Source organism: Hippopotamus amphibius, chromosome 7 (assembly GCF_030028045.1).
Source record: "Hippopotamus amphibius kiboko isolate mHipAmp2 chromosome 7, mHipAmp2.hap2, whole genome shotgun sequence".
NCBI lineage: Eukaryota > Metazoa > Chordata > Mammalia > Artiodactyla > Hippopotamidae > Hippopotamus > Hippopotamus amphibius.
The window spans coordinates 41,559,250-41,847,607 of NC_080192.1; the positions used below are offsets into that span (position 1 = coordinate 41,559,250).

General features: G+C 37.8%; 2 protein-coding genes across 8 annotated transcripts; both read left to right on the top strand.

Annotated features, from left to right (window-relative positions):
* The first annotated feature begins 10,499 nt into the window (after positions 1–10,499).
* On the top strand, positions 10,500–176,738 carry OSBPL8 (oxysterol binding protein like 8). 7 transcript variants are annotated; one of them, XM_057741091.1, is made up of 24 exons: positions 10,500–10,901; positions 64,498–64,606; positions 81,713–81,749; positions 89,619–89,756; positions 116,048–116,118; positions 121,854–121,931; positions 123,786–123,887; positions 125,064–125,267; positions 128,071–128,155; positions 129,665–129,836; positions 133,718–133,955; positions 134,565–134,749; positions 137,807–137,888; positions 138,185–138,283; positions 139,773–139,869; positions 147,920–148,018; positions 153,698–153,795; positions 155,557–155,646; positions 156,908–157,044; positions 158,668–158,853; positions 159,195–159,282; positions 168,333–168,438; positions 171,263–171,365; positions 173,191–176,738. In XM_057741091.1, the coding sequence occupies exons 2-24, from the start codon at positions 64,565–64,567 to the stop codon at positions 173,321–173,323; spliced, it is 2,670 nt and encodes an 889-aa protein (XP_057597074.1). In that variant the 5' UTR covers positions 10,500–10,901; positions 64,498–64,564; the 3' UTR covers positions 173,324–176,738. The 7 variants fall into 7 exon arrangements, with proteins under 7 accessions (XP_057597074.1, XP_057597075.1, XP_057597077.1 ...); XM_057741094.1 differs by lacking the exon at positions 10,500–10,901 and adding an exon at positions 74,568–74,606 and having other exon boundaries at positions 64,505–64,606; XM_057741093.1 differs by lacking the exons at positions 10,500–10,901; positions 81,713–81,749 and adding an exon at positions 74,568–74,606 and having other exon boundaries at positions 64,507–64,606.
* A 2,643-nt stretch (positions 176,739–179,381) lies between these two features.
* Positions 179,382–183,888, top strand: BBS10 (Bardet-Biedl syndrome 10). The gene is made up of 2 exons (XM_057740446.1): positions 179,382–179,607; positions 180,055–183,888. The coding sequence occupies exons 1-2, from the start codon at positions 179,423–179,425 to the stop codon at positions 182,039–182,041; spliced, it is 2,172 nt and encodes a 723-aa protein (XP_057596429.1). The 5' UTR covers positions 179,382–179,422; the 3' UTR covers positions 182,042–183,888.
* The last annotated feature ends 104,470 nt before the right edge of the window (positions 183,889–288,358 follow it).

Genomic DNA, 288,358 nt, shown 5'->3' on the forward strand with positions numbered 1-288,358 from the left:
TCATTGTAAGGGTTTTTAACGGGTGTTAAAGGATGAGCTTCATGTTTGAAGGGTAAGTGGACACCTCTATAGCATCAAAGTAATGTCATACGAATTATTTCCTAGTCACAAGTTTATAAAGTAGGGATAAGACTGCCATATCATTAATTCTGTTATCAGTCTAAGCATCAATAATTGTCATCAGTCAAATAGCATGAAAGATGCTATATAAAAATATATCACCTACAAGTATTCTAGCCCAAAATGTTTGTCTTGAATCGACTGCCTTTAAATTTAATATCTTTCAAAGAAAGAGTTCAAAAAGCCATTTTTACAACTAGCAAAAATCATGTTCTGGTTTGCCAAGTGACTGGGAAGGCAGAACAATAAGGAAATGTATCCACTGTGCTTAGAAATAAATTTTGTTTTACTTAAGAAATAAGTTGGGCAAGAGGTGTCTGGCTTAGAGTGTTGACCCCATGTATGATAAGAGGAGGTCTGTTGGAAGTCTTACCTGAATGGAAAACACAACTCTGAAAGTTAGTCAATCTCCTGATTACTAAAGAAGTGGCTTTCATTCTTACATTATATGTAAGATTCTGATATTTGAATTGGGGATTGTCCAGATTCTTAAACAAACCTGCTCGCATGGCCTGAGGTTATGCTCATCTGTGTATTTTTTGTAATTCTCAGAATTGGGCCAGTTGATGCAAAAGGTTTGGTATCAATGGAAAGTTGGTAGAGTGTATAATCTGTGTATAGTTTTCTTACAACTGAGTAGGGTGAAAATACAGTTAGAAATATTGTGTAGGATGCGGTATTTCCAAAAGATAGTAATTGCAATAATTTATATTTCTTGAGTTCTATAATTCCTATAACAACATTGTAAAATAGATTTTTTTTTTTAAAACTCCACATTATATATGGGGAAAAGAGCCTTGGTGAGGTTACACAGCCAATAAATGACATGGTTAGGATTAGAACTGAGATCCGTCTGACTTCAGAGTTGGAGCTCAACCCCTCTACACTATACTACTTCAGTGAGGCAAATTTACATTAATAAATTTTGTAATACTGATTGAAGCGATTTTTGAGATTTTTTTGGACCTAATAGTAATACTAACTCATAATAGTTTCTAAATTATTACTATTAACCTAATGAGAGCATCTATGCATGAAATTAAAGTATCAATACTTAGTTCTTGTCAAATATTAGCACTAAAGAAATAAAACAATAACAAAATAGTTTTTATTTTTTTTTTAGATGTCAGTGCTATTCAAGACAAAGCCTGAACTTTTGCTTGACATTTTTTGCTACTTTTTATGAAGTTGACAGTTGTGCATTTGGAATCTGTTCAAATTCTATTTGTAGTTAAATCATGTGAATGCCGAGGAGATTGGTACATCTGCCTCTTAGCATCTCTAGAGTAATCTGTATTTGCAAATGCCTTATATAAATTTAAACATGTTAACATGTTCAATCAGATTTATTTACCACAGGTTATATGATGTTAGGCGTTTCACAGTAGTTTAAAAGAGGTTTGGAGCAAATAGTAGGTAGCATGAATTACTTTTGATTTGAATACTTTTACTCAAAAAAAACATAGACATAAGGAGGAAATGATTACTACACTTGGTTAAGGGTAGAAAAATAAGTAATAGGTGTAGAGTACATTTCCATTAGTCTGACCTATAGATAGAGAAAAGAAAGTAACATGTTTTGAAGGTTTTTGTTTTGTTTTGTTTTATTAAGCAGGGGCACAATTACAGTTGAGAGTATGTGTCCCTAAGAAATGAGACATTAAAGAAGAAACATAATCACGCATCATTATCATAAACAATTAATAATTCCTCAGTATCATGTAACATGCAGTCAGTATTAAAATTTCCCTGATATCCCAGTAATGTCTTTTTATAAAAGTGGTTTGTTTGAATCAGAATCTAAAAAAGTCAATACATTGCATTTAGTTGATCTGTCTAATGAGCCTATTTTCATCCATAACAGTGCCCTTCTTTTTTTCCTTGCCTTCATTTGTGAATAAAGGTTATCATCTTTTAGAATTTTTCTTGTTCTTAGTTTAGAATCTTGTACCTATATAGTATACTACTTTTGTAATAATTTAAGTAGAGAGTAGAGTTAGAATGCAAATGATGTCAGGTCCAAGACTATTGGCTGACAGCAAAAGGAAGTTAGTGGGAAGTAATCAACAATGAGGGATCACCAGAGGTGAAGTCTTTGGCCATCTCTGGGAAGGAGCTGACATTCAAAGACAAAGTCTTAAATGGAGCTGTGTCAACTCCAGTCCATTTCCAGGAGGGAGTTAACAGAGATTAGCAGTTAAAGGAAATGACTGGGGGAATGGGATTAGGAACCTGGTTTTAGCCGTGCATGTAAGAATACTAGGCAAAAGTAAAGCTCCCACAACAATTGACTGAAAACCACTAGGGGAGAATATCCACAAGGCCCAGAACAGAGGGATGAACCTGACAGGAATGCACTAGACGGATGTTACTGGAATATAGAGTAGGTGCTTTTTTTTCTCCACCTTATCACCTCTGGGTACCAATGTTCTAGAAGGGTAGGAGAGACACTAAATACCTAGAATATCTGGTAGAAGGCATCTAGGTAAGTAGGACCTGCCCTTGTTGGGAGAGATGGGTAGATATGGCTGCTACCTGATAATGTGGCATCTTCACTCCCAGCAGAGAACTGCAGAAAGGACAGTTATGAAACACTTTTAGTTTTATAGGGTGAGGCCTCTTGCTAGCTTCACATTCATTTAAGGAAAGAAGTGGAGTAATCTGTAGGTTGATTTTTTTTTTTTTTTTTTTGTAAATAGGATGGGTCTCGGTCCCAGGAATACCAATAACTTATTAAATTGAAGAATTAAGGTACAATTTGGTTTAAACAAATTGAATTACTTGTGATCTCTCAGAAAGTTTATAAATATATAAATACAGGTTGAACAAAATTAACTGGAATAATCTATACTAGTAATATACAATCTTTAAATGTTAAAGGATACAAAGAAATAAAAGTCATTTGAACGTTCTGCAGTGAAATTACAGTTTTATCAAGAAAGTGTTATAGAAGTATATTTTGAATAATATCATGTGGTTGAGGGAAAGAGAGTAAAGCTTTGGTTAAAAAAAATAAGGTATAATTTCTTTGCATTATAGTTATCACAATTTTAGAAATTTAAGGGATTATGTGTTCTATGTTTCCCATGTTTACAGAATTGTGATAAACAGCATTTTATATGCTCTCCTGAAACTGAAATGAAAAACATATTTAAAACTTGGAATGTGTAGTCTAGGTAGTCATCAGAAAGAAATGGGCTCTTCTTTTAAAAATTTATTTGGAAAAAAAGAATTTATTTGGAGTTTAGGGTGCCCTCTGAGCTAAATTATAACTCAGGAGTCAATCCTTATACCTGAGCATAAATTAGAACTATTTCCAGAGATGGTGTTAAAAGTCACAGCATGCACCTAACTTTGAAAAGGCAATGTGGGTGGAAAGAGTAGGCACAGCTTTTGAATAAGACTTAATTGTCCTTAACCTGTGAATACATAATTATATAATTCATTATGATGAACTTTCATTTTTAGACTTCGGTGGTGGGAATCATTAATGCTTCATAGTTATGTGAAAAAAGTATATAATTCTGCTTTTTATTATTCAAAATCATGATCTAAATATACGCTAATTTCTTGGTCTGATTATTAATGAATCATCTTCATTGGTACATTATGCAAATTTGAACTAAGAATGTCATTATGAAGAAAAACACTTAAAATGCTGCACCAGTACAGTTACTTAAAAAGAGAATACCAATAAAATATTAATATAATTTTGCCTATATGGATGAGTAAAGAGGAAAAAAATGGAAATGTTTAGTGTTTTCACTTTTAAAGGCATATACTAGGTGGAGATAATAATACAAATGGGTGACATACTTGGTCTGATGAGGTCTGTTTAATAGTAGGTATAAAGTGAGAATTTGTTTGGACTTATTCTACTGTTAGGCACCTGAATGATTATTTTTTTCTTTTAAAAATATTATTAAAGGACTTCCCTGGTGGCGCAATGGTTAAGACTCTGCACTCCCAATGCAGGGGGCCGGGGTTGCTTTCCTGGTCAGGGAACTAGATCCCACATGCGTGATGCAACTAAGAGTTCACATGCCACAACTAAGGAGCCCCCGTGCTGCAACTAAGACCCGGTGCAACCAAATAAATACATTAAAAATATATATATTATTAAAATAATTTTAACAACTCTTATTGCTTTGCATAGTCAATAGTTTTTAGATTTATGTAAATATTTGACACTTTCAATGCTCTTCCTTTAGTCTCAACCCTCAGACCTTCCTTAGGATCATTTTATTTTTATCTAAAGAAAGAAGTTTCTTTAAACTTTCTGTTAGTGAGAATCTATTAGCAGTGAACTTTTGCTCTTGCTTGCCTGGAAAATGCCCTTTATTTTTGCCTCATTTTTGAAAGATCTTTTCACTGGGTATTGAATTCCATGCTGACAGTCATTTTCTTTTAGCCCATTGAATATATTATTCCATTGTATTTTTGTTTCTATTGTTACTGATGATAAATCAGTTATCAGACACTTTGCGGATAATCTGTATTTTTTCCCTCTGTTACTCTTAAGGTTTTCTTTTTTGTTTCTGGTGTTCTAGAGTTTTACTATACTGTATCTAAGTGTATATTTATTATTCTTTAACTTGCTTGGGCTTTGAGAGACTTCCTAAGTCTTCCTAAGTCTTTCAGCAGTTCTGGAAAGTTTTCATCCATTATCTTGTCAAATATTGCCTCTGCCCCATTTTCTCTTTCCTATTCTTCTGGAGCTATAATTAGAATTATTTTAGATCTTCTCACAATGTTTTCCATGTCACTTAAAATGTCTTTTATATTTTTCTTTTTCTTTTTCTGTTGCATTTGGGATAATTTCTTCATCTCTGTCTCCCAGTTCACCAGATTGTACTTCTGCTGTGTCAAAGACTATTAAATTTGCCCACTGAATTTTAAATTTTAATTATTTTTTCAATTCATTAAGTTCAATTTTTCAAATATCTTCAGTCATTCTTGTTTTCTGTACATATTTCCAAGCTTGTTTTTACTCCTTTATTCATATTTTACATATTTTATAGTCTGTGGCTGGTAATTTCAGCATCTAAAGCCCTTTTTAATCGGTTTCTGCTGTCTTATGTTTGTACTCTTTTTCACTAATGGATTTTTCTTCTTGCTCATCATTTTTTAAAATGTGAGCTGCTAATTTTGCTCAGAATTTTATTTATAATCATCCTTTAAAGCTTAAGATGAAGATGGGATCCTCCAAAGAGGTTTGGCATTTGCTTCTGCCAGATGTCTGAGAGCACTATCATTCAAAATTACTCTTAGTTAAATTATCAGCTTAAGGTGATTTGGGATCATCCAGGTAGTATGAATTCAAGTTACATTTTTGTGTGAGAACGGCACTGACTCCAAATTCTTATATATGATTTTGCTTTTCCCTTGATCATAGGTGCTAACATTTAAGACAGTAGATTTTCTTTGTAGTCTTGGGGATGCGTGTGCATGCTAGTAAAGGGCAAGTTTATTTCTAACATCTTTATTCTGAATGAATAATCCTTGGAACCAAAGCTTTCTCTCTCTCCCTCTCCCCTCCCCCCCTCCGCCCCGTGTATGTTTGTGGTGGGGGGGTGTGGGGGGTAGATCATGGGTTTTGTCTCTTATAAGACCATGAAAACCTCATGTTAACTGGGTTTGGTAAATGCTCACGGGGTAAAGCCTGGCTTTAGGATCTGCTCAACTCTCTAGGTTTCTGCTGTCATTTAATTTTCTTGACCTAATAATTTCTTACTCTATTGCCAGTTAATCAATACATTTCTTATTCTATTGCCAGTTAATCAATACATTTAATAAGGTTAAAAAGTATTTTTCCAGGTATTTATTTGTTTTCAGTGTGATCACTGATTGAGGTACCTAGTCCATGATATTGCCAGAAACAAAGCCTATATTCTTCTTTAAAGTTTATTATTCAAATTTTCCAGGAGGGATATTTGGTTAAAATAAATAACAGTAAACAAAAGTGCTTAAAATCAATATGCAAATATTTTGCAAGTAAATCTGTAGATTTTATAATTTCTTTTTAATATAAATTTTAGTTGAATGTTTATCAAATATCTGGTTTCCTGTTTTGTAGATGTGTATTATTTTGTTTTATTAAATAGAAATTTAAATATTGTTCTATAGTGCATTTAGTCTTTGAACCACTAATCTGCTGGCTCACCACTTTAGGTGATCTGCGAGGTTATACTATATAATAATTTCAAAAATCTCCGTGATTTAGCACAACAAATATTTATGTTTTACTCTTGTTTCATGTTAGTAGCTGCAGATCCTACTGCTCCAGGGTAAAGGTCAGTTTCAGGTCACTCCATTTATTTTCTTATTCTGAGACCCTATTTGGAACATGCTTTTCTCATGGCAGACAGCACAAGACTAACAAATTGACCTGAATGCACTAAAACTTAAAGATGTTAGCATGTGTCACATCTGCTCAAAAACAACTGGCTAGAGCAAGTCATATGACCAACAATAATAACACAATCTACCATAGTCTTCAAAATTACGTTAAATACCTCATTCATGTCTGAGGTTGCTCTCAAACTCAGTCTTCTTAGAAAAAATGAGGAATTTAATCTGAAATCCTCATCAGCAAACTTTGGCAATGTAAGTGTCCAAATGGAAGGCTAAAGGAAAAAACAAAACAAAACAAAACCCAAAAACCCAAAAAAACCCTGAAGCCAAATTTCTCACATTCTAGGTCAGAGTTTTCTGTGGGAAAGATTATCATGCCTGTCAGTGCTTAAACTGATTTGGAAAAAAGAACTTTTCATTCTTAGAAATGTATAATTAATTAAACACCAGGCAAAAGAGATGAATTCTTATTGGAGTTTAAATTGGATAGTTACAATACAAAGTTTTAGTTTAAAATACCATTCTTAAAATCATTTTAAGAGTAGCAAACTTTCGGGGCCCTTCTTACCATGGCAAATGGAAGTTATTGAATATTTTTCAGTTACAGTGCAAGATCACATACTACAGTTTCTGCTTATGTTGCGATTACATTGAAAATGCTAGATTGAATGATTATTTCCTGGAATCACAGAATATCAGATTTGAAACGATTTGCAAAGCATATATTTTGCAACTGTAGTACACTGATATGCCATTTTGCTGCAGTCAATTGTGAGGTGTGTTAAAATCATTAGTTATTCATGACAGGTGACTATTACCAGCAATAGTTAAAATATAGACGATTATGAAAGATATACTTGAAACCAAGCAGAACCCTGTGGGGCCTTCCCAGGGACAGACCCCAAGTCCCCTCCCCCACTCTTGTTTATAGAAAAGCTATAGCCTCCTAGGCCTTCCCCAAGTTCCAAAGAGCAAATTTAATCAGAGAAGTGAGAAAATGCAGAAACAAAGGAAAACAGCCAAGCAAGACAAAATAATAAAACATAAAACAAAGTCAAGGGCTTTTAGTTCCCCCGCAAGGGCTTTAGATAATATCCTGAGCCATATCCTTGAGTTGTTTTATAGATACTAAAATGCATACCAAATGGAAGAAGTTAACTGCTGGCCACCCGCACACAGACCCCAGACCGGGTGGAACCAGAAGGATGATGCTGTTGACTTCCGAAATACCACCCTGTTACCTCACTACCAACCCATCAGAAGGATGTCCACAAGCTGATCAGGTACCCTGCGACCCTCTCTCACACCCTGCCTTTAAAAATTCTTCCCTGAAAGCCATTATGAAAGATATACTTGGGTTTTTTGAGCATGAGCTGCCCCTTCTCTTTGCTTGGCCCCAAACTGGGCACCTCGCAATAATCTCTGTACTTTCCTTCACCACAACTTGGTGTCAGTGAGTGGCTTTACTATGCGCCGGCAAGGGGGCCTAAGTTTGTTTCTGCAATATACTTAAATTTGTTTTCCTATAATATCTTTGCTTTCACTTACTTGCATTCTGATTGTGTGTGTGTGTGCGCGCGCACACGTGTGCGTGGCTGAAAGCAGCTATAGCTAGTTTGAAAAGAATTTGTATAATCCTAGGTACACCATGGCTACTTGTTTCAAATGTGAACACCAGCCATTGAAAAAAAAATTGAGTATCATTCCTTACCGAGCAGGTAGTCAACTCCTTATTTTTATCAGAACATGAAACGCTGAGAGTAATTTATCTAGCCACATACCTAATTAGCTGTCTATAACCTAGGCCTCCTTGATTCCAGTACAGTGCTTTCCATTTCAATAAATGACCATTTTATTTATTTTAAGTTTAATTAACTAATTAATTAATTGGCTGCATTGGGTCTTTGTTGCTGCACACTGGCTTTCTCTAGTGGCAAATGGGAGCTACTCTTCATTGTGGTGCACAGGCTCCTCATTGCAGTGGTTCTCTTGTTGTGGAGCACAGGCTCTAGGTGCATGGGCTTCAGTAGTTATGGCACACAGGCTCAATAGTTGTGGCTCATGGGCTCCAGAGCACAGGCTCAGTAGTTCTGGCGCACAGGCTTAGTTGCTCAGAGGCATATGGATTCTTCCTGGGGCAGGGATGGAACCTGTGTCCCCTGCATTGGCAGGCAGATTTTTAACTACTGTGCCACCTAGGAAGTCCAATGACCGTTTATTTTTGAAAGCCAGTATAAGAAAGTGGGGTTGAGGCAGAAGAGGGCTCAACAAGGCAATTCATCTCCTGCTTCTAATCTTCAGTCTCAGCTTCCAAAGTAAAGGAAAAGCACCAGAGAAACAGAGCCCAGATGGTATATTTTGCACATTATCACACGTTATCTATGCTCTAGGAACATTCTTTTTGAAAGCTACTTGATTGCAACTCACAACAAATAAAACTTAAATCACAACACACGACATATGCACCCTCCACACTGAAACAAAAGTTTCACAAAGAATTCTTGCCCTTATTATATATGCACTCCTGTTTTATTTTCGATTCCAGTCTAGCCTACTTCATTAAAAAATAAAATTGACTTTTGAGTCACTTTGAAAACCCCTGCTCTAGAAAACAGAAGAGAAGCTTCAATCTACTGACAAACTCCAAAATGACTAGCTTTGCTGAAATTGTGTCATTCACAGAATGCTAAACTTCCCTCATATTTACTTGAACTACAAGTACAATCTCTCAGACTTCAGAACAGAACCTATAGAATCTTTTCCTCATTGGAACCCCAGTTCATTACAATATCTCATAGATTCTAAGGCATTATTTTTCACATTTTAACATCTCTGAGTTCAATAAATGTCTTTAAAAAATCAGTGGCACTGCATAGTTTAATTGGCAGTGTTTCTTTTCTTTCTTGGGTAACATGAAATAATGGTCTTAAAGTCCATGATTTCTTAGAGTTTCTATGAAATAACTTAGTAATAAGGATTATATAGACCAAACTCTATTGCTTATTCATTTCAAAGTATCCAGATGATCAGAATGCTTTTTGACGTCTTAAGAAAATGTAATGAGATGAGAATCACTTAAGAAAAAAAACTTACCTCTGGGTTAGAAGGAAAAATGAATTACAAACTGAGTTTAGTTATTACGGAAAGCTTTTTCAAGTGCTTTCATTGTTAGCAGAATTTGATTATGGTCTTTCTGCTCTTCTGCCTCCTTTATTTATTTTTGTATTATTGTCTTTCGGTCACTCGCATTTTATTCTTCGTCTCATTAACAGGGTTGTGGGGAGAGAGTTCTTTGGACTACGGTGAAAAAGGAAGGCAACATGTTATGTCCAAAAGTTAAGGAACCTGAAAAAAATCAAGGATTGGGCTTTATTTTAAAAATAGAACGAATTGTCAAATTCCTGTGTATCTGTTTAAACTGCCACCAACCTAACACACAGTAAAACTGAATGACTGTAAAACTGGCACGAAGGATGCTGAACATGACTAGGAACCAAAATAAATCTGCTAGGCTATTTTCATCCCAGCGTGAAGGAGATGCACCATCCTCGCCTCAAAAATAAAAACCTCTAATGAAGAAAACAGTACGTTAAATGCCACAATTAACGTGCTACTAGAAATGGTAGTTACTGCTTTCCAAGCCAGACGCCACGATGCCTTCCGTTTTCCTTTGGCTAAAACTTTAGCCAAGCCCCAGGCTGGGGAGGCAGGCGGGGGGCCTTGAGCCCTAGCCGGGAGCGCCAGGGTGCAGTCTCCTCAGATTAGGCAGGGCCCTGCACGCCGGGTCCTGAAGGGCGGGGGTGGCTTCACCTCCCGAGACCGCCCCAGGGTGTGCAGAGGCGCTTCGGCGGCGATAAGACTGGCCAGAGCCAGGTGTCGACAATTACTCCCGCGCGACCGGCGCCCGCAAGGCCCACAGGGGTTCTCCGTCACCGCCTCCGCGCGTCGTCACGTGACGGGAAGGGGGTGTGGCTCGAGCCCGCTAACGGGGCGCGGGGCGGGGCTGGGAGGGGAGGGTCCTCGAATGTGAAGGATCTCCGCCGCTCTGGATGCCCAGAGAGGTGGGGGCGCGGCGGATGACAGCATTAGGCCGCGACGCGTTCTGGGCCGGGCGGTGGTGGTAGCGGCTGCCAGAGCAGCTGCAGCGTTAGCTTTCTCCGGGGCGGTAGCCGCCGCCGGGAGCCCGCAGACGGAGGCAAGGTGGAGGCCCGCCCCGGCCGGTAGACCTCGGGGCCGGATTTCCCGCCCTCCTCACGGGCCGAGCGGGCAGTGCCTCCGTGGCGGTGAGGCAGCGCCCTTGGTCTGGGCTCGCGCCCCAGCCGCCCCCGGCGACAGCGACCGAGAGAAGTTGGGGTCCGATCGGACGCGAGCAGGGCCCCAGAGGAACCGGCCGCCCGCGCCCCGCCTCTCCGGGGGACTCCGCACCGGTGAGTGTCGCGCCGGTGCCCGAGTTGGGGGGCGGCGGGTGCGCACCCCTGAGGGCGACTGCGCCCCCAGGCCCCCAGGTTCTGAGCTGGAAGGGGCGGGCCCTGTGGGCGCCCCGCGCCGGGGAGTTTTCCTCTGGCTCCTTTGTGCGCTTTTGGAGTGGGAGATTCCAAAGGCGGGCGGGGATGGAGGATTTGGGGGCCCACGGTAAGTGCGTCTGCAGCCTTACAAAGCCGCGGCAGGGGCGGGGGCCGCTGCGAGCTTTTTGATAGCCCCGAGGGTCTGCCCCCTCGCGAAGTTCGACTGGGCGGACGGTGGGGTCTCGCTGCAAGGCCAGGCGCCCGGGAGAGCTGGCGCTTTGTCACTTGGTGCCGTTGAGGCGAGGCTCCCGTTTTCCTGTGACAGCCCCAGAGGAGGCTGTGCCGCGCACCGCAGACCGCACCCGCCCTGGTGGAGCCGAGGGCCGTGGTGGTGTTCCTCTCAACCTCAGTTCCTGTGGCCTCCGTGCGGCGAAGGAGGAAAGCGAAGCCTCTGCTGTACTTTGAAATGTAATGTCTGTTTCTGAGCCCTTTCTCAAGAATGGAATCGGGTTCCAGGGAGCTTCACGAATGGCGTGTTTTTGGGTCTTTGAGCCATCCACTCAAGACCCGCCGAGGCGAAGCAACAGTATTTGCAGATTTTCCATTCACAAAAGTCATTTAACACTCTTCTTTATGAGAGACATCTGCGGTTGGGGAACGCACCTGATTTCATTTTATCTAAATGCTGCCTGAAATAGTAGGTAGCTTGGGCTCCTACTTAAACAGATGGGGAAATTTACCCAACTGATGACATACGCAAATTTACCTTAAATAATTTAATGAAGTTTTTGCCTTTCTGTTGCTGAAAGATGTTAAATGACTTCTAAGCAGTATTAGAATGCACTGTGTATAGTAGGGTTGTTTGTTTTTAATTAACTTCCCCCGAAAGTTAGCTTCAAATTAGTGCCACTTCAGGTCTTTTCAAATAATCATTTAAAATAGTTTTTTATTTTTGTTTGTTTGTTTGTTTTGCCTCCCTCAAATTCCAAGGATTGTAGAGGAACATGGGTGAATTGTTTAAGTTTCCTCTTTCCATCCCATCGCGAGTCATCTAAACTTGATCACACTGAGAGACGGGTCAATTTCTGTGCTTGCTAGAACCTGTTTTGCAGTGAAATTATTAAGATCATGCTAGCTTTATGAAACAGGTTCCAGAAGGAAGAGTAAAGGCATGCAATTTGTCCTCTATGAAAAGTACAGCTAATTTCAAATATTTGTTACCCCCCTTTTGATAGTAACTATGTATGGAATGACCACAGTATGCCTGTTCAGAGCAATGGGAAAGGGAACAGATGAAACAGAAGAACTGCCTTTTAGGTCTTTAATTATGGAGCTTAAGTTGTTGCGGTCAAGTTCCACGTGAACCACTTGAGCTACAATACATTGTACACAGGCGCTTAGAAGCGCCTGTTTAATTAAAAATGGTCATGGTTTATTTTTCTTTCATTGAATCATAATATTTGTTGTAGCTGTGATCTATGAAAAAGTGCTGCTACATTTTTTTCAGTTAGAGTATTATTACATTTTAGAGGCAGTCAAATATGTTTCTTACAGAACATGTATGGCACCTATAAATTTGGCAGTGTCTAGTTTTTAGGTTTCTTTTGAATTGAAAAGCCTTAAAATATACTTTGGGGATAAATATACAACTCTGTAATGAGATTGTGTTTTAGTTTTGATTTAAGAAAAAAGTGGTAGAATTAACAAAGTTAGCATTATAAAAAGATCCTTCTTTTTAAAGGACTAATTGCGTAATTTAACTAGTGAGTGCCCTTAGTACATTTAAACTTGGTTTGTAAATAATCCTTCAAGAGCATGTTACTTGAATTGAAGCATGAATGACAAAATAAAGAATTGATACTTAGATGCTGTTTTCTAATATTATTTTTGAAAATCCTTATCCTGATACTACTTGAAGTATTATATTTTAATATTTATGTGATAATATCCAAAACTGAACACATTTATAACAATGATTTTAGAGCACTGGGGGATTTAAAAGTAGAAGACATAGGTCCTGTCTTAATTCTTATGAATATGATCTACAAATAATACGTAAATACAGCTTGAATTAAAAAGTCTCTGCATACTTCATTAATGAAGGTACCTGGGTGCAAGGAGATTGAAGTGTAGTTTCCTTGTGGTTGGGACACAGGAAGAGATGTCTGGACTAACGTGTGAAGATTTCATGTCATTGTTTTCTTCAGGAAATCCCTGAAAGATTTTAGATCTATCCTTCCCTCCACCTTGGTCCCCACTCACTCATATATCCTCTCCAAGGTGTGAAGTTTAAGGTCTCATCTGGAACACATGATAGAAGGGATTTTTCCTCCCTGAAAAATGTTATCAAGTTTGCAAGGAGAGAGCTTTCTTCAGAGACCTTGTAGGAAATGAGTTCTTGTCCTGAAACATCGTACTCTTCTATCCTTTGTTATTCTTAATTTTGTTAAAGTTGGAAACAATGTAAGCTCTCCATGATAGCAAGGACTGTTGATTTTCAAAATGCTTAATAATTATTGAATGAAAAAATGTAGTTCCAGATATATGACTGGAGAACAAAGAGGAGTATGTGATAGTGTAGCCCAAATTAGATACAGTGAGGTGACAAATGACATTGGCTTGGAAGGAGGCATTTACTCTGGGGAACTTTCTTGGAGGAGATGATTCTTAAGTCTTACTGAAAGCTGTATATCTGATTATAAGCAGGTATTCTAAGAGGGGTAGACAGCGCGAACCAAAACATTTAAATTGGACTGGGTAGTCATGTCAGATTAAATACATGAGTCTTTTGTAACATTATGAAGAATTTTTCTTCTTCCCTCATAAGTTGTTACCTGTCCCAGATGAAAAGATTGGCATACTTTATAAAAGCTGAAATTTAGAGTACTTGAGTTTTGAAAGTGACAGTGGTACAGTGAAAGCAAGAGCATTTATCTGGGGATTAGAAAATTTGAATGTGATTTCTGATTGCATTTCATACAAGCAGGTGTCCTTAGGCAAATCACTGGGCCTTAGTTTTCTCATTGGTAAAAGGAGGATAATAATCCTTATCCCACATGGTTGTTGGGGGAGGAATGAGATTACATAATGTATATGAAAGTGCCTATTTCAGTATTAACACATAGGAGTAATCAACAAACATTAAATTATTTAAAACATTTCTTTGTCTTTAGATCTTTAAAAAATATTTTGGTGTATTTATCACGAACTCTAATATTTGCTTGACCTTTGCATTGACCCATGGTGTTACCTTTAAGTTTATCAGTATCAAAATTCTAGATGCTTAGTTTTTTTTCAGTCAGGCATAATGCTTTCTGATAGAAGTGAGGCTTAATTGTGTTACTTCTTAATGTTACAAACCGCAAGGAATCCTAGATACCTCAGATTTGTAGAGCTTTAAGGGATATGTGTTACTGAAAAAGCTGAGCCTTTAGGCTTTTTTCTCTGCAGAATTTGTTTTTGAAGAAATTGCCCTTGCCTATCATGGAATCTGTCTATTCATTGTTATGGAAAAACAGGGCATTTTCCTGCCATTAAGGAAAAAAAAAAATCACCAAAAATATCCTTTGTATGTTTTTAATGATCTGAGTGACTGTAAACCGTGAAGAATCTCTATCCATGGTGCTTTACTTTAGAATTCAGTATTTTGTGAGCAGGCTAATAGACTTCGGCATCATTTCTTATCTAAGCTTTTTGCTCCAGTAGCTGTTTGTTCTTTTATGAATCTCAAAATTTCATTATACTTTGTGAACTCTCTGTAGTGTTTAAATCCATGGAGCAGGCTGTCCTGTGTATAATATTTGGAAAGGAATTGTGTTATAAAAAGACTAAAAAGAGTCTTGAATCTTCAAATGATAAGCCAGTTACCCGCCAGCTTCCATATTAACAAAGGACTGAAAAAAAAAAAGAGGAAATGGTTTTTGAGGTTGAAGAATCTTTTCAGAAAAAAAGGAGAAACTTTTTGATTCAGGGTTGTTAAAAACATGATAGATTCAGAGGAAGATTGATAGCCCCTGAAGGTGTCTTAGTAGGAATGGTTGGTCATAATAATAATAGTGGCTTATATGTGTTGACTGCTAGCTATGTATCAGGTACTTGACATATGTACTTGACAATGACCCCCCAAATCAGGCTATTTTCTTGTTTGTTTTTAAACCTCGAGCACTGAGAGATTAAGTAGTAGGCCACAGAGCCAGGATTTAAACTAAACCTGAGTCACAGGGAGGCTAAGTAGCTGGTGGTGGAGCTTACCAAAAGGATTTGAATTCGAGGTTTAACCTGACCTTTGACATCAGAACCTGTCCTTTTAACCGTCACATTATAATGCCTTATATAGTTTATTTGCAGTTGCCCCTTGTGACAGGTCTTGACCTTTATGATCTTTCTCGGTCTATTTTGACTTTATGATTTGATGACAATAAATTTATAATAAGATGGCTTCAGGTTTTTTTCCATTTCATGCATTTTGACTGACATCCCATGTGTTACTTGGAGGAGAGCAAATAATTCTTTATTGTTCATTCAGTTGCCATTTTCTCGCTAGGAAATTACAGACTAAACTGGAACTATAAGGATATAGTACAATAGATACAGTATTTTAAGATGGCTTGTTACAATTTTTAAAATTCATGTTTTTTTTAAAGAGTGAAACTGGTGCACAGAATTGATGTGGATGATTTTTATGAGTGATATTTAAGGGACACAGATCTGTGTAATTAAAATCTATCCTTTTGAAATATCCACCATTAAAGTAACTTGTTTTTTGGCTGCTGGGTGCCACTATTAACAGGAGTACTTTATCAGATTACATAGCTTCTTACAAAGAAGGCTCAGGCCCCTGTGAAAATCACGAAGTCTGTGTAAGTCCTTTTTGTTGGGGTGAGAGTATGGTAGATTTGGGGGAGACAGCAGTCCAGTCTAAGTAACACTATTACTGGGTAAAAATAATGAGGTGGGATTCCTTGGACATGAGGGCACAGGTACATTGGTCAAATAGAGAGTAGGGCGAGGGACTTCTGAAGACGGGTTTTGCTTGTTGTTTTGACTATAATAACATTTAAGATCAGCAGTCCAGAGGTAAAGAAAAACAGAGCTGTGCATCATAGTGGGGAGTGTGTAACAGTTCCCTAGGCTGTTTTGCAAGATGTGGCTGCTTTATAAATATTCATTGATGGTCATGGAAGGACTCTCTTACTACCTAGAAAACCTTACTTTAGAAACCTAGAGAGGCAGACCAGCACAGGCTCTGGAGCCACTGTTTATAGTCAGAACCTGCATGGCCACTTAACTAGCTTACTGCCCTGTACTGGCCCTATGCTGACATGAATGGCTGCAGAGGAAGAAAATGGTGTATTTAGGCAAAGTGAGGCCCAGAGATGCACCCTGTGAGTTTCCTGTTGTTTTTGTGTGGTATGAAAGAGATCTGGAAGTTCTCACATAATCCTAGTGAAGGAAATAGAAGTTAACAGAGTGAGAGCCAGCAGGCCTGTCATGAGGGCACTATTGTGAGAGGAAGGACCAGGTTAGAGAGGTTGTGGAGAGGGCAGCTGTGGCAGATTCAGCTCAATGCCCACAGAATTTGTGCTCTCTCTTGCTTTAGTGCCCTTAACGCTGGGAAGTGGCTGCCAAGCCAGGAACACATTTCTCAGTCATTCTCACCTCTATCTGCATCCTCCTTCCCTGCATCTAGGTGGGACCAGATGACTGATTTTCACCAAGGGAAAGTGAATTGAAGTGATGTGTTGTCACTTCTGAATTGAGGTGGGAGAAGAGCAGCTGTCTTTCTCGACCTGCTCTTTTCCAATCCAAGGGCCAGATGCGGAGGCTGGGCCTCTTCGGGTTAGACAGAGCCATAAGATTGAGAGGATCATAAGATTGAGAGGATCTCAAGTCCCTAGGTTACCATATGGAAGAAAGCTGTGCACTAAACAGGAGCACTCACGATGGACTGTATAATTTTAATGAGACATTTTAGTTATGTGAAGTTACTGAGATTTGTTTGTTAAGCAGCTAGTGTGGGCTTAACCCAAGCATGTGCTGCTCAGAAGAGGTAGTTGAGGCCCTAAGAATATCCATACCAGCAGGAGCTGAGGTGGGGCCAAGTTAGGAGGCCCCCTGGATGCTGTTACAACGTACTCAGCAGCATATGCCAGTATGTCCCTATCAAACCTCGGAGGCCTGTGAGGACCAAGAGGGCAGTCCACAGGTCTATATTCAGACCAATCACAACATTCCCTGTGCCCACAAAAGCTTTCCTCTACCTCCAGATACCATTATAAGAATAAGGAACAGAGAAACTATAAACATTTTTCTGTAAATGTCTGAAGGGTTCCTGTAAAGCAGTATTTCTCTATTGGCTTTATTGACATTTTGGGCTGGACAACTCTTTGTTGTGGTGGGGGTGGTCCTGTGTATTGTAGACTGTAGAGCAGCATCCCTGTTCTCTGCCCATTAGATGCCAGTGGCACCTTCCCTAATGTACAACCAGATATGTCTCTAGACATTGCCAAATGTCCTCTGCGGGGCAAATTACTCCCAGCAGAGAACCACTGCCTTAAAAACTGAGTTAATTTATTATTTTAAACTGCAAGAAACTTACCTTTAATTAATGGACTTTTTCTCCTCTTAGGAGGTGGGTGGAGTTCATGGGGAAGGTTTGTTTATGAATGTGCAACAAAGGAAGCTATGTTGTTTTTATAAAACACACTATTGAATGTTGATCTGTACTTTTGCTAATTTATCAAATTAGTCTGGATTTTCCACTTTTTCTTTCTTCTTTCCTTTCTAGACTGGTAGCTATACTTATTGCCTAGACAAACACATTTCTCGCATCCCCCGCAATCCCAGCTGTCACGTCCATATATCCATCACTCAACAACAAAAACCAATATATAGTTTCAATACTATGACTATGTAAACATTATTTAATGCTAGGCCGGGTAGTATGCTTAGATTATGACTTCTTTTCTGCAGATCCTATTAAGCAGTGCTTGGGCCATTTGAAGAAAAGTACCTTGATACCATCAAGGTCCAGTGGATTTGATTTTTATTTTATTTGTTGCTCAAAATCTAGCCATTGAATTAAAAACGATGGGCAGGACTTCCTATTTTTCTTGGTGCTTCTAATTGTCCCCTTTTTTGGTATTGCATGCTTTTGTCTTAGTTTCCACCAAACTCTTCAGCATACTTACTACCTGTTGTATTGTGTCCCCTGTTTATCTGGAGTTGCCTATAATTCTGCTTCAGTTTGTAGTAGTTGCCTTTTAGATCTCTTTCTGGAACTTCCTCTCCCTGTCCTCTTGAATTGGGCCCCTTCTATTACGCATCTTCCTTTTTTACTAATTTTACTTGATCTTTTTTCTGGAGTACATCTTCAACTAACTTCCCAAAAAAGTGTTTCAGAGGCATATTTTCTGAATTATTCTATTTATAAACATGTCTTCATTCTGTTCTCATATTTGACTGCTAGTTTGGGCACAGTATTGTAGATTGCAAATAATTTTCCTTTGGAACTCAAAGCATTGCTTGGTTGTCTTCCAGTGCCAGGGATGCTGATTCAAAGTCAGATGTCTAATTCATTACCCTTTTAAGGTGATTTATTCTTTATTCTGTCTGAAAACTTTTAGGTTCTTCTTCGTTTTATCTTTCTGCTGCAAATTCATAATGAGGTGTACATGTTGTTTTGGTTATGTTTGTTTTAGACACTCTGTTGCCCTTATTGCTTGAATCAGATTCTTCAACTCTAAGACATTCTCTCCTGTCTTTGATATTTTCTTCCCTTCATTTTCTTGTCTGCTTGTTTGTTCTTAGTAAGCAGATGTTTTCTCTCTTGGACTGAGCCTCATCTCATTTTTACTTTCATATTTTGTGATTCTCTTTGCTCTGTGTTCAGGGGATTTTTTCCCCCAGTTTTTTGGCTGATTTGTTGAGCGGAGGGTAATCTGTGATTTTTCTTGTTCTCTTTTTCTGCCATTCTTTACTTGTTTTATGTTGTAGTCCTCTCTTTAGTCTCAGAGTATGCAAAGTAGATTTTAAAAGACATTTTGTGTTTCCTCAGTTATTTTCTTTTCCCATCTGGTCAGCTTTTATGTTTGTTTTTGTAATCTTTTTTTTCATACTTAGTTTTCCTTATATGTCTGGTGATGCTTGGGTGTCTCTTCAAGTTTTAGAAAGAAGGACTGGCTTCCTGGTCTCAGTGTTCCCTTCCCACCCTGTTCCTTGGACTATTTTCCCTGTTAGGTTTTTTTCTTTGAGTAGGAATTCTGGGTACAGCACTTTAGCAGCAGAATAGTATAGGGTGGGGCCTATCTATTGGCAAGTGTTGTTTTAGGGTAAGTGAGAAGGGAGCCAGCTTCCAGGCTGTGGGCCTCTAAATGCCAGATAAGAAGGGTTTGTTACTCTGTGCCAGCATCCCCTAGACATTTAGTCACTTTCTTTCGAGAAAAGCTGACTGTCCTTTTCTGAGGGAGTAAGTGCCAGTTATTTAGGTGCTGCTTGGAGATGGGAGATGGGGGATGGGAAATGTATTTGTCCCTTATACAGTCAGTCAGGTAATATATAATTCTCCTATTTTTAGCCCCACTATTTATTCCCACCCTTTGCTGAACCATTTACTTTGCAGTCATGCTTCTCTGGGGCTTCTGTCAGATGATTGGTTCCCAACCTTTTGCATCACTCTTAAAGGGTTTGGTGAGGCTGTGGCTTTCTATGCTTATCATAACAATTAGTCTCACATCTACTTTCATCTTTCAGAAATTTATTGACTTCTCTCTCCACTTCGTCCATCCCCACTTTTTGTGTCATATTTTTGATTTAATTTTTTATTTTATTATAATTTTTAAAAGTTACTTTCCATTTACGATTATTGTAAAATATCGGCTCTATTCCCTGTGTTGTATAATACATCCGTGAGCCTATGGTACAAACCCAATAGTTTGTACCTCCCATTCCCCCACCCCTATATTGCCCCATCCCCATTTTTAATTTCTTTGCTCTTATGGTTTTGTTTTTTTCTGTATGAATTGTTTTTATTTCAGTGAGATATCTGGAATAACCACAGGGAAAATTTATATTCCGTCCATCATCTTTTATTGGAGACCTTTCCTCTTTTTGTTGTTAATGCAGTGATTGTAAAAATTATGATCATGATACTGTGTTGAAATACAATGATGTTTCTTCACTGTTGATTTGTATAGGTATTTGTATTTTTATGTCAGCTGGTCCTAAAACTTGTATGTTTTTTGAATTCTTGTTTGCTTCTTAGTTTTTCTGTTTCCTGTTCTGCTGTCATCTGCCCCAGCTTGTACATGTCCTTATGATTCTTTTGCCATTTCTGGTTTGTTCCTTGGAAACTGAATGAGACCATTTAGAATTGTGCATAAAATAGTGACTTTTCTCCAGAGAATGGCATGTCAGCTGTAAGCCCATGACTCTTGTGACATTTTGATTATTCATTACTTATTTTCTGTTTCTAAACTGTGTCCAGGCTGGTGAGATGTTACTCTTTTTCATTTACTTCTCTGCCTCAATTGTGATATCTACTTTGGTTCCTTAGTTATTGATCTTTTTCTCTATAACTTTTCTTTCTCTTCTACCTAATTATCTTTAGTACTTTAAATGTTGAGCTTAGATTGCCTAGCTGGTTCATGAAGGCCGTAATTTTCATCTCCTCCTCTTATTTTATACTCAAAAAAATTTCCCGGCATTGTTTTAAATTTTTTATGCCTTATTCTCTTTTTTTTTATTTCCCAGTCTCCTTTCCTGAATCTTTAGGAAAATTGATTGATTATAATCTATTCTGGGCAAGTAAAATTTAAATTTCTCTGTTTCTTTCCCTCTCTTCCATGATATTGCTGCATTTCTCTGTCACTCTCGTTCAGTCCTTCACTCGTGAGACTTCGTAGTTCTTTCTTCTACAGCTATGATTTGACTGCTGGAAGGTGACATGTCTCTTATGATTAGAGTTATAATTCTCTTGCAATCAGAAGTTTATGTAATCCAGATTTTTAAAATGCCGACTACTTTGAAGTTGAAATCCTGTCAGAAGGGTTGAGATTTGGAAGGCTTAAACCCCTAAATTTGGCCTGATTATGTAAATTACCGTGGAACCTACAAAGTACATGATTATTTGAAATTTAAAGTAGCTTAGAAAAGAAATTGGCTCTTGTGTACTTTCTTTATATGCCCACCATAGGAGAGTCAAAGTTGTAAATATTCTCTAATGCAGTTGATGTCTATTTACTGGTTATTTTGTGAACTTTATCTACAATCTGTGAAACTCTTAGTTTTAGAATCCAGAGGTTTGATTAGATCGTGGTTATATGTCTTGCTTTACCTTTTTCATGTATTCTAAGCATTTGTGCTTTTAGATAGCTGCCATCATTACTATTCTTGTCTGGTTCATTACGGTATCCTTTATTGCTTCTATTATGTTTATAGTTTTGGTACTTTTTCTCACTGTTCTGAAATTTTAAAATAGACTCCTCAGCATTATATGGATAGTACTTTGTTTTTCAAAGGTGTGATTATTTGGGAAATTGTGTTTTTTATATCTTTTTTTTTTCCCAAGAATTTATGATTTGAGCGTAGGAATTAAAAAGAATACTCTGTTATTATTGAGGAAAAATTCCTCCGTGAAAACAGACTCATTTAAGAAGTCGATCTCTTAACATATTTAATGTTTTAACTAGCAAGGTCTTATTTGGTTATCTTATGGGACTTCTTTTTAATTTACAGTTGTAGTAATTAGCCTCTTCAAACTTCTAAGTTGAAATTAACCAGTGATACATTTTGTAGCTATGAGACAAATGATAATTTTAATTAAATTCAGAAAATATATGCTTTTGTTTTTGGTATTCTCTAAGAATTTTTTCATTGTCATTGTATTGATCAGTTTTCTTTTAGAAGCCGTCTTTGAATATGTTATTTCTGTAGTTTCTCATTTTTGGTAGTCATTTTTGATTGAAGTATTAAAAACTGTGTTGGTTCTCATAGATCCTTTTCGAATTGGCATGTGGAAGTGTAATTATGTGTCTTGGTTACTTACATGATAAATTAAAGATGATCGGTACTTTGGTTGTGGTAATTCATACCCTGAATTCAAAACCCAGAAGCATCTAGGCCAGAGTTAGGCACTCAGACACTCATTTTTCTTTCATGCCCAAGAGAGAAAGCCATCCTTAGCTGTATCAAAATATGAAGAAATTGCTTTTGGGATTGAATAAGAAAATCAGTAATAAAATTCCTTGAGATTATCTTGAACTAACTTTAGATCTTGCATTTCAAGCTTTGATCCTTAATAAAGAACCATCACCTTAAGTATGAGTATGAATTTACTTGTAGGAAACTGGGATAAGTCTTTTGCTTTATTATAACCAGTTACCACAATTAGTGAGAAACACATTCATTTTTTCTAGTATCTTGATTTAAAACTAGGTTCATATTTTCCTTAGAAAAGAACCTTTTAAGAAAACAGTGCAGGACTTCCCTGGTGGCACAGTGGTTGAGAATCTGCCTGCCAATGCAGGGGACATGGGTTCCATCCCTGGTCCAGGAAGATTCCACATGCTGTGGAGCAACTAAACCCGTGCGCCACAACTACTGAACCTGTGCTCTAGAGCCTGCAAGCCACAGCTGCTGAGCCCAAGTGCTGCAACTACTGAAGCCCACGTGCATAGAGCCCGTGCTCCACAAGAGAAGCCACTGCACTGAGAAGCTCGAGCACTGCAACAAAGAGAAGGCCCGCTCACCACAACGAGAGAAAGCCCAGGCACAGCAATGAAGACCCAATGCAGCCACAAATAAAATAAATAAATAACAAAATTAAAAACAAAAAAAAACAGTGCAAATTTATGCAGAATGAGGTAGTTTTAGCTGTAATTTAAGATATCTAAGTTTAAAAACAAAGACTTAAAATCCAAGGGAGACATTTAATGTATGGGACTATATTGTTAATACTTGATTGCCAGTGACATATTTCCAAATACTGTTCTTAAGAGGCCTTGATTTATTACTGTCTCAGAAACCCTCTTTGAGACCCTATGCCACAGGCTTGTGCAACCTAGTATTACAGACACCAGCTGATTTAGTAAACAGATGCACTGGGAAAATAAGAAACCTGCCAGAAGTATTGTCTTTCCTGCTAAGTAACTTTGTGACCTTGGCAAACCACTTAGTCTCTGTAGGTCTTAGTAAAACGGAGGGTTGGAACAGATAGCCTTTTAGGTTCTTTTGAGGATTCCTTGACGATGCTAGGGGGTAGAATTCCAATCAGATGATACATAATATAGTCCTTATAATAGCTCTGAAATAGATGATATTATTCCCATTTTACAGATAGAATAATTAATGTTGTACAGATTCCATGTTCAAGTAACATGCTCAGTCACGTAGCTACTAAGAGGCCAAGCAAGAAGTTGAACCTTGGCCTATGTCATTCTAGAGCCATGTTCTTTTTAGTATACGATACTGCCTTTCCAAGCCATGTTGTTAGAGTAGACCACCAGATGTCATTGTTAAAATTTGTTCCATTTCTTAATCTGTACTTTATAGTAAATGTGCTTTTGCATTATGTCATCTATTATTCACGAAAACCAGAAGTCAGGGATCAAGCCTGTCTATGGGTTGTGCCCAAAGTAGAAATGTGTGACCAGCTTTTATTTATTTATTTATTTTTTTGGCACACGGGCTTAGTTGCTCTGCGGCATGTGGGATCTTCCTGGAGCTGGGATCGAACCCGTGACCTCTGCATTGGCAGGCGGATTCTTAACCACTGTGTCACCTAGGAAGCCCTGTGGCCAGCTTTTAAATAAGCATATTAAAACTTACGTATCTAAAAGATGATTGATGCCTTCAAAGTTATTTTGAATTTATTTCAGTAATGTCACTGTTTTTCAAAAACACTTTTGAAACTATTCTTTTGGCGTTTCTTTAGTGCCTTCAACCTCATTCTTTTACCTATATTGTATGGTAGTGAATAACATCTCTTCAGAATGGATTTGGTATTAGGAAAAAGTGGGAAGTCATTCTGAACCGGGTCTCATACGTAAAATTAGGGATCAAAATGAGAAATGCCATTTTTAGTTAAAAATAATCTATGACCAAAAGGACGAAACCTATTATTCTTGTGTCATTTATATGGTAGCTAAGAAAGTGATTAGAAGAGAGGAGTTCGAGAATTGTTTTGTATGAGGGCAAGTTGAAACGGTCTCTAAGAATGACTACTCTGAATGGAGGTAATCTTTATTTGGATGTAAATTCCGGTATGTTAGTTAAAGTTACATCTTAAGATAGTTATACTTGTTCTGTGTTTGCGATGTAGGCCAGTGCTGTGCTGATTTAGCATGCGCTTCAGAGAAAAACAGTTGGTGAATGAATTATATGTGGCAGGTATTCTTCCATTTTAAAGGAGATCAGAATCTATATAACATTTGTTTGCATAATAATTTAATTCTCAGTTGTATTCATATTTATTATGTAATTTGTGGTTATCCGTATTTAGGTTTAATTCCAGGAAGCTACCCAATCCCATTTCCTAGCATGAACTAAAACCACATCTGTTGCTAAGCCTGAGTGTACCCTTTGATGCAGGTTTACATGTGAAATAACTTTTTTCCAAAAATTGTAGTAGGCTGCATTATAAACATATTTATATTACTGAATGGCATTTGTATATCAGTGCTGTACTCTCATGGTACAGATACAAAGCAGTAATATCGTTATATACCTTGTTGCAGAGTAACTTGTGATAGGAAGATTTCATTTTATCTTTTTGAAGGCATTATTTTGCTTAATTTAAACTCCCAGATGGTAGATTTTAATGAAGCTTCCTTATCTGTGAATATTAAAGGATACTAAAAAATGCCTCTAGTCCCTTTTTAATACTTTTCCTTTTGAGGTTTCAAAGTAATTTAATGTTACAAGACCTTTAATTCAGCAGATATTTGAGTGTAAGTCATTATGCAAAGGGCTGAAAATTTAGTGGGAACTAGATAGATATGTGACCTCTTTGAATTTGTGTGTGTGGGAAGAGTGGGGAATGGACAGTAAACTACTAATTGCACATTCACTGTGTAATCACCATTGTGGACAGTGCTAAGAGGAGGAAATAGAGGGTGATAGAAGATTTTGCTGACTTAGTAGGGGAGGGGAGCCAAGAAAGGTGACAAGCGGAGGGAAAAAAGAAGAATATTTCTGGCAGAACATCTTGTTTAAATATCCTGGAACAGCAAGAAACTTGGCTTTTGCTAGGAGTTGAAAGGGTCCACTGTGACTGGAGTGTTAAAAAAAAGAAAAAAAGTGAGAGTGATAGGATTGTGGCACAGTAGGCAAGGGTCAGGTCATGTGAGGCTTGATAGACTTTGTTAAGGATTTTGATTTTTGTCTTAAGATACGTTGGAAACTTTTAGAGTATTTTAGAATATTTTAAACAAAGCATCATGAAATGATCAAGTTTAGAATGATCACTGTGGGTGCTATGTAAGAATGGTTTGGAGGCGACCAGGGTAGATGCTGGGAGACTCATTAGGTTGTGTTGAAATTAAGGTACCTATGGCTTATCCAGTGGAGAATCCTGTAGACCAGTAGGTCTCAAAGTGTGTCACCTGGAAACTTATTAGAAATGCAGATTCTTGGGTTCTACTGAGACCTATTGAATCAGGAGCTTTGGGGTGGAGCTTAGAAATTTGATTTTGAACAAGCCTTCCAGGTGATTCTGATGCTTCCTAAAGTTTTTGAACCTCTGCTACAGATTATTAGATATATGGTTTTGGTGTAGGAGAAAGTTCTAGGTTGGTGATATGAATAGGGAGTAACAGCATGAAGATGGTAGTTGAAAATGAGAGGAGGAGAAGAGGCTCTAATAGAATGAAACCCTGAGACACTTTAGTGTCCAAGTCCTGTACAGAGTGAGACAAGCTAGTGAAAGAATCAGAAAAGGATTGGTTGGAGGGACTAGAAAATCAGGAGCATCTCTGCATAATGGTGCGGCGGAGGAAGCATTAAACTTGGCTATGAAGGATCTTTGTGTGAATAATTGTAGAGGGATTACAGAGGTAGGCACCAGATTTTGATGGGTTGGGAAGTAAATGGAGAGAGGATTGAAGAAAATGTAAGTTACTCATTTAAGACATCCCTTATTCTTTGGACAGATATTTAAAATTCCAAAATATGGGAAAAGTAAACTAAATAACCTTGATGGGCAGCTTAACCAGCATAAGATTTTGAGAACTGTAGAATAAAGTCTCATTGATTGGACCTATTGATTTTGAAATTCATAATTTACATAGAGGACTGATCTCAAGTTTATTATTGTCTTTACCATTTTGCAAGAAATGCTGTAGTATAATAATAAACTTGTGGGAGGGATATTTAGCCTACCAAAAATGATGGTTTTTTTTTTTAACATAATTGAAACCACTTTAGCAGTATGCATTTATATGAAAGTAATTTTTAAATTACACATACTCTTGTTCATTACAAATATATTAATTCATTTTCTATTACTATTATGTATCTAAAATATTTTAAAAATTGAAGTATAGTTGATTTACAATGTTGTGTTAGTTTCAGGTGTATAAAGGAAAATTCTTTAAATGCATTTTGTAATTCAAATTCAAACTTTTAATTTCTTTAATTACCCTAACTTGTTAGAGTTATTTTAACATGTTGTTATGCTATTCTTAAGGAAGACCACATTTAATATGAAGCCAAATTAAGATAATTTCAAGGTGAACCCCAATTACAAAGTAATATCTTGTGAGTTGCATGTGTGTACGTGCACATGTGCGCGTTTGTGCACGCAAGGTGTGCATACACACAAGGGAGGAGAGGGGGAGAGAGGAAGACTGAAACTGAAGCCATTTTGAGATGCATTTTCTTGGTGAAAACATTTTTGTCTAAAATTTTTAAAAAGCAAAAACGTGATTATTCCATCAACATATGCTCTCTGTAAAATTCAACAGCTGTAGAAACTCATAAAGTTAGTTTCTGTTGCCAGTAGACTCCACTTTATGTCCCAAATAGTCCACGTGTTACCAATTTGGTATTGTTCTTCCAGATATTCCCTTTCTCCCTCCCTCCCCTCACCCTCTGTCTCTTTTTCTCTCTCTATGTACATGTATGTATAATTTTTAAAAAAATACAACTGGGATTATAATGTAATACTGTTTTGCAGTTTTTTTGCCAATCAATACATATTAAATCTAAAAGGCTAACTCCTAGCATTGAACTGAGACTTAAGAGACTTGGCCTCTTTTTGATCCTTGATCTTGGGCAAGTCACTTAATCCCTCTGTGTTTAGTTTCTTCATCTGTAAAATTTAGAGTTAATGAGTTATTGATTTGAAGATTTCTAATAGCTCTAAAGTTTATTTAGGAATACTAGGATTTCAAAGGACATTTCCTGGCATTTTATATAGAAAGTGATTCTCTTAACCCACCTGTGAATACTTAAAGGGACAAGTTCTTGCCAAATTAAAAACACATTGGTGGGAGGAAGAAGCATGTTAGAAACAAGATTCAAAAATATTTCTTGTCATTTACTCATGTGCTTAATAGGCATACCTGCTGCTTTTAGGATACCACTGACCCCTAAAAAAAAAAAAAAAAAAAGCTTTCTTAGCTGATTAAAGTTTTAACTGCAAATTCACACCACTTTTTTTGCAGGGTGTGGGATATGGGTGGGTCTGTTTGGGTCTCTGTTTGGTTTTACCCATCCATGGTTCATGGGAGATAAAACAAGTGGAACTTAGAGCCTGCTCAGCATTCTTTAAGGAATTGTGTCATCTTCTCACATAAGTGGCTTAGAAAAGCCAGGGCGTTAGGGGTAGGAGCTATTGGTATGAGGCCAGGAGCTGTGCTTTCTGTTCTTTAGCTTTCCACTGCAATTATTTGCTAAGGAAAATTTTCACAAAAAACTTGAGAAGGCAAAACAGTCTTAGTTTGAAGAATCTTTGAGTGAAGGTGTTTGGCTTTTGAATTAGCATTGCTCTGTTCTTATTAATATTATATTTATTAAAAGGTGGTTTTTATTTTCCTGCCTTCAGTATCTCAGGTTGCTGATTTATTTCCTTTTCATTTTTATGTTTTTAATTGTTTTCATCTTTTTTTTTAATCCATAGTATTCTTTGTCCATTAAACTTTTAGGGCCTCTTTTCTTATTCCTAATCTTTTTAGCTTGTATTTTGCTAATATTTTCTTGTCACCTTTATATATTTTGAATTTCTCTGCCCTTTTCATTTGATTTTTATGCTTAAACTCTTTTAAAAAATTTATCTATATTTTTCCAAATAGGATTTTATTAAGGCAGAGACAATAAGTATAAAGAAGAATAATTGAGAAAACGAATGACTCCAACAGTGGCTTGCCCAGGGAGAGCTTTAGTTTATTATCACTGATATGTGTAGTCTTTTTTCTATATACCTGGCTGCTGGGTGGCATGGTTCTGATGTGGATGGCTCTTACTTCGCACTCTAAGCAAGAGATTCAGGATAACTTTTTTCCCCTCCACTTATCCAATAGTAGCTCTTAGGGCTTCTCATAAGAGACTTTCTTATTCCTTTAAATTTTAAGCTTCTTCCTTGTAGCTTTAATCTGAATAATGCAGATATACCATGGGCAAATTTCCCACCTCTAAATAAGATAAGTTTATTTACAGTGATAAAGCCTTTGAACTGTACTTAAAAGTTTCACTGCTCTCATGTTTCCTGTCATCCTTTTAATTATTTTGAAGGTGTTTGATTTGAAAAGTTTCACAATCCTCATTTTAAAAACGGTAAATAATCTTTAGCAGTATCAGTCTCCCCAAATCTGCTTTTAACAATAAACACAAACAAAAAACAGTGGTGGGTCTTAACTAATATTTTATTGCTAATCTTATTATTAAAAGCTTTTTTTCTAATTTATATTTCTTAAAATAGGAACTTCCTTTTTTAGTGTACATATGGGAAATGGTTTGAAAAGTATTTTATAGTATAAAATACTATCATCATGAAAAGTAAATTTTAAAGAGAAAAGCATTTCTGATTCTGAATGATACAACATACCAATGATTTATGTCTTCATAGATACTTAAGCTATTGCTTAGGTATATAACATATGGGCCCAAGGAAGCAAAGGTAAATAAGGTCATTCTTTAGTCTCTGTATATTCTACTCTGGGCCAAGGCCTCTAACTGGATGTTGCTCTGAGGTAGGTGGAGCAGGTAAAACCTTGTTTGTTAGCTGACTGTCACTATGTAACATCCTTTCTCAGTAAGAGACTTCAGTTGATTCCCTCCTGTAGCTTTGTTGTCCTCACCGTAGCTACACTGCTGCTACTCTGTTTAAAGGTCAGCATTATTGCACACTGATATTACATTTCTCCTTGTGGATTCTCGTTCTCATTCTCCATTTCTGAACATTTCTCTCATTCTGGCAACTAAATTAGCTCAAATTATTACTATTTTGGCTATGTCTTTCCAGATACAAAGCATTGAAAAAATGCTTTTCTGTATATAAAATATAGAAAGGAATTATTCTGCTACATATGTAAAATTTTAATAAATAGTTTGTGCCATAAGAATGCAAATGCTGCATTCTTTTCTTAAACACTTTTAAATGTATGCATGTAAAAATACTTCAAAATTATAAATACCCAGGAACCTTAATCTTGGTCACATTAGGCCTCCTGAAATATAATTATAGCATTCTGATACCTTTTAAGTAGTATGCCATGAGTTAATTCTTGTAGTTCATAGTTCTTTGGAGAGACTTTTTTTTTTTTGTATTGTTTTAGAAAATAAGTCACTTAATAGAATTCAGATTCTGGAAAATGTGAAGGCTTTCATAATTTCAGGAACATAATGACAGCTACACAGCAAGTCCATATGTTGCTTAGCCATAATTACATTTTAATAATTATTTTTTCTTTGGAGGAAGAGCTATGGCTAACCTCCAAGAGAATGAAGCTGATGATTGTAAGTATTCATATTTTCTCAACAGAAAGAACTTTTTCTTTTTTATCCTGTTTTAAATAGTTGAATATATTTATTTTGTATCATATCATCAACTGGATGAAGTTTGTATTCTGGATCCTACTGTAAAATTTAAATGAATATTGCATCAGATGGGAAGATTACCCTATTTGGGGTTTTTTTTTTTTGTTACTCCCGTACATGGACTTGCTGCCACAGGCACACTAATTTTGCCATCTCCTACACACGACTTGCTCCTTTCCGCCTCCGTTCTTCTGTACATTACCATTCTCTCTAACTGCATCCTTTCATCCATTTCCTTTTCTCCTTTTAAAACAGGCATCTAAAGTTATTTCCTCTAGAAACTCTTTACTCCATGTAACTATCACTTACTTTCTTGGTTTCACCTTAACACTTAACATGGGTAGATATAGATTCAGCTATTCTGAGCTGTGTTTCTGTGATGTACCAGGTATAGTGTTATCTATCTCATTTAATTTTCATGACTATCTTGTGAGTTATTCCCATTTTACAGATGAAATTAAATAAATTCCTAGTTTTAGCTGTGCCATAATTTGAACTTTGTGTTTTCTAAAAACATAGCTTTTTACAATGTCATTCTGACTTTCTTTCTTTCTGTAGTCTTTCCCGCTAATGGGTATATACATTTGACAAATGTATACACCCATGTAACAACCACCACAGTCAAGATATAGAACATTTTCATCAGTTCCCCCAAATCCCTTGTGCCCTCTCCCACTAATGTCTCTTATTCCCCACTCTCCCCCAGACAATAACTGATCTGGGTTCTGTCCACTATAGATTATTTTGTTTGTTCTAAAACTTCACATAAATGGAATCATAGAATATATACTCTATCTGGCTTCCTTTGCTCAGCATGTCTTTGAAATTGTTTCTTTTTATTGCTAGGTGGTATTCAGTTGTGTAGAATGGAATATACCACAATTTGTTTAACCATCCACCTGCTGATAGACAGTTTGACTTGTTTCTAGATTTTGGCTATTAAAAATAAGGCTGCTATGAAAAATCCAGGTACAGGTCTTTGAATGGACAAATTTCCATTTTTCCTGTGTAACTGTCTAGGAGTGGCTGTTCCATTTTGCATTCCCACCAACAATATGTAGAGTTCCAGTTGCCCCCTATCCTCATCAACACTTATATTGTCAGTTTAAAAGTTTTTAGCCATTCTAATGATCTTCTAGTAATGTCTCAGGGTTCTTTATTTGTATTTCACTGGTGACCAGAGCTATTGAACACCTTTTCATGGGTTTATTGGTCATTGTATCTTTTTTTTGTAAATTAAAAAAATCTTTTGTCTGTTTAAAAGTTGGTGTTTTCTTCTTCTTATTGACTTCTAAGAATTTTTTATATAGCCAGGGTCTTAGTTCTTGCCAGATTCATGTATTGTGCATATTTTCTCCCAGTCTGTGCCTAGCCTTTGCATTTTCTTAACTGTTTTTGAGGAAAAGCTTTTAATTTTTATGAAGTTCAGCATATCAGTTTTTACTTTCATGGGTCTGTGTTTTCTGTCTCCTAAGAAATTTTTGCCTACCCCAGTGTTGTGAAGATTTTCTCTTGTGTTTTATTCTAAAAGTTTTATAGTGTTGGTTTCTATATTTAGGTCTGTGATTCTTTTTGAGTTAATTTTTGTGTTTAGTTTAAGAGCCAAGGTTTTTTCCTTTTACTTAATATCTAGTTTTTATTGAAAATATTTTTTATTTTTCCATTGGATTTCCTCAGCACCTTTGTTGAAAAGTAATTGACCATGTATGTGTGATCCATTTCTGGACTTCTGTTTCATTGATATATATGTGGTATTCCAATATCATAGTCTTTTACTTTATTTTTATAATTTTTGAAGATAATATAAATCCCCCAACCCAACATCATTTTGGGAAAAAAAAAATCTGCATAATTTGCTCACTTGCCCTCACTGCTGGTGTTTGTGGTATGTGTTGATTTTTGTTTTTCATTTGTTTTTGTTAATTTCTGCTTTCAAAGATATTGCCAGCAGCAGGGGCTTTTGTACTTGGTATTTTCCAGGGCAGATATTGTTTGTATTACGGAAGATGTTAACTGCTTTCAGCTGGCTGGAGGGAGTGAGCAACTGGGGTTCTTCCTCTGTCTCACTCTCATTGACAGTAGGCAATTCTGCATTCCATTGGTACATCTATATGATTTTTAGTAAGGTCAGCAAATTGGGGCTGCGGCAGCAGAAGTGTGTACCAGAAGCTATGTGTTTAAATACCAAATCTGACACTGGACAGGAGATGAAATTGTAACACTTTTTAGTTAAGTTGAGATCATATATTTCTCTTCCTTCTTGTCCTGTCTCTTTTCAACAGAAACATCCCAGCCTTGCCTGAAGCAGTCTTTTGCATGAATATTTGAAGAGTTCTGATGGCGGTTGCCAAAACTGTAGTGTGTGCTTAATGGGAACATGTTGAATTGAAGAAAAACGTTATATACAGATTGCATTTAGTTTAGTTTCTGACTACATGTAAAAAAATGCTGGGTTAGTGAATATTGTTCTTGGTTTCGGAACAGTACCCAGATGTTTTCATTTTTCTTCTCTTCTTAAACCTCCTCACCTCACTTAAGAGCAAAAGTAATAGGAGAATAGGTAAATGTAACACATATTCAATCATGCACTGATTTTTATTTGTCAAATCAATAAAATACTTGTTGCATGTGTATATTTGGTTCTTCCAATTATACTGTGCACTTCACCAGACAGAGATTTTTATCTTCTGTTTATTTTGTATCCATTTTCTTCACTTCTCACATACTGGAAATATTGGTGGATCTTGATTATGCATTCTTTATTTTATTTTATTTTATTTGGCCACACCACACGGGTTGCGGGATCTTAGTTCCCAGACCAGGGATTGAACCCAGCCCTCTGCAGTGACAGCGCTGAATCCTAACCACTGGACCACCAGGGAATTCCCTGGATAATATATTTTAATTAACTTCTAGTGAATAATAAGTCCTAGGTCACAGTAGAAATATATGTGTATTTTTTTCTTCCTATTAAAATCACCTTTCTCCTCTGAAAGATATTTTTTAGCTTTGCACTTGACACAACTTAGAATTTTAGACACCAGGTAGGTGATGAGGTAGAGGTAGGTTAATAGCTTTACCTTTTTAAGTTGTTGTTATAGGTTGATTGCGGTCCAGGGCCTTAGAAGGGTTTGTCATCACTTTGTGTGTTTGTTTCATAAAGACTGCAGTAGATTATAAGATCAGTCAGACAAATGGAAATGTCAGTCAGCTGCTTGAATAGATATTTTTAGATATGTTTCTCCTCTTAGTACTGATCATGCAGTTGACCACAAATCTTTTATTCGATAGTGGATGAGAAGATTTGAAGTGGGAGCTCCAGAGGAAGCACCTTGGATAGTAAGATCCAAACTAAAATTGAGGTAGAGATCACATTTCTGATTAAACACAATCTTTTCTCCTTATGGTTCTGATAAAAACCTGATCTTGCATGATGTTTATATGATAGATCTTATTTAATGAAGTTAAAGCACCTAGCCAGAAACACATACGTGAATATAATGCTACTGTATTTTTTCTTATGATAGCATATATGGTGTTTTATGTTCTAAGTCTGACATTGATTTCACTTCTGTATATTTTAAAATATTCTAAAGTTAACTTTCATTTTATTTTATTATTCATAGGTCATTTATTTTTGTTATAAGTGACTGAAATAGTGTCTGTGTCCATTTAGGGTAACTTAAATAAATCACTAGAATGATAAGCTCGTACTCTTGAAGTAAAAGCTGAAAAACTGAGTTTTAGAAAGAACAGAAGCAGCTCCAGAGCTCTAGAGAGCAGGAAGCAGTGGATGGGTTTTATGGAGCCTCCCTTAAGATACATCTTTGTTTTTCCATTCATGTGATCACTGCTCTTGATTGAGATTTTTCAGAGATTGAGACAGATAGGGACTGATTGGCCTGGCTTGGGTTTATTGCCTGCTTTTTATTAGGAGAGGGCCGGGCACCAGTTGCATACTTTGGAAGACGGATGTTTTCCTCAAAGGAAGATCAAAGTGCATCATCACAGGAAAGGGAAGTGGATGTGGACAGGTTAAGAAAACAAACAATATTATGACAGTTTCTAGGTTGGTATAATGTTCTTTAATCTTATAATGCAGTATTAACTATTTCTTGGCTGAACTTGGGTTTAGGACCTTTCAGCATTTATAGATTTGCCGTGATCATAAAATAGCACTTATTATAGACTGGTCTGCTTTGTAGTTCGTTGTTTTTCCCGTCTTAAGTTCATCCCCTTTTCTGAATAAGTGATTTAAACTACTGAGTCAATTAATTTTAAATAAATTTTTTTCTTTTATTTATTTAATGAATTCTTTTTTCTCCCCCAGTGTTAGCTATGTTCCAGGTACTATCATGATGCCAAGGTTTCAAAATAAATAAGAGCTAACATGCTTTTCTCTACCCCCAAGCTTTATTGAGATATAATTGATGTATAATATTGTGTAAGTTTAAGGTATACAATGTGATGATTTGATACATGTATATGTTATGAAATAGTTACCACAGAAAGGTTAGTTAATACACATGCCTTACCTCACACAATTACTGTTTTGTCATTGTAATGGTAAGGACGTTAAAGCTCTACTGTCAGCAACTTTCAAGTATATAATATAGTTTCATTAACTATAGTTACCATGCTGTATATTACATCCCAGAACTTACTTATATCTGAAGTTTGTACCCTCTCAGCATCTTCCCATTTCTCCCACCCTTCAGCTGCTGGCTACCACCATTCTGCTCTGTTTCTGTGAGTTCATTGTTTTTGGATTCCACATATAAGTGAGATCACACAGGATTTGTCTTTTCTTGTTTGACTCTTTTTACTTAGCCCTCTAGGTCCATCCATGTTGTTGCAAATGGCAGGATTTCCTTCTTTTTTTAATGGGCAGAATAGTATTACATAGTACACACATACCACATTTTCTTTAACCATTCATCTGATGGTGGACTTTTAGGTTGTTTACATGTCTTAGCTATGGTGAATGATGCCACAAATGAACATGGGAGTACAGATTACTCTTCAAGGTAATGATTTCACCTTCTTCAGATATATACCCAGAAGTGGAATTTCTGGATCATATGGTCTCTCTATTGTAATTTTGGGGAAACCTGCATATTGTTTTCCATTGTGGCTGCACCTGTTTGCATTTTCACCAACAGTTCACCAGAGTTCCCTTTTCTCCACATCCTCACCAGCATTTGTTGTCACTTGTCCTTTTGATAATAGCCATTTTAACTGGTATGAGACTATCTCATTGTGGTTTTGATTTGCATTTCCCTGATGATTAGTGATGTTGAGCACCTTTTCATGTACCTGTTGGGCATCTGTATGTCTTATTTGGAAAATTTTTTATTCAAGTTCTCTGCCTATTTTAAAATCAGTTTGTTTTTCTGCTGTTGAGTTCTTTGAGTTTCTTATGTATTTTGGGTATTAACCCCTGATCAGATATATGGTTTGCAAGTATTTTTCACCATTCTGTAGATTGCTTTTTCACATTGTTGTATCTTTTTCAGGGCAGAAGCTTTTTAGTTTTATGTCGTCCTACTTGTTTATTTTTGCTTTTGTTGCCTGTGCTTTTGGTGTCATACCAAAAATATTATTGGCAAGACCAATGTCAAGGAGCTTCTTCCTTTTGTTTTCTTCTAGGAGTTTTACGGTTTCAGGTCTTATGTTTAAGTTTAATCCATTTCGAGTTTTTTGTGTGTGTGTGTGTAATGTAAGATAGGGGTTCAGTTTTATTGTTTTGCATGTGGCTGTTCAGTTTTCCCAATGTCATCCATTGAAGAGACTGTCCTTTCCCCACTGAGTATTCTTGGCTCCCTTGTCAAATATTATTTGTTGACCATGCATGTGTAGGTTTGTTTCTGGGCTCTTGATTCTGTTCCATAGATCTATGCCCATTTTTTATGCCAGTACCATATTGTTTTGATTACTGTAGCTTTGTGGTATAGTTTGGAATGAAGTGTGGTGCCTCTGGCTTTGTTCTTCTATCTGAAGATTGCTGTGCGGCTATTTGGGCTCATTAGTGATTCCATATGAATTTTAGGATTGCTTTTTCTATTTCTGTGGAAAATGCCATTGGAATTTTGATTGGGATTGCATTGAATCTATAGATGGCTTTGGATACCAGGGAGATTTTAATAATATTAGCTCTCCATGAACATGGGATATCTTGTCATTTATTTATGTCTTCTTAAATTTCTTTCCTCAGTGTCTTATAGTTTTCTGTTTATAGATCTTTCATCTCCTTGGTTAAATATATTCCTGTTTTTATTCTTTTTGATGCGGTTGTAAATAGGATTGTTTTATTTCTTTTTTAGATCATTCATTGTTAGCATATAGAAATGCAGCTGATTTTTGTATAGTGATTTTGTATCTTACAGCTTTACTGAATTAATTTATTAAGTCTAATGGTTTTTTTTTGATGGTCTTTTGGATTTTCCATATACAAAATCATGTCATCAGCAAACAGAGACACTTTTATTTTTTATTTTCCAATTTGGATGCCTTTTATTTCTTACCTGATTGCTCAATGACTTCTAGTACTGTGTTGAATAGGAGAGGTGAGAGTGGGCCTATATCACCTTTATGCTGAGATATGTTCCTTCTGTACCCAATTTGTTGAGGGTTTTTGTTTTTTTTAATGATGAGAGGATGTTGAATTTTGTTAAATGCTTTTTTTTGCATCCTTTGAGACAATCATATGATTTTTAACTCTCATTCTTTTAATGGGGTGTTTGACACTTATTGATTTGCGTGTGTTGAACTATCCTTGCATCCCAGGGATAAATCCCACTTGATCATGGTATGTGATCTTTTAATGTGCTTTTTAAATTCTGTTTGCTAGTATTTTGCTAAAAAGTTTTGCATCTAGAAGCATCAAGGATATTGGCTTATAGTTTTTTTTTTCTGGTATACTTATTTGCCTTGGATATCAGGGTAATGCTAACCTCATAGAATGTGTTCCCTTCTTTTTAATTTTTGAGAAGGGTTTGAGAAGAATTGGTGTTAATTCTTTAAATGTTTTGTAGGGTTAACCCATGAAGGCATCTGGTGTTAGGTTTTTCTTTGTTGGAAGTTTTTTGATTATTGATTCACTCTCCTTTCTTGTTATTGGTCTGTTCAGATTTTCTGTTTCTTCCTGATACAGACTTTGTAGGTTGTATGTTTCTAGAATTTATTTTCTTCCAGATTGTTCAATTTGTTGTTGTCTAATTGTTCATTGTAGTTCCTTATGATCCTTTGTATTTCTGTGGTAGCAGTTGTAATGTCTCCTTTTTTATTTATAATTTTGTCTTCTTTTTTTGGTAAGTCCAGCTAAAGGTTTGTCAATTTTGTTTGTTTAAAAAAAAAAAAAAAGAACCCTTAGTTTCATTGTTTCTTCTGTATTGTTTTTCTGTTCTCTATTTGATTTATTTCTTCACTAATCTTTAGTATCTTCCTTCTGCTAACTTTGGGCTTAGTTTTTGTTTTTTCTAGTTCTTTGAGCTGTAAAGTTAGGTTGTTTGAGATCTTTCTTTTTTCTTATCCATATAAAGCTGCATTGTATAGGTATGTTGTATTTCCATTTTCATTTATTTTAAGATACTTTTTTGATTTCCCTTTTGATTTCTTCTTTGACACATTGATTTTTCAGGAGTCTGTTGTCTAACTTCCACATATACGTGAATTTTCCAGTTTTCTGCCTGTTATTGATTTCTAGTTTTATCCATTGGGTTGGAAAAGATACTTGGTATGATCTCAGTCTTTTAGAATTTGCTGGACTTCCCTGGTGGCACAGTGGTTAAAAAGCCACCTGCCAGTGCAGGGGACATGGGTTTGATCCCTGGTCTGGGAAGATTCCACATGTTGTGGAGCAGCTAAGCCTGTGTGCCACAACTAGTGAGGCTGTGCTCTAGAGCCTGTGAGCCACAACTGTTGAGCCTGTGAGCCACAACTACTGAAGCCTGTGAGCCTAGAGCCCATGCTTCGCAACAAGAGAAGCCATCACATTGAGAAGCCCATGCACTGTAAGGAAGAGTAGCCCCCACTCACCGCAACTAGAGAAAGCCTGCGTGCAGCAACGAAGACCCAATGCAGCCAATAAACAAACAAACAAACAAACAAACTTCCAAAAAAGAATTTGCTAAGATGACCTGTAAAATGTTCTATATGTGTTTGAGAAGAATGTATTCTGCTGCTGTTGGATGGAGGGTTTTATATATATATATATATATATATATATATATATATATATATATATATATATGTCTGTTAGGTTCATTTAGTCTTAAGTTTAGTTTAAATCTAATATTTCCTTATTGATTTTCTGTCTGGATGATTTATCCACTGTTGAAATTGGGGGACTGAAGTCCTCTCCTTTTTTTTTCCCTGGCTGTGTTAGGTCTTTGTTGCTGCCCGTGGGCTTTCTCTAGTTGTGGCAAGTGGGGGCTACTCTTTGTTGTGGTGCACAGGCTTCTCAGTGCAGTGGTTTTCTCTTGTTGTGGAGCACAGGCTCTAGACATGTGGGCTTCAGTAGTTGCAGCATGTGGGCTCAGTAGTTGTGGCTTGTGGGCTCTAGAGCACAGGCTCAGTAGTTGTGGCGCACAGGCTTAGTTGGTCCAAGGCATGTGGGAACTTCCTGGACCAGGAATTGAAACTGTGTCCCCTGCATTGGCAGGTGGATTCTCAACCACTGTGCCACCAGGGAAGTCCCTCTACTATTATTATACTGCTGTGTATTACTTGCTTCAGATTGTTTGTTTTTGCTTAAAGTAGTTAGTTGCTCTAATGTTGGGTGCATGTATACTTACAAGTATTATATTCTCTTGATGAATTGACCCCTTTATCATTATATAATGACCTTCTTTGTCTCTTGTTATGGTTTTTAACTTAAAGTCTGTTTTGTCTGATGTAAGTATAGTTACCCCTGATCTCTTGGTTTTTATTTGTTGGAATATCTTTTCCCATCCCTTCACTATTATTGTATGTGTCTCTAAAGCTGAAGTGAGTCTCTTGTAGGCAATATGTAGTTGGGTCTTTTTTTTTAATCCAATCAGTCACTCTATGCCTGTTGATTGGAGCATTTAATCCAATCAGCACTTACATTTACAGTAATTATTGATGGGTAAGGACTTACTCTCGCCATCTTATTGTTTTCAGATTGTTATGTAGTTGCTTTGTTTCTTTCTTTATCTCTTGTTTTCTTCCTTTGTGAACTGATGTTTTCCATAGTGATATACTTTGACTCCCTTCTCTTTTATTTTGTGTGTATCTTCTATAGGTTTTTGTGTTGTGGTTACTTTGAGACTTGCTTGAAACATCATACAGATATAATAGTCAATTTTAAGCTGATAACAACTTAACTTTGATTTCATACAAAAACTCTGCTTTTTTATTCCCTTCCCCCACATTTTATGTTTTTGATGTCATACTGTACATCTTTTAATATTGTATATTCATTTAAAATTGTTGTAGCTATATCTATTTTCAACACTTTTGTCCTTTAACCTTTATACTAAAGTTAAGTGGTTAACATAGCACTGTATTACAGTATTAGAATTTTCTACATCTAACTGTATACTTGCCTTTACTAGTGTGTTAATTTCATCTTTTCATGTTACTAGTTAGTGTCCTTTAGCTTCAGCTAGAAGAACTTGTTTCAGCATTTAAGACAGATCTAGTGGTGATAAAAACCCTCAGCTTTTGTTTGCTTGGGAAAGCCTTTATCTTGGCATCGTTTCTGAAGGACAGCTTTGGTGAGTAAAGTTTTCTTGGTTGGCAGTTTCTTTCAGTAGTTTGAATGTATCATTACGTTTTCTCCTGGCCTGCAAGGTCTCTGCTGAGAAATCTGCTGATAGACGTATGGGGGAGTTCCCTTGAATGCAAGAACATTTTTTCTTTTGCTGTTTTTAATTTTTTTCTCTGTCTTTTATTTTAGACCATTTTATTATAATGTATCTTCAATTTTGAATTGAAATTTTGGGGTGACCTAATAGCTTCATGAACTTGGCATTCAAATCTGTCCCCAAGTTTGGGAAGTTCTCAGCTATTATTTCTTTAAATAAGCTTTCTACCCCTTTCTCCCTCTCTTTTCCTTCTGGGACTCCGATGACGCATAGTTTCTTTTGATGGCATTTCATAAGACCCATAGGCTTTCTTTATTAGTGAGGTTTTTTCTTTTCCTCTTCTAACTAATATCGAAAGATCTGCCTATGGGCTCATTGATTCTTTCTTCTGCTTCTGCTTGCTCTGGGCTGCTGTGGAAACTGTTGAATTCATCATTTAGTCATTGTAGTCTTCATCTCCAAAATTCTTTTATTTTTTATATTTTCGTTGGTGAATTCTCATCTTTTTTCCCCCCTAAGTTACCATTTTATTTATTTATTTTTATTGAGGTATAGTTGACTTGTAATATATCTGTTTCAGGTGTACAACATAGTGATTCAATATTTTTATAGATTATACTCCATTTAAAATTATCACAAAGTGGTGGCTATATTTCCCTGTGCTCTATAATATATCCATGTTGCTTATGTACTTTTATACATAGTAGTTTGTGTCTCTTAATCCCATACCTGTATTTCACCTCCCCTGCCACCATTCTCCTTACTGGTAACCACTAGTTTGTTCTGTATATCTTAGTCTGTTTCTGTTTTGTAATATGCATTCGTTTGTGTTATTTTTTAGATTCCACATATAAGTGGTAAGATAGAGTATTTGTCTTTCTCTGTCTGACTTATTTTACTAAGCATAATAATACCCTTCAGGTTCATCCATGTTGCTGCAAATGGCACAATTTCTTTTTTATGGCTGAGTAAGTATTCCATTGTGTGTGTGTGTGTGTATCACATCTTCTTTATCCACTCATCTGTTGATGGACACTTAGGTTGCTTCCGTATCTTAGCTATTTAAATAATGCTGCTGTAAACATTGGAGTGCAAGTATCTTTTCTAATTAGTGTTTTCATTTTCTTTGGGTATATACCCAGCAGGAGGGTTGCTGGATCATACGGTAGTTCTATTTTCTCTTTTTTTGAGGACCCTCCATACTGTTTTCCATAATTGCTGCACCAATGTACAATCCCATCAGCAGTGTACTAGGATTCCCTTTTCTCCACACCCTTGCCAGTATTTATTCGTAGACTTTTTGATCATAGCCATTTTGACAAGTGTGAAGTGGTATCTCATTGTGGTTTTGATTCCCATTTCTATGACGATTAGCAATGTTGAGCATAGTTTCATGTGTCTGTTGGCCATGCATATATCTTCTTTGGAAAAATGTCTATTTAGATCTTCTGCCCATTTTTTTTAATTGGGTGGTTTGGGGTTTTTTGTTTTTTGTTTGTTTTTGATATTGAGTCTTCTCATCTTGTTCTTGTATTGTTTTCCTGACATTGTTAAATTTTTATTTGTGCTCTCCTGTAACTCTCCAAGTATCTTTAGAACAATTATTTAGAATTCTTTGTCAGGCAGTTCCTGCATCTGTATTTCTTTGGGGCCAGTTACTGGAGGTTTACTGTATTCCTTTGGTGGATACATGTTTCGCTTTTTCTTTATGATCCCTGTAGTCTGTGTAGGTATCTGTGCATTTGAAGAGGCAGCTACCCTTCCGTGACTTCATGGACTGACTTCCGTAAGGGAAGACTTTCACCTGCAGTGGGGGGCATGCTGGAGCATGCTGTGAGCCCCAAGTCTAGTGGTCTACGGCACCAAGGGTGGGGTCATGTGGCAGCACTGGTCCTGAGGGGACACAGTGACTGATTGGTGCAGGCTGTTGGAATCCACAGCATCAACAACTGTTTGGTCCTTGGCTAGTACTGCAGGGAGGAATCTGCAGAGGTTTCAAGGGCATTTTGGGGTTCTCAGTTGTGCCTTCAGGCCCAGTGTCTAGGGTCTAGGGCAAGCAGTGACAGTGAGTATAACTGGTGATATGCACATGCTCAGTTGCAGGGATCACCTAACTGCAAGTACCTTTGTAGTGACAGGTGAAGTTGCAGGCGCATATGTAGGTGGGGGCCAGGGTAGGCAGTAAGGTTGGGGTCATCTGTGGGTACACTGACACCAGGGGAGACCTCGGCTGTCAGCAGACACTACCATGGCTGCAGGGTCTTGCCACAGGTACATGACAGAGGAGTCCAGTGATGGGGGTTGGGCTGGGAAGTGCAGGTGCACAGCTGCAGGGCTAGCTGCAGGTGAGCACAGTGTTGCAGGTCAGTGACAGAAAATGAAGCCTGATCTAGACCCATAAGCAGCTGTGGTGGTCCTGGCTGTTGGTGTGACTTTCTGTGGCTGCACGGTCTTCCCCAGGTATGCGTATGACAGTGGACACTGATGACAGGCATCAGCAGCAGGAAGGAGCACAGCTGGAGGGCTAGTCTGGAGTGTGCACGTGATGGTGGAGGTCAGCCGTGGGAGTCTGGGCAGCATCTTGCAGCCGTTCAGCCACACAGGCTTGGGCTGGTATTTGGTGTGGGTCCTGGGCTCCTGTGGGGCGGGCGAGGGGAGGGAACTAGGAGGGACTCAGGCAACTGGTGGTGGTGAACGCAAATAACTGTGGGACAAAAGCTGATGAAATCTGCAGGTGATCTGTGGTGGCTGTGTGCTGGCCGTTAGTTTTTTCAGTTGAGAAAGTTTCAAAATTCAGGTTCTTTGAAGAACAGGTGGGACTGTGGTTATACTCACTGTGTGGCTGATCTGGGTAACTCCTGCTATTCTTCCTTGTTCCTAGCCATCTCTATGTACCTCAGCTTTGCTGGTCTCTAGGTGGGGTGAAATCAAAGCCGGTCCTTTGTGCACTGCCCTAAAAGGCTGGGGAAGCTGCTGCTCACTCTGATCTCCCTCTGCTGGCCTGGGGAGCTCTTTCCAGCTGGAGAGAGTTTCCCCTCGGTGCTAAGCAGTGCTGGCCTAAACACTGTAGGAGATGGATGATAAAAGCAAATTGAAGCTGTTTTCTTTTTCTTTTTGTCCTTTTCTACCCCCCGTCTGCCCCTCCCCCACCCACTTTTTGTTGTTGTTGTTCTGTTATGTTGCTGAAGTTTATTATGTGGACTCCAGAGCTGTCCCAGAGCTTCTTTTGTTCATGGATAGCTGTCTAATTGTTGATCTTTGTAGGAGGACAGAGGCTGGGCATTCCTTTGTCACCGTTTGGTTCCCTGAATCTTTTGAGGTGATGGTTGACTTCAGTGCAGGAACATTCATTCAGAAATTAAGACTGGACTTGATGAGGTGTGATTTATATATAACAGGATTCTTCAAATTGTTTAAAATCAGAAAAAATTCTGCTAATCACTCCTCTCAGTAGACATTTGCAAAAATGCTCTTAGGAATGGCTTATGAATCACTAGTGATCTGACTTATCATTAGTAATAACACATATAATGCGAGGTGAAATATTACACGGTGTTGTGTTGGATAAGACAGGGTTGAAAAAACTGTTGGAAGACAGTTCCCTCATGGTGTCTTGCAGTTCTGGGTATCTTTCAAATAAAGCGCTGACTGCCTTTTGTTCTGGACTATCTTTTCAAGGATGTTTGTATAGTGAATAGCCTAGGAAGACAGAGACTGTGTCTTCCTCTGGAGCAAACAGCACACAGGCTTACTGCCCATTATGCAGCCCATATAAGAAATATGGGCTTCCTAAGCTCAGAGTTCTTCTGTGTTGTAACCCACTGCTTCTAAGGGCATCCATCTTGGCCCATCCACATGCTCCCTTTGGGACTTGGTGTGGATAAGATAACTAGATAACTAGAAAACATAGGAAAACTAATTGTAAACATTTAGGAGGATTCTCTAAAGTGATGAATTTGCAAGTACTTTTAAGTTTTATTTCATTTTAAAGAACTGACACCAGCGATCTCAGACAATGTACCATAACTGTGGTTTAAGCAAGGAAGGTGATGCTCAGTTCTAATCTGCAGAGCCATACTCAGTGCAAATGCCTTTCCATTAAAGGATGGGGGGGGGGGAATGTATTTCAGTTCTTATAAAATAGATAAATACTGCTTTGATTACCTACTTGAACTGATTTTTTTTTCCTTGAGGAGCTATTTGTACTGATCATGTAGGGTAAAAGATTTTAGGTGAATTTGAAAAAACTTAGAAAACCGTAATGTGCCTCATTGATTTGTTGTAAAATGATTGTAAGTTACCTCACGTTCTTTTTTCCCCTTAGTACGTTACTGTGAAGGAAGGGCTAGTATTGCCCTTAGAGTTGAGATGGTCCTTACAACTTACATTCTTTTACATTGCAGTGATTATGTCAGCAGTAGTTAGATAAGTGGTAAAACTGCTGGCTGTTAAATTGTAGAATATTAGATTTGCAGGAAACCTCAGTAATGCCATTTTAGTTTCATAATCTTACTTATGAGGAAACTGAGGTCCAGAGATATAAAATAGTTTGTCTAAAGGTCCACAGCTAGTTCTCAATAGAGGTATGGACTTGAAATGAGGTTTGCTAATATTCTGTATATCTCATCATGCTACATCAGGATAGGGAAAGTGCATGCCTTGCTAATGAACACAGGGATGAAACAGTTTGTGGCAATGTCTATGAATACTTGGTATGGTGGTATGAGATATGCCAGTACGCTGATGAGCAGTTTTAATTTTTAGGTATATTATGTGTTTTTAAAAAAAAAAAGTAATTTGGAGCCTGGTTGACTTAGTTATGCCTATTGCATTTGTATAGGTAGCACTTACATTGTGCCCAGCGCAGTTCTGAGGACTTCCTATGTCAACTCATTTAGTTGTTTTATACTCCTGTGAGGTACTGTTATTATCATCACGTCCAATTTGAAGATGAAGAAACTGATGCAGAATAATACGTCTGTGGTAAAACAAGTATTTAGTAGCGTTGAATTTTGAACCCAGAAAGTCTGACTCCAGAGTCTATGCTTGAAACCTGGAGTTCCTAAGTTTGAATGTGGAGAAGGAACATTAGGAAAGTGTGTTAAGATGCAGAATCCCAGGCTGCACTCTTGGAGATTCTGATTTAATATGTACAGGAGGGGCCTGGGCATTTGCATATTTAACAAGTGCCCCATATGCTTATGGTGGGGGTGCTCCTCAGACCATATGTAGAGGAACGCTGCTCTAGATCAAACATGAGCCTGTCTCTTGTTACTGTTATTGAAACTCTCCTTGTCCCCTGATGTTTCTTACTATCCCAGTATACTGTTAAGTGCAAAGAAAAAATAATAATATGAGAATAATGTCATTTTTCAGGATTATCTATGTATATCAACCCATCCATCTATAACTTGTCTATCTATATATCTTACAACATTGGTGTTGTCTACATATATAAATCAGTTTGAATGAAATTAGTTTTAAATCAAGTTTTAAAAGTTCTGTGTGATACTTAGTATCTTTTGGACTAAATTTTAAGCTATTTGTTTCTATGCCCCATAGTCCCATCCAGAAATAAATTTATGATGACTCCAGGAGGAGAAAATCCTCTGCACTTTTTTTACTGGATTCTTTTGTGATCAAAATGTGTCATTCTTTTGCAGTTCCAGTGTTGGAGTCAGAACTGTTTGTTGTCTGTTAGTCATTTATAATGGCTTCATAATGCATGCAGTGGTGTTTTGAGAATGTGATCTGACCTATGGCATCTTTCCATTAATTCGAGAATGTCTCGTGTTTCTTCTGAGTTTTACTCTACTTCTGTTAACTCTCTATCATAAATTTTACACAGTTGTGATAAAAAGATGTGCTGTCAGAGTAGAGTGAATATTGAAGTCAATGCAAAAATGATCAGTTGAAAGACACTATTTGGAATCTCATTTTTCTACCTGAAATAAATAAGGTATTTCAGTCTGTTTTTCAGTCTTACTTTTATCTAAATGTGGGTACTCAGAGGGCACGTTTTTATTTTTATTTTTTTATATTCTTTTAAAAATTTTATTGTTTCACATGAATAGCAAAGTGATTTAGTTATATATATACATATATTTATTATTTTTTGGATTCTTTTCCCAATATTGGTTATTACAGAATATTGAGTAGAGTTCCCTGTGCTATACAGTAGGTCCTTATTGATTATTTTATATATAGTAGTGTGTATATGTTAATTCCAACCTCCTAATTTATCCCTCCCAGAAGGCACGTTTTTAGGTTGAAACTAAAATTCACATATGCTTGACCAAAAAAAAAAAAAGGTAAAAAAATTATTTAATCAGAAAATTGTCACCAGTTAAAACTGAGCCCTCTAAATTGATCAAGGTCCTGGATAGTCTTGTCCTCTCCCTTAAGGTTGATGCTCTTTGACCTATAATGGAGGGCAACTTTCCTAGACCAACTCCTGCCTGCTTCTTTAATTGAGTAAGAGAAATGATGTGAGATACCAGAGATTTGGCTTGGTAAAGAATGGGGGACGGACATGAGATTAGCTAGAGACTAGAGCAAAGGCACATTAACAAGGGCAGGAGAGGCTCAGACTGCTCAGTGCACCAAAGGAAGCAGCAGTCAGAGAGTGAGAAGGAAAGGGAGGTGCTTTAAATGAATGAAATGTGAATTCCTTTCCACATTCTCCTTTTATCCTCCAGTAGACTCACAGTCTCATGTTGTAATCAGTCTTTCCTCAGAAGACTTTAGTAGCACGTGGCAAAAATTGTGACTCTGGTACACCAGTGACTATTGAGAAACACTGATGCAGAGAAAAATAGTTAAGTTCATATCTGGCAGCAAATTATGTAGCTGATGGAGAAATAAACATTAAAAAAAAATCAGGTAATACTTTTGTGCTGTATATTGATGAATAGAACCCAATGATTTGAGTATTTGCCTATGAAAGTAATATTCTTTTTAATGAATAGGTCTATTTTCTCCTCTTGAATTATTTAAAACATCTGTCATCACAGTGAAACATGTAGTAGTACTCTTTGGTTATGCCAAAAATTTGTTTGAAGTTTCTTTGAATTCAAATTGTAGTGGTATGTATAAGAACAGCAACAATGGAAGGCAACACGAATAAGCTTTCACAAAAAAAATGATATACAACTTACATACACTAACATGCACAAAACATAAGTGTACAGCTCAGTGAATGTTTATATATGTACATATGTATATATGTATATGTCACCACAACTCAAGTTAAAAACTTGGCAACCACCGTTCTACTGTGTCTTTATGATTTTGACTACTCTGGGTAACTCATATAAGTGAAATCATACAGTTTTTGTTTGTTTTGTCACTGGCTTATGTCACTCAGCATAATGTCCTCAAAGTTCTTCTATGTTGTAGCACGTGTCAGAAATTTCTTCGTTTTTAAGCTAAGTAACATTCCATTGTACGTCCATTCACGTATCAACACACACGTTTGTGTTTTAGCTATTGTGAATAATGCTGCTATAAGCATGGATGTAAAAATATCTGTTCAAGACCCTACTTTGACTTGTTCTGGGTATATACCCAGAAGTGGAATTGCTAAATCAGGTGATAATTCTGTTTTTAATTTGTTTGATGATCCACCAACATTGTTCTATAGGGTTTGTACCATTTTACGTTCCCACCAGCAGTGCACAAAGACTCCAATTTCTCCACATTCGCTGGACACCACTTTTTAATGCTTCTCTTTTAATAGGCCAAAACATTAGTCTTGTTATTTACACTCCTTTACAGTCATACATGTTTGCATAATTAGGAACTGAGATTTGGCAACTGTGAAAACCCAAGGTGTGTGTTACGAACAGTTACGGATATTATCATTCACACTATGTTAAGTGCTGATTTAGTGGGTGTAAGAAAGATTTGGACCTTGTTGGGTTCTTAGAGTACAAGAAAAGCTTTTAAGAAGAGAATGGCAGTTAAGTATTGATGGAAAGAAATACTTTGCTGTTTCTAACACATTATTCTTTTGAGAGCTTTCTTCTGGATCAGAGGAACGTCAAAATGTTACCTGCTCTAATTGCTTCTCTTCCACATTATCTTATAGTGACTAGGAGAAGCAGCTACTGAACGGATCACACCCTGGTTCACCAATAGTTTATTTTAATTTCTTAAAAAGGCCTAATTCAATAGCATATTTAAATGTAAATTGTCAAATCCAAAATACACAAACTTGAATGAAATTGGGCTGTTCTCATATTGACTTAATTTTTTTCTTCCATCCTTTCACACTTCCTTCCCAATCATCTTATTATCACTAATGTAATATGTCTACTATGCAACATGTAGGGCTACTGTAAATATATGACTGGTCTCCTGCCTTAGGGCTTATGCATATTCTCTTCTTGGAATGTGTTTCTTGCCATTCTTTGTGTAGCTAACTGCCACTCATCCTTTAGGTCTCAGCTTAAAGCATCACTTCCCATGAGAAGCTTCACATGACCTCAGGAGGTCATGGACCATGTTTGTTTTTGTACTTTGATTCTGCAGAAGGTAGCATATGCCTGACACCTATCTGGCACTTATTAGTTTGTGTAAACTGATTGTCGTCTTGAAGTGTTGGATCTAAATGGGGGAGGCAGGTGGGATCAGTTCTATGCTAGAAGCAGTTTGAGTGAGCAGAGCAGGAAACAGCTCTGCCGGAGAGGAGAAATGGAGTCTATTTGCTGTTGTCTGTTCCTTTTTAGGACTAGTGTGATGTTAGAATGTATTTTTCAAGTTCATTCACTCATTTTAAAACATTTGGCTTGTCTGTTTGTGCCAGGAAGTTCATAACAAAGCTTTCCAAAACAAATGTCCCATATTTTGGGTCTTGCAGCCTTTTGTTTAAAGTTGTTGTCTCTGAGATGTTTTATAGGAGGGTGTGTGGGAGGTAGAGAGGGGAGACTGTCATTCTTGTTTCTGGTGGCTTTATTAGACTAATAAGCTCCTTGTATGTCATTTTGATTTTTTTAGGTTTTAAAGCCAAATAGTTGAAATTTACCAGTCATCTCAGAAAATATAACCTGTTTGTATGGTACATACAATTATAATAGATACTAATTACCATTCTTCAGAGTACCAGATGATAGAAAAATACAAATGAATGAATACATTAATAAATAGATAGTATTCCTTTTTTGGAAAGTTTTTAATGTTTGGAGGATTTGTTGTTTTGTCTTTTTTATCAGTCATAATATTGGTTATTTCTGCTCTTTTTTCCCCTTGTTTAGTCTTACCTAGCATTCATTAATTTTATTCTTTTCAAAGAACTAATTTTTAACTTTGTTGATTTTGTGTCTGTGTTTTGGTTTTCTGTGTCATTTATTTCTGCTTTTTGTTTCCTTCCTTTACTTTCTTAGGCTTAATTTGCTTCTCTTTCACATTTTTTGAAATGATGATTAGTTCTTTGGTTTTCAGACTGCCTTTTATAGCTATAAATTTTCTCTGCATACCTCAGGTTTTGATAGTGTTTGTGTTATCATTTAGTTAAAAACTTAATTTTCCTTGTTGCTTCCTAACTGCCACTGTGATTACTTTTCATTCCATAGCTTATTTAGAGGTATATTTAATTAATTTCAAAATACATGAAGATTTTCTAGTTAACTTTTTGTTAGTGATGTCTAGCTTAATTACATTGTGGTCAGAGATCAGTGTGTATGTTTTCAGCCTTTTGCAGGTTATTTGAGACTTGAATTTTGGCCCAGCATATAGTCAGATTTGGGAATATGTATATTTGAAAAGAATGTATTGCGGTTGTGCAGTGAAATTTATAGGTCAGTTAATTAAGTTTTTAAATCCACTGTTGAAAGCTTCTATATTCCTTTAATTTATTTCATTTATTTCAGTACCTAATTTGTCCCTTCTTTGGCTATTGATAGCCCCTTCAGGTTGGCTCCTCAGTCTTCATTATATTACTCTAATAGTCTTTGACAGCTTCCTTGCTCTCTGGAATACAAGATACTCTGGGCTCATCTCATACATTCTTTTGTGTTAGATCTAGAATGTGCCATTTCTTCAAGAACCCCTGGTGTCTTTTAATGAGAAATGTTGTTTAGAGACCACAGACTGGGTGTTGGGGTCTGGTTGCTACTGCGTTGGTTATTGTTTCTATGGGCTATTTGGCTATTTTTCTTTCTCTTTCTTTCTTTCTTTCTTTCTTTCTTTCTTTCTTTCTTTCTTTCTTTCTTTCTTTCTTTTTGTAATTGAAGTGTAGTTAATTTACAATGTTGTTAGTTTCATGTGTACAGCAAAGTGATTCAGTTATGTACATACATACATATATTCTTTTTCAGATTCTTTTCCATTGTAGGTTATCACAAGATATTGAGTATAGTTCTCTGTACTATACAGTAGGTCCTTGTCGTTTACCTGTTTTATATATGGTAGTGTGTACATGTTAATCCCACACTCCTAATTTATTTCTCCCTCCCTCCACTATCCCCTTTGGTAACCATAAGTTTGTTTTCTGTGCCTGTGAGTCTGTTTCTGTTTTGTAAGTAAGTTCATTTGTATTTTGCTAGTTCTTTTAAAACACTTGGAGCTATGTAGTTTACTTTGGAATGATTTTTTCTTCTCTCGAGGTTTTAAAAGGGGAAGTATGAATGTATAGTAAGAGAGGTCTTAATGCAGCTTTCTGCAGGTTGGGTTGACTGATATCTTTAGGGAAACTTATATGACTTTAAGTGAGTTATGTTCTATCATTCATAAATAATTTCTTCTCTTTCCAACTCTGCAAAATGTCTAGTATTTTATATATATGATAGAATCTTGCTGTAACTAAAGTTTATTTTCAAACTAGGAAATTAACTTTCTAATGTATTCCTTTTCCACACCCACTTTAAGAAAAATAAACTGTGTAGTAATATGATATTACTTCAGTTGTTCTTTTTTACTTTATTCTTTTGTAGAATTATATATCAATTGGAAGATAATGTAAACTAGTTTTGTTTGTGACTAAGTCTAAAAAAGCAAATAACTGAACCTAAAAAAAAAAAGCTGAGTTCAAAATAGACTGTATAAGAAAGCCCTTTAGAGTGTAAATATTTATGAAAGGTTATTTATTAATTTATACTAGTTAGGTTTCTTTATATATTTTACTTCTGGTAGTTAATGTGTTTGCTTTTAATATAAAGGGGCTTTGTGAGTGTTTTGGGGAAGGGCGGGGGTACTCTCACTCTACCACCTCCAGAAACCTGATTTGAATATCCTCACGTGCTGCTGCAGGTAACACCATACACATTCCTTTGTCATAAGGCTCATTACGTAGTGGTATACTAGTCAGTCTGTTTTGCTCTGTTTCAGCTAGGACAGGATGTTTATTCTCTATATGTCCAGAATCTAGAACGGTGCCTCCTATGGGACAAAATGTAAACAAATATTTGATGAATGTATTTTGAGCCCCGTAAAGGAAATATAACTGATGGTGAAGCAACAGTAGATATTAAGTGTTTATAAACCATAAATTTTATCAATTATGTATATTAGTGGTTGGTCCAGAGATACTAGGAAATGGAATTTGTTTTGTACCTTGCCAGAAATTTGGTAGTAGTGATTTCCAGGTTTTCACTGAGCTTAGACTAACATGGTTTTCCTTTGGGCAAAGTGCTTACAGTATCATTTTGGCTGGACTCTGTATAAACAGTGTGTATTTTGCAAACCAGCAGATCAAGAAGATTTTTAGTGCATTTTTCTTTGTGCTTTTTATTAGTAACCGTTGTCACTTGTCTGGATGATTAAAATTGAAAAGGGCTCCCAGACCTGATGCCATCGTGTGTGTGTGTGTGTGTGTGTGTGTGTGTGTGTGTGTGTGTGTAGGCTTCCCTACTCCAACACGCAAATCTTTGACACCACCAGGATGTCTCAGAATTCTCCTGATTTCTGATACTATATACCTGGAGATAGAATCAGATTCCACAGGTAAAGGATTCAGTCCCACAGGAACATTCTCCACTTCAGAAGCCAGTTGCCAGTCCAAGCTGTTACCTGGACTTCTGACTGACTGGCTATAAATCAGAGGTTCCCATGATGCCATTCTTGGGTTTGATTAATTTGCTAGAATGGCTCACAGAACTCAGAAAAATCTGCTTACTTACTAGATTACTGATGTATTATAAATGGATATTAAAGGATACAAATCAACAGCCAGATGAAGATATACATAGCAGAAGGTCTTGAACAAAGGAGTTTCTGTCCTTGCGGAGCTTGGGGCCCAGCAAGGTAGCACCGGGAAGAATCTGGTTCCCAGATGTGGAGGATCTCGGGGGAAAAAGGGGACCAAAAAGCTGCCCTTTGGAGTTTTTATGGAGCCTTCATCATAGTCATGATTGACTAAATCATTGGCCAGTGGTGACTGATTCGACCTCAAGCCCTTTTCTCCTCCCTGGAAATCAAGGGGTGGGACTGAAAGTTCCAACCCTCTAATCACATGGTTGGGTCTCCTGGCAACCAGCCCCCACCCTTGGGTGGGATCCAAAAGTCACCTTCCCTGCAGAGTTTTCAGGAACTGAGGACAAGAGATCGAGTATTATCCCATTGTTCTTACTGCTCAGAAAATTGGGAGGGTTTTGGGAGCTGTGAGCCAGGAACTGTGGATGAAGACCAAATATATCTGAAATATATGTATTTGGTCATTCAGAGAAATTATTCATTATAAATCACAGTATTACAGCTATATAAAACAGTGTGTCTAGTTGAACTGTTTAATGAATTTGCCAAATCAGAGATATAAAAAGTATTTGGACACTCTTTTAGTTCAGAATTTAAGTAATTGATTGGGCTTTAATGTGTTGTCAGGTAGTCATTAGATAAATGCAAACTAGATTATAATGACTGTGAAATAGACATATAGCCATAGTATACTTGTGAAATAAGGTAATTTTAATGAGGGTTTTATTAGGAAGGGCAGTGCTTGAGAATAGCTACATACCTATATATTCCAGGGAAATCCAGATAAGAGGAGTCGTCTAGATTTTTTCCCTGCTTTCATCTTTATATCCTTAGGTAATTTATTATGGCTTTCCTTCTTCCAAGGCTAGGTCTGACAAGTTCTGTCTCCCTGACACGCGTCATCGTCATCCGTCTCCCTAGTGTTGTGCAGCCGCAGTGGGGTAATTTGCCCTGCACACTCCTATCCTGCTTCCCCCATGCCTGTTGCAGCTTTTTGCTTGCCTCCCAGTCTTCCATTATTACCATCATTATCATCGTTGTTGTTATTTTTTAGAATGGAGGAAATCTCGACATAATTCATAGGTGCCAAATATTAATATACTTTATGAAGAATATGTACCACATTGTTTTACAGTAATTTTGATGAAAGCCATTTAGATAGCCAGACTGCTTTCATAAAGCAGCCTGTGTGTGTGTGTGTGTGTGTGTGTGTGTGTGTGTGTGTGTGTGTGTGTAAACTGCTTATGAATAAGATGGTGGTGGTAGCTTGCTTCTTGGGACCTGTCACATTTGTATAATTAATTTCTCATTATATTAGACTTTCCTTTAGGATTTAACCTAGTGTAAATACTGTAGATTCGTTTAGACTAGCTAGACCAAATTACTCTTACTTGCAACCTAATTTTTTACATCAAATTGGCAACAAGTGAGATGAAGGTTGTTGAATTTAATCCTAGTTTCCAGTGATAAGAAGGTGGTGCTGTTGTTTAGAAGTATGCTGTATTCATTGATAGGCATTCCTGCTTTAGAGAATGTTTGTTTTTATAACTTAAGTACTTAACAAAACAAAACAAAACAAAACACTTCTGGGGCATCCTGTGAGACAGGAAGCCACAACCTAACTGTATACAACTTGTAACTGCCTTCAGAGACAGCCATCATTCAGTACAGCATTATGAGGTTGTTATGGTTAAATGACAGATGTTAAAGCCATTAGCCTTGCTTAGTAGTTACTCCTTCATTCTTTCTGTGACTGAAATAACAATTCAAGCCCAAAATAGAGAAAATTTTTATAAAAATTCTTTCTCTAGGAACTTCGTTAAAGTGTAGACAGTGAGGCACCAGTTCTCTGAACAGTGTCTAGAGTACTGATAATAATGGAACAAAAGAGGGCATGGAGTCTTCTTTAAACTTTGAATTCAACTAGTAAGTATGTTTAAATTAGGATGCAGGCTTAGTGTTAGCTTGGCAATTTGGAGAAAGGAATCTTCAGGACTGTGATGCACTGTACTCTTTTCCAAAAAACTTAGACATTCTTTTTGGTTATAAGAGCAACATACACTGTTTAAAAGGAGTTAAAATAGGAGACTGCCTTTCTTCTCTTCAAGCCTACGGCCTAGGGCCTACTGCCATCAGGTCTGTGTTTAATTACTGTTTTAACTTTAAAAAATATACTTTTTTATTCCCAGACTTATTATCATTTAAACATCTTTAGCTTTAAACTCTAAAAGATGGGGAACTTAGTATGCTTATACTTTAAGCTTCCAGTCAGTCACCCTCTCCCTCTAGGATTTTTTTGTTATTTGTTTTTAGTTCTAGTCTTTGATTTCAAAGAAAATACTAAAAACTTGTTTTTTGATATGTTAGTAGTGTCTTACCTTAACTCCCTTTTTTTCAACAGTGAGGAATTTAGGGCACATCTTTCTTTTCCCTTTTTAGTTTATTTTTTCTTGAAGTATAGTTGATTTATAATACTAGGTTCAGGTGTACAGCATAGTCATTCAGTATTTTTACAGATTGTACTCCATTATAGGTTATTACAAGATAATGGCTATAATTCCCTATGCTATACAGTATATCCTTGTTGCATATCTGCATAGTAGTTTGTATCTATTAATCCCATACCCCTAATTTGTCCCTTCTCCCTTCCCTCTCCCCTTTGGTAACCGCAAGTTTGTTTTCTGTATCTGTGACTCTGCTTCTGTTTTGTGTAAACATTTACTTGTGTTATTTTTCAGATTCTACTTGTAAGTGATATCACACGGTATTTGTCTTTCTCTGACATTTCAATAAGCATAATATTCTCTAGGTCCATCCATGTTGTTGCAAATGGCAGAATTTTGTCCTTTTTTATGGCTGATTAATATTCCACTGTGTGTGTGTGTGTGTGTGTGTGTGTGTGTGAGAGTGAGTGAGTGAGTGTGACATCTTCCCTATATTTACTTAGGGAAGTTTTTCAGTACTTTCTAAATTTAAAATAATAATGTAGTTATTAAGCATATTTCAATCATTCAAATAATTTGTATATTGAAAGAAACTGATTGGCAGACTAGCAGCAGAGTGGTGGTTGGTTTGACACACCCACATACACACACACACACACTCTCTCACGAGGGTGAGTCAAAAATTATCCTCAATCTGGCTCTAGAATTTATTTTAGTTAACTTTTAGAAAAGACAAATACATCATTGTTCGACATAATCTCTTTGCTTTTCAATACACTTTGTCCATCTGTCAACAAGCTTTTGTATTCCCTCATTAAAAAATGTTTTAGGCTGAGCTGCAAGCCACGGATGCACTGCTGTTTTCACTTCATCAATGAAATGAAGTGATCTTCATTTTTGTAAGCCTGCTTTCAGGGGACCAAACAAGTGAAAGTCTGATGGAGCAAGATCAGGACTATAGGGAGAATGCTTTAATACCTCAAAATGAAGTTTTTGCAGAGTGTTGACAGTGTGGGGAGAAGTGTGTGGACCTGCATTGTCATGCAAGATTACAACTTGCATGCCCTTGGATAGCAGTCCTCTGTGTTTAATCTGAAGTTTAGGCTTCAGCTCTTCAATAAGCATCTATATCAATTCATACACACTTCTTCATGACAAAACACTTTCTCCATACTCTGCACAAAGTCTTTGATAAATAATGGCACCAAGTACACCCTCAGACCACAAAAAACGAATCACTGCACACTGCTCTTTCATGCAAATCATAAGTGGGGCATCCATTTTTGCTTGCACTACAGTTACAAATGAACTGATATAACACATTCACACCTGCACAACAGTGACTGGGGAGACTGTAGCCTTGAATAGAAAGTGCTGATAAGACAGTATGGCTAACAGAAATTTTATTATAACCCAGAGTGTGGATAATTTTTGATTCACCCTCATATACCACATCTTGACGGGCACTTGGGTTGCTCCCAAGTGCAACATCTTGGCTATTGTAAATAGTGCTGCTGTGAACATTGGGGTGCATGTATCTTTTTGAATTAGCATTTTAATTTTTTTCCAGTTGTTTACGCAGGAGGGGAATTGCTAGATCATATGGTTGTTCTGTTTTTAATTTTTTGAGGACTGCTCCCTTTTCTAAATTAGTCATGTTATGATTTGATTTTTACTGTGCATGTGTGTGTCGTCTTTGCTTTTTTTTCCCCATGTTCCAGTGTGATTTTCAGAAACGCAAGAAAGGCTTAATATTCAATAAATCAAGCAATATAATCACATAAAGATACCAAAGGAAAAAAATACATACATTCATTTCAATAGAGTCATAAATGCACTTAAAAACTAGTGCCCAGTCATTAAAAATATGAATAAAACTTCTCAAGAAAATTGTAATAGAAGGGAAGTTTCTAAATTCGATGAAGGTAACTACAGAAAAACTACAGTTATCATATTCAGTGCTGAATTTTTTTTAGGGTGTTTGGACTTTTTTTAATACTAAAAAAGTTCCTTTTTTGTAATACTAAAAAGTTCCTTTTTTGTAATACTAAAAAGTTCCTTTTTTGTAATACTAAAAAGTTCCTTTTTTGTCATTGTATATTTTATTTAAATTTTTTTTTCATTGAAATGTAGTTGATTTACAATACTATATTAGTTTCAGGTGTACAACATAGTGATTCAAAATTTTTATAGCTTATGTTCCATTTAAAGTTATTATAATATATTGGCTATATCACCTGTGCTGTGCAGTATATCCTTCTAGCTTATTTATTTTATACGTAGTAGTTTGTACCTCTTAATTCCCTATCCCTATCTGACCCCTCCCATTTCCCCCGCTCCCTACTGGTAACCACTAGTTTGTTCTCTATATCTGTGAGTTTGTTTCTGTTTTGTTGTGTTCATTTTCAAATTAGTCTTTTTGTTTCCTTTGGATGTATACCCAGGAGTGGAATTGCCAGATGATATGGTAGTTCTGTTTTTAGTTTTTTGAGGAAACTCCATACTGTTTTACATAGTGGCTGCACCAATTTACATTCCCACCATTGGTGGGAATTCTTTTACATGTATTGTAAAAGAGTTCCCCTTTCTCCACATCCTCACCAGCATTTGTTATTTGTGGTCTTTTCGATAACAGCCATTCTGACAGATTGTGAGGTGATATCTTGTGGTTTTGATTTGCATTTCTCTGGTGATTTGCAGTGTTAAGCATATTTTCATGTGCCAGTTGGCTATCTGTATGTCTTCTTTGGAAAAATGTCTATTCAGGACTTCTGCTCAGTTTTTAGTTGGGTAGTATTATTTTATTTTTTGTAGTATTGAGTTGTATGGGCTTATTAACCCCTTATTGATCATATCATTTGCAGATATTTTCTCCCATTCAATAGGTTGTCTTTTCGTTTTGTTGATGGTTTCCTTTGCTGTGCAAAAGTTTTTTAAGTTTATTTAGGTCCCATTTGTTTATTTTTGCTTTTGTTTCATTTGCCTTAGGAGACAGATCCAAAAAAGTATTGCTACAATTTATGTCAAAGAATGTTCTGCCTATGTTTCCTTCTAGGAGTTTTCTGGTCTAACATTTGGATCTTTAATCCATTTTGAATTTATTTTTGTATATTGTATATTTGAGTTTTATTTTGTATATGATGTGAGGTTCTGCTTTTATTCTTTTACATGTAGCTAATTTTTCCAGCACCACTTATTGAAGAGATTGTCTTTCCTCCATTGTATATTCTTGCCTTCTTTGTTGATTAATTGATCATAGTTGGGTTTATTTATGGGCTCCTTGTTCTGTTCCATTGATCTGTGTGTTTGTTTTGTGCCAGTAACATACTGTTTTAATTACTGTAGCTTTGTAGTATAGTCTGAAGCCAGGGATCATGATACCTTCAGCTTTGTTCTTCTTTCTCAGGATTGCTTTTGCTCTTTGCTTTTTAGATAGAGCAATTTTGTCTTTACATAAAGTAATTATATTGAGTAGATCTGAAAATTGAAAAGCAAAAATTGGAATTTATTCATTTATTCTATAAATATTGATTTTTTAATATTGAATACCCCAGGGCTGTGAACTCAGTCCTCTTTTCTGTCTACACTGATTCCTAGAGAGATCTCATCTAGTCTTGTAATTTTAAATTCTATATGCTGACTCTCAATTTACATTTCTAGCCTGACCTCCTCAACCTCACATGTGTAGGTCCTACTGTCTAATTGACTGATATCTCTCTTTAAGTGTTTAACTCACATCTCAAAGTGAATATATCCAAAAGGCACTCCTGATTTTCATCACTTTCCTCTTCAAGTCTTTCCATAATGTACTCCATATGTGTTACTGGCAATTTCATTCTTCCGATTGCTCTGTGCTCAGGGCACAGACCTTCTAAGTTCCTCTCTGTCTCTCTCTCTCTCTTTAAATTTACACCCTACATCTGGTTCATCAGCAAATCCTTTGACTCTATATTCAAAGTATTTAAATAATTTGCACTGTTCACCACATCTCTTGCCACTGTTCTGGCACAAGCCACCATAGTCTTTTGCCTGGATTAGAGCAGTGGTCTTCCAATTTGTAATCTGTTCCCAGACAGCAGCCAGAGTGATCCTGAATAAGTCAGATTCTGTTATTTCTTTGCTCTCCTTTCAGCAGATAGCTTCCCATCTCATTCAGAGCATAAGTCCAAGTTCTTCTGTCCTGAGAGGCTCTCTGTTATTTCAAACATAGTTTTCTTTCTGTGCTCTTTGCTCACTGCTCTCTTCCTTATTCCACTTGCCATGTTAGTCTCCTTGCTGTTCTTTAAACATGCCGCATGCTCCTGCCTTAGGGTCTTTGTGCTTGCTGTTTCCTCTTCTTCCTGAAAAGGTCTTCTAGATACTTGAGCAGCTCACTCCCTCATGTTACTGAGATCTTGACTCAGAGTCATTCCTATCTGAAATTCTCCCTACTACTGTGACATGTCATAATTGCTCCCTTCGTAATTTTTTCTTCTCAGCACTGATTGCTATCTAATGTACAATATATTTTAATTTAGTCTTTAAAAATTTGTCAGGCCAGGTTCATTGAGGAAAACAAATCACTATAGGTACTTAAAGCAAAAGGGAAATTAGTACGGGGAATTAGATTCTTAAAATATTGGAAAAGCTGGAGGTGTGGAGCCTGGAAGGCTGTTCTCAGCTTTCAGGTTAGTCACTGCTGCTGCTGATTGTGGCTGCCTGGTAGTATCAACATAGGGAACTGGCAGGGGAGCATTTGGTGGTTACTGTAAAACCTCATGTCTGTCAAAGTGCAAGTGCCTACTGCATTCAGAAGAAAACTGGCCTTGTTTCTGTCTCTCTTTTGCCTTCCAAATACTGTGCAAATGCATTACATTTGCTGAATGTAAATCACATACAGAATGCCAGGGGCAAAGGTATTTGCAAAATGGAGTTCTCATACTTTTAGCTTTTGTGATACAGAGGAGAGCACAGAAGGTGGTGAGAATGAATGAGATAAATATATCTACATCTATATGGATAAGATATGAATACACACATACATATTGTGTTAGGGTTCTCCAGAGAAACAGAACCTATAAAATATACATGTGTACGGAAAGAGAGAGGGAAGGAAAGAGATGGATTTATTTTAAGGAATTGGCTCACATGATTGTGGGGGCTGGCAAGTCTGAAATTGCAGGGCAGGCTGCAAAGTCCTTGAGTGATGTTCACTCACCTTGATATCCTATAACTTAAATATTGATGTAAAGCTAACAGTAATTAAATACTGTGATGTAAAGTCAGGGTATCTTATGTTATATGATAAGGAGATAAGAGAGGGAAGAAAACAGTTATTTGATGCATATCCACAGAAACATATTCATAATAAAATTAGGAAAAAATACTCATAACAGTTATAGTTCTCATTTCCGTAACTGGTCATGTAGTGGTAGCTGGTATTTATAAATGCCTTCTTCCATTACCCATTTTGTATTCCCTTTGCCCTCAGCAAGCACCTCAGATAGCCATAGTTCTTTACCTGGTGGGGTGACCCATACTATTGTTTCTGAAGGGTTTGAGTCAGTAGTAGTCCTGCCTTAGTTGGGCTATTGTAGTCTTCCATTGAATTTAATCATAAGGCATAGTAGTACTAAGAGATGCCCTTAGGGATCTCTGATAACCAGACATACTCTTTCTTACCACCATTGTGGAGTAGCAGTCTATTTCCCCTTGGTAATTAGAATCAATTAGGTAAGCCAGCACAATAAGTTCCTTCTTTGCCTATTGATTCAGAGGGGAGCTTAAAGTGGCCAGGTGGCAGGCTTAACTTACAGTTCAGTGGAATCATTGTGTGCCTCCTGGTGGAAGCATTCCTCCCTTTGGAACTAAGACCTCTAGACCAGCAGAGTATAGGGTCGTGGGGACAGGAAACAAAATTTTCGCTAGTGAGTTGTGTTGGGAGAACTGGACAGCTGCATGTAAATCATTGAAGTTAGAACACATCCTCACACCATACTCAAAAATAAACTCAACAAGGCTTAAAGACTTCAGTGTAAGACACGACATCATAAAACTCCTAGAAGAGAACATAGGCAAAACATTCTCTGACATAAACTGTACCAATGTTTTCTTAGGTCAGTCTCCCAAAACAATAAAAATAAAAGCAAAAATAAACAGATGGGACCTAATTAAACTTGTAAGCTTCTGCACAGCAAAGGAAACCATAAACAAAATGAAAAGACAGCATATGGTCTGGGAGAAAACATTTGTGAACAATGTGACCGACAAGGGCTTACTTTCCAAAATATACAAGCAGCTCGTAATAACTCAATGACAATAAAACCAACCCAATCAAAAAATGGGTAGAAGACCTAAATAGACATTTCTCCAAAGAAGGCATATGGATGGCCAGTAAGCACATGAAAATATGCTCAACATCGCTAAGTATGAGAAATAGAAATCAAAACAACAATTAGGTACCACCTCACACTGGTCATAATGGCCATCATTAAAAAGTCTACAAATAACAAATGCTTGAAAGGGTGTGGAGAAAAGGGAACTCTCCTGCACTGTTGGTAGGAATGTAAATTAGTGCAGCCACTACAGAAAATAGTATGGAGGTTCCTTAAAAAACTAAAAATAAAGTTACTATATGATCCAGCAATCCCACTCTTGGGCATATATTGGGAGAAAACTCTACTTACAGTTTACAACAGCCAAGACATGGAAGTAACCTAAATGTCCGTCGACAGATGAATGGGTAAAGAAGATGTGGTATACATACACAATGGAACACTACTTAGACATAAAAAAAAGAATGAAATAATGCCATTTGCAGCAACATGGATGGACCCAGAGATTATCATGCAAAGTGAAGTAAGTCAGAAAAGGAAAGACAAATACCATATGATACCACCTGTATGTGGAATCTAAAATATGACACAAATGAACTTATTTATGAAACAGAAACAGACTCACAGATATAGAAAACAAACTTATGGTTACCAACAGGGAAAGGGGGTGGGCGAGGGATAAATTAGGAGTTTGGGGTTAGCAGATACAAACTACTATATATAAAATAGATAAACAACAAGGACCTACCAGATAACATGGAATATATTCAATATCCTGTAATAAACCATAACGGAAAAGAATATGTATATGTATAACTGAATCACTTTGCTGTACGCCAGAAACTAACACATTGTAAATCAACTATACTTCAATAAAAATAAATAAAAAAAAATTTTTGCTTGTGGGTCAGTAGTGAATGGTGTCACTTCCATTTCCTTCCTCTGATTCTTGGACCTGTGAATCTTGGCTATGCAAGAAACAGCACCATATATTGGACATTCAGAGCATATACAGCCTTTTGGAGATCCTTGCCCAAGGTATTGCCACCTGGCTGGTGCCCTCACTGAGTCTTCAAAAGGCCATTCCACTGTTCTGTCAAGCTAGCTATTTCAGGATGATAAGGATTATGGTAAGACCAGCAAATTCACTAGCCTATTGCCACACTTTTTTTTTTTTTCCTGTGAAGTGAGTTCCTTGATCAGCAGCAGTGCTTTGTAGAATAATAGGAGGGGTAGATAAGGCATTGTGTAAGTCCATGGATAGTAGTTTTGGCAGAAGCATTTTGTGCAGGGAAGGCAAATTTGTATATAGAGTAACTGTCTGTTTCAGTAAGAATAAAGCACTGCCTCTTCCATGATAGAAGCAGTCCAGTGTAATCAGCCTGTCACCAGGTAGCTGGCTGATCACCCCAGGGAGTAGTGTCATACTGGGGACTCAGTGTTGGTCTCTGCTGCTGGCAGATTTGGCACACAGCAGTGGCAGTAGCCTGGTTGGTCTTGGCGAGTGGAAGTCCATGTTGCTGAACCCATGCATCACTTCCACCTCTACCATGGTGGCTACTTTGTTCATGAGCCCATTGGACAATGACAGGATTGGCTGGGGAAAGGGGCTCACTCATATCCACAGGATGGGTCATCCTGTATTTATATTTCACTGCAGCCGTTTGTACTTGCAAAAACAAGAAAATGATTTGGAACTCCAAGAAATGACTAGAAGTTTACCTATTTCTTGGTTTTAATTTTGTTAGCTGTTTTAAAGAAGAATTATTAGAGATTATTAGAGACTTCTGAATATATATAATTACTATAGGAGTTCGTCTTGGAGGCTTTGTTAAAAAGTTCAAAAGAAAAAGACTTGTGATGAAGGCATACTTCTAAGACTTCTCAAAATAAAAATAACTATAAAAGTAATACATGTTCATTGTAAAAACGAAAAATTCAGAAACACAAAAAGAATATATATATATATATATATATATATATATATATAAACTCATTTAAAAAAATTGTAGCATGGGGGCTTCCCTGGTGGTGCAGTGGTTAAGAATCTGCCTGCCAGTGCGGGGGACATGGGTTTGATCCCTGGGCCGGGAAGATCCCACATGCCGAGGAGCAACTAAGCCTGTGTGCCACAACTACTGAGCCTGTGCTCTAGAGCCTTCGAGCCACAACTGCTGAGCCCATGTGCCGCAACTACTGAAGCCTGCTTGCCTAGAGCCTGTACTCCGCAACAAGAGAAGCTACCACAGCGAGAAGCCCAAGCACTGCAACAGAGTAGCCCCCATTCCCCACAACTAGAGAAAGCCCGTGTGTAGCAATGAAGACCCAGCACAGCCAAAATAAATAAATAAAGAATAAAATAAATCTTTAAAAAAATTGCAGTATGATATTCAGTTGTATGTATGTGATACAGTTTACGCAAACTCCTAATGATTGACACTAAGGTTGGTTCCAGTTTTTCTCATCTATTACTTTGTTGGATGTATTTATTAATTTCTTTGTGCATTTGTATTGTATATTTGTGGAATAATTCCGAGCCTTGCAATTGCTGGATTAAAGCATATATATTTTAGGGACTTCCCTGGTGGTGCAGTGGTTAAGAATCTGCCTGCCAATGCAAGGGGCATGGGTTCTATCCCTGGTCCGGGAAGATCCCACATGCCACGGAGCAGCTAAGCCTGTGCATCAAAACTACTGAGACTGCATTCTAGAGCCCATGAGCCACAACTGCTGAGCCCACGCGCCACAAGTACTGAAGCCCACACACCTAGAGCCCATTCTCTGCAGTGAGAAGCCCATGCACCGCAGTGAAGAGTAGCCCCTACTCATCACAACTAGAGAAAGCCTGTGCACAGCAGCGAAGATGCAACATAGCCAGTAAATAAATAAATTTAATAAAAAGCATTTGTATTTTAAATTGTCCTCCCCCCAATTGTTCTGATTTGTATTTTTTTTTTTTTTTTTTTTAATTTTTGGCTGCATTGGATCTTCGTTGCTGCGTGCCAAGCTTTCTCTGGTTGTGGTGAGCAGGGGCTACTCTTCCTTGCGGTGTGCAGGCTTCTCATTGCGGTGGTTTCTCTTGTTGTGGAGTGTGGGCCCTAGAGTGTGTGGGCTTCAGTAGTTGTAACATGTGGGCCCAGTAGTTGTGGCTCATGGGCTCTAGGGCGCAGGCTCAGTAGTTGTGGCGCACAGGCTTAGTTGCTCCTCAGCATGTGGGATCCTCTTGGACCAGGGATTGAACTCAGGTCCCCTGCATTGGCAGGTAGGCTTTTAACCACTGCGCCACCAGGGAAGTCCCTGACTTACATTCTTATCACAAAAGTGTATGAGAACATCTGTTTTCCTATGGTCTTGCCAACAGTGGATAGCAGCATACTTTCTAGTTTTTGCAGATGTAATAATGACAAAAAATTCATTTTATTTCTAATTATAAGTAGATTTAATCATCTTTTCAAATTTTGAATCATCTCATATCGGTTGCTCTTGCTATTCCTCTTCACTTGGAATATTTTCTTTCATTTTTTTCCTGAACTTTTACCATTCTTCAAGGCCCATGGAAAAATCTGTTTTTGTTTTTTTTTTTCCGCTATTGGATTTCCCAGTAACCTCAGCATAAATGATTTCTCCCTCCTTATATACGTAATGCTTTTTATTTCCCATGTATCACAGTTTAATATCAGAACTAATACATATGATTTTCTTCTTCTAGGATTTCCAGATGTACAGGATGGATAAACATTAATGGGAAGAGAAGTGTAAACCTATCTTCTTTCACTATGGAGACAGGTTTGGCAGATGGAGAACCTGACCGAACTTTGGTGAGTGGTTCAAATACAGCATAATAAGGTACTATCATCTACAGCTGAAAGTTTGATGTAAGCCATCATTTTATTTTAAAAATATATTTAAAACAAACTTTAAAAAAAAGTATTTTAAAGTAATACTTTAACTCCTCTGTTGATATGAAAATTACAGATAGTTTAAAGCTTGTTAAGGCATAACCCAGTTTTCTGCTATTTCTGCCCTATCTCCTACCTCTTTTCCTTTGCTTTCCCAGCCATATAGTGTAAGACATACTGATATAATAGTTTGTTTTCCTCAAGAAACTTTGTCTTACTGAAATCAAGAGGTTGTTAACAGTTGAGGAAATTAAATGCCTGCCAGTCTCAAATTATGTGTGGCTGTGGACAAAATGAAACAGTTAAAATAATTAAGAATTAAGAGCAGTTGCCACATATATTCTTTCTATAAGAGTGTAAAGATTTAGTAAATATTGCTGCCTTGTGTTGTGATTGAATTGTATTCTGAAATTAAAACAAATAGATAGGGGTAGTGGTTAAGTGTACCTTATCCAATAAGTTTTAAAAAAAGATGAAAATTCAACGGTAGGGTAGATTAAATGATGATTTGTCACTGTACGAAAACATTTTGCTCCAGGATCATTTCATTTCAGTTCTCCTGTTGCATTTTTAAAGATTCCATTAAATATTGATTTATAGACAATTAGGGATGTTTGTGTTATCTAAAAGTGCCAGTGGGTAAAATGCAGCCAGGTAATAGCTCCATGGTTTGTTAGGTGGTAGATTCTTTGACAAACTTACACTATTGGAATAATGCAGAGGCCAACTTTTCTGTCTTTCATGCTGCTATGAAGTTGAGAGTCACTACCAAATTGAGGTGTTTGTGAATTTTAATTTAGTCAGTGTCCTTTGTTCAGGCTCAAATGTAGGATCAGTCTAATGATTGATAGCAAAGTGTAGTTTTGCTTACTTGGGTTAACTTGGTCCCAACATTTTTTGAATTTCTAGTTCAAGCTTGTTTCTTTAGTGGTCAAAAAAGTTAAACTTTAAAATGATCACTTGTTAATAGAAAATAAAATGAACATGGACGTAACTTGGTTTATGAAGAAGGTTGTTGTAACGGCAATTTTAAGTGGAAGACTTGATGGGAGGTTATTTTGCTTTCTCTCTATCTTCAGAAAAAAAAGTTAAGATTAAAGCCTTTTCTTGGAACATGATATTTACTGTACCATAAATGTTTTCTTATTTTAAGTTAATGGACTTTCTTAAGTTTTTTTTTTTTCTTCTTTAGCTAAAATATTTTAAATCTTTTGGTGGTAATAAAAATACCAGTAATAACAATTGCTATTTTCTAAGTGTATACTGTTTCAGACTGTCCTCACAACAGCCATTAAAGATAGATATTTGTTTATGCTCACTTTTAAAGATAGAAAAACCCGTTCAGGGAGGTTAATTGTCTTCTCTAAAAGCTCACAGTGTAAGTGATGGAACTGAGGTCTGTCTGTCTCTGAATATTTTTCCTTTGCCACTAACATATTGTCTATGAAACTGTCTTTCTGAATAGAATTGCTTAAAATTTATTGTTACCTCTCAGAGTAAACATCTAAGTAGATAGTATTAAATTCTATACCAGAATATCTACACTGTATTGGTAAAGTTTTAATCATTTTTACTGTAAATCCTGTTGATACTGAGAGGTTAGAGCAAGTTATATAAACAGCAGTGAGAGCAATTTTCTTCTTGTTGTTCATTAAGTTTCTTCTGTGAAATATCGTAGCTCATTTTAGAGACAATAATACCAACAATTTCAGTGTGAACTCCTGAAATATTCTGTATGTGAAACTAATCTGGAGGTCCACCTTTGAGTTATCTATTTATAAAATGTCACCTTTGAACTGCATGGCCTAAGCTAGTTACTGTTTAGATCTCGGAGAGGTGGATAAGAACATGGGCTCCATATACATTTGGCTATGTGTTAAAATCTGAGCTCTGTCACTTAGTTGTATGACCTGTGTAATTAAATTAACTCTCAGAGTTTACAGTTTTTCTCATCTATTAAATAAAGATAATAGTAATATCTACCTCCCAGAGTTGTTGAGTTTTAATTGAGATAATATATCTATACAATACCTATTACAGTCTTGCACATTATAAATATCCAATAAATAAAAGCCACTATTGTTATTGTTAATATAACTATTAATATTCAGCCTTCTTACCAAAAAGATAAAGTTAGGATGCAGGAGTGGCAATAAAACAAACTAAAAAAAGCCCTACATATGCTATTGAGTAATTTTGGCTTTACACTTTCTCTGAATCTCATTTTTGCTACCTAAAATATTGAGGCAAATATTCTACTTAAATAAAAAATATGTAAGCAAGAATACTCATCATTCCTACTTGACAGGGATAATATGATCTAGTGAAACCAGAAAGTTCTTTGAAAATATAAAGCAGTATGAGGTGGCAGTGTTGTAAAAAATCTGTTTGCATGCACTAGTTTTACGAATATTATTAGTAAGCTTTTTTTGAATGCAGTCTTTGTGCGAAGTATTGTGCCCTGTGAAGGGGATGCTAAGAGCTATACAGTGTAGTCTACCTGAATTATGTTTATTTTGAGAAGACTAGATAGAGGGGTTGATAGATAAGGCAATAATAGCATTTACCAAGTGTTAATGAGGGACATAAGACAGTTATACAAGTTGTGACAAATGGGCCGTTGCTATACATGGGCGTAGTTAGCGAAGCTTTCTTAAAAGAACACAAACTCTGAATAACATAGATGATAGGGATCATAGCATTGAAAATGAGCAAAGAGAGCATTCTAGGAAGGGAGGATGGCAAGAGGCAAGGCTAAACAGGGAATTAATTACTCAAGGTTTATTCAGGGGAGAATGCCTAGAAAAACTGATGAAGGTAGGTGAAAGGGAATGTTATTTACAAGACTAGTGATCAACATGGAAGATAAGAGACTAAACTTATGGAAGGCTTTGGGTGCCAGACCCAGGGATTTTGAACTTGAATCTGTAGACGGTGGTATGTCATTGAATGTTTTTATGAAGGTGGACAAGGTGAGTCTGGAAGCAGGATATAAGATGATTTAGAGGAGTGAGAGATAAAGATATTAATTAAGAGACTATTATGGTAGTCTTGGTGTGAGGTGCTAAAAGCTTGGATTCAGTTGACTTTAGGGTCCATTTATTCAATTTTCTTCTTCTACATGAGATTGTGCTTTCTATTTTTTAAAAAATTCATTTGCTCGTTTATTATTCCAGTTGTATATAATTCTGTTTTTGTGGTAGTGTTGCTTGTCTTAGGTAGTAAATACTGAAAAATATGAATTGACTCTTTATACTATACTAATATACTTCAGAACACCAGTGTGCATTTAATATGTGTCTTAAAATATTCTGTGAAAGTCCAGAACTCATATCACTTTGGAAATTAACCATTAAGAAATCCTTGAAGTGTAGGGGTCAAATTTTATTGATAGATTGAAGTAAACTAAATAAGTGAAATATACCTTTAGATTTAAAAAAATTGAATATGTTCCTTACCTTAAGGAAGGTCATAACTTGTGAATATCTTATATATTATTTCTGTTACCAGAGAAAACTACTTTATGAGGTCTGAGGTCAAAATCTTTTGTTATATTAAAAATTTATTATATAAATGACTTTTTAGAAGAGAATAAAAAATTTAAAAATATGTATAAATCTTGGTAGTAGTATAAGGGACTCTTAATTGCAGAACTGTTGCTTAAGATTCTAACTTAAATTGGATACTTTGAATCAGATGCTTTCTGAAATGGAAGGAACTGCAAAGGTGATTTAGTTCAGTAAGTCTCAGAATGTAATAAATGTCTTCTTGATGGGCCTAGAGATGACCCAACTTCCTGAAACTTTGATTTTTACATACTTACTAGGTGAGTTTTTCATGATTACTGTGATTTAGTGCTCATAAAGTAAACTTAGTATGTTATTAGGGTTTACTGGGAGCTTTAAATCCTATTCTAAGAAGTATGACTACTGTATATGACATTTGCCAACATCATACAGCTTGTGTAAATGGACATGTAAATTAATGGAATTGCCCAGTTTTTGGTAACATCAAATATTATTTTTGAGCGGGTCACGGATTTTAAATGTTGCTGTTTTTATTCTCTTGTTTAAATATAGTTGACTCTTGAACAATTGGTAGTGGTGGGGTAGAGTCTCTGACCCTGGATGCAGAACCGTGGTTCCGCGGTATCCTCGATTCAACCAACCACTGAGCTGTAGATTGTAGTATTTACTATTGAAAAAAATCTGCCTATAAGTGGACCTGCGTAGTTCAAACCCATGTTGTTCTAGGGCCAACTGTACTAATAGTTAAGCTTCATCATTGTTGATTTAGTATATTGTATGTTTTTAGTGATAGCATATTTATAGGGTATTTTTGATGTACAGTTTCTCAATAACTGACCTTTAAGACATTTATGTATTCAAGTCCAATGATAAATTATGCATATGCCAATTACTGACCCTCTTATTCTTGCATGATGGTACTTGGTTGTCCTTATTAGTTACCCCTTTCCCACCCAAAAATGGGAATGGATGAAGGGCTGTGAAGTTTCTTACCTCGTCTATAATAAATGGGTCACCAGATTTGGTACATATGCTCATCTAATATTTGAATATCCTTTGCGACCAGTCTGCTAAGTGTTTGGCTAATGCTTGTATACTTCAGGATTGCCTTGTAGAGGCCTTTTCTTTTCATCTTTAACAAAGATTATGCTATCACAGAGCCTTTTGCAAACCTCTGAGTCCTGTTGCTACTTTCCCCCTTAATCTTTCTGGGAAATTTACAGATCATTCAGCCTAATAATCTGCCTAATGTAAGGATTCTACCCACAGTATCCCCTGACAGCAGGTCATCCAGTCTCGGCATGAACAGATGTAGTTTATAGGTAACACATTTTCTAAAAAGGCAGCTCAAGTCATTATACTTGAACTGAGATAGACTTTTCTATTAAATTTTACCATTGGTCATTATGCTAGTTTCCTTATTGCTACAAGTTACCACAAATTTAGTGGCTTAAAACAACAGAAATTTGTTATCTTAACAGATGTGGGTATCAGAAGTCTAAAAACAAGGTGTGTTCCTTCTGGAGGCTTTAAGGGAAAATCCATTTCTTTTTATCAGTGTCTAGAGGTTGCAATGTTTCATTGGCTCATGGCCCCTTCCTCCCATCACTTCAGCCTCTGGCTTTTGTTGTCACATCTCCTACTGCTCACTCACTTTCTTGTTTCCTTCTTATAAGGACCCTTGTGATTACTTTGGGCCCACTCAGGTAATCCAGAATAACTACCCTATCTCAAGATTTTTAACTTAATCACATCTGCAAAGTCCCTTGTATCATTTAAGATAACATTCACAGGTTCCAGGGATTGAGACGTGGACATCTTTGGGAGGCCATTATTCTGCCTACCACAGTCGTAGTACTACCCTCTGGTGCCTCTCAGTCTAATGAAGTGGGTCCTATTGCTGAATAATCCAAAATCGGGTAGTCTGATGGGGCATCTCACCTGGGGAGTTGCCAGTTAGATGAAGGTCCTAAATTATGTAAATTCTTAGGTTGCAGAGGTCTTCTTATGTAAAATAATAACATAACTGGAAATTTTAGTTACCAATTTATTTCCTAATACTCATTGTTTCTTCATCTTCCTAATAGCTACTTGCTAACTGTAACAGTTTACATTAATTACACATTCAAGAATGTTAATAGATATCTTTATTGAAGTCTTTACTATATAAAATTTCAAATATATTTTTATAAATAAGATGAACTAGTATAATGAATTCTCATGTACGCATCACTCATCTTCAGCATATACTCCCGCCTTCCCACCCCATATTATTTTGAGAAAATCCCATATACATCATTTTATTTATAAGTACTTCAGTGTGTCTCTCTAAAATATAAAGACTTTTCTTTAAAACTTTAATGATAAATATTATTATTACTCTAAAAATGAGTAATTCTTTAATATAATCAAGTAGCTAGTCATTGCTTAAATGTCCCTAATCGTCTTGTAAATTTCTTTTTATTATCTTTGTGTTGGACTTGTTTGATAAGTCACTTGTCTTTTTTAATCTTTTAAGTCTCTCCAGCATCTGTTTTTTATTTTTCCTTTTCAGTTTTTAATTTTCCTTTTCAATGTATTGAATAAATAAGGTAGTTTGTCCTGCAGTGTTTCCCACAATCTGGTTTTCCCCCCGTGGTGATTGTTTAATATGTTCTTCAGTTACAGGAGTCACATAATGTCTGATTGTCTCTCTTCTTGTGATAATAGCGGCCATTGATGGTCATTGCTTAGATCTGTTAATTCAGTAGGAGTATGAATTAATAGCAGCAACTTAAATGTTTATAATGTTTGAACTTCCAAAGTGGGAAAATATTACTCAATATTTCCTGTTGTTTGAGCACTTAGATTCTTATTGTATCTTCTTTCCTTTTTTTCTTTTTTTTGAACTTGTTAAAAGGTGTCCTTGATTCTGTTAGAGGCTTGAATCATATAATGTAAACATTTTGCAGGTATATAGTGGGACTCTTTAATAAGTTTGGGGAGCTAAATTGGAGAAAGCTTTGAAAAAGTAAAAGAAATAGCCAGTGGTCTACACAGTATATCAGTAGAATTCCAAGCTGGAAATCTTTTGTATTTCCATTATGCTTGGAGATTTTCTGAGTGTGTTCCCAGGACTATGGAACTCAAGATCTTTTCAGAGAATCTGTGAGATCAAAATTATTTTTGTAGTAATACTGTGGTACTTGTTAATTTGCTTTGTTTCTCATTCTCTTGTGAATGTACAGTGCACTTTTTCCAAGACGTATGGGGTGTGATCATGTCATTGCTTTGCTGGCTAATGGAATGCATGCTTGTGTATTCTTGTGCTTTCAAATTTTCTTAGTTTAATTTTTTCCTAGGAAGTGTTTTTTTTTTTAATATAAATAAACTTCATTTTTTAGAAGAGTTTTACAGAAAAATTGTGAACAATTTTTAGGTTTATGGAAAAATTGTGAACATAGTAGAGTTCTGTATAGCTTGTACCCAGTTTCCCCTATTATTATCATATTAGTATGGTACATTTGATACAGTTAATGAATCCATAGTGATGTGTTATTAACTGAAGTCCATACTTTGTCTCAGATTTCCTTAGTTTTTACCTAATGTCTTTTTTCTGTTCCAGAATCCCATCAGGATAGCACTTTACATTTAGTCATCACATCTCTTTAAGGCCCTCTTGGAAGTTATAATTTTTCTTTCTTTTTTTTTTTAAATGATAAAATCCAACATTTATTCACAACAAATTCTCAGAAAAATAGGAATAGAGGTGAACTTCCTCACATGATAAAATCACCTACCAAAAAGTCTACTGTTAACATTTTATTTTTTTGATTAATTTTTATTGGAGTATAGTTGCTTTGCAGTGTTGTGTTAGTTTCTACTGTACAGAAAAATGAATCAGCTATACATAAACATACATCCCCTCTTTTTTGGATTTCCTTCCCATTTAGGTCACCACAGTGCATTAAGTAGAGTCCCCTATACAGTAGGTTCTCATTAGTTGTCTATTTTACACATAGTATCAATAGTATATGTCAGTCCCAATCTCCTAATTCTTCCCACCACCCCTCTTTCCCCTTGGTATCCATACATTTATTCTGTATGTCTGTGTCTCTGTTTTGCAAGTAAGATAATCTATACCATTTTTCTAGAGTCCACATATATATGTTAATATACAATATTTGTTTTTCTCTTTCTGATTTACTTCACTCAGTGTGACACTCTCTAGGTCCATCCATGTCTCTACAAATGACCTAATTTCGTTCCTTTTAATGGTTGAGTAATATTCCATTGATATGTGTACCACATCTTCTTTATCCATTCCGCTTTTGATGGATATTTAGGTTGCTTCCCTGTCCTGGCTATTGTAAATAGTACTGCTATAAACATTAGGGTGCATGTGTTGTTTTGAATTATGGTTTTCTTTGGGTATATGCCCAGTAGTGGGATTGCAGTGTCACATGGTAGTTCTATTTTTAGTTTTTTAAGGAACCTCCATGCTGTTTTCCATAGTGTCTGTATCAATTTACATTCCCACCAACAGTGCATGAGGGTTCCCTTTTCTCCACACCCTCTCAAGCATTTATTGTTTGTAGATTTTTTTTGATGATGGCCATTCTAACTAGTGTGAGGTGATACCTCATTGTCATTTTTGATTTGCATTTCTCTAATAATTAGTGATGTTGAGCATCTTTTCATATGTTTGTTGGCCATCTGTATGTTGTCTTTGAAGAAATACCTATTTAGGTCTTCCACCCATTTTTAAAAAAGATATTTATATTTGGCTGCGATGGGTTTCAGTTGCAGTGCGCAGGCTTTTCATTGCGGCACACGGCTTCTCTCTAGCTGCAAGGCTGCTTCATAGGAGATTGAATCACTTCTGTGGAATGAATAATTGGGTCAAATTGTAGAAGATTTAAATTATCAGTGTTTGGGGCTTTTTTTCTCAAGAATGGGTGCTATCAAATGTTTTTAAGTGGAGGAGAAACATGGCCCAAGTTAGATTAGGGAATTAGGTTAGGGAATTAATTTATATTGGTAAATTAATCGTTCCCTTTTTGGTGCTTACTTAGTCTCTGTAAAACTAAGTATTTGTCATACTACTCAGTATTTCTGCCTTATGTCTACATACTGCTGTAACAAAAATCTATAAAGTATACTTATGTAAACTGTTGTTAAGCCTCACAACAACTTTGGAAAGTTGTAAGGTTTAATAATTGTGTATTCACAGAGGAGAGAATAAACTTCAGAATAGCTAAATGACTTGCTAATGATAGGGCTGGCTTGAAGTATGAGTAATATTTGGTTATAACTCATCTTAAAGTCAGTCTGCAATATATGGTGATATTCTTAGGAATAGGGACCATGTCTTTATGTGTGTTTGAATTTCAGTATTTGGTGTAATAGATAAATGAGTGAGGTAAGACCGATTGCAGGGACATCTGTTGAAAGGAAGATGCAAAAGTTGAGAAATGTGGTGATGTGGGCCTGGCCTAGTTGGTATTAATGGGAATTGAAAGAAAGGACAAGATATGAGGTAGATATTGTCTAAGTAAAATTAATCAGAATTTAATTACTTAATCAGATGTTGGGGGGAAAATAGAGTCCCAGATGACTCAAGGGTTTAGGTCTGAGTGATTGAAAGATGGTACCATTGAAAGAATTGGGCAAATTGGCATGGAAGTTGGTTTCTGGGAAAGCTCCTGAGTATGATTTTTGACATAAAGATGCTTCTAAAACAAGCTGAAAGCCTTTTCTTTGTTAACAGAATTTTAAGACCAGAAGTTAATTTGCAGTAATGTTGGAACATACTGGTAGCAATGTTTTGGGATGACGTTTTGGAGATAGGTTTGGTCTGAAGAAGAAACTTGATAGTTATCTGAATAAAGGTAGCAAATGAGCCTTGAGTATGAATGGAATCTGCAGGAAGAGAGCAGGTAGAGAGAAAACAATGAATACTTGAGGATTGAGCACTGGTTAAGGTCACTCACTTATTGAATGGGAGGACAAAGTAGAGTTAGGAATTTGGGGAAAGGAAGCCAGATCAGTGGAGTATTTTGGAAACTAAAGGAGGAGAGGGCTTGCATGGTGGAAAGGCTGATATAATTAAATATATGCAAGGAGGATAAAGAGCCCCAGAACATGCCAAAGAAGACTTCATGGCTTGGCAGATTAACTGTAATTTCCTGAAGCCTTGGGATTTAGTTTCCAGTGTAAACATACTAGTAAACATACTATTGCTTTTTTTTTTTTTTGCTACTTTTTAAAGATTAATGCACCACTTAATTCATTTGATAAACTGCGTGCTCTCTAGATTCAGATTCAGGTATATGAAATTAAATTACTCCTGAGAAAATTTGTCTTCTTTTTAGATCTTGCCATATTAAGAAGTTGCAGAAGTTCAAGAGACAGTGAGTAATACATGGTGCCATGTTCAAAATGTTAACATTCTTGTATTTTTTTAGGATTTCAAGTTAGATTCTTAAAATATATTTCCCACTATATTTAATCATAGATGATTATACCATTATACAAAGTAGCTAACAGATTGCAAAGATTGCTTCGGGACTTCCCTGGTGGTCCAGTAGTTAAGAATCTGCCTTCCAAGGACTTCCTAGGTGGTGCAGTGGTAAAGAATCCACCTGCCAATGCAGGGCACACAGGTTCAAGCCCTGCCCTGGGAAGATTCCACATGCCACGGAGCAACTAAGCCCGTGCTCTAGAGCTCGTGAGCCACAACTACTGAGCCCATGTGCCACAACTATTGAAGCCCACGCACCTAGGGCCTGTGCTCCACAACAAGAGAAGCCACTGCAATGAGGAGCCTGCGTACTACAATGAAGAGTAGCCCCCACTCTCAGCAACTAGAGAAAGCCTGTGTGCAGCAATGAAGACCCAATGCAGTCAATAAATAAATTAAATTAATTAATTAAAAAAAAAAAAAGAATCTGCCTTCCAATGCAGGAGATGTGGGTTCGATCCTTGGCTGGGAACCTAAAATCCCATGTGCCAACACACCACAACTAGAGAGAAACCCACGTGCTACAACTAGAGAAGCCTGCAAGCTACAACGAAAAGATCCCACATGCCACAACTAAGATCCAATGCAGCCAAATAAATAAATAAATAACAAAAAAGCTTGTGTTAAGTCTGCTACCACAGAAAATAAGCAGATTAAAAAAAAAATCACTTCAAAAATTGGGTTTTCATTTTTTCCAATATGTAAATAGATATATTGCTTCTGTCTTTTTTGACCATAAAACTAATGCATACCAACGTGGCATATTTAAACAATAAAGAAAAGTATAATAAAATTCCACCTTCTAGAGGTAACCACTGTTATTATTTTGATGGAAGCTTTCCTAAGTGTGTTCATATGTGTATATCTTACACATGAAATTTTATAAAAGTGGAGTCATTTCATACAAACTTCTTTGTAACCTACTTTAAAAAAAATACTATTTATTTTACTGACGTATAGTTGATTTACAATGCTATGTTAATTTCTGCTCTACAGCAAAATGATTTAATCTACTTTTAAAAGCCAGTATATAATGGATGTTTTTCTGTCCTTTAAAAAAAAAAACCAAACTATAATGACTACATAGTATTTTATGTGAATGTATTATTATTGATTTAATTCCCTGCTTTAAGTAGATGACTATAAATGATGTGATAAATATCTTTGAATACATCTTTTTGAACATTTTGGATGATCATCTTAGTATACATTCCTAGTAGTGGAATTGCTGTATCAAAAATGTAACTGCCTGGCAGAGCAGATCATATTCTCCAACAGTGATAAACTCTAGTCCCCGAAAAATATTCCCTTAAAATCTCTCCTGTAAAACTCAGGGATAAAATGTGCACATGTGTGCTTTGCGGATGATTGCAGGAATATGAAAAAATTCATTTAAATGCAACATGAGTGATGACTCCTGTTTAAAGAACAAACATCTCAGCTGCATTATATATCCCTCACTGGTTTCTTTTTTTTTTTTTTAATTTTATTTATTTTTTAATTTTTTATTTTTTACAATAAACTGCATATATTAAGAGTGTACAGTTTGGTATCCCAATCTCCCAATTCATTCCCCCCCCAACCCTCCCCGCTCACTGAAGTTTCTTACTCTAAGAGCCAAAGATAACATTAAGTAGAGCACTCTGTAGATGTTTTATATAATCCTTCTTCAGAATTGTGGCTTCTGAGAGCCCATTGAAGCAGGATTGCTTTTATGAATGCAACTTGATCAACTGTATTGGAGGAAGAGGTTCCATCTGCTTGAAACTTTATTTTTAAGCTCTACTCATATCAGTGCTTGATAAGCTGTTTGTACTTTCTCTTAAGCTCAACAGATAACTTAAGTCAGATCAATAAAAGAGGGAGGTGCTGTGCTAAAGGCAATGGAATCAAGCTATAGATCTCATGGTATTGTTTCTGTATTATATAGATAGGGTGGCCATCGGTCCTGGATTGCTCAGGACTGAGGGGTTTCTCAGGGTGAAGGATATGATTATGAACTTCTACCTCTTCCTTTATATTTCTTAAAGATCTCAAGTTTTATGCTAATTATAGATGGCATGGCAAATATTTAGAAGTATAATACATTAAAATGAAATCACATTTTTTGTATAATGCTCTTTTCCTGAGATTTGTAAACTAAAATCAGTAAAGATTTAGATAATGGCTATATTTCATGCTTTTAATTAGAGTACTGGTAATATGCTAATGAGTACTAAGTAGAAAAATTCTAGGCATGTTACTATTATTTTATTATTTTTCAGCTCATGCTTTCTGCCAAAGTAGAGAATTTATTTATATGATAAAAAGATTGAGATGACTGTTGTGGACATTGTTCAAGATTAATGGTAAACATGATATGTTGCTCAGAGGAAGAAAATGTTTCTGTCATATCTTAATGTCTTTTTCTCAACACGCTGAGGAGGAGAAGTTCCTGGATTTTTTGGAATTCTAGTAGTATTTTTGGTTCTCTAACAAAAGCCAAGAAGAATGGCTAGCTTTTTATTTTTTTAAGTATCTTAAAAGGTATTTGTGTAGAGCATTTCCACATCAATACTTCCACATTGTCTTTATTCATGGGATATACAACATGGAACTGCATAAATTAGGCCCAAGTCCTAAAAGCAGTAAGAATAAGAAGTGTGGGGACTTTCCTGGTGGTCCAATGGTTGAGTCTGCCTACCAATGCAAGAAACGCAGGTTCAATCCCTGATTGGGGAACTAGGATCCCACATGCTGTGGGGCAACTAAGCTGGTGCACCACAACTAGAGAGAAGCCGGCGCCACAATGAAAGATCCCGCATGCTGCAACTAAGACCCATCGGCAGCCAAATAAATGAATAATTTTTTTTTTTTTAAAGGAAAGGAAGTGTCGTGTGCAGTTCAGTGGTGTCAGTTACTTGGTGAAATTACTATGTAATCTTCAGTTACTTATATCTCATTTCCCAGTTAGCATCACTTGCAAATAATTCTGGGAGGATGATTTCACTTGCTTCTCATTTAATGCCTTTTTATCCACATCCTTCTGGGAAAGGTTTCTGAAATGAAGCTCATTTTTCATTGTGTTTCTGCTTTTATTTGTAGTGTTTCAGTGTAATCCTTAGTTCTGTTGTTCCATTATAATATATGTTTTCTGGTGCTTGTTCTTTTTTCCTGTGGCATTTGTCAATCTCCTATGATAAAGCCATTCAGATCATATACCCTAACTCTTGCACATACCATAATTTATATTATATATTATTTTCTTACCAGCCTAAGCCTTTCCCTGTACAGGTCTGTATGTCCAGCTGTCTACCTCATATTTTGACTTGGATGTCTAACAGGCATTTCAAACTTAACCTATTCCAAAATGAGCTACAGGTGGCCTTCCATATCCAAGAGTTCCATATCCACAGATTCAGCCAACTGCAGATGGAAAATATTTGGGGGAAAAAATTCTGGAAAGTTCCAAAAAGCAAAACTTGAATTTGCCACATGCTGGCAGCTATTTACATAGCATTTTCATTGTATTTACAACTATTAACATAGCATTTACTTTGTATTAGATATTATAAGTAACCTAGAGCTGATACAAAGTATATAGGAGAGTATACGTGTGTTATATGCAAATACTACACCATTGTATATAAGGGACTTGAGCATCCGCAGATTTTGGTATTGCGGTAGGGTGGAGATATCTTGGAACCAATTCTCCGTAGATACCAAGGGATAATTGTACTTATATTTCTCCCTGTAAACTAACTTGTCTCACGGTTTTTTCCATCTCAGATGATGGCAGTTTCATCCTTCCAGGTATGCAGACTCCAACACTTGACATCATCGTGATTCCTTTTTTCTTTTACCTCATACTTGGCCTATTTGGAAATCCTGTTGACCTTACCTTCAAAATATATTCAGAATTTAACTACTTCTCATCAGTCTCACTGCTCCCAACTTGGTCCAGGTCTCCTCAGCTCTTCCCTAGATTATTGCAGTAACCTCTGAACTGATAATACCCTTGTCCCTCTGGTCAATTCTTAACAAAGCAGCCAGAGCAGTCCTGTTAAAACATAATCATATATGTTACTCCTTTTCTCAGAACCATCCAGTGTCTCCCCATCTCATCCAGAATAAAACAAAAGTCTTGAGTAGGTCCTATAAAGTCCTATAGCTGTTTACTTCTTTTACTTCATCTACTACCCTCCTACTTGCATTGTATTCCAGTCCTCTGGCCTTTTCCGTGTTCTCCAAACACTCCAGTCTTGCTCCCATCCAAGTCCTGTATTCTAATCTTGATCCTCCCTCTCCCTGGAATATTCTTCCCCTTTATGTCCTAATGGGAAGTTTCCTCATTTTATTCAGTCAACTTTGTAGTGAAGCCTTCTTAAGCCACCCTATCTAAAACTTTAACTCCATCTTCCCAAACATTTTATTTATATATCTTCATTTTGTGCTTATTTTTCCTTAGCATTTATACTGTATAATATACAACAAATTTTACTTGTTTATTACATTTTTGTTTCTCTTCCTCACTAGAACATAACTACCACAAGGGCAGGATTTTTGTCTATTTTGTTCACTGCTATATTCCTCAGTGAGTAAGATGATATCTGTCTATGCAGTAGGTACTCAGTGAATATTCACATGGATGGATGGATGGATGGATGATGGATCAATGATAAGAATAGACAGTGTTTAATTATTCTCCAGTACCTCAGTCTGAAAAAAATATTGGATTAATCCAATAGAATCAGATTTATATGACACAAATATGCCTGAGGATATAATGTTGGAAGCATACTTTGAAATAAATGTTCAGAAGTTGCTGTATATGCTAGGGATTATTTTCTGTGAGTAAATATGCATGGAGTACAGCTGCACAGAAGATGACATAGTGCTTTTAATCAACAAAATTTGAGAATTATATAGAACTGTACAATGAAAGTGAACTTTAACCTTTTATCCTAAGTAGAAGACCAGCTCACAACCTTCAAATGTGACTGGCCCTGTGAAAGTAAATACTCTTAACTATGTATATATGGTTAGAACCATCACTTTCCTTTAGGAAGTTACTGGTAAAGCTAGGGAAACTGATAATTATTCATATCAATACAGGAAGATTTTTCTAAAAGATGTCTGTGTAGCATTTGTAAAGTTTGCCACAGTTGTCTGTCAGTTTCCTAACTTCCATTTTCCAATATTGTATTAGTTATTTATTGATATATAACAAATCATCCCAGAATTAAGTGGTAGAAAACAAGCATTTAGTATCTTAAAATTTCTGTGAGTCAGGAATCTAAGAGCAGTTTTGCTAGGTGTCTCTCGCTCAGAATCTTTCATATGATTGCAGTCAAGCTTCTGGGGAGGCGGGAGAGCCACTTGCAAGGTCACTTAGGGTTTGTCGACAGACCTCAGTTCCTTTGCCTCATAGGCCTTTCTACAAGATTGCCTCATGACACAGCGAGTGGCTCACTTTCCCCAGGATGATCTATCTAGGCGAGAGTGAGAGACTGCAAACAAGATGGAAGTGATAGTCTTGTTACAGTCTAATTGTGGAAATGACATCTTTTCACCTCTGCCATATTCTATTCATTTTAGAAGTGATTCAGAAGTCCAGTATATGCTCAAAGAGAGGGGATTATACACCAGAAAGTGGGGATCACTGGGGTCATTTTAGAGGTTGCCTACCACAAATACTTTAATCTCTTCCCACGTGTTTGCTAGTTATAATAACATGGCCGTTTCAGTAATAGGGATTTGAACACAATTATTTCATTGTCACTAAAGCTGTATTTTTTAAAATTTATCCGTGAAACTGAAATCAGTTTATAGAAGAATGAGCGTAAAGGGGCAACTATAGAAAAATAAATAGAGCAAATGCCTTTTAAGGCATTAGAACATAATTTAAGTGTTGTGAAGTAATCATCACTTTAAGGAAGTAACAGGGCCAGGATTTTTTTTCCTAGGAAACAACAGAAGCCCAAAGCAAACAACTGCTACTTTTTTTTTTTTTTTTGGTCAAAACCAATTATGATTCCCCATTCCCTTTAAATAAGACCAAACAATAATGTCATCAGTGGGAATGTTTTGTTTTTGTTGTTACTTTAGTTCTGATACGTTTCCTTGCTTGGTATTTGAAATGAAGGAGAGCGCTAAGGACACTGTTCCTGTCAAGGGAAACCAAAATCCTTGTCTGTAGGTGGCATTTAGTGTAATGTTGTTTATTAAAATAGTTACTAGACAAAAGGTCAGCAGCCTTTTTCCTGTTCCTTTTAGTTGATTTCAGGTTAATCATTTAAGCTTTGGATTCTGACTTCCTAGAGACTAGTAGCTCTAGATTATTTGCTTGATATTTGTGGATCCTAAGAAAGTTTTGTCTAACTTAATAAAATTTATTGTTCTTCTAATCAGTATCCCTCTTTGGTTTTTTTGCCATTTGAGAAAAAAATTTGTTGCACTTTGTTGATGTCTCTGTAAAAGCTCTTTGCACAATGCTTGGCATAATATAAGCATTCAATAAACTTTCTTTTTGTAAAGAAACATACTGAATTTCTATGTAAAGTGCTTTCATGGCATGTAGAACTAATATTTAATACTGCATGGGTGTCATATATTTTTAAACCACTTGAATTTAAAGAGTGAATAACTTTAGGCTGTCCTTTACATTCCTAAATTTTTATCACTCCTAACCCATATCCTGAATTATAATTGAAAGTAATTTTTCACTCGAGTAATTTTCAAAACAAAGTACTTGGGTGATTTCATCTTTTTCTTTCCACCTTCATTTTCCGAAATTAAAACAAACATTAGATAATGCCTCAGCCAAGGTCTTTTTATGTGTGGAAAAGAAAATTGCTTGCAAATTATGATTAGAATTGATATGCATGTGCTTTCTACTTATAAACTAACGCTATTTTCCTTGTCCTTTTGTTTCACTGCTGCTTCAATCCTGATACATTTTGCTTCTTCCTGGTTTGGATTGTGTTTGTTTGCTGCTCAATTACCCTGCATTAAAAGCTTCTTGGTGATAGCAAAGATGTCCTTGGGCCATCAAGTAAGTAGCTAAAGTTTGAATGGCATGTTTGGAGACATGACAGTATTTTAATGTGTACTTATAAAAGGCATATGGTATTTCCGTTTTGATTATTAAGCCTTCTACTTTTGTTTCCAGGCATTGAAGTATAAAGTAAAGAATATAAATGATCGTTCAGTACCCATCTGTTGTCAGTGTCCATCTGAGATTGATATTGTTTGTATATTTACATCCTGGTTATCTAAAGATGGATTATTTACTTAGTTATCTAATTCATAATTTATAAATTCATAATTCCTAAATTATGAATTAATGCTTCTTTATAGTATCCTTTCTACAATCACTGCAAAGCATAGATCAGACTACTTTGAGGCTGGACATGGTACAACAAATTCACTGCCATATAAAAGTGAGAAATACTGTTTTATTTTGTCAGAATTTTTACATAATAGATAATTCGGTTATGAAAAATTTTATGTATAATTTGGTGATTTCCTAAGTGAAACCTGTTTTATTTAGGGCTTTAGAAGATACACCCTTTGAATATGTGGCCAAAAAAATTTTTTTTGACCAGACACTGTGCTAGCTTCAGGGGATACACGATGAATAAAGCAGGTGCCATGCCCTTAAGGATCGTTATGTACTAATAGGGGAGTTAGACCCATACATAATTTCAAAGCTTTGTGACAGATGCAACTTTTATATTAAAAGTCATAGAATTACTGAGGTGAATGAAACTTTAGAGATCATTAATGAAGCATTAATTTTGTAGGTGAAGAGACTGAAGCTAAGAACTTAAATATCCAAGGAGTTAAAATTGGTTACTAGTTCAATATGTCATCTTCTGGTTTTCAAAAATCAGAATGAAACTCATTTTACTGAATTCAAGTCTAACCAACTAATTAAAATATTACTGCATCATAACCACTTTGGGGCTCATTTTTTTCATTGGCTGAAGAAGTGGACTGAGCAAGCTAATGGCACAGTTTCTTCTAGTTGTAAAATACTTTGGTCCAGATCAGTTGCTATCTGTCTCTGATAATGGTTATAGTATGTTTGTAATTTTGTTTTCTAAAAAGAGAGGTAATTTAAAGTAATATGCTAAAATTCCTTCTTTATTCTAATTGCAGCAATTCATAGTATTTTAAATATGTTTATTATACATCTAATATAATTAGAATAGTAAAATTTAAAAGTAGAATAAGTATACAGATCCCCAAACGTTTTTAGGTTTTCTTGTTCAGCATTACTTGTGATCCCTGGTAGATATTTTCAATGCATTTTTCAGTTACTTTAATGACCTCGTGTATTTAGATGTTGGCTCAGGTGAACTGATCGGCACTGTTGAACTTTATAAATAGAATTGCACTTTTAATATCAGTTGAAATTGTTCTACTTATGGAACTGGGTTTTATAAATGGAGGTCTTTAATTTCTACCTGGAATAGAAGAAATGTATTGTGGTTATATACTTTAAGCACATATAAATTAAAATATACAATATGTATTAGAGATTAGTTTATATTGTACTCTGCCAACTATTAAAAGACTGAGGCTCTGTAATTATTCACAGCAGACCATATATTTTTTTGAGTGAAAAGTAATTTCATATAGTACTTCATTAGGATCTGTCCTATTGAATGAAAAAACTATAAAGATACATACCAACATATTTAAATTACTTATGTATTTAAGAAAAGATATACCATCTGTAAGGGGATATTTTTCGGATTTTCATAGAGATTATTTATGACTTTAAAATTATTACTTAACTTCTTAGTTTTCACTTAGATTAAGGGCAAACACCAGACTTTGAAGCTTGTAAAATTCTTCAGATTTTGTATTGATGAATTGAATTCAGAATGTAAAGAATGGTAGTTATAGAATCATATTCTCCTTAATTATATTACTGTTAATTATATTACTATTAATTATTGCTGTGATCAGTTTTTTATGTTAATTATATCACTATTAATTATTGCAGTGTGATCAGTGTTTACCGTACTTAAAAGTAATGTGAATAGCAAAGTAGGTTGCTTTGCTTTGCTTTTGCTTTGCTTGGCTTTTGCTTTGCTTTTGTTTTGTTTTGTTTTACTTTGACTATAAAGTAGAACCAGGAGAGGGCACTATAATGCTGTCTTTAGAAGATGAGGCAGTTAAATTACCAGAAACTATTGATATTTTGGAATCCTGCAGTGATTCATTGGTCAAATATCGATCCAGGCATTTAGCAAGTGTTTACTGTCAGTTTTATGCCAAAGGATAGAAGTGAAAACAAAGTCACGGCCCTTCTTGAGTTTATATGTGAATAGTCTACTATTGTGTAAATGATAATAGGACATCAAAATGATTTTTATATTATGGAAGTTTTCTGTACAGTATAGTTAATGTTTGTGAGTGGGGTGGGAGAAAACAAATAGAAAAATAGGCTTTCTGTTTTTTCTAAGGAAATATACTCTGTATATTGCTATTTCTATAAATGCTCTCATTTCAAGGTTATCAAAATCATAAACAGTAATACCTCAATCAATAAGGAGTTAAAAAGTGGTGAATAGAACTAAATTTACATTTCTCAGTCTATTTCCTTTTTTATACAGTGAAGTTATTCAAGACCTAGATACATTTGTCTTTCAGATGAAATACTAAAGCCTACTTTAATTCTGTTAGCTGTTCTTATAATGTATTTAAATTAGCCTTAAATATACTAATACTACAAAAGAATATATGAAGCATGTGTAAATTGTACAGCATAAACATACAGTGAGTACATATTGAACTTACTACTCAGCTTAAGAACTTGAATCTTACAAATGCCTCATGTCTATCTGTGTACTGCTTCTCTCTCTCTCCCCTGCCTGCCCCCCACCTCCACCCCCCCAGTGGTGATGACTAATTTGTATTTTTTTGTTTATTATTCTTTCCTTTTCCAAAAACAGATTTTTTTTTTATTATTTTTAGGTTACATATGTATCACTGAGGTTTGTTAGGTTTTTAATTTTGTAAGAATGGTATCATGCTATATGTCATCTTCTAGGACTTGTTTTCTGTAGTTAACATTTCATTTCCAAGATTCAGCCATGTTAATGAGTATAGATAAAGACCATCTGTTTTTAGTGCTATATACTATATATTCCATTATATGCCAATACCCTAGTATGTTAATCCATATTGTTTTCAATTGATGAATATTTAAGTTGTTTTGGTTTTGCTATTATGAACAGCATTGCTGTGAACATTCTTATTCTTGTCTCCTGGTACACACATGTAAGAGTATTTCTAGATGTAAAGCTAAGAGTGGACTTTTTGGACCCATAGGATATGCTAAAATTCAATTTTATAAGATCTAAGCGGTTTTCCAAAGTGCTTATATCAGTTTATACTCTACCAGCAATGCTTAAGATGGCTCACTGATCCCATCCTTACCAGTATTTGGTATTATCAGACTTACTAATTTTTTTCAGTTTTACTAGTGTAAAATATTTATTTCATTGTGATCTTGATTTGTTTTCTCCTGACTGCTAAAGACGGTGAAAATCTTTTTGTACATTTATTAGCCATTTGATTTTCTTCTTCCATGAACCAACTATTCACGTTTTCCCACCATTTTTCTTTGTTTTAATTTAAAAAAATTAATTGAGGTATAATTGACATACAACATTGTGTTAGTTTCAAGTGTGCAACATAGTGATTCCATATTTGTATATATTTTGAAGTGATAACCACAGTAAATCTACTTAACATCCATCCCCATACATTGCTACAGAATTTTTTTCTTATGGTGACAGCTTTTAAGATTTACTCTCGTAATAACCTATAACGGAGGAGAATCTGAAAAAGAATATAGATGTGTAGATATCTATATGTGTCTATATATAACTTAATCACTTTGCTGTACACCTGAAAGATCGTAAATCAACTATTTCAATTAAAAAAAAAGATTTACTCTCTTAGCAAATTTCAAATATGCAATACAGTATTATTAACTCATTGCCATGCTGTACATTACATGCTTATGACTTATTTATTTTATAACTGTAAGTTTGTACCTTTTGACCCATTTTGCACAGCCACAACCCTGTCCCCCTCTCTGGCGAACCACCAATTTGTTCTCTGTATCTACGAGTTCAGTTTTTGTTGTTGTTCTTGGTTACTTGTTTAGATGCCACATGTAAAGGAGATCATATGGTATTTGTCTTTATCTGTCTGACTCATCTCACTTAGCATAATGCCCTGAAGGTCCATCCATGTTGTCACAAATGAAAAGATTTCATTCTTCTATTGATGGACACTTAGGTTGTCTCCATATTTTGGCTATTGTAAATCATGCTGCAGTGAACATGCAATGCGTATATCTTTTCAAATTAGGGTTTTCATTTTCTTTGGATAAATACCCAGAATTGGAATTGCTAGATCATATGGTAGTTCTAGGTTTACTTTTTGAGGGACCTCATACTGTTTTCCATAATGGCTGCACCAATTTACATTCCCACCAACAGTGCACAAGGGTCCTCTTTTCTCCACATCCTCATCAATACTTGTTATTTCTTGTCTTTTTGATAGTAGCAATTTTAATAATTGGGAGGTGATACCTCATTGTGCGATGATTTGTGTTTCCCTGATGGTTAGTGATGTTGAGCATCTTTTCATGTACCTTTTGGCTGTTGAGCTATATGAATTCTTTATATATATTGGATATTAATCCCTTGTCAGATATATGATTTGGAGGCATTTTATCCCATTCATTGTATTGATGATTTCCTTTGCTGTGCAAAACTTTTCAGTTTGATGTAGTTTCAGTTGCTTATTTTTGCTTTCATTGCCTTTACATTTGGTGTCAAATCTAAAAAATCATTGCCAAGACTGATGTCAAACTCACCTCCAGTTTTCTTCTAGGAGTTTTATAGTTCCAGGTCTTACATTTGAGTCTTTAATCCATTTTGAGTAAATTTTTTTGTCAGAGTAAAATAGTGGTGCAGCTTCATTGTTTTGCATGTGGCTATCCATTTTTCCCAACACCATTTATTAAAGAGACTGGCCTTTCCCCATTGTATACTCTTGGCTCCTTTGTAATAAATTAATTGACCATATATGTGTAGGTTTATTTCTGGGCTCTCTATTCTGTGCCATTGATCTATGTGTCCCTTTTTATGTCAGTACCACAGTGTTTTGATTACTGTAGCTTTGTAATATAATTTGAGATCAGGGAGTATGATGCCTCCAGCTTTGTTATTCTTTCTCAAGGTTGCTTTGGCTATTTGGGGTCTTTTGTTGTTCCACACAAATTTTAGAATTGTTTTTTCTGTTTTTGTAAAAAAAAAAAAAAAAGAAAACTGCCATTGGATTTTTGAGAGAGATTGCATTGTCTGTAGATTGTACAGGTCTTTCACCTCCCTGGTGAAATTTATTCTTAGGCATTCTTTTCAATGTATCCCCCCATTTTTCTTTTGCATTTTTGGTGTTTTTCTAAATACTATTTTTTTTAATAACTATTTTTCCAATGTGGATGACCAATTTTCCTAGTATTATTAACTGAATAGTCTTTCCTGCCTCTAGCATATATCTACGCAACACATATGCATGGATATGTCTCTGAGAGCTCTCTTTTAAGGTCTTTAGATCAACCTGTTTCTCTCTATATCAGTACCATACATTTTAAATTTCAATAATAATTTTTAGGTATTAAATGGTTATTGGATTTAGTAACTGAATAAGCCACCATATACTTTATGATAATGAAGTTTCATAAAAATATAAAATTTGTTGATTTGGTTCCTACAACAAAATTCTTTTGAACACCTTCAGTATGCCAGAATCACACCAGGACTTGAGGATTTATGGGAAAATAAGGCAGACAAAACTCCCTCTCTTACAGAATTTATGGTCTCATGTAGAAGGCAGATAACACAAATAAATGATGTAATTTCAGATACTGATAAGAGCTATAGTGAAAATCGTGTAGGGTAAAGTGATAGAATATAACTGTGGCAGAATGGGCACTAACGAAAAACAAAACAAAACAAATCCCCCAAAAAACCAGAACAAAAGCAGAATTGATAAATTGTACTGCATTAAAATTAGAAACTGACTTCGCAAAAGACACAAGAGGCTTTTCTAAAAAGATGATGTTTGAACATGGACAACAAATGATGAGAGTGGTCAGTAATATGAAGATCTGGGGTAGAGGTATTCCAGGTAGAGAGGAAAAAAGATATAAAGACCGAGACTGGGGCAAGATGGCATGTTTGAGGAATAGCAAGAAGGCCACTATGGCTGGAGCCAAGTGAATAAAGAGGAGAGTGGTAGAGAATGAGGCAGGAAAGATAAGCAGGGGCCAGACTGTTGAATCTTTAGGTCATAGCATTTATTGAAGATATAATGGAAAGCCATTATGGTTATTTGTGCATGATGCAAATCTGATCTGTGGTTTACAAAGATTGCTCAGGCTTCTGTGTAGAGAATGAAGTCCACACAAGCAAGGAGCAAGATGATATGTCTGGAGAGTAGGTAGAAATCTGCTGCCATGACCAGTGGAAAGGTAATGGTGGCTTGGGACAGGGTGGTTGTTGGGAAGTGAGAGAAGTAGGAGGATTCCTGATACATTTTGAAGATAGAGTATAAAGATAGATGAATTGGCTGTGAAATGTGAAAGAAAGAGAAAAATCAAAGAATATGTGTAAGGTTTTTGGCCTGAAAAAGTGGGGGAGGGGAGTAGTGATTCCATTAACAGATGGGAGACAGGCAGGTTTGGAGGATAAGCAAAATCAAGAACCGTTCTGGGTTAATTTGAGATATCTGTAAAATAATAGAGGCTATCATAAGGCAGGCAGTTGGCTATATGAATTTTTGAATTTAGGAGGAGATAAAAATTTAGTAGTCATCAGTGTAAGGATTCTTTTTTATGGACTTGATGGGAAAATAAATTATTTATGTCTTTACTTGGATGATAAGTGAAAGTAGTTTTGATTTTTTACTTTACAATTTAAGGAGCTAAAATATAATTTTGAAAACTTCAGAACAATTGAAAATATGTTAAAGCAATTTGATTTAAAAGATAATTTTAAAGATAAAACTAAAGTTTTTGTAGACCAAAAGCACAGTTATAGAAAATGAAAGGGTGGAGATCCTGGGGCACTGTGGCCTTGCCCATGATTTGCCCTTTTCCTTCAATAAGTATTTTTCTCTTTTCTATCCTCTCTGGAACTGGGCATTGCTCTCCTCTGTTAGTAGCTTGGTCAAATGGGTGAATAGCAGCCTTAAACACTATTTACACTGATTGTTGGGCAGTAGGCTTTTAAGAGACCAGACTTTGAACCAAATGGTCCTGAGTTAGAATCTTACCTCTATTAGTATTAGGCAACGCAGTCTCTGAACCTCAAGTTCCCCATCTCTAAGACAAGAATCACACCTACTTTCCATGAAAATTAGAAATCAGAGTAGAAATTCTAGTGAATGTAAAATACTATTTTATACTGCTATTAATTTATATTTTTTCTCATTACTAATGAGGTTGACTATCTTTTCATATGTTTATTGACTGTATTTCTTCTGTGAAACGATGTCTTTTGCTTATTGCTCTATTGGCAAACGTAGAGCGTTAATAACACAATGAAAGATTGACAGTAAACGTTGGAGTACCTTTCATTATCAAAACATGTACTTTCATTTTTAGGAGGTCTATAATTTGTATAATTTGACTCATACCTATAAATTCCCGTTGAATTGATAGCATACTAAAAATAAAACAGTTACGTTAATTTATTAAAATATTGAGTTAGTAAAATGAATATGCCCGTTGAGGCCATTTCAATCATAGTTCTATTCCATGTTATTAATTATGCCGTTAATAAATCTATGACTTAAGCACTAATTGTTTTTCCCTTCTTTCCTTGAGCTGTGATAGCAAACAGTGACGATACTCAACACCTAACACCGGGAAAGATGAGTCAGCGCCAAGGGAAAGAAGCTTTTCCAACGCCAACCAAAGATTTGTACCAGCCATCTTTTAGTCCAGCAAGTCCTCATAGCCAGGGTAAGGAGTTGTACTTTTAATGCTTTGTTGTTGTTGTTGATGGTGAGGGGTTGTGTGTGTGTGTTTAGGGAGAAAATGACGTTTGGGGGTCTATCATGACTTTTCTTTTTGACTATTTGGTTTTATAGAGGTTTATGTTTGTTTTGTTTACTCTTGAAATGAGGGCATTTTCTTTAGAGTCCTGTAATTCCCTTTGTATTCTCCAAAATATTTTGTTAATTATACCATTCTTCTAATTCAGTGATTTTCAAACTTCTTGGTCTTAGGACTCCTTTATACTGTCAAAGGTTACTGAAGCCCCCAAAGAACTTTTGTTTATTTGGGTTAGTTAACCTATTGATACTCACTGTACTGTAAGTTAAAGTTAAACCTTTAAAAAAAGTTTACTTTTTTAAACTGAAGTATAGTTGATGTACATTCAATACTATGTACATTACAGGTGTAGAATATAATGATTCAAAATTTTTAAAGGTTATACTCCATTTATAGTTATAAAATATTGGCTACATTCCCTGTGTTTTATAATATATCCTTATAGCGTATTTTGTACATAATAGTTTGTTAGAAGTGGTTACTCTTAATTCATTTAAAATTATAATAAAAACCTATCACAGGTTAATATTAACATATTTTTATGAAAGATAACTGTCCTCCCCCTCCTCCACCAAAAAAAGTTGAGTGAGAATGAGAAGAGTGGTATTCTTTTCCCTCATTGTCCCTCAGTCTTGGCCCTGTTGTCATTTGGGGCTGGATAATTCCTCATTGAGGGGGGCTGTCCTGTGCATTGTAGGATATTTAGCAGCTTCCTTGGCCTGTATGCACTAGATGCCAATAGCATTTTTCCTGATTATGACAACTAGACATAGCTCTAGATCTTGACAAATGTCCCTTGCTGGACAAAATTATCTTTGGCTGAGAACTACTGTTTTGCAGTTTTTGCAAATCTCTTTAATTTATGTCTAGCTTTATGAAGGACTTTTGTAAGTGAAACTGGCCTTCTTTTATTGCAAGTGCAAGGCAGTGAAGAAATCAGTGACTACTACTACAGACTACTGCTTTGATATGTGCTGAAGTGCCAGCAGTCTTACCCAATATTGCCTGTGCACTATCAATGTCAACACAGTGAAAAAGTATTGTGAAACTAGTTTTGACCTTGCAGACCCTTTGAAAGAGTCTTGAGGACGTCCAGGGATTATGGAATTTCTCTTTCATAACTGATAAATTTTGTTTATTGGATTCTGCTCCTTAGCTAACGTTTATTTGGTCAAATGCTTTGAACTCTCCTGTGGTACCACTGATAGCCGTGGTGGAAAGACTTCTGCTTTTAAAACTAAGAATTTAAATTTGGTGATTGAAAGCTAATACGTACTTGGGTTATCAAGTATTTTGAAAAATTGAGAGTCTTAACCCTTATGCTACACTGTCTGCATAATTAGTCAGGTTTTGGAATTGTTATTTTATGAATTATCCCTTGAAGTAGGCCTTAGTTGCTTCTTTTTAAATGAATATTAAATAATTAATAGCAAGTTACATGATCATATTCTGATTTATTCCAGTGGAAAATGTTTTTCTAGTCAAGTGTTAGATGGAAACATTTTTTACACAGCATTGTTGGAATTGGAAAAACTGTATATAACAAGATAAAAACAACACTGTGCTAAAGTTTATTGCTCAGTTGTTGAATATTTTTTTGGCAAGTTAGCATTTTTGTTTCCAAATGCCTTTTTGAAAATGGATATAAGGTTACACACTGGTATAAATAAGCTTCATTAAGCATAAAATTCTGAAAGGATGTAGCTTATGTGTTTTTTTTGTTCTGTGCACCAGAATTTTGACTGTAATAAATATGGTTCATCTGATTCATGTATCTGTGTACTAGAATATTTAGAGGAATTTTTTAACTTGGAATTTAATGAAGAAACAAAAGGGTTAGTTACTAATAATTAAAAGCACTCTCATTTGTATGTGTCATGAACAGTTTCAGGCATGCAGAGAATTTGAGAGAATAGTACAATGAACACTAATATACCCATCAGGTAGATAAAAGAAATTATTAACCTTTTGTTGTATTTATTTTATTTATTTCGGGGTGGGGCTGGAATATTTGGAGTAAATCATAGACCTCATGATGTTGTACCACCAAATAATCCATCTCTAAAAATTAAGGATATTTTCTTATACAACCATAAGACCTTTATTAGAGCTAACAAAATTAATGATAATTATTTAATATAAGCTAACACCTAGTTCATGTTTAAATTTCTCCAGTTGTCCCCAAGTCTTTTGCAATAAGCTGGTTGAAAACAGAATCCAAGAAAGGTTCATGCATTGCATTTAGTTGTCATGTCATTATATCTCCTTTAGTCCCAAGGAGTCTCCTTGTTTACTCTTATTTTCTCTTGTGCCTTTGACTTTTTTAAGAAACTAGGCCAGTGTCCCTACAGAGTGTTTGACCTTTTGGATTTGATTGCCTCCTTGTAGTATTGTTTTATTTGTTTCCCTGTCTTTTGTATTTTCTGTGAACTGGAAGTTAAATGCAAAGGCTTGATTACATGCAGGTTGAACATTTTTGGCAAAATTGTTTTGTAGGGGATGTGTACCACTTCATGCTGCCTCACATGAGAATTCACTTAATATATGATTGTCCCACTATTAGTGATGTGAGATTGATGAGTAAGTTCAGGTGGTGACAGCATGATCCTCTTCATTGAAATTTGCATCTTTTCTCCCCTTATAACTTGAAAGTAAAATATAGTTGGCACCCAGTAAGTATTCTGTTCCCCATCAACTTTTCATCTAAAGGTGTACGCACCCTTGGATGATCATTGAATCAGTTACATTAGGGATTGAAAAATGGGGATTTTCTGATTCTGTCATTCTTTTTACATTTGTTACAGAAGTTTTTCTGTAAGAAAAAGGTCTTAATTATCTTAAGGCTACCTAGTAAACGTTGAAATATAGTTACTATAGGAAAGTCAGGATAAATGGTTGTTGCCTCCTAAGCATCAGTTTTTAGATTAAACAGAAGACATAAAGTCTACTTCCGGTGGTGACAAATTTTTTTGCCTTAATTTTTTTTAATATCATAGAGAACTCCTGTGTTTTAATATATTCATTATGTTTCAGGCATTGGTAAAATGAAGATAACAATAGAATAGATGCTTTTAATTTTGATGAAATCCAATTTATCAGTTTTTTCCTATGACTCAAGCTTCCCCCACCCCCACCCCCCACCCCCCATTAAAGAAATCTTTGTCTACCCTAAAGTTGCAAAGAACATTTTTTGTGATTTCTTCGAGAAGTGTTAAAGTGTCACAGCCCTGGTCTTTATCTTCATTTACTTCTTAACTATCATCATCTTAAGTCAGGTCCTTATTATTCCATACCTACATTATGTAGTACCACGGTATCTTAACTTCTTTTAGGACCTTTCCTTCCAATATCCTTGTCTTTCTTAACAAGACACCAGACAGAAGATTATTGTTACATGTTAAGATGAGACTGTGATGGGATTGGGGTTCTTACAGATGTATATGGCCAGAGCATGCATGGATCCTATGAAGTGGGTCTCTAGGAGAAATGATATGAATAAAGAGAAATAGACAATTATAAATGAAAATACAAATTTTTATTATTCAGATTTGTAACTAAAACTTTGTTATCTGCTTTACAACACTCGCATTCTCAAAAAGCCAATGACTGACTCTTGCCTAGAGCAGTGGCTCCTAAGTCTGGCTGTGTCTGAGAAGCACCTGGGAGCTTTCTTTGCTTAGATGCAGATCCTACTCCAACCTTTCAAAATCTCTAGGGTGAGGCTGTGTATTTATAAAGCTCTCCAAGTGTGTCTAATATAGCAACATTTGGATCAGCAAGTACAAACCAGCAATAGAGAGCATAAATTACAGATTTCATGATGTTGTATTTAGAGTTCTTAGTATTTCTGATTTTACTCTTCCCTTCCAATTTCATTTTGTATTTTCCCCCATCATGAACCCAGGTAGGTGACTTTCTTCCCTGTTCCCCATAAGGCTGTGCTTTTATTTATTTTGATTCTCCATTGTGGAATATCCTCCCCCTTCCATTGGTTATCTAAATTCTTCTTAAATTCCGGGGTGCAAAAAATGGCCTCAAAATAAGGATCAGATCAAGAGTGCTTCTGTAAGAATTTTTTCGGAAGCATTTAAGACAGTGCCTCTCAGAGCCTTTCAGCTAGACAAAAGCACTTCAAAGAGTCTTAAAGGGCATAACTTTTAAGAATGTCTCAGCTAGTCCAAAGAGCTTCAAGGTTCTTAAGTCAGCTGTCCCACAGTACCATGACAGACAGCCCACAGAAGAGAGTGGCCTATCTCAAAGAGATTTGTGGGTGTGATGTCTGTTTAATGGAGTTATTTCCATTAAAATTAATAGGAAATCCACAAGGTTTTTTACAAGAATGGTACTAAGCAAATTATATGGGCAGGAAGCAAGCTGAAAAAGCTCCACTGTTGCAAATGTGGACCATTTCTTATGAAATAGGACGAGTGACTCAGAGGATGGAGCTCAGAGCCCAGAGGGTAGAGTCAAGAGCCACAGAGGACTATTTTCAGGGACCAGAACTGTGTCTAAGTCAAGGTGCTGATGACATGTGCCTAGCCGATTTCACAATTGCTGTGGCACTGTTATGTGCCTTCTGTGTAACTCCCTGTTCCCTACATTTTTTGAACTCGAGTGTCTATTGCAGTTCTATCCAGTGGGGCAGATAAGTTATTGTTTAAGGTGATGGGATTTTGGTTTAAGAGGAGCTGTGTCAAAGGAATCATATGGGGACTTCCCTGAAGGTCCAGTGGTTAAGACTCAGCTTCCATTGCAGGGGACACGGGTTTGATCCCTGGTCAGGGAACTAATATCCCATATGCCATGTGGCACAGCCAAAAAAAAAATTTTTTTTTAATTAAAAAAAAAAAAGGAACCATATTTGCAGAACTAAACCTGAGGAGTACATGTGTACTTGAACCTACTTTAGATAAAAAGATCCTGGCCTTACAGCCAGTCTGTAATAGAATGATGTTTTGATTAGGGGAAGGGCATTGAGTATATTTGGCATGTGGAAGGAGTGTAAATGAGGTGGGCTGTGGTATATTTCATTTTCAAAGACGACTGCAACATTATCTTTCATCACACATGCTCTTTTTCTGTGTTCTTAAAACTTGCCCATCAAGAAATGGAGTCTATTCCTCTTCCACTCCTACCTCTGTTTAGTCTAGGCTGACCATGTCTATTGGCCATTCTACTGGCTATGACCAATAGAATGTAGTAGAAGTGACATTTTAGGACTTTTGAGACCAGGCATTAAAAAGATCTGGTAACTTCTGTTTTTGCATATTGGAGGAAACCAGCTTCCATGTAAAAGTCTCACTATCCACATACTGCCATGCTGTATGACAGCCCAAATTGGCCAGCTCCTAGCTGTTCTAGTCACCTAGCTAAAGGACCAGATGTGTGAGTGAGGAAAGCATATTGGGATTTCCAGCAGATGCTATGTGGATTAGAGACAAGCTTTACAAATCTTTGCCAATCCCATCTCCATCAGATCCTTAAATGCTGACATTTCTTAGGATTATATTCCAACTCCCTTCTTTTCGCAAGCTACAGTGCTTTCCAAACTTTTCACAACTCTGGCTCTCCTCTCTAACACCCACACATATCAAGATAATCTTTTATTTATTATCTGTTTAGATTATGATGATGAATTATTTGGATTATTCCAAAAAGTGTATATTTGCCAGATTTTTTTCCCTGTTTGAAGACTAAGTACCAGTTTATTTCAAAGTAGTTTTAACTTAAGTATAATTACAATCTCTTAAGTAGGATGGTATTTGTTTTATGCTGACTCTTTTGAATGTAATGTATTTCAGTTGTTTATCAAGAAAGAAAGACTTGTAGATTAATTAGGCTTGTTGTCTCTCTTTTTCCCTGTACTTGTGAATAAGGACAATTCTAAGGCAGCCTAGAGACTAAATTATAGCTCATCTCACAGTTAGATGCTCTATTCCCTCTGGATCATGTTTGAGTTTATTATCAAAGCTTGATGAGATACTGAATTTTATCTTATAGCTACTCTTTCATTCTTTGGTCATAAAAAAACTATTTTCATGCTTTTATTTTTAAAAAATCATCTTTCAATTGTAGTGCTTTGTGAGAGAATATAAAATATTGCCATGCTAAAACTTACATGAATCCATTTCAAACTAACTTTTGTGTTTAAAATTTTAAAACATTTAAAACTAAAAGTTTTACCTGCTTAATCAATTTTATCAAAGTTAATTTAGGTCGTGTTTGGTTTATCTAGGCTTCAATTAGATATCTATACTTAGTATTGTGTTTCTCTTATGCTTTAGTAAATTTTCTTAAACCTATGAAGTCCCTTCACCTTGAATGCTCTGGCAGCATTAATCATGATGTGATGGGTCTATATCTAATATTTCTAACTTAATAGAAAACTTTAAAGGGGAATTTTCTTTAAAAGAGATTTTACTATTGTGAAGATGTTGTACCAGATTCCCCAGGGTGACAGTTTTAGACGTTGTTGGTATAATCTCAGGTGACTAATGCAGAGTACCTTCATTAGAGTGGTTCAGAGACAAAAGGAGACCCAGAAGTCAATGATAAAGGGAGACCTAGAAGTCAGTTTCCTCCATGAACCGAAGTAATTCCTCCTTCCTTGGTAAGACGTTTCTAGGGTCAATTCTGAATATATACGAGACCATACACACATAACAAGTGTGTTCTTAAATATATGTGTTATATTTCTTGAAAATTGTTTTATCTGAAAGAAAACTTGAATTTATTCCCCACCCCTCACTATCTTTTTTTCCCTAGATGCTGTGCTCTGGTAGATTGTTTTTTTCAGAAATAGTATAAATTAGAGGTTATGTTGATTTTCTTCTAAGTTTCAGAGGCCTCAGTACATTAGATTTCTGAAGTTATTTCTTAAGATGTGGTTGTTTTCTGTTTTGAAATTCCTTGTGTTCGGGGAGGTTCTTCATAGAGCTGTGAAAGTACCTATTAAGTAATGAAAGAGGATATGATATTTGGCAAGTTAAGAAAACAAGAAAAGAATATTTTTCTAAATCTCTCTTGTGAGATGTTGCAATATGTATGTTCTTTAACTGTTCCTACAGGGGAAGCTGAAATACTTTGAAATCATTTATTGAAAAGTGAGAATGGATAATTCAGCTTTGTTTTAAGCATCTTTACAAAGATGAGAGAGTCTGTCTTATCCTTGCCAGGCCTTATTAATTGCTTCTTTAACAAAGCAGTAAGATGAACATTTTAAGAGCGCTAAAGGATGCTTTTCTCCCCTTAAACATATACATTCATATATTCCTCCCTACCCCCTGTTTATTTATTTATTTTTTAAGATAACAGTAAAAGATTGTCAAATAATATCTGCACCAGTTTGTCAGCTCTTTTCTGGTGGGATTCCCGTCCCCGCAATTTGTTTCTAAAGTCTGAGAGGCTGAGATCTCCCTCTTAGCAAGAATGGTAAAAAGAGTTTCATGTGCAGAGTTAACTGCTATAATTTTCCTTTCCTTATTTGAGGCATGTGGAGGCAAGCTTTCTGTATTTTTAATGAATATATGGCAAGATAATATCAATTTAATTTACCAAGTAATATTTGTATAATTTCTGAGAGAAGATAAACTGTAGTTTCATAGTAACTTTTTTGTGTCCATTTCTTTATCATAACTTTGAACATATATTAAATTTTTTTATGAGTGAAACAGTGAAAGTTTAGCAAACTCATCTTTTTCCGGGTGGAGGAAGGATGTTTCTAACAGAAGGACAAATGCCACCTGGGGAGTACAGGATTTTCCAAGGGTCTCAGCTCTCAAGCTGGCCTTTATATAGCCTGCTTGGTACATAGTTCTGTACTAGAAAGCAAAAACAAACAAAAAATAATATTCTTAGCCTCTGCCTTCAAGAGTTTAATTTGCGATTGCGAAGTTTAAGGACAAGAAGTAGGGAAACATAAAGAAATATAAAAACATGTAACTGAACTTTCACCTCCAGTAGCATGGCAAACTAAATGTTCACAGAAAACCTTCCTATTAAGAACATCAAAATGCTGGACACAGTCTTAAAAATTTATTTTTAAAGTGTGACTGACCTGTCAGTAAAGTAAGGGGATTAGTAAGAATTATTGAGAGAGGGGAGCCAATTTAAAAAAATAACCACTTAAAATCACAGAAAATAAGGTACATAGCAATAAATCTAACAAAAGGTATGAAATACCTTTATGTAGAAAAGTATAATACTAAGAGTGTGTATTCTCAATAAATGGAGAGACATACCATGTTTCCGATAGGAAAATTCAATGTTATTAGCATGTCACTTCTCAAATTAATTTTGTGTGTTCAGTGTATTTTAAATTCACACCTCAACAGGATTTTTTTCATGGTACTTGATAAGGTCATCTGTAACTCTCTAGGGAGAGCAGAGGGCAAAGAAGAGTCAAGACATTCCTGTAGAAGCAGAGCCAGACAAGGGTCAGGGCTTACTTAGTACTTAACGTAATGCTCTAGTAAATAAGATAGGTGCTGTTCATGCTGATAGAGACAGTGAGATGAATGAAACACAACAGAGACCTAGGAACAGACCCAGGCATATATGGAAATTGAGTTTATGACATATTACTCTATAAACTGTTTTGGGGAAATTAGTTATCTGTATAAGAAAAAAAATGAAAATAGATCTGTCCCACTGTGTACAAAATTAATCCAAGATTAAATGTGAAAAATAAAGCTATTAAACTTTACAAAATATAGAAAAATGTTTTTATATCCTTGAGGTAAAGAAGGATTTAACAAGACACACGTACACACACACCTCAAACTCAGGACTGACCCATTATACCTTGTTGAGATTAAGAATATCTGTTCATCAAAAGATACCACAAAAGTAGTAAAGAAACAAGTTGTTATTATATAACTGACAATGAATTAACATCTATGAAAAATAAAGTACTCCTTTGTATCAACCCAAAAGACCAAACCCACTAGAAAAATTTCCAAAAGACATGAATAGCTATTTACAGAAGAGGTAACATGAAAGGCCAGTAAGTGTGAAAGGATGCTTAACATTAGGAAACTGGCAAAAGTGAATTCATACTACAGTGGATTGCCATTTTATGTCCGCCAGATTGAAAAAAATTTAAAATCCGACAATTACATGTGTCAGTGGGGTTGTGAGACAACAGGAACCTCATTTACTAGTGGTGAAAGCATGTGTTGGTCATTTTGGAAAAATAGTTTGGCGTATTACATAGTAAAGTTGAAGACAAGCACACTCCTCAGTGTATCCTAGACCTAGTGAAACTCTCAGAAATGTGTACCAGCAAATTGTTTGTAACAGAAAAAAAAAAAAGGGAAAAACCCAAATGTGTATCATCAGTGGAATGAGTAAATATCACAATATATTCATACAGTAGAATACTATACAACAATGAAATGATTTAAAACTACAGGCATCAATATGGAAGCATATACAAAACACATTAAAGTTCATACAGTAGGATGACATTTATGTAAAGTTTAAAAACAAGTAAAATGGATCAATGCATTGTGTAGGGATAAATACATGACAGAACAATAGAATAAGTAAAACAGAATTTGGGATAATGATTAAATCTGATTATAAGGGAAGTGTGTACAATCAGGCACACATGGGAGCCATCAAAGGTACTTGAAATGCTCTCTTTCCTAAGTTGGTCATTACCTGGGCTTTCATTTTTATTAATGATGTTTAAAATGTATCCATGTTATATTTACTCTTGTGTATATGTCTTTAGAATAAATAACTCTCTTTTTTTAAAAGAGTATAGGCTAGTGCTGGTGCGTGTGGTGCTTTCCTAGTTCTATAACTAGATGAGAAAAATAAGTACACTATTAAGAGTTTTCACGAAGTAAAATTCCTTCAATGTAAAGGACTGTCCTTTATTATGAAATTATAGTCTTCTTGCTGTATGATATTTAATATCCCTTTATGAATTGATAAAGATTGCAAATTATAGGTTTTAAAAAAATATTATGTCTTATCAAATGAGAACCCTGATAGCAGTGCTACAGATTTGGGGGGAAATTTTACTGGTCCCCAAATTCAAACTCTAGGAACCATAGGTTTATGTTATTTATCTGTGTGAGGAGATTGTGGGTATAGGGTAAAGAGCTAAGGGAATCTTTGTATTTTGGAAGGAGTAATGGACCATGAAGCTAGATATGTGCTTACAACTGTGGCATCAAAATAGCTTCTTCAGGACCTTGTTAGGCTCATCATTAGGAAATTTCTGGAGTGTGGCAGCCTATCATTTATATCCAGCTCCAAAGCTTGCACAGAGTTGTTTTGAATCTCTGGTGGGTAAGTAAAAAGATGTGAACATTGGTACCAATATTTGAACATCAGCTAGGAGAGGCAGTGGGTTAGTATCCATTCTTGCCATCCTAGAACAAGCAGTATTGTCTTATAACTTGGTTCCCATGCTTGGAGAGAAGGGTTGGAAGACTAGTTACTTGTGGAACACTGACAGATTTACATGGATACAGTGGGGAGTGGGATTTTCTTTATCTGTTATGTGTTGAGAACTCATTTATACGGAAGGAGTGTAGTAGCTTTTTTCTAACATGATATTTGCATGGCTTTCTATTGGAAGAATTTTTGAAACATAGATTTTTTTGAGTTTTGAATTGAGTCCCTGATTTACAAACTATCGCTATCTGTGAAGGATGACCCAGTTGAGTGGCCTCTGTCCTGTAGGCTCCCCTTTCTTCAGTGTTATCAACGGTTTCTCATCCTCTCCCTTCCCACCACAGACTCTGTTGTAGCCTGGGATCACGTTTCTTGTCCTTGGTCTTTGAGTCTCGCCTTACCACAAAACTGCTTGATGCTGGTATCTGTGTTGGCAGGCTGAGGGAAAGCGAAATGAGGAGACGGGGAAAAGTAAACACTTCTCCCATGGCTGGGTTCTAACCTGGGCTCTATTGCTCCTTTGCTCAAGTGACTTTGAGCCTGTGTGCCTCAGAGCTTGCTTACCTATAAAACCAGGATACTACTCCTTTTATATGTCATATTGTTGTTCTTTGACTCTATTGAGAACATATATGAAAACACTTTTCAAAAAAACATATTAATTACTATATAATTGTTAGGTGGTATCATGATGGTTACATTCACAGGTACTCTTAGTACATTTTCAGTTGAATAGATTCTTGTGAACAGTCTTAGAAAGAAAACCTAAGCACCTCATTTCACATTCACTCTGTGGGAGTAGACTCCAATTTTCAGTTGACTTTTAATGAACATGTACTCACATATGTTGAAAGCTCAATAAGAGCAGAAATTAGGGACCATTATGTTCATAACTCTCTTGTGCTTAACATAATTCCTAACACAAAGTAGGTGCTCATTAAATTTTTATTGAATGAGTGAATGATTATCTAATATACATATGTAATTACAAAGAACTTTTCATCCGAAGGAAAGTAGTGTCTTACGCTTATTGCTGTGAATATGGATATATAGACAAGAATGCTATCCAGTCTAAAATTATCTTAAGCCATCCTTTTAATTTTGTATGTACGTTTGCATGTGCGGTTATGTTGAGAATGTATTTAATGTTGAGAATCTACAGTTATTTTCTGAGAAATGTGGGGTAATAAGATTGCTTTGTATAATTTTCAAGCTATATACTCATCAATGAAATATTACTAATTATAGCTAAGAAATTACTTTGCCATATTGGAGGATGGAAATTGAGAGCTGTATTGTGTTTTCTGTTTTAGAACAGAGGTCATTATCAACCATCTCAATTTATATGTCCTTTGAAAGGTTATTAATAGACTTGTTTGCGAAGCCTGAGCTGCTTAAATAATAGTAGATAATTATATTATTCTTAAAATTTCGTGCTCTGTAAGGGAACTTACTGGTGAATTTCTATAGTACCACCTCTAGATATTTAGTTCATTTTATAGGGCAGTGGTTCTCTTCATGTTTGGACATAATACTCTCTTAAATTCTTGTGGGTTGATTTTTGTTTTCAGTATTTTAATCTTTTTCCAAATCTTCTTGCTGCTTTAGGGATTTTAAGTCTCTCAAAGCTTAAGTTTATTATCTTGAGATTCAAGATAAAGTATATAGCTCTGATAATACTTTCATCCTAATTTAAACCAATATATTTTATCATGAGTGTGCATATGGAACTTTATAGAGTTTAACTACCAAATTAGATTATTTCAAAATATGAGCTATGTTTGCCATTCCTCTGTTTTTTTAAATAAAGATGGTCTGGAATTTGTCCAGGGAACTCACTAGAGTTCTAATATTACAGTGAGATGCCTTCTCCAGTCCTAATCTTTGGGCTCTATAGAAAGAGAAACTGAAGCTGGGCATTTTCTTTGGGCATATAGCAGGAACATCTAGAGAATCTTTTTATTTTATGGCCTTCTCTGGGTTTTGCCTCTGCTCAAATGTCTTCCATTTTAATATGGAAAGAGCCCCTAGACCAAAGATAATATATGTAGCTGGTTTCTTCAGTGGCAAGGAGGTATTAGTTCTTTTTAGTGTTAGGAAATTTCAAAAGGAATAATATCATTTATGTCAGTGTTTTCCAATTTTGCCAATCATCCGTGTAAGAAATACAATTTATGTCACTACCCAAAATATAATGTGTGTGTAGTTATATAAAAAGTTTAAAACAAATGGTTGATGAAACAACTCGCCTTTTAGTATCAGAGTATGATGAACTCTAATATTTCCTGTCTTGGCTTATTCTGTTTCATTTTTTAAAATGCTGTTTGTGAGTCACTAAATTGATTTTCAGCTTACCAATGAGTGGTAACATGAATTTTGAGAAACATTTTTGAAATAAGTAAGTTTATCCATAGGTCAAAATCTATTTCTAATATGTCTCACCTGACTTTCAAAACTATTTTGATGATCTTACAACATTTTTTTTTGTAATTTTTCTTGTTTTTCATATATAGATAATGTAGTGTAAAATGAGAGAGATGATAAATTCAAATGTTAAGCCAGATATATTTGAAAAGTGTTCAGCTTTGCTGTAAATTTTATAGTAGTTGAATTTAGCCAGCATGGCACAATACATGTGATTATGCTTCAGGTCTTTTAAAAGAAATTTTACTGAAGTATAGTTGATTTACAGTGCTATGTTAGTTTTGGTGTAGTACAGCAAAGTGATTCAGCAATATGTGTGTGTGTATATATATATGTATATGTATATACACATATTCTTTTTTCCAATATGGTTTGTTACTGTGCTGTAGGTTTCTTACTATGTACTATGGTTTATTACTGTGCAGTAGAACCTTGTTGTTCATCTATTTTATATATAGTAGTTTGTATCTGCTAATGCCCAACTTCTAATTTATCCCTTCCTAACCCGCTTTCCCCTTTGGTAACCGTAAGTTTGTTTTATGTCTATGAGTCTATTTCTGGTTTGTAAATAAGTTCATTTGTGTCATATTTTAGATTTCACATATAAGTGATATCATATGATTTTTGTCTTCCTCTTTCGGACTTCCTTACTTAGTATGATAATCTCCAGGTCCATCCCTGTTCCTGCAAATGGAATTAGTTCATTCTTTTTTATGGCTAAGTAGTGTTCCATTGTGTATATATACCACATCTTCTTTATCCACTCATCTGTTGACGGACATTTAGGTTGCTTCTGTGTCTTGGCTATTGTAAATAGTGCTGCTATGACTATAGGGGTGCATGTATCTTTTCAAATTAGCATTTTCTCTGGATGTATGCCTAGGAGTGGGATTGCTGGATCATAAAGCAACTCTATTTTTATTTTTTTAAGGAAGCTCCATACTGTTTTCCAGTGGCTGCGCCAATTTACATTCCCACCAACAGTGTAGGAGGGTTCCCTTTTCTCCACACCCTCTCCAGCATTTGTTAGTTGTAGACTTTTTAATGATAGCCATTCTGACCAGCGTAAGGTGATGCCTCATTGTAGTTTTGATTTGCATTTCTCTAATAGTTAGCAGTGTTGAGCATCTTTTCATGTGCCTGTTGGCCATCTGTATGTCTTCTTTGCTCTTCTACCTGTTTTTTGATTGGGTTTTTGTTGTTGTTCTTGTTATTGAGTTGTATGAGCTGTTTGTATATTTTGGAAATTAGGCCCTTGTCAGTCACAATGCTTCCCAAGAGAAGATAAGCTGAACAGAGTCTCTAGGTTATAGTTTGGCTTTGATTTCTTTGAGAGTTTAACAGGAATCTCTTCTTTGGAAAGCGTTGGGCAAGTGAGCCCTGGGAGACATAGGGTTCATCATAGCTTGCAGTTCAGGAACTAGCTACCTGGCAGTAATATGGTCTGCCTTTTAGTTCACCATGTCCTACAAGGAATAGGTAGAAAATAGAACACTTAAATTAAAATCTTTTACTTTGTGAAAGAAAGTGACAGGAGTGTGAGCTCACAAAAAGCCAAAGATTGGTAGAAAATATTTGCAAAAGACATACCTAGAAAGGACTTATCCAAGATATACAAAGAGTTCTTAAAACTCAACAATAAGAAAACAAACAATTTAAAAATGGGCCAAAGATCTTAACAGACACTTCACCAAAGAAATGTGCAGATGACATATAAGCATATGAAAAGATGTTCCATGTCATCAGGGAAATGCAGATTAAAATAGCAAGATTCCACTGTGCACCTATTAGGATGGCCAAAATCTGGAACATTGACATCATGAAATGCTGGCAAGGATGTGGAACAGCAGGAACTTTCATTCATTGTTGATGGGAATGCACAATGGTACAATCATTTAGGAGGACAGTTTGGAGGTTTCTTACAAAACTAAATCATATTCTTACCATATGATCAAGCAGTCAAACTGCTTGATGTTTACCCAAAGGAGTTGAGAACTTATATCTTCACAAAACCATAACAACTTTATTTTATAGTTGCAGAAACTTAGAAGCAACCAAGTTTTGTCCTTCTGTAGGTGAAAGGATAAACAAACTGTGATACATCCAGACAGTGGAATATTGTGTAGCGCTAAAAAGAAATGAGATATCGGGACTTCCCTCTTTGTCCAGTAGTTAAGAATCCTCCTTCCAATGTGGGGGATGTGGGTTCGATCCCTGGTCGGGGAGTGAAGATCCCACATGCTGTAAGGCAACTGGGCCCGCACACTGCAACCAGGGAGCCCACGTGCTGCAACTACAGAGCCCATGTGCTCTAGAGCCTACACACCACAACTAGAGAGAAGCCTGTGTGCTGCAACGAAAGATCCTGTGTAGCACAACTAAGACCTGATGCAGCCAAAAATAAATAAATAAATTAAAAAAAAGAAAAAATGAGATATCAAGCCATGAAAAGCCATAGAGGAGCCTAAAATGCATATTGCTAAGTGAAGGAAGCCAACCTGAAAAGGCTTCAGACTGTATGATTCCAGTTACCTGACATTATCGTAGAGGCAAAATTATGGAGACAGTGAAGATTAGTGGTTTCCAGGAGTTAGAGGGGAGGGAGGAATGGATAGGTGAGGCACGAAGATTTTTAAGGCAGTGAGAATACTCCGTATAATAATGTAATGGTAGATACGTATCATTATACATTTGTCCAAACCCATACAATGTACAACACCAAAAGTAAACCCTAAGGTACGCTGTGGACTTTGGGTGATTATGATGTGTTAATATAGATTCATCAGTTGCAATAAATGTTCTACTCTGGTGGGGGAAATTGTTAATAGGAGAGGCCATGTATGTGTAGAGGGAGGGGTACATGGGAAATATCTGTACCTTCCTCTTAATGTTGCTGTGAATCTAAAACTGCTCTAAAAATAAAGTCTTTTTAACAAAACAGTTCAACATATTTGAAGTATCCTCAGTTTATCCAGACATCAGGGGATGAAAAGAATTTGGGCAAAGTTCATCCACAGAATTTGTCTTTGGGTGAAAAAGAAGTAGTACCGTGTTAGGAGACATTTTGGTGATGACAATTTTTAAGTTCAGTATCCTGTTTCCTGTATTCCATGCGTTCTTAATTTGCTATCACTTTTTGGTAGAGTATATATTTTTGTGTGGCCTTTCTCAAGGGAGTTCCTGAGAGGGAAGTTAGGAAGGCCTATAGAAAATAATATAGGTGAATATTTTCTCACTTCTCCCAAGTATATGGTACGTGGTTAGAGCCGTTATAGGTGCATGGGAGAAAAAAATTAAATCATTCTGAAGAGTGGATGTTTTAGTGCATTGGGCCTAATTCTGTTGTAGAACCGCAGGTGAGAATGGCTACTCTAGTAAATTCTTTAAAAACATGTGTGGAAAGTAACTTTTTAAGCCCTTGTATATCTAATAGTATCTTATTTTACCCTAGTATGTAATTGATAATTTGACTGGGTATAAAATTATAAATTGGGAGTCATTTCCTTCCAGTTTTGAAGGCTTTGCCTGTATTTTTGTCTTGATTTCAGTATTGTTGATGTCAGTAACTTGTCTGATTCCCCATCTTGGTGCTGTAAATTATGTGCAAAAGGATTATGTGCAAAAGGATTCTTTGTAGGATTAGTTCTTAGTTTTTACCAATGCTGGTTTGTGGTTCAGCTTTCTTGAATCTGCAAGACAGTGACTACAAGTTCATTTCATGCTCTCCAATGTCAAAGTTGTGTTGTTGATATGTCTTCTTCTGGATACATACTTGTGGGTACATACCCACACCAGCTTATATTTTTTAAATACTCCTTTTCTGTAATTTTTGTCAAGTTTTAGGAGGGAATACATTAGGTCAGAATCTTCATTCTACCATTTTAACCTGGAACCTTTCTTGATTTTACATATATTATCCAATTTGATCTTTATAACAATCCTATAATGTAGGTAATATTATTAGCATTTTATAGACGAGGAAACAGAGACCCAGAGAAATTAAGTCAATTGCTCCAATGCATCCAGCTAGGATAGAACTAGGATTTGAACCTAGGCAGTTTTAATTTGAAATCCTGTTTAACTGTTACAGTGTAAATGCCTTTTGTGATGTTATATTCTCTATGCCTTGAGAGGTAAGTACCATTGCATGAATTGATTATAATTATATCTCTTTTGCCTGTATTAAATGGTAATTTATATTTCATGACATGGAGAAAAGAGAAAAGAAACCCCCAAAGCAAACACACAAAACCTGTTATAGTTGTATCAACCATAAACTATTTTTACTATTAATTGATTTTGAATTACCTTTGCCAAAGAAATAATATGTTATGTACAGGAAGTTGAGCTTGTTTAAGTATCCTTTCTTGTAAAGAGAACAGTCTTAGATTATATGAGATGCTGTTGTATATGAGTGGAGAACCAGCCTTGAAGTGTATGCATAGTAAGGAAGGAAATCTGAGATCTTATAGTAAGGTACCTATAAAAATGAACCACTAAATCAGTTGTAAGTGAATTGTTGTGTAGCTAAGGAGGTGTGTTTCCAGGTTGAAAGAACTGTGATCAGAAAAATCAGGCTAGGGTATATAGAGAAAGTAATTGATGTAGAGCTTTTTAACTTTAGTTAAGGGGTAGAGTAAATGGATTTTAATATAACTAGGCAAGAATTCTTTGGAATTTTAAGGATTAGGAATAAAGAGATGACATAGTGTATCATTTTGGCAGTGGGTCTTTCCTATTAGATTTAATCATGTGGGGTCATACCAGTCACTTAGTTTTAACCTATAAAAGAAAGAGATTTCCATTTGTTACTGTGATAATAAGGTTGCATTTTTAAAATACTCATTTATTGGCTGTGTTGGGTCTTCGTTGCTGCATATGGGTTTTCTCTAGTTGTGATGAGTGGGGGCTACTCTTCGTTATGGTGTGTGGGCTCCTCATTGCTGTGGCTTCTCTTGTGGAGTATGGGCTCTAGGCGCGTGGGCTTCAATAGCTGTGGCACACGGGCTCAATAGTTGTGGCTCACAGGCTCTAAAGCACATAGTTGTGGCACATGGGCTTAGTTGCTCTGCGGCATGTGGGATCCTCCTAGAGCAGGGATCGAACCCGTGTCCCCTGCATTGGCAGGTGGATTCTCAACCACTGCGCCACCTAGGAAGCCCCTAAAGTTGCATTTTTTAGTAAGAGAGTTTTAAGTGGAAAATACTTGTTGGTGGATTACATATTTTGAGAAGTTTAAGTGTAATGAAGAGGAACTATAGCAGCTGTTTCAAAGAAACATATATTGGAGCATGCAGCATTATTAATGGTGTCCTTAATCTTTTATGTTGACTGGTTTGCATTAACGCTGTCTTAATGACTCATATATCCCTACTAGAGGTAAAACTTCAGTGTTTATTCTCTGCTTTAGCTGTTGGAATCCATCAAAACTGTACTTGAAAGAATATCTTTCCTTATGAATTCTTAATCATGGCTGAAGCAAGCAGTAGATGAGATATAAATCTAGAAGCTTCAGGAAGGATAAACAGTGCTATGTTTACATCCATTTTTAAAGTAAAAAATGGAAAGGAAAGAACGGAAGAGGTGGGAAGTGTGGCGGATACTACAAAAACGTAATGGATATGAGAAGAGGATTGCGTTTTTTGGGAAAACACAAACTGATCTTATTACTTCAGCTTGAATCTCTAAGTATTGATCTTGCTTTGTTTTCCTAAAGGAGCAATTCAAGACAGGGTATTGCTGGTTTGATAAAAAGGTAAAACAGTAGATTAGCCTTTCCTGTTTATCAGTTCATCTTTTTTAAAAACCCAGCAGCATCGCTTAGTGCCTTTTCTGTCAGTCTCTTTCTCTATCTGTTTATTGCTGATTTGACAGTCTCTGGTCCTTCTCCTTTGCTGTTAAATGTGTGTGTCCTTTGTTTGTGCTGGTGGGTTTTGCTATATTTGGATGTGAGAGAAAAGCCTGTCTTTGCGATACTGGTCTCATTAGCCTTCTGGGTGAGCATATACATTAAATAGATCTTCTAAGCCATGAAAGAAGAGAACTCACAACAACGTAGATTTTCTTCCTGTACTGTGGTTTCGCCTGTTTTATTTCCTCCGAGAATTGATGGCCGAAAGCTTGTCCGGAATGCCTCATTTGGAGGATACAATGAACTTTCTCCTTCGTTGCCAGGTTTGTTTGTTTAATCTTGCATTCTTTTCTTAATTTCTTATAGATTTTTCATTAAAATGAACTAGATGTTTTAACATCTTAAAACTGCTTTTGTTTAAACAAAACAATTTTATAGTGAAAGGTTAGATTTTAGTAACTGCTGCTATATGGCTTGGCTTTTCCATAATTTCTTTCACAGTCTCTTTAAGTTTGAACTTGAAAACTAATGATTCAGTGAAGTATGAATTTTGAGTGCTTATAGCATGAATTTTTGCTTTAATTATTGAAATAAATATTATAACCCTTTGATAAAAGTAAAGCCCTTTCTAGACTCTAGATAAAATTCTGTAGATAAACCAATTGCTCTGAGGTTTTTGCAAATGAAACCCACATATTTAATATTGATATTTGTCTGGCTATTTTCAAGCAAAATAGTAGCTATGTGAAAACTGATGTTTAGTATAAACTTTAATAGCTTAAGTACTGACTAATGTGAAGTTTTCTGCCTAAATATAATTTTTGAAATGCCTTTGTGTTTTTAGATGTGTTTGTGTATGATAAATTTTTGCTTAAAAAATGTTATTTTTAGGGTAATATTTATTAAATGAAATTAGGGATTTGACAGCTGTGATTCAGACATTAAACAATTGTCAATGAGATGTAGATGTAAACTCATCTTTTATTTTTTGAAAAAGATTTATCATAGCAAATATTTGGATATAGATTTTAAAATATAAACAATCTTTGTTTTCTTTTCAAAATATTAAGCTGCTGCATAATCATCTATTTTAAGGTTGTATTTTTCTTTTAAAATAAAAATATTCTTTTAATACTCATGGCAAAAAATATTGACTGAAACTGGTGCTTGTTTTAATTGTTTATATCTTTTTCTGACACACATTTTGTGAAATTCGAATTATATTTTCATTTTTCACACTAACCCTCATTCTTAGCTTTTTGTGAATGTTCATGCTGATAGGCAGTATATGCATTCTTTTGAGATAGTGAAACAACTTATAGAAAGTGTTACTTGGGTAATTAAATAAATCATTATAAGTTCACTGATTTCATTTTCTTTTCTAAAAATGTTTCTGTAAAGAATTGGAAACCATAGTTCTGAATTGTTGCCTAAGTAGCATAAGCTTTAAACAGCATTCATAATTTGTAGTCTTCTTAGTGTAGCATGAGTACTATCATGCTTCTTTCATAATGTTCTCAAAATGGTGTAAATTTTACTATTTGTCTTATGTTCAGAAGTGACTGAAGATACAACACATAGAAAATTGCTTAATGTTAAATACTGTACTTATTTGCTTTTACAATGTAACTTAGTTCCATTTCTGTATTTGTCTTCTTGTTTTTCTTTTTTTAAGCCAGAAAGCTTGCTAGCACATGTTTGCTGATCTTCCTACCTACTAAGTCTACTTAGTATAAAGAATAATTAGGTGACCTTACTAAACAATAGAAAACTTCACTTTTTAGAAGTTTGGTTTTTACTTCGTTAGGTAATTGAAGACAGAATTGTCAGTTTCTGTTGTCAGAGAAAATATTGAAAGTCATCCTAGATAGATTTGTTTAAATAGAGAAATGAATGGTTAGCTTTGTTTTCTAATTCTTGAAATAGAGAAAATCTTGTTCATAGGGATGCTTCCATATTCCTTCTAATGTAACCAACAGTTATATTACAACCAGTCATGATAAAAAGTTCTTTAAAATGTTTTATTTTATCGGCTAAGAAGTAGAATAGAGTTAGGTACTTCAAAGACTTTTTATGTATTACTTTTATGTATTACTTTTAAGTCAAAAGTAAAAAAAGTAATTTTTTCTGGGCCTTTTTATTGTTTTTATCTGACATCATTAGAGGAGAGGTTCAATATTAGTGGTATTTAAAGATAACTTTGTTTAACTACTTTGGCCACAACCCTTTTTTCATTTTAGTTTTCTTAGGAAAATCTGTCCTCACCCCCAACCCCCTGCCCCACCTCCCCTTTTTTTTGTCGCTTCTACCTTAAGGAATATATTGGGTATGGCCTTTTTCTTTATGATGAGTAATAAAATAGAAATGGTACCCTTTGTCCATGTACCTAGAAATTGCAATAAATAAACTTTGAACTAAGAAATTTATAGATACTCTGTGTGAGCTTTAGTACATAGATCTTTTTAGTATATTTTGACTTCTCAAAGATTTTTTTCTTGTACAATTTCTTGACTCTTGGCTGTGTTCATTATAGTTAAAGTAGGAATTCTATATTTTGTAAATACTTATTAAATATGCATTTGTAGATATATGTATATAATCTCATTTTAACAAGACTGAAGCAGCATAAAACTTGCTTTATTGTATCTAAACATTAATGAACCAGATTTTACTGAAGCGTATAGAACAGTTATACCTTATCAATGCTGGTAGCACTTGTATTCTGTTAACAAATTAGAAGTTAGGGACAGAGTGCTAATTTCTTCAGGAATCGTTTACTACTACATTATTGGAAAATATTTTCATGACCACAGACTTAGGGAAGATATTCTTAAGACCAAAAAGCACTAAGTGTGAAAAGAATGAGATTGCTAAATTTGACAGTGTTAAAATTAAGAGCTATTCATCTAAAGAGACCATGCAGAGAATTAAAAGACAAGCTGTAGAATGGAGAGATACTTGTAATAAATATAACTGGCAAAGAACCAATAATTGGAAAATATTAAGAATTCCTATATAAATCAAGAAAAAGACTGAGTTTTTTTTTTTTAATGTACAAAAGATCTGAAGAGGTTCTTCACAAAGAGAAAATTAAAATGGCAATTAACATAGAGATAGTGCTCAATATCATTAATAATCAGGGACACACAAACTAAAATCTTACTGATATAACATTGATACACCCAGCAGATTGGCAAAAATATTAAAAATCTGTCAATATTGATGTTACCATGGATATGGAAAAGAACTCTCACACAGCGTTGGTGGAAAAATAAACAAATTGGTAGACAATTTGGTATTCTTAAAGTTGAAGACAGGACCCAGGAGTTCTGTTCTAGGTTTAAACCCTAGAGATGTTCATGGATATATGTCTACTAGGATACGTTTCCAAGAATATTTGTATCACCATTGTCTGTAAGAGAGACAAACTAGAAATGACCCAAACAATAGATGGATAAATAGTGATATAGTCATGGACTAGGATTCTAATCAGCAATGAAAATGAATGAAATACCTGCTGTGGCATGCTGGTAAATAATAATCACAAAGTCAAGGTAGTTACCTTTGAGGAAAAGAAGAGTAGATAGATTGTGATCAAGAATGGCATGGGGGGGTGATTCTGATGGGATGTTGACAATCTGTATTTCTTGATTTGGGTGGTGGCTATGCAGATAGTCACTGTATACATTAAATTATGCCTTTATGTTTTATGCATAGGTGTGCTATATTTCACCTGTTTTAAAAAGCCGCTACAAGTAAAAGTAGACTCCGTTTTTATTAATTTTTTGGATCAGTTTATCAAACTTTGTATTTGAAAGGATGAATACAAATTAGACCCTTCTTTTTAGGCACTGGTAGTCAAGTATGTGACATGAACATGAAAACAAATAATTGAAGTAGCTTATCGTAAATACAGTAGTACAATTATACCAAGTACTGTGCCTCAGAGGAGACAGCTAACTATGCCTACACAATCTAAGCAAAGCCTCCCAGAAGACATTGGCCTTGGATCTTGAGAGGCACCCTGGCATTCTAGAAACAGCATGAATTTTAAAGTTAGACGTAAGTTTGAATTAGGTCTGATATTGTCACTTACTGACATTCATCAAGTTAATTTCTGTGAGCCTCAATTTTTTCAATTATATGGAATGTATCTAATATTTGGGGGGCGGGGGGCAATGTTTTAAAGATTAGAGGAAGTAAACCATCTAGCAAAGTGTCTTAAAATCACAAGTGTTCCTTCAAATGGATATTGGTTGCTTTATTGTTGTTTTTGTTAATAGTATTATGTTAATTCTCACAATTATCATCATTGTTGATGAATGAATCAGAATTAGCTCAAAGCAGGATATGTTAAAGGAATGTAGACTAAGTAAGAAAGGATGTCATAGCAGGAGAGGTCTAATAAACTAGAAGAATAGGGAAGGATATCTGAATTTTTAAAAAATTTTTATTGAGGCATAACTTATACATAGTTAAGTGCACAAGTTTTTGAATTTTTAGTTGTGTATCGACATGTGTAACCACTTCCCAAATCCCCAGAAAACCCTCTCATGCCCCGCCCACCCCAGTCAGTTCCTCCTACAACAAAGATAAACCACTGTTCCAACCTCTAGCACCATAGATTAGTTTTGCTAGTTCCTGACATTTATATAAGTGGAATCATATGGTATGTGATATGTGCTTTTATTTATTTATTTATTTATTTTGATGGGGAGAGGTGGCTTTTTTCACTCATTAGTCTGCTTGTTGTTTTCTGTAGTGGTAATTGCTTCTTTTTCATTGCTGTGTAACATTCCATTGTGTGATTATAATATAATGTATTCATTTATTCTACTATTAATAGTCATTTGAGCTGGCTCCAGATTTTGCTATTGTGAATAAAACTGCTGTGAACATTTTTGTACCTGTCTTTTAATGAACATGAACACACTCATCTCTGTTGGGTATATCTAGGATCAGAAGTGCTCTGTGTTAGAATATGAGTACTTTCAGCTTTAGTAGATACTGTCAAATAGTTTTCCAAAGTGATTATGCTATTTATAGTCCCACCAGTAGTGAATAGAGTTCCAGTTGCTCCATATTCTAACCTGTATTTGCATGGTCTTAGTCCTTTTGATCTTAGCCATTTGGGTGGGGATGTAGGTTTCTGTCTATCTCACGTCTATCTTCTGTCTATCCTCCTCCTGAGGAGGATAGTAGGAAGAGAATTTACTACCTAACATCACTAATAAGCAAACTCGGTAAAAAGTCATGATCTGAAACTGTTCTGCAATATTGATAATGGTCAATAATGTATTGTAGGCTTCAGGATTTTATCTATAAGTGTCACATTTTTAAAAAATAAAGGAGTGATTTTAAAGTAATTTTAGATCCCCACACATGGAAAATAAATAAAAGTCTAAGACATATTTTGGCTGAGCCCTTCTTTGGCTTCTAATAAAATACTTTCGCAGCTGACATTTTAAGATAAAGATTATTTTGCATGTTTTTAGGAAGCCACCTTCATCTAGTCTAAAGAAAGAGTCCTTCGTGTGATGCTTTTTGCTTTGCTTACCTTGGAATTACCCTTGAAAACTTAGTGTACAGTATGGCAATATTTTCTGTTTAAGGTTTCGAACATTTTTATATGGTCATTGCATTTTATGCTAATCATCTATTTATTTGCACTTAGCTGAAACAAAATATTCGACCAGACTTAGAGAGCCTTTTGCTTTATCCACCATAATTTTAAATAACTTGGAAGTCATCAGGGCCAGCTTTTAAAACAATGATTTGATTTGCAAGTCTGAGGTATAGAACATCTTTTAAAAAGGGATTCATTTATTGGTCTGACAGATAATGTACAATCTAGGTTTATGAGTGACCTTTCCTTTTGTTTTTTTGTTTGGTTTCGTCTTGCTTTTGTATATGTCCTTTTCCAACATTTGAAACTTTCTTCAAGATATATTTGCATGTTCAAAAAAAGTCTGTTCAGATTTGTAACTTCCACTTTGTTGTAATTTACTGTTCTGTTTTTAAAATAATATGTGCCTGTAGATACAGTGAAGTGGGTGTTTTTCTTAGTCTAATAAATGAATTGATCTAGATTCAGCTGAAACCAAAACCACACTAGAGAAATTGAACTAAAAATCTGCTGTTAGGAGAATAAAGGAAGACATCATCCTTTTTCCATTCATAATGTATACTTTTAGAAAATCTTTGTTCTCTTGTATATATATTTAGAAGATGTTTGAAATAATTTGTTAATTCATTAGTATTAAAAATTACTTACTAAAAAATGTTTATTACTCTGAATAAATATTTTAGAATTTACATTAAAGTTTCAAATTCCGGGAAGTTTTCATTTGAAATTCCATGTTAGATATATGAAGCAGTTTTTTTTTTTCCTCCTTGGTTTTAGGGTTACCTGATCTTTCTTCTTTACAGAGATGGGAAAATAAAAAGATTCCTTCTTCATATTACCAAAAAAAAAATCAGCAAAATCTCTGAATTAAGAAAATGGAATGGATTTGCTTTAGCTAACATAAATCAGATACAGAATAAATGGTCTCAATGATATGTTGGAAATTATTTTTGAATGCTTCAGGCACTGATACTACTGATAACCTTTTAAGCGCTGCTTTATGAATGATTATATATATTTTTTATATAGGCTTTTATTGGACTCAAAACAAATAGTTGTAGGGAAGAGTAATATTACTTGTCCCCAAAAGTAGAAAGAACTTCATTAAAATGAGTACTGCTCCTCTTATGCCTGCCACACAGACCTCGGCATTAACATTTCTCTAATTGTACCCTTACAACATTAACTTGCTAATTGCTTTTGGCATAGTGCTATATTAATGTGTTACATGATTGGAAAGATGTGTGCATATATCCAGTGCACTCATATTTTAGATTTATCCTTTTAGAATTTATATAGCAATAGTCAGTGACAATGATAATATTAAGGGTCAGTGTTAATTGAACACGTACTGTGTGCAAATACTGTGCTGATTGCTTTCTGTGCATCCTCACTGAATCTCACAATAAGCACATTATTAGATTTTTTTAAAAGTCTGTCCCTCAATTCAGATTTATTTCCCTAGTCATCTTTTATCAACAATTTTGGAATTGTTTTCCAGTTTGGCAAGAGGTGTGAAAAGTATGTTGGGTTAGTTCTTTGTTAGAAAACAACTAACTGAAATAAAACTTCCATGAGTCCTGAATTAATGCCAAGTGAATGAGCAGAGAAAAGAGGTATTAACTTATGTTGATGGGTTCAGGGAAAGACACCAGTGTCTCTGTAAGTTTTGATTTATTCTAAAGAATTACTATACCAGAGATGACCCCTTAGTAGTCTTTAAACTATAATAGTTTAAAAATGTATGTTGTCTAGGCTTCTTGCATTGATGTATATCACATATTGTGTAATGTATATTTGAAATTGAATAACTTATGTGCATTTGCTTTTTAATGCCTATATGTGTGCAAATGTGGTAATACTGAAATAATGACTATGTTTTTAAAGGTTTTGAAAGAGGAAAGGAAGACATTTCTCAAAACAAAGATGAATCTTCACTTTCTATGTCAAAGAGCAAGGTAAGCATATTGTTGTCCTCAAACATACAATTATAACATTTTTCTAATATTTAAGATGAGTGAACTAACACTGAAATCCTATCAGATTTTCATGGGATGTTTTTATCTTGGTACATCTAAACCATGTAGTATAAATGAAAAAAGGAAAGTTCCACTGGGGCTGATCTAGGTGCTGTTGATTACTGGGAAATATAGCCTATTGGTAACCAGGGTTCTCTCCTGAGTGAGGGTGTACTGGTATGGCTGCTACCTCAGTGTATCTCAAACTGAAGTCTGAGGGTTTCATGTAAAGAAATAGTCAGGGTTCATTGTTTTTTGTTTTTTTAAATCTTTAAGTGTTTGGGTTCATTCAAATGACAATCAAAACATGTACATTTTACCAGTTAAAGGCCAAACATCTCTTGCTATAATAGCATGCAGTTGAAAGACTTTCTGAGAATGAGACATATCTCTCTAAATTAGTAATTTTCAGATGGTATACTTGTACATATTCTTAGGTCTGTTGAGAATTTTTTCTTTAAGAGTACTATTCAACTTTGAGAAGTACTGTATGGTGCATTGGCTTTCCTGTGGGTTTGCAATTCACTAAATTTTCTATAATTTGTCAATGGATTTGACTTTTGACTGTCATTTCTGGTCAGGTTTAGTAGCAGGAGAAGCTTTTCTGTTTGTGGAATCAAACTTCAGTGACTGTACGAAAATCTGTTTCTTAAGCTAGTAAATTCTCTGCTATTCTCAGCCGTAGGCATTGCTTGTAAAACCCTACATTTTTTATTCCTATTCGTGAGAGTGGTTGAGAGGATTCCATGATATGTTTTTTATCATATTCCGTGATATGTTTTACACAAATTATATTCATACTTAAGTTTTCAAGTATTCATTACATAAAGGTCCATCTTATACTTAATATGTGTATAAGTATGTAAGGTGAAAGTGTAGCAGTACTTTGTATATATATATATAACATATACATGAGAAATGCCTTTTATCATTTTATATGAGATGCGTAATTAATGAGGAGATAATTTATCTTGGTTATGCCATGGTTAGAAATACAATGAAATTTATGGAATTTTAAAACCTATTTTCAGGCAGTTAATACCAGAATTGGTATAGTGGCATTCCTATTCAGAAGCCTAAACTGCAGACCTGCCTACCACAGCCATCTACATGTAGCCTCTAGGTGGGAGGGTGAGGGAGGGGTAGGAGGGGTGGCAAAGGCAGGGATCCTGAAAAGCAGGTTTACATACCTTAATGAAGCAGTGTGCATTAATGAAAAAAAGGAAGCATAGGTTGCACCTTGAGTACAGTAGCACTTCGTTGTATATGAACTTTAAATTAAAATTAAATAAAATTAGAAATTTGGTTCCTCAGTTACAGTAACCACATCTCAATAGCTCACTAGCCACATGGGGCTAGTGGCTACCAAAAATACTCCATATCTAAGTGAGCCACTTAGATATGGAATATTTTTGTTATTTGGGAAGTTCTACTGGACAGCAAACATTCACTGCTTTAGGGTAAAAAAACTGAGTTTGATCTTGACTGTCATATATTACCTATGACTTCTTAGATGCTAATTATAGTGATATTAATAGCTACTTTGTATTAAGAGCTTGCTAAGTGTCATTTTAACTCTCTTAACAGTACTAGAAGACAGGTGTTATTAGCCCTGTTTTATAAGTGAACAAACTGAAGCTTAGAGAAGTTAAATAACTCTCCAAGGGTCAAAGTGGTAGAGCTAGAATTCAAAGTGGTTTCAGTTTTCTTATCTGTACAAAAGAGATAAGATCTAACTCCCAGGTTGGGATGCTGTAAGTGCCTGACAAAGTACCTGGTTAATAATAGGTGTTTGAGAATTCATTTTTCTTCCTTTGAGTAAAGAACTACAGTGAATGAATGGGCTTCTTGACATGGCAACTATTTGGTGTAAGTAAAATTGGACTCATTCTGTTATTTTCCAAGAGCTGAATCTTATTGATTCTATCTTAACGTAGATTTAACCTTGGTTTATTCTGTTAGCTTAAGAGATACATAGTCACTAGTTTGTCCTTAAATATTTTGACATATATTCTACTCTGTTTTTTTTCAGAACAATCCTAAAATTTATACATTTATCATCAAACCTTATTCTCATGGAATTCTGAAAATTTTGTTCTTACCTGAATAACTTGGGGAAACAAAATCTTGTTATTCCTTCTATGATCAATCTGCATAACTGAGACTATTAAATAATTTTAACCTTATACTTTTGTGAATTTGATGCAAAAAGTATCAGTACTGTCATTTTGGTCGTTGAATTTGCGGTTAAGTGTTATTTCTTAAAAATACATAATTGAGACCAGTAAGCACAATCCTTCTTCCCCCATCCCCTGCCATTTTAAAAATAAAGGCAGTTCCTGTTTCTCATGCATCCTGTAAATGAGTGAATTGGAGAAGTCGGTTAATCAAATCATCCCATCTTCCTCTTAGCATTTTTAAATAAAATTTTAACTGTCCATCTCAATGAAAGAAATTGCCAGCATGAATAATATTTCTAGTGGGATAAAAGGAATGCTATTATAAGGATAAGGGGTTTCTGAGCCAAGATCTCGACTTGATTCTTCAGCCAGGAATATGCTTGCCTGTAGGTTTGCTAAGTCAACTATCACTTGCTGTAAAAAATATATTTACTTGGAAATTTAAAAAAAAAACCTTTCCAAATCAAAATATCTGATAGCATCATAGTAGCTTATCATTATTGTTATTATACTTATATCTGCAGTATTTTATAGTTTTCAAAGCAAGTTGAAAATATTCTCATATGTTAATGTTCCATTTATCTAAAGGTCGTATTTTTGTCAACACTGGTAACCTAGAGGATAGTCACAAACCTGAAACACAGTATATACCAAGTACTATGTTAAACACATCATGTTTGCACACTGCCTCATTTACCCCTCAAAGCAACCCTGTGAGTTGGTAGGAATATCTTTTTTTTTTTTTTTTTTTTTTTTTTTTTTAGGAATATCTTTATTTTACAAATAAGGCAACTAAGACTGGAAGAGATTGAATAACTTCCCATAGTTGCGCAGCTCATTAGGTATGCTCATTAAGATGGTGGTCAGTAAGGTTATAAAAGAAGGAAACTTAGTTTAGTGAAATACTTCCAACAAAAACAGTTTACCGGACTTCCTAGGTGGTGCAGTGGTTAAGAATCCGCCTGCCAATGCAGGGGACAAGATTCGATCCCTACTCCAGGAAGATTCCACATGCCACAGAGCAACTAAGCCTGTGCACCACAACTATTGAGCTTGAGCTCTAGAGCCCATGAGCCACAACCATTGAGCCTGTGTGCCACAACTACTGAAGCCCACGCACCTAGAGCCCATGCTTTGTAACAAGAGAAACCACCGCAGTGAGGAGCCCGCACACCACAGTGAAGAGTAGTCCCACTCGCCACAACTAGATAAAGCCCGTGTGCAGCATCGAAGATGCAACACAGCCATTAAATAAATAAAGTAAATAAATAAATTTATTCTAAAAAAATAGTTTATGATTCTTGGTGTTTAAAAGATAACTTGCTGATTCAGAAAACTTAGGTTGTATTTTACTAAAAAGACTATAGAACTTGGTCACTGGATTTTTTTTTTTTTTCTCCAGAACTAGCCACACAGTGTGGCAAGGATTCCTTGTAGTATATGTGCTATAATTTACCAAGCTTATGTGACAGCCATCTGGCCTGCTGGTCCCTTATATACTAGCGTCATTTAGGAATCTCCAAGCCAGATCTTGTCATGTCTAGGGAAATAGATTTCCTGTTGTTCATAAAGATAAGTCTTAAATTTGAGTCTGAGATTCTACATGAACAGTTTTAAAAAGTGAGAACTAAAGGTAGTGAGAAATGTAGTGAGGCTACGAGCGTTGAGACTGAGGATTAGACACACCCGAGTACAAATCCCAGATCATCTATTTATGAGTCTGTGACTGTGGGAAGTTATTTAATCTGTTAGTCTTAGTTTCCTTATTAGCAAAAGGAGGAACTACTCCTGTCTCATGAGGTTGCTTTAAGGATTAAATGAGGCAGAACGTATAAAGTATTTATCATAGTACTTGGTGAAGAGTAAAACAGCCATTCGTTTTCATTAACTGTTAAGCTAATACTATTAGTATTCTTCACTTAACGGTATCTAAAAAGTACATTATAACACACATTTTCCTGTTAAGCTGTGGGAAATAGAAACCATTATATTCCTCTGACAGTAGCTGAGTCATCTTTGAGTTTCCAGCAGCAAGGAGAGGACAGAGACCTGTTTGGCTTGAGGACTTCTGTGAAATGGTTTTAGTATCACAGGTATATCTGATCATCATGGGAGTAAGCAATATGATGTTTCAAGTCTAGCTCTCAAAGGCGTAACTTTAACAAAATTTTAATTAGGTTAATCCCCACCTTTTACACTAAGTATATTTTGCAGTTCCCTTCCAGTTCAGCCAGTTATTACCTTCAGCATAATAATTAGTATTTTGTACTAGGTAGCAGAGGCATATTTAGGAGAGATGAGCTGCAAGTGCTGGTTTCATTTTCATTTTATTAATTTCAAAGGTATTTATTGAGCCCTTCCTTTTCCCCAGGTGATAGCTGGCTGCAGTTGGTGAATAAACACGGTCCCTGTCCTCAAGGATCTTAAAATTGAGTGAGGGAGTTTGTACCCAAAGTTTTTCATCCTTGATCACATCTAGTGATATTTTGTAGATCTGGCCATTGAGCACTTGAAAACTACCATTTGGATCAAGCCCCATATACTTTCTTGGCACTGGGAGTAATGCTACAAACCTTGAGTACCTTCTCCCATGTCTAACAATAGGTAAAAATGAAAATCATAGGACAGTGAAGGAATATGTTTAATTTTATTGCTCTGGGATTTATAGAAGCAGCTTTGTTTTATAGTCTTCTACTCTGGTGGAAGAAAGTAGTCTCCATGAAAGAGTACTGGATTAGGAGACGCAGGTTCTGATCCCTGCTATTGATTGATTGTTTAGAAAATCAACTTCCCTGAGCTTCCCTTTCATGATTTGTAAAATGGAGATAAAACCATTTTTATGCCTATTTTTCAAGGTTCTTATGAAGATCAAATTGAAATATCAAATATATACAAAGTCTGGAAACAAGTTTAAGACATTAGTAATAATTTAGGGACACTGGATGACTAGGAAGAAGTAGGTGCTAGGAATATTGATTTTTAAACACTGTACAAATTAGGGTGTTTCAGTACTAGTTTCTGATGTTTGTATTTATTCCCTTTGGAGAAGGAGTAGCAACAGGGCAGTGTGTGCAGCAACTTGCTAGAAGTTTTTTGTTTTTTAGAATATTTCAACTTAAAAAATTACATTGCTTTGGATACATTTGTCCTAAGAATAACTAAATAATTGTATAAAATGATTGTATTTTTCAGAAATACTCTGAAAAATAGAATGCAGAGATTTACAAATGATCTTATTTAACCTCACATTGTAAACTAATTTATTGATGTTTTTATTTTTGTGTTTTTGTGGCTTTAATGTGGATTAGTTTTCAAATCCAAATACTATATAGGGAAAATCAGTATTTGAAAATTGACATTTGCCTAAATCACAGCAATGAATGGGAAGAATGTCACAAACATAGCTTTAATATTAGTTTTTGTGTGCCATATGTGTGTGTAGAATAAGTGACAGCTTTAATTATTATTTCTCTTTTCTTCATTGTGTGATTTCAGTCTGAATCTAAACTTTATAATGGCTCGGAGAAGGATAGTTCAGCTTCAAGCAAGCTTACAAAAAAAGAATCTCTCAAGGTTAGTTTCCACAGGTATTTCATAACTAACGTTATGCTTTGCATGTGCTTTTCAAAGTAGGCTAATAAGATAAATAAATATTTGTATTCCTAAAGGAAGAAAAAAATGTTAGTGTTTGTGTGGCACACTGGAATCAACTGTAAAGGCTCTCTGATAGGTGTCCCAGTTCTACTCTGGCCCTCAACGGGAGTGGGGGTGCTGAGGACTGGATGTCTCTGCACAGTTGTCCTTGTGTCAAGCACATCACTGTGTTGTGGAACACCTGATGGGAAGCTCTGCTGCCCTTTGAAATTCGAGTTTATTAACTGCTAGGTCACAGACTAAATTTGGCCCACAGGTAGATATATTTCTTTTTGACCTACACAATGTTTTAAAAATTTGAGCCAACAATTACAAGTGTAGACTTCCAGCTTCTCTTAAGAAATAGGTAATATTGGGCCTGCCTTCCACAGATCCTGGATTTTAAGGAACACATGCTTTCCAATTGATTCTTGATTCCCATATAGTGTATTTTGCCCCTCTTTTTTTCCATATCTGATCCTATATGTATTTGCATTTACAGCCCTATATTATCTGTTAATTCAGATATGCATATTAATAAAGACCAAAGTCGAAAATTTTTTGACCGTGTAATTATTAAAATTTTGTTGTGTGTATGTAGTTTCTTTACCATTAAATACAACTAGGGAAGTTTTGTGTTTTAGTTTAAAGAAAAATCACTGATAGGTTATCTTCTCCCATTCACAAACAACAACAACACAATAAATAGTAAGATTGTTCTACTGCTGCTTTCCCGAATTATGTCAGAAGTGACTTATGAAGGGTAAAACTTTGATAATTTGAATGAATTAACTTCACTGTTTGTGGTTTCTCAGTTATTTATCTTATATATTAGTGTCGGGAAAGAGAAGAATTGTCAGTCCTAAACAATTACAGCATTGTTTATGATATGAAAAACTGACAATGGCATAGATTTCCATCAGTAAGAGAATATATTAAGAAAAATTATAGAAGCAGTATAGCATGGTAGTTAAAAGCATGTCTTTTAGAGCCAGTCTGCCTCTTTGAATTCTGCCTCCATGAGTTACTAGCTTTGTGATCCTGGGTAGTTTACTGTCTGTGCCTCAGTTTTCTCATCTGTAAAATAAGGATAACGATAGTCCTACTTCCCAAGGTTATTGCGAGTATTAAATGAGGTAGTACATGTAAAGTGCTTGCAACAGTGACTGGCACGCAGAATGTGTCCAGTAAAGGTTACCTCTTATTATTTTATTCATACTGGGAATCCTGTAGAGCAGTTAAAAAATGAGGTAGACATGGAATAGAAATAGAATTGAAATGCTCCAAAAAAATATTGAATAGGAGAACCTTTTTTGTGTGTTCAAAAAATCAAAAACAAACACAGGAGCTATATGTTTCTATAGGTTGTGTACATAGAAAAGGCCTGAAAGGATGGTGTCTTCCTGAAGGTTAACAGTTATCAATTCTGGGACTCGGAATAGGAGAGGGTATAATAAAAACAACTTTTAGCTTTGTGTCATTTGAAACTTTTACCATGAGTTTGTATTCATGTATTGTGTAATCTTAGAAAGGTAAAATTCTTTAAAAAGGTACCGAGAATTGGACTAGTGATCAGAAAAACTAGATTCTAACCATGCTTTTGTAAAAATTCCTACCAGCTCTTTAAAAGAAAAAAAAAAAGTTCTTCAGTCCTAATAAGATTCTAGAATTCTAAAAGAGGTTTAGAATTTTATTTTAGAGTGTAAAATTTTTACATTCTATAGAACTAAAAATTGGAAAGAAATTGCCTATTTCTAATGAATTTTTAATTTTTCTATAATTTCTGTAAAATAGGTACAAAAGAAAAATTACCGAGAAGAAAAGAAAAGAGCCACAAAGGAGTTACTCAGTACAATCACAGATCCCTCTGTTATTGTTATGGCTGATTGGTTGAAGGTCAGTTTGTATTGACTCTTGAATTCAAATTGCTGGATACTTACCAACTGAAATAGGAAAGCCCAGAGTGCACGTAAAAGCCTACAAGACAAAAACAACTTCTGGGATGATTGTTTTTCACTGATGAAGAAACTATTAATTGTATCCCAGAGGATCTATGTTCCAGTCTTAATGGAGAGAAGAAACCTTAATGTTGTCTCTCTCGACAATAACATCAAATATGGATAGCAATTCTTTTAAAAAGGCTTTGTCATTTGTGTGACATGATATAATCTAATCTATGTGCTGTAAAGAAATATTTTGTTTGCTGTTTAGATTATTGTAGACTTGGTAGATATGCATTTTGGAGAAGATATGAGACAGAGTTAGTGTAAAAGTTAACATCTGAAAAGCATTAATTTGCAGAAAAACATACATATTGCTATTTCTATACCTTATTCTTTTAGCCTCTGGTTATTTCCACTTATTTTTATTTCCTTTTCTATCATCTTGGTCACTCTATCCTCTTTATCATTCTTATCTGTTGGATATTTGGTAGGAATTTTTTAGACTAATGCTAACTTTGAGAATGGTCTTGTACGACCCTGACTCCCAGGAAGTTTTAGTACCTGGCTTTTAGCAGGTACTAAAAATCACCCCAGCTCTGAAAGCTTTCCACTTTCCCCAAGGGTAGGTACAACTTCCAACCTAAAATCCTTATGGCATCTGTCATGGAAGTTTTCTTACTAAAATGGAAGTCTGGTGATAGTTTTCTGGATAGTTCAAGTAATACTGGGTCGTCTTCAATGTTATTCTGAAAACACCTTCTAACTTATATTGGCCCTACTTACTAAGTCTTTAAGCTCCAGATCTTGGTACTAGGAAAGTATATTTTAATAACCCCTGACCTGGCCATAAAGGTTAGGAAAACCATTCTACTTGGTACATTATTTTGAAATTGTTGATTGCAGTCTCTCACTAGAATTTAAGTTCCTCAGAAGCAGGAGTCATGCTATTTTCACATTTATTTGCGGTGCTTGCTATTTAATAGTTTAACAAACACACATCTAGTGAATTTAAAGTGTACATTTTTATGGAAATTTTAGATTAAAATACCCCATTTGCCTCTGTTTGGTTAGTATCTTGTGGAGCAGGAAAATAAAGATTTATTTATTAAATAAACTTATCTTTTTGTAGATTCGTGGTACTCTAAAGAGCTGGACCAAATTGTGGTGTGTGTTGAAACCCGGTGTGCTACTGATCTATAAAACCCAAAAAAATGGTCAGTGGGTAGGAACAGTCCTTCTGAATGCCTGTGAGATCATTGAGCGTCCATCAAAGAAAGATGGCTTTTGTTTTAAACTTTTCCATCCTTTGGAGCAGTCTATTTGGGCAGTGAAGGTAAGTGAGCACTTGTTACATAGGTGAAAGGTAAAGATGACAATCTATAAGTAGAACTGAGATAAATCAATGAATGATTAATGATTCTGTCATCTGCCAGAACTTATAAATTTGTTTCTGTCGTCAGTCACATTATTCCTCTTTCTGTCTCTGTCCTTTCTGTCTCTATCCACAATGAAATGTGCACCAAAATGCTTAGTTTACCTTTAAGATCTAACTTGAAAATTTCTCCAGAAAATGTTTCCCAAATTTTATATTGTACCTTATTATCTCTTGTCTGTGGGGATTGTTTATACTGTTCTTTTAGTTTGCAGTTACCAGCTTTGCTTTGTAATATTATATCCTGTTTCCTGTGAGTGTTTTTCTCTTTATCAAATTGTCACGCTCCCCAGAACAGAAGCTGCCACTTATTTTGATGGTCTTTCCTGTAGTGATGTAAGTATGTGATAGGAAGCCTATAAGCAGAAGCAGTCCTGCTTACTCTTGAGAGGCAGCTTTCTTTGAAGATGGAACTCTAATGCTTCTTTTTTTAATTAATTAATTAATTAATTTATTTATTTATTTATCTTATTGGCTGTGTTGGATCTTCGTTGCTGCACACGGGCTTTCTCTAGTTGTGGTGAGCGGGGGCTACTCTTCCTTGTGGTGCGCGGGCTTCTCATTGCAGTGGCCTCTGTTGTTGCAGAGCACAGGCTCTAGGCACGTGGGCTTCAGTAGCTGCGGCACATGGGCTCAGTGCTCACGGGCTCTAGAGCACAGGCTCAATAGTTATAGCACACAGGCTTAGTTGCTCTGCGGCATGTGGTATCTTCCTGGGGCTGGGATCAAACCTGTGTCCCCTGCATTGGCAGGCGGATTCTTACCCACTGCACCACCTAGGAAGTCCAGTCTAATGCTTTTATAACTAGAAAGCATTACTGTGGTCACTCCTTGTTTTAAAAACAAACTTAATAAAATAGAAGTGCTTCGGGCTTCCTAGGTGGCGCAGTGGTTGAGAATCCACCTGCTAATGCAGGGGACACGGGTTCGATTCCTGCTCCAGGAAGATCCCACATGCTGAGGAGCTGCTAAGCCCATGCGCCACAACTATTGAGCCCATGTGCTGCAACTACTGAAGCCCACGCGCCTAGAGCCCGTGCTCCACAGCAAGAGAAGCCACGGCAATGAGGAGCCCACGCACCACAATGAAGAGTAGCCCCCACTCCCCACAACTAAAGAAAGCCCACACGTAGCAAAAAGGAGACCCAACACAGCCACTAAAATAAATAAATAAATAAATTTATAAAAAAAAATAGAATTGCTTTATTTGATAAAATATTATACTGAGGAATTCTACAAACAGTAGACATGGGAGTACATGCTAACTGAATAAATGAGTCTAGCTTAAGTTTTTGCAAAGTGATCGTTGTTTTAGTTTCTAAAGTCAATTACACTTGAATAAGGGTTTTAGGACTCCTTCTTTAGGAAAACAGCATAATTGAGATTAGAACTCAATTTGTTGAGTATTGCTTCAGCTTTTTAATTTGTTGAGTATTGCTTAATTAGGCAATATACATACACCTAGGAAAAGACATGGACTTTTTACCTTTATTTCAGTAGTCTGGAATCATAGCAGGAGTAAATTTAGGGTTACAGAGTTAGTTTTATTCTGAGATTATGTACTTCCCACAGGGGAAAGAATTTAACCCATGAAACCTCTGGTATTTCCGTATTATATCATTTGGAAGTGAAAAAAATTACTTTCAGAATCTTTTATATATATATTATTTATTCTTTATTACTATTCTTAGGAATTGTAAGAATTATAATGAATTTTTAAATCATTAAAAAATACTTTAAATGTCAAATTATTTCATTCGTTATTGGTGGGAGGGAAATTTGTACGATTATATGAACATCAGAATATTCTTCACAAGCAAAACCTACTTAGGACATTGTTTAAACAGCTTCAAAGTCAGTGTCTGAGATTAGGAAAGAGTAATGTTTATAAATTTTTACTTTGTGTCAGGGACTCTTTTCAGCGTGTTACATGGGGTCTTTTTTTTAATTCTCCTCCCTGTAAGGAGGATACAAATTTCCCCCATTACCCAGAGAAAGATATAGAGGCCTAGAGAGGTTACTTAAGTAATTTTTCTAGTATGGAATCAAGATTGAAACTCAGGCAGTCTGACTCAAGGTCCTACTCTATATTGGTTCTAGGAACTGGACGTTAATTATAAAGCCATTTGAAAATACCCAAGGGATATTACAGGATTTGTTTAAATCATATTGATTTGTTCCTACTTTTTTCATTTCAAATGTCCATCTTGACTTCCTAATATTTATGCTTCTTAAAACCCATTTTATTCTTTGATCTGACAGCTTAAAAAGTTATTTTTCCCTGGACCTAGTAAAAATTCATTTCTCTTTTTCTGTAAGTTATAACTATATTTCCAGCTGTTTCTTTAGGCTTCCAGAAATTTAGTATTTCTTATCTAATAGTTTTTGTGGTATGGGAATTCTCTGTTAAATTAAAATTTGGTCTAGTATGGGAAATTTTAGCTTTCTCTTTAGTATGTGAACAATATGCAGAGGTAATATTTAAGGTTAACTGTTAAGTTCAGTTTTCTGGTAAGAAGGTAAATTTGATGGAGGAGGAAAGCTTTCCTCAATACTTAACATTTGTTTTCTCAAGAAGCGTGAAATTAAAACTTGTTTGTTTTTAAAAATTATAATCCTTGACTCAGATTATTACAGATAATAATGAATAATATAAAGTTGAGATCTCTTAATACTGTAAACCATTTATTTTGTTTGTTTTTAGGGTCCAAAAGGTGAAGCAGTTGGATCCATAACTCAGCCCTTACCTAGCAGTTATTTGATCATCCGAGCTACTTCAGAGTCAGATGGTAAATACAAATGATGGATTGGATTTTGGTCCTCATTTTTCAGGGTTTACTTTATATATCACTGCATTTACCTTTGGGAAAGTCTGTCTTTTGTATGGAATTTGCAGCAGAGGTATTATAAGCATAAATTGCTTAGAACACTAAACATATCATTAATTTGGTTGACAAATAGGGAAATCTGATAGGAAGATAGCATTATATAATTGAGTGATAAATTAGTAGCCTAGTTTTCTTCATCCTTTATTGACACATTAACACCTTTTTGACTTGGTTAGTATTCTCTGTGGTAACTCATTGTTTTGTCATTTTAGAAGTACATTTAATACTGTTTGTATTTCATCATTAAATGTTAAAATAAGACGCTATACACAATTTTGTTTTTGTTTTTTTACATAAGACATTCAAACACAAACTTCTGTCTTTACTGTATTACTTAATACTTAATTCCTGAAATAAATATAGGGAGGATACAACTTACATGAAAGCAAGGTTTTAAAGTTAACTTTAAAATTGATAATGGATTTTTTTCTTCACTTTTATGTTTTCTAGTTTAGACTAGCTTAGCCTAGGGAATTGTGTAACCTTCTAAAGTTTACTTTCACCAGATGATTATTTTTTTACTTAAAATCTCATAGGCATGAGCTTTCATTATGAAAAGGATTTATTTGCAATTAACATTTTTTCTGCTAGTACTGTTCTAAATTTTAATTTAAAAAATAAAGTTATGGGAGGGGGAGAGATAAATTGGGAGTTCGGGATTGTCATATACACACTATTATATTTATAGTAGATAACCAACAAGGGCCTACTGTATAGCACAGGGAACTCTGCTCAGTATTCTGTAATAACCTAAATGGGAAAAGAATTTGAAAAAGAATAGATATATGTATGTGTATAATTGAATCACTTTGCTTTGCTCCTGAACCAACATTGTAAATCAACTATGGTCCAATATCAAAATAAAAATTAAAATAAATATAGAGTCGGCCACACATTAAAAAAAATTGTTATTAATGTTTCTACTAACTAAAATGGCAATTAATAACAGTATTGTACATGCATTTTTCTGATTTAAAATTTGGGTGCCAAACCTGGGATAGATATCCTATCAACAACAAAATGTTACTTTAGATAGTTTGTTTATAGTAGAAACATAATCCCTTAGGTATATTTCATGTACCTTTTTGGTACCTTCAAATTATTATACGTGTTAATGTTTGAAGCTTTTAAAAATTAAGTACATTTATTTTAGATTAGGTGTATTTTCTAATGCATGTTAATACTATTTACCAGTGTTTTTTATATATTTAGAATGTAAAAAGTACTTATTAAACTGAGAAATTGCGCTAAAAAATCCTGGCAGGATTTTATATTCTAATTAACTTTTACAGTGCATGTTTCTCAGAGAAATAATAGTATGTTTAAAAGTCAACAGTGTTAAATTAGTATGGTTTTTCTAGTTTTTCTAGTTTCTTGAATTATACTACTTATCAATCTGTGTTCTTCTAGGAAGGTGCTGGATGGATGCTTTGGAGTTGGCTTTGAAATGTTCTAGTCTTCTTAAACGTACAATGATCAGGGAAGGAAAGGAACATGACCTGAGCATCTCATCAGAGAGCACACACGTGACTTTGTATGGCTTATTACGTGCTAACAATCTCCACAGTGGTGACAACTTCCAGTAAGTAGATATTGCCACTAATTTGGTGATTATTTTCAAGACTATCTTTTTCACTAGGTTAGTTGGCAGGCCTAGAATTTTTGTATTGTATCTAAGATTGAAACTGGACTGTCTTTAAACCCTTACGGGCTGGTTTAAAATTTGTTGAGTTGCTGTGGGGAAGTGTAGAAAAGTTATTTCCTTGATTCCAGCTAATATGAATTACTTGTTCTTTCCTAAACACAGTCATGTTAACTGCCTTGTCTTTGTGTGTGGCGTTCCCTTTGTTAAGAATGATTTCTAGTCCTCCTTGCTCTTTTCTTGCATCATACTCCTGTGTTTTCTTCAAGGCCAATCTCAATCGCAAATATTATATCAAGCCTCATAAAAATGAGATGTAATCCGTCCTTCTACTGCTGTTCTATAGCACTTTTTTGTTTTTTTTATAATGGGACTCGACTTATTCTACCTGGTATTTGTGGAGTTCTCCTATTAATATTGTGTTTCAAGTTAGAAATGTATCCTGGGTTTTTGTTTTTTTTTCCCTGAAGCATTCATTGTAGTTAATACTAAAGAAATTTTTCTCCAAGGAAACGAAGAAGAGGTTCAGAGGTTTGTTGAGGTTCAGATCTCTTCTGTTGCTTTGCAAGAAGAATAAACTTCCCCTTTTCGTACCCAACCCTCAGCTTCTCTGCAGCTCCTTTTGCTGTCAGCATTGAGGTTACCCTTCTCAAAGTTAGGCTTCTCTCCTCTCCTCCCTGTAACCTGAGCTGAACTTTTTCTCCCCCATCCTTTTGTTTGACTCTTTTTCTTTACTCTCTTTTAAAACCGCCGATCAATCAATCCGCCATTGCCTAGTCTTTTACATCCTTTCTTTGCAGATCTATAATCTGGAGCTTTATTTTATCCTAGTATAGGAGTCTGAATGGGATAGAATGAGGGGCATGCAACTGACATAGGAATGGGTTTTTGTTGGGACCTCTTCTTCTGGTGTTACTGAACACCAAGTAATTCTTGTATGCTCTTATTTGGGGATCTTAAAAATTCACGTACTTCACATATTTATTCGTTAAAAAATTTTGAGTCTCTTTTCTGTGTAAGATACCATACGCTTTTCTGTATAATTCACCACATTGTGAATAGGGAGATGAATCACATACGATCCTAAATTGGAATCCAGTATAACAGCTTACTAGCTATGTAATCCTAGAGAGATGTTTTGTTTTCTTTTGCTTGAAATCTATAAAATGCCAGGCAAGTATAAATAGTGGGAAGAAAAGAATGACATAAACAACCAAAGGAGAGATGTCTTAGGGTAATATAGGGTCAGGAGAATTTAGAGGATGAAAACATAATATCCAGCTAGGGAATCAGGGAGAGGAGCAATATAACAGATTTTACCAGTAAGTAGAATCAACATATCAACATGTTCATTTGGATATATGACAGAAAATGAGCTAGGAACTGATGATGCAGAAATGAGGGGGGATGGGAGCCTACCTTCCAGACTTAGAAGCTTCTTGGGTGTAAGAGAGAGGAAATGGCTGAAGTTTTAAAAAATTACCAAGTTTTAAGCCTGAGTGACTGGGAAGATGATGGTAAAATTTTTAAGAGGACCGTATTTGGGAGCTAATTTATTCAATATTAGACATGTTGAGGATGCAGTGGTCCCAGGACATATAGATGTAGTCAGCCAAGCATTTAAAAACATGAGTCTGAAGCTTATTCTTGCATGCATGGGAAGTCATAGAATAGAAATGATGATGCGGTCTTGAAGCTAGATAGCTTGCCAAAGGGAAGAGAGGATAAAACAAAATAAAAGAGAAAATAAAAACCAGATTGTAAGAGATTAAGGAGAGACGAAATGGTAAGAAAGCAAAGACAGGAATTTTAGACTACGTTTTAAAAAATGTATGATTGTAAAGGAAAAAAATAAGTATTCTAAAAAATGAATTTCTATTTGAAGTTCTCTGATTAAAATCCAAATATAAGATTTTGGAAGAATAGAGACTAAAATAAGAATCAAATAGGACTACTGTGCTCTATTACTTATCTCAGCATTGTTAAAATATCAATTATTATATATAATGGCTCCATGTATTCATTTGTGAAGTACTTTACAAATTTTTTATACCAAATGAAACCCACAGATACTTTAATAAATAAGAAATTTCTAAAAAAAAAAATTTGATTCTGGAAGTGATTTTTTTTTAAATGTTTCCTTTTTGTGCAGATTAGTAACCCTAATCTTATAAGTAAAAATAAGGTGAGGAGGATGTCCCTGGTGGTGCAGTGATTAAGACTCCACACTCCCAATGCAGGGTGCCTGGGTTGGATCCCTGGTCAGGGAACTAGATCCAACGTGCATGCCGCAACTAAGAGTTCACATGCCACAACTAAGGAGACTGCTGGCTGCAACTAAGGAGTCCATGTGCAACTAAGGAGTCTGCCTGCTACAAATAAGACCCAGTGAAACTAAATAAATAAATAAGTAAACAAAATATTTTTAAAAAGAATAAAGTTGGGTATAGTAGCTTAACAATTTCAGGCTGTAGGTTTCATTTCCTTAATGTGAAATTTCCATTTCCAGTTCTCCATGGATTTTTTTTTCAAGGTGAAGCCTATCATTCAAGTATTAAATTTGTATAATTACGTTATACATTTTCTCCTTTTATCTTTAGACTTATTTTGAGTGACTTTGGAGACCTTTATAGGTAGAAAGTCATAATTCATTTGCATTCACTTGAGAATCTAGTGGTCTTGATTTGAAGCTTTTCTTTAGACCAGAAGTGATAGGTTGATTCCAGTGATGATGTTTGTAAAACTAAGAAAAAAAATCAGCAAGAAGTAGTCTAGGGACTTCCCTGGTGGTGCAGTGGTTAAGAATCCACGTGCCAATGCAGGGGACATGGGTTTGAGCTCTGTTCCCAAAAGATCCCACATGCTTCGGAGCAACCAAGCCCATGCACCACAACTACTGAAGCCCTCGCACCCTAGAGCCCATGTGCTGCAACCACTGAGCCTCTGCATGCTGCAGCTACTGAAGCCTGTGAACCTAGAGCCTGTGATCTGGAACAAGAGAAGCCACCTCAGTGAGAAGCCTACGTACTGCAATGAAGAGTAGCCCCCACTCACCACAACTAGAGAAAGCCCATGCGCCACAGCGAAGACCCAATGCAGCCAAAGATAAAAAAAATAAAAAAGGAAATAGTCTTGGGGCTTCCTAGGTGGCACAGTGGTTAAGAATCTGCCTGCCAATGCAGGGGACACGGGTTCGATCCCTGCTCCAGGAAGATCCCACATGCCGCGGAGCAACTAAGCCTGTGCGCCAACACTGTTGAACCTGCGCTTTAGAGCCCGTAAGCCACAACTGTTGAGCCCATGTGCTGCAACTACTGAAGCCCATGCTCCTAGAGCCCATGCTCCACAACAAGAGAAGCCACGGCAATGAGGAGCCCGCGCACCACAACGAAAAGCAGCCCCCACTCACCGCAACTAAAAAGGAAGCCCGTGCACAGCAAAAAAGAGACCCAACACAGCCAATAAAATAAATAAATAAATTTATTTTTAAAAAAAAAAGGAAATAGTCTAAAATTTTGCTTTTGGAGAATTTTAGACCTAGAGGATAGAGACGCAAAGAGCTCAGGGTGTCATCTCTTAATATTTTCTGGGTTTTAATTTAATTTTTCTGTGCCTCCATTTGTTAATCTGTGAGGTGAGAGTCATAATTTTACTTATCTCATAGGGCTATTCTATGATTAAATGAGTTAAACTGTATAAAACACTTAGAATTGTGCCCTATACATAGTAAATTCTCAATAAGTGTTACATATCATTCTTATTTATAAATTAAATATTCTTAACTTCCTTTATTCTTCCTCCTAATAATTCTCTCCCTTAAGGTTAAATGACAGTGAAATTGAAAGACAGCATTTTAAGGACCAAGATATGTATTCTGATAAATCTGATAAAGAAAATGATCAAGAGCATGATGAGTCTGACAATGAGGTGATGGGGAAAAGTGAAGAAAGTGACACAGATACATCAGAAAGGCAAGATGACTCATATATTGAACCTGAGCCTGTTGAGCCTTTAAAGGAGACTACCTACACTGAACAGAGCCATGAAGAGCTCGGAGAGGTAACAGTCTGTGTTTTTCAGAAATTTTGGTTTTCTGATTCTTGGAAATTTACAGGTGAAATTGAAGGTATTTATATGACCTATTGCTTATTTTCCTGAAAGAGAATAATATTCATATAATGCCTGTTTTAATTTAAAAGTTGCATACATATGAAATATATCAAGATTTATAAACAGCTCAACATATATACTCATGTAAATACCAATATGTTCTATTAAATTTAGTTTAAATTTTCTTCAGGTTTGTTTTTGGAATAAGATACTCCTTGATGCTATTGCCAGATACAAAGTAAATTATAGGGTTACATGAATTTATAATTTTCTTGTTATTGCTAGTGCATAGAAGTAAACATAGTATAAAATAATAGAGTATAATTTTTTTTGTAATGGATTCTTTGTATATATCATTCACTTTGGTGTCTCTTGCAACTACCCTTTTACTAAATTGTATAGCTGTTGACTTACTACCTAATGGGTTATTTTCACATTTTAAGAATGCTTGGAATAGTCTTATAGAAAATTCGTATTTTCACCGTTAGCTCTCTTATCTACATATCTATGTGTCTGAAATAAATATAGTATTTCAGCATTTTTTGTAAATTGCTAAAGGCAGGTGAGGCTTCTCAAACAGAAACTGTGTCAGAAGAAAACAAAAGCCTTATCTGGACACTGCTGAAACAAGTCCGTCCTGGCATGGACCTCTCCAGGGTGGTTCTGCCTACATTTATTTTGGAACCCCGTTCTTTCCTGGATAAACTTTCAGATTACTACTATCATGCAGATTTCCTATCTGAGTAAGTAAATTCTCATTTCTTAAAATAAAAGACACTTCATGGTTTTAGAGTACTAATTTCAGTGGTAATGCTGTACCAAAGTCAGGCTTTAAAGATATACTGTTCTCTCTTCTCCACCACTTCTATAGTTGACCTTAATAAGAAGTGTATTTAATGCTTTGCTGTAATGTTTCCATTTATGAGGTCAAACGGAGAGATCACAAGCTTGAGAAAGACAGGAATTCTGCCCCTGCCTTGACAGCACTGCCATCACATGCTCCCTGACCTGTGCACTGACCTGACACAGGGAGAGCTGGTTGGCATCCTTTGTTCTTCTTCACCTAAGTCCTCCTTCAGGTCCTGTCCTGGGGCTTCTGTTTTTGTTTGTGCTTATCCTCTCTGCATGCAGTGAGGCATGTGCAGCTTATCCCAACCAGAACATCCTACCAAGTGCTGGCATGTGGCATAAATCCCCACTCTCATCTTTCCTTTTCTTCCTGCCAGCTGATCCTGGGTGTAATTGTGAAGAAGGCAGGCATAAAAGAGGTGGAGGAGGAGCTGCCCACCTCTTTCCTAGCAGTTTCTTGGAGAATCATACTTTTCCGGGTTTCACTTGCTGCCCCCATTCCAGCAGCAGTTTCAAAGCGCTGTGTTTTCTAAGATACTAGGTTCTGGCCCCGTGACCTGATTTTTAGATTCTGCATCAGATGCAGTATCTGTATTCAGTTTATTATTTGCATTGTTAGTCTATTAGTTGCATTAATAGAAAAAAAAAAAGCTGATTCAAAGGATAATTGGTAAACTGGGGGAGATTTTTGCAAATTAAGCCATATTTTAGGGAGCTTAAGTCATACATGAAATGTTAAGCTCCCTAAAATAAAAAGGACTTTTAGTGAATGAAAATGATCAATAACCTGATAGAAAAAGGAGTGAAGGAAATGACCAAGCAGTTTAAAAATGAAGTAATAAAAAGTCCTTAAACATGTAAACTTCACTTAAAATAAGAAAAGTGCAAATTCAAACTGTAATAAGATCTATTTTCCATCCATCACATTGACCAAAAATCTAAATGCTTTTAAGCCCCAATTCTGCTTCCTTTTATGTATCTAGAAATTTATTTCTCCCAGAATATGAGGCAGGTTCCTATGAATCACAATAAGATCTGGAGAGGTGACCATTTTCCCAGATTGAAAGGTTGCATTTCAGGCAGCACACACTGTTGCCAGGGTTGTGTGGCACTCGTGGACTGCTGCTGGGTCACACATACTGGCACATTGCATTTGGAAGGAGTCTGGAAGTATTTACCAAAATTATAAATGCCTTCAATCCTTTGATCCAGTAATCCTGCTTCTGGGAATAACTCCTACAGATACAGCTCCACATGTACAAAATGACATATATACAAAATTGTTGCGGCAGGATTTGGAATAGCAAAAAGTTAGATAATTCAAGTGTCCAGCCACAGTTGACTGGTCAAGTGATATATGGTCATCCACACTAAGGAAGAACTCTATAAACTGATTTGGAGGGATCTTCAGGATTATGTGTGTGGGGGTGAAAAAAAAAGCAAGGTATGGAAGAATACATTTAGTTTGCTCACTTCTTTTTTTAAGAAAAAGACTACATATTTATATTTGCTTCTTTATATTTCAAGAAAACTGTATATAAAAAGCAGCTAGGGACTTCCTGGTGGTGCAGTGGTTAACACTCTGTGCTTCCACTGCAAGGAGAGAGGGTTAGATTCCTGGTTGATCTCTGGTTGGTCTGGGGGATTAAGATCCCACATGCCCCGTGGAGCAGCCAAAAAAAAAAAGGAAGCAGCTGAAAATAAAAAGTTGCCTATGGGAAGTTAAGTAGTTAGAGTATGTAGAGATGGGGCAATAGCATGACTGTATACTTCTTTATATTGCTTTGAGGTTTGAACTATGCAGTCTACGTATATGTAAAATTTTACATAAATTGTGTAGTAAGAGACTTTAAACCAAAAAAGGAAGAGAGCAATCAGAGGGATGTTAACTCCTGAAAAGTTCAGTGTTTTCAACTTGGCACAATTGTCAGCAAGCTTAGGCCTAGCTTCTTCCATCTCACACTTCATCTTCAAAACCCACCACATTGGGCCTTCAGACATGCTTGAAGGGAGTAATATAAATAAATTGTCATAAATATAGATATAGATATATAGATGTAAATGTCTCAGAGTTCACTTCTGAAAACACAGTCAGTGTTTTGCAGTGTTCATAGCAAACAGCAGAAGGGCAAGGGAACATGTGAGTCATGGCTTTAAAAATGCCTCTTGTAAAATGAAAATTATTCTTTGATTATGTGTTATATTGGTAGAGTTAGTTCATTCTGGAAATTCAGTTGATAGCACATAGGGGTGGTTGAAGGCCGAAGATGGGGTTAAAACCTTTTTGGTTGGTTTAAATTATTTTAAGTCTTTCATATTTGTGATTTGAAACTTCTGTTTTGAACTAGGGACTAGAAAGGCATATAGTCACGTACTTTAGGGAGGCAATTTGCATGGAAGAGGCTAATATCAGGCTGTTGAGCTACAGAACTCACCAGCTACTGTTGATCTCTTCTAATTAACATAAACCGCTGAGAATAGACTAAATCAGGTCAACGTGGTCCTTCTCTTTCATAAGGGACTGAAGACTTCTAATGAAATTATGAATGCTTGGCCACTGCCCCATCATTGCAAATGCTAGGGATTGTGCAGTGCTTGAATCTCAGAATCTATTTTTATTTTTTTCAGTCACAGTTTCTCACAGAACTCCTAGCAACATGTGGGGTTCTACAGAACCCCAGTTGAGAAACCTTGATTTAGAAAGTTTCCAAAAACTACTTAAGCAAATACCTGGGCAGTATATCAAAGAATAGGAAAAATGGGGAGAAAAGTAACCAAGTTATGAAAAATGATTCTTTCAAACTGATTTACATGGTTGTTTTTGCCACCTATTTTAAAAATGAATTATGCTTTCCAGTCATATCTCATATTCAATTGTTGACTTGATTCATATGAGGGAGAATTTGTGATATATTCTGTAAAATTTTTGCATATATTATTTTGTTTTTTAGGGCTGCTCTCGAAGAAAATCCTTATTTCCGTTTGAAGAAAGTAGTAAAATGGTATTTGTCAGGATTCTATAAAAAGCCAAAGGTAATGTTTATGTTCTGCTTTCTATAGCCTTGTATGTGTTCTTTATTCTTTATGTTATCTTTAGATTATTGATTAATAATTGCATTGCAGGGCCTCTTTTAGTTAGCAAAATTGCACAATACTTGGTTATTTAGACCTGTATTATGATTGAAGTCATTTAATTTTATTTCATGTCACTTTGGGAAGTTTTATAAGGATAGTTCCCAGATGATACAGTTAAGCCTATCTTGACTGGTTTAAGTTAGTACTTTGAATCTTCCATATTTATAATTTGAAACCTGTATGCTTTTTACTAGGGACTGAAGAAACCTTATAATCCTATACTTGGTGAGACTTTCCGTTGCTTGTGGATTCATCCTAGAACAAACAGCAAAACTTTTTATATTGCTGAACAGGTATTAGAAATGCATGTTATAGAAATAAAATTTATTTGGAAGTTATTGGGTTTTTTTATAGAAAATATTAACATAGTAAACTCACTGTCGATTAACCTTTCTTATTAGTGAACATTTGGTAAAATTTTAACCTCTTTTACTGACTACTACTAAATACCATACTCTTAAGTTACATACTCTTTTACAGTCATGGAATCCTGTGATCAAAAATAAATCTTTATTTTTCTTGCTCTGCCCCAGCCCCCACCCTTTTTTTTTTTGGACCAGATACTTCAGTGGTTTCTCAGTTCCTAAATCAAATTTACACCCATTTCTCTGACATTCAGGGTCCTCCATGTCTTTCTAAATTTATCTCAAATTACATGCCTTTTTAAGCCCTCCACAGTAGTCAAATCTGAGCATTCACAATTAGATAATCTGACATTGCACTTTTTTGCTTCATTATTTTTATATTTAATTCTCCCACCCCAATATTTCTTCCCAGCTATTCTTCATCTAAACAAATCTTGACCTGCTTACCTTTCATATACAGAGTGTAAGGAGGATGAGAAAACCATGTGTTATTTGAAAAACCTTCCTCTTCTGAAGAGGTTTTGATATACTCCTCAGATTGAAACCACTTATCTGTGTTAATTTTTTAAAATTAATGATTATACTTGTCTTGCATTTTAGTTCACTATAATTCTTCACTAAGTTGAGAAGCTTGAGAAACGTTTAATTGGTTTTAGCTTTGTCTCATTTCAGGAAACATAAGATGTATACATATTGAAATATTAATTATTAAAATAACATACTTGTTAAAGCTTTTGTTAGTTTCCTACAGTCTGTTCAGTAATCGACATGAAGGATAGCCACTGTATTAGTTATTCATTGCTGTATAACAAATTCAAAACTTAGTGGCTTAAGGCAAGAAACATTTATTATCTCATACAGTGAGGTCCAGGAATCTGAGAGCTGTTTAGCTGGGTAGTTCTGGCTCGGGATCTCTCCTGAGGTTGAGGTCAAGATGTGAGCCAGCTTTGCAATCATCTGAAGGCTTATCTGGGCTGGAGGATTCTGCTTCCAAGCTCATCACAAGGCTTTTGAGAAGAGGACTCAGTTCCTTATCACATGGGCCTCTCCGTAGAGTTGTTCACAACATGGAAACTGGCCTTTCAGAGCTAATGATCTGAGAGAGAGAAAGGCACACACACCAGGGTACGTGCTTCATTATAACCTAATTTCAGAAGTAATATTCTAGTACTTCCACACAAACTAGCTTAGGTACTGTGTAAGAGATGTTCACCTAACAGTGTGAATACCAGAAGTGGGTTTCCTTGAGATACATCTTGGAGATTAGTTACTACAGTCATCAGTGTTTACTGTTACTACTTACCAAATGTTTCTTTTCATTCATTACTAGAGTATATTTTTAAGACATGACTTTTGATAATATCACAATAATATGCTTATATTATTATATTTTAATGTATTTTCCTGTGTTCATTAGGTGTCCCATCATCCACCAATATCTGCCTTTTATGTTAGTAACCGAAAAGATGGATTTTGCCTTAGTGGTAGTATCCTGGCTAAGTCCAAGTTCTATGGTGAGTTTACTTGTGTCTCAATCTATGCACTTTTCTGGGAGGTAGTATTTTCTGGTGAGCTTTTATACAGACAATGTATTGGGCCGTTTTCAGCAAGGAATTTATATGTCGTTTTAAGTATATCATTTTTACTTGGATAATGACCTTTCTTTTTTTATTGTGTTTCTTTGCTCATTCATAAATAGAGATATGACTCATGTTATTATGTAAGTTTTCATCACATATGTGTAAATTTACTACAAACACCACTTATCAAAAGACAGAATAATATGTATAAATACAGCTGATTCACTTTGGTGTACCTCAAAAACTGGTACAAGAATATAAAGCAATTATATTCCAATAGAGCTTAAAAAAAAAGAAAGACAGAATAATGATTGCCCACTATAGCCAACCATTTTAGTCTATAATGGTTTTCTGGTTTTTTTGTTTTTGTTTTTTGCATTTAGCTCTATTGAAGTTTTTTGTTTCATCTCAAAGTACCTGAGGGGTAGATGTTTTTACTTAGTCTTTGAATAGAGAAAGAAAGAATCCAAATACAGTTAGAATACTTAGTCCAGGGTCAATCAGTAATGATATTTAACCTTGGATCAAATAACATACTAATAAAAACTTTTGTAAATACAAGGGAAAATAAATATGTACAGTAGGGAACCTTAATCTAAAACCTGTGATAATTCGAACAAACAAATCATCCCTTGATGCTTGCTTTCTTTGGGTTTTGGTTTTGATTTTGATTTTTTTGCCCAGTTTTATATTTTGCTTGTTTCAGAGGGTGATCATTTTCTTCTGAAGATTACATACATTTGGGTTATTCCCTCCCAACTGCACCCTCCATCCCCCCATGCCCCTACCCTGACTATAGTGTAAATGGCTTTTGTGAATGTGTGTTCTACCCTTGTAGAATTTTTATTGGGTACCAGGCACATAGCCCACTTTCTGCAGTTACTTCAATAGCAAGCCTTCTTTTTTCTATGTTATAGTACATATAGTTGTATATTAATATCTGTTCTTTTCTAATTTGAAAGAATTTACTCAATTCAAACTTTGTAGGGACAATTTTTGGTAACTTCCTCATTTCTTCTTTGATATTGACTTGCTCATATAGAATCTTTTTGCTAGGTGAGTTTGATAGTTTATATTGTTTTAGGAATTAGTTCATTTTCTTGAATCTAAATTAAGCTAAGTGTAATGACATCTGGGCAGAGTACATTCCTTTTAACAAGTAGTCTCTTGACATTTTGATGTACTGAATTATCAGTTTTCCTTTGATGGTTTTTCCTTTTGACATCACAATTAGAAAACCCTTTCTCACTTCAGCTTATATATAATCATTCACTTACATGTTCTCATATTTTTATGCTTTCACTGCTCTTTAATTTGCCTGGAATTTATTTCTCTGTATATAGTGTGTGTGAAGTGAAGCAAGATCACAACTTTCTCTTCCCAAAAGCCAATAAATTTTCTCAATGCTTGATTTATTTATCACTCGCTTTTAATGCCATTATTTTGTATTTCAAGGGCTATTGATCTGTTTTTTTCTTGTACCACTAGTCTTTGCCCTAAGAACCATTTATTTTTAAATGGCTTTCTGATATTCCATAGAGCAGATAAAATGTAGGTGCTTAGTCATTTTGCTTTGGGTTGAATAATTTATCACCATTTGGGAGAACTGCTCTTGTTTTTCAAATAGTATGCATAAACCATAAATTTCATAATCAGAGTATTAGTTAAAATTTTGGAATCTTGAACCCCAGTATTGACTTACAAAATCAGAATCACTGAGCTCAAGAATATACATTTTTACAGTCTCCTCAGGTAATTCTAATGTGCACTAAAATCTGAAATGGCTTATGATATGATGTTAAGTGAAAAGCAGAGTACATTATGCTCTGAGTCACTCTGCTTTAAAACATGTATACATTCATGTATAGGAAAAAAGATGCAAAGAATTATATCAAGATTTCGTGATTAACCTGAATGATGGAATTATGGGTAATTATCTTTGGATTTTTTTCAACTTTCCCACAAAGGGCAAGTATTTCCTTTAAAATAAGGGAATGTACAGTTATTTAAAGATATAGTATGGTATATATAATATACCATATATTGTATAATAAAAGAGAAATGATTTTATGGTATACCAATACATGTATAAAAATCTATGTGGTTTTACTGTGTTAAAAATGTATGTGGATAACAATGTCTGAATAAGGTTCTACTAGACCAGTCCTTCTCCTCTGGACATCTGGTCCTAATACAGAAAGCAGCTATTAATACCTGAAAAACATTAAAGAGAGAGCAATTGCAGGCAAATTCAGTGGGAAGTCCACAGTCATAGGACAGAAATTACACAGAATGAGTTGTTTCCATGGCTTTCATCGTGGGTCAGGTACAGTTAGCAGGATAAACTGGTGGAAATATTGCAGCCTTTCTGGCCCAGGGAACCAAACACTAAATTTGGAGAAACCATGGCTGCTAGACAGAGAACAAGCCCTGAAAAGGAAAAGAGCCAGAAAGAGGGATCCCAGATTCTCTCTGCCCACCCCTCTGGCTAAATCCAGAACAAAACTGCCACCCAAAAAAACCAAAATTCATAAGGGTCGAGTTCAACCAGGTAATTGCGTGCTAAGACAAAGGAGCAATGTTCATTGGAGAAAAATAATAGAATTCTGCAATAATAGAATTGCAGAATATAATCCAAAATTACCTAACTTAAACACGTAGGAAAATGGAACATAGTATCAAAGGAAAAGAAAATCAACTGAGACCAACTGCAAGATATAGTGTTGGAAGTAGCATGCAAGAATTTTTAAGTGGCTGTAAGTGCCATTAAATAAGTAAAAGAAAATATGGTCACAGTGAATGAAAAAAATTGGACAGCTTAGAAGAAAAAGATATATTTTAAAAATCAAATAGAAATTCTAGAACTGAAAAATTCAGTATTTTAAATTTAAAGATTCATAGAGTGAACTTTACAGCAGAATGGAGATGATAGAGAAGAAAATAAGTTAACTGGTAAATAGATCAGTAGAAATCCACTGTGGGAAACACGGGAAAATTATTTTAAAAAATGAACAGAGTCTCAGATATCAGTTATATAGTATCACATGATCTAACATATGTGTTACTGCAGTCCCAGAAGGAGAGAGAAAATGGAACAGGAAAAAAATGAGTTGATGACCAAAAGTTTTCCAAATTTAACGAATTAAATTTACACATTCAAGATGCTCAAAAACACCAAGCAGAATAAACATTAAGATGGCTAAGCCAAGACACTGTGTACTCAAACTATGAAAGCCGAAGATCAATGGCAAATCTTGAAAACAAAAAGAGAAAAGCAATATAATACATTCAGGGAAACAATGATTCTATAAAGGCTAACTTCTTATTAGATTCTGTGAAGAACTTAGGAAAGTGAAACATCTCCATAGTGTTGAAATAAAATATTCTTCAAGTCTAAAGTCATTTTCAGATAAAGTAAAACTAAAAGAATTTGTTGCCAGAAGAGTCATACTACAAGAAAAGCTAAATAAAGTTCTTCAGCTTAAAGGTAAATGATACCAGATAAAAACTCAGATCCACAGAATGGACAAAAGATTGTAAGAAATCATAAATATCTGGCAAATACATTTTTTTCTTACTTTTTCCTCTCAATTTGTTTATAATATATATTAATGTTCAAAACAAAAAATATTCACATTGCCTTGTGAATATTATAGCATATGCAGTATAACTATAGCATAAAGGCTTAAAGGAGAGTGGGCATACAGAGTGCAAAGTTTCTACATTTTATAAAAGTGATTAATTTAATTGTAAGTGGAGTGTGAAATTTTAAAGATAAATATTTGTAGTCCCTAAAGCAGTTGGGGCAGTTTTGCCTCCTAGGAGACATTTGGCAATGGCCAGAGACATTTTGGTTTTCCAGTTGGGATATCCAGTAGGTTGAGGCCAGGGATGCTGCTAAATGTCCTACAATGCACAGGACAGCCCACCACAACAAAGAATTATCCAGCCCGAAGTATCAGTAGTGCCACTGTTGAGAAACCCTGTCTTAGAGCATGTGCGTGTGCACACGAGCATGCACATATCCACACAGTAATGACAAGCATAGGTAAAAAGCCAATAAGATTATTGAAATGAAATTCTAAAAAAAAAAAATTCAAGTTATTTTTTAAAGTAGCAGGAAAGCTTGATCAAGGAACAAAAATCAGAGAGGAACGATAGAAAATACACAGTAACATGGCAGATTAAAAAACCCATCATAATTACATCAATGTTAATGGTCAAAATAATCCAATTTAAAGACAGATTATCAGATTGAATAAAACAGCAAGGATAAATACACTTTAAATGTAAAGGCACAAATAGGTTGAAAGTAAATGGATAAAAAAATTAAAAGCTAAACTATGCAAACATTAAGTTCAAGTACAACTGAGTGGCTGTATTAATAAAATTCTAAGACAAAGTATTAACAGAGATAAAAAGGAGCATTTAATAAGGATAAAAAGTTTAGTACATCAGGAAAGCATAATAATCATAAATGTATATCTAATCATAGAATCTCAAAATACATGAAGCAAAAACAGAATTAAGGGGAGAAATAGGCAATTCCAAAATCATATTTAGATTAACACTCTCTCCTCAGCAGATGATAAGACAAATAGATGAAATATAAGCAAAGACATATAAGACCTTAAAAACACTATCAACCACCTTAGCTTACTTGATATTTCCAGAACATTACAATCAGCAGTTACAGAATACACGTTGTTTCCAAGTACACATATGGTTTTTCACTGGTATAGATCATGTGGTTGTTTGACCGTAAAACAACTCTCCATAAATTTCAAAAGGTGGAAATCATACAAAATATGTTCTGTAACCTTAATGAAATAGAATTAGAAATCAAAAACAAGGTATTGAGGTAAACTCCAAATATTTAGAAGTTAAATAACACACTTCTCAATAATTCTTGGGCCAAAGAAGAAATCACAAGAGAAATTAGAAAATATTTAAAACTAAATGATCCTGAAAATACAGCATATCAAAATTTGTGGGATACCCCAAAAGGGGTGCTTAGAGGGGGATTTATAACTTTCAATTAGAAAAAAACGTCCAAATCGGTATTCTAAGTTTTTACCCTATGAAGTTAGAAAAAGCTAATTAAATTACAAGCAGCTAGAAGAAAGGAAATAATAATGAGCAGACATCAGTGTAGAAAGTGGACAACTGAGAAAATCGGGGAGCCCAAGAGTTGATTTTAGACTGATCAGAATAAAGAATACAAATCAGGAATAAAATGAGCAGAATCACTACGGATCCTGCAGACATGGAAAGGATGATAAGGAAATATGGATAATTTTATGACAATAAATTTGACAGCTTGGATGAAATAGGCAAATCCCTTAAAAAACACAAATTACCAAAACCGACTCAAGAAGAAATATAAAATTTAATAGCCTTAAATCAGTGAAAGAAATTGAATTAGTAATTTTAAATCTTCCTTCAAAGATATACTCCAGGCCCAGATATTTTGAGTTCTTATAAACATTTGAAGAAGAAATAATACCAATTCTATACAGCTTCTTACAGATGATAGAAGAGGAGGAAACATTTTTTTAACTCATTTTATGAGGCCAGCATGACCCTAATCCCAAAACCAGACATTATAAGAAAACTGCAGGTCGATATCTTTCGTGAATATACAGGCAAAAATTCTTAACAAATTAGCAAAAAATCAATATATATAAATGGTAATATACACACATAACTGGATATTTAAAAACGATATATATCATGATCAATTTCTATTTAAAAGATAGGGACTTCCTAGCTGGCGAGTGGTTAAGAATCCGCCTGCCAGTGCAGGGGACACAAGTTTGATCCCTGCTCCAGGAAGATCCCACATGCCTCGGAGCAACTAAGCCCTGTGCCACAACTACTGAGCCTGTGCTTTAGAGCCTGTGAGCCACAACTGTTGAGCCCATGTGCCACAACTACTGAAGCCCACACACCTAGAGCCCCTGCTCTGCAACAAGAGACGCCACGGCAATGAGGAGCCTGCGCACCACAATGAAAAGTAGCCCCCGCTCACACAACTTGAGAAAGCCCGTGTATAGCAACAAAGACCTAACACAGCCAATAAATAAATAAATTTATTTTTAAAAAGGATAATATATTTAAAAGATAACATATCATGATCAAGTGGGGTGTATCTCTAGAATACAAGGTTGGTATATCACCTGAAAAGCAATGAGTGTAATTCATATTAATAGAATAAAGAAAAATCATATCATTTTAACAGATTCAGAAAAAGCATTTGACAGAACTCAATACCCATTCATGATAAAAAGTCTCAACAAACTAGGACTAGATTAAAGGTATCTGTGAAAGATAAATAGCCAATTTAATACTCTTTTGGTGAAAATAGAATAATTTTTACTTAAGATCAGGTACAAGGCACGCATATTCACTGTCACTACTTCTGTATGAAATTCTATTAGAATTCTAGCTGGGACTTCCCTGGTGGTTAGGAATCCGGCTGCCAATGCAGGGAACACAGTTTCCATCCCTGGTCCAGGAAGATCCCACATGCCACAGAACAGCTAAGCCCATGCACCACAACTACTGAACCTGTGCTCTAGAGCCCGTGCTCCACAACAAGAGAAGCCACCACAATGAGAAGCCTGCACACTGCAACAAAGGGAGTAGCCCCCGCTCACCACAGCTAGAGAAAGCCCAGGTGCAGCAATGAAGACCCAACGCAGCCAATAAATAAATAGTCCTAGCCAATGCAGGAGGCAAGTTAAAGGAAAAGCATACAGATTAGAAAGAAAGAAAGAAGCTAAACCACACACATACCTCATCTATATAGAAAATCCTCAAAAATATACCAGAAAACTACTAGAACTAATTAGTGAATGTAGTAAGGTTGCAAGATGCATGATCAAAATACAAAAATCAATTGTATTTCTATGTACTAGAAATGAACACTTGTGGAGTGAAATTTAAAAAACAACTCTGATTACAATAGTATCTTAAAATATTTAGAAGTAAATTTTATGAAAGATATATGAGACCTGTACCCTAAAAACTGCAAAACATTGCTGAGGAAAAAATTAAAGACTTAAGTAAATGGAGAGCTATACCATGTTCATACATTAGATTTTTCAGTATTGTTAAAGTGGCATGAAATGTTGATACAACAACATGGATGAGTCTGAAAAATATTTTTCTAAATGAAAGAAGTCAAGCACAATAAACTACATATTCTATGATGTCATCTATATAAAATTCTAAAATAGGTCAAACTATACTGATAGAAACCAGACCAGTGGTTTCCTAGGGCTGGAGGAAAGGATTGACTGCCAAGGAGCAAGGGGAAACTTTTGGGGGTGATGGAAAGTTCTATATCTTGATTGTGGTGGTGATGGTGGTGGTTACATGACTGTATACAATTGCTAAGACTATCAAAATGTACTATTAAAATGGATCACTTATTGTATGTAAATTATACTTCAATAAAACTGTCACTGGGGAAATATATATATATTTATATATATATCAGAAAAGCTAGAAGAAAACATCGTGAAATTTTATCATCATTTGCATTTTGGTGGGTTATACAGATTTTAAATTTTTTCTAAATTAGCCATAGTATTATTATATCAGTTATAAGTACTTAAAGCTTGGGACTTAAAGTATTGTGTCTTACAGATAAGAAATAATGTTTTTATTCAAAAAAGGACATATTGAGCTATACAGTGAAACTTTTTTATTGCATATTCTACATGTTTAAGAGCCTCATGTAAAATGACACAACAAGCATATAACAAGTACCTTTTAAAAGTACTTGTCTTGTAAAATAGGAACATGGATCAAATATGTTTTGGGTATAAGACAACAAATATATGTTTGGATACATTGAGACTGAGGCATTTTTAAGACATTCCACTGTAGGTATCTGGTGGGTGTCCTAAATATATTTTGTGTGTTTTGAATTGGTGGAATTATTTTTGTGAAATTTAATAAACAATATTTATTTCAGGAAACTCATTATCTGCAATATTAGAAGGAGAAGCACGGTTAACTTTCTTGAATAGAGGCGAAGATTATGTAATGACAATGCCATATGCTCATTGTAAAGGTAAATGTTTTGCATACTCAGGTTTTCTTTGCATCTTCTTTTTAACTGAACATATTTGACTGTAATGTGTTATGTTTTGAGATGGATGGAGCCAGCCTTTCGTTTGAAAGTGTCCTTGGTTTACAAATATTTAAGGTCGTTGTTACCATCGGCTGAATATTTCTATGATGAATTAATGCACCACAATGGACTTTTTGTGACACATACTTTATTTGGATGATGCTGATTTATGATAATGGAATTTCATTTGCCTTATCTGCAAGTTGTAAAATTTGTGAAACTGCCCATTATTTCAGAATCCTCAAAAACAATTTCTGTCTTCTTGCACCACCACCCCTTTTTAAAATTTTAATTTACTGCTTTTCAGTGTAACAAGTTCTTTAAAATTTTTTGTCATCCTTATTTGGCAGTTTTTAAAAAATTAATGTATTATGCTTTTCCCCCATTATTTACTATACAAAGATATTAAATAATAACTATCACTTAAAACAGGCCAGGCACCCAACTATTCTGTGTACTTTACATTTATAAGCTTATTTAATCATTCCAACAACCCTGTAAAGTAGGTAATATTATCCCTGTTTTATGGACGAGGAAGATGAGGCAGAAAGAGATAATTTGCCTGAGATCACGCAGCTCTGCAGTCTGTACTGCTATGCTGTATGGATGGCATCATCTTAAATGCTCAGCTTGGTCATTATCTGTACCCTCCTTTCCAACCCATTTCTTAAAAATAATTTTTAGGGTAATTATCCTCTATTTTAGGAACTGATTCATGAAAACACAGAAATTACCCAATATGACCTCATTTCACAGATGAAGAAACCAGGAGGGTTAAGACTCTTATCAAAAGCCAAACCAGCTAGTTAGTAAGAATGCTGAGACTAAACTCTAGGCTTGTTGACTCCCATCCACTGTGCAAGACTGCCAACTGGTGGCCTCAGGCTAGATCATTCTTTGCGCTTTATGTGTGGTTCTTGAAACAGACATGAAGTGAAATATCTGAAATCATGAATTGATAAGAAATATATTTTTGAATTTTAAATAATTTGGAATTAAGTGATATTTCATGTAGATAGATATGTAATGCCATACCCAGATAAAAGCAGGGAAAAAAATTTTTTTTCATAGCAATGTCTTTACTGTGTGGAAAAAAGAAGAGGTTATAACCCCTTGTGAATGAGGGAAAATTTTTTTCATAGCAGTGTTTTTATTGTGTGGAAAAAAGAAGAGGTTATAACCCCTTGTGAATGAGGAAATGATTATTTTCTACTTTTGTGTATTTTCTAAGATGTGTTCCCCAATCACTAGTCTCAAATTGTTTTATAAAATAAGAACTCCATAGCCAAATAAATATGAGAAACATTGCAGAGTCTGTTCCTCTCTTGAAGATTAACATTGTGCATTTGCATATTAAAGGGTAACTTCAGAGTTTAGTCCAACTTGAAGGGCATTATGCTAAGTGAAATAAGTGAGAGACAGACAAATAGTATATGATATCACTTATATTCAATACGTTATCTTAAAAAATTTAACAAACTAGTGAATATAACAGAAAAGAAGCAGATTCACAGATGCAGAGAACAAACCAGTGGTTGCCAGTGGGGAGGGAGGGTGCGTTATAGGGGTGGGGGACTAGCAGATACAAGCTATTAGTAAGATAGGCTCAAGGTTGTATTATATACAACAGGGGGAATGTAGCCAAGATTTTGTACAGCTGTAAATGGAAAGTAACCTTAAAAAATATATTAAAAATTTTGAAAACTTTCAAAATCTTGTCTAAAATGTTGAGTTTAAAAATCAAATTGGAGAAAGATATGTATAGTATGATTGTATGCAAAATAAGCTTATATAGTTTCTGTGTATACATAGTAAAAATGTACAAACCATGGGAATGATGAACTTTGGGGAAAAAAAGTTTAGTCCAAGAACAGATACACACACACACACACACACACACGCACCCACCCACCCTGTTTAACTCATCAAACTCAGAATTTCCCTAACTTTTAGTCAAGAATCAAAATAGGAAGCTTCTTAAATTTATCTTACTTATGCAGTTGATTCTTGTTATTTGTAGTACATATGTTCTATAAAGTCACCAAAAACACTGAATTAATGAATACTAAACTGTTGCTTCTAGAGGAAACACATGGTTAGGTTCCTGTGAACCTCTTGTTACAACATTTTTATCAACCAATCAAAACACAACTTTGTTTCTATTTAAAGACACCATATTAAATATATATTTTTGATTCATTAGCATTGAACTAACAGCCAGCAACACTGTAACTCATGCCTGTACCAAGCTTTAACACACGTTTTCTCTGTAAGGTGCATCACAGCCTTCTGTGCTTAGGAACACCAGACAGCACTTATTTGGGGGTCATTGTAAATAGTAAAATCACCAACAAAAAGCACAAAAATGTGGCACTAAATACACTGCAGAAAAGACACTTGTTTTACTATATGAGCAATGAAGCCAGAAGTCAGAGTCTCGCCTTGTTTGACTTCAGCTTCAGTGTGGACATTGGACAACTCAGATATTTCACCACTCTGCACATGTCCATGAATGACTGCAAATATTGATTTTGGGATTACTAATATATTTTAGTGAGAATTTTAATTTGTAAATATAGACTGCAAATAATGTGGATCAATTGTTATCTATTTAAATCCTACAGAATCAACTTTATGTGTGTGTATATACATATATATATATATTTTTATAATTTGAACCATGTGGCTTTTTTTGGTTTTTGGTTTTTGTTTTTTTTTTTTTTTTTTAATTATTATTTTATTTTATTTTTTTTGGGGGGTACACCAGGTTCAATCAACTGTTTTTATACACATATCCCCATATTCCCTCCCTTCCTTGACGCCCCCCCCCCCGATTCCCCCCCGCCCTCCCTGCCCCAGTCCTCTAAGGCATCTTCCATCCTCGAGTTGGACTCCCTTTGTTATACAACAACTTCCCACTGACTATTTTACAGTTGGTAGTATATATATGTCTGTACTACTCTCCCGCTTCTTCTCAGTTTCCCCTTCATCCCCCGCCCCCTCCCATACCTCGAGTTCTCCAGTCCATTCCCTGTATCTGCTTCCCTGTTCTTGTCACTGAGTTCATCAGTACCATTTTTAGATTCCATATATGTGAGTTAGCATACAATATTTGTCTTTCTCTTTCTGACTTACTTCACTCTGTATGACAGATTGTAGTTCTATCCACCTCATTACATATAGCTCCATCTCATCCCTTTTTATAGCTGAGTAATATTCCATTGTATATATATGCCACACCTTCTGGATCCATTCATTTGTTGATGGGCATTTAGGTTGCTTCCATGTCCTGGCTATTGTAAAGAGTGCTGCAATAAACATTATGGTACAAGTTTCTTTTGGGATTATGGTTTTCTTTGGGTATATGCCCAGGAGTGGGATTACTGGATCATATGGTAGTTCTATTTGTAGTTTTTTAAGGAACCTCCAAATTGTTTTCCATAGTGGCTGTACCAACTTACAGTCCCACCAACAGTGCAGGAGAGTTCCCTTTTCTCCACACCCTCTCCAACATTTGTTGTTTCCAGACTTTGTGATGATGGCCATTCTGATGGGTGTGAGGTGATACCTCATTGTGGCTTTGACTTGCATTTCTCTGATGATGAGTGATGTTGAGCATCTTTTCATGTGTTTGTTGGCCATCTGTATGTCTTCTTTGGAGAAATGTCTATTTAGGTCTTCTGCCCATTTGTGGATTGGGTTATTTGCTTTTTTGGTATGAAGCTGCATGAGCTGCTTGTATATTTTGGAGGTTAATCCTTTGTCCGTTGTTTCATAGGCAATTATTTTTTCCCATTCTGAGGGTTGCCTTTTAGTCTTGTTTATGGTTTCTTTCGCTGTGCAAAAGCTTTTAAGTTTCATGAGGTCCCATTCGTTTATTCTTGATTTTATTTCCATGATTCTAGGAGGTGGGTCAAAAAGGATGTTGCTTTGATGTATGTCAAAGAGTGTTCTGCCTATGTTTTCCTCTAGGAGTTTGATAGTGTCTGGCCTTATATGTAGGTCTTTAATCCATTTGGAGTTTATTTTTGTGTATGGTGTTAGGAAGTGTTCTAATTTCATTCTTTTACATGTTGCTGTCCAATTTTCCCAGCACCACTTATTGAAGAGGCTGTCTTTTTTCCATTGTATACTCGTGCCTCCTTTGTCAAAGATAAGGTGCCCATATGTGTTTGGGCTTACTTCTGAGTTCTCTATTCTGTTCCATTGATCTTCCTTTCTATTTTTGTGCCAGTACCATACTGTCTTGATCACTATGGCCTTGTAGTATAGTTTGAAGTCAGGAAGCCTGATTCCACCAACTCCATTTTTCCTTCTCAAGATTGCTTTGGCTATTCGGGGTCTTTTGCGTTTCCATACAAATCGTAAGATTTCTTGCTCTAGTTCTGTGAAAAATGCCATTGGTAATCTGATCGGGATTGCATTAAATCTGTAAATTGCTTTGGGTAGTACAGTCATTTTCACGATGTTGATTCTTCCAATCCAGGAACATGGTATATCCCTCCATCTGTTTATGTCATCTTTGATTTCTTTCATCAATATCTTAAAGTTTTCTGCATACAGATCTTTTGCCTCCTTAGGCAGGTTTATTCCTAGGTATTTTATTCTTTTGGTTGCAATGGTGAATGGGAGAGTTTCCTTAATTTCTCTTTCTGCTCTTCCGTTGTTAGTGTATAGGAATGCAAGAGATTTCTGTGCATTAATTTTGTATCCTGCTACTTTACTAAACTCATCAATGAGTGCTAGCAGTTTTCTGGTAGAGTCTTTAGGGTTTTCTATATATAGTATCATGTCATCTGCAAAGAGTGATAATTTTACTTCTTCTTTTCCAATTTGGATTCCTTTAATTTCTTTTTCTTCTCTGATTGCTGTGGCTAACACTTCCAAAACTATGTTGAATAACAGTGGTGAGAGTGGACACCCTTGTCTTGTTCCTGTTCTTAGAGGGAATTCTTCCAGTTTTTCCCCATTGAGAACGATGTTGGCTTTTGGTTTGTCATATATGGCTTTTATGATGTTGAGGTAATTTCCTTCTATGCCCATTTTCTGGAGAGCTTTTATCATAAATGGATGTTGAACTTTGTCAAAAGCTTTTTCTGCATCTATTGAAATGATCATATGGTTTTTATCCTTTTTTATTGGCTGTGTTGGGTCTTTTTTGCTGTGCGTGGGCTTTCTTTTAGTTGCCGTGAGTCGGGGCTACTCTTCGTTGTGGCGTGCAGGCTCCTCATTGCCGTGGCTTCTCTTGTTGCGGAGCACGGGCTCTAGGCGCATGGGCTTCAGTAGTTGCGGCACATGGGCTCAATAGTTGTGGCTTATGAGCTCTAAAGTGCAGGCTCAATAGTTTCGGCGCACGGGCTTAGTTGCTCTGCGGTATGTGGAATCTTCCTGGAGCAGGGATGGAACCTGTGTCCCCTGCATTGGCAGGTGGATTCTTAACCACTGCACCACCAGGGAAGTCCCTTATGTGTATATTATAGATTGTTACTGAGTGGGACAGAGTCCTCTTGAATTATTAGTTTCTCCTAGAAGGAGATTAGATTGTACAGTTCTACTTGTTATTAGCCAGTTTCTCTCTCTCTTCTCTAACCTTTTGTCAAAATTGGTTTTTTTCTTTAGGAATTCTTTATGGCACAATGACACTGGAGCTTGGTGGGACAGTCAATATTACATGTCAAAAAACTGGATACAGTGCAATACTTGAATTCAAACTAAAGGTCAGTAGAGAATGATAGGAGGTATCATCTAATTAAAGAAGAGCTGTACTATATACACTGAACAAAGCACAATTTAGTTCCTAATTAAAAACTAAATATAAGAACATAGAATTCATGAAATGGCAGCCTTGGAAGATCCAAATGAACAGAAAGCCATGATTTTTTGTTTTTAATTTTAATTAATAAAACTGTTGGCATGATATAGGAGATTTAAGAAGAGAATGAATGAAAGTTTCTTAGTAAATTGAAGCATTGCTTTATGGAACACCAAAAACTATGTATCAGCCTGAGCTATAGTTGTGTATGCTAACAGAGTTGTATTATTTACTATTCCTGCCTAACAATTTACTCTAAAACTCACAAGCTTAGAAGCAATCATGTTCTGTCCCTTAGGAGTTCTATGGACCAGGAATTTGGACAGGGCATATTGGGGATGGCTTATCTCTGCTACATAATGTCTGAGGCACCAGTTAGGAAGACTTGCAGGCTATGAGAGACTCAACAGTTGGGGCCTGGAAACATCTGAAGGCTCATCATTTATATGTCTAATGACATGTAAGTCATGTTGGGATGACTGAAAAACTAAGACTGCAGATCTGAGCACCTGTAAACATGACTTTTTTGTGTGGCCTGTCTTCCTTACATCATGGGAGCTTTAAGGTAGTCAGACTTCTTATTTGGCAGCTCAGGGTTCCAAGTACAGGTGTTCTTGAGAGCAAGGCAGAGCTGCACTGCTCTCCATGACAGCCTCAGAAATCAAGTCACATCATTTCCACCATTCTCTACTAGTTGAAGGGTTACAGACCCATCTACATTCAAGGGGAAGGAATGTAGACCCCACTTCTCAGTGAGAGGGTGACAAGACCTCATTGAGGAAGAACATGTGGGCTGAAGGAGGAAGGATATAATTCAGGCCATCTTTGGGAAACTGTCTGCCTTAGTGTGAAAGGGAAATTTAAGACCTTTTCACAGTGTCATTTGTTGATTAGAACAGTACATTGTGTTTAGATAAAAATATTTCTATGAATTTTTTCTTTTTTTCTATGAATTATTTAATACTTATGACTAAATTGCTCCTATGTTGATATCTAGCTAATTAGCAACTGTAATAAAAAGGATCTCTAAGTATTATTTAATGCAATGCCCTTTGGTTTTTTTTCCTTCTTAGCAAATTTTTTGCTTGTATGGTGATAAAGATATTTGAAAATCATGACTGAAGAGGTCTTAAGTAATTTATGACACCATTAAGGATTAAATTGGAGGATCAAAATTTTGTCAGTGAGGAGAAACATCAGTAAGGCAATATAGTAACTCAAAATACACTTCTAATTTAATTTTCAGAAGGTTTTTTTTAAATTGGGTATTGTTTTATTGTTTTGTTTTTAAAGGAGGGGTTGCTGTTTAATAGATGCGTTAAGTCTCTTATATTTGCTGAGTTGTTACTGCTTAAAATATTGCAACATTGATAGAGTGCAGTCTTGAATCAGGGAAGAGCACAGGACATGAGTCAGTTATTTCAGTGTAATCTTTCTTAATATGTTTATTTGGGCTCCACATAGTCTGTTTTTATCTATTTTTTCCACAGCAACAAATTTAAATTTCTTTTTATTGAACATTTCTGACTAAAATTTGAGTCAGTATTTCAGCATTTGTGCCTTTAACAGCACTGTAACTGTGCAGTTACTTTTTTTGGTTGTTTTTGTCTACATTGTATGTAAATATAAGATAAAAATAAAATGTTTCAACATTTTTTTTTAAAAGCCATTTCTAGGTAGTAGTGACTGTGTTAATCAAATATCAGGGAAACTAAAATTGGGAAAAGAAGTCCTAGCTACTTTGGAAGGACACTGGGTAAGTATTTTTATATTTTAGCTTTACAAAAAGAATTTTATTCTGTGGGAAAAATTAAAATCAGATTTTATAAATTCATTTATTCCGTTTCTAAAAGTATCACTATTCAACATAAGCTTCAACTTAATAAATATTTTGGCATTGCTCTGTTATTAACAATATTTACTTTAATGTAATATTTGATCTTTCCAAAACTTTAAATCAGTAAAAATAGCTAACACTTATATATCACTTACTGTGTACTATATTGTTTAAATATGTTACTCATATTTACTCATTTAATATCTAATATAATAACCCTATGAGATGAGTATTATTATTGTCCCCATTTTACAGAGGAGTATACTGAGGCACAGGGAGTTTAAATAATTTGTTCAAAGTAGTGAAGTAAGATTTCCATCCCAGGCACTCTGGCTCCAAGGGTGTGCTTTTACACGCAGCAGTATACTGCCTCTCACCAGAACAGGCGTTTCCAGTTAGAGTTATATTTCCTTTTGAGGACCATGGAAAAAGTACAGTGTTTTTTGAGAGCAATGGCTTTTATTTACTTCTCTGCTGAGCTAAATTCACATTTTGTAATGTAATTTTGTAATTTGGTAAGAGGAGCTTATTAAATTAATAAAAAGGATCATATTGTGCTGCTGCCAAATGCACTCTCACTGTAAACACTGGTATATGTCTTTTTCTGCATCATGATTAGAAAATGATGAGAAATATGATGAGAAAATGAAGATGGACCTAGAGACTCAATGCTCTGTTATTTTTAAAATTTATTTCTATCCGAATATCATTTGGAAAAAAGATAAAACTGTATTTTGTAAAAAATGAAACTTATAAGATTGTGCTAAGGTTTTTAATGCTAAGAAAGGCTCTTGGGTTTTTCTACATATATTGAATACGTAGATGGTCTACAACATCTCATTGTGGCTATAACACTATGCTCTACTTTGACAATTCAGAGATGGTTGTTGAGGCTTTGCATGTAATTGTCTAAACTGTGTTTATTAAGTGAAACTTGTGAAATCTCACAAACTTCCTGTGCATTCAACCCAATTTTTAAGTGACATATTTAATGTTACTGTTTTTATAAGAATGACAAGAGAGTCAGGGCTTTCAGAAAAGTGCTACTTATATTTGTTTTAAAAATGTGTTTCACTGTGGGATTAAGTGTCAGAAAGAAATTATTATATTACTCAACTGCATAATTCCCTTTTAAGTAAAGATGATTCTCTACATTAATTTTTAATTTCCTTAAATATAGGATAGTGAAGTTTTTATTACTGACAAAAAGACTGATAATTCAGAAGTTTTCTGGAATCCAACACCAGACATTAAGCAGTGGAGATTAATAAGGCACACTGTAAAATTTGAAGAGCAGGGAGATTTTGAATCAGAGAAGTAAGTATACTGCTTTTCAGCCAACTTCATGAAAATCAAAGAGTATTTTTTGTAATCCTTCAGTATGGTTACTTTTCTCTGTTTTAATTCAGCAAAATAGATTAGCATTTGTGGGCTGTGACATGATTTCGTTTTGGTATGTGAATGTCAAAAAATTATAATACAAATCATGCTGCTCTTCTGCAGCGCTAAACTAAAACAACTAAAACTTCCTATTTTTTCTTTTGTCTTCTTATCTGCTCCAGGACTTATTTAAAAAAAAAACAAAGACAAAACAACTTTTTTGTTTGCCTAAAACGCAGGGACTAGTTATTCTTCGTTTTTATTTGGCAGCTGTTTTCTAACCTGGGTTAGTCATGTAGTCCCAGGTGAAGGGAATGGTACAAAATCTACTTCTGTTTTATTTTCTAAAATACAAAATCATGCCACTGGATATGCAGGCTTCTAGAGGACTTATATTGGTTGGGGACTAATTAAGGCCATAATTTCTGTTCTTAAATCATGAAATTCTTCCTGAATCTCCTATACTTTTACACCAAAAGTATTTTATACATATTGCCCAATTGTATCCTTCTATTTCTTTCTTTGTGTTAGGAGATGGCTTCTGTGTTAAAGACACACAGCTAGGTGCTTTATACACATTATGCAGTTTATTTCTCACTACCTGTTTCCACATGCATATCATTCTCTTCTCATGAGGATTCAAGTCTCCGTGCACTTTCCTTTTATACTCAAAATTGAAGTTGTCGAAGATGGAAGAATATGTATGCACCAGTTCTGAAAATTCTATTTCAGCTATAACCACATGATGCTCTCCATCCAGAGTGAAACTTTTCCAAGGCATAAGACAATTTTTGAGATGTGGGTATACTTTAATGTATTTTAAAGATGAGAAAAATGAGTCTTAGACAAGATAAGTAACTTTAAGTTCACCAGCCAAGAGGTGGCAGATCTAGGATTAAACCCAAGTCTGTCTGATTCCCTAGCCTTTATTCTTTGAGTCCCAACATGCTGTCTTCCCAACTGGGTAGGATATAGATACATTATTATGTATCTAATAAAAAACTAAATTTTAGTAGGGGAAAAGAATTTACCTCAGTAGTCTTTTTGGTTAAATCAGTGGTTCTCCATACCAGCTGCACATTAAAATCACCTGGGAGACATTAAAACAAACAAACAAACAAACAGTACTTGGACCCACTCCCAGAGATTCTGATTTTTTAAGTTCCCTGACAAATCCTGCCTCCAAGGTTGAGAAACATGGCACTACACTTCTGCATCTTTGAGGCCAATGGATCTTAAACAGTATGAAGCAGAATGTAGATTCTTGCGCCTTCATTACACTTCTGTCATCGTGAGTCAGCACCCTTCATTTCTTATGTGTAAGAACCCATGTAATAAACTTCTCTTGCCAAGGAAAAAAAATTGGTCTCCACTGTCTCTCTCTTTTCAAGGCATCACTTTTTATATCTTGACTTGTTTCTAAGCATCTAAGCATAAGCTTTGTCAAAGCCAAAAGGCACATGGGCATCATTTTCTCTCAAGGGGACTCAAGCCTATTCCATGTAGATTTGAGTTTCTTTTGTTTTTTTTTTTTCAATATTATTTTTGCATGTGTATTAGGCTCTGGCAGCGGGTAACCCGAGCCATAAATGCCAAAGACCAAACAGAAGCTACTCAAGAAAAGTATGTTTTAGAAGAAGCTCAGAGACAAGCTGCCAGAGATCGGAAAACAAAAAATGAAGAGTGGACTTGCAAGTTATTTGAACTTGACTCACTCATAGGAGAATGGCATTACAAGTTTGCAGAGTAAGTAATTAAAAAGTATATTACAAATGGTATCTCATAGTTATTTTGCCATCATTTCTAGTTTTTTTTATTATTAGTATGAATGGTTTTTAAATTAAACAATATGTGTGAGATTATTAGTGTGAGAGTTTACCCTTGATGTTCCATTCATTATAAATTTGACTCCATGATAGTTAATCTGTAAAATAAACTGAGGATCAGAAGATTACATATGACAAATCTTAATCTTACAGCTAGGTTTATAATTACCAATGAAAATCTAATCATAGAATAGAAAGGTTTCCTTTTAAGTTTTTGATATTTTGTTCAGCCATTAAACTAGTGTTTTTTCATTTATGTAGTACTCGACCATGGGACCCACTTAACGATATGATACAGTATGAAAAAGATGGTGTTATCCAGACCAAAGTGAAACATCGCACTCCAATGGTATGTAATAAAAAAGTAACTAGATCCTTCTCAGCATGTAAATTTTTAAAATCCTTAGTATCTTTGGTTACCAACCTTTAAAATTTGGCTCCAGTATTAAAATTTCAGGTCAGAAAAATGATACAGTAGGCAGCTCCAAGCTCTTGTGCCCCCAAAGAAACATAAAAAAGCAAGCAGAAACTGTCATAACTGTCATAATTTGCCTGAACTCTGGAAAACAATCAGAGGTTTATAACAACTAAGTGAGAACTGAATCAAGAATCAGGTGACTTCAAAGCAGTGAGAAGACTTTATGGCATTTTTACTTCCTCTTGTCCTAATGCCCCCCTGATGCAGTGGCAGTCTTGAAGAATCCCCACGTTTCCAGTATGAGCCCTGGCTCCAGAGGGAGCAGAGCAGACCTTATTGACAAATTGTTGGGTATGTCTTTTGTAACCTGTCTGGAGGCTACCTGAAGGATTTATGCAGGGTATGCATCTTTTTTTAATCTAAGTCAGAGCTCAGCCAGAAAGGCTACAGGCATTACTTGAAAGTACTGCAAGCCAGACTAACAACCTGCAGATACTTGGGGCAAAAGATTATCAATAAAACATGCAATAGACCATGTAGGGCCCAGGACAAAAAGATGGGGAAAGATTCTTTGGGAAACTAGGACATTGAAAAACTCCCTGTATACAGGAGAATTTAGAAAGCCATGGAAATGCCCAAGGCAAGATGTTTATGCTCAGAAAAGACCTGCAAAAACCCCGAGGTTTCACCTCAGGCTAATATCTAGGCTTGAAATGTTGAAGAGTGCCCCTACACATAGCCTGTCTGCTAAGACTGGGAAAGTTTAGGTTTGGGGGTTTTTTTGTTTGTTTTTTATTTTTTTAGCTACTGGTGTTCAAGGAAATTTTTGTCAAAATACTAGCTAAACACAAGCTGAAGAACACAGACTTCAGTGACCATGCACAACAAGGAGAAAAGTTTTTGTAAAAATAATTTGGGAAATTCACTGAGTAGGTGGAGTACAATAGCCTTCAACAATTCAGAAAACAGCAAACCCTGGAGAAAGTGGAAAATCTGATTTCCAGAGTTACCACATTATAATATTTAGATGTCCAGTTTTCAGCAAAGAATTAAAAAGCATACATAGAAACAGGAAAATATGACCCATTAAAAGGAAAGAAGTAAGTTGACAGAAACCATTCCTATTAAAGTCCAGACACCAGACTTACCAAAGATTTTAAAACAACTATCTTAAGTATGTTCAAAGAGTTAAAGGAAACAGGGAAAAAGAACTAAAGGAAATCAAGAAAAAAGGTGTATAAACAAAATGAGAATATCAGTAAAGAGAAATTATACAATGGAACCAAACAGAAATTCTGGAGTTCAAAAATACAATAACTGAAATGAAATATTCACTAAGATATTCAACAGCAGATTTGGAGAAGGCAGAAGGCAAGAATCAGCTAACTCAGAGACTGGACAATTGAAATTATCTAGTCCGAGGAACAGAAAAAAAAGAATGAAGAAAGTGAAGAAAGCCTAAGGGACCTATAGGGTACCATCAGGTGGATCATCATATACATTAAGGGAGTCCCAGAAAGAGAAGAAGAGAAAGAGACAAAAGAATATTTAAAGAAAAAAGTCCACCAAATCCCCAAATTTGATGACAGATATGAGTCTATAAATCCAAGAAGTTCAGCAGACTCCTAAATAGGATAAACTCAAAGAGACCCCCACACCAAGACATTATAAGCAAAGTGTCCAAAGTCAAAGACAAAAAGAATCTTGGAAGCAACAAGAGAGAAGCAGCTTGTCACGTGTAAGTGATCCTTGGTGGGATTAATAGCCAATTTCTCACTAGAAACCATGGAAGTCAGAAGGCATGAGATGACATATTTAAAGTGCTGAAAGAAAAAACTTGTCAACCAGAGAATTCTGTATCTGGCAAAACTGTCCTTCAAAAATGGGGGAGAAATTAAGACACTTCCAGATAAACAAAAACTGAGGGAGTTCACCTACCCTAGACCTTCCCTATAAAAAATGCTGAAGTAGTCCTTCAGGTTAAAATGAAACTCAAAGCCATATGAAGAAATAAAGATTTTCAGTAGAGATAAATAGATGGGTAAATACAAAAGCCAGTGTTATTGTAGTTTTAGTTTATAACTCCACTTTTTATTTTTTGCAGGATTTGAAAGATAAGTGAATGAAAAATAGTTACAAATCCGTTAGTGAGCATACAGTGTATAAAGATGTAATTTGTGACAACAGCATAAAGGGAGGGACAATGGAGCCATTTAGCAACAAAGTTTTTGTGTGCTATTGAAATTAAGTTGGTATCAATTTAAGTTAGATTGTAATAAATTTAGGTATAAATGTTATTCTCATGATAACCACGATGAAAATACCTAAAACATATATACAAAAGGAAATGAGAAAGGAATCAAAACAATTCGCTGCAAAAAAAAAATCAACTAAACACAAAAAAGTAGTAATGAAAAAAATGAGGGTCAAAAAAATATAGGACATACACTCAAGGGAGGGTGGGGGGGGGATTCAAGAGAGGGTGGGGGGGGATTCAAGAGAGGGAGGGAACACGGGGATATGTGTATAAAAACAGATGATTGAACTTGGTGTACCCCCCAAAAAAATAATAAATAAATAAATAAATATTAAAAAACATATATAGGACATACAGAAAAAAGCAAAATGGCAGAAGTTCTTCCTTATCAGTAATTACCTTAAAGGTAAATTGATTAAACTCTCCATTCAAAAGGCAGATTGGCAGAGTGGATTAAGATGATCCAATTATGTGCTGTCTGTAAGAGACTCACTTTAGATGCAAAGACACAAGTAGAATAAAATGAAAGGATGGAAACAGTTACTCCATGCAAATAGTAACCAAAGGAGAGCTGGGATGACTATACTAATATTGGACAAAATAGACTTTAAGTCAGGAACTATTACAAGAGACAAAAAAAAGGCATTATATATTGATAAAAGAGTCAGTTTATCACAAATATATAACAATTATTTATGTACTAATCAACAAAGTCCCAAAATGTATGATGTAAACATTGACAGAACGAAAGGACAATTAGACCATTCTACAACATTAGATGAACACTTCAGTATCACTATCAATTATGAATAGAACATCTAGATAGAAGATCAATAAGGAAACAGAAGTCTTGACCCACACAAAAAAACCCAACTAATACTAACAAGTATATATATAGAGTAGTCTACCCAGCTACAGCAAATATACATTCTTCTCAAGTGCACATGGAACATTCTCTGGGATAGAATATATGTCAAGCCATCTAACATATCTAAATAAATTTTTAGAAAATTGAAATCATGCAGAGTATCTTTTCCAGTCACACTGGAATGAAGCTAGAAATCAATAACGGAAAGAAACTTGGGAAATTTGCAAATATGTGGATATTAAAGAAGACATTCTAAACAACCAGGGAATCAAAGAAGAAATCACAAGGGAAATTAGAAAACACTTAGATGAATGAAAAAAAAAAAAAAAAACCCAAAGAAACCACACAATATATCAAGACTTATAAGATGCAGCAAAGGCAGTGCTCAAAGGGAAATATGTAACTGTGAATGCCTACATTAAAAAAGAAGAAAGATGTTAAGTTAGTAATCTAACACAACAATGAGGATCTATAAAAAGAAGGAAAGAACTAAACCCAAAGCCAGCAAAGGAAATTTAGAATGGAAATAAAATAGAGAAAAGCAGTAGAATCAATGAAACTAAAAGTTAGTCCTTTGAAAATGTCAACAAAATTGACAAACATTTAGCTAGACTAAGAAAGAAAAAAAACAAGAAAAGAATAACTAAAAGCAGAAATGAAAGTGAGGATATTAGTACTGACTTTGCAGAAATAAAAAGGATTATAAGACAATATCATGAATATTTGTACACCAACAAATTAGGTAACCTAGATGAAATGGACAAATTTCTAGAAACATATATTACATAACCTGACTCAAAAAGAAATAGAAAATTTCAACAGACCTGTAACAACTTAAGAGATTGGATCAGTAGTAAAAAACCTGCAAACAAAGCAGATAACATGGATAAAGAAGATGTAGTATATATACACAATGGAATATTACTCAGCCATAAAAAGAATGAAATAATGCCATTTGCAGCAATGTGGATGGACCTAGAGATTATCATATTAAGTGAAATAAGTCAGAGAAAGACAAATATCATATGATATCACTTATATGTGGAATCTAAAAAAATGATACAAACTCATTTACAAAACAGACATAGACTTACAGACATAGAAAACAAACTTATGGTTACCAAAGGGGATAGTGGGGGCAGGAGAAGAGGGGAAGATAAACTAGGAGTTTGGGATTAACATATACACACTACTATATATAAAATAGGTAAACAACAAGGACCTACTGTATAACACAGGGAATTATATTCAATATCTTGTAATAACCTATAATGGAAAAGAATCTGGAAAAGAATATATATATATATAAATATATAGAAATTGAAGACAAAGAAGAAAAGGGAGGAGGTGGGGAAGAACTAAAGGGAGGATGTTCACATAGGCTGGCAGTCTTGGCTCTTTGTCCCCCTCTTCTTTAGCTTTAGGGATCTCTGCCTGCCTTCTCCTGGGAGAAAGCCAGGACCACTGCCTTTTAAGTCAAACACACCATGGTTCTGTTAACAAAGAGACAACAGGCCCCAAATGGAGCCAGTTCTGCTAAGCCCACATCACCAAACTGAAACTTAATACCTAGCCTAATTGCAGTTTCAGTATCCCACAGGAATGTTATCTTAATTCCAGTTTGGAATTTTCTGGTCAGCACCAATGAGGTAATATGCCAGATAGACCCTTTTTCATCCCCCAAAGGGAGGTGAGGTAATTGCTCTTTCCTTACCCCTTCCTCATCCTGCCTGTAAAAGCATTCCATTTTGTACAGCTCCTCCAAGCTCCTTTCTGTTTGTTAGATGGGATGCTGCCTGATTTATGAATCATTGAATAAAACCAATTTGTACTTCAAAAAAAAGAAAGAAACCTCCAGAGTCCAGGACCAGATGGCTTCACTGGTGAATTCTGCCAAACATTTAAAGAAAAACAAACACCAGTTCTTCTCAAACCGTTTCAAAAAGAAATGGGAACACTTCCTAACCCATTATGTGAGGCCAACATTATCCTCATACCAAAGCCACATAAAGATATCACAAAAGAAGAAAATTACAGACCACTGTTACTTTTAAATATAGATGTAAAAATCCTCCATAAAATACTAGCAAACCAAATCTTACAACATATTTAAAAGATTATACACCATGACCAAGTGGGATTTATCCCAGGAATGCAAGGATGGTTTAATATAAGAAAATCAGTAACATAATACCTCACATTCATAGAATGAAGGGAAATATCACATGCTTATCTCAATTGATACAGAAAAGGTATTTGATAAAATCCAACACCCTTTCATAGTTAAAAAAAATTAACAGTATATGCAGAGATTGAAAAATTTCCCCTTAAGATCAGGAACAAGACAAGTGTGCCCACTTTCACCACTGCTACTTAACATTGTACTGAAAGTTATAGCCAGAGCAGTCAGGCAAGAAAAAGAAATAAAAGGCATCCAAATTTGAGATGAAGAAGTAAAGCTACATCTATTCACAGATGACATGATCCTGTATATAGAAAATACCAAATAATCTATAAGAAAGCTACTAGAGCTGATGAATTTAGCAAAGTTGCAGTGTAAAAGATGAACACACAAAAATCAGTTGCGTTTCTGTATACCTGCAATGAACAATCCCAAAAAGAAATTAAGAAAACAATTCAATTTATAATGCCATATAAAAGAATAAAATACCTAATAATAAATTTAACCAAGAAAGTAAAAGACTTATACACTAAAAACTCTGACATTGCTGAAGAAAATAAAGAAGACCTAAATAAATGAAATGACATCCTTTGCTCTTAGGTAGGAAAACTTAATATTGTTAAGTTGTCAGTACTACCCAAAGCAATCTATAGATCCACTGTAATTGCTATCAGAATTGCAATAACTTTTTTTTTCCCAGAAATGGAAAAGCCAGTCCTCAAGTTCATATGTAATTACAAGCAGCCCTTAACAGCCAAAACAATCTTGAAAAACAAGAAAAAAGTTGGGAGACTGATACTTTATGATTTCAAAACTTATTACAAAGCTGCAGTAATCAAAAAATGTACTACTGGCATAGAGATAGACATATAGACCACTCGAATAGACTTAATAGTCTAGACGTAAACCTGTGTATTTATGGTTAATCGATTTCTAACAAAGTCATCAAGTCCACTCAATGGGAAGAGAATAGCTTCTTCAACAAATGGTGCTGGATTTCCACATGTAAAAGAAAAAAGTTGGATCCCCTACCTCAAACCACATGCAAAAATTAACTTCAAATGGATCCACAACCTGAAATAAGAGCTAAAACTGTAAAACTCTTAGAAGAAAACAGGGGTAAATCTTCATGACCTTTTATTTGGCACTGTATTCTTAGATATGACACTAAAGGCATGTGGAACAACAAGAAGAAATAGATAAATTGAACTTCATCAAAATTAAACACTTTTTTGTATTAAAGGATGTTACCAAAGTGAAAGACAACATGAGAGAATATTTGCAGTCATTTATCTGTTAAGGGTTTAATATCCAGGATATATACAGAACTCCTTACTTAACAACCTAAAACAAACATTCCAAGTAAAAAATGAACTAAGGGCTTGAGTAGACATTTCTCCAAAGAAGATATACACATGTCCAACAAACACATGAAAAGGTGCTCAATATCATTAGTCATAAGGGAAATGCAAACCAAAACCACAAGGAGGTCAGGTACTACTTCACACCTACTAGAATGATAATAATTTTAAAAATAGCAAAAAAGTGTTGTTGGGGATGTGGAGAAGTTGAAACCCTCATGTTACTGGTGGGAATATAAAATGATGCAGCTGCTGTGGAGAATGATTTGGTGGTTCCTCAAAAAGCTAAACATAGAATTGCCATATGAGCCAGCAATTCTACTACAAAAGAATTGAAAACAGAGTCAAACATATACTTGTACACCAGTGTTCACTGCAGAATTATTCTCAGTAGCCAAATGGTAGAAACAATTCAGGTGTCCATCAACACATGGATAAACAAAATGAGGTATATATTTACAATGGACTATTTTATTATTCAGCCAAAAAAGGAATGAAGTTCTGCTACATGCTGCAAGGTGGATTAACTTTGAAAATATGCTAAGTGAAATAAGTGGAACACAAAAGGATAAATACTGTTTGATTCTACTTATATAAAATATCTAGAATAGCAAATTCATAGAAAGATTAGAGGTTACTAGGGACTGAGGGGAGAAGAGAATAGGGAGTTACTCCCTAATTGTTACAGAGTCTCTCTTTGGGGTAATGAATATATTTTGGAAGTAGTGGTGATAGTTGCAAAATGTTATGAATGTACTCAATACAGCTGAATTGTATACTTAAAATGGTTAAAATGGCAAAATTTATCTTGTATGTGTATATACGTGTGATATACATTATCACAATTTAGAAATTTTAAAAATTTTTTAAATTTTGTTTCTTCCTTTAAGAACACTATCATGATAGAAACACATAGGGCATCTATATTTCCTCCTAACAGTAGAGTTTACTGATCACATTAAATCTTTGTACCGAGAATTAGATTACTGACTCCCCTTCTCATTTTAAATAACTTCTCACCAGGCTTTATCAGTCTCCAATTTGAACCTACTTAAGAGTGTGGATTTGGATTCTAAATGTTATAAAAGTTTCCATGACTTGAAGTAGGAGGGCACAGTATAGGCTGAATCCAGAACCTGCCTTATTATTTACTTTCTGTAATAAAATTATACAAATTTTAATTTTAAGCCCATGAGTAAGATTTTGCAAAATTATTTCAAGAAATAGTTAGCTGGGGATAATTCTTCTTTAGAACAGTAAACAGGTAAGAACAGAGTGAAAGACTTATGACCACTTATTCCCTGTTTTTCTAAGCATGTAAATTACTTTGCCCTTCTGTTTCTAGTTTCTTCTTTTGAATTTTTTTTTATTCTAAGGAAAATTTAATCCTAATTGATGGATTAACATTTACCCACATGTTTTCAGTAAGTTTAAGTTATGCTCTGCAAGATAATATCATTTCCATTTATCATAAAATGCTTTCTACATTATCCAGATATTATCAAAAGTAAGTAAATAATTTCATTGGAAACCCAACATCATTCAATGAGAATGTTTCTAATGTTGGGGACAAGATAAGTATGATCTTAAAAGAGCACTATTATTAACATTCAACTGGGACTTCCCCGGTGGCGCAGTGGTTAAGAATCCACCTGCCAATGCAGGGGACCAGGTTCTATCCCTGCTCCGGGAAGATTCCACGTGCCACGGAGCAACTAAGCCCGTGTGCCACAACTGCTGAACCTGCACACTGCAACTATTGAAGCCCACGCGCCTAGAGCCTGTGCTCTGCAACAAGCCACCGCAATGAGAAGCCTGTGCACCACAACAGAGTAGCCCCCACTTGCTGCAACTTAGAGAAAGCCCACATGCAACAACGAAGACCCAATGCAGCCAAAAACAAAAACTTTCACCTAGATGTACTGACTGATGCAGTTAGAAAAGTGAGGTATCTATATTCTTATTTGTGTGTGCATAAAAACATCTCTTGAAGGATATACAAATTAATAGCCTCGAGTATCTTTTTAGTGGGGGAGAGACTGGGTGGATATGGGTCAGGAGTGGGAGGGAACCTCTTCATTGTATGTTTTCTTATACTCTTTGATGTTTTTGCCAAATTGATGTTTCTTATTAAAATTAAACAATTTGATAGTATAAGTGTATCACATCTTATTTGTTAAGTTTTCATTAGACTATTTCATCAGCTTTTATTTCTAAATATTTTGCCCATGAACAGTTTTGACGGTTATACAACATTGGTCTTTAATTACAAAATTCAGTGCAAATTCACATAATATCATGGTTTTTTTTCAGGTTAGTGTACCGAAAATGAAACATAAGCCAACCAGGCAACAGAAGAAAGTGGCAAAGGGCTATTCCTCCCCAGAACCTGATATCCAGGACTCATCTGGAAGTGAAGGTAAAAATATTTATTGCAGACTATTGACTATAAGAGTCTAAATTTTTAAAAGGATATTACTATACTATGTTTGGTATAAGAAAATGGTTTTTCATATTAACTCAAGAAGATTTGTAAGTTTTGGTGAGGGCAGGGATGATATGCAAGAAAAGCTATTTTAAATTATAGATAAATTTCAAGACCAAGACAGGGTAAAGGCATGGGAAATGGAAAAAGGGGAAGCATGCATATCAGGAACCACACTGTAGTACTAGCTGTCATGCCTTGTTAGCTTCTGAAAAATTGTTGATGGTTTCCTAGGTTCAATGTGGGCAGCATTTTTTGAGTTTGGGGCTCAGTTCCATGCTTCAGATAAGTTTTTCATTCTTATAATGTGGTGTTTAGAAGTCACAGGCAAGTAAAAATATAACTATATCAAATTATGCACTAAATTTACTAGTGTGCCATTCTTAAGTCAGATAACGTATACACTGCTTTGAACTACACTGAGATGTAATTAAGCATTAAGGTAATGTCTAAGACATTATGAGAAAATAAAGTTTTTTTTAAAGCCATAGTCTCTACTAAGCTCACACTAAGCTAGGGAACTCAGTTTTACTGAGATAATACTAGAAGTGAATAAGTGGCAAATGCTAAGAAATTAGTAGATGACAAAAAGTAAAGAGTTTAAAGGAAAGGAGGCTGAATTCCGTTTGAGGGAAGGTTCTTAGAGGAGAGGAACCCTGATGAATTATGAGGGTTTCTAAAGGTTATAGCAGTCAAGGCTTGAGGGATGCAGGTGAGTGGACAAGATACTGGAGTAAAAGAGGAATAAAATGAATAAAGTTCTAAAAGCAGGAGTCACATGGCACTGCTATGCTCAAAAGGAATATTTGTTACACTGTTGTTTCCGTTTCACAGACAAGGAAACAGACATCGGTTAACCTGCTCAAGGTCATATACCCCATAAGGCAGTATATATATTATATATGCAGATATTTTGGCTCCTTAATTCATTCTCTTATCCACTCCACTATAGTACCTATAATGTATCAGCTGACATTTATGGAGTACTTAATGTGGGCCAAAGCTGGAGGTTAAACATACCTTACTACAACCATGTGAAGTTTGAGTATTATTACTACCCCAAGTTTACAAATGAGAAAGCTGAGATCTGGATAGAGGTTAAGCTCTGAACAAAAATGGAAAGGAAGGAATGGATATGAGAAGGGATTTTAAAAAAATAGCATACACTTTGTTGGTTGACAATAAAAATTTGTAGAAGAGATAGTAAAACCAACTGAAAAGGTTTAAAGTTTGGGTGACTAAGAGAATAAAGATAACATTAACAATTAATAAAAAAACTGAAAATGGAACTCAAAAAGCTGATTTCTTCAGATGTAGGCAATTAGGCAAGAGACAGAAGAAACTAATACCTCCCCCAAGTTAATATATGTATTTTTAAAGAAATATTTTTGTCTGTTTTAATTGGTTAAAAAATACGAGAGTGAGTCAAAAATTATCCGCCCTCTGGCTGTAGAATTTATTTTAATTAACTTTTAGAAAAGACAAACACATCATTTTTCAACATAATCTCCTTGCTTTTCAATACACTTTGCCCATCTGTCAACAAGCTTTTGTATTCCCTCATTAAAAAGTGTTTTAGGCTTCTTCATCAGAAGTGAATCTTCATCCTCATAGGGCTGCTTTCAGGGGACCAAACAGGTGAAAGTCCAATGGAACAAGATCAGGACTACAGGGAGGATGCTTTAACACCTCAAAACAAAGGTTTTGCAGAGTGTCAACAGTGTGGGCAGAAGTGTGCAGACATGCATTGTCACGCAAGATCACAACTTGCATGGCCTTGGCTAGCAGTCCTCTGCGTTTAATCCAGTTAAACTTCAATAAGCATCTCCCTGTAACGAGCACTGTTATTGGTGAACCTTTTTCCTGATAATGTTCCCATACTGGCTCTTGAGAATCCCAGAAAACTGTAAGCATCAATTTTCCAGCTAATGGTTGACTTTTGAACTTCTTCTTGGTTGGCGATTGAAGATGTTTTCATTCCATACTCTGCCATTTGCTCTCAGGCTCATAGTGATGAATCCATGTCTTGTCACCAGTAATGATTCTCTTTTAAGAAACTTTCACCTTCCTTAGAATATCTGTTCAAATTGTGTTTGCAGATACCCAAACGCTTCTGTATATGCTCTTCCGTGAGTTGTTTTGGTACCCATCTCGCACAGACTTTTCGAAACCTAAGTCTGTCATGGATTACTTCATTTTGAGCTGTTAAAGTATCTTTCCTATAGCCTTGATTTTTCTCCATTGCACTCTCACCTGTTTGGTCCCCTGAAAGCAGCCCTACGAGGACAAGGATTCATTTCTGATGAAGAAGTGAAGACAGTGGTGTATTCGTGGCTCGCAGCTCAGCCTAAAACATTTTTTAATGAGGGAATATGAAAGCTTGTTGACAGATGGGCAAAGTGTGTTGAAAAGCAAGGAGATGATGTTGAAAAATGATGTGTTTGTCTTTTCTAAAAGTTAATTAAAATAAATTCTACAGCCAGTGTGCGGATAATTTTTGACTCACCTTCGTAGAACTGATTCAATCCAGAATTTAACTAATTCATGGTTACTTTGAATATATCTGTAGCATTCTAGTTTTGAAATATGATTGAGACTTCAAAAATGCTGAGTATTAGGCATAGTATGTTAGTCTCTAAGCCATAAAAATAATGCCTAGGAAAATTTTTATTACATGAGAATCATTAATCTGAAATGTAAACTGTTTCTAATTAAATATGTTCATTATTTTCACTGTTTGTTCTAAATGTCTTTTTAGCTCAATCAGTAAAACCAAGCGCAAGAAGAAAGAAAGGGATAGAACTGGGAGACATTCAAACTTCCATTGAATCTATAAAACAAACACAGGACGAAATTAAAAGGTAATATATTACTGACAGTGACTATTCTTTAGAGTCTAGAGGAGTTAAGAATCCTGTTATATAGGAATCATATGCAAACTTTACATTTTTATAACAATGGTAAGCTAAAATAAAACCTTGGCTTCTGTCACTCGATTACTGAAACTTAGGAAATTCGTTCAACACTAAAATATTTGGGGGAAAGAGGGAAGTGGTTTAGTCTCATCTATGAAGCTAGAATTGGAATCTCCTCATCTTACTGCTGTAGCATACTAGGAATGTAGCTGGGTTGAATGTGGAAGAGGGGTGGTTTTTGAGAAAGTCAGTTAACAAAGGCTTCCACAGTCTCCTTGCACATGGCTAATTTTAATTGCAATGCACCAGTTGTTGAAATATTGAAATACTTCCATAACAGTGGGCAAATAGCTACTACCCTGAGACCTTCAAGTGTCCCCCTTGCACTCCCAGACCCATTCCACACTAACCTCTCCATGATCCGGAAACTAAAGGTCATAACACCTAGGGAAGTTCCCTGGACGGGAAGGGGTCCTGATCCTGCTCCACTGGTAAGGCTAGCACGAGTTCACACTGGTTGTCTCCCATTGCTATATCAGATGTTAACAGTTTTTAATATTAGCCAACCTGCTTTTGTGTATTCAGCGCTCAGTGCTAGATGTTCTGGAGGATTTTTTTTAAGATATTTTTTCTGTTCTTGGTGATCTTATGGCTTACATTTAGTTGATGTTTTCATCTACAGCCTTGTCTCCTGCCCTTCCTCTACACATAGCCCATGCTCTGGTCCTGTGAAATGCCTCACATCTCCAGAATATACTGTGCTCTCTCGTCTCTAGATCTTTACCCACACTGAATCCACTTTTTAGATTGTCCTTCCTTGCACCTTGCCTGTCAAGAACATCCCTGTTGTCCTTCAGAATGTAACTCAAATGTCACCCTTTTGGTAACATTTCTAATCCCTGACCCTGCCCTCTAGAGTTAGTAACCCTTCCACTTGGCTTGTATGGCTCCCCGTCCACAGCTTTTTGAGTGCTTTCTGCACTACAGAGTTGCTAACTGTGTGTGTCTATTTACCCCACCCCACCCGCCCTAACTGGACCACGAGCTCCTTTAGAGCAGGGAGTATGTCTTCTGTGTCTTGGTATGACCAGTCCTTCTATAAAGTGCTCGAGTTTCCCAATTTAATTATATTTGTAAGTTAATGAGCCTGCTTGTTCATTTTTGCCTCCTTTCTTTGTACTGGTAAAACACTTTAATAGAAGTCAGAAAAAGAAAAATGTCTTCATTAATCAGCTGTCTTTAGCCAAAAGCATTTAGAGTGGCATGAGAATAATGGAAGCTCATTTTATGACTAAAGTAACATTTTATTTTTGTTAGCATATGAAATGCCCACAGAGCATTCTTCAAGTTAGGAATGTCACAAAATTTGTTGTACTAATTTTTTTTCCTGGTAAATTAAGGATTTTTCTCCAATTCCACCTTTGTGTCCCTAAAGAAAGATTAAAGGAGCCTCAGTGGGCCAACTAAGAAGCAAAATTTTTGTTTTAAAACCACTGTGGCAACAAAGAATGTGATATATTTTAAAGTCGTCAAACTTTAAAAATTATGCTTAACACACATCATTAAGTAATGTATTTGGTACAGTGTGAAGTATATAGATTTAGGCAAGACCTAATAGTGGTTCCACATAGCATAATCAGCTCCCTTTTCAAGTGGTAGTAATTGATTGACCTTTATACAATTGAGTTCTGTGACCATATATCAAACTGTGATTTCTGTGCTAACATTTTTGATAAATAATTATTAAATTTATTGTTGCTTATTTTTGTAGAAATATTATGGCTCTTCGAAATCATTTAATTTCAAGCACACCTGCCACGGATTATTTTCTGCAACAGAAAGACTACTTCATCATCTTTCTCTTGATTTTGCTTCAAGTCATAATAAACCTCATGTTTAAGTAGAAGTTCTTTACAATTGAATCAATGAACTGGAATGATCAGATTTGGCCTGGGACCAATGTTGAAGTTGGTTTGGTCTTTATTAAAACATCACAATATTTCTAAAACAGAAAACCTTAGAAGTAAATGTAGAAGTGTTGACTTTTCATACCTTTTATCCTTAACCCTGAAACAAGAGCTATTCTATTTGGTTATTAAAGTGAACTATGTGTTAAGTGCCAGAACATTTCTAGCTTTTGTGAGAATGTGTCTACATGTGAGTATAATAAATCCACATGTATACACAATTGTGTCTTATGTATACCTTACAGTAGTCTTTGTAGTCTATGGTATGTTCATGTTATGAAATATATAGCATTAATGTCATTCATAACAAAAATGCTATCAATCTTATAAATATACGTATAGCAATCTATTTTCTTCATAAAACAGGCACAAAACTTTTATCAGTAAGGAATTACAGAAGGGGAAATGATGGGATAATAGACATAAATAGTTCAATACACTGTACTGTTAAAAACATCATTTCTAAAGCCTTCAGCTCAATTGTCTTCTTAGAAACAGCAGGAAAAAAAGTGTGGTAAAAATTGACTTATTGAGAGACAAGGTGGCATTGCTTTTTTTCAAAAGTTTACACAGGATTTTTTTTAACCCCTAGAACTGAATATTTATAGATATGTATGTGTATATCAACAACAACAAAAAAACTGGTATGCAGCTACTTGGATCTATTGATTATATCTTTCTTATCATACCTATGTAATACCCTCTTAAGCACTTGCTGAAAAAGGTGTGGTCAAACTTGATTGCTGTCCTTTTCTCTTATTTTTTTTTAAAACTCGGTCCAACAACATAGGCCAAATTCTAGAGGTGTTTATATAGGGCATATGAAATGCTAATAGTCATGATTTTTCATGATGAAAAGCTTATTTTAGCTTTCATTTAGATTCTCGTGTGTTCAGTGAAACAGTAGAATAGAAAATATATATATAACCAATATTTTACTTCAAAAGCCAAATAAGAGGAGGATGATAAGACACTTCGTGTTGGTGGTGTTTTTGTGTATGTTAAAATTGGTTTCTTTAAAATGTGCAATAAGTTGAGCATCTAAGAAGAGAGTCAAGTTCTGAAGTTTAATTCTCTGTTATCCTCCTCTGTTCTCAGTTCCTCAAGATTCCTTTTGTTCAGGCTCTGGCAAACATCTTTCCTAAATATTTATTTCATTTAATATTTTTACTTTATGTATCTTAGAATACTGAAAGTAGGTTTTGAAATGAAAATGAAGGTCAGAGAGAGTAATTGCTCTGGCTACATCTGCCTTGGACTAAGAAAAGACTGTAAGACACTAGTAAAATTATACTCAAAAGTTTATGCTGTGGTAAGTATAAAATCAAGAATGATTGCTAAATTATGATAATTGAAAATGATAAAAAAAAGAAAAGAGCCTGCTTTTTTTCCTCCTAACCAATATAGCTATCTTAAGTATCCTTAGGTTTTATGAAGAGCTATCTTTCATGTATTTTTGGCAAAACAATGCTGTATTCCATATGTACGTGTGAAAACATTTTTTAAATAGATTATAGGTAAATAAGATATACCTACACCCAGTATAAGTATAATATGACTTACACTAGAATAGGTGGGTATTTTGTTTGTATTTCATACTTGTTGATATAATTTTTGTACTCACTTTCTGTTACCAATGTTATGCTCAACTGCCTATTCATTGATATGTTTTGTAAATATTGTATGACTTGATCCTTTTTTATGGTTAAATAGTATTAATTTATATAAGTTGATTGGCTGATTACAAAAATAATTTCATTATTATACCCTGAAAACTTATATTTTTTTGTTGGCAACTCCCCTTTGGGACTTTAGTCTTATCTACTTGTATGTTACTTTCATTTGGTCTAAATAGTGTTTTATTTGTATGGTTATATTCTAAGACTGGAGAGGTAGTTATTTTCTTTATTTTTGTATATTTTCTTGTTAGGGCAAATGTTATGGGCTCTTATTACTCAAGGAGTCAAAAACTATTTCATGAGAAAGAGCAGGGTTCCTCATGACTGTTTCTTACACGCTAAAAGCATATATCTAATCTAATAGTCTTCTTATGCTTTTAGTTGTATGAGTTCCTTTCTATGAACTGAACACAAAACTCAGGAATTGGTGGCTTAGTTTTAGATCAGTGCTTATACTAGGCTTAGTATGTGAATCCTTTAAAACGCATAATTAACTTTATATTTAGCCATATATGTAGTTGACTTTGAATGTTCTCCACCTGAAATTAATCTTCCTTCACATACGGAGTCATAAAAGTTGTGATTTACAGTTCCTGGTTGTCTGAGAGCCTCATGATGGTTTCTAGGATTCAAGACCTATGACCATTTTTTTTTTTTAATTTGATCAAAAATTTTATCTTTTCACTTGAAAATTTAAATGAGTGATAATTATTGACATGTGCATTTCTGTTTTAGTTGTTAAATATACTATGCCTTCAGTTATCTACCATTTAGTGAGATGTAGCTGGCCCAGGAAAAGATAATAAATAGGGCATGTGAAATAAGTAAGTTTCAGCAATAGATATTTTACTTATATTCCATGTCAGTACTTTTTTGTATTACTTATAAAGGTACAGTGTAATCTTTGTCACCATTCCATTGAAACAGTTGGCCTTGTAAAATACAACCCTCATTTAGTATTCACGCTTTTGTGCCTTTAAGAAAATACTTTTTGTCACTTTTGTGTTACAGAACTATAATATGATTCAAAGTGTTCATAGGCTTAATTGTCATAAAAGGGTCATTTTTCTGTGTCACTTTATTTCCTTTTATATAGCTATAGCATATTTAAACAGTAATGCTGTACTTTTATCAGGGTTTGTCTACCTATCTCAAATATATCCTTCACTTTCAGACATCATTGAAGTAGACTTGTCAGATTATTCTGCGTATTGTAAACAGTGCCTTTTTGATGGAATTCACTGTTTTAGGGTGTCAACTTGTGCCATATACACACAAAATTATGTGGAGAAGGCAGTTTTAACTTTTTGAAGAATATCTTAGTCAAATATTTAAGAAAACAAATGTATAAAATTCCATTTTTTTCCAGTGTTTAGCATTTCCAGTGAGCAGTGAATATATTTGGGTTTTTTTGTTTGTTTGACATACAGTGATAATGAGCCATACATGATGCTGCAGATTATTTTGAATTATGTTAAATGTACAGAAATAAAATATTAAGATTAGCATTTAAACCAAATTTTCCAGTTGAACCATAGCGGGGGACGGGGGGGACCCCACACAAATCACTAAGTTTACATTTCAACTTCCATCTTATTTGACTACATGGAAAAAGAGATTCTTTAAAATGTATAACCTGCCACTATTATGTAATTTGGTTTCATTTTGTTGACCTATAGTGTGGATTTTGCCACTATTATGTAATTTGGTTTCATTTTGTTGACCTATAGTATGGATTTAGTGTATTTAATTTGCTGTTTGTTACTCTTAACATACTGTTTGTTTTGTTACAGTTTTTAATTGAGGATGGACTGTTAACATTGTATAGGACCAGTGTCTCCTTAATGATTACCATATTTAGAAGAACCACAAGAAACCCATGACAAAATGAATGTGAATATACTTTCTAAAATATTTAGAAAATTTTCTTTCTGCATTTATCATGTAAACTTATTTTAGAATTAGAATACTGAAATTTATTTAAAGAAAAAAATGCCACAAAACATTTGAACTGATGAGCCACAGAACTTCAGTTGAAAATTTTCACTTTTTAGCATGCTAAGTATACATCTAAGTTAAATATCCTGTTTAATGGCCATTTACAAATTCAAACACTACCACTGGTCGGTTTTATAAAATAGAATAAAAGTATGTTATCTGCAGTGTAAGTACAGCACACTGTCAAATTCTTTTCCTTAAGGTGCATAGTAAATGTACATATAGTCGTAGGCAACTGTTTTGTAATGTATTACATTTCTAATCTGTTATTCCTAACCTATTATAAATGTTTGCAGAGACAAAAGAATTGAATTTTTCTAATGATCTGTAAAATGATGCTAACTTCAACAAGTAGGCACTCTAAATAAAATTTTTAAAAAGAGAAAACTGATCAAATGACTTTGAATGTAACATATGGTGACTAAATTATTTAGTCTTAATTTTTTAGTTAAAAATAATTTTGTGGGGGGGGTAGTTGTGAAGGATGGTGAAGGGCTTGGAAGGGATTTAACAGCTAGAATCCTTAATGTATGCTTTACGTGATGCTTTGTATTCATTCTTCTTGAATACTCATAATAGCCTTCAGATAAGTGGAAGTTAGATTTTACAGATGAAGATTCTGAGGCTCAAGAGAAATTAAATTATTCTAAAAGCTACATAGTAAGAGTGACAGCGAGCCCAAGTTTGAATCCATGTCTGACTTCAATGTCCATTCTCTTTCCACTGTACACTTAAATAGAACTCTGACTTTACTTTTAAATGTTTATAATAATCCACTGCTTGAATTGAGTAACCTCTTTTGTGATGGGTAAGAAAAAAAGAACTTTGGGAATTCCCTGGTGGTCCAGTGGTTAGGACTTGGTGCTTTCACTGCTGGGCCCAGGTTCAATCCCTGGTGGGAGAACTAAGATCCTGTAAGCCGCGTGGTGCAGCCAAAAAAAGAAAAAAGAAAAAAAAAAGAGCCTTGCTGTTACGCAAGCATGTATACCAAACCCACGTGAAAAAGTTTTTCCCCCACAAATCACCTATTAGTCCATACTGAGTCAACATCACCTATGTCCCAAGAAATCACTCCTCTCCAGTTTTCCTCTTTTCCTCCATTATCCTCCCCTCCGGTATTTGCTCCCCTCAGGATCCAGCTGCTTCTGGCTATAGTGAGTTGGTTCTGTCTTACTGGGGGGAAGGGGGGAGCTTACAGGCTTCTCTTGTCCTATGCATAGGAATAAGGGGTAGGGAAAACAGGCCCTCACTGTTCAACCTCAATGAAACATCTACAAGATAATTTTCTTACTAATGTTGACCACAGTCTAATAGGTGTCCTGTATTGTGTTCTGATAATCAACTCTTGCATCTTACAAAATATCCCTTTCTTGTGGAGACAGTGGGCCCATACAGTGGTGACACGTCGCAGTAATTTGTTGAGTATGCTGTATTTGTTGAGTGCTTAGTACCTACGAGGCACCATGCAAAAACAAAAACTTTGTAAAACATTCTCACCCTCCTCAAACCCTTGTTGTTGTTTTTTAACATATCTATTATTACCATTTTTCTTAAGATGAGAAAAGCAGACACAAAAGAATGGCACAGATAAGTAAATGGCACAGCAAACCCAGTCTAAATATTAAACCTATGCTCTTAACCATTTCATCCTTAAGAGAGAGAGGGTACGTGTGTATCTTAATATACGAAACAGTATGGCTTTTTTCTGCCGTCGTATTGTGTCCACTAATCTTGGGTCACTGTGTTTTTAAAGCATCCTATTGATTACCATGTGACTAACTCTTCACATCTATCACCTTTGCTAAAGAAAAAGTAAATTGTGATGGGTTTCATAGTGATACCTAAGCCCACGAAATGTGGCAAATCTCCCTGGTCGTGGCCAGGCCCTCATTTGTCCTGCATCCCAAAAGAGAACCGCTGATGCAGAGTGTGGACGAAGTTTTTGTTACGAAATGAACCGAGTTCTAGCCGCGGTGCCCAGTCCCTGCACTATCGTGCCGAGTTCCTGGGAGACGGAGGCATCTGGTGGCGGCTGAAGCCTCCAAGAGAGAGGAATGGATTCACCTAGGGACCTGGGGAAGGGCTTGCGGTTTCCTCTCCAGGGAGAGCGCGCGAGAAGCCGGGACCTGTTTCCTATCTTCGCAGGCTACCGGACCACTAGCTCCTACTGGCAAAGCGGCGGGGCTCTTCCGCTGAGCGGGCGGGAAGGCCGACCCTCGCCCAACCAAGAAGCCGAGCAGCCCCGGCTTCCGGCCTCCTCCCCGCCCCTTCCGCTTCCGGCTGCGCGCCGACTCGCTCCTTCCTGGTTGTTCTGGGGTTGTAAAAGCGGCGACCCGAAGCAGCCGGCAAGTGAAGGGCTATGGCCACTGCGGGGTCTGTGAGCGCGGCGTTGCAGGTGGCGGAAGTGCTAGAAACCGTCGTGAGCTGCTGCTTGGGGCCCGAAGGGCGGCAGGTTCTGTGTACCAAGCCCACTGGCGAGGTGCTGCTCACCCGGGACGGAGGCCGCCTCCTGAAGGCCTTACACTTAGAGCATCCCATAGCCAGGTACCTGCGTGTTACGCTCCAGCCCGTTAGAGCATCCTATAATCAGGTACTCGCGTTCCGCACTCCAGCCCGTAGATGGACACCTCAGGCTGTCTCCCTGAACTTCTTGTCTCCGAGGTTATGCTTCTGGGAAAAATGACGTTGGATCAGACCAGTCAGTGTACGCTCAGAGTTAGAGCGCTGCCCGAGGGAACATTCCCAGACATCAAATCTTAACAACTGCCGAGAGCATTTCTCACTCCTTTCCTTCCTGCTCGACCCAACCCTAGAATTTTAAAATAGAGTAACTTTTAAAAGGAAAAAAAAAAAAAACCTAAAACTAAGGATATCAAAGAGACAGTATCCTCATTTTATGCCTATAGGTGTAAAAACATGGTTTCAACTTGATTTAGATGTGGGAAGGCAGCCCTCTTAAAATCTGAATTGCTTTATTTCTTTCTTGTACAGGATGGTGGTGGCATGTGTTTCCGCTCATCTAAGAAAAACAGGAGATGGTGCTAAAGCATTTATTATCTTTCTTTGCCATTTACTCAGAGGACTCCAGGCAGTCACAGACAAGGAAAAGGATTCTTTCTTTTCTAAAAATATTCAGACCCATGGAAGGCATTGGAAAAATTGTTGTCAGTGGAAATTTATTTCCCAAGCTCTTTTAACATTTCAGACCCAAATATTAGACTATGTTATGGACCATTACTTAAGTAGACACTTTTTGTCCATCTTTTCTTCATCCACCAAAGAAAGAACATTGTGTGGGAGTTCTTTAGAGATGCTCTTAGAAGCATACTTTTGTGGAAGAGTGGGAAGAAATAATCACAACTTTGTATCACAGTTGATGTGTGACTACTTTTTCAAGTGTACAGCTTGTGAAAGTGGGTTTGAAGAAGTACTTGAGTTAGTGGATGACTGTTTTGTCGAGTTGAAAGTTTGCGTCACTGGCCTTCCTGTTTCTGATTCCAGGATCATAGCTGGGCTTGTGCTTCACAGAGACTTTTCTGTGTACTGTCCAGCAGATGGTGACATAAGAATAGTGATAGTAACAGAAAGCATTCAACCTCCTTTTTCAACTTCTGGATCAGAGTTTATTATAAGTTCAGAAACACAGTATCAGACATCTCAGTTTTGGATTACAGAAAGGACAAAAGCAATAATGAACTCTTTACAGAATCAGAATGTAAAATTGCTCCTGTCTACTGTGAAACAACCAGACTTAGTAATTTATTGTGCAGGACTGAATGGCATATCCGTGGTGGAGTGTTTATCATCTGAAGAACTTTCTCTTATCCAGAAAGTCATTGGTCTTGCTCCCTTTGTACCACCACAGGCCTCTATGCAGTATGAACTCTCTAACACTGCTTTGGTGAAATTTTATAAGCCCCTTATTCTTAGATCCAAAAGGTATGTTCATCTTGGCTTGATTAGCACATGTTCATTTACACCACACTGTATAATTCTTTGTGGACCAGTGCAGGGTCTTGTTGAACAACATGAGGATGCTTTACATGGAGCATTTAAAATGCTTCGGCAGTTATTTAAAGACCTTGATCTAAATTATGTGACACAAGCCAGTGACCAAAATTGTACGTCAAGTCCTCCTGTTTATAAGAATAGTAGAGAAAGTAATGAGTTACCAGAAATTGTTAATGGCTCAATACAAAGGCCATATCAGGACACAGTTGTAAAGAACAAAGATGAACTGGCAAAAACGCAAACATATTTAAAAGCATATTCAAATTTGGTAGTTCCAAGCGTAGAATTAGAAACAAATGTATCTTGTTCAACACCAAAAGTGACACTAACATACAGTGATACATACCAGACAAATGTAAAACTGAAATGTTTATCTCCAAACAAAGCCAGGATACTGGATGACCATGAACCATTTATTGAGAGTAATTCTGTTAACTCAACAACAGAAAATACTAAAAGAGAAATTTCTTATGAAAATTTACAGGTCACAAAAATTGCTGGAAAGGGGAACATATTACCAGTGAGATACAAGTCAGTAGAGATGTGTGCTTCCCAGAGTTACTGTTTCTCATCTATACCAGCTGGTTGTGTTTTGCCAGTGGGTGGTAATTTTGAGATCTTGTTGCATTACTATCTTCTCAGCTATGCCAAAAAATGCCAGCAGTCAGAAGAAACCATGGTTAGTATGATAATAGCTAATGCACTTTTATGCATTCCCAAAATCTTGTATAAGTCTAAGAAAGGAAATTACAGCTTTCCACAAATATATATAAGAGCTCTCCATGCACTGCAAACCAGTCAACCCGTGATAAGCAACCAGACAGGTTTGGAATCAGTTGCTGGTAAATACCAGTTACTAACTTCAGTTCTTCAGTGTTTGACAAACATTTTAACCATTGACTTGGTGATCAATATTAGGAGACAACCTCAGGAAATTTATGATCAAGATTCAGAAGAGGAACTGTAAATTTGGAAGCTTTTTATTAACCCAAAGTTTTAATCCAGCTCAAGCCATAAAGCAAGGCAGGCATGTGACAACTGATTTTCAAGTTAATTCAGTCTCGTTAGGAAAACAACATAACTTAAAAAGTCTTTAGAAGTGCACAAGGCCAGCAGACATTCAGACACAAATATGAGCGACTACATCAGGGAACAGTTCTGAGAAGGAATCCTGAATGGGTGAAGCCAAGCTCGAAGTAAGTGTGTCTTTTTTCCCCTCAGTATCCCTGTGTCTCAGCTCTGTGTTACTCTGTGTTTGGGGGAAGGTGTTTCCTTATAGCTCCTTTTTACTTTTCTGTATCTTTTCACTATTCATACCTTCTCCTTTGCCTTTCTATATCTAGTTAATAGAATAATCTCAGGTTTGGATGTGGTCTTCAAATGCCATCCTGCTTTTTGTTTATAATATAAAACATTATTTGTTTTATTTAAAATGATTTATTTTCCCTACTCATAATTTCTATAGCAATGAGTAAAAGTCTCATTTTTTTTCTCAAACAGCATATGAGTACAATTAGTTTTTACTTTTATGTGGCCTCTTGTTTAGAGCCTGGGTAGATTTTTTTCATCATTCATACACCACTGAGTATGTCACCATAAATATGACCTTGTGCATTGTAAACTTATTTTCATTTCTTTAGTTGAAAGTTAATTCCATAAAGGATGTGAAATTCATACTATCATTTTTCTCCTGTCCTCTTAAGAGCTTGCAAAAATAATTCATGTATTTGCTGGGTTTTCTTGTATTTGCTGCATAGCCAGAGTTCAGTAGTGACAAATAATTTGAGAATTATAGTTGGCTTTCCAGTCCTTGGGTTCTACATCTGTGGATTCAACCACCTGTGGATTGAATATATTCAGGAAAAAAAATTCCAGAAAGTTGCAAAAAGCAAAACTTTTAACTTGTCAGGTGCACTGGCAACTATTTATATAGTATTTACATTGTATGAGGTATTATAAGTAAGCTAGAGATGATTTAAAGTACACAAAATGATGTGCGCAGGTTATATGCAAACACTGTGCCATTTTATATAAGGGACTCACGCATCCACAGATTCGGGGGCGGGGGGGGGTTGGTGTTCTGGAGCCAGTCCCCCTTGGATCCCGAGAGACGACTGTATTCATTTCTAATATGAGTTTTTCAATGTTTATATTTTATCTTAAAGCTTTATAAATGCAAATAATACTGTGCATCTAGCTGTGAATAAGGACAGTGTCTTCTACTTTTACTAGTTCTCTGTAACACCCCAGGCAGTGCTATGTTCATACCAAGTATTCAAAAGTGCTTGTTAAATAAAACTGTTATCTTTAATCTGTTCTAATTATGTATTTCCAGTTTACTAATTCAAGAAATTTTTATTGAGTGCTTACTGTGTGCCAAATGCTGAATATACCATGGTAAACAAATAGATAAATCTTTCCTCAAAGGTTAATGGGTAGTAATAGTGACACCACTTGAACTGAGATTAAATTTAGGAAAACCAATTAAAATTTCATTACAGTTAAACTTGAAAAAGCAATGACTAATAATGTATTTAAAAACTGTAATATTCCATCATGCAGATCTCATGATCTTGTATGTTAAATATAATTTCATTTTTATAAATTTTATGCTGTATGTAATAACATTATTTTACTTCTGTGATTATTGAGAGAATGTATCAGCTCTGTTTCCTATACTGAATTCATAGATATATAAACATACTGTAAAATTGTTGTATAATTTTTTCCATTCATTTTTTTAAATTGCCCATCAGGTCACTTGATAGCTTTGCTTTATTTTGTTGTTGTTGTTTTAAATACTTCCCCATCATTAAAGGCATTCAAAGACTTTTCCGCGCATGCCTGTGTCTTGCATATGGTAGACATTTTGTAACTATAAATAAGCACTAGTCCACGAGACCCTTTATAAGCTGGGAGTGGGTCTTTTTGTGTTTGGCACCGAATCTAATATCTGGTACACAGTGATAGCCAATAAATGTATGTTGAGGAACTCTGGTCCTCATTGATGAGGTCCTAATTATTTCTCTCAAACTTTCATGGAAAAGGAGCTGTTTGCGGGGGAAAGAAGCAGAAAATGTAGAACAAGTTACACAAAGCAATCTTTTTTTCTTTTAATTAAAAAAATCCTCAAAAATGGTGATGAAGCTTTCATGGGTCATCCTTGTCACTTACAGAATAACACTAGGGAGTTTACATTGCTGGGTTAGATAAAAGAGCACTTCAAAAATGTGATTTTGTTGTACTTAAACCCACTTCCACAAAGGATTGGAGGTGACCTGCAACCAAAAATAAAGTAAAATCTGAATAAAAATTAAAGAATCAAGACCAAAGAAAATGTAAGATGATTAAAAGTCAAGACCATGTTCCTGTTTTTATTTTGCATAGTGAATAACCTCAAATTTTACTTGATTTGAATCACTATATTATTACCTCTCATGGTTCTGAGAGTTGCCTGGATTTCGCTGGACAACTTTCGCTGTATTCGGTTTGTTGAGGCAGTCATACAGGTCAGCTGAAGTTCAAGGGGAGGGAACACAGGCCCCACCTCCCAATGGGGAGTGTCAGTGTCACAGTGTAAGAAGAGCATGTGGAATGAGATATATTGAGGCAGCTATCTTTGGAAAACAGAATCTACAACATAGAAAAGAGGACAACTTCTCCGCTGAGTTTTTTATTATTGTTTTCTGAAGTTACATGTCACTCTACCTCCCACAAACACATTTTCCCCAATAACTTTTATGAACTCCTTATTTTTTCTCATTGGGCCAGCACAAGCCATTTTTATTCCCAAAACAATAGGTATTGAATATTTAAACATCCCTGAACTGCTTTAGCCAGGGAGCTGTTTAATCATGTTACACTGGAAATGTTAGGGTATCCATGTTTTAGACTAAAAGGGATAGGGAAGAGGAATGCAATTTGAGCCTGAACTTTTATCAGAAATTACTCACCTCCCCCCAAAAGGAATAAAATATGTTTTTCCCATCATCACAGCACAGCAGAGGAAACAAAAACTACATTTGGGGGATGTGTGTGTGTGTGTGTGTGTGTGTGTGTGTGTGTGTGTGTGTGTGTGTGTATTTTGCAGCTTTGTAAATAGCAAGAGATTGATAACCTAAACTCTAGGTGGATCCACAAACTAAATGGGATGGGGCAGTGATTGGGGGAGAAACATGCATAGGGAAGAGGTGGAAAGGTGATTTCTCAATGTATACGTTATGGCATTTTGAGTTTTGAACCATTTGAATACTACTTATTCAAATGAAATAAAATTTTAAAAAATAGATTTATAGCAAACACATAGAATGCCCCCCAAATAGTAATAAAGTAATAAGGACCCTGATCTAAGGAAATGCAAGATCAGATGGAAGAAAAACAATGTGAGACACACAGTGATGGATCCGTACTTTTACAGTGGAAAAAAGGATACTGTCAAAAGAGGAACTATTTTCCTCTCTATAATTGGTCAGGGTTTTTCTCAGCAATTCTGGAAGCATTCTGCCTTAGGCTACTATGAGCCAGGGAAGTGCCAGCGAGCAGTGTGGCATTCATTTCCTCACGGAGTTTTCAGTCCTGGGTCTGGCTTCCTCCTATGCAGCAGACGCACCATCAGATTTTGTCAGCACGTTGAGAATAGCTCTGTCTCAGGGGCTGACTCAAACCAAACTTGTGAGTGTGATCAGTTTATTTACAGTAAGAACTGTCCCAGGAACTAGAATATTCCAAGTCCATCTGACCAGTCTTTCCTTTATGTGTGGACCTGTATGTGGGAAGTAATAATCAGGTGGTTGCTCAGTAAGCACTGGAATCAGAACAAGAGAAATCAAATTAACTGCATGAGCCTCCTCTCAGTCAGTTATGCTCCAGTTCTGCAATGCTCAGTCCTGGCCTTCTACACTGACACTTGCTTCCTGTGGGATTCTATCCAGTTCCATAACTTGGGTGCCACTACATGCTGATGATTCCAAATTTCGTATTTCCAGCCAACCTCTTCTCTCAGCTCCCAACTCTCTTATCCACCTCCCAACCCAGTCTCCACGTGGATGCTTACCCTTAACATGTCCAAAACAGAATCTCTATTTCCCATCCCCTACACCTGGACCTTCCCCTGCTGTCCCATCTCAGTTAATGGTATCACTGGTCTCCCACTCACTCAGGACAGAAACATGAGCGACATCTTGGCTCCAATCTTTCCTTCACATCCCACAGCCAAGCAGCAAATCCTGCTGGCCCCCCAAATAAAGCAGATTTCAAATCCACCCATTTCTGTCAATTGCCTTTCCAGCCCAAGTCACTTCATCTCTCACCTGCAGCAGCCTCCTAATGGTCTTTGCTTCTCTCTCACCTTGTGCTTTATCCTAGAGTGATTTCCCCCGCAACTTGTTATTTAAAATATTTCAACTCTACATAAAAGCTGAAAAAAGAGCACAACAAACATCCACACACCCTTCATGTAGATACACCAATTACCATTTTACCCTTTCTCTCACACACAGACACACACACACTTTACTGAACCATTTGGAAGCACGTTGTATCCCTAGATACCTCAGTATGTATTTCCCGTGAACAAGGACTTCCCCTACATGATTGAATGATTCTTTTTAAAATGCAAATCCTGTGATGTCATTCCTCTGCTCAAAGTCTTTCAAAGATTTTTCCTTCACACACAATGAAATCCAAATTTATCATATTCTACAAGGCAGTACATCATCTCTGTTCCCTGGTTATCCCTTAAATCTTATCTCCTACCACTCTCCCTCTAGCTTCCTCCCCACCAGTTACACTGTCAGGACAAGTTATGCCATACTAAGGTAACAAGTAACTCCCAAGAGCCTTGACACAACACAAATTGATTTGCTCACATTCATGTCTATTAAAGGTCAGCGGGGGACTCTGATCCCACACTGTTTTCTTCCTCACGCCTCCATCAAGGCTGTGGAGCAGTCACAGTCTTGAGCGTTACCAATCATCATGCCAGAGAGAGAAAAAAAAAGATCTAGAGGGTCTTGCATTGGCTCTGTTCAGAACTGGCACATGTCATTTCTGCTTGTGACTCACTGTCCAGAATTCATCACATGGTCCTACCCAAACTGGCCTTCTTCCTGTCCCTTGAACACACAAGTTCATTCCAGCCTCTGAGTTTTCCGTTTGCTGTTCTGTCTGCATAAAACTCTTCCCCTCTGATCTTCATATAGCTCACTTCCTCACTTTATTCAGGTACCTCTTCTTTCCTGCCATCTCCTTAGAGATACCTTTCTTGACCTTGCGATCTAAAATACCACACTCCTTTCCCATGACCTCCCTTGTTCCCTGTCTTCCTACCTTGTTAAGCTCCTTTTGAAGCACATATCTGATGTGATTAGTGTGTGTGTTTATCTTTTGGATTGACTGCTTTCCCCACTAGAATGTAAAGTCCGTGAGGACTTTGACTTTTTCACTTCCATATTTCCAGCATGTGGGATAGTGCCTGGCCAAGTAGGTACTCAGTAAAGTTCAGTGAATGAATGAATGAGTGAGTGAATGAATAATTGGGAATGGACCAGTGGAAAGACTGACTAAGGCTCCCTCCTCCTGAGCGATGATCACATAGCTCCGTGTGCCTCCATGCCTCAGTGACTCCATTTTTGTTTGTTTCCAGCACTACCTAAACTCTGATGAACCCAGATGTTCCTTAAAATACTAAATCACTGCAGAGTCCTACCAGCCTGGAAGCCATTCTGTTTCCTTCAGGTGACTTAGCATGTCTCTGTTCTAAACAATCATTTGTTCCCTTTAAAGAGTAGCTCTCGGTAGGAAATTTTATTCCCAGGTCTGTGCCGAAAGCCTCCCTGTAGCCTTATGTAATCATATTGTATTATGGTTGAATCACATTTATGCTTAGGTTAACAATATGGTAAATATGCATAATTCTTGCAGTCTCTGTCGTTTACAACTACTCCTTTGGATGTTTGTATTGATATTTAGCCCCAAGTAAAGTGTTCAGTCACCAATGCCAGATCTTATTATAAATAGATATCTGGGTGAAAACCTCCCTGATTATAGCAGCCGGGGTTCTTGTGCCCAGATTAAACACACCTAGTTAGTAATGCACGGTGCTTCTTGAACTACTCGGGGAGTTTCCATTATCTGTCCGCCATTATAGGGAAACTCCTGCTGCAGCAACAGAAAAGTCCGTTTTCTTTCAAAAAGGGACTCCATGGTATATTTAATCTTAATACATATTTCAAAAGTACATTTGTGCAAAACTTCTTGGGGCTTCACTTGTGTTTCTGTCACAATTTACACATCATTTTGTGCTTAATAAACTCCATCCTGAATTCTAATTCTTATTATATGTCTTAAAATTTACATTAACTTGCAATATAACTAGTCTTAATAATTAGCTAGGGTTTCTTATACAATCCCCCAGATATTAATGCCTACAAGATCATTATCAAATGATAACTTGGGCATAACTTGGTAAGGGAGTTATCTAATGTGCTCCTTGAGAAGACTTTGCTGGTTATTTAGGGGGGAAAAAAGTCTATGTATGTATTTCTATTATTTGAAATATTTTACTCTAACACTTTTGAGAAGTGAAAAAGGAGGTCTTTTATATATGTATCAGAAGAAACAATGAACTGTATAGTGAAGACAAAATTGGGACATTTGAAGATTGTGTTTCTGTTCTAAACTTTGAGGCACAGTGTTGTGGAAAGAACATAGTATTTGAAGTCAAGCAGACTAGCATTGCCATCCTGGCTCTACCAGTTACTATTTGTGTAACTTTGGACATGTTGCTGAATACCTCTTCTACCTTAATGCCCTCATCTGTGAAGTGGTAATAACAGTACCTACGTCACATAATTGTGGTGAAGATCAGTAAAGATATCTGGTGAGAGGTGCCTCACACAATGCCTGCCACGTAATTCAGTAGGAGCTGAATAAATATTACCCTTATTACTTCCTTTGGTTGCCCATAAATTTTTTTAAAGTATTTATTTATTTATTTGGCTGTGCTGGGTCTTAGTTGTGGCACGCAAGATCTTCGTTGCCCTGGGCAGGCTCTTAGTTGCGGCGTGCAGGATCTAGTTCCCTGACCAGGGATCAAACCCAGGCCCCCTGCATTGAGAGCATGGAGTTTTAACCACTGGACCAGCAGGGAAGTCCCGCCCATAAATTTTAAACTTTTCCCTCCTTCCTCGGGTTCTTCAGTTGTACTTGATAACATGTTCCCTACATGGAAAAACAGCAGAAACCTTTGGGACTCATGCCAGCATGGACTATGGATATCATAGATATAGTAGAAATTCGTTGTGGCAGATTGTATTTTCTCCCATATTTCCCTTGTTGTATTCTCTTCTCTAAGTATGACCTTGGCATTCCTCTGATGGAATGGTAGAGTCTAAGTCCCCTCTCCTTAAACCTGGATGAGTCCTCATGACTGCCCTGCCCAATAAACTATGATGAAAGTGACATTGTCTGTGACTTCTTAGATTATAGAAGGCAACCTTCTGGTTCTCTTGAAACTCTTGCTCTTAGAACCCAACCACCATGCTGTAAAGAAGCTCAAGCAGCCTGAGAAGAAACAAGGCCCTAATCCAGAGCTCTGGTGAAGTTTCTAGCCAACAGCCAAGCATCAACTTTCCAGTCATTTGAGTGAGCCTTTGAAGTGGATCCTTCAGCACCATGGTTTGTTTCTTCATTGAATTGTGGCTGTTCCCAGCTGAATTAGATAACATACCACAGGAAGAAAACTTTCCTGTTATATTTTAGGAAACTGATCTTAACTTATGTTATCAACTGGAAAGCACTGATAGAGCTACACATGTTGTCAAAACTTTGACATTCTTCTGAGTTGGTTTAATAAACAGTTACTGTCTTCAGCCTCCCAAGTCTACCACCCTCTCCCCCAAATCCCATCCTACCACCCTGGTCTCTTAGTCCCTATCCCAGGCCCCCTTGGATTCAGGTTAATGTCTGGTTCAGCAGAAGAGTTTCGGGGGATCTTGCCCCAGTTCTTTGGTGTCCACTTTAATCGGGGAAGTATTTTGAATATCACTCCTTAATGCAGTAACATATATTAATGTGATCACACCATACATGCTATTTTTTATTGGAGTATAGTTGATTTACAATGTTGTGTTAATTTCTGCTGTATAGCCAAGTGATTCAGTTATACATATATACATTCTTTTTTATATTCTTTTCCATTATGGTTTATCAGAGGATACTGGATATAGTTCTCTGTGCTATACAGTAGGACCTTGTTGTTTATCCATTCAATATATAATAATTTGCATCTGCTAACCTCAAACTCTCACTCTGTTCCTCTCCGACCCATATCCCCCTTGGCAACCACAGGTCTGGTCTCTATGTCTGTGAGTCTGTTTCTATTTTATAGATAAGTTCATTTATGTCATATTTTAGATTCCCCATATAAGTGATATCATACAGTATTTGTCTTTCTCTTTTTTTTAATGTCTTTTTCTTTCTGATTTACATCACTTGGTATGATAATCTCTAGTTGTATCCATATTTCTGCAAATAGAATTATTTCATTCTTTTTCATGGCTTAGTAATATTCCATTGTATATATGTCACATTTCCTGTATCCATTCATCTGTTGATGGACATTTAGGTTGTTTCCATGTCTTGGCTATTGTGAATAGTGCTGCTATGAACACAGGGGTGCATATCTTTTTGAATTATTGTTTTGTCCAGTTATATGCCAAGGGTGGGATTGCTGGATCATATGGCAACTCTATTTTTAGTTTTTTGAGGAATCTCCATACTGTTTTCCATAGTAGTTGCACCAACTTACATTCCCACCAACAGTGTAGGAGGGTTCCATTTTTTTCACACCCTCTCTAGCATTTCTTTTTTGTAGACTTTTTAATGATGGCCATTCTGACCAATGTGAGGTGGTAGTTTCTATTAGCCATGCTGAGCATCTTTTCATGTGCCTGTTGGCCATCTGCATACGTATTACATGTAGTGATTAGTTTTCATTTCCTGTTTTGCTTATCTCCCTACTCTCTTCCCCTCTTCTTTCTCATTGTCCGCCAGATGCTTCTCCCCAAACCAGATAATCCTATGAATCACCTACCAGGTATCCTACCATATTTTTCATTTATGCTGCTTATAAAATCAAATAAAAATGTATTCCTATTCATATAAGTGCATTTGGATTGTTCTTGACCTTGGTTGAGATTTCTGTTGGCTTCTTGTCTCACTCACTACCCATCCAGATAGGCAAAGGGACTTACCTGATTGGTGAGTTTGGGTGGAGGAAATGTGTGTGCCTGGTTCAGCACTCCCTTTCTTTTTCTTGTTTAAGAGAAAGTCCCAGAACAGGAATCAGCACTGTTAGGAACCATGCCTGGGTCCATGTGTCTGATTCAGAGGTGGAGCATTCACCAACCTGCTTCGTTTAGCACCGCATGCCCTACAGCCCCGTATGCCCTACAGCCCCGTATAAGCCTCACAGGGAATTACTGTGGTGTTTCTGTCTCCTTTAGCCTGACTCCCATATATGCCTTCCCATGGGAGGGAAGTTATTTATTGGGTCTCCTAAAACCTGTTCCCTGCCACAGACATTGCCAGCTTTTTATTGCCAGTGTCAGGTGAAGAGCAATTGAAACAAACACCAGTTGAAAACAGCATGGTATCCTTATTGTCCTCCAGTGTGCCAGTGCTCGCGTGCTCACAGGGCTGAACTCTCTCCCCAGGCTCCACTCATCCCACCAGCCGAGAGGCAGGCCCACAAAGAGAAATGGAAAAGCCAGTGGCTCCACATCACAAACAGCTAAGCTGTCCTTGGGAAAAAGGTATGGAACTGGACCAGAGACTGAGATTTTAGTAATCGGCTCTAAGAGCAATCACTGGAATGGGTTAATTTATCCAAAGAGACCCAATGCTCTTAATTGACATTACTAGATTTTTTCTAGTTCCAGGGTGAACTGAGACTCTAAAAAAGCAATATTATTTGGAGAACCAAAGTGTTCCACGTTCTTTGCCACTGAACAGAGATTCTTCCCTTTAAACCTACTCCACAGACATGAAGTTGGAACCACAGGCAAGAGATGGAGAGAGAGCTCTCCAGTTCACAATTCCAGAGCTTCCAGGGCCCAGTAATATTCCTGCTTTTTGGGTGCCAGGAGACTCCTCTACTTAAATTAGCCCAAAGAGTCTGATATTCCTGAAGAGGGAACTAATGATAATGCTTAGTGAGGTGACTAGATGAAAGGACTGTTTTATTAATTTGATTAGGAAAATGGAAGGAACAGAAGGAGAAAGGGAACTAAGTCATTCCAGGGTGATGGGATGAAGATATTAGGTCTTATCAGCATGGACTGGAAGACCACTGGGCACCATGCATATAAGTAGCTTACAATGGCTAATTAAGGTTGTGTTTTTAAGATTGGTGCATTTTGTGTCCTGTTGAAGAAATCTTTGCTTATTCCAAGATTTTGGCCTTTGGAGTGGTAACTAAGAAATCTCAGAGAAATACTGCCTTTCAGTAATTCCTTCATAAATACTAAACATAAATATTTGAATATATACATATATTAAAGATGTGTAGTACATAATATTGAACACATAAATATACTGAATATGATTTTAAATCAGGCAATTTAGTATAATCCAGTCACACTCTGAAAACTATTTTATAACACCATAATAATGAGCTGAAGAAAAACGTTACTTTCAAGTTCTCTCTTTTCTGCTTTATAACAAAATTGCTTCAATCTATTCTTCCAATAAAATGTCTTCACAGAAATTCTTTAAATAGTACAGTACACTTCTTCATTAGAAGTGCCTTTTTACCCACCATTTTCTCAGAAATCCTTCCAGTCAGCAGCTTCTTTGGAATTCCAGAAAGCAACCTCCTGAAACTGTAACATGAACCAGTCTGCAAAGATTTTATAATAGCACAGCCAAACAGTTTTGCATTTGCCACACTAAGCATCTTTAGGAGGCAGCATAGTGTGGTACAGAGATCAGGGGCTTTAGAGCCCCACCAGCTGTGTTTGGAGCCTGGATCTGACACTTAACTAGTTACATGACCTTGAACAAATTACTTAAACTTGCTGTACTTTACTTCCCTCTTTGGTTCTTTCAGTTATCTGTTGTTGTGTAGCAATAGTATTACCCTCAAACTTAGTAACTCGAAACAGTTAACATTTATTCTCTTACACAGTTTCTGTGGGTCAGGAGTCTGGGAGTGGGTTAGTGGGGTGGTTCTGGCTGAGGGTCTTTCATAAAGCTGCAGTGAAGATGCTGGCCAGGGCTGCAGTCATCTGAAGACTCACTGACTGGGGCTGAAGGATCCACTTCACTCACCAGTGTGGCTATTGGCAGGAGGCCTCAATCCCTCACTATGTGGCCCTCTCCGTAGGGCTGCTGATGTGTCTGAAGGACATGGCAGCTGGCTTCCCCCAGAGGGAGTGACTCCGGAGAGAGCATGGAGAAAATGCAGTGCCTTTTATGATACTGTCATTTCTGCTGTATTCTATTCATTAGAAATGAGTCACTGAGTCAGCTTATGTTTGTGGGAGGGGAATTAGGCTCCACCCTTTGGAGGGAGGAGAGTCAAAAGAATTTTTGATTTAAGGTCATCACATCAGTAAAACGGAAATAATAATATTGATCTTATTGTGCCTTTGAAAGAATTGGAAGTGAACATCTAGAGAGTACTGGGTTCAAAGTATATACTCATTTACTTAGTCTTTACTGAGTACATACTGCTGTACTGTACGCTCTGCACACGATCATGAGCAAACCCAGTCCCTGTCCTCATGAACTCACAGTCTGACGAGAAGGCAGACATTAATCAAATAATACATAAACAAATGTAAAATCATCACTTCGCACGTGTGCAGTGTAGAGGGATTGGAACTAGATGGGAAAGACTTCTCTGAAGAAATGATGTCGAAGCTCAGATCTCAAGGATGAGTAGGAGCTGACGAGGTAGAGAAGAAAGAGAAGAGAGTTCTAGGTAAAAGGAATGACCGGGTAAAATTAGTGAGTGGAAGCGTGGAGAGAACAAGGCACTAGATGAGGCGGTGTGGCTGGCGCAGGGAACGCGTTGTGTGCCGAGACAGGAGAGGCGACAGGGAGCCAGCCTCTACTCTGCTTATCTGTCTCTGACAAAGGAGGGGGAAAATGTTTTATATATTTCATTTATTTACTTATTTTATTTCTTTATTTTTGTCTGCATTAGGTCTTGCTGCACGCGGGCTTTCTCTAGTTGCGGTGAGCGGGGGCTACTATTTGTTGTGCTGCATGGGCTTCTCATTGTGGTGGCTTCTCTGGTTGCACAGCACAGGCTCTAGGCGCTTGGGCTTCAGTAGTTGTGGCACACAGGCTCAGTAGTTATGGCTCACGGGCTCTAGAGCACAGGCTCAATAGTTGTGGCACACAGGCTTAGTTGCTCTGCAGCATGTGGGATCTTCCCAGACAAGGGATCGAATTCATGTCCCCTGCATTGACAGGTGGATTCTTAACCACTGTGCCACCAGGGAAGTCCCCATTTTATATATTTTTATGAGATCGGTGATTGCCAGGGAGTAGAGTTAGGTGTAGGAGCTGAATACAAAGGGGCATGAAGGAACTTTTGGGGATGTTGAACTGTTCTGTATCTTGATTGTGGTGCTGGTAGGAACTTATAGAACTTGTAGATCAAAGAGGGTGAATTTTACTATATGTGAATTATACCTCAATATACCTGAGTTTTTAAAAATATACTTTTATGCGAGCACTCTTATGAAGGGGTACCATAACATCATGAATTTTCCTATAATAAGGGTTTTGGATTTCTTCCAAACAGTATTAATTCCTGCAGTACCAACAGAAGACTGCCACAATGAAGTTTAACCTACCTAGTGGTGCTGTATCTAAAACCCTGCAGTCAGTGAGAGTGAGGGGGGTGTGTGTGTGTGTGTGTGTGTGTGTGTGTGTGTGTGTGTGTTTTGGTTGGGGGGAACTGAAAACATATCAGAGTAAACTAAACCTGGTATACTTTTTGGCTTTGAAAGTAACATGTTTTCACAACTGTATAAAGCATGTTTTCTACTATATGGAAATCACGAAGTCACAATTACTCAGCTCTGCAGTTGTTGCACAAAAGCAGCCATAGACAATGTGTAAATGATGGATATGGCTGTGTTCTAATAAAATTGTATTATAATAACAGGTGGCAGGCTGGATTTGGCCACAGGTCATACCTTGCTTACCCCTGAACAAGACATCTAATACCCCACAAAGATGATTTCTCCTCACCTGTGTCCTTTTCATTTTTCTTCTTCCCTCTATCCTTTTGCTTCTTCTCTCTACAATTAAATTTTATTCCTTATGACGCCAATTCCTATCCTGTGATGAGAATCCTAGAACAACAGGTACAGAGAGAACAGGAGAACAGGAATCCCAGACATCCTGGGGAACTATGGATGGTTTCTAACCAGTGGGAGTAAGTCAATCCAAGTGATATTTTGAGAAAATTAACTAGGCAGCACTGTGTAGGATGGCTTGTTGTGGGTATAACAGAAAGCACAGACACCAGTTAGAAGGTCATTGCAGAGAGTGTATGCAACAGATGTGAAGTCTAAACTGGAACATCAGCTAGGAATGGGAGAAAATGGAGGAATGTGGGACAAAGTGTGATTCAGAGATTAACTGGAACTGGGACTTCCTTGGCAATCCAGTGGTTAAGACTCCGTGCTTCCACTACAGGGGGCATGGCTTCCATCCCTGCTCGGGGAACAAAGATCCCACATGCCACACAGTGCGGCCAACAAAAAAACAAAAATCAAACAAACAAAAAACTGAAATTGACAACTGTTTGATGCAGAAGAATGCAGAGTAAAGAGTCAAAGATAAGTAAAAATTACTAAGATACAAAGGCCGAGTAAGTAGGAAAATATTTGCATCATTTTTGTCTCCTTTTTAAATGTTCCTTCTCCTTGTCCCATAAATGTCAGCGTTCTTCAGGTTCCTTTCCTTTCCTTCTATTCTCGACCTTTCCTCTCCTACCGCACAAAATTTTCCTGGGTGACATGATTCAAGTTTATAGCTTTGACCAAGATATGTCAGCTGATGATTTCCAAATCTGTTATCTGTAGTGCAAATGTCTTTGGTGAGATGCAGACCCCCAGTTGATGTTTCCAGGAGGACTCACAGACCCTCAGCTCAGGCTCCGGTTGAGGTTGGTTTTACCCTACTTTCAAGCCAATAAATTAGCCTATTACTATTTCATGTATGCAGGCAAAAGAAGTAAGGCTGTTGTTTCAGAGACAGAAGTTCTTATTCCTCATAGCACAGCAAGCAGCATAAGCAGCAGCATGTTGATGTCAGTTGCCCTTGGCACCCCAGATCCCACAGGGTGAAACGGAGGGCCAGATGGAGACTTGCACACACAGTGGATTGCACTACAGGAAGGGGACACTGAGCTTGAGAAACTTGCTGTTTTATTGCAAGTGGTGAGTAAGCCTGCTCTTTGTCCTGGGAAGAGTCCCTCAAGGTTACTCAGGACAAAAACAAGCCTGAAAAATGACCCAGGTAAAGAGCAGTCAGGGCCTTGCATTCTTAGCATACTCTGCAAAAACGTGTAGGAGTGGAAGAGACCCCACTGAAGATTGTTCCAACAGTCTGCATGTCCAAAACTGAATTTATCAACTTCCTTAAGACCTGCTCTCCTGTTTGCAGTCTAGGTGAAGGATACCGTCTTCAACCCCAGTCACCCAAAGTGAAAACTGACAGCTATCTCAGGCTTCACCCTACTACTTACTCCCCTCATCAGAGGTAACCACTGAGTTAGTTTCCTGTGGCTGCTGTAACAAATTACCATAAACTGGGTGGCTTAGAACAACAGAAATTTATCCTTTCACAGTTTTGGAAATCAGAAGTCTAAAATCAAGGTATTGGCAGGGCTGTGCTCCGTCTGAAAACTCTAGGGGAGAATCTGTCCTTTGCCTCTTCCAGCTTCTGGTGGCTCCAGGAGATCCCTGGTTTGTGGCCATATTACTCCAGTCTCTGCCTTCAGGGTCATACTGCCTCCTCCTCTTCTATCTGTCAAGTATCCCTCTGCCTCACTCATATGAGGACAGTTGTCATTGGATTTAGAACCTATCTGGATGATAGAGGATAAATGCCTCCTTGCAAAATCCTTAACTTAATTACAGTGTTTTGCCATGATTAGAAAATATTCACAGGTTCTGGGGATTAGAATGTGGACATATCTTTCTGGCTCAGTCCTTACAGTCACCAAGTTCTCTAAAGGTTCTAGCATAGTCATTTTTATATAATGATACAAGTTGGATTTAGGAGTTACTTGCATAGAAGTAATGGCTAAGCTGTGAACATGCAGCTAGCGAACAGTTATTCCAGGTTCAAAGTCAGGCTGTATGACTCCGAAGTTCATGCTTTTAATCACTAACCCATGCTGTCACCTTCTTGCCCTTTTTAAATGTTAATTTTGTCAAGTTGCAGAAGTCAGCAGCTACAGAAAGGAAGCATGGGCTCAAGTGGTACCAATATGCCCTCCGTCCTTGGGTTGACAAGGATTCTATGGACGTAAGAAGCCCTTTGCCTCGCCACCAGCCCCCAAAGATTCCCCTGTTAAAAAATCAATATGGCACATGAATGCCCTGCAACTGAGTAACCAAGAAGCCGAGTTCCCTCTCCTGCAAGTTCCCTTTGATTTGCACTTCAGTGCTCAGAGTTTCAGTCCGGGAAGGAAAAATGACCCGACAATCATGTGCCTACACGATGAGTTCTTTGATGGGGGTTGGTGCAATTTAGTGAGAATCAGCCCTGATGAGGGGCATTCATAATCAGCTTCTCATTTTGCAGAGACTTTCTGCCCTACAGGCCTAATGAGAACATGGGAACATAAATTCTTAAGACGTATGAAGCACTTTATATTTCATAGGCACTTCGCTAAAATTAATTATCCAATTAATCTCCAAGGATGATAACCAAATGATTTCTTTTAAAAATTATCATTACTTATTAACAGATTAGAAAGCTGGAAGCTGATGGAGATATTTTGCATGAGTTTCCACAGGGGAAATTGGAGTCACTGAGGGACCAAATTCCAGTCCCTTCAAGGTCTTTCATTAAAGAACAACAGAACCCAAAAGCACAGAGGTGGGACACTGGAATCTGCCCTGTCCCACTGTGTGGAAATCACAAAGTCACTAAACCCCTGGAGGCTTCCATTTCTCTGTCAACCACAACACTAGAATTCTGCCCTTGTTTCTCATGCTGAGCTGAGAAAGTGTTGAAGTCTTCATGGAAATGAAAACATTTTGTTCTGGGAATGTTGACTGACTTGCACATTTATTTTAAATTAGCTTACCCCTGCCCTTCATCTTTCTTGACTGACATCTCTGCTTTCTTCTGTCACCTTCTCTCCCCAGATCCCTTAGCTCCCCTCCAGCTTGGGGACTTGGGGTGGGGTGTGGAGGAGAAGCCCCAGGCCCAAGATTCCATCTGCTCTATTTCCTGGATTCCAGAGAGGGGTAGGAGAAGAGGGTGGCATCCCCAGCCCCCCAGCACTGAGGAAGAATGGGGCTCCTAAGGCCTGAGCTCTGACCTCCCCCTCCCTGTTCTCCCCTGCCCCCAGGACTGGGCCACTTCTGAGTGGGGCAGTGGGTTCTAGCTCGGCTCATACTGAGAATGTAAGAACTACAAACAAAATTTCTATTAAATTAAGTTTTCTATTAAATTAAATTTATCTTCAATAAATAAACAAACAAACAAACAAATAAATAAATTGTAATTAAACAAGAATGCTTTTAAGTCAGGGATCCCTTAACCATGATTGATTATGTAACTGGCCTTGCTGGTGTTACACTGTGGTTGAGAACACAGAATCTGGAGCCAGAAGGCAGGATTTGAATCTCACTCAGTACCTGGGTGACTCTGGGCAAGTTAGGTGCCTCAGCTTCCTTTTCCTTAACATGGCATCATGGCAGTGTCATTTTGAGGACTGGATGAGCCAATACGGGGAGAAGCTCTTCCCCAGACTCCAGGTACATGGTAAGTACCCAGTTAATGATTACATCTACCCAGCTCATTAAGGACTTGGGAATTTTATCACAACAAAAAGAGGACAGGAGTGTGTCTCCTATGTTGCCCTGTCTCCACAACCTTTGACCGGATGGGTACTGACCGAGTGTCCAACAGACTCACAACCCCCTCGCATCCCTCTTTCCCATCCCCCACTCCTCTATGTCTGCCTTTCCCCATCTCTCTGTTACTTTATCTCCCTCTCTTCTCCCTGCCTCCCCTTTTCTTCTCAGCCCCCTCTTCCTGTTTCTTCACCATCCAAGGCAATGACAGATCTCACTATTGGCTGGATCTGCTTGTGGGAACTATTTTTTCCTGATGAAGTCATATCAGAGAAAAACAACCTGCCCTCTGAAAGTCTCTGAATCCACTTTCCTTACTGAACGGACTGTGTTTGTACCTCCACCTGACTTTTTATTCATGCCTCTCTTCTTGTGTTGGTCTGCATGTCTTTATTTCTCTCTGTATCTATCGTTGGCTCTTGCCGTGTACGTGCGTGTGTGTGCGTGTGCGTTTGTGTGTGTGTGTGTCTCCGTCAGTTGTGTGGGTCACCTCAGCTGTGAGAGGTGAGCTCCCTGGCCCTCTGAAGACCTGCTGGTGGGGAAGAAGAGGGGAAAGGATCTTGTGCCTCCTCCTGCACTGGGACATGATTGAGAGAACTGTTTTCTCCAGCAAGAGTAACTATCAGTATGACCTGGCAGGTGGTTCTGGAACTCCAGGGAGTCAGGTCCATCAAGATAGCCCCTGAAGTAGCAGGACTTTAAACAATGTATCTCTGAACAGGTGTCAGAGTGGAGCAGAGATGACGATTCTAATCAAGACAACTTACGTGAAAGTTAACTGGGCACATATTTAATGATGCACATAATTATGATTGTGCTGCATGGTCATTAGCATAAATGGTAAGGGGCTCGTGTAAATGACTGTAATTAGCATTACTTTTTCACAGCTAAGCCAAATTTTATTTCCCCTTTCTACATTGCTAATTGGCCAGCATCTGTAATCAGTGTCAATGTTGATAATTCCTTGATGTCACATACTGTTCACTCATCACATCAGATGAACATACTTAGAGCCAGACACACAGATGTACATGGATAGACACGTGCACACACACACACACACACACACACACACACGCACACTCGCTCACACAAGGACAAAGAGTGAGCCTGGACCCAACTCTCTCAGTTGAGGATTCCCTTATCCCTATTTCACTTACCTTCTTCTGCAGGACAGAGGTTCACTCTGTTGCACCCATGCATCCCCACCCCATCCCCTCCTTCTGGGATCCTGGTCATCTCTTTGGAGAGGCTTGACCACTGGCTGAGCTGATCTGTGAGTTCCCTTCTAATTCTAAAATTCTATTTTAAAAATAGTAGTGGGGGGTGGCTTAAACACGTACATGAGTAGGTTTTGGTACCTTCATAATATCACCATCATCTTCATAATCATGAAAAATTATAAGTATTGAACATACTCCAGACACAATGATGTGCTCTTCATATGCACAATCCTTTTAAATTTTGAAGTAGATGTTCTTCATTTCCTAAATGAGAAAACTGGGACTTACTGAGGTTAAGTAATTGCCCAAGGTCATGGAGCAAGTCAGTGGGAAGTTAGGATTCAAATTCTGGGGATTTTGACTTTAAAGCTCACGGTGTATAACCAACTTGTTCTTCTAGCAAAATACAAATGATAAGGACAGATATTTCCTTCCCCTAAATCTTTATTATTTTTTCATCAGTAACTATGTTCATCGGGCAGATCTGTCTTATTTTTATAGGAAAGAAGGGGCACTGAAGAACCGAAAAGTTCCCTCTGTGGCCCTCAATGTCCTTGTCAACTATAGCTTGTACCCCAGCTTGCACATGACCTCAGCCCCTCACTGTTGCTCCCATTCCTCTTGGTAAAATCCAAATTGTCCAAACAATGGCTGCTAATTAGGCAGAATAATTCCTCCCTTTCCTGAGAACCATCTTTGAACAAATGTTCTTGAAACTAGCTGAACTTCAGCTGACCCTGCTTGCTGAAGCCCTGTAAAAAATTCCACCCGCCTTCCCAAGTTAGAACGCTCCTTCTCCTGCCCACAGTTTTGAAAAAAGACTTATGCTAATGGTGTTCTTGTTTTTTTCCACAAAGTGTATGAATAAGAGATGCTGAGATGCTAGCAGCTGGTCCACAACTTGTGGAGAAGCCAGCCTAAGAGAGTGAAATTAACATAGGAACGGGTAAAGACGTACGTGCTCAGAGAAGAGAGAGAGAGAGGTGGAGGCAGAGACAGATATCCAGTGGTGTTCAATTTTCCATCCTGTTTCAAAGGCCAGCGCAACATCTGTTATTACAATTTTTTTTTCTTTTATAAGTGAATTAGTTAAACATGTAGGGTCAGAAAACAAAACAAACAAACAAAAAAAAGATAATCACAGCAGTCCTCAAATTTGGCTGTGCAGACATATGAAATAAACTCAAATCTAGAGCCAGGAATGAGGGTAAGCATTATTTTTTCCCTTTTTTATTAGCTTATTCACTTAGTCTCTTCTGGGTAAATGCTCAAACAGAAACTCAGGGTTCTCCCTCACCTCTTGCCAACCCCACTTTTGGAGATGAACTCAGTTGCTGAAGAATCAGGATACTAAAAGATAATTTTTAAAAATCGTGACTCTCTCAGTGGCACAGACATATATATACTGCCAACTGTAAAATAGTCAGTGGGAAGTTGTTGTATAACAAAGGGAGTCCAACTCGAGGATGGAAGATGCCTTAGAGGACTGGGGCGGGGAGGGTGGGGGGGACTCAAGGGGGGGGGAGTCAAGGAAGGGAGGGAACACGGGGATATGTGTATAAAAACAGACGATTGAACTTGGTGTATCCCCCCCCCCAAAAAAAAATCATGACTCTCTCGTATAAATATAAAATATGTGTCAAAGATTTTATTTCACTCATTATTTAATGAGGAAACCAGTGAGAAGTAAAAACTGGTTCAAAGGAAAATCCAAAAGGAAAAGCACATATATAGGCAATCAGGAATACTGAATTGAATTTGCCGATAGACTCAAGACTGACATCTTCCATAGGGTAGAAACTGATGCACCTTCATTGGATAAAGTTCACTTGTATTTCTAAAAATGGAATTATTTGCATCACCATCAGCCTTTCACAAGTTAACTACAATTTCTACAGACTTGCAAAATAGGGTCAATAAAGATACAGATTCCTGTAGAATCCAGTAATCCTGAAAGGGTCCTTTCTCCAGAGACTTTTACTGAGAATTTTGTCTGTATCGTCTGATCCGCCATACAGGATCTACAGACTGGTTTAAATAGAAGTGAGATTTGAATAACTGAACTTGAGAAACTTCCTGCCAAATATGACTTATAAATTGCTGCCAAACTAAAAATATTCTATTTTCATGCAGTCCCCCAACCCAGTTCATGGACATTGTGACAACACAATATCCATCTAAATTTTTAATTTTTCCCATTTATTTTATTTATTTTTAATTAATTAATTTTATTGGCTGTGTTGGGTCATTTTTGCTCTGCGCAGGCTTCCTTTTTAGTTGCAGTGAGTGGGGGCTACTCTTCGTTGTAGTGCGCGGGCTCCTCATTGCCGTGGCTTCTCTTGTTGCAGAGCATGGGCTCTAGGCGCTTGGGCTTCAGTAGTTGCAGCACATGGGCTCAATAGTTGTGGCTCATGGGCTCTAAAGAGCAGGCTCAGTAGTTGTGGTGCACGGGCTTAGTTGCTCCGTGGCGTGTGGGATCTTCCTGGAGCAGGGATCAAACCAGTGTCCCCTGCATTGGCAGGCGGATTCTCAACCACTGCGCCACCTAGGAAGCCCTAATTTTTCCCATTAATTTTAATTAGGACAGTTTATCTAGCACATTAGGAAACCCTCTCACAAGCCTTTGGCATCCCCACCTTGAGATGCATATGCAGATGGAGTGCTATCGCAGAAACTAGGGTTTCTGTAAGAGGAGGAAATAGGTTTAAGATTTCAAAATCAGGGACTTCTCTGGTGGTGCAGTGGTTAAGAATCTGCCTGCCAATGCAGGGGACACAGGTTCAATTCCTGGTCCAGGAAGATCCCACATCCTGCAGGGCAACTAAGCCCATGTGCCACAGCTACTGAGCCTGCATGCCACAGCTACTGAAGCCTGCATGCCTAGAGCCCATGCCCCACAACAAGAGAAGCCACTGCACTGAGAAACATGCACACTGCAACAAAGAGTAGCCTGCCCCCATTCACCACAACTAGAGAAAGCCTGTGTGCAGCAACAAAGACCCAATGCAGCCAATAATAAAGTAAATAAATAAATTTATTTTTAAAAAAAGATTTCAAAATCAAATAAAACAGACCATCTGCATGTGGACTTGTAGCTTGAATTAGGAAAGCTTGAAAATCATGATGAAAAAACTTAAAAACTAGCACCCTTGTTATCTGGCCCCCACCTGCCTCTTGGACACATTGTACTTCCGTTAGGATATTTCATGGCTTTTTGCATCAGGAAGGAAGATGCACACTTTTGTTTTGGTAAGTGATCAAGAAATAAAAATACTCATGGTCTGGTGGGATTGCTCCTCAGAGCTAATGGTAGATTTATTTACTCCTCATTGGGAGAAAAATGTAGTCAAATAAGGAAATTGAACACCTCACAAGCAAATGGGATATCAGCCTCCTGGATGTCTTCCCCCTGCCCTCATAATTGTGAGTGAGGTGGAGACAGGAGCTGAGAGTCAGTGATTGCAAAGGCAAAGACAGGAAGGTTTGTTACTGGCCCAGGTAACGGAGCACCAGCTAAAATTCTGATCAAGTGTCTGAAGACTGAAAGGAGTCATACGGGTCTGCCCATTTATTTTTCTTTCGCGTTGGTCTGAAATGGCCCGCTATGGTTTAAATACCGAAGTTGGCATTGTACCCACTAGTACACGCTGTAGTTATATGCTAGGTTCATTCTCTCATTCATCTCTTCATTCACGTGTATGCTAAGCGTGCGCCAATTGTCATCTTGTCTGTGTATTTAGTTGCTTTCGTATTTACCGTTTAAATTAAAAATGGCTTGAGTACCTATCCTACATACTATGGAGAGTTTGGTATCTTTCCCAAGATTTCTGCAAACCCCAAGGGGCTTGACTGCTGTGCTTGCTCCTTGCTCAGATTTCCTAGTCCCACTAAACTCTCAATCCACCTCACATTCCACTTCCTATGGTTCTTGACCTTTCTCCATCCATTGGCACCTTACAAGGGAAAATGTCACACGTTTTTCTTTGATTTCCTCACTGATACAACAAGTTCATGTGTAGCAAACATTCACAAAAGTGTGAAATAACTTCTGAAATAGCTTTACAATGCCAGACAGTACAGCAAATAATTTAAAACAAAGCGTGCCTCATCTTAAAGCCCTAGGGACAAGAATAGATGAAGTAGATGTGGCAAAAAGTTGATAAAGTCTAAAACTAGATGGATCCATAGGGTTAATTTTTCCATTTTTGCTCTTTTTATCTGTTATAAAGTTTTTATAACAAGTGTTTTAAAAAATACACTAGTCATGGGGCCATGGAAGATATTTTGCTGTCTGTGTCACTTAGGGTATAAAGGCAGAGCTGTGGTATCAGTCTCCAAAGTACAGGGGCTAATGATGTAGACGTTTATTTCACCCTCATATAATAGAGGACTCCTCACAGTCACACACGGTTCCAAGCTCCGTCCATCTTGTTTCCCTGCCTTCTCCTAGGGTGTTGTCCTTGACTGCATGGTCAAAGCTGGGCTACAGACAAGTCTGTGTTACCATTCACAGATTAGACAAAGAGTAGAAATGCAGTCACATTCTTTCTAAGCAAGTGAACAGAAGCTGCGTATGTCACGTCTACTCTCATTGCGTAGTCAGAGGACCACGCCTAGCCACAAGGGTGACTAGGAAACGCAGCTTCTAGGTAGGCGGCCACATGCACAACTAAATTCTGTTCCCCTGGAAGAAGGGGAGATGGCTTTTGGCAGACACCTAGCAAGCTCCCCAACACCCTCTGCCTCCTTCTGCAGGATCCCTGGCCTCCCTCCATGGGCTGGGGCTTCTGTGTTCCCTCACCATTCTCTCATTCCCAGCTTCCCAACCTCTATATTCTACCTGTTTGTTGTGGCTGAATTGTGTCCCCCACCAGAATTCATATGTTGAAGTCCTAGGCCTGAGAAATCAATGTGCATAAACCTGCACATATTTAATGTATGTGATTTGATGGGTTTAAACATGCATGAAACCGTCACCACAGGTAATAAACATATCCATTACCTCCCAGTTTCCTTCTGTCTCTTTCCTTTTGTATGTGTGTGTGGAACACTTAATCTGAGATCTACCCTGTCAACATATTTTTCAGTGTACATTACAGTATTGTTAACTACAGGCATTGTGTTGTACAGCAGACTTCTAGACTGTATTCACCTTGCATAACTGAACTGTATACCCATTAAGCAACAACTCCCTGTTTCCTCCTCCCCGCCAGCCCCTGGTACCATTATTCTCTCTGCTTCTATGAGCTTGACTATTTTAGATACTTCATATAAGTAGGATCATAATGAGATATCACTTTACACCTATTAGGATGGATACTTTCAAAAACACAAAAGACAACAAGTGTTGGTGAGGATTTGAAGTTGAAACCCTTGTACGTTGTTGGTGGGAATGAAAAATGGAGCAGTTGTTATGGAAAACAGTATGGAGCTTCCTCAAAAAAATTAAAAATACCTGATCCAGCAATCTCACTGCTGAGTATATATCCAAAAGAATTGGCATCTGGATCTCAAAGAGATATCTGCACTCCCATGTTTACTGCAGCATTATTCACAGTATCAAAAATACAGAAACCATCTAAATGTCCATTGATGGATGGACAGATGAAGAAAATGTGGTGTATACATACAATGGAATATGATTCAGCCTTTTAAAAGAAGGAAATTCTGGGAATTCCGATGGTCCAATGGTTAGGACTCTGTGCTTTCACTGCCGATGGCCTAGGTTCAATCCCTGGCCTGGAAACTAAGATCCCACAAACCATGCTGCATAGCCAAAAAAAAATTTTTAAGTAAATAAATAAAAAGAAGAAAATTCTACCATATGGACGAAACTGGAGGACCTCATGCAAGTGAAATAAGCCAGTCACAGAAGGAGATAGGGTCTTTAAAGAGGTGATTAAGTTAAAATGAGGTCATTAAAGTGGGCCTTAACCCAATATGACTAGTGTCCTTATAAGAAGAGGAGATTAGGACACAGACACAAAGGAAAGACCACATGATGACAGAGGGAGAAAACCGGCCATCTACAAGCCAAAGAGAGGCTTCAGAAGAAAACAACCCTCTTAACATCTTGATCTTGAACTCCCAGCCTTCAGAACTGTGAGAAATTTAATTTCTGTTGTTTAAGCCACCGGGTCTGTTTTACTTTGTTATGGCAGCCCTAGCAAATGAATGCACTGCTCCCTTTAACGTAGAACAGTTATATTCTCCACTTCACTGCTATGAACCCACGAAAGCCTCCCTTGGTAAATCCTTAACCTCATTAAGGCTCTCTGCTAAACAAAAGGCCATTCTCTCAGGATATCTGCCCGTTAGTAGCACAGAATACCCACAGAAGCTGGGGAATTAGCCGTTCCTTGAACAAGATCAAACTCTTTGGCACACCAGTCTCCTTCAGTCGGAAGGCAGCAGTACAAAAGTCTGTTCTTCCCTCATAAGAAATATGCTACCTCATGAGAAGCTGGAAGCATCCACAGCCAGATTTTCTTTTGTTTGCCTGAAACAGCCTTTCTCCTCTTTCCACTGCATTCACATGCATTCATTCATCCGTCCTTTTAAGAGCCTCTGGGGTGAGGGCCACTGTGTCGAAACTGCGTGGCCTGAGTGAAGCAGACCGGCTCCAGCCCTCATGGGGCTCACTTCCCAGCAGAGAGGCAGACATTAAAAGAGTAAATAGACCAATAAAATGGAAATTGCTCAGGGATGCATGTAGGACCTGAGAGGGAAACAGGGATTCACGATGATTTCAAGGTTTGGCCTGAGCAACTAAAAGCATGCAGTTGCCATTTGTGGAGCTGAACAGGGCTGAGGGTCTCCTTGAATTCTTCTGTGTGGAATTCAAGGCTGCTCCCTACCAGGGGTCCTCATCTCTGCCATGAATTACTACTGACAGGTGCAGGGCAGAAGAGAAGGGAACTAACATTTGTTGAGGGTTTAGTATTTACCAGTCATTCTATCTGGTGCTTTATTATACATGATCTCACTTCTTCTCCACCAAAAAACCTACTAATTTATTTTTTTCCATTAAAAAAATTGGAGGGTAAGAGGTAAAGCAAATTGAGACCAAGTGGGATTAGGAAATGATCTACCAAGTTGAAAGTGACAGAGCCTCCCCAAACTTAGGCAGTCTGTTTGGCTCTCAGGTATATGTATATTCATCCTATTTTTGAGAAAAGTCCATGGGACAGGAAGCTTGAAAGGTTCTGGGAAAGGCAAAGGGGCCCAGAGCTAAAGAGATCATTAGGGAAAAAGTCTCAAGTAAACCAAAAATTTCTATAAAACCAGTTCTTTTCAGGTTCAGTATCTGGACTGAGCCACATTCTTCGCCCAGCTCTGCCTTTCAGTTCTCTGTGTCTTCGTTGCCACAGCCCACCCCTCCCCAACACTTCCCCAAATCATTCTGAGACATCCACGAAGGGACAGTCCCAGCTATGGAGATAAACAACTTTGCTACAAGGGCATCACTAACTCTTCATCTCTAAACCCTCCACACTCATAACATCTCTACCTAAATGTACATTCATTTTTCTGGTTAAACTTCAAGTTCAGAAATTGTCAATTGTAAACTAGCTCCTCTTCCACTGTTTCCCAGTTCCACCACGGCATTATGATTTTTCCCATCAGCTCGGCTTGACGCTTAGAAATCTTTTGTCTCACAGCCATGCAGATCTAAGATCTACCTCCTCAGTATCTTTCACAGGCTTTCCTGTAATCGAAGGTTACTACCATCTTTGTGCCACACCCTTCATGACTTCCCGCCTGGATTTCAGCAATAACCTCCTGCCTGGAATTCAGCAATAACCTCCTGCCTGGATTTCAGCAATAACCTCCTGTTTCCCGTCCCATCCCTATCACTTTCTCCTTCTACCTATCCCGTATCTCTCTGCCAGATTGATTTTTTCTTAAGCTCAGCTCTGTTCATGTCACATTATCCCTTAAAAACTGTCAGTGTTCCCCGGTTGCTGCCAAAAGAAACACAAATCCTCAGACTCCCATTCAAGCCCCACCCAATTCCATTTCTCATCCTTGATCTCCCTAGGTAGCCTCTTCGGTGGATAACTGCAGTAAAGTGCTTCTATACACTATTTCCCTCTGACGTTTCCATCTCCGTTCTTTTGCTGACACGAGGATGCCTTCATCCTTCCACCCCTGTTGTCATTTGAATCCTACATGTCATCCAAGGCTTATCTCAAATCTTCCCTCTTCCATAACGTAACGTGCTGGTGACCCCTTCCTTGAGAGATCTCTTCTCAGCCTCTTATCATATACCTCTCTTGTGGCATTTATCTAGATACTTACAGGTTGGTTATTTTTTCTCTCATGTGGTGGATATGAATTTGCAACTCCAAATACTGATGGTCAATAAATGTCAATTCAAAGATCATATTATATCTGACTCCAGGTCCCAGTACCTCCCTATTAGTGGAGAATTCTGTCTTCCCTAGGGATGAAGGAGAATTTAAGAAGCTTACATGGTAGCCCGCTGAGCTCATCATTTGGTTTCATTATCCAGGTCTTCACTGTTCACACGGACTGGGACATACCCTCTCTCCATGGTCTACTCTTCCCCTCTAAGCTCTGTCCTCCCATTCATGGTGCTATTGGAAGGAGGGGCAGGCTCCTGCTGCCTGTGGATCCAGCTGAATTCTATTTCCTTTCCATTTGAGGGAAATTTTTCCCCTCTCTTGGCCTTCAAAGATACTCGTTTTGTTCTCCCTCTCCTTAATGGATACATAATATTTTCACAAGTTATACAACCTTTTAGAAAAGATAGAAGGAGAGATTCCCTTCCTGTATTTCTGCTTTCTGCCCTGAAACATGAACCTCCCTGAGGCAAAGGAGCACTCTTCTTAGCCTGGGGGAGGCTGCAAACTCACGGGGAGCAAACACAAGTTCTTATCTCAATCAGCAATCCGGCCACACTTGTCCAAGGTTTCTGGTGACAACAGTAGTCTTACTCGTGTTTCTATCCTTTGTTGCCTGTGCACATTGCAAAGGTATCTGGTTTAATAAATAGGCAGGACTCAAGAGAATTCAATCAGGAAATGTCCATTTTTTGTCTGTCTTGTTTTTCCTCTCTTACTGCCATCAAACATCCTATCGGTTCTCCTTTCTCTGCCTTTGGACGAGAACTCAGGCACATCCCTTAGCTCTACCTGTCACTTTCAAGTATTAGGACACTCTTATTTCAGTAATTAGGAAATCCAGATCCATCTGATGTCACGCTTCTGCTCTCTCATCTAGTCCAAAGCTTTCCCCTTCCCTCTGCTCACGCCCAGCCTGTGCTCAGAACCCTGGCTTCAGGGAGGGGCCTGTGGTCTGTCCTTACTTCATGTCCCCCTCAGGATGCTATTGACTCATCCACATTTGCAGCAAAGGGTGGAGGGGAAGAAGTGTGATAGGAAAAGGGGTAAATGTTATTTTTCCAGGGCTGTCTGAGCATCTCTCATGGCTGTTGAATGTCTTTTCTCTCATGGAAAAAAGCCCAGATGCTGGCTTAATTTTCTTGTGAGGAACGTTTGTGGGTTCTTTGAAGGACACGCCCCGTGCCCACTTCCATAATTCCACTGTGCTCTGTTCTCTGCTGTGTGCAATGCGCTCTTTGGGTAGTTCGCCCTCAGCGCTTCTGCTCAGCTGCCCTTCCTAGTATCCACGTGGCCCTCTAGAAAACATCATTCTGTCTTGCCTCTCTTGTCCCCCTTGGCTGCCTCTGTCTTCATCAGGCACACACCCAACCTCCTGTGGTCACATAAAGATTCTCGGCTTTGATAGAGCTGGGGCACCTCATTGAGCATCTCGCTAGGAACTGGGTGAGATGTCTCTTTCTCTTTGGGGCAGACACCACACTCTTGGCTCTGAGAGGTCCTCTGACTGCTTCCTTCACCTGACTGGAGGTAGAGGAATAGTCCAGAGCCCAGTCTCCTGACAACTGTGTTCAAAGAAAGCCTCTTTCTCCACCAGATCCCTAGCCTTCTCTTAGACAAGCTGGAGGTGGGTGGTAGGCTAAGGGCCACAAGGTCATGTTTGGTCACTCTTAACAAGTCCTGAATAGCTGTGTCCAACATTGCTCTTTTTTGAAACTGTCGTACTCCTTAGCTATTGGGCTCAGTGTTGGATTCAGCTGCAATTCTGAGACCACAGAAATACCTTTTGAATTAAATAATCTTCAGACGCATTCATTTCTTTGGGCATATAAATGTGAAATAGTAATTAAAGAAAATGACGACAACAACAACAAAGGAAATAGTTTCATCCTTGTAAACACATCTTGCGCACCAGTGGATTAGGCAGGGTGTCTGTCCCCCACCCCCTTAGGGTTGGAAAGGGACCATTTGGACGTCCTGCAATCTTTCAAATAGCCTTCCTTTATCAATTATGGTAGACCTTTGCTTGATCATTTTAATTTACTATATGAAAAATGTTGGTATAAGTAATTGCATTTCAACTGCTTGGGGAAAATTTTTTTTAATGTTTTTTAAAAGTTGCAGCCCTTGCACAAAAATTAAGCTTCTTCTTGTATTCAGGTACTGGTCCACTGGTTTCTGCCTTTCTGAACCTAGAAAAATGACCATCACATTCACTGATTTCTTACCCCTCCATGGAAAAAAATAGTTACGTGGTGTTCTAGAAAAACTGTTTGCATGAGTGAAAATAGTCTTTGGATTCAGACAGAGCCTTCCTCACCATCCAAGCAGCTTGTGGGCTTGGGGAGCCCATAAAAGGAGAGGTTACAGGGATGGGTGGACAGTTGGGGTGGGACCCAGAGATGGGCCCTGAAGGGGCCTGCAATTTCACTTTGTGACCTGGAGGAAGTGCTTGTGTTTGCATTTGTAACTTGTTTTTCTTTTAATCATTGAAAAAGAATCTTGACATCATCTGTGTTTCCCAGAACGTGGCCCATGGACCATCTGTATCCCAATCAGCTGGAGAGCATGTTTAAATGCAGGTGCCTGGGTCCCACATAAGACTACAAATCAGGACCACAGCCTTGGGATCCTACAATTTACATTTTCAATAAGCCACCCACCTCTCAAGTTTGAAACTTCCTGTAGGCTCTACTGCCCTCATTGGCACAGATACTCTGAAGAGGCATCAGGCTCAGGGCTATTCATCTTCTTGAAACAGAACTAGCAAAGCCCCCAATTTCAACTTCCTGTCCTTGACAACCTGTCTTCCCACAATATAGGTATGCTTTGTCCTCTACTAGTACCTGATTCTTTCTTTCTTTTTTTTCATTTATGTGTTTGGCTGTGCCACGTCTTAATTGTAGCACATCTTTGTTGCCGCGTGCAGAATCTTCCTTGCTGCGTGCGGAATGTTGGATCTTAGTTGCCCAGCATGCAGGATCTAGTTCCCTGACCATTAGGAGCACGGGGTCTTAATCACTGGACCACCAGGGAAGTCCCCTAGTCCCTGATTCTCTTTCTGTTTTTCTTCATTTTCTTTTGTCTTCTACTGTCCCACTCCTTACTCATTGGGATCATAGTATTATTCAGTTAACCAGAGTCTTTAAGTTTCCATTTTTAGGGAAATTTTGCAATTTCCCTAAGTTCTCTTAAGTGTCTCTCTGAATGAGTTGCACTCTGACCAAAGTTGATCTAAGATGTACTACACAACCTGGATATTTTCTCTGCAAAACTTAAGAATACTTTGGCCCCAAACTTGAGATACAATTTCCAAGTCCTACAATATTCTCTGGGAAATATGGTCCCTCTATTTCAATGATTCCTTCCCTACCTAGTTAGACTTTGCTCTGCCTGCCTTCTCTCTTGGGAATAACATGATCATGGAAGAGCAGAACTATTGGGTAAGCTACCCAGTAGTGGGGGTACCCTGTTCGTATAAAAAATTGGAACCTTCCCAAATCAGCTTGTCAGCATCATTCTGATGGACCAATCCCTTGTGATCCCATGAAAGAAGCATTTGCTCAGCAAGCTGCCTTCTGGCACTGAAGCTGGTGAAAGCATTCCAGGATGTCCCACATACCTGAGTCCAGGCTTGCTGCTCAGATGGCATTGCACTTCAGCCTTTATCAGCTGAGACCCTGCAGGGCAAAGGAACCCAGAGCCCAAGACTGGGCGTGGTCATCACTCTTAATGGCCTACGGCTTCTACTCTAATGCTAGATACTATAGACATTATGTCTCTTCCCTTCCCTTCTCCTTCCTCTTTTCCTTTCTTTCTGTTTCTGTCTTCATCTCTCACACACACTGTTTCTGTTGTTCTCATGCAAGCTGCCTTACACAGTTGCAAACTTGCTCACTCTTCTCTCTCTTCCACACCCTCACACTTGCTTTTATGCTAGGTTTCATGAGGACAGGAGAGTGGTGGGAAAATGTGACAGAATAAAAAAGGTATGAGCTAATATGTATAGTAAACTTGGGGAAACAGCAAGGCCCGTTTGTCAGATTCTGATTAGTGTCTTAGTGATAAGGATGTTCCTTTCCTCTGGGTTTAGGGAGGGCATCTCTCATGTACAGTTTTATGTCCTGCCTCAGGGAAAGGTCAGAAACTCTTCCTTGCACATGCCATATCTCAAATTCCTCAGCTTAAAAATATATGATATGTCAAGGTGTTATACATTGGGGTAGTGTACCTTGAATCCTGTCACAAGAGAGGAGGGAGTTTGTCTAGGGTCCTTACTTAGGCTGTGAAAGGTAATTAGGGCTTCCTTGATATGGAATTATATAGAATTTATTCAGGGGCAATTATCTAAAAAACAGGAAATGCAGACGCTGATGCAAGAACATTGCTGGCAGCAGTGCATGGGAGTCGTGGCAGTGGGGACATTGCCAAGTGTACAGAGTGGGTTGGAGAACAAGATCATTCCAGTTTTCTATAGAAGGCTCCGGATTGGGGTATGCAAATTACAAAGCTATGCAAAGAAGGATTTCAATTCTCTTTTTCCTGGCTGAATATTTCCTGATTCAATGCTGATGACATAGTTCATCAGCTAGATCATTCCATAGAATAGTCAAAACCATCTGGACACAATCAGGGTATTCCCAAACCTGCACTCTTGGAGCACAGACAATATTCATGAGCCTTCTAATTGGCCAACCCTGCAAATGCATATGAAATCATTAGCAATGGAAGAGCATAGGTTACAGAGAATGTTTACTTTGGAAGGGAATCACTGATGGCACATCAATTTCTGATATCGGAGGCATGGAAATATATCTGCCATAGGTCATTAGTTTTCACTTTTCAGTCAGTGAAGTATTTTCTAGAGCATGTCAATGATAATAATCAGCACTAAATAATAAGGAGGTGATGGTACCTCATCTTTATGGAGCACTTACTCTATGCACAGTGCTAAGTGCCTTGCAAGTATTATCTCCTCTAATAACGGTAATAGCTACCATTTCTTGAGCATCTTCTGTATGCCAGGCACTTAATTTACACTCTCTTATTTAATCCTCATATCACATCAGCAAGCTAGGTAGTATTTTCATCCCTCATTTCATTGAGAAGGAAACTGAAGCTGTTATGTAAAGCAGTTTATCTCCAAGTCAATACAGCAAGTGAGTGGGAGAGCCAGGGTTGATATTAAAATATTTAACCACAGGTGTGGCCAAGGCATGAGCCAATGAGAACAGAACAGACATTGGTCCCTGGAGGTCCCCGCTGGGCCAGGCGTTAACTCTTTAGTAGTTGGACCTGGGGGAGTGGGGCTGGGGTAAGCTTTCTGGGACAGATCTGAGACACCCAGGTTTGCTGGGAGTGGGGATGGAGCACACTTGGGCACTCGGACAGAGTTATTTACCAGCCTTTTTCACTTATTCTGAATGTCTTGGGAGATTGCCTAGGATGGAGAAACGATGCTGAGGGGGTGTGCTGGCAAGAAATCTCATTCCATTCTTTGTTTATATCTGCCAGAGTAGTGATTCTTAATTCTTTTTTTTTTTTTTGAGCCTGAGGGTCTGAGATCCTTCTAAGAATCTAACAAAAGGAGCTATCTTGCTAGAAAATATACAGCGGTATGTGCACACATGCATAAAGCACCCATGAAACATAATTTTGAATTCAGAGACCCCAAGAATTAAGAATCAACCCTCCACCCAAACTCATTCTATGAGGCAACCATCACCCTGATACCAAAACCAGGCAAAGATGTCACAAAAAAAGAACATTACACGCCAATATCACTGATGAATATAGATGCAAAAATCCTCAACAAAATACTAGCTAACAGAATCCAACAGCACATTAAAAAGATCATACACCATGATCAAGTGGGGTTTATCCTTGGGATGCAAGGATTCTTCAATATACGCGAATCAATCAATGTGATACATCATATCAACAAATTGAAGGATAAAAACTATATGATCATCTCAATAGATGCAGAAAAAGCTTTTGACAAAGTTCAACATCCATTTATGATAACAACTCTCCAGAAAATGGGCATAGAAGGAAATTACCTCAACATAATAAAAGCCATATATGAGAAACCAACAGCCAACATCATTCTAAATGGTGAAAAACTAAAAGCAATCCCTCTAAGAACAGGAACAAGACAATGGTGTCCACTGTCAGCATTATTATTCAACATAGTTTTGGAAGTCTTAGCCACAGCAATCAGAGAAGAAAATGAAATAAAAGGAATCCAAATTGGAAAAGTAAAATTGTCACTCTTTGCAGGTGACATGATATTATACATAGAAAACCCTAAAGATTCTATCAGAAAACTGCTAGAACTAATCGATGAATTTAGTAAAGTAGCAGGATACAAAATTAATGCACAGAAATCTCTTGCATTCCTTTACACTAACAATGAAAAAGCAGAAAGAGAAATTAAGGAAACTCTCCTGTTTATCATTGCAACAAAAACAATAAAATACCTAGGAATAAACCTGCCTAAGGAGGCAAAAGACCTGTATGCAGAAAAGTATAAGACACTGATGAAAGAAATCAAAGATGATACAAACAGATGGAGAGACATACCATGTTCCTGGATTAGAAGAATCAACATTGTGAAAACGACTGTCTTACCCAAAGCAATTTACAGATTCAACACAATCCCTTTCAAATTACCAACGGCATTTTTCACAGAACTAGAACAAGAAATCTTACAATTTGTATGGAAACGCAAAAGACCCCGAATAGCCAAAGCAATCTTGAGAAGGAAAGACGGAGTTGGTGGAATTAGGCTTCCTGAATTCAAACTATACTACAAGGCCACAGTGATCAAGACAGTATGGTACTTGCACAACAATAGGAAGGAAGATCAATGGAATAGAATAGAGAACTCAGAGGTAAACCCACACACATATGGGCACCTTATCTTTGACAAAGCAGGCAAGAATATATAATGGAAAAAAGGCAGCCTCTTCAATAAGTGGTGCTGGGAAAATTGGACAGCAACATGTAAAAGAATGAAATTAGAACACTTCCTAACACCATACACAAAAATAAACTCAAAATGGATTAAAGACCTACATGTAAGGCCAGACACTATAAAACTCCTAGAGGAAAACATAGGCAGAACACTCTATGACATCCATCAAAGCAAGATCCTTTTTGACCCACCTCCTAGAATCATGGAAATAAAATCAAGAATAAACAACTGGGACCTAATGAGACTTAAAAGCTTTTGCACAGCAAAAGAAACCATAAACAAGACAAGAAGACAACCCTCAGAATGGGAGAAAATACTTGCCGATGGAGCAATGGACAAAGGATTAATCTCCAAATATACAAGCAGCCCATTCAGCTTAATACCAAAAAAGCAAATAACCCAATCCACAAATGGGCAGAAGACCTAAATAGACATTTCTCCAAAGAAGACATACAGAAGGCCAACACACACATGAAAAGATGCTCAACATCACTAATCATTGGAGAAAAGCAAGTCAAAGCCACAATGAGGTATCACCTCACACCAGTCAGAATAGCCATCATCAAAATATCTAGAAACAAATGTTGGAGAGGGTGTGGAGAAAAGGGAACTCTCCTGCACTGTTGGTGGGAATGTAAGCTGGTACAGCCACTATGGAAAACAGTTTGGAGGTTCCTTAAAAAACTAAAATTGGAACTACCATATGACCCAGTAATCCCACCCAGAGAAAACCATAATCCAAAAAGAAACATGTACCATAATGTTCATTGGACAGGGAGGGTGAGAGGGAGTCACAGGAGGGAGGGGAAATGGGGATATGTGTATAAATACAGCTGATTCACTTTGGTGTACCTCAAAAACTGGTATAAGAGTGTAAAGCAATTATATTCCAATAAAGAGCTTAAAAAAAAAAAAAAGAATCAACCTTCCACATGGGTGTGCCCAGATATACTGACCCTCTTTATGCCATTTTGCCACTCTTCCCAGCCCTGGCCTGGCTAGACCAGCCTCAGCTCTATGTGACATAACAGCTGAGGAAGACAGGAGCAAAAGAGGAATGACAGGAAATCTGTTCTTCACATCCCAAGTTGAATAACTGAACACAGTTTCCCATAGAATTATATTTCTATCTGTTAATCACTTTCTAGATTACCGTTAGGTCCATATTTCTAATATCTTGTGAGTTAACAGGTTGTGAACTTGCATGGGGACAGAACCACTTATCTTCCTTCTCTAGGAAAATGTGTTTAATCTGTTCCAATCAAACAACTTCTGAGTGAAGCTTTGGAACTTCTAAATTGGGTACTTAGGAAGTTGGGGACAGACTGTGCTCCATTTGTGAAAGAGGAGAAAATATCGTATTAGACAGCCATGTAATTGGGCTGCAAGCCCAAAGACATAAAAGGATGCACATTATGGAAAGCACTATTTTTAATTTAAAACAATGAAATATATACCCCATGACATTAGGACTCTGTGTTTTTAAACCCCTTCGTGTCCTCTGTGGCCTGATGCATCACCATGGTGTCGGTAAGTGTAGGGAAGGCTGCACTTTTTCCAGCTGGTAAGAAATTTTTACATAGACATTTTCTTTTTTTAATCTTTTTGCAGGGCTGAATAACCAGCTATTTTAATGATCTAAACCACCTAAAATTTCAGTACTTTGGATTCGGTTTTGATGCATAGTGTTGTATAGAAAGCACAAGCAAAAATGAATAATTCATGAATGATGTGGTACATTCATGATTTATTTACAGCCTAGAACTCATGGCAACTCAGAGAACATCAAACCCCCTACACCCTGGCCTGCCATTTAAAGCAGCATCTAGAAGAAAAAAGGACAAGGCAGAACACAGGAGGTGTACTTTTAACTTTATATAAGGCAGTGAATAAAAAACCTAAATATTTGCTGAGAAATAAATTGAACAATGATGAAAATAAAACATGGCTTTGAGAAAACTAGAAGTGTCAGGAGACTGACTTGCGATGCCGTGAGAGAAGTTGCATATGCTGTTTTGCGCGCTCTCTCTCTCTGCTTTTTCCTAATTAATTCTTCGTCATATCTTCTGATTCTTTTCAGTCTTCTTGAGTATTCCTATTTCCTAGTAAAATTTTAACTGTGAAAAAACCCTAAAATCCTTGGGATGATTAGGAGAGGGACATAATTTTGTCAGTTTTCCAGCATAGTTACTAGTTCGTTGTTTTGCAAACATTTTGTTAAATATCACGGGTCGCTGTCCCCACTTACCAGCCATCGTCCTCATCCTTAGCCCACAGATTCTCAGCTGGAAGGCTGTTTCAGGCATGACTCCTTACTGGGTGGTGCATTACATTAATCTGGAGTCACCCTATTTGGTGATCAAACAAAGAGTTGCAGGGGTGGGTAGGTGGGAGTAAGGATGACAAAGTGTCATCTTTTGGTAAAATTATATTTTCCTCTTCACAAAAAAAGGTGATTGTATCTATTAAATTGGGAAAATGGTTAATAAAAAATTAAGAATTATTTTTAAATCCTTCATGAGTTTTTATAAAATGCAACTCCATGTGCACTGGAGACCTCAAGGCTAAAGGACACTCTGGACCCTCTGCACAGCTCCAGACAGTGTATGTCCCCTGAGCTGGAGCAGGGATCAGATGGGAGGCCTAGCTACCCAGGCCTGGGCTGACCTTTTCGTCACAGGTAAGGCGAATTCTCAGTGATGAACAAGCTTTTGGTGAAACATGGGTGGTTTTGAGGGTGCATTTCCCCAGGGGTCATCAAGTTTTGCCTTCTCCAGGAACCCCTCTCCACCCTCTTACAGTGTCTTTGTCTTTATTAAAGATAAAACCCCAACTTTAATAAATTCCTATTCCAGGGGGCACTGTGGAGGGAGGAATTCTCACCATGTCATGCCTCCTTCCACCTTTTGTATGGACGGACTAGATGGAAATAATCACTCTCCCTGGTAGAGATACTTTGGCAGGTGATCCTTAGCATGGATTTTACCTCTTTTCCTTCTCTTCAAATACACTAATTCATATGGGAGTTTGTCTTAGTCAGCTCAGTCTGCTATAAAAATTACCATAGACTGAGTGGCTTATAAACAACAGACATTTATTTCTCACAGTTCTGGAAGCTGGGAAGTCAAAGATGAAGGTGCCAGCAGATTCAGTGTCTCATGAGGGCAACTCTTCTTACCTTGCAGGTGGTTGTCCTCTTGCTGTGTCCTCACAGAGCAGAAGGAGAGATCATCTATCTCATGTCTCTTTTTGTAGGGGCACTAATCCCATTCATGAGGGCTCCACCCATATGACCTAATACCTCCCAAAGGCCCCACCTGCAATTACTACCACGTTGAGGATTAGAGCTTCAACATATGAGCAGGGGTAGGGGTGGTGGGGGAGAGGGGATGGAGATGCAAACATTCAATCCATCTCAGAGTTTACTCCTAAGTAAAAAATAAACAAATGAAAGGAAAGAAGGAAAAACAGGAACTTTGAAGAGACAGAAGACACCAAGTAGGCTACGGCAATGGGGAGAATGGGGGTCCTGCTCCCAACTTTGACCACCCTACACATTCTCTCTCAAACCTGCTGTGCTGTTAGCTGTGGTTGCTCCAGGGACCAAATAATTTGAAGGCTTTGCAGGAGGCATATTAGCCCATATAGACAATCAGAGTAGCATTTAGGGTGGCATGTGAGACTCCTTTTTCATGTCCAATTTTCCTATTTTCAAGCCTGTTGTTAGGGCACAATATCCACATGGGGCAGGTGTGATGTCCACCATAGCAGGTACCAGGCTGAAGGCCTCTCAAGGGGATCATAAATGAAGACAAACTAGCTCCATTAAGTACGTTGTAAAATAAGTTGTTCTTCTCCTACTTCCCCTCCCTTGGGTTTTTGAGTTAGTCTGTGTGATATTATTAGCATCTGTCTTACTTTCTCCTTTAGGACAAAGAATAAAGTCAGTTGCTTAAGAAGAAAGTATAAACATCTTGCCAAACAAAGAGGAAGACTGTGCTCTTTGGAATGTGCAGGCCCCAATTAAGTAGGAAAAAGGGAAGCAGACCCCAAGTCATAGAAGCGAGGGTTGCAGAATAGAATAAACTGTTCAGCGGGGAAATCTCGGACTCTGTATGGACGCTGTCCCAGCAACATCTCCCACAAGCCACACACACCACTGAGCTAAAGCCAATGGGCAGCCTAGATTATGATGGGAGACTGAATCTATATACACAGCATTAATAATGACCTATGAACAGACCAAATCCTGTGAAGCAGCTTTGCTGTGAGTAAGTCCATCTGAAACAGCAGTATCAGCAGGGCTGGGGGGTCTCTCTGAGATCAATTGCCACGGCCAAGCTAGAAGCGGGGCATGGGGATGGGAGGCTTTCTACGAAATCTGCTTTTGCTAATGTGGGGTCCTCATCTAAGCCTCTCTTTAGAGCAAACAACCAGCATCAGAACCAATCTCCTGCCATGACCTGCAGTGACCAGTGGGCAACTTACCTAAAATGGGATTGAGCCTAGCGCATATCAGCCTCAGAGTAGCTCAGAGTGTGGGCCAGAGAAAAACAGCTAAGCAGGCTGTTTATCTCAAAATTCTCAAATTCTCTATTCTGCATGATAAGTACAGTACAGTGAACCTGGGGAATCAGCCGGAGCTGGAACGGATCAGACATGAGTTTCACACAATGGCAAAGAGGTTGTAACTGGCACACTAAGGTGTGGGAAGACATTCGGGAACCTTTCTGAAACCTTGAAAATGTTGAAGTATGTGGGCCGAGCAATGGGATTCAGAATGTCCTGCTTGAGCAGTGGAGGAACTGAGGGTGCGGGGCGTGGAGACTAATATCACCCTGTTTGGTCCTGAGGGATGGCTGGTTAGCCAAAGACAGGTAAGATTCCTCAGAGGAGGAACAACCTAAGACAGGCACAGCCGCAGAGGGGCCAACAGGGGTGATGCATAGAGCCTTCCTTATATCACCCTGTTTGGTCCTGAGGGATGACTGGTTAGCCAGAGACGGGTAAGATTCCTCAAGGGAGGAACAACCTAAGACAGGCACAGTCGCAGAGGGGCCAACACGGGTGGGGCACAGACCCCTAATATCTGAGAGAGGTCTCCTGCCCCCAGGGCTGTTTTGCTCTCCACCCCCAGCTCAAATCCACACCTGCTCAACTCAGACCCAGGAAGTAAACAAAGATAATTGCTTCAATCATGTGAGGCCTTTGACTGTTTATGAGTGTAACCTGAGAATGTTAGCCCACGAACTCAATAAAAGCAGCCTGGGATGAGTCAGCGGGGCTCTTGATCCAAGAGGTCTTGAGCCCCCCGGTCCCACTTTTCTCTTCAGTCTGTGTCTGTGTCTTCTTCAAGCTTGCGGCACCCGTCACTCACCTCGAGTCGCCGAGCTGGTCTCGGCACTAAGGCCCCCTGGCTCACAGTTGCCTTCTGGAGTACTGTGTTGAGAAGGATCCCGAGGCTGAATCTGAGCCCATCAGGAAAGAGGACCATGATCAGTGGCCATACCTACCATGGAGCAGGAATGGAAGAATGATGGCCGGGTGCCTTATACGCATCATCTCTGAACTACACGCTGACAGCAATGCTCTGGGCCTGCAAAAGTAGGTTGGAATCTAGTCATGGAAAGCTTCGAATATCAGACTAAAGAGTCTGGCCTTTATTTTGTGGAATTTTGTGGTTCGTTTGGTCAGAGCACTCGTTCAAAAAATATGGAATGTAAATGTCTTTAGCAGGATCCATTTTCTCCAGCTGCGAGCAGGCCTCCACAGCTCGCTGTCATCCTGAACATTCAGTCACATCTTACACTTAAATCACCTGAAAGTATCTGAGTTTGCAGCCCTGCTGCAGGAATTAGAGAATCATTGATGGATTGTGAGCTGCATTGTGAGCTGAAAAATGACATGCTCAGAACATATTTTAAGAAGATTTTTCTTGCAAAGATCTAAAAGACGGATTGGAGGGAAGAAAAAAGTAGAAGCTGCAATACCAGTTAAGAAGTTCCTGGGACTTCCCTCATGGAGCAGTGGTTAAGAATCCGCCTGCCAATGCAGGGGACACGGGTTTGATCCCTGGTCTGGGAAGATCCCACATGCCACAAGCAACTAAGCCCGTGCGCCACAACTACTGAGCCTGCGCTCTAGAGCCTGCTAGCCACAACTACTGAGGCCCCGTGCCTACAGCCCGAGCTTCGCAACCAGAGAAGCCACTGCAATGAGAAGCCCACTTGCAGCAATGAAGACCCAACACAGCCAATAAATAAATAAATAAATAATTTTAAAAAAAGTTCCTGGGACCCTTCACATAAGTTACATAGGCCTAAACTAGGACTACGAGGACTATGGGAATAAAAAGAGTGAGCTAAGAGACACGCAGAAGTGGTATCAAGGTGTAGATTGGGTGTAGTAGGTGGAAAGAAGAGAGACTTCAAAATAACGTCCAAGTTTAAACCTGAGGGCCTGGGTGGTGACTGGTGATCCTGTTAATAGACAGGGAATTGAAATAGAGGAACAGCTTTAGGCTGGGATGTGGGAAGAAAGGAGATGAGTGGAGGAATTGTAGAACCCAGTTATTTTTCAGATGATAGCACTGTTATATGGATGTACTCACAACACAGCATTTTCCCAAGAAAACTTGTGAGTTAGACATTGTGTCTTGTCCTATCTTTTCCAAGACTAATGGAGGGTATCCAGTTTGGACAGCTGGCTGGGGTTAAAGGTTTAGCTGATGGTCATGGAATAGAGCCAGATTGGCTGGGATGGAATCTGTGCCCTTGACCAGAAGAGCAAAGGACTAACTGGTAATCAGCTTCAGCCATTTCTGTTATAATATCTAATGAGGTATAGGCTTCCTGTCCTCAGCTTATTGCCAGCTGGATGGTCTCCTTGTCTTACTGCCTGGCATAGCTTTGGGTAGATGTCACACTGAACTTGTTTGATGCCTCATCTCTCTTGGTCCAGTGTGGGATTGATGGAGTGAGCATGATAGAGAGTGGGAAAGTACCGCTAGGTCAACAACAAGTGTGGGTGCAGCCTTGTTGGAAGCCTCGTATTGCACCCTGCCTGCCCATTGGGTCTCTAAGTCCTGCTTCATGTTGCCAGATGTGGGGGTTGCTAATGGTACTTGCTGCACATCTCCCACCCAACATCTTGCCATCAATGCTTGATGCCAAGACCCATTCTCACCTGTCGAGCCCCGGTTCAGTTATTGATTAATGTAGTGGCTTGTTATAACATTTTTTATTGTTTTTTCATGATAGTATAGATTGGCTAGGGCTCAAGTAAATGTCTCACAGGATCTTCACACATCTGTGGATGGGGCTAGAATGTCCAAGATGCTTCATTCACATGTCTGGTCCCTTGGCAGGGACAGCTAGAAGCTGGACTCAGCTGGGCTACTGATGGCTGGGTGTCCTCCTCTCACCAGATAGTCTCAGGCCTCTCTGTTTTTCATGTGGCCTGCTCACGTGGTCTCTCCAGCAGGTAGCCGAACATCTCACACAGTACCAAGGAATTTCCAAAGCACAAAAGCAAAAGCTTCCATGCTTTCTGATGACTTAAGCTCAGAACAGGCACAGTGTCACGTCTTCCTTGTTGTGTTGGTTAAACTGAGTCATACAGCCAGCCTACATTTAGAGTGGGAAGGGACTTCTTAAGGGTGTGAATATTGCAAGGTGCAATTCACTGGTGGTGGGGGGGGGGCATCCGGTGGCTTCACATTTCTCTCCAAATAAAATCCTCTGAGGACCTCTGGGAACTGTACCCCACACCCTCTGACCTCAACTTCATTCTTTCTCCCTCCCTGCCCCACTCCTCTCTACCTGCACTGGCCCCCTTGCTTTCCTTCAGCCCGGGAGAGTCGGGGGAAAGGAGACATTCAGAGAGGTGGTGGTGAGAGCCTGGGTGCGTCTTGTCAGATATGTAGGAATCATCTAGGAAGACAGTTAATGGTAAGGGGATCCCAGGAAAGGGTAGAACATTTAAGAGCACTGAGGGTTTTGAAAATTGCCATTCGTGTGGTTAGAACATAGAGTAGCTATTGGGGTATTACAGAAGATGCGGCTAAGAGAGACAAGGAGGGGAAGGATTATGAAGTAAATTATGTGCCAAGCCAAAAAATTTGAGTTTGGTTCCCTAGACATTGAAGGGTTGTAAGGAAAAATTTGATTGGATTTGCATTTTAGAAAGAGCACTCTTTGGCGGTTTGGAAGATGCACTAGAAAGTGCAGAGATTTAAAAACACAGAGAGACGAATTATTACAAAATATCAGGCAAGATATGGTGGGGGACTTCTCCTAGAATGTGTAAGTCTGTAGGCGGAGTATTTTGGGGGGTCCTGTCTATATGAAAAATTTGATTTAAAATATGTTACAAAGTTCACGGGGCCATGAAAGATGATTAACTGTTGATTTAGAGAATGGGTGGAATAGAGATACGCATAATTGTTTTCTATCCAATCAGTGAATGAAAAATTCTTTGCAGTATCCAGGCCCCAGCTGTTCCATGTTGAGGTCCAGGGACTATCTCTTCATGCTCTTTCTTGTTAAATATGCTGTTTCCAGCTAACTTATATCTTCCACTGCAAGAAAAAGGTAGCAACGCAGTTATCACTCAAATGTCATGGCTTTCTCAGGCTGTTTGCATAGAAACAGCATAGACCTGTTTGCTCCTACCGTTCCCTAAAATCAGCTACGTGGCGCTGGTTGTATCATTCCTCCCGGCGCGGCATCACCCGTCGCGCTGCCTGTCACGCTGGCTCCCAGTGACCCTCTCAGAGGCTGTTATTCCCTCGGAGACCATTATCGTTGCTGATGACCGCAAATGCAGGTCTTGCCCAGGGGACGCAGGAAAATGTGAACAATAATTCATTTTCTGCTCATGGTAAATTTACTGTCCAGAATTTTGTACCTTAAATGTAAAATAGCTCGTATTCCAAGCATGACTTCTTTTGAACTCTTTAGGCCGTGATCACTAGTTCCTAGAATGTTATCTCTTTTAACACTGAACACACTCCAAACTTCCACACCCCTACCTGCAGTGAGTAATGGGAGAGTGGAGGTCCATTTGCTCAAGGAGTGTCCATCCCTCATCTGGCAGGCCTTAAGACCTACTGGGAGAACAGAATGGCACCATATCAGTCAGAGGAAAAAAAGGACATTGATCAGAAGGCCTGTTGCTGCTGCACAGCAATGATCACAGAGGCCCGCCCGTGGAGGAGACAGGCGTCGTCACTCCTGAGGACTCCCTGATATGTGGTATATCGCCTGCAAAAGGAGCGGGGTGACTGCCCCGGATGCCAGCAGCAAGGGTTAGAGGTGAAAGATTGCTGCTACTGTGGGTGCTCAAGACCAGAGTTGGCACTGCAGTTGGAGCAGGGACACTCAAGAGCCAATGCACAGGCCCGCAGATGCAACTCGAGTCCAAAGATGAGCCGTGGACTGTCTGTTGTCCAAATCCCTGATTTTTTTCTTATGTCTTTTGTGAGTGTCAGTAACCCCAAATCAGGATGTCAGCACTACTCTGGCAACCCAGTCTTAAACTATCTTGTGAAAGAAATACTATATTGGCCAGTAGAAGCAATCTGCTGGTCAGTCTGCACCCCTGGGACTGGGGCTTGGCCATATGATCCCAGAAAAACCCCACAGGGGCAAGTGCCAGAGTTCCTTGGGGCAACTGGTCGACCACCCACACCAGGTAGACTTTCACAGATTGCTCTGAAGAGGAGAAACAGGGACCAGGAACCATGTGGGCTAGGAAGTGCCTTTCCTGGTTGGAACTGCCGAACCCAGCCAGTCCCAGGCACTGGCGGGGACTTATAAATTTTGGGGGAAGGCCCTCTAAAACAGGAGGCCCACTTTGCCCACGTCCAAGGGTGGTGCTCACAGTTTCAGGGGCACTGGATTAAATTGCTGAGGGTTCATTTGAGAGACTCTTAGAAGAAGCTAAGGGAAATGATCTATAATAATGGTTTTGAAACTCTTCTCTCCCTTCCCCTTCTCTTGAACACTTCTTTCCCAAACAGCTCTTACGGGGAACACCAGTATGTAAACAGATATAAGCCCAGATGGTGGTGGTTGAAGTGGGTCACGAGGGCTCAGAATCAGAGGTATTGAATTCAGGGCTGATGGCTGAGTTCAGTACCCCTACCCCTGAGACACCTCTGTCTTTGTGGAACACTAGGGAAACCATAGGGCTCCATGGAACACAGTTTGAAAACCACACATCCAAAGAATGTGCACTCAGGCTGGTGGTGGACAGTAAGTCTGAACTGCTGCTTACTCCACCGTTAGCACTGCAGCCATCCACTAATATTTACCACGTGGTGTTTTCTACTCAGCTTTGGAAGTTTATTGAACTTAAGCCACTTTCTTTTTTCAGTTTCCCTTTTCCCTCAGGAATCCAATTCAGACCTTTATGAAGTCTTATCGTTCTCCCCTGATTCCAACTGCCCTACATAAGACTATAAGGAAGTTTTAAGTAAGGGGGTTGTTATTATTTATAGACAAACCACCCCCCACCCCCGGCAAAAAGGAAATACCAAAAGAGTAAAATAGTCTACCCAAATCGTTGCACCCAAATGAATCAGAATGAAGCTTGTCAGTGAGTATCCACAGCTGTGCTTGGTTCAAGATGGTGACCCTGCAATTTCATTTAAGGTCCACTTGGAAATGATTTATTGTCACTGGAAAGTCATGCAATTTTTTTTTTCAAAATCCCTTTAACAAATGGCTCCAGGAGGGTTTCACTGTTTTCTGGAGAAGAACAGTGAAGCTATTGTGCCTTAAACTGGAATGACTGACAGCAAAGGAGGCCAACCTCAGTGCCCTCGCACCACAGATAAAAAGGCTGCTTTGAAATTCTTGTCCACCAGTTGACAGTCTTTTCATTATTTCTGGAAGCCTAACACTGGAAACCTTTCAAAAGAGCAGGACTTTGTGTTCCACACCCAGGATAAGTTAGCTGAAATAGTACACATTCTACCTGTCCCGAAGCTTCCAGAGGCTAAAAGGCTGACAGCCTACAAAAGTGATTAAAGATGTAGAAATGAAACCCAAACAGGTTGTAAGGATATCAGATCATACCTAACCCCTGAAGAAAATGTGGAACAACCCAGAGGAATCTCTGTTTCAGTGGCCAGCAAGCGGAAGCCTGGCTAGAAAGTGGGCAGAGGGTTGCAGAGGGTATGAGCCAGAAGAAGGGCATGGTCTCTTACACTGGTGGGTGGAGTACATTAATGAAAGGACTGCCTTTTGACCACTTTTCTCTTTGAGTGTTTGCAAAGTGAGCTCTGATGTTTTAGTCCCACATCTTACCGATCTTTGAAATGGTGCCACTATGGAAGGATGGCTCAGACTCGCTCCTGTTGTCCTCCTTCCCCCTACCATCAACAGTGCCACCTGCAAGGTGCCTTCAAGTTGGGAGGGACACATTATCAACCCACACGTTTGAGCATCCATCAGGGAACAGCTCAGTGTCACCTCCTCGGAAGCCTCCTTGTTCCTTTTATTCAGAATTAAGCTATGCTACCACCACGAGCTTCAAACCTTGGCTTTACACATTATACCTTATACTTTATTATGTTGTGTATTTTAATGAGGTAATCCTTGTAGACATGAATCCTTTCTTATTTACACTTGATTCTCTGGCAGCGTCCACACCGCACTTGACTTTCTGGATTTTCAGATCCTTGGATGTTAGTTGAGAATTCCACATGCTTGGTAGATTTTAAAACAAATAAACATCTATTTGTTGGCCATTGTGATAACACTCTTTGTGAAGTATCTGTCTGTGTCTTTTCCTCATTTTTCTGTTGAGTCACCTGGCTTTTTCATATTGATTTGTAGGGTTATATATTCTGGATAACAACCCTCTGTCAGTTGTAAGTATTGCAAATATCTTCTTCCACTTTGTAGCTTCCCTTTTCATTCTCTCAATGATGTCTTTTGGTGAAAAGAAATTCCTAATTTTATATAGTCCAATTCATCATTTTATTTACAGCTAGGGTGTTTTAAGGAATCTTTGCCTAGTCGCAAATCGTAGTCTCCTAAATTTTCTTCTAGAAGCATTACTTTCCTTTTCATGTTTAGATAGTTAATCAAATGTGATCAACTTTTTCTAGACAGGTGTGTAAATATCCACAGCTCCCAAGGTCACCATCACTGAGCCTAGTTCTATCAATACTTACAAATGAATAATAATGCCCTTTGTAAGTTCTCCAACATTTACCTCTAATACCTTAAAAGAGAATGCTAGTCAAGTTGATACAGTTTTCTACACTTCACTTACTTCACTTGGGCCTTTTGAACACAGAGCTAGACTAAGAGAGGCAGCAAAGATGGTATGTCAAAAAAAAAAAAAAATCTTTGGTGTTAAACAGAGCCAGGTTTAAATCCTAGTGCAGCTTCTTAGTTGTTTGTGACCGTGGGCAAGTTACTTAATTGCTTTCAGCCTTGGTTTCCTGATCTGGAAGATGGGGACAGTAATAGCTAAGATGCTGGAATGCTTGTTATGCGCCAAACTCTCTGCCAAGTGCTTCACCTGCAAGCCTCAAGGCAACTCTGTTACTTATGTACAGTTAATATTGTATCATGTCCTCTTTACAGATGATTAAGAAAGCCACACAGCAGGTCAGTGGTGGATCCATGATTTAAATCTGGGTAGGCTGACCCCAGGGCTCACATATGTAAACACTGTGCATACTTTGATACTAAAAATAAAAAGCCCTGTTGTGGCAATAAAATGAAGTAAGCCATGTAAAGTGCTTAACTCAGTGTCTGGACCCTATTAAGTGCTTAAATATTAGAGTTTGTGAATACAGTGATAATCAAAGAACTAATTTGTATCATCCCCATTCCCAGGTACTTTGAAAGTTGGAGCTAGAAGCCTCATTTGCTTCAGGAAATGACATGAAGAAATCTTCTGAGTTACAGGTGAGAAAATCATGAACATCATATGTTGATATGATGGGGTTAGAAATACATACTGATTGCACAACCAGCATCATAATCTTAATGAATTGCTTAGTTTTCCTCCATTCTGTCCTTCCTTTATTCTTTTATTCAATAAATATTTATTGAGTGTTTGGTATGTGCCAGGCCCATTCTAGGAGCCGGTAACACAGCCGTGAAGACAACAATCAAATTCTCTGCCCTGTGAGCTTACATTCTGATTGCGGAAGGTAGACAATAAATAAATAGGTAACTATGTAATATTTAATGAGTGCTCTGAGAGTACGTAATGCAGATTAAAATAATAGAGAGTGAAGAGGCAGAGGGCAAAAGGGATTCATTTATGGAAAGGGAGTCCAGGAAAGGATGCTTTGTTAAAGTAACATTTGAATAGTCAACAAAAGAAGTGAGGAGGAAAGCCAGGAGGCTACTTGGGGACAGGATTGCAAGTGGAGGAAAGCAGTAGTTTCAGAGGCCCTGAGGTGGGAGTGTATTAGAAATACTCAAGGAACAGCAAGGAGGCCAGTGTGACCGGAGTAGAGTGAACATGGGATTAAATGAGATCAGAGAGGTATGTTGGGCCAGATCATGGAAGGCCTTAGGGCCTTGGAAAGGGAGGTTATTAGTGAGAGGTAGTTTTACATAATAGTTAAGAACATAGTTTCTGTCAGCAAGTTCTCTAAGTTCAAATGCTAGCTTTACTGTTTATGTGACCTTGAACATTTTATGATACCTCTTTATGTCTCATCTGTACAGTTTCCTCATCTGTAAAATGGGTTTAATAATATAAAATTAAGCTTGAGCAAATTCTGGCCAATTTGTTGCATCTAGGTAAAGAGCTGAAATTAAAGCATTTCTTTTTTGAACTTGTAATTTATGGAAAGTATTAAGGCTTTACTTGCATAAATACCAAAAGTGGATTTTATATTAACTATATTGAGGGTGGTGTTTCAGACTATTATCATGAGATAATTGACAAAAGAGTATCAGTGGTAGTATTTCCCTAATTGGTGATAGTGCTAATCATTAATTACAGTGGTTAATCGGTGATAGTATTTCAGTCAACAAATGACTTTGCATGTTACCAGTGAGTTTCCAATGAGACTTGAGAATAGGTCTGAATATAAATGCCTATCAGACTACATATCAGAATGAACTTTCTCCCTGATTTATTCAGAGTCTTTCACTAAGATGGCTCAAGTAATGTATATGTAGATGAATCTAGGCTATAAGGATATAGCCTATAAAGGAAGACAGGCTTTTGTTAGTGTTCTGATATGCAATATAATTAGATTTCCAGTCTAGACTGTTCTGAAAACAATACAGGCAGCCAAGTACATCAGGTCAAGATTTTAATTCAGAAAGTGGGATGAGAATAAATATTTTGTAGGGTTATGCTTCCTTATTGAAGGGTGAGCTCTATTACAGTGTGTTGAGATCTGACATATATTTGGCAGTGCCGATGTCATCAGTGTCTTTGATTCACTTCCCAAAGTGAATAGAGAAACACAAGTAGAGAGGAAGTTGGGATTTGTTTAGATTCCTTGCTTCCAAATGCAATATCTACTGCATTTACATCTCTTACTGCCCCAGTTAGCCATTAGCCCAAGATTATTTTTTTCCTCCAGGGTGGTAAGTAAGCAAATGGCTTGAGCAGCAACCTGTATGCTAATTCTGAGGTAGAAGCTGATTGTGATTATGAGAAATCTCGTTCCATTTTCATTCATTCAACCATCACTTTGTAAAACATCCACCAAGCTGGCCATGAGAATCTCAGAGTCTCACCATCACTGCTACCTTTGCTGTTCCCTTGAGAACAGGATCTGGGCAAGAAGACTGACTGAGACAGGTTTCTAGAAAGTATAGTTTTGTTGAAGGGGTTTAAATTGGTCTGTTTTGGGGAAAATGTTCTGCTGACACTGATTCTTTGGGTACTTTTTGTCCCATAAGGCCAGATAAGATGGACCTAGAAGTTATATCTTTGGGGTAACAGGTCAAAAAATAAAAATCAGGGATGCTATTGACCAGGAGATATTCACAGCTCCTCTCACTCTCCTCCACATGCCCTTATTTCACCCCCAACAGTAAAGAGTCTGTCCATGCTGTTTCCTTGTTAGGGCCAGAGCCTAAACAAAGGGCCTAAGAGCTGAGACTAGTCTGGGCAAAATACATTCAACCAGGTTGTATGTGGTCTACACTAGGTCTCAAGGCTGTGCACTTGCCACGTATATATCACATGCTTCGCTGACCAGCATCATTTTCTGTGCATGTATTCCACTCTAGAACAGAATTCAGGTATGCAGAGTTCCTTGGCCTTCAATCCCTCCATCTCCCTGTATTGCCAACAAGTGGCATAGATTTGATGAACCAAGAAAGCATATTCCATGGGGACCAGCAGTTGGGGAGTAGAAGCTCACAGAGTGAGGGAAGTTTTTGTAGGATTTGATATTAGCAGAAAGAGGGATTCCTTTGGGGTGCCAGCTTGGCCAGGACTTAAAATGCGGGGCCAGCAAAGAGCTGTGAGAGCCAAGGCCAGCTCATCAGTCATCTCTGCCCGATGGATCTGGAGGCTCTGACTTCCACTGCTCTGGAAGCTCAGCCGAGGAAGTCAAGCCAGGAGGATGAGATCACGTCGCCTTATTAATGTCCCATATGTAACAAAAGTGGGTGGCAGGGAGAGTTCTCTTTCCAGAGAACACTCTGTCTTGTTGCTTAGTCAAACAAGGACAAGTACATTTCAAAATGTGTGACATTTCAGCAGGAGGCAGGTACAGGTCCACCATCCTTCCTCTGCAATTACAAAATCCAAAAAGCTCTGAAAAACAGAACCCTTTTTTATAAGTGCAGGGACAAAACTCATTTGGTGGGAAAGACAGTTCTGATCATTATATGTGTCTCAGAGCTCCCACTCATCACTGTCTTCGCTGTGTGCATTTTTGTTATTTTGAAATTTGGGTTTAATTTCACTCTGAAAAGAGTGGAAACTGTCCCTGTAGGTCACAGGGAAGAAAAGAAAAGGAAATACCCGTTGTGATCAATGATGTTGTAAGAAAAGTTATTAGAGAAGAAAAAGTGGTGTCTGTCTGACTTAATGAAAAATAGAATATTGGAATCAAAACAATGTATGACTGAAAATTGAATGGCAGATTGTGGAAGATTTCCTACGCAGTGATGTTACAGAACTAATTGCAAAGGGCAAAGAATGTGGCTCATGACTGTGTGTTTATCAAAAGGATGTGACAATGCAGAAGTGAACATATACTTCTAGTTTGTTGGTCAGGAAGCAAGCTACTCTAATATACTACAAAAATTGAGCATGAAATCAATGTGAATATTCAGAAGGCTGCTGTATTAGTCAGGGTTCTCCAGAGAAACAGAAACAATAGGATATTATTTTTTGTATATTTTTGAATATATGTAAAAGAGATTTATCTTAAGGAATTGGCTCACATGATTAGGGGGGCTGGCAATTCAAAAATCTCAGATTTTGTACTGAGGCCTTCAACTGTGTGAATGAGGCCCACTGACATTATTGAGGGTAATCTTAAAGTCAACTGGTTGTAGATGTTAATCACATCTAAGTAATACCTTCACAGCAACATCTAGACTGGTGTTTGACCAAATAACTGGCCACCATAGTCAAGCCAAGCTGACACAGAAAATTTAACCATCATAGCTGCCTACAGAATTGAAGAGCATCATAATGTAAAATATCTAAAACATCTGTAATGAGAGCACTCCCACTGATGTTGAAGAAACTAAAATCTTGATAAAGTTGTTTAAATAATGTCTGATGTAAACCTTAGCTTTGAACATATTTATAGTTTTGATAATAAAGCTTTATATTAGTACTAAAGTTCCCCCCTCGCACCACCTATAAAAGAAAAATCATTAACAATGGCTGAGGAGGGGCTTCCCTGGTGGCGCAGTGGTTAAGAATCTGCCTGCCAATGCAGGGGACACGGGTTCCATCCCTGCTCCAGGAAGATCCCACATGCCGCGAAGCAACTAAGCCCATTCACCACAACTATTGAGCCTGCTCTCTAGAGCCCATGAGCCACAATTACTGAGCCCACGTGCCGCAACTACTGAAGCCCACACACCTAGAGCCCTTGCTCCGCAGCAAGAGAAGCCACCACAATGAGAAGCCCATGCACCGAAGAGTGGCTCCACTCGCCACAACTAGAGAAGGCCCGCGTGCAGCAATGAAGACCCAACTTAGCTGATAAATAAATAAATAAATAAATAAATAAATAAATTTAAAACAAAACAAAGCAAAACAAAAAACCAAAAGTTAGAAGAATGAATATCCTGACATGTTTAAAAAAACAAAACAAAACAATAGCTGAGGAGAGAGCACCTATAGATTTTGACAACACTAAACACAGGTGGACTGTTCTTGCATGTTCAGAACTGCAGGAACACATGAGATACACTTGGTAGTGTCTGGGGAAAGCCTACATCCAAGAAATTTGAAAGGTGTATGCAATTCATCTGTACAATAGTATGCAAACAAGAAAGTATTTTTCTCTTCACTGGAGAAAAATATTTCTAGAGTAGAGAAATATTTTATGATGATTTAATAGCTACTTTGTGCCATGAATGTAGGCTCCGTTCAGGCAAGCTGGACTGGAAGAAAACTGTAAAGTCGTGTTACTCCTGGACCATGGCTTTGCATACTTTCCTCCTAAACTTCTAGCATAATGAAAAATTTTTTCTTTTCCTCAGAAGGTGACATCAGTACTACATACAACCTTGGGACCAAAGAATTTTGTGCACTATGAAGAGCAAGTATAAACACTCTTTCCAAACTGTGTACTTGCTTCAGTGAACAGAAGCCCAGGAATATAAGACTTAAGGGTGACATTTATGGTGCTGCCATAGCTCAGAATGATATCGGGAAACCAACGTTGACAAAAGATGGGTACAGACTTGTGGCTACTCTGATACTGGAAAATAAAGTTACCAACAAAGACTTAGAAAAATTAGGGGTTGTTATTGAAAAAGTAATGATATCAATCTTTGTTATTTATAACAAATATTTATTGCCTGAATATGTTAGAAGAAGCTGATAGCAAAGAAATGTTGGTCATTGACAGTAATGTAATTGCGTTTCTTAAGTGAAGGGAAAATTGCTAAAATATTGCAAAATATGGCTAAACATGAGGATAATAGGGATGATAAGGATGATATTATGAATACAGGCAAAAAAACATACATGGTCTGGTGATGGTTAGTTACTACGAGGTTAATTAATTGCTCGCCTTGAACAGCATGCTTTCATCAGTGATGAGATCCTTGGCATTCACTCAATTAAGGGAAAATTGCTTAGACAGAAGTCCATGTTGATGAAATAAATCATGTTGGAGGAATTTTTAGCTTTGTTTAATTTTATTAAAAATTTTTTAAAATTTACATCATTTCTGTGATTCTGTGGTTGCCTAGGAAGTTCTAATGATCTTACGTGGGCTCACCTGTGTCGTTGCAGTCAGATGAGAGCTTAAGTGGGGCAGAAATGTCCAAGATGGTATCATTTACATGTCAGGGCAGTTGGTCTGCCTCTAAGCTGGAGTGTCTCAGTTTTCAACCATGTAGCCTCATCCTTTTGTAGATAAGATTGAGCTTCCTACGTTATAGAGGCCTCAGGATTCCAAGATGCTGAAGGTGAAAGACCTGTTAAGACATAGCCTCAGAATACAGCATCCATCCCACCACATTCTATTGGTCAACCAACCAAACCAAAACTCAAGGGGGTGGAGAAAGAGATTCTACCATGTGATAGGAGGAGAAGCAATGTTACATTGTAAAGGGCCGTGAGAGAAATTATGGCTGTATTTGCAAGCAGTCTACCACAATATCCTTATTTCAAGGACTTTTCATTCTTTTATGTAGATTCAGGTTTCTTTCTGTTACCATTTTTTTTTCTTTCTGAAGAACTTTACATTTTTTGTGGTTTGGCTTTTCTGGTGATAAATTCTCTCAGCCTTTCTCTAAAAGGGTCTTTATTTTGCCTTCTGTTTTTGAAGGATATTTTTACTGCATATAAAATTCTAGGCTGACATTTTTTTTTCTTTAAAAATGTTGTTTCATTATCTTCTGCCTGCAGTTTCTGACAGGAAGTCTATAGTAATTCTTATCTTGTTCCTCTATTTTTGATGTGTCCTTTTTTTTTTTTTTTTTTGACTCCTTTTAAGATTTTCTCCTTATTTGTTTTCAGAAATTTGGTTATGATATGCTTTGCTGAGGTGTGTGTATATATTCAGCTTGGAATTCATTGAGCTTCTTGGATTCTCAGATGGTTCCCAAAATTCCTACCCCGCTGGTGTACACATCCTGTATAATCTCCTCCCCTTGAGGTGTGAATTGTGAATATGATGGGATGGTCATTTCCACGATTAGATTGTGTTCAGTGGCTCAGTTATCTTTAAGAAGCAGAGATTATCCTTGGTGGGCCTGAGCTAATCAGATAAGCCCTTAAAGGGAGAGGCTGTTTCTGATGAGAGATGTGGAATGTGAGAGGGAATCAGTGGCTTTGAAGGTGGAGGGGGCCACATGGCAGGGACCCTTGAGCAGTCTCTAAAGGCTGAAAGCAGTCCCTAGCCAATAGTCAGAAAGAAAATGGTGACTTCAGTCCTATAATCTCAATGAACTGAATCCTTCCAACCTAAATGAGCTTGGAAGATCATTCCCCAAGAGCCCCCAGCGAAGAATATACCTCTGTCAGCATCTTGAGTGAGAGATGCTGTTGCAGCTAACCCATGCCTGGATTTCTGGCCGGCAGAAAGTGTGAGATAACAAATGGGTATGTTTTAAGCTTCTAAGTTTGTGGGAAATTATTACACTGTGATAGAAAATTAATACACACAGACTTGTAGGGGTTTTTCTTAATTTGGAAAATTTTCAAGCATTAATTTTTCAAATATTTTCTTTCCTTTCCCTCTTCCTTCTGGAACATCAGTTACACATAAAATAGCTTGATTTTGTCCCACAGGCACTGAGGCTCTGTTCATTTCTTTTTTCAGTCTTTTTTCTCTCTGCTTCACTTTGGATGGTTTTTATGACTATGTCTTTAAGCTCAATAATTTTCTCTTCTGTAGTGTCTAATCTTCTGTCAGTCCCACCCAGTGAACTTTTCATGTCTTTCATTGCTCTCCTCATTATATTGATGATTTTTTAAAAATTCTTGAACATTTTGAAAATAGGAACTTTAAAGTGCCACAAGCTGATTCCCTCATCTCTGTCATTTCTAGATCTGTTTCTATTGATTAACTTTTTTTGCTAGGTGTGACTCACATTTCTCTGCTTTTTCAAATGTCTAGTAACTTTTAGTGACTCTTGGAATGTAAAATTGCCTGTTTTATTTTGTTGGACTTATTCTTTTGAGGGGGGTGAAGTAGAAAAGAATAGTTTTATTGCCACAGCGGGCTACTACCCTCAAAACTGTGTGTCCCCTATTCTACTTAAAAGAGTGTTGGATGTTGTTGCTGTAGGCTTAATCATTTCAAGGCTTGAATGTTTCAAGGCTTATTTTTTTTTAAGACTTGTTAGGGTGGGTTTAAGAGTAACCTTACTTTGGGGCTAGTTTAGTGTTTCTGCTAACGTGTAGCCCTTTTAGGGTATCTACCGAATGCCCTGGATGTTCGACAAGAACTCTTCACTCTCAATGATCAGAACTTGAAGGTCTCCCAGCTCTGTGTGCGCTCTGAGAATTGTTCAGCTTATAGCTCACTGGTCTTACAACATGTGAATTTTAGGGGGACACATTCGGTCCGTAGTATCTGCAGACTCCTCTGGGATATTATGTAAAATATAGTATATGAATGCATAACCTTTCTAAAAATCTTTAAAATTCTAAATTATGAAACACCCAGCCACAAAGGTTTCTGACAAGAGATTGTTGACCTATATAAAAATATCCTATAACTTCTTTCCTTAAAAGAGTTGGGATTATAGAACTATTAATGCAGAAAATAATAAAATTTTACAAAAATAAAAGGGTATTTCAGGGTTTATTTCTCCCTCTTAGCTTCCTTCTTTCTAAGGAGGATTGGGGCTATTAGGAACTTGATGAACAGGGTCTAGAAATCTCAGCTGTGTTTGCATTTCCACCTCAGTCCACTCTGACTTTTGTGTAAAGTGAAGCAGGTGCTCCGAGTCCCCGCTTACTAGTCAGGAACAAGGCAGGATCGTGGGCTCCTATCACGAGCACACACTTTCCAGGTACAGCACTCCTCTGTACTCTAGCTCTGCCACTTCCTGGCTACATGTCCTTGGATGAGGCTCACCTCCAAAATGCCAGTGATGACGGTGCTTACCTCAAAGGCTATTGTGAGGATCTGATGTAATGATCCTCAGAAAGTGCTTAGCTTCGCGCCTGCCATGTAGAGTGGGCTCTCAATGGATGTCTAGCTATTGCTACTGCTGCTTTTGTTATTCCTATTAAAGGTGGAAAAGAAGAGAAATTACTTTGATGGTCTCCATTAAGGTGAAGGTGGCTCTGAGAAGAAGGCTACTCAAGAAAAGTCCCCCCCCCTTTTGAACTTGGTGTACCCCCCCAAAAAATAATAAATAAATAAATAAAATAAAATAAAAAAGAGTCCCCTCCCTGCCCCTCCACACCCCCCCCCCCAAGCTGCTTGGCTCCGTCTGTAAACCTCTGCTTGTGCCTCTCAGAGGGGAGTAGGCACTTTCTCCTTCCAGCTTCTCCTGCATCTGTAGAGCTCAAGAGATTTCACATTCACCAACTCAGGAAGGAAAGCAGGAGAATAAAGAGCAACGTGTCTCAGAGGCAGCTTTTTAAAACGTTGCTCTTCTGATGATGACGATCCTTCTCTCTTTTCCCAGAGATGATGCCTAGAGAACCTCCAGAATATTCACCATCTACCCCATCACTTTGCCCAGCACCACACTGCTTCCCTGTGCCCCTTCATTGTTTTCCTAAAGCTAAACAAATCACATGGACCCCTGAAGTTAATGTTTACCTTATGAGATTTTAAGCTGGATTAAATAGAAGGGGTTGTAGTATGGAAATACAAGATTATAATTAATTTCACTGGTTTCTTTTTACTTGTTTTAATGTGGCTGCTAGAGCTTTATATATGTGTAATTATATTTCTATTGGACAGAGCTGCCTTAGAGAATTCTAGTTTTGTTTTGTCTTGTTTTTTTCCAATGAAACTTACATGCACAATTAAAAAACACTTAAATTTGGGCCAGGGGGTAGGGAGGTTACTAACAACCTACACGCTTTCCCCTAAGCATCAAGTTCTCTTTGCAAGTAGATTAAATCACCTCTTCATTTACTGAAGACCAAAAGTCAGATGTTTTGATGATTGAAGAGACGAGGGCCAGAGAAAGGGAGATGGTCCCTGCTGGCCAGGGTCCTTGTCATATGCTGGCAAGCGAGTTGGCCAAATGGTACTCACAGTTTGACGTGTGAAAGGGAAGAAAACAAGCCACTTCTCAACCCTAAAGTCCTAATATCTCTCTTCAAATCTCTCTCCAGCTTCTAGAAGAGCAGGAGACTTTGGGCTGGGAAGTTAAAAGTGGCCTTCAGCAGGAGGGGATCTGGGGAAGCTGACTTCTCAGAATAAACAGGTAACGATAAAAACAGGTCAACGGAGAGTAAGTGTTTGCTTATCCTCAGTGGCCCGCAGTAGTAGGAGCTGGCGATCTCAGTCTGAGTCAATGCGGTCCAAGGAATGTCAAGGTAGTGAGAAGGAACCTTCACATATAGAGATTAAAGAGCAGACAGATGACCGTAACAGTCTTCTGATGGATGATGAACAGGCTATCCACTGAGACTGGTCCCCAGTGGCAAAGTTACAGTATCAAAGTTATTTTCCTTGAAGCAGTAAGTCTTCAGTTTTCTCTCTTGCTGTTCACATGCTGTCATTTTGCCGTTAAGAAGGAAATGATGTGTAAAGTAGAGACTACCGAGACTCTTCTTGTCCTCCCACAGGTAATATGCAGATAGCAGCATTTAAAACTGTGTCACTCATTCATTTCTGCAGGTGCAGTATTCTAAGTATTGTACCAATGACGTCTCTTGAGAGTTATTATTACTAACTGTTTGTATTAAGAATTCTTCCTAGTTAAACTATAGATTCTGAGTTAATAAACATCTTACATAATATATTGGAACATTTTGGGGGTGGTGGAAAGTTTTTTAAAATCTTGCTTTGAATGGAGATTCTGTACTTCACAATTGATTTATCTAAGCATAATATAAATGTGGAATCAGAAATTAAGAGAAAATCTCTAGAATATTTTAACTTACTACACAGATTATTGAAAAGTTATCATATTAAGATTTTAAGACTATATTATTTCCTGGTATCTGATTTATTCTCTTTCTTTCTGTGGTTTCTATTACTTTAGGGGAAGAAAATTATGGGTTTTTTTTTTTTCTGACAGCAAATACATCATGCCAACACCAACCAATTCTCCAATTCTCTGACACCAACTGGTTGTCCAACAATTCAGTTCAATTCTGACACTACCCAGAGTTAGTGCAGACCCCACAAGTTAAGGGCTTAGTCCCATAAGTGCCCCAACTTCAAATACAGCTGCAAATGGGGTTCCCAGGCCATCCACAATTCTGCTTGGCAGGGTACCAATTTAGAAGTTCTCATGAAGTCTGTGCTCAGATTCAGTAGTTCACTAGAGTGACTTATAGAACTCAGGAAAGTGCTTTGCTTAGTATTACTGGTTTATTATAAAGGATATAACTCAGGAACAGCGAAATGGAAGAGATGCATAGGACAAGATGTGGGGAGGGGACGTGTGGTGCTTCCCTTCCCCTCTCCTGGCACACCAGCCTCCCAGCACCTTGACGTGTTCACCAACCAGGAAGCTCTCCAAACCTCATCATTCAGGGGTTTTATGGAGGTTTCGTATGTAGGCATAATTGATTAAATCAGTAGTCACTAGCGATTAAACTGAATTTCCAGCTCCTTTCCCTCCTGGAGGTAGGGGTGGAGGTGGGCCTAAATATTCTAACCTTCTAATCTCACCGATGTTTTTTGAGTTAACCAGCCCCTATCCCGAAGCTATCTAGGGTCCCTCCATGACTCATCTCCTTAACATACAAAAGACAGCAAATTCCAAGAGCTTTAGGAGCTCTGTGCCAGGAATCAGGGACAAAGACCTGATTTATTCTACCCCTAAATGATCATGATGAATAATGTCAATCGTTCACATTGGTTGGATGTCAGTGTTCTGAGAGCTATACAGATATTTGCTTGTTGCTGTGTGGTGGGGCTGACGGGGTGAAGGTGGGCAAGTAATCCTCAGAGATGCTGACGTAGTTGATAGGAGGGGGCACAGGAATCAGCGTTTTTCAGGAAACACTCCAGGGACTTCCCTGCTGGTCCAGTGGTTAAGACTCCTCCTTCCTGAGCAGGGGGTGCAGGTTCCATCCCTGGTCAGGGAACCAAGACCCCACATGCTGCAAGGCAACTAAGCCCTAGTGCCAGAACTATTGAGTCTGCGTGCCACAGCTAGAGAGAAGCTTAGGCGCCGCAGTGAAGAGCCTGCCTACTGCAACTAAGACCTGACACAGCCAAAAATAAATAAATATTTAAAAAAAAAAAACACTCTAGATGATTGCAGTTCAGGTGGTCCACAGATTACTTCTTCAAGAGACAGCATATACCCTTTAATTGAGCAGTTTTGACACTGTTCTACCTTGTTTAGTCCAACACTGCACTAAGACCAAAAGGAGTGTTTTTATTCAGATTCAGAAAGTTCTAGTTTATTTTCTCTAAAGCTGGTATACCTAATGTTTGCCAAAGATTTTATTCTAATTTAATTTGGTGCCATAAAATCCATAGGTACTCAGTCCAATTTGGTTTCTGAAACTGAGAGCAAGGAAGTACTTGAAAATCTCTAGTTCCCCATGAACTTCATCAAGAGTTATGCACTAGCAATAAGTCAAGTACTGAAAGCAAAGCTTTTCAGCCTTGTTACTACTGACATCCGGGATTGGAAAATTCTCGGTAGGGAGCTATCTGTGCGCTGTGGGATGTGTAGCAGCATCCCTGGCCTCTCCTCACCAGATGCCAGTAGCTTTCACCCCTTCCCCGCCTCCAGCTGTGACAACCAAAAATGCCTCCAGACATTGCCAGATATTCTCTGGGGGGCAAAATTCACTCCGGTTGAGAATCACTGCTCTAGAGGAAGTCAGTGAAGTGTCCTGAGATAACCTCTCCTTTTGTTCCTCTCCCTTTAATTAAATGGTTATATATTGCGGGGAGATGTGCAAAGCAGAGGAGAGCTAGTTAAAGGCAACTCTGAGCTCAAGGTAAATGAGAACAAACACTGGACCCTTCTCTGGCCCACCCTTTTGGACGGCAAGTGAGAGTTCCAGGGGAATGGGTGGGGTGAGAGATCTTTGCTGGCTGCACGTTTCTCCCAGCATTTAGAGAGATGGTGAAATGCTGACTGGCTCATTCTCATTCACTGTCACCACAACTAAAATTCCCAAAATCGGACCATTGAAAATATCATCTTGTCAACAGGAACGTTTCTAGGAGGAGTTCTCAGGCATTGTGAATGCGCATGTGCTTCTACACACACCTGGAACTACTGTTACCATCAGAAGCAGGACTCCGGGTTTCAAGGATCTCAAGGGGTGGGGCTCCACCATGAGAGGAATGACAGCCTAGGAGATATTGCCAGTGTTACTAATAGTTTGCCTCAAGTTGTTGAGGTTGATCCAAGAAATTCTATCCTTGCAGGATAAATCCAGGTGGCCAGTCCACTTGGAGAAAAATAAATAAGTGATCATTGATTTCTCTGTAGATTCAGGAACTTTATGTGTAGCAAGAAGAAAAAAAATAGAAATAAAATCCTCTCCTTACCTCTGCTGTCCAGAAAATGAAATATGTCTTCTTAGAACCTGTTTGGATGATTCAAGTTCCACAGGATGATGTAACTGTGGAAACTTTTCATTTTTTCAGTGTAAAATGAAATGGGCCTTCCTGAAACTGTAATCTTAAGGAGCTGTACAGGGATGATGTCCTCTAACTGAGCCTGGGCACATATAGCTGGAGTAAGTGGTGTGTGATGGGTCCAGAAGTGAGGGCTACCATTAAGACTTCTTTGCCAAAAGCCCCAGTCATCTCACTCTTGTCTGAAACCATAAAAGCACTGAGAGGAATGAAGTTACAGCTTATCACCCTTTAAAAAAATTCAAACATCCCTTGGAAAACTAACAGTTAAGATGATATCAATCATTCACACTTTAATGTAAACTAGGTTATTATCTGGCACAAAAATGAGGAACTAGCACAGACACTGAGACTTTGAGGGACATTTCTGAAGGAGACAGGAAAGGAGGGATTGTTTGGGAGATAGCAGATCATCTAGAAAAAAGGGCCTAAAGCAAAAATTAAGTGCTAACAATTTCTTTTTTTGTTTTGTTTTAGTGCTTTGTTATTGTTGCTGTTTTAAACTCTAAAAGTAACACATGCTAAATCAAACAATACAGAAACACATAAAATAAAAACTATAGTCTTTTCCTCCTCCCATGCATTGGGTTCCACTACCGTGTAAAGCAGTGTTAACATTTGGCTCATTGTGTATCTTTTCATTGGGTTTATAGGGTGTGTTCTTCCATGTTTATGTAAACTCACATATGCATGTATAGTGTACATATAGAGTTTTTAAACTTTTTTTTAAACAAAAAGCAAGGTTTTTCTTTATGCTTAGTAATTTATTATGGACATCTTTCCAAGTTAATGCTTCTCATTCTTTACAATAGCTGCATTGTAAAGAATATATCTATTCTATGATATAGATATATTGTTATTTATTCAAAACAATTTTTCTGTTTGCAGATATACTTTTATTTCTAGTATTTTTATTGTTAAAGATAATGCTTCATAATATGAAATCAGTAAATAAACTGTGGTGTACTTACATCATAGAATATCATAGTTAAAATAAATGGACTAGATGTATATGTAACAACGTGTTTAGATCTTAAAAACAATCTTGAGTGGAAAAAAATATGCAGAATAAAATACCTATTACATAAAAGGTTAAGCATATATAATAAAACTATATACTGATTATGGAAATGTATAGATGCAATAAAAAAATTTAACAGAAGAAAAAGTTATGCTTCAAAAAATTCTTCTTCAGCTGGACACAAAATTCCTGGGGCGTTTGAACAGAACATATCTAACCTGACTCTTCACTTTCCTTGTTCTAGAGCCTGTACTTTTATTTAAGGATGGTAAACAATTGTGTTCACTTTGAGGGCATCAATCTTATTAATAATTTGATCCTGACTCTTAAAATAGTAAATATTCCAAAAAAAAGATCCGAGAGAAATGTTTTTTAATGGTTCCAATATCAATACAAAGCTTGGACAGTTTATCCACCCCAAAGAGATACAGAATGAAAACAATCGGGAGTAGAAAGTCTCTGACCTTGAATTTTGAGTTGAAAGGCTGACCCAATTTTTATATGGTATAGATGTCAAAGGATGGAAATGTGAAGTACAAGAGACAGGAATGAGTATGCAGACACATGATCCAGCCCTGCTCCCAGGGCTGACACTGTTCCTTTGAAGGTGTTCTACCTGTTCATGAATGGGCTTCAACAGCCTAGCAGGTCCAGGACTGGTGGCCTTGCAGGTGGCCACTCTAGGAAACTACCTTGGTGCAGTTAATTCCTTCCTTCCTTCTTTCCTTCCTTCCTTTCTATTGAAGTATAGTTGACACATAACATTGTGTAAATTTAAGGTGTACCACTGCATTGATTTGCCACATTCATATATTGCAATTTGATTACTACCTTAGCTTTGCTCCATACTCACATAATTAACAGAGTGAGAACATTTAAGATCTAGTCTCTTAGAAACTTTGAAGTATATAATATAGTACTGTTGACTGTAATTACAATGCTGTGCATTAAATCTCCAGAATTTATTCATCTCCTAGTTGCAAGTGTGTCCCCTTAAACGACATCTTGCCATTCCCCCCCACCCTCAGCCCCTGGTAATATCCCTTCTACTCTCTGTATGATTTTGGTTTCTTTAGATTCCACATATAAGTGATATACAGTATTTGTCTTTCTCTGTCTGACCTAGCTCACTTACCATCATGCCCACAAGGTCCACCCACGTTGCTGAAAATGACAGAATTTCCTTCTTTCTCATACCTGAATAATATTTCATTGTATGTACACTGCCTTTTTCTTTTCTTTTCTTTTTTTTTTTTGGCTGTGCACACAGCTTATGGGATTTTGGTACCCCAACCAGGGATTGAACCCCGGCCTTCAGCAGTGAGGGCATGGAGTCCTAACCACTGGACCACCAGCGAATTCCCCACATCTTCTTTGTCGATTCATCCATTGACAGGCTCTTAGTTTGTTTCCATATCTTGCCTGTTGTGGATAATGCTGCAATAAACATGGGGGTGCAGATAGCTTTTCAATACCCTGTTTTCATTTCCTTTGAATATATATATACCCAAAAGTGGGATTGCTGGATCATATGGTGGTTCTATTTTTAATTTGTTGAGAAACCTCCATACTGCTTTCTACAGTGGCTAAACCAACAGTGCCCATTTCCTCTGTATCTTTCTTATCTCGTCTTGTTGACAGTAGCCTTCTAACAGATGTGAGATGATATCTTATTGTAGTTTTCATTGGCATTTCCATGATGATTAGTAATGTTGAGCATTTTTCTTTGTTCTTGTTGGCCATTTGGGTGTTCTTTGGAAAAAATGTCTATTATATTTCTCTGCCCATTTTTAAATCAAATTGCTTATTTGTTGTAAGTTGTGTGAGTTCTTTATGTATTTTGGATATTAATCGCTTATAATAAATACAGTTTGCAAATCTTTTCCCTCATTACTTAGGTTGCCTTTCCATTTTGTCGATTTCTTTGCTTTGCTGTGCAGAAACTTTTTAAGTTTAATGTAGTCCCACTTGATTTTTTGCTTTTGTTGCTTGCGCTTTTGGTGTCAGAGTTTCTTCAATATGTATTTAGAAAATTTCTCATCCACTTGTCAGAATTCCCCCCTTTAGGCACGTTATCTTATCTTAAACATTAGTTGCAGAGTTCACAAATCCAAGCCACTCTCTAAATACCTACTGAGAGGAAACAGGGTTTGGGTGGGGGGCACAAGGGGACAATGAGGAGACCACCACTAACCTGAGTATTACCTATAGACCCCAAGTTCTGCAGGGGACATCTTAACATCTCCCTGTCCTATTGCCTCACCACCTTTAAAACTTTCTAGTGTGTTATTTGTAAATAACCAAAAATGGGTCAGATGTCCTTCCTCTTTGATCCTATAGCTCACTGTACTTACTATCTCAGGATTTATCATGTTTTAAGATTTTTAAGTGAAAGTATTAGTGAAGGCATGTTCCAACTGATACTAAGACTCCTTAGGTCTTTATTTTATTTTATTTATTTATTTATTTGCTGCATTGGGTCTTTGTTGCTGTGCGTGGGCTTTCTGTAGTTGTGAAGAGTGGGGGCTGCTCTTCCTTGCCGTGCTCAATCTTCTTATTGCAGTGGTTTCTCTTGTTGCAAAGCACGAGCTCAAGGTGCACGGGCTTCAGTAGTTGTGGCTCATGGGCTTAGTTGCTCCGTGGCATGTGGGGTCTTCCTGGACCAGGGCTCGAACCCATGTCTCCTGCATTGGCAGGCGGATTCTTAACCACTGTGCCACCAGGGAAGCCCATGCTTAGGTCTTTAATCTGCCAATACAAAGCCAAATTTATCATATATTCTCACTGAGGCAGGGGCAATGTGATTCTGCTCCCAAAGTACATGCCAGCAGACTTCCTAGGTGGCGCAATGGTTAAGAATGTGCCTGCCAATGCAGGGGACACGAGTTCGATCCCTGCTCCAGGAAGATCTCATATGCCGCAGAGCAACTGAGCCCGTGTGCCGCAACTATTGAGCCTGAGCTCTAGAGCCCGTGAGCCACAACTATTGAGCCTGTGTGCCACAACTACTGAAGCCCACGTGCCTAGAGCCCGTGCTCCACAACAAGAGAAGCCATGGCAATGAGGAGCCTGCGCACCATAACGAAGAGTAGCCCCCGCTTGCCGTAACTAGAGAAAGCCCGTGTGCAGCAACAAAGACCCAACACAGTCAATAAATAAATAAATAAAAATAAATTTTAAAAAAAGTACATGCCAGCTTTTAGGTACTAGACAAATAATTTTCAACCTACATACCTGGACAACACTACTTCTGCACAAAAATCAAGTAGAATGTCCCACTCTAGTTTGGAAGTCCTATACGTATTTCTAACCCAGCTTTGTAAAAGAATGCACACAGATCAACCTCAGCCTACTAGATTGTTAGTTTCTAGGATTCAGGGACTGTGTTTTATTCATCTTTTTATTGTTGGCTCCCAGTAGAGTGCCTGGCACATAGTAAGGACTCAACAAATGTTCGTCAAATAGTTATGTTTAAAAATGGAGCAGAGAAGGAAACCAGTATTTATTGAGCACCTACTACATGCCAGGCTCTGGGCTAAGTGCTTTGCAAAATTTATTGCATTATTTGGCATTTGTTAGTGTTCTATATGGTGTATGGCTCCAAGAATTGCACTAGGACTAGTGAAGACTATAGGAAGATGCATTTCTGTTCAATATTAAGAACTTTCCAATGTTCAGAGCTGACTAAGATAGAGTTGGCTGTCTCAGGGAGGGTAAATTCCCTGTGACTACACGTAGATTGAAGAGGTTATATGAGGACCCAAGTATCAAGTTGGCTGGAGGCTGTCAGCCAGATCAGGCTCCCACCCTCAGATGCCTACAGAGGCTAGGCCAAAAGGAGAGGTCAAGTGGAAGAAGTACTTCACTTTTCCCTTACCTCCAGGTGAAATAGTTACAGCATTGTGATAAACAGTAGCGGGCTTTTGGCCCCTAAATTGCAGATGTAATAGGGAGTAATGGGGTCTGTGTATATTCCATCTAAACAGCACAATCAATTCTTATTCAGCACCGAGAGTTTCCATGCAGGAATCTGGGTCCTGTGTTGAGAAATTATTCGATGTTTCTTTTTTTTTTTTAAGCCGATTTTTCAGAAGAAGCTAGGAATTCTCATTTGTATGGCCTCCTGATTGTCAAATGTGCTACCCGCTTCCATCGGGGCTGGAGCGGCTGGTGGGGCGGGGGGACCCTGTGGGGCACACACCGTGTCTGCACAGTTGCTCCATGGCCAGTTTATTGTCTCTGCAGCTAATAATGTTTAAGATAACTTTAAACCTGAGATTCTTGAACTATTTGCCTTCTACAATGGCTATAGTCCAAGGTTTGATTGTAAGTGATACATATTGATATTTCATGCCAGTATCTTAAGTTCACGCCTTCTCTAGCTTTACCTTTTGCACAGGGGGGTTAATTTGTGCTGGCCCTATTTTATGTCACTGCTTTTTTGTCATCATCAGCATTGCATCAGAGGCTTATGTGATTATTTTATGTAACTTCATCAACCAGAGGGTTGATTGATAACACAGGGACTGAGAAAGACAGGTCATCTTATTACGGCTTCAAGCACAAAGCTCAGCTCCCAGGGGCACAGGCTGACTACAGTGAATTAAAACCCTGTCCAAAATGATGCACACTTTGGCAGTGATATTTTGACAGTCTCAGTTTTGAATTATCTTTCCAGATGTTCTCTCAGAAAAATTAGAGAAACCCCATTTCCAGTGAAAGTCCTTTGACCATGGGTGGAAAATGACTTAGAATAGAAACTTATTCCCTTCTACAAAGTGAATTTCTTCCCTTCTTGATTTGGTCCGATGGAAGCTATTATTTGGAATTCAGGAAAAGTAGTGCAGAAACCGCGAATGTCTTCTCCTGGGATGATAGATTACTGATGGCCATGTCCTAGAAGAATATAATTGTTGATTTCTAGGGAATGACCTGGAGTGGCTTAGATCAGCTCTGCCCTGGGCTATAGAAAAAAGGTCCAAGTCCATTTCTTTCCTTTCTTTACTTTCTTGATGTATTAGTCCATGCAGGCAGCTATAAGAAAATGCCAGATATTGGGTGGCTTATAAACAACAAACATTTATTTCTCACAGTTCTGGAGGCTCTGAAGTCTTAAGATCAAGGCACCAGCAGATTCAGTGTCTGCTGAGGGCACATGGTAACCTCACATGAAAGGGACAAGATTGCTTCCAGTTGCAAAGTGGTGTCTCCTGAGTGTCCATGTACAGGCTAGAGTGGAAATTTCTGCCTAGTAAATGTGAGGTAAAGGTTCTCCCCAGGGGAGAACTGGCCTAGGGTAAGGACCTTGGGGGTCCACAAGGAACTGAGAGTTGAAGTGGGCAAGACAGAAAATTTTTGAGGTCTAGAAAAAGGTGGCTAGAAAGAGAAAGTAGACCCAAGATTCAAGTCCAAGCACAGAGTAAATCTGAACTCCTGAATAAATTTCTGGCAACAGAAGACATATGAAGAAGGTAAAGCCAGCAGTATTCAGAGGTGAAGCTCTATGCTCCGGTGGAGTGAAAGTGCTGGGAAAAAAGTGGGAATAGAGGTAGTTATTAAGGGCACCAGGACTTGTCAGGGTATGACAGTAAATAGTTTGGTTCAGTCACAACATTTCTCTAAAAAGTAGAACTATTAAAAAAATGGAAGAAACCTGTACATGGAGGTTCATAGCATTTTTATTTGTTATAGCTAAAAACTGCGATCAGTTCAGATGTCCTTCAAAAGATGAGTAGTTAAACACACTGGTATATACATACCATAATGTACTACTCACCAATAAAAAAGGAAACAAATTATTAATATACTCAACAACTTGAATGAATCGCCAGGGAATTACCCTGAGTAGAAAAAATTAACGTCCCCAAAGGTTACATATTATGATTCTATTTATAGAACATAGTTGAAAGATAGAATTTTATAAATGGAGGACAGATTGGTGGTTGCTAGGGGTTAAGGACTCAGGGTGAGGAGAATAAGATTGGTGGATTGCATCCAAGTCAGTGTCCTGGTTGTGATTTACACGATAGTTTTGCAAAATGTTACCATTGGGGAAAACTAGGAAGAATGCACAAGGGACTCTCTGTATTATTTCTCACACCTGCATGTGAATCTATAATTATCACAATAAAAATTTCAGTTAAAAAGTTGGAGAGTCACATAATAAAATGACTTAAACTTGAAAGCAATTCAATCTAATTTGATCTAACATAGGTATATTGAATGCCTATTAAGTGATGGTTGCTGAGGTAGTGATGAGAGAATGCAAAGGGCTTACCCAAGGGCTTTCCTAGCCAGAGAGGATGCTCTGAAATCTACCTGATTTCACTAAGGCTTTCCTTAAGAAGACAATAACGGTCTCCTCCATTGTGTTTTGGAATTAACGAAGAATTGAGTGAATATGTGACAGTCCTGGAGAGATATACAGTGAATCCCACCAAACTGGCTAAAACACAAGGTCTAATAGAACTGATGTCATGAGGTACATTTGAAAGGGACAGATAGCAACACAGGTTCCTCAGAATAGTTTTCAGTCTCTTAGGAATGCTGGAGGTTGGAGGTTGGAGACTGAAAGAGACTCCTAAGATCCATGGACACTGGGCCAAGTTGAGGTTCATGCAGTCCTCCAGGAAACAGAGACCCCTAGAGACCTCATGCTTTCATCCACCGTCACGCTGAAACCATAAATTATTTACACAACTTCCAGATATCTACTCTGTTAGTATATGGAAAAGTATGGATAGGTTAAGACACATTATTTCCCTCTTTTCCTGGGCAAACTGTCAGACGGCATTTCTGAGCTCTCTTAGAAGTCAGATGTAGCCACGTGCCTGGGTTTTGTCAGCTAGAAATTCCAAGTGGACAGTGGCACAGAGTTCAAGACATACCACCTCACAATATACCACTTTGGTATATTGATTATTTTGAGCTGCAGGCACTTGAAAAACAGTAAATATAAGGAGAGGCTTTCTCTGAACTCCCCTTATCTGCCTGAAGACAGAACATCCAAAAGTAACTCAAGTGTCATAGATCCCCTCCTCAAGAGTTTCATCAATCAGGGAAGATTGACTGTTATAACTGAAAATATTAGAAGTCAACACCACACCCAAACTCTGTCACCAACTATCATACCTCCCATCTATTCTTCTCAGAACTCATTTGTCTTTCCTAAAAATCATTTATTCTCTCATAAGAGGCCTACGTTCCTCCTCCCCTTTCCCCGTTAAAATGGTAATTAAACCAGAATTCTAAGCTACCTTGGAGAGTTATTCATTTTCTCCTGGGTATCTCACATGTATATATGAGGTACACATATTAATAAACTTCTTTGGTTTTTCTCTTGTTAATCTCTCCTTTATTCTCAGGGTCTCTGGTCTCGGCTAAAAACTTCTCCCCTATAGTTATTAGAATGATATATAAAAAGAACAGGATTAAAAAAAAAAAAAAGAACAGGATACAAAATTGTTTTTCCTGAATCATCTCACATGTGTTTTTAGAAAAGTGGGGCAACATTTGCCACAGTGTTAAAAATTGAGAGAATAAGTTCACTGAAAATGCATATCCCTTCACCTAGGTCCAATACTGACCCATACTTTGGAGGCCTCTTTATTTCTCCAGCCTCACTCCTCTTCAAGAGATGAGGAGTGTTCTAGACTAAAAGGCACCCCATCTGGAGCTCTTCTCCCACCCCCAGCCCCACTTTTATTCCGTATATTTCAGGTATCCTAGACCCCAGAATTCCTGCTACTTTCGTTTATTTTGAAGTCTGCTTTCCTCATGTTCGATCACGTCCACTACGCACACCCCTTGGCCCAAAGGTGGCCAAAAAACAATGGTTTGTGGGAGTTGGCAGCTGTGATGTAGATGTGTAGGGGAGGGAAAAATAATTTCCCTCTACCCTTCTAAGGTCTTGGCTGTGACCCCCATAACAAAAGATAGATACGAGAAAATAAAAAAGAAATTTATTAATATGTATACGTCATGTATACATGGGAGATACCCAGGGGAAAATGAATAATTCAAAGGTTTAGTTAGAAGGACATGAGTTTATATAGTATCTTAGCAAAGGAATGACAAATTTTTAAAGAAGTGATGAGACAGAGGAAAAGGACCTTGAGTCTCTAGGGGTAGCCAATAATGGGAAGGCAAATGTATAGGAAACCAATGGCACATAAAAGCTGGTTAGTAACGTTTGTTATGTAGATTCCTCTGGTGCCATCTCCAGGTATATGGGATCTAAAGTTCTCTCTGGTGATTAACTTTTGTTCTTCCTGGTAGAGAGGGGAAGAGGGACACCTTTGAAAATTTATGTTCTGCTTTTAGGCAAATAGAAGGGCAAGGGAGCTTATCTTCCATCTGCTTCTTCTCAATTGCCTTCAGCTCAAAGTAATCGTTATGCCAACGTGGCATATTTGGGGGGTGGCATATTCTGCCACCTCACAGATGGTACTTGAATGCGTGAACTGAGGTGTCACACATGCATATGCATAAGGTCCCTTATGGTGCAAGATGGCCCTGGGGGGTAGGGGGTGGGGGGAGAGGGAGAGGACTGGCTGCAGGCCAGGAGACTAGAGCTTGGCTCTCCTTGCACTGCCATGTTTTAGCACAAAACTTGCAGGATTTGTGAATTCTAAATCTGAACTTGGCTTCTAGGTCATTATGAAGACATACTGGTAAAGTAAAAGAACATATTTTATTACTTTGTGAGTTTGCCTTATAAGTTTAAATATTTGGGCACACGGTATAGGAGTCTCCATTTGCACCCAGGCACTGCAGGATAGTAAGAGGCCTGCCTAAATATACCCATTATCAACATTTTGCCACATTGGCTTGCCCTTCCTTCCTTCCTTCCTTCCTTCCTTCCTTCCTTCCTTCCTTCCTTCCATCCTCCCTCCCTCCCTTCTTTCCTTCCTTCCTTCCATTCTTCCTTCCTTTATTTCCTTTCTTCCTATCATCTGTCTATCTATCACATATCTATTTTTCTATCTATATCAATCTGCCTTTTTTTTTTTAAATGCTGAACCATGCCCCATAGAGTTAGCAGAAGCCAATGACTAAGGAATTCTTGAGCTTGTCTTACAGAGCAAAGGATAGGGGAACACCTTGTTAAAACCCCTCTGCTTGTAAACTATCTTCATTGATTAAGCTTGCTTTAGTTATTTTTTCCCCTTTCTTTCTTTCTTCCTCTCTTTAATTGCATACCTTCCCAGCTTCACGTAGCCCAGTTGTTTTACAGGAACTTAGAGTGGGCTCTTGACCAGTGTGAGCCAGCTAAGGCCAGGTGGGACAACAGACTCTAAAACTGGGCCCATGCAGATGTCTGATGAATGGCCTTTTGATATCAGAGGGCCAGAAAACTCAGCCCTCGGGTCATACTAAGCGCCTCCAATTTGAATATGCAGAAGCATGTCACCCAGATATGCCAGCGTGGAACACCTTTCCCCACCTTTCATCACCTTTCCCCATGCCTAGGGCCGCCCTGCTTATCCCACAAACATCCCAACCCCTTCACCTTCAAGGGGGCAGAGATGAGATTTGTTCTGTCATCTCCTCTCTTGGCTGCCTGTGAATAAACTCTTTCTCAGCCACAAACCTCAGCATCTCAGCGTTTGGCTTGCTTTGTGTCAGGCAAACGGACCTGGTCCGGTAACATATTTGAAAGTATGTTGCAGACATCATGACACTTCATCTCTAAGTACTTCACCATGTGTTTTTGCATAACAAGGACATTCTACTATATAACCACAATATTATATCCCACCAAAGAAGTTTAATGTTGATATAATAAAATTATCTAACATATAACCTATATTCAAAGTCTCTCCATCATCTTAAAAATGCCCTATTGAGGCATTTTGCATGCCGTTTTTGTTTTGTTTTGGTTTGGTTTTTGGCTGCACAGCATGGCCTGTGGGATCGTATTTCCTCGACCTGGGATGGAACCGGTGCCCCCTGCAGTGGAAGCATGGATTCTTAACCACTGGACGGCCAGGGAAGCCCCATCATGCATGTCTTTTTATTCCATTTGTCTAGTTATTCTTTTTTGTTATAGTTTATAAAATGTGAGTTCATGATGGGTTGGGAAAATAAAAACTGGTTCTTCACCTCAGATAGTTTGAGAAGCACTGTCCTTAACACAGCGTTTGGCAGGAGTATGTGTATGTGTGTATTTGTAGGGTGAAGGTGTCGGGGAGGAAGACACTTTCCTCTACCCTTCCTACATTCTTCTGGCTGGTCTAAGAATTAAATTGACATCAGACAGATTAGCAAGAGAAAATCGAACAAAGTTTAATAATGTGCGTACATTGGAGAGACCCAGAGAAACTGAGTAACTCCCCAAAATGGCTGAAGGCCTCACCTCAAATACCATCCTCAGCTAAAGACAAAAGATGGTGAGGGTGGGGAGAGTCAGTTACCAGGAAGTTACTAGGAAAAGCAAAGTGAGCAAAAATGATGCAGATTTAAGTCCTCACCTTTCCCCCTTTTCCATTGATAAGAGTTTCTAGAGCTTTCCTCTTCCAGGTACAAAGAGGGAGACACACAAATAGAGATTTCCCTTACAAATGTAAATAATTCTTGCAAAAGGGCAACTCCTACTTGGTTTTCAGAATGCTTCCCATGTCTACTGTTGTTACCAAGTCCAAGCTCGCTCTGCTCGCCACACGACAGGCCAATGAATCAGAGACAAGGTGTTGAGGCCAGGAATACGACTTTATTCGGAAAGCCAGCAGGCTGAGAAGATGGCAGACTGGTGTCTCTGAAAAACCATCTTATCGGGGTCTGGATGCCAGTTTGTTTTATAGAATCAGAGAGGGAGAGGCTGTGAGGAAGTAAAGTGAAAGGGCCATCAGTCTTGCAAAACATCTCCGGGAATGACCAGCCTCCGTGAGGGGGTATGTTAATTTCAGCCATTCACACAGGTGGGCAGGACAGATTGTCTGCCTGAGCTGAACAGAGGCACTTTATTTATTTATTTATTTATTTTTATTTATCAGCTGTGTTGGGTCTTTGTTACTGTGTGCACGAGCTTTCTCTAGTTGCAGCGAGCGGGGGCTACTCTTGGTTGTGGTGCGCAGGCTTCTCATTGCTGTGGCCTCTCTTGTTGTGGAGCACAGGCTCTAGGCACGTGGGCTTCAATAGTTGCAGCACGGGGGCTCCTTAGTTGTGGCTCGCAGGCTCTAGAGCTCAGGCTAAGTAGTTATGGCACACGGGCTTAGTTGCTCCGCGGCATGTGGGATCTTCCTGGATCAGGGATTGAACCCATGTTCCCTGCATTGGCAGGCGGATTCTTAACCATTGTGCTACCAGGGAAGCCCCAGAGGCACTGTAGTTTAAAATTCAGGCAGAGGGGCAGTGTTCCCTGAGGCAAGCCATCATTTATGATTATAATAACAAAAGCAGCGAAAAGCAGAGGTTAAAGTCAAAGAAACAGACCTAACATGGAGTCTGATTTAGCTCTTCTCTGTTACACTGTTTCTGAGAAAATAACCACCTTAAAACAATTAATATGCCAAAGAGATATATTTTAGGGTGGCAAATTCTGCTCCCTTACAAAGGGAAGAATAAAGTCATTAGTTTTTTGGTTTGGGGCTTTTTTTCCAATCTCGGAGTCCATCAAGAATCACCCTGTCAAAACAAACTTATGGTTACCAAGGGATAAGGTTGGGGAGGGATAAATTGGAAGATTGGGATTGACACATACATACTACTACATATAAAATAGATAACTAACAAGGACCTGCTATGTAGCACAGGGAACTCTATTCAATACTCTGTAATGGCCTATAAGGGAAAAGAATCTAAAAAAAAAAGAGTGTATATGTATATGTATAATTGATTCACTTTACTGTACACCTGAAATTAACACACCGTAAATCAACTATACTTCAATAAAAATTTTTTAAAAAGAAGAAAAAAGAGAAAATCACCCTGTCGACTGAAAGCAAATGTACAACCTGAAAGTTGAGAATTATGTTTTATTTGGCCAAATTTCTGAGGACTCAAGCCTGGGAGGCAGCCTCTCAGATAGTTCTGAGGGACCACTCTGAAGAGGTAAGGGAGGAGCCAGGACATATGGGAATTTTTGCAATAGAAACCAGGTAGTCAGAGCATCAAAAGATTACTGTCAATTAAAGAAAACCAGACATCTCCAGTTAATGAACTCGGCACTTTTCTGTGTATGGAAAGATGCAAGAGTCTGAGCTCATTGAAATCATTCCTTTGATATGCACGTTAGCAATCTAGGGCCGGTATTCTGTTTTTCTCCATCCCGAATCCCCCTCAGGGTGCACAGTCGTGGAGGCAGCTGCAGTGGCTGATGGCTTGATGGCCACGACATCCTTTGTTTACTGATACGGCAGGCAACATTCCACAACCCATAACAGTTTTTTTCATGTTGTATGGTAATAAAGCTATGAAAACACCAAGAAAGTCTTCCTGTTAAATAGAGGTCAAATTAGATTGCTTGGTGTAATTGGTGGAAATGTTAAAACACTAAACATATTTTATGGAAATAGAATGCATAGTCTTCAAAATTTTAAGGGAGTGAGGAGAATAAATGCCAACAGCCTTCGAGCTTTAATTTCACGGTTTTTTCCAAGACTTTTATTCCTTAATGATATGCACCTGCTTTTCCTTCTGTAGGCTTCTGCTATGATTTTCTATTTATCCTAAAATTTAGGTAGAATAAAGGCAATGTCAGATACGGGAATTTTTAAAACAAATAAAACTTTAAGCCAGTTGTGCTCACATGTTTTTAATAAACGAATTTGTACTTTGCACATTTGCACATCCTTGCACTGTTAAGCACTGATTTCCTCACCTCTCTCGGCATACTTTTTTCCATGTCCTCACATGCAGCAGTGAAACATTGATATTTGTGAAACGCAGTCATTTCCTGATAGCTCATTCTTTTTTGTGCAATAAACTCTAACGCTATAAGCATCTATCTTACAAGATTTTATTTAAGAAAAAAAATGTTCTTAACAAGAAACATAAGCAGGTAGGGTTGAGGGGTCCCCATGTTACCCATCTCAGGCTTGGCTGCTTGCCACTTGAAAACCAGCATTTGAGAGACAAAGGTTGGTTGCAAAGGAAAGGTTGCTTTATTCAGGAGGCCAGTAACCTGGGGAGAAGGTGGACTCACATCCAAGAACCAACTCTGAAGATTATGCTCAACCATGAGAGTTTATAAAGGGAGAAAGGGAAAGCTAATCAGTTAATCATTTGGTGAGGGGGTCCGAGTCTTTGTTTTCTTCTACAGTGTGCGGACTTTCTTCTGATTTGTTGATGGTGGGGTAACAGGGCGGTGCTCCAGGGCTCATTTGCTCAGCCAGAAGTTACCATCCTCCATCTGGGTGGCGGCCTTATTTCCTGCAGAAGAACTCAAAGATATTGTTAGGTATGTCCCTTGAGGAGGAACCAGGACCCTGCTTTATCCCTGCACTATTGTTTCTTGGCTGCTCCTCCTTTGTTTCTGCATTCCTTCACTTTTCTGATAGCAACTGTTTGAATCTGCCCTTTGGTACTCCGAGAAGGACTAGGAGGCTGAAGCCTCTTTCTTACAAATAAGAAATGGGGGACATGGAAAGAATTTGTAGCCGGGAGGGCCCCACAGGGTCCTGCTTGGTTTCACCCAAATAGAACCAGGCATTGCTTTCTTGATGGAAGAGAAGCCATTTTTGGTCTGAGTTATTTTGTGATCTAATCCTAGCCACAATGCTTGCCCTTGAATAGGTCTCAATAATTAATGACCTTAAGGGAAGTAAGGGAATGCAGGAACAAAGGAAAAGTAGTCAACTAACAATATTTCAGCTTTAAAACAGAGTCCTAGTTTTTCCTTAAGGGATATACAGAAGAATCTGATACATATCTTTAAATTCTGCAGGAACTGAGGTCCCCACCCAGATGGAGGATGGTAACTACACGGAAGACCCTAGACTGGTCGAGACCTAAGGAATGATGATGTTGACCTTTTCTGCCCCTCGTGAATTCAATCAACTAAAGCTTGGACTCTGGCAACCTTTGCCCCAATTCTATGCTGAATTCTCTTCCGCTCAAGCCCCTTCATGAATATGCATGTACCCTTAGCTTAAAACGTCTCCACTTTTGCTGTTTAATGAGACACGGCTGCAGGAAAGATCCCCAGTTTTTTCCTTACTTGCTGTGAGTAATAAATCCTTCCTTCTCCTGCTCTTCTGCTTGGTTGTGTCTTTTGGCTCAACACCCACCAAGAGGCGAATCCAGTTTTTAGGTAACAGAAACACACTGAAAACAGACAAACATTGGGTATTAGAGATCAATACTCAGATATTTTTGGGGGGTCTCCAATATATTTCTATTTGGACCCAAGAGTCCATTGGAAGACTGGCATTTTTTTGAATATTTATGAGTGGAAAAAAAAAATAAGAAGCAAAAGCCCTTTTCAAACAAAATCTTGACTCCTTGAAGATTATTAAAAATGATTTGCTTTATTTTATTCTTTTTTTTTCTTTCTTTTTTTGGCCACTCTGCACAGCATGTGGGATCTTAGTTCCCTGACCAGGAATTGAATCCGTGCCCCCTACATTGGAAGCTGGGAGTCTTACCAACTGGACTGCCAGGGGAAGTCCCTGATTTGCTTTATTTTAAAGGTACAAGTAATTGAGGATCAGAAGATAATGTTGTCTATGTAGTGTGATATGTATATATAGAAATAATAAATAATAAATTTCTGTATATATGCAACATACTACATAGAAGAATCTCTATGCACTAAGTCAATGTTATTCAAAGTGTGGGCCATGGCCAGTTACCAAATAGCAAAGTATTTGTTACCAGTTGTTGAAATAAATTTCTAGACCCAAGATGGAGCCACTTCTGCCCTGGGTGCCACAACTGCAAACCAAAACTTAGGTAACTTTCATGTCCCTGTAAATGCTCTGCTTCATCAGAAATACAGGATATCCAGTCAGCCAACCCCAAATGCCAAGCCAAATCTGGGCTCCATATTTATTTCCTTGTTCCTTCTCACCCCAAACAAGGTTGACTCTGTGGCTTCAGCCAATCAGATATTTTCTATTTTTCTCTTTCTTGTTCTTTATTCCTTATCTTATAAAAGCAGACTGCCTTCCACCCTATTTTGCAGTTCTCCAAGTGGAGACAGTCTGCTTCATGAAGTGTTAAATAAAGGCTGTTTGTAACACCTAAATTGTCTTTTTAATCATTTTTGAACACAGTCCATAAGGAAGTAGGTACAGCATTGAGAGTGAACATTTAGAAACTTTTAAAGCAATATATCAGAGTAATAGTATATATATTGAAACTAAGAATAGAAAACTTGGCTTGTATCTTGTGTGTCTTTTTATTCCATTTTACTAGTTACTCTTCTTTGTTGTGGTTTATAAAAGGATGAGTTCACGGTGGATGGGCAAAAGAAAAACTGGTTCTTCACTCAGATGGTTTGAGAAGCACTGTCCTGAAAATGGTGTTTGGCAGGAGTGTGGGGAGTGTGTGTGTGTGTGTGTGTGTGTGTGTGTGTGTGTAAGAGAGGTGAAGCAGAGAGTCATTAGATCAAATAAAATATCATTTGTGAAAGAGCTGGGGTTTATTTTTTTCTCACTATTTTGCCATAGACTTTGCAGACTCTGTCTTGAAAGGGGAACTGAATACACAGGAAACTCTTTCAGGAGCTCAACGTGTACCTGTAAACAAGAGGTCTGAGCCCCGCAACTGGCTGAGCTTGTGGACAGGCTCCTTCCTCATCAGGTGAGCAGCATTCTTGGGTTCTGAGTCCCATATCTAATGAGGAAACTAGCCGTCCCAGGCAGAGAGGCCTCGGACTCTGCAGCGCCTCCGTCCCTAGGGACTGCTGATTCATGGCTGCCCTCCAGCACGAACAGGGGACTGTCGGTTGCTTTTTCTTTATCCCTTTGTCTTTCAGATTGGATGCAGGGACCACAGAATAACAGCTTCTGGAGGACACACAAAATGGTTTTGCTCAACAGAATGTAAAGAGCATTTACAGGAAAACATTGCTATTCTGTGTATAAGTGAATAAAAACATAGTGAATATTTTTATTAATATAACTGTAAGTAGCATAGAAAGATTCTGAGAATTGAAAAAGCATTAAAAATCATTTAACCCAAAGATGAGGAAATCCTTGCTGAGAAGTAGTCCCCAGTCTTTGCTTAGGAAATACACACACGTCAGCGAGTGTCCTCGCAGGGACGCGATGGCACCCTCCACTGGGTCACTAGAAAGTGGTGATTTGCAAAGTTGTGGGCAGGCTTCATGGAAACCGGAAGGAATATTGCGGCACTTCCCAACCAGCAACATTAGGGGCCCCTGCCCTCCCTGTGCCTGAGGGGTCAACAAAGGCCAGGATTCTTGGAACTCTGAGACGATAGCTGTCTTAGTCTGCTGGGGCTGCTATAACAAAATACCATAGACTGGGTGGCTTACACAACAGACATTTGTTTCCTACTGTTCTGGAGGCCGGGAAGTCCAAGATCAAGGTGCTGGCAGATTGGGTTCCTGGTGAGGGCTTGATTCCTGGCTTGCATACAACTGCCTTCTCACTGTGTCCTCACGTAGCAGAGAAAGAGCAAGCTCTGGTCTCTCTTCCTTTTCTTATAAGGAAGCTAATCCCATCAAGGGCACTCTACCCTCATGACCTTACCTAAACATAATTACTCCCCAAAGGCCCCACTTCCAAACACCATCACTTAGGGGGTTAGGGCTTCAACATATGAATTTGAGGGGAGCACAGATATTTAGTCCAAAACAGCAGCACATGGGGAGGGCTGCCTGATAGGAGCCTGTCACCTTCAATAGAGGAATGAAGACAATCCATGGCAATGACATAAAGGGAACCAGGGGGATAAGGACCCCCAGCTCCCTTCCCACAGCTCTCCTATTGGCCAAACCCACCAAGAAGCAGGAGGATAAGGTGGCTAGCTGGTCTGGTTCACATCAGTCAGCCTCTCTTCCCATAGAGCAAGGGAGTTAAGGATCTGGAGAGGCAAATAGGAAGTGTGCAGCCAGCCTCTCAGACTACTTATTTCCTTGGAATGACCAGAAGCAATAATGTATATAAGGCTCTTTGTGTAATGACTACAGTGCTATAGAAACTTAATAAATGCTCACGTGCCGGTTGTAAATTTGATAGTCCCAGACTTATTACTCATGTGTGTACATAGTCAGTTTTTCAAAAATTGCTTAAAAACTGAGTTTGTGTCTAAAGTCCCCAATTTCCGTTTAGCAGATTGCAACAACAGAGTCTTACTAAATCATTATAACTCAGTCATTTTTAAAAAATTGATTTTCTTTAGATAAATTGCCCCATTCAGGGTTTTCCTTTCCACTTTTTTCTCCATTTCTCCACTTCTTCCCAGGCTTGATCTGAATTTTTGGAGGGGTCTTATGAATGATCTAGGTATTGGTAGTGTATGGCCTGCTGTCATCCTATGTCCTCCGTGATACTATCATCTGATCTTCCCAGTTCTGTGATTTCTGCCATGCAGTTATGCTCTGAGTCTTCCAGGCTTTATCCTTAATACAGACATACCTCAGAGATATTGCAGATTTGGATCCAGACCACCACAATAAAGCTAATATTGCAATAAAGTGAGTCATACAAATTTTTTGGTTTCCCACTGCATATAAAAGTTATGTTCACACTATACTTTAGCCTCTTAAGTGTGCAATAACATTAAGTCTAAATAATGTGCATACCTTAATTTTAAAATACTTTATTGCTAAATAAAGCTAATCATCACCTGAGCCTTAAAAGAGTCGTAATCTTTTTGCAATAGCAGCATCAAAGATCACTATCGCAGATCACTATAATAAATATAACAATAATGAAAAAGTTTGAAATATTGTGAGACATCAAAATGTGACGCAGAGACACAAAGTGAGCAAATGCTGTTGGAAAAGTGGCACCAATAAACTAGCTAGTCTCAGGGTTGTCACAAACTTTCAATTTGTAAAAATCGCAATATCTGCAAAGTGCAATAAAATGAGGTATGCCTGGACTTACAGTCAAACTTTAGAATTAAAAATAAGCAAAACCAAATATCTTTCATCTTCACTTGCCCCCTTAGCTAGCTAACCATGTGGAATCACACACAGCAGCCTTCACAACCTGGTGTTAAAGTGTTGTTAAGAGTCAAATGTCATAGAGTTCTGTCTGAAGTAATGGAATTAAATATCAGAGGTAATACTTGAGAAAGACAGCTATGATCCTATTTATTATAAAACTTATTTTTTGGGTGCTTCAGATTTATTAGGGAGTGGATAAGACTGACCACCCAATAGCCACACATCTGTGATGTTTGACCTACATTGTCAGGAGAGACTTTAATTTTCATGGATGTGTAAGTTTGAGGTTTGGCTCTCTGTTGAGTTTCTGCTTCCAGATAATAACTTTTTCAGCCTCCCTGATGTGAAAATGGAATCAGTTTGCTGCTGGAAACTCTGGGGTTTAGTTTGGTAAGATGTCAAAAGAGGATAAAGGAATAAAACCAACTATCATTTTATTTTTTAATGTATTGTGGAAGGACATCTGCACAACTCCAAATGCTCTGAATACTAGAATTTTGACATTTTGAAACAAGATTAATATGGTCTGCAGATTGCGCCAGTATACAAACTGGGAAAGTATGGTGCCAGTTCTAGGCTTGAAGGTCATCATGTAAACCCAACTGATGACCAAAGAATGTGGAACCATGGCAGTCAAGAGGGTTTAGTTAATCTATGTCAGCTGCTTGTGGTTTGGTCCTTTGTGGTTAGTTCTGAACAGGTGAGAGCCTAAAGTTTAATTCCTTTGTCCCTGTTACCATATATGCATCCAAAAGAAAAATAACAATAATGAACATTCTGTCTTCCATATACATACCTAGAGAGTCCAGTAGTAATTAATGCAAGATCCTAACTTGCTGAGGGCTTTTTTAAATTATATAAAAGACCAAGTATTTACATATGTCTTCATTCCAGGACACAGTCTATCTCAGGGTGTTACTATTGTCACCTTTTGAGTGGTAGTGTTTGGTTGCTCACTGAGTGACAAGAGAAGAACCAGTATAAACTGTAAAGAGATTACAAAAGCAAACACCTATTTAGTGCTTCCTCTGTGCCAGGCTCTGGGATGAGCACTTTTCATATATTAACTTATTTAATTCTCCCAATAACCCTATGATGTAGTTACTATTCCTATCATTCCCATTTTACTGATGAAGGAACTGAGGCAGTCATTTATTCAACTAATATTTATTAAGTCTCTATTATAACCTGGTACTGGCTTAAGAATTAGTACATCAAAGCATCCCTGCCTTCGTGGAATTTACCATTTAGTGGTAAGAGAAAAAAACCAAACTATAAATATGTAAATTATATGCTAAGTTAGAAAGTGGTAAGTGATACCAAATAAAGTAAAGCATTAAAGAAGGAAAGGGTCTGTGTATGTTTGTGTGCATGTGTGCATGTGCAGTTTAAAGTGAAGGCGGACGGACAGTGACTCACTGAGAAGGTGACTTTTGAGCAAAATATTGAGGGAGATGAAGAGAGACCCAGGTAAACCCTGGGGAGAAGATCATGCCGCAAAGGGTAAACTACCAAGTGCAGAAGCCCCAAGGAGGTAATTGGAGTGTAGCAGACAAAGCAGGGAGGCCCTCGTGGGTGGAGTGAAGCAAGTATGTCAGGGAGGAATACAAGTGGTCAGAAAAACAGCCGGATTCTGTGGGCTTTGCCGACATTAAATTTTATGGAGCTGAGAAGCCTTTGGAAGGTTTTGAGCAGAGAAATTATATGATCTGACTTGTGTTGTAAAAATATCATCTGGACGTTATATTAAGAATACACCGTGTGTGGGCAGACAGTAGATGGGGCGCTGGTAGGCGAGGGCAGGAACCAGAGAGATGAGTTAGGAGGCTATTACAATAATCTGGGGGTTCTGGAGACTATTAACAATAACCTGGCGAGTAATGAGAGGGGGTTGAACCAGTGTAGTTGCACTGGAGGTGGTGAGAATCATCAGATTCTGAGACTATTTTGAAGGTGGAATCCCTAGGTTTTGCTAGTAGATTGGATATGAAATAGAAGGAGAGGAGTAAGAGTGACTCCAAACTTTTTGGCGTGACTTACTGGAAGGATGAGGTTGGCATTGACTGACATTGAGGAAGATTTAGAGAAGGGCAGAATTGCTAAGATCAGGAGTTCAGTTTTGATATGTTAGATTTGACATGATGACAAGACATCTGTGGCAGGCAGGAAAATGGCTCCCCAAAGGGGGCTAATCCAGATCCTAATTCCTGGCACCTGTGAATATATTTGGTCCCATGGCAAAGAGAATTAAGGTAACAGATGGAATTAAGGTTGCTAATTAGCTGAACTTAAGCTAGCATGATCCAGGTGGACTCAATGTAATCACAAGTCTTTAAATGTGGAAGAGGGAGACAGAGAAGTCAGTGTCAGAGTGCTGCAATGTGAGAAAGATTTGACCAGCCATGGCTGACTTTGAAGATGGACATGGCCCTGAGAAAAGCAATGTGAGCAGTCTCTAAAAGCTGGAAAAGGCAAGATAATGAACTCTCCCCTAGAGCCTCTAGAAAGAAATGCCACCCTGCTGACACCTTGACTTTAGCGCAGCGAGACCCATGTTGGACTTCTGACCTCCAGAAATGTAAGGTAATAAATTTGTGTTGTTTCAAGCCACTAGGTTTGTGATAATTTGTTGCAACAACAATAGGAAAATATAACATCCAAGTGAAGATATCTGGCAGGCAGCTGGATATAAATGAATTTTGGGTAGAGGTCCAGGATGGAGATATAAATTGGGAGTTATTGATGATACTTAAAACTAGGAGACCTGATGGGATCAAAGAAGTCAGTACGGACAGAGAAGAAGAAGAGGGGAGGGAAGATGAAGGAGAGGGGAAAAGGCAAGGACTGAGCTTGGAGGAACTCTAACGTGAAGAAATCAGGAAGATGAGAAGGAGCCCGCAAAGGAGATCTCAAAGAAGAAGCTGGTGAGGTAGGAGAACAGCCAGGTGGGTGTGCTGCCTGGAAGCCAGGGGAAGAAGTGTTTCAAGGAGAAGGGGGTGATGATACATGTCAAAGACTGCCGATGGGTCAGGTAAGATGGGGACAGGGAATGGATCGTTGGATTGAGCAATGTAAAGGTTATTGGTGACCTTGACAACAGCAGTTTGAGCACAGTAGTGTGGATTGAAACCTTTTGGAGTAGATTTTAGCAAGAACGGGAAGAATGGAATTGAAGACAGTGAGTATAGATTCCTTTTTGAAAGAGTTTTGTTATAAAAATGAGCAGAGTGGGATAGCTGGAGATGAAAGTGGACTGATTGGGAGTGAGAGAAATAACAACATATTTGTGTTTTAATGAGAATGATCCAGCAGAGAGGATCAGAGAGGTTAGGTCGCTTGCTAAAGTTCACATGATTGTGTAGAGCAGAGATGAATTGTCCCAGCTGAGGGACAAGCCCGCCCCCAGAAGCAGAGCCACTTAGCTAACCCTGCAGTTGACCACACACTCATGAGCGAGCCCAGCCATGACCAGCTTAATAACGGTTGCTATTTTAATCTACTAAGTTTACAGGTGGCTATGTTAAAAAAAAAAAAAGAACTGGTATTGGGTCAAATTAGTTACATGTGTTTGGGGTACACATGACCACCTAAGTTCAAGATCACAGCTGACTAATATATGCCAGGGGCATTATTAGTTTCATTATAATGAGATTTTAAGAGACCTTTTGCTCTGAAAGATCTGCCCAGGTACAATAATGTATATTTTATGCTAAATTTCTAATTTCTTTTTTTCGCTTGAAAAAAATAGGAATGTAATCACCTTCAGCGACTTATTTATGATGTGAAAATTGATATCTTTCTCTCAATAGGCGGCAAAATAAAAATAAATAACACTATCACTGTTCTCTGAATGCTTGTCTAGACAACACCAAGTAACTGCTTTTTCTTGTCCTAATATGCCATAATTTAAATTTTTTACACTTTGCTTTCATTTCTCTTATAGAATCATGGGGGGATAGTTTGCAACTCAAATATATTTTATTTGAAAAGAATATTTTCCTATGTTACCTTGATTGTGACAACTATTTCACAATGTATACATAAGTTGAAACATCAAGTTATATGTCTTAAATATGTACAATTTTTATTTGCCAGTTATACCTCAATAAAGACAAGGAAGAAAGGAAAATAAATTTTGGTTGTTCCAAATGAATTCATCAGGAAGAAAGAAAAAGAAAACATCATTTTCCAAAGCCTTAATTGGCCTTGGTACTGACCCACAAGTAATTGCACTGTTACTCTTAGGATATTATGACTTTGGTGAAAGAAAAATTGCGATGGCTATAAACTCATCAGCTTTTAGCTATAACTGTTGAAATCTAGAAATAGAAGCTAGGAATAAATTTCTTCTTGATGAATCCATTGCTTTTCTCAAAAAGTCTAGATGGAGGAGACCAGAAGTATACGTGAGTTAGGAACAAAACCTTCTTTTGCAGCATCTCATGCCTTTTAGGGAGTCTCTAAGCACAGAACATCTTGCTTTGTATTCATTCCTCTTTTCCCTCTCTCCTGTGGAGTAAGGATGTTGTTCTCCTTAGGGCCATGATCCCCATGGCCTCCCTTCTCTCTCCTCCCCCATTGCCCTCACAACTCCATATCAGAGGAATAGGAAGCACTATGCTTTTGCTTGTGCTTTCTTTGTAAGTCTAGTAATTCCTAGTTTTACCAGAATCTATAGTCTTCACCAGACTGCATCACCAGTCTACGTGTACCTTTGATGTAAGATACTGTTTGAGGCCTATACTTTTGCAGATTGGGTAAGATGTATACCTGGTTTCTGGCAGACATGGGACAGAAATTTGCAAGTTTAAAATCTAAGAAATGTGTCTGCCCAAAGGCATAGTGGTGTGTTAATAACCATTCCTGTCCATAGAGGTTTTTGAGTCCCTCTGTGCTCTATCATACAATGACTTTTCCCTGGCACATCAAGAAACACTTAAGAGAGAGCAGCTTTGTTGATGACTCTCTATGGCAGATGATGGAGAAATCATTGCTGTGGAGGGGTCTTGATTAGAATTAAGGGAGCTATTCTGAACTTGACATCCACTGCAGAGCCTCAGTGGATCTCTCTTTCACATTTGGTCTCCAGGTATTAAGTAAGCACTTTCTTACATTAAGCATTTCCTTGTCTGTAGCATAGGGTGTCAACAAGCACTTCTGTATAAATAATAGTTGTACTGAACACATATGCCAGGAATTGTTCTAAGGCCTTTGTATACATTACCTCCTAAGGTGGGAATTTGAATGCACAAAGCAGTTGAATTTCACACATTTTAATTTTTAAAATTTCTTAGTCATAAAAAGAGTTTCAAAGTTCTTAAAGGTCATTTGTCATGGAATAAAAAGCAAATATATGACTTGGAGAAGTACTGAAAGAGAAACAAGCACTCTAAATGCGTTTCTGTTAAAGCAATCAATTGGTTCATAGGAAGGCCAAACAAGAAACCATGACAGGGAGTAATGCAGCAATTGGACAGCCATGAAAGAAGGGAATTTTTGGCAAAGGCAAGGTGTAATCTTGAAACAGAGGAGATGGAAATGTAATGAGACCACAACTACATGCAGTAATGTAGCTTTTTTTTTTTTCTTTTTTTTCTTTTTAAGTTGTGGCTTGAGTGTAGCTGAGTTTTAAAACCAGGTGGCTAAGAAAATGCTGGCACTAACTTATATCTTTCTTATGAAGTCTATGATTCCAAACAAATTGCATAGTTTCCAGGAATGGTGAAATTAACATAGTCATGTGCCCCAGGACAGGAGGAGAAGCTTGAGATGAAAAAGTGTATTAATTATCTATTGCTGCATAACAAATTACCTCCAAATTTAGCAACTTAAGACAACAGAAATACATTATTTTATATAGTTTCTAAGGGTCTGGAACCCCGGAACAGCTTAGCCAAATTGTTCTGGCTCTTGAAGTTGCAGTCAAGCTGCCATCTTCCAAAAGCTTGACTGAGGCTTTGAGAAGAATCCACTTCCAGATGCACTCACATTACTGTAGGCACAAGGCTTTAATTTCTCACCTTTTATTTTTATAACCTAATCTGGAAAATGACAATTACTTCTGCTGTATGCTAACAGTCAAACAGTCCAGCTGTAGTAAGATCTGATTGGTGACTACACAGGTTGTGAATATCAGGAGATGGGATTGTGGGAGGCCATCTTGGAGCTGGCTTTGTTTATGGTTCATTCTCACAAAAAGTCATTTGGCCCTGCCAGTTAATGAGCCAGCATCTGCTTATACACCTACATCCTTTTGGGTTATACAAATCATAATCACAGGAATCTGGAGCTGGAAGAGACTGTAGAGATGATCTTCTAACCCAATCTTTGTTTTCTTCTAAGATTCGTCAGGATGGAGTAGGGAAAATAAAGCCTGGAATACATAAATGACTTGCCCTAAACCACCCTAACCTCCAAGAGCTGATTCAAAATTCTATCTTTAGACCTCACAGTACCTTTTTATAAAATATCTGAAGCCACAATTTTTTGTTTATGATTTATTTTACTGATAAATCACAAGAACCCAAATGTTAAATTTAATTTTCACAAGTCGATTCATTCAAGTCAATGATCTTTTCTTTTTTTGTTTTTTTAATTTCTAAAAAAAAAATGTATTGAATGTTATTTTGTGCAAAATGCATGTTAAATACTGGGTACACTATTTAAATAAGAGAAAAAAAAATCTCTCTTCTAATGAAGCCTACAATCTATCAAAGGAAGATGATATATTTAACAGGTATTGAAATAGGTGCTGTGTGGGACACAAAAATGAGAAAAATATTATCCTTGCTCTAAAGAGGCTTAAAATCTAGTATAATTAATATTAGAATTATGCATATAAGATATTAATTGGCATAATTTAACTTTTCATATGACTGCTCTCATGGCACTAGTGTTAAGCTAAAAGGCATCATAGCTCTGGTGGTGGTAGCTAGATTTGCTACTGGCAATCAAACTGGGTCCATGTTACTTTAATGTGTTTACATTTGTTTATTGAAGTACAATGGATTTACAATATTATACTAGTTTTGTTACCAACCAGGATTCTTGGCCTCCTTAATCAATAGAAATTGATAAGAGGCCACGCAAGGCTTTATTGTAACTGGAGCTACAGCAGGAGGGAGTGAGAACAAGTAACAGTTTCCCTTGTTCCTTGGTGGGGGGCAGCTGGTTCCTTATATGGGGTGAGGGTAGGGGTGGGTCCAAGGGGGGTCAGGTTGGAAGGGTGGCTTCAGTGGTCTGCCCACCCCCTTGGTGGTGCTATGTGCAGGCTGTGTGTGCAGCACCCTACTTTTGCTCCCAATGCCCTACGTTTGCTGGATTTTGGTCTGTTTGTATTTTATTGTTCATAATTTGCCCCAACTGTGCATGCAGGCAGTTATTTTCAATCCCTTATAGTTTCTTTGTATTTTCTTGCTGGAGGAGACGTTTGTCCAGGTGCAAGCACTGCAGCAAAGAGTCCCAGGTCCCAGCCTGTCTCAGTTTCAGGTGTACAGCATAGTAAGTGTACACTCATTTGTAGCATTTTTAAAATTCCACATATAAGTGACATTGTACAGTATTTATCTTTGTCTGACATTTCACTAAGCATAGTATTCTCTAGGTCCATCCATGTTGCTGCAAATGGCAGAATTTCTTTCTTTTTTATGGCTGAGCAATATTCCATGATATGTATATCACATCTTTTTTATCTTCTTTATCCATTTGTCTGTTGATGGGCATTTGGGTTGCTTCTATATCTCAGCTATTATACATAGTGCTGCTATGAACACTGGGGTACATGTATCTTTTCAAATTAGTGTTTTCATTTTTTCCCCGATAAATACTTAGGAGTGGAATTGCTGGCTCATATAGTAGTTCTGTTTTTAGCTTTTTGAGGAATCTCCATACCGTTTTCCATGGTGGCTGTACCAATTGACATTTCCACCAACATTGTAGGAGGGCTCCCTTTTCTCTACACCCTCATCAAGATTTGTTATTTGCAGACTTCTTGATGATGGCCATTCTGACAGGTGTGAGGTAATATTTCATTATTGTTTTGATTTGTGATTGTCTAGTAATTAGTGCTATTGAGCATCTTTTCATGTGCCTGTTAGCCACCTGTATGTCTTCTCTGGAAAAATGTCTATCAGATCTTCTGCCGTTTTTTGATTGGGTGTTTTATTTTTTTTTTTTTTTGAGTTGTATAAGCTGTTTGCTTTTGAATATTAACCCCTTATCAGTCATATCATTTGCAAATATTTTCTCCCATTCTGTAGTGGTCTTTTTGTTTTTGTTGTTGGTTTCCTTTGCTGTGCAAAGGTTTTAAGTTTAATTAGATCACATTTGTTAAAATTTTATTTCTTTTGCCTTAGGAGACAGAGCCAGAAAAATATTGCTATGGTTTATGTCAAAGAGTGTTCTGCCTGAGTTCTTTTCTAGTAGTTTTACGGTTTCAGGTCTTATATTCAGGTCTTCAATCCATTTGAATTTATTTTTGTATATGGTGTGTGGTAATGTTCTAACCTGATTGTTTTACACATAGTTGTCCAGTTTTCCCATCACCACTCTTTGAAGAGAATTTTCTCCATTGTATATTCTTGCCTCCTATGTCACAGATTAATTTGACCAGAGGATTGGACCATACATGGATTTATTCCTGGGCTCTCTGTTCTGTTTATTGATCTATGTGTCTGTTTTGTGCCAGAACCATGCTGTTTTGATGAGTGTTGTTTACATTTTTAAAAAGTTTGTATAGTCTTATTATATACAGACTTGGAGTATAAGCATGGAAGAGAAAAGTAATAAACAGAGTAGATGCAGTAAAAAATCTCTAATTCCATGCTTCCTTGGGGTGCTTAAAGAATGCTAAGTGGTGACTATTGTCCCAATTACCAGCATCACATGTCATTAAGAAATGAGTGTTTTAAAATAGAGTTGGCATCAGGCTCGAGATCTGCGTGGCATCATAATAGCTGGGTTCTTCTCAAAGACAGGGGATGACAAAAGTTCTTCTTCCGGCTTGTGGTCATTGTACTTCATCAGTCAAATGTTTGTATCCAGGAGCTAAATCATAAATTTTTAGAGGAAGCTAACTGTGTATAAGATAAACAGTTTCTTGGCAATATCCCCTTGAGAAAGATTTTTGGATGGAAAAGTTCTCTTTGGATGATTTCTGCAAACCCCATTCTGTCTACTAATGAAAGTCCTGTGGCTTTTCTTCTGCCTGTCCTGCAAATACTGGCTGCTAACTACCTGTGATTCATGTCTGTATTGTATGTGCAGCGTTATCCTCCATTTGTGCCCCTGCACCAGGGCTGGCTCTCTGTAAGCAGCCAATTAAAGGGAGAGATGGAGCCAGATATAAACATTGTGGTTTAATTTTTTCTGCCTAGTACATAGCAGAGCATCAGAAGATACATAATAAATGCTCTTGGATGAAAGCAAGGGCTGCTATTAGCACAGTTTCCAGGCTCAGGATAGAATGGGCTTGTTTTTGCTTTTCCTAGATGATACTGAATTTTGGCAATTCTTTTAAAAAATTCTTTAGTATTATAAAATTCACAGAGGCAAAAATAAGCTATGATGGATGCAAAAGATCTGAGTACATTGTGGTGCAAGGGAATGGGATTTGGAATTTGAGATTTATTCATCCATCCATTCACCCAACACATTTATCTAGAAAGCACATGTACTAGTGAACAAAACTGACAGTCCTGCTATCTTGAAACTTGCATTTTAGTAATGAAAATATGTGGTATGTTGGAAAGTGTAAGTGCTATGGAGAAAACTAAAGTGAGGAAGGGGTGAGAGACAACTGAGGAGGGTTAGGGAAGGCCTCACTGAGAAAGTGACGTTTCAACATGTGAAATACGTGGAGGAGGTGAGGGAGGGTGTCACGTGGATAAGGGGGAAGAGTGTTCACGCAGGGGGGACAGCTAGGACAGAAGTCCTGAAGTGAGTACAGCAAGCAGGACAGTATGGCTAGACAGGAGACCTGGGCAAAATCTAGTCCTGCTTTGTAAGCCACCTAATCTCCCTAAGCTTCAGGTTCCTCCCCTGAAAAAGTAGAGATGAAAATGCTTAGATAGCTTGCAGGACTGTAGTGAAGACTAAAAGAAACAGTAAAGGTAAAGAACCAGCGTAATGCCAGGTATCCAGATAAGAGCTTTAATTACAATATAAAGGATGTTTCATAGCACTGATTACTGCTTCTGTTTCTTCTTCCTGGAAAACGAAGGAAAGAGAAATACACTGTAGGTTTCTCATGAGAAGTAAAGGGTGGCAGAATATGCCAGCCCAAAATATGCCTCTTTGGCATAAGGATTATTCTGAGAAACAGCAGACATAAGAGAAGCTCTGAAAACACAGAAGTTACCCTTTTGTAAGGGAAATTTACATTTATAAGGAAATCCCCATTTGTAAAGTTATTTCCCTCTCCGTACCAGAAGAGAAAAATGACTAAATCACAAGAAACTCATCAATGGAGAAGGCCCCAATTTAAATCTGCATAGGAAACCTTTCTTTGGTTTATTATACTTCTCCTGGTCACCTCCCCATAGCTGGCCTCTCCCACACCCTTCTCTTTTTTGTCTTTAGCTGAAGATGGTATTTAAGCCTGAATTCTAAACCACTTCTCAGAGTTATTCATTTTTTTCTTGGGCATCTCCCAGGTAAACATGAAGTATACATGTTAATAAACTTCTGTTTGTTTTTCTCTTGTTAATGTCTGTTGTTACAGGAGAGAACTTAGAAGAGTAGAGAGAAAAGTATTTTTCCTCCCCTACAGGAGTAAATGCAATATTCATGTCAAGTACTTAGCCCAGAGGCTGACACATAGTAGACACATACCTAATGGCAATTCTTAATATCAGATGTTTCAATAAAGCATTCATTAGTGTAGACATAGATAAAATTGGGAGAGCAACAGCAAGCCACCAGCCAGCAGGGCTCGGAGGAACACAGGCACTAGGTCCAGGGCCCAAAGAACTAGGAAACATAAGAGCAATGGATCTGGCAATCAGCAAAGTGAGCTTGAATTCCATCCAGGTTTTACTCCAAGCCTGGGCAGACTTGGTGGGTAATCTGATTTATTTGAAGGAGCTGGAGTGGGAGAGACAGCAGAGCAGAGGCAAAAACTAGGCGAATTTGAGGCTTCATTATAGGAAAGGAAATATACCTAATAGGTGTCATTAAGTTAAGTAGAATCATCATTAGCAGACTTGGCTGTAAATGGGCATAACTTATCAAAGGAAACAGACGAGGATGGAGGGGAGAGAGATGAATGCAGTATGTCAAGATGATATCCACATATGTGGAAGCCCATAACTGTTAGGTGGGAGTACAGTGGAGAACATTTGGATAAGAATAAAAGTAGAGAGAAAGCAAAAATGATATTGTTGTGGGAGGATACTAAAGACAGTTCCATAAGGAGTAGGAAATAGAAATTGTATTCCGGAATCAGACAGCAAATGCTGGCCAAGCTATCCAGAAAATTGCTAGATCCCAGGTTCAATTAAGAACAATGCAGCAAATCCTTGAAAGTCAGAGTATCATAGTGGTTAACTTAATGGACCATAAAGGTGAACAGATTTAACTTCAGATGTATTGCATGACATTTGATAAATTAACCTCTATTAAGCTTGATTTTCTAGCAAGTAAAATAAAGATGATGAAATTCTTTTGAGGGCAATATATGAAAAGTCTTTTGAAAATGGTTAACTGTTTTTCTAGAATTTCATCGTCCCATTAATACAGAAATGACAAAGGGAGTTCCTATTTTGGATTTAATTTTGACCAACAGTGAAGAAGCTGTGAGCGGAGTTGGTAACTTTAGAAGAAAGGGGAGACTTCCTAGGTAGCGCAGTGGTTAAGAGTCTGCCTGTCAATGCAGGGGCCATGGGTTCGATCCCTGATCCAGGAAGATCCCACGTGCTGCAGAGCAACTAAGTCCATGCACCATAAAAAAAAAAAAAAAAAAGAGTGGGTGGGGAGAAGATACAAAGCAATTGCCTACATTAGAGCCCTGGATAGAGAGAGGGGCACTCAAGGCAGGAGGCTGGGATCAGATCTTTTCTTTCCATGCCTCCAACAGTTTCCCAAAGCACAACTTGACAAGAACTTTGTTTTTCCTCTTTCAACTGGACCACGCAGATGGTCACACATTTCCCATCTCTTTGAAATGTTCCCGTTCCCTTTGTCTTTCTGTGACATTTTTGTGCAAACAGTTTTTTTCCTCTAAGTGGTTCTGAAAGTGCTGAAGTCGGAGTCAGGAGCACTCAAGCTCTCTTATTTCCTTTGTCTGTCACTTCTCTACAAAACGTATTGTTCCTTTGCTAAGATGCCACGCAAGCCCCAGTTTGAACCACTCCCTTGAGTTACTCACCTCTGAGAGCGCTCATGTTTATGCATGATACCCAGGTTAATAAACTCCTGTTTGTTTTTCTGTTTTGTTAGTAAACTTTCTGTTTTGTTAATCTGTCTTTGTCAGACAAGGTGCTTCCTGCTGAGGTAAAGAGAAGTAGGAGGGTAGAAGGGAAGAGATTTTTTTCCTCCTTTACAATAGCTGCATGATGACACAGCACCTGAAAAGCATAAGCTGCCAGGCTCTTCAAGACTTAAGTCCAGGCTGGGCACAGCACCACTACCACCGCATCCCCTTGGTTCAAGCAGTCACAGGGCCAGACCAAATTTGAGACTGTGGGAAGCAGATGCCATTTCTCAAGGGAAGGAGTGACAACGAGCAGGTGGCCGTCTGAATCCACCACACTCACATTTAACCTGGAAAAACTCAAGCCCTTCATAGAGTCCCGGAAGTCCCCAGATTGAAGTTAGTGGTAGGAAGGTGTCTGTCCTAGTCGTAGCCTATTACCTCTCACTCCCAACTCCCAGGTTCTTCTCAGTTGCTTCTGGTCACTTTATTACCAAATCTCCATTCCTCCCAGGTCTGCTTCTTCCCTAAACAGGCCCGTAGCTGTACCTTCTCTAAGGTCGTGCTGTCACAAGGGTGACAATGGGAAAGCAAAGGGAGGGGAAGCCAGACCTCAGACCCCCCTGCTCTCCAGTCTTCAGCCTCCACTCCCACGGGGAGTGCCCAGGGGGCCGCCGTTCCTCTCCCCCAGGGCCCGTTCTCCTGCCAACTTATCCAGGCTTGTCCTGACGCTCCAGTTTCCTTGCATTCCCTCTCTGACGCATGTTTTACTTTTTCTCTCCAGATGAGGCCAGAAGTCATTTTCCATTAGAAAAATCTCTTTACCCCAGAGAGAAGTGCGTTGACTTTATCGTGCTGAACTTATCCTCCCCACACCACAGTACTGACCCTGGACCTTCTCTTTTGCACCTGAAGGGCCATTAATGTGTGACATGGAAATAACAAGAATTGATTTGATGCTTTTTCTTATTAATATAACTTCCGCTTTTCTCTCTTATGATTTTTATCCATGGCCTCCCCTCTGTTCTGCCGGAGCTGTCTGCTTGCCTTGGAGGGTGAGGATTGTAGCAGAAGGAAGGCAGAGGGGAAGGGGAAATAACATTCAGGTCCTGACTTGCAGACCTGTCAAAAATGAAATAATAGCCTTAAAAGCCCGTCTTTGTCCAGAGAGGAAATGATTTCTAAATTGCATAAGCCATCAACATATCAAAAGCAGAATTCAGTGGGCTAAAATGAAAGTATTATTCCACGGAGAGAGAACTGAGGGTAAGCAAAGCACCTGCTACAAAGGGGTAGGAGGACTGGGAAGTGATGTCCTGGGAAGCCCACCTCCTGACCCTGAGGACTATGGGAAGAAGAAAGGAATTAAAGTTCGTGGAACAGGTGGTGAAAGGACGTTGTGAGACACTTGTGTCCTCTCCAGGCTGAAGTCCCAGAGGAGGGAGGTCATCAAATCAGTAAGAGAGAGCAGATAGCAGAGTGGGTTTTGTCCTTTTCTTCACTGGCACCCTTGAGGGAGACTGCCATGCAGGGCGGTATCCAGTTCCCTGGGGGTGGATGGAATGGGATACACAAGGGTTTTGCGGGACAGGGAGATGTGCAGAGACAGCTGAGGTAGAGATTTTGACTCCCTGGGGTCTGTGTATGCTTGTGAGGAATCTAGAAGTTCTCAAATGCCCTCCGGGAGCTGCTGAAAGTAAATGAGATTCAGGCTGGGGAACCTGCACAAAATGTCACTGTGTGGCGTTGAGGCAAAGAAACCCTGAGACTGGGAGCTCTAGGTGGGATGGGAAACAACTGAGATCATTGGCTAGACGTCCAGTGGCTCTGTAGCAACCAGCAAAGGGGCAAGGCAGGCCGAGTTCCAAGGGTGACCTTAACCAAGCTAAGAGAAAAGACAGAGATGAGTTCCCTAGTTGCAGATGTTAGCAGCCACCACCTTCAGGATGCTCAGAAGGACCCAGACTCACCCCTGCCTTAGTGGGTACCAACCCGCACACACCCAAGGACAGCACCAGGTGGCCTGCAGTGGAGACAGCAGAAAGACAGGCACCACACCAGCCCCAGCGGCTTCTCCCCGTGCTGACAAGATGGGGAGCCTTGTCTACACCTAGAGCCACGCTGGGGAAAGGGACAGAGGAACAATCCGGCTCCGACAGGGAGTTAAACTCACAGAATATTTTAAGTCAAATGTGCCATCAATTAGAAACGTTGCTGTGCTCCCCTCCCCCCCCCCCAACCTGTCTGCTACCCACTAGGATGGGAGCGCGTGCGCATTAGGTCTACGACAGACAATTTTAAAGTTACATGGTCTTTGTACGTTTGAGTTTTAGTTTGTGTTCCGTTTGCAACTTCATTCCTCATGTATTTCTCAACCCATGACCAGGTTTCCTACAGAGGTGAGTTCTGCAGCTCCCCCAGGATCCAGAAGTAGCTGTAATTCATTTTTAAAGCAAAAGTATTTCTTCGCACTTCATCAGAAATCATTATTCCTTCTAAACTCCACATTTCTCAGGTTTTATTGAGAAAGACCCAGAACTGAGAAAACACAAAACTCAGAAAAAACACACAACTCAGACCACGAAGCAATTTCTGGCATCGCCCCTGAAGAACGTGACTCTCAGTAGCTCCCGACACCTTTCCGGGTGCTCTGCTGCTTGTCTGAAGGGAGCTGTCGGAAGCTCTGCGTGTGGAGTGGCCCGGGTGTAGGGGAAGCCACATCCCAGCTGACCCAATGCTGTGATCTTTTCTAGGTTCCCATCTGTCTCAGCCTCAGGTAACTGTCCAGCTGAATTACAAAAAATAAAATAAATAATAAAAAATTCCTCTTCTTAGTCTGAATTTTTCAAAAGGTATTTTCAGTAAGAAACGAAGAGATAATAAAAGAAAAACACACTAAAGTATGCAAACCAAGAGTTTTTTGGATCACAGATTTCTTACAGTAAACGGGGGGGCGGGGAATGCCCAGGCAAATACTGTCTCAGACGCACAGCTTTTAGGGCGTTCAGCCATGGCTTCCTTTTCCTCTTCATCCTGCCGGAGGACTCTTGTCCCAGATTCAGAAATGCCGCTCGTGATTTTCTTCTTCCTTTAAGCCGTGGTTTTCACCTGGTGGGGGGGAAGGGGGAGCATTTTGAGCCCCTGGGGGACATTCGGCAATGTCTGGAAACACGTGTGGTCCTCACAGCTTAGGTGGGTGATCTACTGCGGCGAGGCTGGTAAACACGCTACGGTGCGCAGGACAGCCTCCCACAGCAGAGAACTCTCCTGCCCCAAATGTCGATTTTGCTGAGGTTGGGAGAACCTCTTTTAAGAGTCATATCCTATATGGCAATTAACTGCTGTGGTCAAAGGACAGTTCTCATTAGAAAAGGGACAAAACCACAGTACTATCATATATCAAATATTTTTTTGGTATCGACTATGTGCATGGCCTTGCTAAGCAATGAATGAGACAGACAGCCTCTTCCCTTGCGGAGCTTATGGGCAAATGCAAAGAAGAGTCCTTGAACATAAAATTATACAAATGTTATTTAATTGTGATTGTGGTAATGCCATAAAAAAATATGGGCAGAGATAAGAATGTACATATTTGAAGAAAAAACTAGCTTTTTGAAAGAAACCAATAGAACGTTTTCATATTTTCTAAAAATTAAAAAATTCATTTAAAAAAATCTTAATGTTTTATTCCCTTGAACTTTCATCATTAACCGTTTTCATCATAACCAAGGACATAGTCTCCTTAGTCGTCTTCGGTTTTTCAAAGGAGGACTGTGACTCTCTTTGCTTTTAAAAGGTCTATTTAAATCTCTTTTCCAAAATGTAATCGCCTACGGAAGCTTGTTTGGTGCTGAGCACAAGCCCTGTGGATACCAAAGCAATTCTGGGAAGGGCGGGGGTTGGAGGGCAACCTCCGGTTAATCCAAGAATTAAGACCAAGGTAACAGCCTCCAGTTTCCAGCCGGTGGTCAGTTCCCTTTCCTGCATAAAGATAATTAGCAACAAGATCCATGTTTCACAACGTGAGTCTCTGGTCTTTTCCCGGGGGTGTTAGTCACGGAAGCCTTCCCTGGGGGAAGGAACAGTTAAGCTGAGACCTGAAGGATGAACTAGGCAAAGCTGGGAAAGATGAAGGCAAGCGTTCCAAGAATGTGAAGGTCTCGCAGGTGTTGGCTGGCACATCAAAAGAATCCTTAGACACAGAAAAAGTACTCACTATGGTCTCTTCCTTCCTCGTTGTTCAAAGAGGTCAAAACCTTACTTTTACACTTGATCCTGAACGTGTAGCTCTACTTATGGAAAATGGAGTGGTGGCAGAATTTGTTTTGCAGTGACTCACTGAATGACAAGCCCCAGCCAGCTATTCTGCAAATCTGTGACAACGAAATTATGACAAATGCATACAAAAACAAAGTGGTGGGTACTCTCTCTTGAGAATGCTTAAGGCTGTGCAGCAAATGTGTATGTAGACCTGGCTGAGGGTCACACCAGGGCAGACTTTCATTTCCCTCTTGAGATCAAAGATTCCTTGGAGAAGCTGATGAAGTCTAGGGAATGCTCTTCTGAAAAAAGCACGGATGCACATACACCCAAACATTTGCGTGCAGTTCATGGTGTTTTCAGTTCTGAAGCTCATCCATCTCTGCTCTCAAACTGTAACAATGGAACCAACACAACATTGTAAGTCAACTATACTTCAATAAAAAATAAATTAAAAAAAAACCTATAACAATGGATAAGGAAGAACACGCTGGTAGTGGGAAGCATTGTGTCCTGTCTTGGACGTAATGAGTTTGAGGTGCACATGGCAGGATATTCAGGTGGAAATGTCCCAGGAGCAGTTTAAAATGCTTCCTGGTTTTGTACGATTTTGTAAGTATGTTTAAATCGAGAGGAAGTGGGTGGGTATGTATCAGTACAATGGGCCTCATCCCAAGAGTCCGGATTCTCCTGTGTCCATATTTAGAAACATTTTTTTTTTCTTAGAAAAATGTTCATTGTAGAAAAATTTCCTGGGTTTCTGTCTATTTAAAACATGACCCACCCTTTGCACTTTTAAGGTCCTTTTCATAACCACTGTCTCCTGAAGAGCCTGGTTAAAGAAAAGGTCAGCCCTGTGGATCTCTGGGGAGCCAATCGTGAGGAGAGGCTGAAATATTAAATGTGGTTGAAAGAAATATTGGATAAATCTGCTCCCCACCCCATCACCCTGCCCAAGGGGCTGGCTAAACTGCCCCCTGAGGAGGCTGAGTCTGTGAGCTGCACTGCTTTTCTTTGCTGCTGGGTGTGCAGCTCAGGGGCTGTAGCATGCTGAAACATGGCCCCCCGGTAGACAGCCACATCCCAAGCCCTGGAGCCTGTACAAGTGACCTGAGGTGGCCTTTGGCCTTATAGGGCCCAAGAGGCTCTGCAAATGTGATTAAGCATTTTGAGATGGGGAGGTTATCCTGGATTATTTGCAAGGACCCTAAAGGCCATCCTTATGAGGGGGGCAGAGGGAGATCTGACACAGATAGAAGAGTCGAAGGCAGATGGAAGAGGAGGAGGCGCTGTGACTACAAAGGCAGAGGTTGCAGTGACATGACCACAAGTCAAGGAACAACGGCAGCCACCAGAACCGAAAGAGGCAAGGATCAGGTGCTCCCCTAGAGCCTCTGAAGGGAGCACAGCCCTGCTGACGCCCTGATTTCAGCCCAGTGATATTTATTTCAGACTTCTGGCCTTCAGAACTGGGAGAGAATAAATCCCTATTGTTTTATTTTTTTTTAATTAATTAATTTATTTATTGGCTATGTTGGGTCTTTGTTGCTGCACACGGGCTTTCTCTAGTTGTGGTGAGTGGGGGGCTACTCTACATTGTGGTGCATGGGCTCCTTATTGGGGTGGCTTCTCTGGGTGCAGAGCATGCGCTCTAGGCATGCGGGCTTCAGTAGTTGCGGCACGTGGGCTCAATAGTTGTGGCTCACGGGCTCTAGAGTGCAGCCTCAGTAGTTGTGGCGCATGTGCTAAATTGCTGCTCTGAGGCATGTGGGATCTTCCTGAAGCAGGGATCAAACCCGTGTCCCCTGCATTAGCAGACGGATTGTTTTTTTTCTTTTTTTTAAATTTTATTTATTTTTTTCTTTAAGAACTTTTATTGAGATACAATTGACACACAATAAACTGCGTATATTTAAAGTGTACAATTTGATATTTTTTTTCTTATTAGTAGTGTATGTATGGCAATCCCAATCCCCCAATTCATCCTCGCAGGAGGATTCTTAACCACTGCGCCACCTAGGAAGTCCCCCTGTTGTTTTAAATCACCAGGTTTGTGGTAGTTTGTTACAGCAGCCATGGGAAACTAACTAGGAGCTAAACTAGTCAGTAGAAGAGGGGACAAATGGTCCAGATCAGAGCCCATCAGTCTCAGGTTTTTCACGTAGGTTTCTGGTTTCCTTTCCACTTTCAACCGCAAATATTTCATTCTGAATCCAAGTAAATCTCTCACCTTGACACTTGTAAAGCTCCACTGTCCTATACAGACTGATGTTGATTTACTAGCACAACATTCTATTCTGTTTGTTTTGCCTGCTTCCCCCTCAGCTATGTTTCCTGCCTCCAGATAATCATTTATTGTTTGGGAAGAATCAGTCTCTCTCTCTCTCCCCTTCCCCCTCCCCTCCTATTGTGCTTGATTTGAAAAGTTACAGACCCTAAACAGCCTCTTTTTTCTTTTCTTGTGATTTCCTTCATTCGGCAGTGTAGAGCTGTAAGGCTGCATGCCCCTAAGTGTTTGAGGCCACCCACACACTTTGAAGCACTGTCTCCAGCAGCTGACAACGCAACACAATCAAATGACAGTCGTGAATGCTGCCATCATTAGTTTCACAAATCCACTAAGAAGAAGGGAAAGTGATATTCCACGACTGGAGTTTTTTAAACTGAGAAATGGGAGGTAAATGGGGCCGTGTTTATTCTAAAATAACCAGTGGTGAGAGTGGGAACTAAAAGCAAATCTACATCAGAGACTTTGAGGAATCAAAGCAATCCAAGCAAAGTCTTTTTGCACGTAGACCTCCTAGTGCTTCTGGAGACGTGGTATAGAGAAGATGCTGGGAGGACGGCCAAGAGATAGGGCACCAGGATCTTGGGTGAGAACATCGTCACTCCAGGGTCAGCAAAGTATGGCATAGATCAAATCTGGCCCACCATCTGCTTTTGTAAATAAAGTTTTATTGGAACACAGTCATGTCCATTTGTTTACATATTGTCTGTGGCTAGTTTTGCACTGCAACGGCAGAGTGAGTAGCTGTGATAGAGACTGTGTGGCACATAAAGCCTAAAACATTTACTATTTTGCACTTTACAGAAAGGATATGCCAGCCCTTGTTATAAAGAAATTGTAGCAGCAGTTATGGGCGTGAAAAGTAAGCTCTAACAATGAGAAATACCAAGAATTACCAAGTGTATTAGTTTCTTATGGCTGATGTAACAAATTATTACCAACTGGGCAACTTAAATAACTGAAATTTGTTCTCTCATAATTCAGGAAGCCAGAAGTCCAAAATCAAGGTGTGGGCAGGGCTGGTTCTTCTGGAGGTTCTGAAGGAGAACGGATTCCGTGTGTCTGCTGTCTTCTGGTAGCTGCCAGTGATCCTTGGCTTGTAGGCACATGATTTCAGCCTCTGCCTCTGTCTTCACACGGTCTTCTCCCATGCCTCTCTGTGTCTTGCCCATTTTTGTCTCATACGGACACGTCATTGAATTTAGAGCCCACCCTAAATCCAGGGTGATCTCATCTTAAGATCCATAACTTAATCATACCTGCAAAGACCGATTTCCCAGATAGTCACATTCACAGGTACCGTGGGTTAGGATTTATTTGGGGAGGGGTACACAGTTCAATTCACTGCACCCCTAAAAGTATGTTAGCTACGTTGGGGAAAAAGGAGGCAGCTTGAGGGCCTTGAAGATTGCTGTGCACATCATCCACCCACTTTTGAATGTGGTCTTAGGGGACAGTGAGTACATAAGTATTTTATTAGTTTTGACATAAAGATTTTACATTTTAAGGAATACATTGACTCCCCAGACAAACCTGAACTGTCATCTTATAATCTGGTTTTTGCTTTCTTTCCTTATTCAGTTTTGTGTCACTCAGCTTGATGGTCTACATGTAGGAAATCTGGGGACTTTAACCTATTGTGGCCCTAAAAACAACAAACAAAAGACAGAAGAAGAGAAGAGGCTTAGGACCAGGAAAATTGGCTCTTGCGACCTCCATTGCAGAGAAGCATTAGGTTGGGAAGCTGCTGGAGAGCAGCGGGGAATCCAGTGAGCCTTTTCAAGTCTGCAGGAATCTCTTTTGTCGGAAAGGGGTTTTTTTTTCCCCTGCTTTTAAATCTGTGACTTGAAAACAGAGACATGTGGCTGCACCTCTGTATGTCTCATCTTGTCCTTTGTTTTGTTCTCTTTGCCAGATTTCAGACTAATTTAGCAGACAAAACTTGGGGGTAAAAGGAATGTAGTCCAGATTTCTGCTAGGATTCCTTCTTTTTACCCCCATCAAAATATGTACCATTCTGGACTTGCTAGCTGGCGCAGTGGTAAAGAACCTGCCTGCCAATGCAGGGGACACGAGTTCGAGCCCTGCTCTGGAAAGAGTCCACATGCCACGGAGCAACTAAGCCTGTGCGCCACAACTATTGAGCCTGTGCTCTAGAGCCGTGAGCCACAACTATTGAGCCCACGCACCTAGGGCCCGTGCTCCACAACAAGAGAAGCCACTACAATGAAGAGACTGCACAGCACAATGAAGAGTAGCCCCTGCTCGCAGCAACTAGAGGACGCCCATGTGCAGCAACGAAGACCCAACGCAGCCAATAAATAAATTAATTAAAAAAAAAAAAGTACCATTCTGACTGGAATTCACAAACGGGTGGAAAGGTTGGGGAGAACCTGCAGTCAGGTTGGTACTCTTGAGAAGCGTCTGAATAGAAGTGACAGTTTTCTCATAGGGATTGTCCTTGACTGGCACTAAAACCAAGCTGGAGAGAAAGAATCAGGGAAATCAGGACTTCTCTCCCAAGAATGGGAAAGGATAGCACCTTGAGGATGTGTCAGGGGAGCCCCAGGGCAGGAGAAAGGAGAAAGTCACAGTAGGCACCAAACTAGGAACACCCTGTGCTAATGTCTTTCTGCTTGAAATACTTAGAATGGCCTGCTTTCTCCTGTGTGAGCCTTGTCTATGACCTCCAAGAGCTGGGACAAAGAAAGGCTCCACGATCTCTTGTAATTTTTAGATATTTTCTAAGAATTCACACCCATGGCACACTGGTTTCTTTATTCTTCGCTCATTTGTGGGAGTTTCCTGCATTAGTTAAATGCGACTTGCATTTTCTAAGCTGCACAAGTCTAGTTAAAAGGATGTCCATAACAGGGATTTTTTTTTTTTTTTGAGTTGCTCTCCCTTTGTTATACAGCAACTTCCCACTGGCTATCTATTTTACAGTTGGTAGTATATATATGTCTATGCAACTCTCTCACTTTGTCTCAGCTTCCCCTTCACCACCACCCCCACCCAGCCACCCCAAACCTCGAGTCCATAACAGGGATTTAAAAAAAAAAAAAAAAGCACTTCTCTAAATGCACTGGAGGGGAGATACAATTTTTTTCCTTTACCATCTCAGAGTTTCTGTCTAGGGCTGACGTTAGACAGAATTAACAGGAGAAAAGCATGCAAACTTTATTAACACGTACATGGGAGCCCTCACAAGACAAGTGAAGACCCAAAGAAGTGACTAGGCCTAAGTGTTTACCTACTAGGTTGAACAAAGAGTAACACTTGTGGAAAGGTAACTAAAATTTGTGAGCTTTACTATATTAGACATTAAAACTGAGAACTTTAAAAATGTTTATTAAATCACTTTAGAACAACAATGAGAAAGCTGTTACATGTTAACATAAATACATTTTCATGCAAGATACATATTTCAAAAATTTTTTTTAAAAAGCAGAGAAGAAAATCCAGCCAATAAACCATGAAAGCAGAGAGATGTGCTGCTAACAAATCAACTGCAGTGGCCTCCGCCCATCAGCCCTACTCTGTACCCCGTAAAGAGACCTAAAAGATAAATGACTATGCTAATTAATTCCATTCGTGGCCTTTTCCGCTCCTCAGAAATACAGACATCTCTTCCTTAAAGCTAGGACTCTTCATCATGATATACCAATTTCCAAATGAATAAATAAATAAAAATATTTGAGGAGATTAAAGGGTTATTTTAACAAGGTCTGTCTGTACAGCTTTTTCTCAGCCTCGACACCATCTCTGGTGATAAGGATGTTTCTTCCTCTTGGCACAGAGAGGGCACCTTTCACGTGGAAATTTTATCTCTTGCCTTTTAGGGGGAAAAGGAAGGTCAGATTCTGGCATCTGCTGTTTTTCAAGTGCCTTTAGCTCAAAATAATCAATATGCCAAAGGAGCATAATTTGGGGTGACATGTTCTGCATTCCTTCTGTAACACTTATTCTGCTGGAACTATCGCTCCTCTCAAATTTCTTTCATCAAATTCCAGGGTATTGTAATTCATAGGCTAATACACAGGCTTGGGAATCAAAGAGACCTGAGTTTAGATTCCAATTCCACCACTTGCAAGCTAAGTAATCACAGTTGAGGTTAGGGGTGCCAAGGCCTATGCAGTTGAAAATTCGAGTATAACTTTACAGTCCGGTATCCGTATCCATGGTTCCGCATTCTTGGATTTAATCCACCTCTGATCATTTGGTACTGCAATACTTACTTGTTGAAAAAAAAAAATCCATGTGTAAGTGGACCTGCACATTTCAAAACCCGTGTTATTCAGGGGTCAACTGTAGTTGATTTCGCTAAGCCTCCTTTCCCTCATATGTCAAGTGGGGATAAAAACATACCCACTGTGCAGAAAGGAGTTGTATAGCAAGCCTGGGGCTGCTATCATCAGAAAGGTTTGATCGCAAAGTTGGGCCTTGGCTGGTGTCTGGAAATTTGGATTAGGGGAGGGGTCCCACCATTTCCTAAATGATAATAATGGTTCACCGGGCCTAAACTCTTTGTAAAACAAGGTGGTTTGTGCTGAATGCCTGCTTTGCTTTGGGGAGTCTGGAATTCTGGTACATGCTCAGCAGAACGTGCCTACGTGACCAGCCCCCAGTAAAAACCCTGGGCACTGAGTCTCTAATGAGCTTCTCTGGTGGACAACACTACTCCTGGGTTGTCACAACCAGTAGCTGGAAGAATTAAGCACATCATGTCTGGTTTAGGACTCTTGGAAGCTTGTGCCTGGTTTCCTCCAGGCCTTGCCCCATGTGCCTTTTCTCTTTGCTGATTTTGCTTTGTATCCTTTTACTGTAATATCAGCCTTGAGTAACACTGTATCCTGAGTCCTGTGTGTCCTCCTAGTGAATCATAGAAACAGGGTTGGTGGGGAGAGAGGTTGTTTTGAGGACTCTCGTCTTGGTTTGTTCTGGCTGCTATAACAAAATACTACAGATTAAGTAGTGTATAAACAACAGAAATGTATTTCTCACAGCTCAGGAGCTGAGAAGTACAAGATCAAGCTGCTGGCATATAGTGACTTTCTGAAGGCCCTCTTCCTGGTTCAAAGCTGTGTCCTCACATGGTGAAAGGGGCAAGGGATCTCTGTGGGTCTTTCATGGGCCACTGATCCCACTCACGAGGGTTCCTTCGTGACGGAAGCACCTTGCGAAGCACCCATCTACTAATGCTATCACCTTTGGGGGTTAAGATTTCATTTTATCAAACTCCCAGGAAAACTCCTCCCTGGTTTCCTGTTTCTCTTCTTTCTCCCCTTATCTCCCTGTTCTTCATCAGAAAGGTCCAGGACCCACCTGGTAGGAGAGGCGGGCAGCCATATTGATCAAGTCAGAATTCTCTTTGGCACGTGGGGAAAAGGAAAGCACAGAGAACCTCCACACAGGAATTATTTCTGTTCTGACACACATCTGAATTAGTGTTGTCCATTTCAAAGTAGTTGCCTGGAGAGGCTCCACCCTTTATTACCTATGATCCAAAGATTTGGGGATATTTATTCTTGTAACTGGCTTACAAACCACTGTAAAAAAAAAAAAATTCACTGCATCCCTTTGCAGTCGCACTCCATAGAATATAGTTCCCACTGTAATAGGGAAGAGCTACGTCGGACTCCACGTTCAATCTGTTTCTTTGACTTTAACCTTTGCTTTTCACTGTTTTTGTTATTATAATCATATATGATGGCCTGCCTCAGGGAACCCTGCCCCTCTGCCTGAATGTTAAACTAAAGTGCCTCTATTCAGCTCACAGTGGAGCAATCTGCCTTCCTATATGAATGGCTGCAGAAAAGAAACTCAAGACTGATGGCCTTTTTTGCTTTACTTCCTCACTGCCTCTCTGCCTTTTTACTTTACTTCCTCACCGACTCTCTCTCTCTCTCTCTCTGATTCTATAAAAGAAACTGGCATCCAGACCCTGATAAGATGGTTTTTTGGAGACACTTGTCTGTCATCTTCTTGGTCTGCCAGCTTTCTGAATAAAGTCGTATTCCTTGCCTCAACACCTCGTCTCTGATTCATTGGACTGTCGTGCAGTGAGCAGAGCAAGCTTGGACTTGGGTAACACCACCAGGCACCTCTGTGACTTTCAGGATTTACCTCTCGAATTGTCGCAGCTCTCCACTGTTCTGAGCTGAGAGATGACTGGCTTAGAGCCTCTCAGAGGTCACTGGGGCCATCTGTAGAGCTACTGGAGATGATCAACAATGCCTAGGGACCCTGGCCTTGACAGAGGTAGGTACAGGAGAAGGTGGAAGAGGAAGGAAGAAAATTGAACATATATAAATAAATATATATATATATATATATATATATGAATAAAACAATGAGTAAAAAGAAGGCAAAATAGAAGAGGGGAAGGAATTTAAAAAATGCAGTACTTTCCAAGTCCTTTTGAAAGACAGAGGAACAGTTTATGACTCAGATTCTCCACACTCTGAATGTAGTGAAGTCTGTTACTCTCGTTTATAGCTGGTTCCCAGCCACCTGGTGAAAGGGGGTGCAGTGGGAGTGGGAGGAGGAGGTGGGAGGGTGTGAAGAGGGGCTGCCCAGAGACACTAGTTTTGGGTTTTATGATCCACTAAGAAGTCTCTCTCTTGGTGAGTAAACTTTGCTCAAAGAAAGTTGGGCTATGAAGCAAGCTACCCAATCCATCAATAGAGAAATCGTGTCTTTTTTTTTCAAAGTTCTGAAGCCATTCTCTGTGGTGTGACAGTTGACTACAATAGAGTTAATTGTCATATCACAAATGGTGGATTAAGGGATGAATGCGTGAACTAAGTGGGTGGACAGGCCTCTTATAACTGAGAATACAGTTTGATTAATAGAAGGAAAGGCTGGGGAACAAAAAAAAAGAAAATCAAAGGGAAAAGACTAAAAAAAAGAGGGAGAAAAATTGATGTCGAGAACTTTAAAAAGTAGGTTGCAGGTTGTAAATAATATACAGAATGATATAAAAAGGAAGAAAAATCCGTGCTCCTTTCCTACCCCACCCCGCTTCTAAATTTCACTGATGGCATAGGCAAAAATCACTCCTACATGTGGCTGCGTGTGTGTGGGGGATGTGTGTGTAAAAATAATTTATTTAAATTACCTGAGTTATGTACTGGGTACTATTTCACACTGTATATTTGCCTCCAGAGTGCAAAATAAGTTAAATGACTGATGATGGACCCAGAAATTAGTACGGAATAACTTTAACCTTTAGCTTTAATTTAAAAAAAAAATCTTTAAAACAAAAACATACAGGGAAACTGTATAAAATCTTGTTGGAATTTGTTTCATCTTTTTTTCCGTAAGTGACATCCAGAAGCAAGCTGCCTGAGGAATTAATCTGAATGTTTTGTCATCTTGCACATTACTATTTGATTATTTTAAAGACAGCTTTTGCTGTTGAATCAAATCAAGAGATTACTTATTCTTTTTTTAAAAAAATATTTATTTTATTTATTTGGCTGTGCTGGGTCTTAGTTGTGGCAGGGGGGCTCCTTAGTTGCAGCATACAGACTCCTTAATTGCAGCATGAGAACTCTTAGTTGCAGCATGTGTGTGGAATCTAGTTCCCTGACCAGGGATCAAACCCAGACCCCCTGCATTGGGAGTGTGGAGTCTTAACCACGCACCATCAGGGAAGCCCCCTAGTGTTTCTTTTATTAATCAGTTGGATATCTTAGGAACACAAAAGATTGCAAAAGGCTCATGCATACATTAAAATGTTTATCATTGGCCTTTATTTCATAAAATGAAAATTCCTACTAAAACTGTTCATATGAATATAAAATTTTAATACATTTGTTATCACTTTGGTGCCTTGGTACTTAGTTTTGTTATGATGATCTAAAGTAGTTCACAACATTGACTGTACAGTAGAATTATCTGGGGAATTAAAAAAAAAAAGAAATCCTACTGCCCCAGGCACCAGCTCAGACCAATAAATCAGAATCTTTTGGTGAACATGGTATTTTTGTAAAGCATCCCAGGTGATTGCAATGTTCCATCAAAGCTTTGATCCACCAATTTAAGTCGTCCTTGATCAAGCCTCACATTAATCATCACCTCTGTTAGAATCATTCCCTCCTCTGCCCTAAAAGGAGAGCACACAGCAAATCGTATCTTTGCAAGTCAGGTCTGTGTTTCATTATTTTTTAATCTTCAGTACCTGATAGGTGCTCAATAATGCAATGACGGAATGAACATGCATATTTCCAACCATGCTAGGCCATGGAGAAAGGTTGCCACAATTTTCAAGGCAGCAGATTCCGCCAGAGCATATAGAGAGATGATGTGACTCAGTTACATTACACAGCTCTGAGTCACCTGGCACTTGGCCAGTCCAAAGTTTCAGAACCTGATGTTTTAGATCCTTATCCAGTGGGCATTTTTATCCTCAGAGCTGGGACCGAGGATGCAGCTGACTGAATCAGCACAGGGCATCAGTTCGGGAAGCAGTGGGAAGCCGAAGCTGCTCCCCGCTTATGTAACCGTATGTTGCACAAGCATGCCCCGCAGAATGTGATCCAAACATTATTTTCACCTCCCTCCATCACTTGAAACTCAGTTCAGTGGGGGAAAACTTCTCGTCTGTCCATAGTCTTGCATCATTCAGTGCTATTTA

What these genes read in the sequence shown, in the direction of transcription:
- BBS10 (XM_057740446.1), top strand. Translation starts at nt 179,423, where the DNA reads ATGGCCACTGCGGGGTCTGTGAGCGCGGCGTTGCAGGTGGCGGAAGTG. An exon ending in TTAGAGCATCCCATAGCCAG is followed by an intron (nt 179,608 to 180,054) that starts GTACCTGCGTGT and finishes TTTCTTGTACAG; the next exon opens with GATGGTGGTGGCATGTGTTT.
- OSBPL8 (XM_057741091.1), top strand. Translation starts at nt 64,565, where the DNA reads ATGGAGACAGGTTTGGCAGATGGAGAACCTGACCGAACTTTG. An exon ending in CATGCAGATTTCCTATCTGA is followed by an intron (nt 134,750 to 137,806) that starts GTAAGTAAATTC and finishes TTTGTTTTTTAG; the next exon opens with GGCTGCTCTCGAAGAAAATC. An exon ending in GCCATATGCTCATTGTAAAG is followed by an intron (nt 148,019 to 153,697) that starts GTAAATGTTTTG and finishes TTTTTTCTTTAG; the next exon opens with GAATTCTTTATGGCACAATG.